The sequence below is a fragment of the Hemicordylus capensis genome, chromosome 5 (assembly GCF_027244095.1).
Source record: "Hemicordylus capensis ecotype Gifberg chromosome 5, rHemCap1.1.pri, whole genome shotgun sequence".
Taxonomy (NCBI): Eukaryota; Metazoa; Chordata; class Lepidosauria; order Squamata; family Cordylidae; genus Hemicordylus; species Hemicordylus capensis.
This window is the reverse complement of record NC_069661.1, coordinates 242,676,904-242,965,261: the sequence shown is the minus strand read 5'-3', so window position 1 is coordinate 242,965,261 and position 288,358 is coordinate 242,676,904. Positions and strand designations below refer to the sequence as shown.

Here is a 288,358-nt window from a genome sequence, read left to right as displayed (position 1 = left end):
TCCAGGGCTGGAACACAAGCAACTAAAGCCCCATTCAAAAGCTGGCCTGGATCAAGGAATGGATTGACCAAAAACACTATATAGACCACCTGCTTTGCATGCAGAAAGTCCCAGGTTCAATCCTTGGCATTTTCAGGTAGGAAAAGATCTGTATCTGAAATCTTGGGAAGTTACGGCCAGTGAAAGGAAACATTGTTGAGCTAGATGTCAGTCCAGTGGTCTGACTCAGTATGAACAGCACCTCCTTCATGTCTTCACTGCTGAGAAAATATAAGCTCTGTGGATTCTTAAGGGCCAAAATCAGAAATGAAATGTGCAAGAAGATAGGATATTATTTTTGTCTTTATATTTGCAATGGAAATAACAACATGAGATAGGATGGCTGACATCGTGTGCAGTGTTACGGAGCCGTAAGTCTGCCCCTGCTGGGACTCAGAAGGAAGTAGCGTTACTGTAGTTTCCCCCATTTGCAAAAGTGGAGAAAACTGTGGTAGCACTCCTTGCACGATCACCATTCTTAACAGCGTTGGGGCTACCTTATGAGTTTGCAGCAGCCCTGTGGCACAATGTTACAGCCCTGTTAGCACTGTGCATCATATCAACAATCCAGATGCATATGTTTTTTCCACTTCAAATACTGAAGTGCAAATTGTCCATACAACTCTCATATGTGTCATTAAAGCCTTGCTTGCTTGCAGGAGTCTGTGCCCTAAAGTGCAAATCTTTCTTTAGCACTGTAGAGATGACTTGAGAGCTTCTGTTCCCGCAAGCAGCAGCAGTCACTTGCTAAGACCCAGAAGGATATTTCAGTCCCAGCAATGCCCTTAATCAAGGGGTTAAAGGTGAAATCTATCTATCTATCTATCTATCTATCTATCTATCTATCTATCTATCTAATTCTCCAGGGGTGGTACAAGGACAATTTTCCTTCCTCTCTGTCTGTTACCTCTCTACAGTGCTTTTAAAAAACATGGTGAGGGCCTGTGTACCCTCTACCACACCCACAAGTCTGAGCCAAGTAAAATGCAGCTCAGTGGGGTTACATTAACATCAACACGGGCAGCTGGTGAGAGGGAGTGGCTTCCTTGCCAAAGAGACAGAGATTTGTGCTTGCAGGTCTTTACTTATTAAGAGTATAATGTGTGAAGCAATCCCTGAAGTAGGGATGTGTGGACTGGCTCAACCTCAAGCTGGTTCAACATTAGAACATATGAGAACAGCCCTGCTGGATCAGGCCCAAAGCCTATTTAGTCCAGCATCCTGTTTCTCACAGTGGCCCACCAGATGCCTCTGGGGAGCCCACAGGCAAGAGGTATGTGCATGTCCTCTCTCCTGCTGTTGCTCCCCTGCAACTGGTATTGAGAGGCATTGTGCTTCTGAGGATGGAGGTGGCCCACAGCCACCAGACTAGTAGCCATTGATAGACCTGTCCACCATGAATTTGTCTAAGCCCGTTTTAAAGCCATCCAAGCTGGTGGACACCACCACATCCCATGGCAAAGAATTCCATAGATTAATTATGTGCTGTGTGAAAAGGTACTTCCTCTTGTTGGTCCTAAATTTCCCAACCTTCAGTTCCATGGGGTGACCCCTGGTTCTAATGTTGTGAGAGAGGGAGAAAAATTTCTCTATGTCCACCCTCTCCACTCCATGCATAATTTTAAACACCTTGATCATGTCTCCCCTTAGTCGCCTCTTTTCCAAGGTAAAGAGCCCCAGATGCTGTAGCCTAGCCTCATAAGGAAAGTGCTCCAGGCACCTGATCATTTCGGTTGCCCTCTTCTGCACCTTTATCAGTTTTATGATATCCTTCTTAAGATATGGTGACCAAAGCTGTACACAATACTCCAAATGTGGACACACCATAGATTTGTATAAGAGCATTTTAATATTAGCATTTTTATTAATGAGCTGTCCACCACAACCCCAAGATTTCTCTCCTGGTCAGTCACCGACAGCTCAGATCCCATCAGCGTATATGTGAAGTTGGGGTTTTTTGCCTCAATGTGCATAACTTTACACTTGCTTACACTGAACCGCATTTGCCATTTTATCACACATTTCCCCAATTTGGAGAGATCTTTTTGGAGCTCCTCACAATCTGTTGTAGGTTTCACTACCCTAAGTAGTTTAGTATCATCTGCAGATTTGGCCACTTCGCTGCTTACCCCAACTTTTAGATCATTTATGAACCAGTTAAAGAGCACTGGTCCCAGTACTGATCCCTGGGGGGCCCCACTTCCTACCGACCTTCATTGTGAAAACTGTCCATTTATTCCTACCCTCTGTTTCCTGACCTTCAACCAGTTATGGATCCACACATGAACTTGTCTCCTTATTCCATGGCTGTTAAGTTTACTCAAGAGCCTTTGGTGGGCAACTTTATCAAAAGCTTTTTGGAAGTCCAAGTACACTATGTCAATCAGATCACCTTTATTCACATGCCTGTTGGCACTCTCAAAGAACTCCCAAAGGTTAGTGTTGTACTTTCCCTTGCAGAAGCCATGCTGGTTCTCCTTCAGCAAGGCCTTTTCTTTTATATCTTTAACAATTTTGTCCTTAAGTATGCTTTCCATCAATTTACCTGGCACCAAAGTTAAGCTGACCGCCCTGTAATTTCCCTATCCCCCATGGATCCCCTTTTGAAAATCGGAGTCACATTGGCTACTTTCCAGTCCTCTGGTACAGAGCCTGATGGTAGGGAGAAGTTACATATTTTTGCTAGGAGATGGGCAATTTCACATTTGATTCCTTCAGAACTCTTGGGTGGATGCCATCTGTCCCTGGCGATTTGTTAATTTTTAGTTTTTCAAGACAGTTTAGAACATCTTCCCTTGTGACCTCAAATTGGCCCAGTTCTTCAGCCACTAAACCTGAAAACCTCAATTCTAGAGAGGGTATATGGTCAGTATCCTCCTCCGTGAAGACAGATGCAAAGAACTCATTCAGCTTCTCTGCAATCTCCTTATCTTCCTTAATAATCCCTTTCATACCCTCATCATCTAAGGCCGGGTTTCTCAACGTGTGGGTCCCCAGATGTTGTTGGACTTCAACTCCCATAATCCCCAGCCCCAGTGGCCGTGGGTTGGGAATTATGGGAGTTGAAGTCCAATTACATCTGGGGACCCACATGTTGAGAAACCCTGATCTAAGGTGCCAACCACCTCCCTGGCAGGTTTTCTACTCTGATATATTTAAAGAAGTATTTGTTATTCCCCTTGGCACTTCTAGCTATAAGCTCTTCAAACTCTCTCTTTGCATCCCTTATTGTGTCCTTGCATTTCTTTTGCCAGAGTTTATGTTCCTTCCTGTTCTCTTCATTTAGTCAGGACTTCCATTTTCTGAAGGAAGTCTTCTTCCCTTTTATAGCTTCCCTGACTCTACTTGTTAGCCATGCTGGTGTCCTCCTGAACTTGGTGGTACCTTTCCTCCTTCTTGGTATACATGCCAACTGTGCTTCTAGTATTGTGGTTTTAAATAATTTCCATGCTTTCTGGAGTGATTTGACCCTTCTGACTTTCCCTTTCAACTTCTTTCTTATCAGTCCCCTCATTTTTGAGACGATTCCTCTTCTGAAGTCCAATGCATCTGTGTTGGACTTCCTCGACAATTCTCCACTTACATAGCAACATAGAAAGCTGCCATATACTGAGTCAGACCATTGGTCCATCTAGCTCAGTATTGTCTTCACAGACTGGCAGTGGCTTCTCCAAGGTGGCAGGCAGGAATCTCTCTCAGCCCTTTCTTGGAGATGCCAGGGCTTCCGCTCTTCCCAGAGCGGCTCCATCCCCTGAGGGGAATATCTTACAGTGCTCACACTTCTAGTCTCCCATTCATATACAACCAGGATGGACCCTGCTTAGCTAAGGGGACAACTCATGCTTGCTACCACAAGACCAGCACTTGCATATATGCTGAATTGGATCACACTATGGTCACTGTCATCCAATGGATCTGCAACTCTTGACATCTTGCACCAGGTCCTGGGCACCACACAGGATTAAATCCAAGGTCACCATCTATCTGGTTAGTTCTGCAACCAGCTGTTCTTAGGCATAGTCATTTAGCACATCTAGAAATTTGGCCTCTCTTTCATTACCTGAATGTGAATTTACCCAGTCTATGTGTGGGTAGTTGAAGTCACTCATTATTACTGCCCTGTCTCTCTTGGACGCCACTCTTATTTGTTTCTCCAAATCCAGGTCACTCTCAGCAGTTTGATCTGGAGGGCGATAGCACGCCCCCAGTAGCACATTTCCTTTCAGTACTTGTAATGTTACCCATAATGATGCTGTGGAGGACTCCGGTCCACCGAGGTTTTCTAGTTTATCCTTTCTTTGATATACAGTGCCACTCCTTCCCCAATCCTCCCCTCCATGTCCCTTCTATAGAGTTTATACCCAGGAATAATTGTGTCCCACTGGTTCTCTCTGTACCACCAGGTTTCTGTAACACCCACTATACAGTATTTATGTTTTCATTAGTAAACAAGTACTCCAGCTCACCTATCTTGGCTCGGAGGTTTCTGGCATTGGTATATGGACACCTATATGCTGAGTCCCTCACCTGGTGTTGGTGTGTGCTATCCCCCTTACCATCATTTGACCTATTTGGCCAGCTGTCATGTGTTTCCCTCTGCTCAACTCCTGGCTCTACTCTGTCCCCTTCTAGTTTATCCAAAACATGTTCACCCTCACACCTTAGGGGATTTTGGTGGCCGAAGCAGATACCACCCAGTTTCTGCCGGCAATCCCCCAGACATCATTTTAAAAGCTGCTCTGGGACCTTCTTTATTTTAAGCACCAGCAGTCTGGTTCCATCTTGGTTCAAGTGGAGTCCATCCCTTTTGTACAGGCTTTGCTTACCCCAAACATTGAATTTGTCCGGCATTGAGCCAGACATTGAACTGGTCTGGCTCGAGCTAGACTGGCCCTGAACACACCCCACCCCCCGCCGGCCTCCTTGGGGCAGGTTTAGGGGTTCTAACATTAAAAACTGGACTCAAACAGAACTGTGCATGTTGAGTTTTGTGCACCCTGAACACCCTGAGGATTCTAACATAGTTGTTGTTTTTAATTAAGAACACACCACCTTTGGGGGGCACTGCTGTAACCATGGGGGGGCTCTCTGGGGGAGGCTTCCCCCTCCCCCTGTGGGCATCCCCTGCTCTCGAAATGGCCTGGTTCAGGCAGTTTTTGGCCCATTCTGGGACATCAGTATGACCATTTTGAAACTGGGAGGAGGCCAGTGGGGGAGGGGTATTGTCTGGAGGCACTCCCCATAGACGCACTCCTGTGTCTGCGGCAGTGCCCCTGGAGGTGGTGAGTCCTTAATTTTTTTAAAAAAAGTTAGGAACCCCAAACTGGCTCAAATTCGAGTCAAGTGGGTGTGTGTGTGTTCAGGGGTGCACAAAACTGAACATGCTTGGTTTTTTTCATGTCTGATTTGGACTCAAACCAAACCAGACAAACTGGTTTTGTGCACACCCCTATCCTGAAGTGCTGGATTTATCTCATTATTGCCCCATGTCAAGAGTCTGTCATCCTTTCTCATCTAGGGAGCTCCTTAGATCTTTCCTGGGGTGTCTGGCCCTTGCAGGGCCTCAGATATGGAGGGATGGCGGGTTCAGTCACCCTTTCCTCCTACTGATCAGGCTAGCCCAAATGACCAGCCTCTTCCCTGGCCCTCCATGCCTGCATCACTCCTCTTACCAGGACTGCTGTGTAACAATTGTCAGGTGCTACCTGCATAGGGAATCTGAGAAACAGCTCACCACTGCCCCATGTGGCAGCCAGCTGCATTACAGTAGCCTTTCAGGGCATGAAGTTCTCGGGCTCTGGACTGACCAACCCAGCTGTTCTTTGGTTCCTTCCAGGATAGGAAGGATATAAAAGCTTCCTGTTGTAAGGAACATACTGAAGAAATTATTCAACACATATATTATCAACCTCATCAGGAAATGGCATAATCTTCCTAAATGCTTGCCTGGAGGTGGTAATGGGCTGGATGAGGGGTAACAAACTAAAGTTGAATCCAAATAAGATGGAGGTACTGACTGTGAGGTGGTCGGGACCCGAGTGATAGTTTAGATCTGCCTGTTCTGGAAGGGGTTACACTTCCCTCGAAAGATGAGGTACATAGCTTGGGAGTGCTCCTGGATCCACAACTCTTCCTGGTTTCTCAGGTTGAGGCAGTGGTCAGGAGCACTTTTTATCAGCTTCGGCTGATAATGTCAGCTACGCCCATTTCTAGAGATAAATTACCTTAAGACAGTGGTACATATGCTGGTAACCTCCAGGCTTGACTATTGTAATGCACTCTACATGGAGCTGCCTTTGTACATAGTCTGTAAACTACAATTGGTACAGAAAGCAACAGCCAAACTGGTCTCTGGGACAACCCAAAGGAACCATATAACATTGATTTTAAAAGAATTGCACTGGCTGCCAATATGTGTCCGAGCGAAATACACAGTGCTGGTTATTACCTATAAAGCCCTTAGAGAATTGGGTCCAAGGTACTTAAGAGAGCTCCTTTTTTGTCACGAACCCTGCTGCCTATTAAGACCATCTGGAGAGGTCTGGTTAAGGTTGCCACTGGCTCATTTGGTGGTGACTTGGGACTCTGTGGCTGCCCCAGGGCTTTGGAATATGCTCCCTGACAAAATAGGAGCATCTCCGTTTATGACTGCTTTTAGGAAAACTCAAGACACAGCTGTTTTCTCAGGCTTTTTACTGAAATTAATTTTAAACTATTTAATTGTTTGTATCCCATTGTTTTAACTTTTGTATTCTTTGAAATTGTTTTTTAAATTCTGTTTTATATTTGTTTTAAATTGTGTACACTACCTACAGATGCACATATCAGCCGGTATATGATAGGTAGGTAGGTAGGTAGGTAGGTAGATAGATTACACCTATCTGGGCTCAAGGTCTCCTTGGGGTTGGGTGCTCTTGCCCACTTGATTTCTCCAACCCTTGGCCCTGTTTACTTTAAGCAGTATATAAAGCTTACTGTTTGACTCTGGACTCTGTTCCTGACCTCTGGCTTCCTATGTGGCTCCCAGTTCCTGGTTTGCTCAGCTTTGAACTCTGGCTCCAGCTCTGAATCATGGTTTGCCTCCTGATCCTGACTGGTCTGTCTGCTTCGACTTTAACTTTTGACTTTCATGGTGCACCCTAGCTTGCTTAGTGGCCCCTGTTCATGATCTGCTCCCTTGCTCCTGGTTCTCTGCTGGGTCCTCCAGGTTCAGACTTCAGGTTCCAACAACCTACCCTTCAGTGGCTGCCTATGACTCAGCATTTGGTAAGACCAGAATGCCACTCAAGGGGTCAGGAAGTGGAGAGAGGGAGTATGTGCAATTACACATACAATATACATGTCTGGTTGGAGCAAGATGGAAGAGAAATCCCTTCGTAGCTCTCTCTGCCCTGAAGGGAGGCAGAGTTTGGGAGAAGGAGGAGAAGCCAGGTGCCCAGTTAATCCCATCCTTCCAAACCAAGGTCTTTGCTGCAGTTGACTGCACACCACCCCAAACTCCAACAATCTCATTTTTGGTCTGAAGTTAAGAATATTAGTGTAATGCTTCTGACATTTTATAATTTTAATTTTAAAAGTTAATCTTGGATTATATACCAACATTGGATCTTTTTTAGTAGCTCAGTCAGCATTTATTGCTAAGGCTGCTATAATTGCTAAAAGCCTTACAGTTTTGGAAAACTGCTTCTTCTCCATCAGCCTATACATGGTATATACAACTAGCTACAGTAATCCCTCGACCTACGAACTACTCGACATCCGATGTTTTCGAGTTATGAGCGACAAAAAAGACCGGAAGTAGTTGCCGGTTTAGATTCAGCTTACTCGACCTACGAATTTTTAGATGCGGTTTCCTCGATTTACGAATGTTTCCAGACTTCCGTGGTGCGCTCTTCGACTTACGAAAATTTCGACCTCCGAACGTGCGTTCGGAATGGATTAAATACGTAAGTCGAGGGACCACTGTACTTTGTTTTCAGTTGAAAGAGAAATGGCTGACATTCTGAGTATTGCTGCACTTCTGCAACGAACAAAGTCGCACTAGTGCAAGAGGACTGTGCAGCTGCGCTAAATCATGAGGATTTTTGGAACTGTGCTCTTGTGCAAAAGTGCCCTGCAAAACATATGAGGTGTGCCACAGGTTGTGCACCTTGTTGTACAAGTGCAAACGTGCTTTGCTGTAGCCCAACACTAATCAGAGTGCAAGATATATAATACAGTAATTAAAAAAACCAGGGGTGGAGCCACCACTGGGCGAACGGGTTCAAAGAACCTGGGCCACCGCCAATCAGGGGCCGCGCCTTGCGGCCCCGATACCACCCCCAGTGTCTGACGTCAGACATGGAGGTGCTGGTTTAGTTCCTGAGCGGGGCCCGTGCGGCTCCTGTTCAGGAGTTAAATGGCCACTCCTGGCCACACTGCAAACACAGCACTGGCCCCAACCTAGCTCCCGAATGGTGCTGCGCGGCCCTGTTTGGGAGTTGGACAGCCAACGCTGCATTCGCAGTGTGGCCAGAGGCGGCTCTCCCCTACCTTTAAGGCAAGAAAGAGCCGCTCCTGGCCGCGCTGCAAACGCAGCGCCGGCCGGACACAAACTCCCAAATGGAGCCGTGCAGCTCTGTTCGGGAGCCAGACCACGCACCCCCCGTGTCTGATGTCAGACGCGGGTGGGGGGGGTGAGCGGGGCTGCCACTGCGCCCAGACACAGGCCACTGGTGGTCTGGCTCCACGCCTGTCAAAAACCTTCTGTTTAAAATGAGAGTTAAGCTGCTTTACATTTTCACTCGTGCCCTAAAAAGAATGGAAATTGCAATCTAAGATGCCCATCTTAACTTCTGCGCCATTTAAGCTGTAAAGACTTTCTACAGTCTGATATATGATGGTTGCTTTAGAAATGCACCCACACTTTGCTTTGATCAAAGATGCATAAGGCAGAAATTCATCAGGGGCATCTCTAGGAAGTGATTAGGGAAACTGCAATTGTTAAATGTCTGCCTTGATGCATCCCTCCCCAGCCCAATGTCCAACTGCCTTTCCCACTCTCTTGCCACTCTAATTGGCTGCCTGAGGAGTCAATCAGTCTAGTCCCTCTCTGATTGGTTTATAGAGTGGTCCTAGGACCTCCCACTTGCAAAACAAAAGTGAGCATGCTTATTGGCTCCTGCCTTGCCTAATTAATATTAATATTGTAAAAGATCTAGGGCTTTTCATTTGTTCTTTGAGGCTGGTGTTACCGTCGCCCACCTCACAACAGCAGGAGGCTTCAGGTAAGAGCAGTATGGAACAACCGCGGAAGGCAGTAGGCACACAAAATGGAGGCAGAGACAACATGGCTGACTGAGAAATTTAAGGTGAGCACTGGCACTGCCCGCTTTGCCCATAGAGAAGATCCACCCCTGACAGTTGCAGAAACATCCATAGAAATTGGGACACTGTGGGTCGCACCTCTCCCTGTAAAATGTGTGAATTCAAACATTCAAATGTTTGTGAATTCACTTCTAGAATTGGCAGCATTAGTGATCTACAGTCCTCCAGTTGTCAGGGTTTACAATGGGAAATACAGCAGAGAGAGAAATCTAATGTTCTGCATGCATGAAACCAGAAAGAGTTGCTAAAATTATTACTCTCTCAATTTTTTGTGGAGTTTATGCCTTCAATGTTTCTTTAAAAATAACCTGACATAATCTTTCTGTTTATGAGGTAGTAACTACTTGGAACTAAATAAAATCTAAGTCAGAAGTTGAAGGAAATCACTGGCTCTTGGCATGATTATTATGGAGTTAGAAAGGATTTATGATTAAACTGAAACATGCTTCTTTATTCCCTGCCTTTGATCTAACTGCTTCTTAGCCTTCTCTCTTTGGGGAATGGCTCACATGAGTTCTTTCGGCATATTTAACCAACATAACTGGATGGTGCCCTAGGTTACTGTGTGGGGAGTTGGCCCATTGCCCAGCAACAGAGTTTTGTTATATGGGGAGCTGGGGAGGATACAGGAAGAAGGTGTCAGCTGAAAAGAAAGGAGGAAGTAGTTACTGGCTGGAATATCATGTTTAAGAACCAGAGAGGCAGCCAAGCCAGAAAAGGTTGCCTTGGAACTTGGCCGGGCACCTGGAAGCTGAACTTGGTAGGAGAAGGAAAGCAGGGTGCTGTTTTGCCTCATTCCTTCTGTCTAGAGTTCAGGACCAAGAATCCTGCCTTTCTAGCTGACCCCCAGTACTACTAATATTTATATACTACTTTACAATGGAAAGCAGGGTCTATAATAAGTTTCCTCCAAGACTGCTTGGAGCTGAGAGGCCACCACGCTCTCAATTACCTTGCCCAACCACGGAAGGTTGGAGACAGGCCAATAGTTGCTAAACTCTGAGGGATCGAATACAGGCTTCTTCAGAAGAGGTCTACATAGAACCTCTTCCGAAGGTTCTATGACTTACATAGAAAAACAATAATAAGCATGGTCCTGTAATTCCCTGCAAAACCGTATTCACATATGAATGAAGCCAAACAGACAAGGCCACAGTTCCATGGCAGAGTTCATGTTTTGTATGCCTGTTCAGTCCCTATCATTGGCAGCCAAAACAGATGCTTTAGGGAATGCTTTTCATGTAGACACTGGAAGGGTTGTTGGTGAATGGGTGCTTGATAGTACTGTTGATGCGATTACTCTTATGTGGTTAAGCTGGATCATTTACTTTTATGTGGTTAGGCTGGATCAGTTTCAGTTTGTGACTTCTGAGGATGTGGAGAATGGTGTGGCCTGCCACCTATTCTCTTGTCTGACACGGCTTATACTATCTGGCAGGGGGTGTTGCTGTAGAAGGCCTGGCAGATATTATAAATGCCTCTCTGAATGAGGGCAGGATGCCTCCTTGCCTTAAGGAGGCAATCATTAGACCTCTTTCGAAGAAGCCTGCATTGGATCCCTCAGAGTTAGGCAGCTACAGGCCTGTCTCCAACCTTCTGTGGTTGGGCAAGGTAATTGAGAGGGTGGTGGCTTCCCAGCTCCAGGCAGTCTTGGAGGAAACTGATAATCTATTATTTCAAAGTGGCTTTTGGGCAGGCTATGGGGTGGAGACTGCCTTGGTTGGCCTGATAGTTGATCTCCAATTAGAAATTGACAGAGGGAGTGTAACTCTGTTGGTCCTTTTGGATCTCTCGGCAGCTTTTGATGCCATCAACCATAGTATCCTTCTGGAGCATCTGAGGGGGTTGGGGTGGGAGGCACTGCTTTGCAGTGGTTCCACTCCTAATTCTTGAGCAGATTGCAGATGGTGTCCCTTGGAGAATGTTGCTTTTTAAAATCTGAACTTTTATATGGTGTCCTCCAGATTTGGGAGCTGTGTGTGCTCCCAATTTTCAGCTGAACCTGATATTTTCAGTAAAATATTCTCTTGTGTTTTCCTTGCAGACCGGGAGGATGCTGAGGAGCTGCCTGCAACCCTGCCCAAGACCTCCATGAAGACGTCGGACAGACAGACCAGAGATGACGCCAGGGAACTCCCCGTGGCCCTGACAGAGACATTGACGTGGACACTGGATGGACAGGCTCCTGACAGTACCATCCTCTGCTACCCACTCTGTAACTGGAGTGTGTGCTCTCTTCCCTAGTAGGGACGTGCACGGAAGGAACTGCGGGAGGGAAGCTTGAAGGCGGCAGGGGTGCCACTTTAAGAGTGGGGGAGGGTGCACTTACTCCTCCTGCCGCTTTCCCCCTGCTGGCATCCGTTTCTCTAACAGCTATTGGGGGAGGCAGCGTACCTCCCTGCCGCCCCATTGACCAGATATGGCCAGAAGTTCCAGACGTGCCTGTGTGTGCTGGCACAGGCATGCACGTATCGCCTGCACGCCCAGGCATGAGCACCCATGTGCATCTGGAACTTCTGGACATATCCGGCCAATGGGGTGGCAGGGAGGTAAGCTGCTGCCCCAGTTAGCTGTTAGAGAAATGGATGCTGGCGGGGGGGAAAGCGGCAGGAGGGGTAAGTGTACCTTCCCCCATTCTTAAGGTGGCACTCCCGCTGCCGTTGAACCAGCAGAACCACAGGTTCTTCGAACAGGTTTGGAGGCCCATAAATGGCCTCTGAGCAGGTTCCGTGCACATCCCTATTTCCTAGTGCTCTGCTGTTTACCTACTGGGGGTAAAATTAACAACCCCCAAAAGTTCCTGTATTCCTCCACCAGTCTGGTGGTCCATTGGTTCTTGGGTAAGTTTCCTGCCTTTGCTGCATCCTCAGATATGCAACTACTGGATGGGGAAAGGCTCAAGCACTTGAGAGGCTACAATATATGGCCAGCTTGCTTGCTTGGCTCAGTGAGCCTCAAGTGCTGTTTGCCTGCTCTTAGGGTTAATCTGGTTGTGTTACTAACGTGCTTAATAGTAATTGAAAATGTGATACCTTGACATCATTTTAAATGGAACAATAACTTGTACTTAGCAAAGGAGAATGGCAGAGCTGATATCCCTTCAGTGTGTTCCTGCTCTTAGTATTTGTCTTGTCTGCCTAAGATTTAAGGCTCTGATTTCACCTGCCTCTGAAGCGTATACACCTCTGGCAAGAGGAAGTGGCAGATGCTTATATCAAGCTCTGAATATGCCATTCAGAGGTGAGTGAGGCGACAGATATATCTATAGCTTAGGCTGTCAGTTCTGCTGAAAAAGAGGCTCGCCGCATGCATGAAATGTGTTAAATCATCCTTGGCATTTCAACAGGCAACAGGAAACTGAAGGCACTCTCTGCTTTGGCTATGAAGGAGCCGCAGTCTAGAAAGCAAACAAATAATACAAGCTCACTAGCATGAAGCCGTTGGTAAATCACTTCAGTCGAAATATCTAACACAGCAAGAAAAATATATTCTTGACATTTTGGCAGTTATTTCCGGAGTCAGATTAATAATGGTACATACCGGGGAAAGACATCTGCTGTATAAGGTACTGCCTCTTCAGCTTCCGGGTTTTTTTAAAAGATAACTTTTAAATGGTTTCTAGAACTTAGGGTGGTGGAGAATTAGGCCATCCAGAGGCCTTGTGTGGTGATGCAAATGGCCTGTGTGCATGCGCAGTGGTAACAGAACTGGCCTCTGTGCATGCACGCAGGCCTGAACTGGGCCACAGCTGGCCAGGGCTATCATTCAGGAGGCGGGGGTGGGTGGGTTGGAGAAGCCCCCACTCCCTGCTGCCTCCATTGGTTCTTTGCCACCTCCACTGCGGCCTCTTCTAGAGGTACGGAGGTTGCTTTATCCCTACCACTTTGGCATAGAAATAAGGATTTACAAGTATCCCTGAACCAGCCTGTGAACAGATTCTTAGTATTGGGCTGGTCCGTTTCGAACTTGGGTTGCTTGAAATGGGCTGGCTTAGGGACATAGGAAGCTGCCATATATTGAGTTAGACCACTGGTCTATCTAGCTCAGTATTGTCTTCACAGACTGGCAGTGGCTTCTCCAAGGTTGCAGGCAGGAATCTCTCTCAGCCCTATCTTGGAGAAGCCAGGGAGGGAATTTGGAACCTTCTGCTCTTCCCAGAATGGCTCCATCCCCTGAGGGGAATATCTTTCAGTGCTCATACTTCTAGTCTCTCATTCATATGCAACCAGGGCGGACCCTGCTTAGCTAAGGAGACAAGTCATGCTTGCTACCACAAGACCAGCTCTCCTCTCCTCTGCCTTGATTTGAACTGCATAACGCTTTCTCCCAAGATACTGGTTTCAGTGTGTTTATTGGCACTGTGGGTAGGACTCAAAGAGGCTGTTCTCACGAGCAGCCAAGTCCAGGCTAGGGCAGCTAAGCCCGGACTTGGCTGCCCATGGGGACCAGAGGGAGCTGACTGGCTCCCGGTGGTGCTTGGCTGCAAACCCATCTAGGGAGCCTGCCTCTTAAATGAGGTTAAGGGGGTGAGTGCTCCCGTGACCCAGCTTTCCTGACTGTGTGTCAACACCAGCTGCTTTCCGCTGGCACTGAAACACTGATGGTCACCCGCCCATCACTGGACAGGGTGGGGGGATCCTCACAATGGGTGCAGTGCATTGTGGGATTTCCAGGGGCCAGGATGACACAGCCCAGCCCCTGCACCTCTGTGCTGCCAGGGTAGTGATCCACATGCTCAGCGATCCTTTGTGATGCCAGGGTAGCAATCCATGCACCATAGTGATCCTCTGCACTGCCAGGGCACGATCCACGCACCCAGCACCCACAGGATGATCATCTGTGGTGGAGGTAAGCTTTCCAAGGATTCCTCCCTGCCTGCCTGGCTGCACTCACTCTTGAGCGTGAGAAAGGCCCCAATGTTTCTCATGCACCATACTGCCAGTGTGATGGTGGGAAGGGCTTCTCCATCACAGAAACAAAGCATTGTCCCAATTTACTCTTCCGGTATACTCATTTGCATAGATGAGGCACTAATTCTCCTACACCAAAATGCAGAAGAGTGGCCCTAATCAGGTACCAGCACCTGGAATGCGATGGAGAGGGAGTCTGTTTTCTGCAGTGTGTTCTGGGACATATCAAAGAAAAGGCAGCTGGCACAGATACAGCCTAAAGTCCTGGCTACACTACACATTTTGATTGTTTTTATAACACTTTGTCATGGTTTCTCCTTTAAGAAATCCTGGGAACTGTGGTTTGACATGTTGAGAATTCTGTGAGGGATTATCCCTGCTCCACCTTACCTCATTACAGTCCCCAAAATTCCAAGGGAAGAGGGAATAACCAGTTTAAAAACTTCTGCGCCAATATGCCCTGGGTGGGAAAACAGAATTTGTTTTTCGAGTTTCCTGAAAAGCAAAGGGTCAAAACTCTTTAACTCCACCTCAACCTGTCCTGTACCATGTCACCAATTGTTCTTTCCTTTGCTGCCTCAAAGCCACACATTTATTGCTAAGCATTAAGAAGAAAATTAATTGTTCCTGAAATTTTGGCAAAGTTTCCAAATGGGACAAAGCTCTTGCCAATACCCTCCAACAAAATCACTTTTTAAAAAAAGAAGCCAGGCTTGATAGGAGAGAACAGTGTTTTTACTAATGCATGCATTTATTATGCAGGTGATGTTGCCAACTATATTTTCACAGCTTTGAGGGACTTGCATATTAGCTCAAGCTGGCTGCCAATGACCTTCAAAAATTAGCCAAGGTATTTCTATTTAGTCCTTAAACTCTGGCCAGTACTGGTCACCTTAGTCACAATGCTGTAGGAGAAATGAGCATGCTCTGTTCAGCTGTTTCACTCTTATTAATTATTATGGCTTATGTGGTCAAAGTACAATGCATTAATTATCTCAATACCACTTACAGCAACCCTCTAAAGTAGGACAGTTATTGTTATCCTCTCCATATGATGGATGAGGAGTTGAGGCTGAAAGTGCGGCTTTCCTAGGGCCACCTTGTGCATTTGTGGCTGAGATGACATTTGAACCGAGGACAAATAAGTCGATCGATCAAGAGGAGGTTTTCTGGGTCAGCAAAAGATGACCACTGCAAGACTAAACCAGCCACACTGATGCATGTATATTTGTGAATTATTTTCAATACGTTAGCTTCATTAGTCTAGCACAGGGGTGCACAACTGAAATGCCCCAGTGGGTCAGAACCAATCATGACTTGCTGCATCAGTCCGAGGTCAATTAATGCACGTTAATTACTACATTAAATTATTTAAAACAGTACTAAAAGTAAGGAGACAGAGGGTTGGAGTCTGGGGGAAAGGCAAGGGGAAAGAGGGATGGTGTCAGTAGGCTTCATTCGGCAGCGGGGTGGGTGGGTAGGGGACATCTGGTCTCAAGCAGCCAACTGAATTGAGCTGTGGCCACTCATCAATGGGAAAGGCCAGCAGATGGTGAGGCAAGGCAGCACAGCTTTTCCATTGGCCTAAGGAGGGACAAAGTGATATCTGGCCTCTCCCCTCTGTAAAGGGAGGAGAGCTGGTCTTGTGGTAGCAAGAATGAATTATCCCCTTTGCTAAGCAGAGTTTGCCCTGGTTGGTATTTGAAGGGAAGACTACATTGGAAGATGTACATTGTAAGAGAGGCACTAAGATATTTCCTATCAGGGATGGGTTCGCTCTGGGAAGAGCATCTGCATGCAGAAGGTGTCGGATTCCCTTCCTCTTAGATTTAGGCACCATTCACATGATCGACCAGGTGGGTGGGGGGAAGGCTTTCCAAATCTTGCCTTCCTCCCAGGCATTCATTGTTTTGTGGGTGGGAGCATGCTCCATGCTCCCACACGATCAGCCTTGCTCCGCGCAGTGTGGAGCAGGGCAGATTGATCTGAGGCCGGGACTTGTCCTGGCCTCAGTGAATCCCACAATGCAGCTTATGACACACACACACACACACTGCATTGGGGGATTCCCCCAATAGATGGGCGCTCTAGACACTGATCTCTACTTGCGGCCAGGCTGGAAGGAACCTGTGCTCTCACACAAGCAAGCAGCTGGGGGTAAGAGAGCTCTCCCTAGCCTGGGTTAGGTTGCATGTGTGAAAGCCTCTAAGCCTGCAATCCTATGCTGAGAGAATCCTATGCCTGAGAGAAAGTCCAAATGGACACACTGGGACCTACTTCTGTGTAAACATATATAGGCTTCTGCTGTCAATTTTGGTCTAACAGACATTACATGTTTGTCAGATTTCTAGCAGTGGACAGGATATAGTAATTCCTTCTGCCTACATTTGATTAAATTGTATTTTGTTCATCAGAATATGCTAAAACTTGCTCACCCACTCTTCAGAGCTTTGCTTTATTCTCCCAGATCTATGCTGCAATCAATCTATAAATTACTCAGTAGCTTTCTGTGCTTTATTTTTCTAATATGGCCTTTTAAATTGTTTAAGAGATTTGTGGTCTGATTGAAAACACAGTCCCTATTATTTCTTTGATGATTACAAAAACCTCTTTCTAAAATGTCTTAATCTGCTTGCATTGCTACCAGATATGCATAAAATATGCTTTCATTGCTTGACACTCTAACTTTCCTGTGTTACATTAACAAACATATTTTTTTAAAAGCCTTGCAGGGGTATAAGACCATTCAAATAAAATCTTATTAAGCATTTCCTTTTTAGCTATATGAATACGCTGAATTATGAATATACTGTTCTACAAATATAATTCTATTTTTCTTCTGAAATACTTATAAGTCCTTTGCCCATTTCCTCTAGGGATGTGCACAAAATTGGCTTGGCCTGTTTTGTTCAAATTTGAACTAGATAGGGTAGGTTCGATTTTGGTTTTGCTCGAACTCCCCGTTCGGTTCAAATTCAGACTGTTTCCAAAAGGTTCTACATAGGGTATAATGGGGACTTGAACTGGCCCATTATTCCCTATGCAGAGCACTTAGGGGCACAAAACCAGGGTGGGTGGTAGGCACCCAGAAGTGCCAACTATCACCTGAATCCCATAGCAATTGGACACTCCTGTGATTTTTAATCATTTTTTGAAGATTTTTTCTATGTTTGCATTTCTCCCATAGGGAATAATGGGGATTTGAGGCAGCCCCATTCCCCCTTGGGGGGTGCCTGGGCCCCCCAATGTGGGTTTGGGGGTACAGCAGGTTGTTCCATACCTCCTCCCAGAGAGCCCCAAGCCAGTGGGGTTTATGGTCCCCCCTCCAGCATTTTTTAGTTTCTGGCCTCTTTAACACACTACCAGTCTATCAGAGTGGATTCTTAGGTGTAGGTGTCTGTGTATAGATATATGAAAAGTTCTTCATAGGGATTCATTGAAAGAACTCATACAGCAACCAATAATCCAGTTTGTGTTTGGATCTGCTGCTGTATGAGTTCTCTCAATGAATCTCTAATATGAAGAACTTTTCACACACACGCGCAAGCATGCACAGAAGAATCTACTCTATTAGACTGTTAAGAGGCCAGAAACTAAAAAATTCCTGGGGGGGAAACCATAAACCCCACTGGCCTGGAGCTCCCTAATGGGAGTTGTGGCACAGCCTGCCATGCCCCCAAACCCACTTTGGGTTGCCCGGGCACCCCCAAGGGAGGGAATGGGCTGGCTGAGCCACCTCAAATCCCCATTGTCCCCTACGGGAAAAATGCAAAAATCTTTTTTTTAAAATCACTTAAAATCACAGGAGTGCCCAATTGCTTTGGGTGGCAGTTGGCACCCATGGGTGCTTACCACGGACCCTGGTTTTGTGCCCCTAGCAGGCCGCAATACCAACAGGCAATGACACAACTAAAAAGACACCAAGCTGAAAACCAAAAAAACCCACCACAGAGAAAGAACTGCTGCTGTCTCCGCACAACTGGAAAACCAAGAAAACCAAACCAAACACCACAGACTACAACAGGCACAAACAAGCAAGACCTAGCAAGGCAGTGCAAGGCAGTAAAACCAAGCTAGCATGCAAACTGCAAAGAAAGAGGGGCAAGGCAAAACAAAACAAAATACCACACGGAAGGAGAATTTAAAGTAACACACCTTGGTTTTCTGCACTTCTCTTCATCCATGTGTTTTGCCCGTGGGGGAAAGAGTGGCAGGTCCACCACATCTTGGCTGGAGGCCACACAGGCTCCAGATGGTGCGTGGTGGCACCAGACCACATAATCATCATCAACATGTATGCGTGTTTAGTGTGTGCTAGACTGTAGAGGGGAAAGAGAGAGGGGCCTAAATTAGTTAAAAGAATAGGAAAGTCCAGCTCAGAGGCGGGTCCAGTAGAGGCCACCCACAATGTGGTGTGGCAGCAGACCGCTTACTCATCATTGCTGGTGCATGTGTGTTAGAACCAAACTGGAGAGGGAAAAGAGAGGGGGGCTAAACAAACACATTTCACAAATACATATATACAAGTATATACAGATCTATCTATACAGCTGCTGTATTTACACACCAACTATCAACACAAACCAAAGCTTCCGAAACACTATCTACAGAAAAGAAAGAAACCTCTAGTGACACTCTCACAACAGAAACCTCCATGCACACACACACACGCACACACTTACACCTTTACAGTTTGAAATTTTTACAAATCTACAGTTTTACACTCCCCGCTGCTGCCTTCCCCAGGTCATCTATGTATACTTTCACAAATCTACACAACTGCCTAGTGTTTGTGTGTGATCCCATGGCATCCTGAGTGCTGTGGTCAGGTGGAACCAGGGGCTTGTTCAGCATTGGCTTATGCCAGTGGGAGTGTGTGTCCATTTGTCATGTCACAGCACTAGTGGGGATGCTGTGACATGGCACGGCTGAAGGAGGAAGGGGGAGGGGAGGGATGAGTGGAAGCTGTTGCTGGGTAGGTGACCAACACCATGGGTCAACCATGGGCCAATCACTCGCCCAGCTCAACATCCAGCTTGGGGTAGCCCAGCAGGGGGAGGTTGACCTTGAGGAGCACCAACTGCTCCACCAAGCCAGGGTCAAACTGGGGCCGAGCGGGTGTTACCACGTCACCAGCACATGAAAACACCTGCTCACTCTGGACGCTGGTGGGTGGGCAGGAGAGGAGGCATGCAGCAACCACAACCAGGACCGGCCAGACTTGGTGGTGGGTAGCCCAGAGCTGCGTGCGGTCCATCTTGGGGTCTTCCTCCACAGGCTTCTCCAAGCACTGGGCAACGCATTGTGCAGCACTGGTGGGCCTGGTAGGCTGAACCTCCCACAAACCAAGTAAGGTGCCAAGGCAAACCCACTTAAACCACTGGGCTGATTTAGTGGGAGGAACTGCTTGTTGCATTGGTGCCACTGCCTGGGATACCGTGCTGCTGGACTGGAAGAAGAAGGGGTGGGCCGTCAAAGGGCTGCCCGCACTGCTGTTGCTGGTTGTGGGCTGTGCACGCTCAGGGGTCACACCATCACCACCTTCCTGGTCTTTACCGGTCCTAATGACCTCCTCCACCCTAACTCTATCAACCAGGAGGTCCCTCCACCTGGGCAAGTTATCTGTGCAAACGACATTGCCCTTGATGGTCAGATCACAGAGACAAGACAGGACATACTTCTATCTGTCGCCCAACTCATCTACTAGCCTGTTGGCATCCCCAGTCCTCAGCCTTCCAGCCAGAGCACACCCCTCTGACATGGTTAGCGAGGTCCAAAGTTCACCCATCAGCTTCTCCAGGAGGAGAGCTGCGGGCAGGGCCTGACTCAGAGGAGTGGTGTCGCCACACAAGCTCTTTGTGGCAAACAGGAAGGGCTTGAGTGCTGACACCTTCTCGGACATGAGCTTCCACACCACATTGGATAGGTCACACACACCAGATCATCGAGGGCCACCTCCTGTTCCAGCAGGCACTGAAACAAGAGGAAGGTGGAGTTCCACTGGATATCTACATCTGTAGGGATGAGATGTCGAGGAAGGCCATGGTCAGGCTACTGCTCATGAAGCAGGCACCTGGACTTCTCACTCCGGTGGAAGTGAGCTACAATCTTGTAGGCCTTGTCCACATGCTTAGCCATGGCAGCAGCAGCACCTAACATGGGGCGGCCTTGTTCCCTGGACACCTTCACCTCCCTGTGGCCAAGGACAACCTTGACAGCCAGATGGAGCTTGTGTGCCATGCAGTAGATGTTAACACACTCCATCAGACTCTACCGCTGCTGTGACGTTGAGCCTGTCACAATGAACTCCCTTCTGAAGTGTGGCAACCCACCTATCCACTCCTCAGTTTGGTGGCCAAGTATGGTTGCTATCTCCTCCTTGGTGTGCTTGACATCCAAGTCTCCATGTGCAAGGTGGCCCACCTGTGCCGAAATGGGGTGTGGGGCATGCTGGAGCCAGAGGCAGTACTGGAGGTCCCCTCTCTCTCCAGGCCCTACCAGTGAGCAGTTAGTGCCAGGAAAGCAGCATGCATTCCACTCACACTGTTCCAGAGATCAGTGGTGAAATGCATGCTGGTGCCAGCTAGTGCTGTACGCAGCATGGCTGACACAAGCTCCCTGCAGCACCTGTACGGGTAGGGGACCACATTCCAGCTGAACGTGGTCCTTGAGGGGATGTTGTAGTTGGGCTCTAGTGTCTGGAGTATCCAGCAGAAGCCAGCATTCTTGACCAACTGAAAAGGTGGGTCGTCAGCAGCCATCATATCCCCTATAAGGCGGGTGAGGTGATATGGAGCCACATGACCAAGATGCTTCTTGTCTGACGACTGCCTCCACCGCTTGACTGGCAGCGTGCCCTAATTCATGGAATCCTTCGCACGGCCCTTGTCAGCACTAGTTGCAGGCACACTAGGTGCAGTAGTGCTGCCATCAGAGTCAAGGAGATCCAGGTGACGCCGTCGCATGTGTCACCACATGGAGGTCATCCTCAGATGCTTAGCATCCTTGCCTCGACTGACCTGTGCGCAGAGCCCCTGGTGGCGCAGTGGTAAAACTGCCGCCCTGTAACCAGAAGGTTACAAGTTCGATCCTGACCAGGGGCTCAAGGTTGACTCAGCCTTCCATCCTTCCGAGGTCGGTAAAATGAGTACCCAGAATGTTGGGGGCAATATGCTAAATCATTGTAAACCGCTTAGAGAGCTCCGGCTATAGAGCGGTATATAAATGTAAGTGCTATTGCTATTGCTGTTTTGGGTGACAGTGGACCTAGTGGGGGCTGCTGGTGGACAACCACTGCCGTCACACACACCCCTTCCACCCTGTGTGGAAGAAGAAGGGCCTGGCTTCATTGGAGAAGGGGACACCCCCTCCATCCCTGCAGCAGTCCCTTCCTCCTCAGAGCCAGACTGGGAGGACCCAAAACTGGACTCCCCCCCCCCCCCGGGCATCATCGGGGGACCCACTGAGTGGTAAGAGGAGCATTGGGGGGCCACAAGAGGGAGGGAAAATCTGGCTGCAGATTCCTCTTATAAAATAAAATAAAAGGCTGGTGGGAAAAAAGGGGCTGTGGGGAATAGATGGGGGGAAGGGAGGGAAAGAGGACAGGGGGAGGTGCTGGTGGAGTACTCTGGAGCAGGCGGTGTGCTAAGCACAGCAAGAAGAGGATTAACAAAAGAAAAACTTGTGCTCCAGAGAAAACAATACCCCCCCCACCACCACTGAAAGAAACACAAAATAAAATAAAAGCAACTGGCAGCTGCTGAGCTGAGGACTCTTTTCAATTCTGCCCAGAATTAAAAGCAGCAGCTACCAGTCAGCACGGAAGCAAAGAAAGGGGGGGAGTGGGGGGACAGTGGGGCTTAGGGAAATGGGCTGGAGAGGCCTCTCAGGCCAAAGGGCCTGCCCCAGAGCAGGAGAGAGGAAAGAAAGACAGCCACTCACTCGGGGGGTGGGGTGGGAAGGAACACAGCAGCAGAAGCAAACACACAGTCACACCAGGGAAAAAGATTTAAAGCAGAGGGGAATTGGGGGATGGAAGCAGAAAAACAGGCAGCAGGGGATGAAGGGAAGGAACACAGCACAGGTCTGCAGGCAGACTCTCACCAACAGAAGCAGCAGCCAGAACTCAGCAAGCCAAGGACTGCAGCAAGATGAGTGATTTTGCAAGGCCAGAGGCTTGCCTTTAAATAGAATTTGAAACTCCCTCCTTTTAGAGCCTCCACCTTTGCCCTACCCCCAGCCAATAGGCTGCTGTTCTTAAGGAGTAGCACCACTGCAGAGCCTACCAGAGAGCCAGACTCATCTGGCCAATCAGGGAAGCATTAGCTCTGCAAATGAAATAAAGCAACACAAGTGACACAAAATGGAGGCAAGCATTTAAATGGAGGCTTGAACCTTCAAACTGGTTCAAACCGGAGCAGGCTTGATTGGTTCAAGCTCATTGTCTGGTTCAAATTTGAACCTTCAAACCAAACCAGTTCAAGCTTGAACCTGTTTGCACATCCCTAATTCCTCTTATATCTGTCCTCATAGAGTAAAATTTTTATTAACATATTTGACAATTTTGAAAGAAGGGAGGACCAAATGTACATTCCTGGCTGAGATGAGGCACTCACTCAGTGGGGCTGCTCAAAATTTGAAAACTTCTTTGGATTTAAAAAACCCCAAATGCCTGTTTGTAAATACTGGGGAAAGGTGATGTTCTTGCGTTCTATTCCCCCACCTCCCCAATCATCAGAAGTTTTAGTGTATTTCCAGGACAAAAATCAGCGAATTCTGTTTCCACTCACTGAAATAGTTCAATGAACTGAAATGGTTCATTGTTCTAGTTAAGGCAAAATCTTTAGTTTGTGTGGGGGTGGGGGGCGGAGAACAAAGAAATAGGTTCCTGGCAGGGTGCTAAATCTTCCTTCTATTTATCCTAGACTTTCGCTACAGCTTTAAGAATTATATTCCCTTAATCCTTGTTCTGTCCTCTTTTCCCTGCAGAGCATGTTCTTTAGGGCTAGATATATCTTGCTGTTCTAATATCCAACTCAATTTAGCACCATTTCTTTCTCACCAACTCACCCATTGCTGTCCAAGCTGTGACCTGATAATACTTAGCGATACTGGACACTCACTGCCAAGCTTCTTTTGTGAGACTTCTGTTGCTTTACTCCCAACGTAATCCTAGGTGCTTTATTATCTCAAATCAACTGATGTAGCAGCGACTGAACTGGATTTAACTTCTGTGATATGATCTTTACTGTTAATATTAGTAAGAGAAGCATGAAATTTGACAAAATATTCATTTTAATGTTTGCAACCCAACACATCCAAATTAAAAATTGGATCACCTTAAGTACGTTGGGTGCTTTAACATCACAGCCCTTTCATGCTATGATTGATTGATTAAGTACTGTCAAGTCAGTGTTGACTCTTAGCAACCACATAGATAGATTCTCTTCAGGATGATCTGTCTTCAGCTTGGCCTTTAAGATCTCTCAGTGGTGCATTCATTGCTGTCATAATTGAGTCCATCCACCTTGCTGCTGTTCGTCCTCTTCTTCTCTTTCCTTCAACTTTCCCCAGCATTATGGACTTTTCAAGGGAGCTGGGTTTTCGGATAATGTGTCCAAAGCGTGATAGTTTGAGCCTGGTCATTTGTGCCTCGAGTGAAAATTCCGGATTTGTTCTATGATTCATTTGTTTGTTCTATGATCCATTTGTTTGCTTTCCTGCCTGTCCATTGTATCCTCAAACGTCTTCTCTAGCACCAAAGTTCAAAAGTGTTGATATTTTTTCTATCTTGCTTCTTCAAAGTCCAGCTTTCGCATCCATAGAGTATCATGGGAAAAACCATTCTAATCTTTGTAGGTATAGATACGTTATGGCACGTTTTATCCTTTCCAAGGCCTTCATTGCAACCCTACCAAATGCCGTCTGTGGTGTATTTCTTGACTGCTGGATCCTTTACTGTTGATGGTTGATCCTAAAGGCAGAAGCTATCCACCACTTCAGTGTCTTCATTATCAATTCAGAGGCTGGTTGCTGTACCCATTGTCATTAACTTAGTCTTCTCTACATTTAGTCATAGTCCCATTTTTTCACTGTGCTCCTTGACTTTCATTACTAGAGCTTGCAGCTCATCCACATTCTCCGCTATCAAAGTGTTGCCATCAGCAAAGCACAAGTTATTGATGTTTCTTCCTCCAACTTAAAAACCACACTAATCTTCTTCCAGTCCAGCTTCTCTCAGTATATGCTCAGCATATAAATTGAATGAATAAGGTGAAATTATACAGCTTTCTTACTCCTTTGCTGATCAGGAACCAGTCTGTTTCACCATGTTCTGTCTGGACTGTGGTTTCCTGTCCCGTGTATAGATTTCTCATGAGAACAATGAGATGTTCTAGGATGCCCATTTTCCTAAGGATGTTCCATAGCTTGACATGGTCAATGCAATAGAAGGCTTTTCTGTGGCCAATAAAGCACATATTGACTTCTTTTTGGTATTCTTTGACTTTCTCAGTTATCCAGCATGCATCAACAATGATGTCTCTTGTTCCTTGGCCCTTTCTGCAACCAACATCTGGCATTTCCCTTTCCACTTAGAGCTCTAATCTGTGTTGGACGATCCTGAGCATTATTTTGCTAGCATGTGAAATTAAAAATATTGTGCAATTGTTTGCACAATCTGTTAAATCTCCTTTCTTTGGTATGGGTATGTAGACTGACCTGTTCCAATCTGTTGGCCACTGTGTCATTCTCCACATTTGCTGGCATAGTTTGGTTAGAGCCTTGACTGATTCTTCTTCTGTCGCCTGCCATATTTCTGTACCTATTCCATTAATTCCTGTAGCCTTCTGACTTGGTAATGACCGGAGTGCTGATCTAGCTTCATCTTCCCATACTAGAGGTTCTTGAAAGTATGGAATATCTTCTAGAGTATCTTGGATGCTGATGTCCCTGCTGTACAGATTTTCAGTATACCCCTTGGAGCTTTCACATGAGCAGTTCATGATCTGTTCCACAATTGACCCCTGAATATTTGCTGTTATAACTGAGCTCTTCTACCTTCTTGCAGCAATAATGTAATCAGTTTGATTTCTTTGTACTCTGTCTGGTGATGTCCATGTCTATTGCTGTTTGAAGAATGTGTTAGCAATGATCATTGGATTGGCAGAAACTAATAAGTTGTTCTCCTGCTTCATTTCTGTTTCCGGGGCCATACAATCTGTCTGTGTTTTCCTCCTTACTATTTCCAACTTGGCATTTCAGTCTCCAACCACTAGCAGCACATCTTGCTTGCATGTTCTGTCAATTTCAGACTTAACTTGAGCATAACATTCATCAACTTCCTCTTCTTCTGCATCAGTCATTGGGGCATAGACTTGAAAAATTGTCATGTTAAAGGGTTGTCCATGAAATCTAATTGATATTAGTCAGTCACTGACCACATTGTACCCAAGTACTGTCATTGTTATATCCTTCCTGACTATAAAAGCAACACTGTTTCTTCTTTGTTTTTCATGTGCTGAGTAGTAAATGGTATGATTTTTCTGACTGAAAGTGTCCAATTCCAGTCCACTTTAATTCGCTGATGTCCCAAATGTCAATCTGTAGTAAATTCATTTCACCCTTCACTGTGTCAAGCTTTCCCATATTCATGCTTCTTACATTCCACATTCCCATTGTAATTCTGTCTTTGCAGCTTCGGATTTTCTTTTCCCGCATAGCAACATCAACCTCTAGATGTCCAAAAGGCTTTATCCTAGTCACGTCATAAACACCACTGGTAGCCCTAAAAAATCTTAATAGTGCTATGTTGTCTACACTGGACAGGCGGGAGCTGCATTTTATTATCAAAAATTTCTTTCTTTCTTTCTTTCTTTCTTTCTTTCTTTCTTTCTTTCTTTCTTTCGTCATTCAATCTCTATACTTCCCTTCCAAAAATGGCTCAGGGCGATTTACATAGAGAAATAACAAAAAAATAAGATGGAATCCTGTCCTCAAAGGGCTCACAATCTAAAAAGAAACATAAGACACCAGCAATAGTCACTGGAGGTACCGTGCTGGGGGTGGATAGGGCCAGTTACTCTCCCCCTGCTAAAGAAAGAGAGTCACCAGAATAAGAGGTGCCTCTTTGCCAAGTTAGCAGGGTTTCCCCCCCCAAAAAACTTTGCCAGAAACCAGGTCTGAAAAAACACAGGATGCTTAACATGGGATGCAGAAAACACTGGAAGTCAATGATCTGGGAACAACAACATCTGGATACTCTGTAAAAAGTGAGCAAACAACAAATGGACATGTGAGAGAAAAATCCCACTGTGGAAAAACCCACATACTAATGCAGGGGTAGGCCACCTTTGGCACTCCCACAGTTGTTGAACTTCCATCACCCGCAGCTACAATTTATTATGGTTGGGAATGATGGGAGTTGTAGTTCTGTTAGAGTAAAATATCTGGTAAAAAAAAGGATTTTAATCCAATTATATCTAAGGAATAGTTCAAATGAATGTGGACTTACCCAAATGAAGCATCCAGTCCAAAGATTTAGGGTCCTTTGAGTAATCTTCTCCTGATTGACTTCAGGTAGTGAACAAGATCTTGGCAAGCTGTTCCCAGAACCCCTCCTCGAGTAGGAAGAAGCCTAGGTAAAAGTTCTGCAAGGCTTTATTTAATCTTACCACCATCTAAGCCCAAGGACTTTTTTGTATGGGGTGGTATATAAATGTATTAAATAAATAAAATCTAAACGCATAGAAGCAAGGCAGTTCAACGAACTGGTTGGGACTGACAGAGATCCAGTCAGACCCAGAACAAATGCAATACAATCCATTTTTTCCTTCCCGCAGTTTGCTGACAACAGTTCATTCACCTCCTCAAACCTCATTGGCAGTGCCACACAGCACATACACATTATGATTACACATGCCACCATGATCATGTACACCCTGTGAGTTATTCCAACATGATGTCTGCGCTTTAGCTGTTTTCCAGGGTTTTTTTCCTGCCCCTTTTCAGCGACTGTCAGCACCCTTTAAACCACAAGTACGTACCCCATTTCACTGTTTCTAGCACCAGCATATGTTAACTTCCCCAACTTATACAGCTTCTGACTCACAAACCTATGTAAGATCACTCTTGAGGACAAGAGGCCTGCTATCTCAGTTTGGTTAGGTTTTTGCCAAGTATAAGCTTATTTATTATTGATAACTCTCACTGTTATGAATCAACATAGAAGTTGCACAACAGAACATTGATCAGTTCAACAATAGCTGGCATGCCAGAGGTTGCCTACCCCTGTACTAATGGGTTTGTATTGTCTTCTCCCAAGGAATGAACATCATTGGCAGTTTTGATTCCTCAAGATCCCTTTGCATAATTGCTCCATTTTGAATCACATTGGGCCTTCATTTCAAGTTTAGTTTCCAAAATCTGTCCAAATAGTAAGAAACTCTGACTTAAGCAACCTTGTAACCTATAGTCCCCAAATCACATGTGCCTTTCCATTTCTTTGAAACCAGGCCTGGTGATGTACATATGCGCTGCATTGCATTGGTCTTCTTCAGCCACAATCTCAGCAAACCAGGCTGAGACTTGGAAGAAATCATGAGCAGCCCTTGGAGAACATCTGAAGACCATTCAACAGGGTGAAGCTGGAAGCAACATAAAGCTCTGAATTCAAACAAAATAGTAACAGATCACTGCTGAGCCACAGGTGCCAGTCAGACATTTAAAACTCTGAGAACTTGAGAGTCCTTTTTTGTGGTTTTGGTTAAGCAGCTTAAACAGAACTGTGTCGTTCTTGTGTCGTTAAACAGAAGCTGCGTCGTTCCCCTTTGAACTCAGAGCTCAAAAGCTGGAGACATCGATGGCGGTGAGTTCATAGCAACAGGAAAGCTTTTACTTTCTGCATATGGAAACCAACTGACACCAAGTTTCTTTTAGCTGCATGTGCGGCCATGAGTTTGGTAGTATATAGACAGTACTTGTTCACACAACGTATAATCAAGCTATAGATTTCTCTGCCAGAAGACGTGGTGATTGCCTGGATGGATTTAAGAGGGGTTTAGATAAATTCATGGAGGACAGGTCTATCAATGGCTACTAGTCTGAAGGCTATAGGCCACCTCCAGCCTCAGAGACAGGATGCCTCTGAATACCAGTTGCAGGGGAGTAGCTGTAAGAGAGAGGGCACACCCTTAGCTCTTGCCTGTGGGCTTCCCAGAAGCATCTGGTGGGCCCCTGTGTGAAGCAGGATGCTGGACAAGATGGGCCTTGGGCCTGATCCAGCAGGGCTTTTCTTGTGTTCTTCTGTAATGCACTGGAACTGGAGCTTCTTAGGGCTGCCATGGCCATAATTTAGTATGCCCAGGTGTGCGTTTCTGCATGCAGGATGGTCTGTTTCACAAAGTATTTGCTTAAAGCAAGGGTTCCCAACCTTGGGTTCCCAGGTGTTATTGAACTACCACTGTTATAATTCCCACCCACTGTGGTGGACCTGAATTCTTGATAACTAGCTGAACCCGCACATATCATCTGTGCACTAGGACTTTGTTCCTCTCCTTGCCCCCTGCCACAGCCCTCGCTTTATTGCTCAGTATCAGCCACTCTCTCTCAGCCACCCCCTCCAGCTCGCTCACTCACCCCACTCCGCTGCTCGCTCACCCCCTCCCGGTTGCTCACTCACTCACTTGCCCCGGCCACTTGCTCTCTCACTCCCCGCTGCTCTCTCTCTAACTCACCCCTTCTCTGCCTCTCTCTCTCTCACTTGCCCCCTCCCCACCACTCTCTCTCTCTCGCCTCCTCCCTGCCACTTACTTGCTCATTCTCTCCCCACCGCTCACTCACTCACTCACCCCTCCCCGCTGCTCACCCCTTCCTGCCGCTCGCCTTGCTCACTCGTCCCCTCTCTGCCACTTGCCTTGCTCACTTGCCCCCTCCCCATTGCTCACTCCCCACCACTCACCCCTTTCACTCGCCCCTCCCCGCTGCTCGCCTCACTCACTCCCTGCTCACTCTCTCATTCACCACTCCTTGCCGCTTGCTCACCCCTCCCTTGCTCACTCGCACCCTCCCCACAACTCGCTCACTCACTCGCCCTTCCTCACTGCTCGCTCACTTGATTGCTTCTCCCCATTCACTCGCTTGCCCCTTCCTCACTCACTTGCTTGCCACCTCCCCGCTTGCTCACTCATCCCTTCCCCGCCACTCGCTCACCCCCTACCCGCTCCTTTTTCCTATCTGCATATGGAATCCCCACTGCCCAATCACCATGGTGCTTCTGTTCTGTTTCCTCCAATTGGTAAAGCACTGTGTGGGCGGGGCTTGCCACGTACAACCTTAGTGTATTATATATAGAGATTATTAAGCCGGTGCTTGTTCCCAAATGGCAGATTCTGACATGGCAGATTCAGCCCACTCCTGGGCTGCCTTGCAAAGGCAGCGCCAGTCTTAGCTCCTGAAGGGGCCGCACGGCCCCTTCAGGAGAGTTAGGCTGGCGCTGCATTCGCAACGCACAGCCAGGAGTGACTCTTCCCTGCCTTTGCAAGGAAGAGCTGCTCGTGGCTGGTGCTGCAAACACAGCGCCAGCCTTAGTTTAGCTCCTGAAGGGGCGCCCCCCCCCCGCTCGGGAGCTAAGCTACCGCCCCCTCGTCTGATGTCAGACACAGGGGGCGTGTCGGGACCGCTCTTGCGGCCCCTGGTTGGTCACCAGCCTGGGTACTTTGAACCCGTTGGCCCAATGGTGGTTCCGCCCCTGAGCCGCACCCAGTGCCTAGGGACTTAGATGCAACCTGGGAGAAAAGCCTGCTGATGATTGTTGGAGTATTACTTTTTCAGTCAAAAGCAAAGTTTGATGGTGACAAAATATTTTCCAATACATTCAGAACTGTGTTCTTAGACACATTTCTTGATTTTATAAGGATTGCTTGAAATCAGCATGGGATAAATCTTCACTAAGGCAGCATTAAAAACCGGCGACACTAACTAGGCTGTGCTGTGCATACAAATGAGTGCCTCTAGCAAGGTTAGGACTGCTTCACAGTTTGCTAACATACTGATTTCTTTGCCAGAGCTTTTTTCTTTTCAACTCTCGTATGCATATGATACAAAAATATTAGGGCTTCCTTCTCACTCAAAACCCGCCACCCCCCCCACCAAGGTGCCCAAGGGATGCTTCCCTGCTGTGCTATCTGATGTGGCTCTAAATGTATGTGTGAATAACAAAGCCGTGTGGGTATAGTCAATTACATTAGTCTGTCTGTCTGTCTCTCATGTGATTGGAAAAAGGAGGAAGGGGGCTGACTGGGTGGGAAAGACCCATTCAGCCTGTCCCACATAACGGCAGTATTCTCATACACATCTATGTGGGACAACACCACAGAGAAGCATGTGGTTCAGTGTGTGAAAGAACACCTTGACCTAGCTCTGCCTTCTCTGTGACTGAAGCAGGCTCCATCTGATCCTTGGGATCTTCTATACAGCAGCCTTGAAAACACAGGAACTCCCCCCCCCCAAAAAAAGTCAACTGCTATCCTGTTGGAGGGAGGGTCTTGCAGGGTCTTGTATTTATCCAAATAGAAGGTGACTCTGAATTTAAGATGATGCCTTGAAAGAGAGTATACCTGCATTTACACCCCCAAAAGAGGACTCTGAATTCAAGACAACAACACCCACCCACCCCCCAATATTTAACAGGAAAGTACTGGGAAAACCAATTCCCAACTCATCTTGGATTTTGATAAATACGGTAACAAACATCAACTATGCTGGCAGGGATATAGCTAAAGTTCCTTCTCATCTGATTGGAGAGGAGTAACTACATGACTATGGACAGCCCCAGGGTATATATATACAAGACAGGTTCCCTTTCAGTTGTGGCAGGACACAGGAATTCTGCACATTCTACTGAAACTCCTTGGAAGAATGTGAGGTCATTCACACAATCGAAAACTGTGTTCTACCCAGGTTTGGGAGCTGTGTGTACTCCCAATTTTTGATTGTGTGAAAGCAAGGTTAGAGGAAAACCTGGGTAGCTTTTTCTCCTGCCTTGCTTCCACACAATCACTTCTACCCAGATTTTCCTCTAACATTGCTTCCACACAATCAAAAATTGGGAGTGCACACAGCTCCCAAACCTGGGTAGAACACAATTTTTGATTGTTTGAATGACCTCCTGCTTTTTTAGAAACTGCGGGGACGAGCGGGCAGGGAGCCCTGGGCAGCCAGATCGACCGCCCACACAGTTCTGCTCTATGACAGAGCCAGTGGGGGGTAGGGTCCGCGTGGCCCCCACAAGCCCCAGTATGCCCTGCGTGAGCACGCAGGGCATACTGGGGAGACCCCCGGAGCCAGGAGGCGACTTTTCACCTCCCAGCCGGGGGTCTACTCATGAGTAGGTGCAGTACGAAGGCGTGCCGCGGCGACTCACGATTGTAAAAAGCAGGTTTGTGGAGCACTTGCTCCACAAACCTGCTTTTTACCAGGGGTTCCAGAGCGGGTTACCCGCTCTAGAACCACTGGGCTTGTAGCCGAGCCCGGTGGTTCTGACAATCAGCAAAAATCGGGCTAGCAGAGGCAGGGGCAAGGGGTTCCCTGAGTGGACTGGGCAAGCACGTGACCCAAGGAGACCACTCAGAGGGCTCCAAGCTGCAGTCCCGCTCTGCTGCTCCCTGATTGGTAGCCTCAGTTAACCCTTTCCTGGTAACTGCAGCACTGTCAAAGGCATTGAACTCTGTCCCCATGCCCCCAACACCCTGCTCACAACAAGGCAGGAGATTGAAGAGAGCCGCTGCAGCTGCCGCAGCCAGCAGAGCAAAAGCCAACATGAGCACACACACACCCCAACACACACCCCAGATCCAGGAGGGACACAGCAGATGCCCCCTGGAGCAGTTGCCAGATGCCGATGAGAGCAGCTGCCAGATGGCCCACAACTAGCCCAGGCACTAAGCTGGTGGCAAGGGCGGTGAGATGTGTCTCCTAGCACCCCTGTCCAGTTGCGCTCCTGATCACAGTGGACGGGAATACAAGCAGGCAATGGGGAGTGTGCACCTGCCCTCCTTGCCACATGTGCCACCACCCCCTTCACTCTAGCTGTGGCAGCCCCCATCGCCCCATCTCACCATGCAACAGCATGGTTTGGGAAGGCAGAAGGGGGAACCTGCCCCGCCCCCTCCCCCTCCCCACAGCTGTGGCCTCCGTGGCACCCCCCATCCCACTGTATAGTGTGTTTAGAAGGTAAGAACCCCCTTGCCCCCCACTGCCGCCATAGCCAAGTGGCAACTCTGCCCTCCCATCAATCTGCCACTGCCACTCCCTGGCAGCCTCCCAAATAACAGGGAAGTCAATCTGCAACCCATCTTGGTCCTCTGCGCGTGCACAGAGGCCACTCACGTTACCAGGCGAGTGGGCGTAGGAGCTGCTCCGCCCACCACTGAGCCCCCTGCTGCCACCGCAAGCACCCCTGCCACCGTTGCCATTGCCGCCATGAGGCTGAAACACTGTGCAAGTACCCCAGTGACCATGTGTGCACTGCTCCCCTCCCCCTGCTGGGGCAGTGGCGGCAGAGCGGGAGCGGCTGCTGGGCTGACCCTCCGCCTCTGTGACACTTGCGTTGACAGTCTGTCAGTCCAGCGGCCACTCCTGTTCCACCCCCACCGCCACGGGAGCCTGCTCCAGCCCCCCCCCCCCCCGCCGAACACATGGTGGCTAGAATACTTGCAAAGATCAGCAGTTTGGCTTCGCGGCAGGTGGGTGATGCTGAACATCTGTCCACCCACCCCGTCCACTGGCCATATGCTACGGCCTCGCATGTTCGAGGGCCCCACATGCTCCCTGTATGGAGCGCATTTCCGCATCCCCTTGCAGGGTGCGAAGGGCTCCCTCTTGCACAGCTGCGAGGTGTGGGGGCAGGAACACACCTAGGAAGGAGAGCCTCATCCTCCAGTGGGGTGCCGCAGAATGGCCCTGGTCAGCAGTGGCCAGTTCTGTTGCCACTGCCATGGCCCAGCCTGGAAGCGAGCGAGACAGCGGGCTGAACCTCTGGGAGTCTCTGGAGGTGGGATGCGTGGTGGGGCCTGTTGTGCTTTGGGAAGGGGCCCCCCTGCCTGCGGGAAGCTTGGCCGGCCATCCCACCTGCTCCCTGCCTGTTGGAGACGTTGTCGGACCCACCCAGAGCAGCAGCCGTCTGCTTGGGTAGGAGGAGAGCGCTGGCAAGGAACACTCTTTGCTGTGTGCACTGGCCCTGCTACCTCTGGGAGGGGAGCACTGGTGGGTCCCCACCAATGGAAGCCATTCTCCCCATTGCAGCTGCTCTCTCCTTTGATGCTGCCACCCTGCTGCAGGCTTCTTCTTACCATATAGTGGACAAGCATGCACTCCCCCCCCCCTGGCACCAGGAAGGGGAGAGCAGCAGCCCCATCACCTGTGCAGTTTCTACCTGGAAAGGCAAGGGTGCTGTTGCCCTTGCCTTGGTGGTCGGTGGGTGGGTTGGGGGTGGGGGGGCGGGAAGCATCTCCTCTGAGGCAGCAGATGGAAGGAAGAACTGGCGGAGCCCAGAGCAGTGTACTACACACTCAAGTTCCTCCTCACAGCAACCCTGTGAAGTAGGTCAGGCTGAGAAAGAAGTGACTGGCCCAGAGTCACCCAGCAAGTCTCATGGCTGAATGGGGATTTGTACTTGGGTCTCCCCAGTCCTAGTCCAGCACCCTAACCACTACGCCATGCTGCAGGCAAGGGTAGCTGCAGGCAAGGGCAGGGACACTCCTGCTCTTGTCCAGTGACTTGCAGGGGACAGGAAGGAGCACAAAAATCCCCATTCAGCCATGATACTTGCTCAGTGACTCTGGACCAGTCACTTCACTCTCAGCCTGACCTACTTCACAGGGTTGTTGTGAGGAGGAACTTGAGTATGTAGTACACTGCTCTGGGCTCCTTGGAGGAAGAGTGGGATATTCTATATTATTAATTCTTCAAGACGGGCCATGCACCCTGTGGGGCGGCTGGAAAGCAGTTTGACAGTTGGATCAGGGGCGCTGTGAAGCAGCAGGGAGCTCGGAGGCTGGGGGCAGCTTCGAGAGCTGGACAGTTGGCTCTGGGGGCTGCGGGCGGCAGACGGTTGGCTGAGCTGCGCCATGAAGCAGCAGGGAGCTCGGAGGCTGTCAGGCGAGCGGGTGACAGACCCTGGCAGTGGCAGAGGGAAGCAAGGACTGTGAGACAGAGATAGAAAAATGGAGGACAGAGAGCACGAGTGAGAGACTTGCGGGGGGAGAGACTTGCAGGGGGGGCGAATGGGGGTGAGAGACTTGTGGAGGGAGAGCGGGGGTGGTGAGAGAGTTGTGGTGGTGGTGAGAGCAGGCGAGAAAGTTGCGGGGGTGGCGAGAGCAGGCGAGAGCATTGCGGGGGGTGGCAAGAGCAAGCGAGAGCATTACAGAGGGCGGTGAGAGTGTTGTGGGGGTGCGATGCCACAGGATCAGTGCAAGACTGCACAGATGCTCTGTGCAGGGTCAGCCAGTACAATGTAGAATGAATGAATAGTATGACATATGTGTCTGTGCAACTATTCCCCTTAGGGGATAGGGCTGCTATAGGAAGAAGGATTTGAGCTCCCTGCCTGGCATCTCCAGGTTGGGCTGAGCGGGAATCCTGCCTGAGAACCTCGGGAAGCCACTGCCAGTCTGTATATAGATAGTACTAAGCTGGATGGACCAATGGTCTGACTCAGTGGAAGACAGCTTCCTATGTTCATATTTTCCCTTGGGCTCATTTGCAAGGTGCCTGTCACTTTAACAAAGTTAGAGCGAGTGCTGCTGAGGTCTGTGGCTGGCCAGGCTTTCCCCAAACATTGCGCTTGCTTTGCAGGGCACTCTGGTATCCAGGCTCTATGGTATCCCTGGTGAAGAGGAGGGGAGGGAGCCTCAAGCAGCATCCACAGTGTTCCATGGCTCCACACGAGCACTGGGAGGGGGTAGGCAACCGCCTCTGCTTGCTGAACCTGGTTTTAGAGGAGGGGCTGGGAACTGGGTGACCCTCTTTTGACAGAGCCCTGTTTGAGAGCTTGCCAAGGTTTCACACGGTAGTGCTAACCCCGCCTTCAGACCTCAAACCCTGTTCTCGCTGGTCGTGAGAATAGCTTCCTTATCTACCATATTTATCTGAATCAAAGGTGACTCTGAATTTAAGATTACCTCCTTTAAAAGTAGACTATAACCCCCATAAATATGGGTTATACCTGCATTTACTTGAAAGGAGCAGGACTCTGAATTTAAGATGACTTCATGATTTCTAATATCAAAAGACCTGGAAAAAACCTAGTCTGGATTCAGGTAAATCTAAGAGAACATCTTCTTCACCATGAATCCCATAGCCCATTGAGATCATCCAGAGAGGTTCGTCTCCAATTGCCACTGGCTCCTCTGGTGGCTTCTCGGGGATGGGCCTTCTCTATTGCTGCCCTGAGACTGTGGAATGCTCTCCCTACTGAAATATGATCCTCCCCATCTCTGACAACTTTAAAAAAGCATGTGAAGACTTATCTCTTCACCCAAGCTTTTTAATCTGACTCTGGCTTTAAATTGCTTTAAGGTTTTTTATTTTCTGTGTTTTAACCTGTTTTATGTTGCTGTAAACCAACTAGAGATGAAAGTTTGGGGCTGTGTACAAATTTGATAAATAAATAAATACAGTATCTGAATTTACTTGGTGTTCTTATGTAATGATTCCTGTATGAGGAATAGTGATTGGCTTCAAAGGTGCTCTCAGCAAAATCTTATTAATGTCCAGCATCAGGAACATGGTGGACTGATGATAGCACTATTCAGACAGAATTTCTTGCCCTCATCCTGAATCTTCCCTGGACAACTTTGGGTGCCACTTATAGGTTGCTGCCTTTGAGGCATCAGCTACTGCTGAGGACTCCTGAAGTGGGGGATTTGGAGGCTCAGCACAGCAGCTGGAATGCAGCCAGCCTTCGATGTAGTAAATTGTGCTGTTGAGTCAGTGTCAACTGCTGGTGACCACAGAGCCCTGTGATTGTCTTTGGTAGAATGCAGGAAGGATTTACCATTGCCTCCTCCTGCACAGTCTGAGATGATACCTTTCAGCATCTTCCTATATCGCTGCTGCCCGATATAGGTGTTATACCAGCGGGGATTTGTACCAGCAACCTCTGGCTTGGTAGTCAAATCATTTCCCCACTGCGCCATTAAGTGACTGGCAGGTGTTCTATTGGTAGTGGTACCTTTGGTTCCAACAAAGTAAAGACATACTGGGCTCAAGTCTATCACAAATGCTGACCTCATACTAGGTCTGGTGCGAGATTCACAGCAACCAAAACAAAGGAGGATTGCAAAGTGCAAGAACAAACACAAGAACAAACACAAGCAATAGATCTGCTTTATCCTTGTTTGCCTGCCTATGGAGGAGACTAAAATCAGTATCAGAGGAAACATTTTAGCCACTGATCATATGACTGCAGTTTGATTCTTCGACGCTGTGTGAACTAGTTGTCAATGCATAGACTCCCTACTAATTAGGCCTTAAACAAACTTATAATATAATCTCTCAGACTTCACTTCATCATGCTAATAAGTGACAAGCTACTCTCCTTTGACTTGCAGCTTAGAGCCCCTGGCGATTTTCTTTCTGTTTAGCACATCCTGATGGCTGGAGATTAGATTGTTTTTTTAAATACATTACTGTTCATAATTTGGGTCTTTACTTAAGGAAATAGACGAGTATAATGCAGGATCTAAAACCAAGGAATGTGGTGTTTATGGGGAGTTTTAACAAATAGTGTAAACCATCTTAGAGTGAACATTTGAATTCTCACTGGAAACTTTGAGGATATGAGATCACACACACAGATAGGTGGCCTTTTCATTAGGCAAGGTGGGGCAGAATATTGGGGCACCAACCTGGCAGCAAAATGGCCCCCTCCCTCCATCAGGATAGCTCTTTGAGACTGATATGGCCATTGCAAACCTTGCAAGAAGTGCTTTTCCTCACACTCCTTGCACAGCTTGCAGGAAGCATGAGGAGAAAAGAGGTGGCTATGGGCAACCTTCCCTCCTCCCCAGCCTTTGTGCCACTTTCAAAGTTTACAATAGGGATGTGCGAATCGATTCCGGCACAAAACAATTTGTACCCAAATCTACCTGTTTGGAGCAATTTGTGGACAAAACAAATCGGCCCTGTGCTAGCTGGCCAGATTCGGGTCCAAAACAAATCGCCCAGATTTCAGACCTGAAAAATTTGTAGAATCAGACCTCCATTTTGTGGTGATCTCTCTCGCTGTCTCCATTTTGTGTTAGGAATGTTTTTTGAAAATCCCATCCTCCCAAGCATCAGATGGGTGACTTAACAGTGTGCCACGATTGGCTGGTAATTCCCCCCTGGTTCCCAGATTGGCTCGCTTCCATTCAAATTTTATGTTGCCAGGGGTGGCTGACCCTGCATCGGCTGGGGAAGGGTCAAAGAAGGGACAAGGGTGGAGGGAGTTTGAAGGAGGGGTTTTCAAATGTACTTAGGGAGGCAACCATCATTCTGCCTTTCTGCCTCGAGGGAGAAGAGTGTGAGAGAGAGACAGAGGAGCTTTGCTTTGCCTTGCCTGCCTGCTGCCTGGAGTGGATTCTTTGCTCTTTGTTTCTGTTTTCCTGATTGAGGAAAAGAGATGTCACCCCTGCTAACTTGGCAAAGAGGCATGTTTTAACGTGGTGATTCTCTTTATTTAGCAAGGGGAGAGTAACTGGCCCTATCTAGCCCCAGCACAGTACCTCCAATGACTGTTGCTGATCTCTATCTTATGTTTGCACAAAGTCTGCACAACTTTGGCCCATCCTGCAGATGTTGGCCTACATCTCTCATAATCCCTGACTATTGGCCATTGTGGCTGGGGATTATGGGAGTTGTAGTCCAAAAGCAGCTGGAGGACTGAAGTTGTGCAACCCCGCATTAGTGAATGTTAATATGAAATTCAAAAACAGCTTTCAAGAAATCATGTTTCTTGTTATAATTGTTCTTTTGTTTTAATAACAACACCCAAAGCAAGGGTTCAGGGGTTTTCTTCCTTTTTGCTAGGGGTGTGGATTTGAAAGTTGTAAAAATTTTCAATAAATAAAATATTTAAAAAATAAAATAAAAAGAGATGTGAGCACAGCTCTAGTTTTTGCTGCACAGAGGCCACAGAATGAGATTCAGTGCGGTATCTATAGCACTAGGGCAAGGGATTCTCACACACCCACTTCTTTTGGCTCCACCTGGCCCTACAGCCTGCACAGCTCTGCCTGATGAATGGGCAGTTTGCAGGCAATGCACCTTTCATTAACGCTGAGGCAGAGTGAGATGGGCGAGAAGGGAGCAAACAGAGCAGCCAGGAAGGAGAGACAGATGTACCTTCTTTGGCGCCCCCCCTGGCCTGTAAGGATGAGGCACTCCTCTCCAGTTCCCAATATTCTCTGCCCGACATTCTCCTGACTTCCATCACCCAAATTTGGAAGTCGGGTGGGGAATGTCAGGAGTATGTTGGGCGGAGGGCATGGGGACCAGACTTGAGGGGGTTTGGATGTCACAATGTACCTATTGGCATGCCATCTTTTGTTCTGAAAACAGGGCCCCCTCTATCCTCATTGCATACACAATTGGGGCAGACCCAGATTTGAACAAACGAATCTGCCACCTTTGCATGAAGTTTGGATGACATTCACATACGACTTTCTTCTTTCCCTTGCTGAACTGGAAACCCTGCAAAGTTCTTTCTTTCCTCTTAGTCTCTCTTGAGCCAATGACTATTTTGCCAACATAAAAAGAGAACAGACCTTGAAATGAGATGGAAAGATTTTCTTTTTTTCCTTTGATAGCTGCGTATAACCACTCCCTCTTGGGACACACCGTTCTACTGAATTTTTTTTTAAAAATCCAGCATTCACTATTTCTTAACTCATAAGCATCTCCCCCCCCCCTTAAAGATGACCTTCCATAATTTGAGCATCTACCAATAACAGAAAATATGCTTGACATCTGTCATCAGTTAGGGACAACATAATTCCTGTTATCAAGCTTGAGGGATGCTCCTCCACAGATTATGATCCTAAGACACAGGAGCAATTCTGAAAGTCACTTCTGTGTCCGAAAATAATTTGCCTGAATGCTTAATGTACATAAGTAGCTTGGAGTGTGATAACCTGATGCATGTTCTGTGACAGGGGTTCTCCAACTTGGGTCTCCAGAAGTTACTGGACTACAACTCCCATCATCTCCAGACACAATGGCTTTTGGCTGGGGATGATGGGAGTCATAGTCCAGCAACATCTGGAGGCTCAAGTTGGAGAACCCCTGTCAACCTTGGAGAAGCTGCTGCCAGTCTGTCTAGACAATACTGAGCTAGATAGACCAATGGTATAAGGCAGTTTCCTATGTTCTTGTGTCCCTATGTTCCTACTTGCATTTGGCCTGAATGTAGCCCAGACTCAAGGCCAAGTCTCCCAAACCTTTCCCAGCATGGCAGACTTGACACATGCGAAGTTCCAACCGCCACATGTGGAGTTTTGACTGCGTGATGGCCAGTGGCATGTGCATAACTCTTCAAGCACTGACTTTGTGCTTATTGTTCTTGGAATAGTTCTTTGAGCATTTCCGCAGCATCCAGCAGTCAATGTTGTCAATGTGCGCAGATGTCAAGTGGAAGCCAGGGGCAGAGTCAGGTGTCACAGGGAGTAAAAACAGTTCTTGTCCAGGCAGAGTCCCAACTTGAATAGGAAGCTCTGTAGCCCTTCCTGTTGTGGGCAGCCAGTGGTCGGCCTTTTTTCTGCCTGAGGTTAAGGACAATATGAACAGTATACCCCGGTGGGATGAAAAAGGATGATGGCAACAGGTGGTGGAGGGCCTGTGGGGTGATGCCCATGGTAGAGTGGGCTGACACTGGTCGCCCCCTCTGCCCCCTCCTCACACTGTCAGAGTTCCTTGGAGCAAGGACTTTGCTCCACACTGCTCCTTGTGGTGACTTGCTACACTGCAGCAGCTTTTGAGCTTCCAAGCCCTCTACTGGCCTCACGGGGTTGGTCACCCTGCAGGAGGCAAGCATGAGGATTAGAATTGAGTCTTTGCAGGGGGTGGTGGTGGTGTCCAAATGCTGTTTTCAAGCTAGTGCGCTCTCTTGGTCTCTCTCTGTTCAATCTTCGTAAATTAAATTAGAATAAATTAGTGATTAGTAACAATCACAAAGGGGCAACAAAATCAACTTAAAGCATCCCCTTTATCATTATCCCCGCAAGAAGCAACTGTTTCAGACTGTTCCATATTTTAGCATTGAGTGCTCTTGTACGTCCCAGATTAGCTCAGAGCAGTGCTGCTTAACACAGCATATGGAGAGCATATGTAGAAGATTAAGTACATACATACTATAAATAATTAATATTCAGTCATCAAAACATTCATATGCAAAGATTTCATTGCTGTTACTGATTTTCCACCCATGGAACAACTTAAAGAATTTCCTCCAGTTGCATAAAAGGTTCTTCTTTGACCTTGTTACTCCCAATGTTAAGCGTCCTCCTAAACCCTTTCTCTCCCGAACTCACTGCAGATCAGCATTAATTGGCATGTTCTAATTGGTAGAAAGAAAAATGTAGCAATGAAGCATTTGTCCTAATTACCAGAGGCCCACAGGAATACAATTATCTGGTAGAGATTCATTTTGGTTTCACTAATTACTTGAAAAACAGTCATCATAAGAAACAAAGCCACTTTCAACTAATTTTGCCAAGCCCATGTGACCTAAAGTTCATTTCTCATGTCAACAGGAAGACAAGCCAGGTGCCTTGTTGGGACTCAGATGCCAGTGGTAGTATTTGGTTCCACATACCCCTAATAAATGGACAGTTTTCACAGCGAAGCAAGGTCCCTTCGGGGAAACTGGTCCATTGTCCAAAAGGCGAACCAGACGGTACAGGAGCAATTTCTGAGATGCCTTAAATGGATTGTGCCACTGATCCGTTTTAAACAGTTGAAATGTTTCCTTGCAAAGTATTCCACTTAAGTATGTTTTTTATGAGCTGGTAAATGGATCCTTGTACATTAAAGAACATGTTTTTTTCCCTATGTCTGTATTGCAGCTGGGTTATTTTGCTGGATTGTTTTACTGCTGGTTTGTTTATCAATAGCATTTATTTTGTATGCTGTTTTTAATTAGTTGGGATCTGCTTTAAGAGCTTTTTTACTGGGGATACAAACCTGATTAATAAAGTCAAATAAGAGAGTTTTCTCTAAAACAATTCTAAGTCTCTAGACCAGTTGGCCTTTTGTGAACTCCAGAATGTTACTGCTGATGTTGCTACAAGACCCTTGTTCCATCAATATAAAAAATTAAAGGCTTCACAAAAGTCCAAAGTATGGATGACTGTTCTCCTTCCACGTCTGGATTGGGGAAGAAGGTGGGCAAAATCACCAGTTATAGGAACTACCGCAGGAGTGGAGTGGAGAGTATGGTGCATATTCTTTTCTCATCTGCAGAAGTCACCTTATCCCTAAGAACTAGTGAATTCATTCTCGTGCAGTCCCAAGGTAGGTCCAGATCGCCTATTGGGGACATACCTACCAGGAGAACTGAAGCTAGCACACCTGTGTACTTTCCTGTGAAACATTTCCCAGACTTTAGCTGAAGAACACTGAACAGCATCCTGACCAGTGCTGAGCTTAAGCAAGAATGTTGGGCTAACTAGGTATTGGCACGAAGTCTGGAGCTTATGTCCTATATTCGTGTTATGCTAGTGAAACCATGTTTGCACAACAGGTGGCCAATCTGCAGCCCACCTCATATGTTTTAAAGGGAACTTTTGTGCAAGGAGGCAATAGCACAGCTTCGAAAAGCTCAGTGCCTTCACACAGCTACAGGATCTTTTTGCACTTGTGCAGCTTTGCACATTGCGCACGGACAGCATTAGGATGTCAGCCACTATCTCTCCATGCTTGGATTATGGGAGAAGAAGTTGGGGGGTCCTTGAAGAAATGCACAAGGCCCACCTCCCTGAGTCCCCTTAATTTTGGCCAAATCCTGCAAAGTCCTGGTAGCTTTCTAAAAACAGTAACTAAAGGAAACATCAGTGCATGTCTGAGTGGGTGGCTGCTCTTAACATCCCTCGTGCTTGGATGGTGGCATGTCCAGAGGGCAGATAAGTCCGGCACAGCTCTCCCTCAGGTGCAAATGGATCATTCACTCACTTCCTATATAGAAACCCTGCAGAACTACTTCTCTCTCTTTACTGTTACACAATGCTGAAAGTTCTCTTCTGCCCTGTATTTGCTATGTTCATTTGTTTTGCAAAAACTCACCTTCCACTGATTCCAAACCACACAAGTTTTTGTTTATTTTGTTCTTGGGTTAAAAATGGACTAGAGAGGAAAAACTGTCCAACAATAGGCTGTTGGCAATTCACAACATATCACAACAGCTGCAGGGAGAATGAAATGGCAGGCTATGCACTGCATGACGCCTTAGTGTTCATGCACATACACTTACCTGCATGTGCACTAGAGGCAAGATGTGTCCACTCTCCACTCTGTGATTTAAGTTCTGGAGACCTTGGGGAGGGAGCTGAACCCTGAAGAATGACAACTCAAGCAATGCACAGTAGCAAAAATTTAACAAGGTATTCCCCAAAAGCAAATGTGGATGCAGTGATTTACTAGGGCAGTGTACTTCATTGTAAGGCACAGAGGTCAGTGGCCGCCTCCATAAACCCTAAGTGCAGCTCACAGGAACATAGGAAGCTATGTTCTACTGAGTCAGGCTGTTCTAGGATTTCTAGCTGTCTACACAGACTGGCAGTGGCTTCTCCAAGGTTGCAGGCAGGAGTCTTTCTCAGCTCTGTCTTGGAGATGCTGCCAGGGAAGGAACTTGGAACCTGGATGCTCTTCCCAGAGCGGCTCCATCCCCTGAGGGGAATATCTTACAATGCTCACACTTCTAGTCTCCCATTCATATGCAACCAGGGTGGACCCTGCTTAGCAAAGGGGACAAGTCATGCTTGCTACCACAAGACCAGCTCCATGACTAATTGATTGTTAGGCGTGTGCAAAGCTTTGCTGAAGCTGAATACTCTGCACAGTCCCTCTAGCACCATGCAGAGATGACCATTCTCACCATAGAGTGCTTTGCTTTGCCCAGCACCAGGGAGTGGGGGGCTTCTTTAAGGAAATGGAGCACTCTTGATCCCCTGCACCATCTTGGAAGGCATGCCCAGAGTGCTGGAAAGTGTAGCCCTTCCCAGGGCTTTCTTCCTAGAGCTCTCCTGTCTCTCCTAAAGGGCCCTCCCAACATTGAGAGAAGCGCAGTGCATTGCAGAGGTCAGCACAGTGGGAGATGGCTCTCACATTGAAGGTTTTTTTTTAATGCCAAAGTGGCCCCCACTTTAAAAAATACCAAAGATCACTTTACTAGGGCAAGGAAAAGAAAATACGGACATTGCTGGTAGAGACAATTGGAGCATATGGAATCACTGATCTATAGGATCATGTGCATACATTAGGCATATGGGATTATGGCCCAGAGGTTGAAACAACACTTTGTCCTTTGCAAGGTTTATAAATTGTAGGAAGTACAGTGTTGATGTGCATATCAGAATGACCTTTATGAGGAAAGGGAAAGACATCCTGAAGACAGGTATGATTGGGTTACTAAGAGCTCGGGCGTTGTGGCTTGTCGGAAATATATTAGCAGATGAAGTTAATTATTCAAGAAAGAACAACAGACATTATTTGCATGCAGATGTTATTGGAGAAAAAGTGATGGCACTGAATGCATACAACACCTCAAGCTATCATATGTATTTCATGGACATGCAGAACTAATGAACAATGTGGAGGTGACTTCTTAGTACAGATGCACTTTAGGCATTAAATCATTAACAATGCAAGACTGAATACTAAATACTGGAAATAAGCTGTGCTTTTCATAACCGCTCTCTAATGAGAATATAATTAAGCATAAGATGCAAATTTAAGGTCTTTTAAGACATGCAGTTCATGAATTTTGTTGACAATGAAATGGGGGGGAAAGTGTTAATGGTGCTTTCCTTACTGCATATTTCATTATTTCATCATATGTTGTCTATTGGTTGCTTTAATTATTTAAGGACTTGTTTTCACCATCTCTTTCCCTGGATTATCTGCTTCCCTAATCACGTATATGTGTCTTTTTGTTATGATCCAGGTTATGTGGCCCCTTTCCAGAGAACTTCATTAATGTGAAAATATTGCTCAGCATTCTGTTTCTAAATATTTGTCTGCTTGCAATTGTATACTACCCTTTGTCCTAGGATTCCAGGACGATGAAGAACAAATTTTAAAAAGCAAATTAAACAGTCATAACATTTCATTAAAAATCAACAAAGAGCTGCAATCGTCGATGATGGTCCAGAAAAAAAAGGAACACTTGCAGTTAGCCAATGGCCTACATCCAGTTGCACGTACACAAGGATATTGTGCAAAGAAAGGAAGATCTGTCCCAGGTTAGTTCTTGTGCTAGAAGATGTTGACAGGATGCAGGATGTGTCGTGTGACTTTGTGTCTTGGAAAAGGTCTTCTACTAGCAGTTCTGCACAACTCTGAAAACTGCTTAAGTGCACACAACTTGTCTCATTGTGCTAGCACAACTAGTCTGGACGTTGGCCAATAGTTGGAACATGGTTCAGGATCCAAAGGGGGCTGCAAAGCACGGGCGTCACTAGGGGAAAGGGGACCCGTATTCACCCCTCTCACCAGAGGCCCCTAGGAGTGAGGGAGATAATGAAGACAATATGGAAGTGTGGAGCTGGGGGCCTGGCTTCTTTGAACCCATCCGCTCAATTATAGCTACACCCCTGCTGCAAAGCATAATCTCCCCTTGCCTTTCCCTTTCATGCCATCTAACCCTAATCCCTGCTAACTGAGCAAAGAGGCACCTTTTAGAAGTGGTGATTCTCTTTAATTTAGCAGGGGGAAGAACATCTCTCTTCTTGGCCCTATCCATTTCCAGCACAGCATCCCTCCAGTGGCTGTTGCTGGTGTCCATCTTATGTTTCTTTTTCAGATTGTGAGCCCTTTGGGTACAGGGAGCCTATCTATCTATCTATCTATCTATCTATCTATCTATCTATCTATCTATCTATTTATTTATATCTTTGCAAACCGCCTTGGGAACTTTTTGTTGTAAAGGGATATGTACATATTCATCATATTCATATTCTCTTGGTTGTCTCCCCCAGTGCTAAAATTTAGCTTGTGATCTGTGAACTCCATATTGTTCATGTAAAGCAGCATGAACACTGAGAGTTCTATCCATGGGCGGCCCTTTCGTGAAGCAAGGTGAGGCAGTTGTCTCGGGTGGTGGATTACTGGGGCAAGATGCCCCCTGCTGCCGCCATTGGAGCAGCTTTTCAGGACCAATCTAACCCTTGCAAGCTTTAGAAGGAGCATCTCTCTTCTTGCCAGAAGCACAAGGAGAGAAGAGATGTCTGCTAGCAAGCTTCCCTCCTCCCTGCCCTCCGTTCCACTTTCAATGGTCACTTTTGAAAAGAGTTTGGCACTCACCAGGGGCATGGGGTAGGGCAGCATTTGGTGCCTCGCCTCAGGCACTGTGATACCCTGGGCCACCCCTGTCGCTGCTGCAGCAGCAACAAACAAATAAATAAGGATCTGCACTACAGAAAACAGCAGCAGCAGCAACAACAACAACAGAGACCCACAGCTGTTAATATGACTAAAAACCTTTCGTTTGTTTGTTTGTCGGTGGAGTGATTAAAACAAACCTCAGGTGCAGAGATGTTAGCAGCAGTAAAAGCCTCAGGCCAGATCTCATATGGGAGAGTGCATCGAAAGACATCTTTCTTCTCAATTTTTCATAATGCTCGAACTTGGGTTCCGCCAATACAGCTGAAACCTTGCCAAATGCTACAGGCAAGGTTTTTGAGGCTGCCCACCTGCCTTAACAGGAAGTTGGTTGGCAGACTGTGGTGTCCAGTGGAAGGCTTTTCCTTATTATTAATAATCGGTAGTTAGTCAATCTAAAGCTGCAATCCATGCACATTTACTTGGGAGTAAGTCAAGCTGCATGCTACTTACTGTACACACTTGATAGCCTCTTTCCTTAGCTGGTTCCTTATCTTTATAGCGAGCAGACTGTTAACCCTGTTTAATCTTTGACCACGCAGAAGGCTCTCTCAGCAACCTTCATAATGTGTCAAACTACCGTACCTTTAGCTTTCTCTCCTTGGCAAGGTTGCATGGAATAGGCGCAATTTACTGAGCATCTATTCCCTGTCCATTTATCGGCATCTGTTGTCTACAGGTTTGTGTCCTATCAAGAATCAAGCATCCAGTAAAGGATGGCGATTCCATTGTATCTCTGCTCTGCAAAATAGAGATAATCTTCATTTTAGCTTGAAGGATATCACTGGCTGACATTCTAACAAAGCACACGTGTTTTTAGCCCCTGTGCTGCTCCATGGGTCCTCCTACAAGCACAATGTTGCAGAAGAGTAGGGGTGTGCACGAACCAAAAAAATGTGGTTCGGTTCGGATTTGAATAAATTCAAACTGAACCATGTTACTCCGAATGAGTTCGGTAGAAGGGAAAGGAGTAGCAATTTATCTCTCTCACTGCCCCTCTAAGGAACAATAGCCTTTCTACTCAGACCAGCTCATGTGAGAATGATGACTGAGTCATCCCTGCTGAGCTGCCTGGGTGGGCTCCTCATATAACTATTCTATATTTCCGGTAGATTACTTCGCTGCCACCAAGCACTCCAAATTTTTAGAGATTGGACCGCCTGGGCTAGAGTGCTTTAGTCCAGGGTTCTCTCTCTACCTTATTAGTGGGCAAATATATTTTCAAAACCTGTTCTCCATGTGTATGCCTGCACGTGGTGAGAGTTTGCGAAAGCTGGCTTGTGGTCCGTTTGGAAATGGTTTGCACTAGAAGCGTCCGCTCCCTCCCACTGAGAGTTAATCAAACACTGTGAGGGTTTGTAAAAACAGAGAAAAACAATTTATTAAATTGCTACAAACTAGTTGGTCTTAGGCTTCAGCTTTTTGGTTGCACATAGAAATGCTTAATTTGGTTACAAGAATATTCAGAACACCCAGATCTTTTTGTAGGTGGCATGTAATTAATCTTCGTTATTCATTTACAAGAAACAGATATATTTAGGAATTGCAAAGCAACACATACAAAATAAAACTTCTAAAGCAAGTCTTACTGAAAATACTTTCTACTGCTTTAACTTCCGAAGCCACAGCCTGGGTTCTTTCTCCCTTGAAACTCCCTCAAACCCTGGCAAGATCAAGCCCCTGCAAATGTCTGACCCTCAGAGATTTCTGCAGACTCACCCTGATAGGACTTGGCCAGCCTCCATTATTCCTCTGTCCCCTGGGTGACACCTTCTTTTTCCCAGCAGCCCCAGGAGCCCTCATGTCCCACCCACTTGGTTGACTGAATGGTCAAGACCTAGGGTCGCCAGCCTGTCAATCAAGGACAGGGATTCACTTCCTGTAAACGCTATTAGAACTGGAAGGCTGCTCACTACAGCCCCTGCCCAGCAGTCCCATAGAGTGCCAAACCGGTTCAACTGAACCAGGCCTGGTTCAGTCCCCAGTTCGGTCCACAATAGAACCTCTGAACCGGCCACAGTTTGTGAACTGGTTTGGCACACCCCAACACAAGCGCTTAGAGTTCTAAGCTTAGTAAAGGACTTCAAGTTCAGAGTGTGCAGTGTACTCTGAATTCTAATCTCTCTTCCACAACAGCACACGTGCTTCAGCATCCAGGAAGTAGAATGGAGAATAGCTTTGCATGCCTGCAGGGCCTTGAATAATGCATGCTGTATTATTCAAAATGTCAGCCAGTGCCTATCAACCTCTAGCAATCTGGAACTGGGCTATATGATTTAACTAAAAACTGAATAAAACTATCCAATGTTATTGCAGAAGAAATTGTTAGACAGGTGACAACTTGTACTGTACCTGTATCACCAATAAGATTTATTTTAGGTTATATTGAGGATGTTGGTTGCTCCCAAACCAATCAAGAATTGGTCATTAATCTGACTATACAGCCCAGATCAAGTTAGCTAAGAAACTGAAAGACAGGGTAGGAGCATGTAGAAAGAACTCATGGAGAAAGCTTTGGTCTATATTATATATGGATATGCTTACATACCGAATACAATTTTTAAAAAACAGAGATGAGAGTTGGTCTTGTGGTAGCAAGCATGAATTGTTCCCTTTGCTAAGCAGGATCCACCCCAGTTTGCATTTGAATGAGAGACTACATGTGTGAGCACTGCAAGATATTCCCCTTGGGGATGGAGCCACTCTGGAAACACAGAAGATTTCAAGTTCCCTTCCTGGCATCTCCAAAATAGGGCTGAGAAAGACTGAAAGCCACTGCCAGTCTGTGTAGACAGTACTAAGCTAGATGGATGAATCATCTGACTCGGTATAAGGCTGCTTCCTATGTTCCTATGACATAGCTATAATACTGCAAGAGGGGACATTTGTCCCCTGGCTGCCAGTCAACATGGGGCTGCCTCCCATTGCCTCCCCGACAAAGGGGGTGGGTGGGTGGGTTACACCACTACACTGGGTGGCCCCTTTCATAATTCCTATCTTGTCCTGTCACCACCATTTTGCTTCATACCTTCGCATGCCTCCGAGCTCTTACCCCACCCCCTTCCAGGCTCCCTCCAATCACTGCCTCGTGGAGCTCTGGGTGACCGCAGCAAATAGCAGCACAGTTGCACAAAGTCCAATGAAGCAAAGCAGTGACTGGATGGGAGGGGGTGAGAGAGGAAGGTGAGGGCAGGGCATCTTCACATCTTGTCCCATGGCCTACTCCAACTTTCTTTACACCCCTGTAGAGAAGGTAAGGAATGGGTGAGCTTGTTTGAAGCTTTGGAAAAGAGGCATCTACGAGGAGACATGATAGAGGTTTATAAAATTATGCATGGAGTAGAAAGAGTGGACAGAGAGAAAATTTGCTCCCTCTCTCACAACCTTAGAACAAGGGGCCATCCTACGAAACTGAAGGCTGGGAAATTTAGGACCGGCAAAAGGAAGTACTTCTTCACACAGTGCATAATTAATTTATGGAATTCTCTGCTATGGGATGTGGTGATGGCCACTAGCTTGGATGGCTTCAAAAGGAGCTTGGATAAATTCATGGACGACAGGTCTAGCACTGGTTACTAGTCTAGTGACTATAGGCATCCTCTAGCCTCTGAGGTAAGATGCATCTAAATACTAGTTGCAGGGGAGAAACAGCAGGTGAGAGGGCATGCCTTCATCTCTTGCATGTGGGCTTCTCAGAGATATCTGGTGGGCCATTGTGTGAAACATGTTGCTGTATTAGATAGGCCTTGGGCCTGATCCAGCAGGGCTGTTCTTGTGCTCTTATGTTTTTAAAGCTGGAATAGGAGAATGTTCATTTTAATCAAAGGATAGTATTGGATCCACTGAAGTTTTGATTTGTTTCATTTAACGATATTTAATATCAGTCTGTGTTCATGTATTCATATTTTTAATATAGATAAAGGAATTAAAGCTCTACCCATCTAAAACTTGTAGCAATTATTTTATTTTATTTTATTCGATTTCTATACTGCCATTCCAAAAATGGCTCAGGGCAGTTTACACAGAGAAATAATAAATAAATAAGACAGGGCCTATCCTTTTCAACTTGCCAACCCTATAGTTGCCAAGGAGATAATGGGAGTTTTGATTTTGCTTAAACAATTTTTATGAAACTTTACAAAATAAAGTGACATTTTTAAAGCAAAGCAATTAGAAATCTCTGTCTGAATGGCATCTCTAAAATACAGCTGACATTCTGAGAGCCCTGTAGGTTGCAGATATTTCATTTAAAATGCCCAGAATTTGATAAGAGCATAACAGAGATGCAATATTAAAAACCGAATGTTATTTCCATTATTGGGTTCACCGTAAGAGAACTTCATTACACAAACATTAAAAAAATCAATTGGAGAATGAATATTATATCTTGATGTTCAACAAATAAATATTAATGTAAATAGGAAGTCGTTGACCAGACTAGAAAATTAAAACAAATCTCAGGCGCACAGTTACTAACAGCAATGGACGCTTCAGGCCAAACATCATGTGGGAAAGTACATAAAAATATTTCCCCCATCCTCTCTCAGGATACCAGAATTTGGGTCCATCTACTGAAGCTGATTGGCAGTGAATTCAGGACTGACAAAAGGCAGTATTTTGATGGAATTTGCTACCACAAGATGTGGGGATGACTGCTAGATTAGATGACTTTAAAAAGGGATTAGACAAATTTATGGGGGATACATCTACCAACACTTATTAACCATGATAGCTAAATGGAATCTCCAAGTCCAGAAGTACCCTACCAAATGTAGGGGACAAACAACCTGGAGCAACTAGCTATTACATCATGTTCCAGAATAATCTGGCTGGTCCGTTTTCTTAAGGACTGCTGGCTTCCAGCTGAGAAGAACATTGCTCCACATGCCCGCTGAAGCCTATTTGTCAAACATGCAGGACAGGAACTCGCTCTCAGAGGAGATCTGCATGGCTCCTCTCCCAAGCCCAATTCACACACTATACTGTATGAGTACAGATGTCTGTACACTTGTACATGTGTTTGTGAGTCTGTACACTTCTACCTGTGTTCATTTTAAAAGAGAACCTTGATACAGGCCCTTCATATGCATGGTTAGCCCCTGCTAACTTGGCAAAGAGGCACCTTTTGACGTGGCGATTCTCTTTTTTTTTGCAGGGGGAGAGTAACTGGCCCTATCCACCCCCAGCACAGTACCTCCAGTGACAGTTGCTGGTGTCTGTCTTATGTTTCTTTTAGATTGTGAGCCCTTTGCGGACAGGGATCCATCTTATTTATTTATTATTTCTCTGTGTAAACCGCCCTGAGCCATTTTTGGAAGGGCGGTATAGAAATCAAATCAAATAATAATAATAATAATAATAATGATGATGATGATGATGATGATGATGATGGTACAGATAGGAAGTGTACTGTTGAACCTGCGTTCAACACAACATGTGAATGACCGTACCTGTGTACATATCTGTACCTGTGTACACTGTACACTTAGGAAGCTGCCATATACTGAGTCAGACCACTGGTCTATCTAGCTCATTATTGTCTTCACAGACTGGCAGTGGCTTCTCCAAGGTTGCAGGCAGGAATCTCTCTCAGCCCTATCTTGGAGAAGCCAGGGAGGGAACTTGGAACCCTCTGCTCTTCCCAGAGCTGCTCCATCCCCTAAGGGGAATATCTTACAGTGCTCACACATCAAGTCTCCCATTCATATGCAACCAGGGCAGACCCTGCTTAGCTAATGGGACAAGTCATGCACTTGTTGTTCAAGTGTTGAACATAATGTGTGAATGAGCCACCAGTCTTTGGGTGGAGGCTAAAGACTGCCCTTTTTACTCTTTTGGTTAAGTATTAGCTCCCCTATGTTTCCTTGGTGATTGCAAATCTTTGCATTTTTAGTATGTTTCTACTTTTGACCACATGATATTATATGATTGTTTAATTTGCTTTTTCACGTTTGTTCTTCATCTCCCTAGAATCCTAGGACAGGGTGGTATACAACTGCAAACAAACAAAGAAATGTTGAGAAACAGAATGTTGTGCAAGATCGACCTTTGCCACAATGACATCTTCAAGGGACCCATACTGGCTTCAGAGGGGGGTTGGTGGGAAACCAGGATTAAAGGTTTAAACACTCGTACCTCTGTGCTGCAGTCCTGCCCAGATTGGGCTTTGACATAGCTAGAGTAAAAATAAGCCCTGAACTAGACGATGGCATGTTTAACATATATCTATTTTCAATCAAATTCAGTGGGGTAATTTGAGGATTCCTATGCATTCATTATAGAGCTTTAATACCTTTCAGAGGGGCAGAAAGCACATAATTAAGTGGGGAATTTGCTTTTGCACTGAAGTGTATTTCCTGATGACCAAGCAGCAACCACAGTTGAGGAAATGTATCCTTAAAATGGTTTTAATTCAATCGGTTGCACCAGGGAAAATTGGCTGAAGATGTTGTGAACCATGGAAGTGGTTAAATGAAACATAAAACTCAAAAATTGAGAAAGATCTTATATTTTCTATATAATTTCAGGCCAGCTCCAGGTTTGAAAAGGTTCTCAGTCAGGAGATCTCTAGGTGGACCCCCTCCCCTTTCTATGGCAGTGGATGCAGGTTTCTTTCATTTTCAGCAGGACTGCAGCTGCAACCTATGTGATATCATGGGGTATTGTGGGGGGAAATCCACAGTGGGCAGCCACCACCAGCTAGAACACTGCTGCTGCTGCTGGCCCAATATCAAAAGGAATCCCTTTCTGCCACATAGTTCGGGCAGGGTACCCACACAACTGACAGCTGCTGGTTTCTGTCTGGGCCCAATCCTCCCCAGGGATCCAGGACAGCAGTGGGGCCCGCCAGAAGCTGCTCAAGGGCACCTTGTGCTGATATCAGTACTGTATAATCTGTATATTTGTGAAGACTGACATCTGAGCAGTATTTTCAGTGCTAGCTCCAGGTGTGCGGGAACCTTTAGCCTGCTGGCACTGCAGGACCTCGGGGAGGATTGTCTTACTGTTGGGGGCACTCAATGGCAGCAGGTGAGGACTCCTCCTTCCACCTTCCCAACTGGAAAAGATTCCTAAGGATCTGGAGCTACTGCTGGAATCTCCTCCACCACAAAAGACTCTGCCCCCATTTATTTATTTTAATACATTTCTATACCACCCAAAATGCAAGTTCTCTGGGCAGTTTACAAAACAATAAAAACAGCCAATAAAAGATTAAAACATTTCAACAATTGAAATAAAAAAGTTAAAACTATTAAAACACAATTAAAACAGTATCTAATTAAAAGCCCGGGTGAACAAATGCGTCTTGACTGCCCTTTAAAAAGTTGTAAGAGATGGGGAGGCTCTTGTTTCAGCAGAGAGTGTGTTCCAAAGTGTCAGGGCAGCAATGGAGAAGGCCTATCCCTGAGTAGCCACCAGATGAGCCGGTGGCAACTGCAGACAAAGCTCTCCAGATTATCTCAATGGGTGTTGCGGTTCATAGCAATTCCCCATTTGATGATGGGGAATCAGTGAATGGGGGAATTTTCTGCTGCTCCAGCTCCACTGGTGGCACCAGGCTTCCCCCATCCCCATTGGCATATGTGGGGGACAGCGTTTGGCAGAAGCTCCTGCTCCCCACACCCTGCCAGGGTGGAAGGGAAAGGAGTCACAACCACAGCAGCAGCAACAACAAACAAAAATGGAAAAGCAGCGTTAGAACAATGTAGTAAAGAATGAAAAAGCCTAGGAATCTTAAAAGATCTTGGCCTGATACTGAAAGGACATCAGTGCAGGTGCCATATAAGCTTCCCTGGGAGGAGCATTCCAGAAATGGAGCACCAGCAGCAAGAAGGCACTCTTCCCAGTCACTACTATGATTCATCTGATGGCAGGGGCACCCAGGGAAGGGTCTCTGCACCTTAGTGTACAGGCAGGCTCATCCCCCCACCCCCAACATTTATTACAGTCATAGACAAGCATAAAAGTTACATGTTAAAAATAGAGGTGATTGCCAGTACAATGCAAAATACCATGAATAGGCTGAAATTAAAAATAATTGCAATTTAAAAGAGACAAGCTAAAATAGATAAAAATTACATATATTAATGTAAAATATTAAAAAAATTAAAACCTGCTAAAAATAAAATAATACTATATCTATTATAGAAATGCACAGAAAATATAAAATGGTAAAATCCAGTTTAAAAATTAAAAACCAATAAAACCAATAAAAGCAGTAAAAAAAAATAAGAGAGGAGGCGTGGGCAGGCCAACATCTTCAGGAGTCGGATGAAGGCCAAAAGGGGTCACAGCCTATCATCTTCTGGCAACGCTATATGTGATGGAAGGCTTCGTGTCAGAGAGTAGCCAGAAGCTGTAGAATTGACTCGTACGTCCAGGGAACTTGTTTAACAATGGGAGAATGAGAGAAGCACAAATGTCTCTATAAAATGAGCAGTATAGGAGGACGTGCTCAGTAGTTTCAATCTGTCCTCTAGCACTGCTGAAGGGAGGCCGTGGCAGCCAGCCAAGGTAAACGCCCTTCTGTGATTTGGGATCTCCAACTGGGTAAGATATGCTGCAGGAGAGGCAGTATATCTAAGTCCCTCACTGATGTAGAATATTGGGACACTACTGAGATCAGTTTGGCGCTGGCAGGCTCATGTTGGAAACAGGGATTCTCCAGGTACCCAGGCAAGCCCAAGGCACATAAGCCACCAGGAAGTTGACTTGTGGATGCGTTGAGATGAAGATCTTTCAGGTGAATTGTATGCTTAGTCTTCTTTTTTACCTTTTCATGATCTTGATGGCTGGCCATCCACAAGGAGGAAATGGTGTAAAAGAGAACCACTGGGCTGACATGTCCTGGGAGGCGGGGGTATGGTATCCCAAGTAATGTGTGAACACACCTTGAGGGAGTGCATACCGCAGATATATGTGGGTGATTTTTTATTTTTATTTAACTTGTTCAGCGGCAGCACAGCAGTAGCTGAAGACAGCTTTCAAGAGAGATTAAGTTGTCTTTTAGGCAACAATTCCATTTCCACCATATGCTCTCATTTCCAAAAATGTAATTTTCAAGAACAATGAATGTGCCTGCTGTGATTCCTAGGCAGCTCTTTCAAGAGCATAAATGGAATTCACACATATGAAAATCAATTTTGAATGAAAATTAGCATTGCCATTCTTCCTTTTTTCCTGCTTCACTTTAACAAGGCATGAAATATATGCAACATACCTTCATTTATGCAAATGGCTGGGAGGAAGCATTCCAACATTTTGGATACTTGAGTTAAAAGGAATGCAACTGGTACTTAACTTGACACAGAATGGGACCGGGATGTGCACAGGTGAAATTTGGGGAAACAGGTGTCAAGGTCTTGAGAACAGGATTTCTTTAGTAGAGCATTGAGCTATCTCCAGTCTTGCATGGTCTACATCAGTGGTTCCCAACCAGGGTTCTTCCAGATGTTGATGAACTACACACACACACACACACACACACACACACACACGTACACACACACTCACATCTGGCTAATTCCTTTTTTTTTTTTTTTGGAAGATCCACTTGGATATATTTTGAATTGTTTTAACTTTTTATATGTGTTTTCATTGTTTTATGTTAACTGCCCAGAGACGAAAATTTGAGTGGTATAGAAGTTAAATGAATGAATGAATGAATGAATGAATAAATATGCACAGCACATTCAGACACAATTAGCACAACATGCAAGCACCTCTCAGAGGACATTTGTTTCTTGCTTTTCCACCAGCTATATAGTGTTTAGGGGGAGAAACATGGTGGTTGTGGTGGTGGGAACCAGCCCCAGATCGGGGAGGAATGCTGCCACTGTGGGGGATGGCAGAAATGAGCAGAACTTCCATCTCCCAGCCAGCACACAGGTGCTGCTGCCCGCAACGCTGCCTCTGGGAAAGAGTCATGCTTGGCCGCCCAGTGGGACTGATAGAGATTCCTGCTGGGTGGGAGGGAAATGGAGAGTGTTGCATTTGTGGGCCCAAGACAGCGGGGCATCAGACTTGTGCCCAGAGGCCCATACAGTATGGTGCCTCTGGTGTTGGTAGCCTTATAGTTGTTATTAGGTATAAAAATGTAACCACCATAAGTACTTTTAAAATACTTTGTATTTTGGGATGTGCCTGCACATGCTGGCAACTGAATCTTGAGTATATATGAGATGGGCTTTTCAGTTTTGCTGAGAATCTTGTCCCCCTGCACAGGAATGTTGCTCCCCTCCTGCTCTGAAATCTAAACATTGACCTAGCTTCCTTATCATTGATTGTCAATGTAATCATTTCAATGACTAAAATGTGCCTTCTGATCTTCGCAGTGCAGGGCAATTGAGACATCTAGCAATGCAAAGTTGATGCCAGTTTATGCTGAAGTGATCCCACAGGGAAAGCATATGCCAGAGATCAATGCAACCACTTGATAAAAGGCTATAACAAATATGACTGGATATGCATATATATGAAAAGCACAGAGACAGAGAGAGAGAACATTCTGCTCATCCTACCACTTTCTGCAGAGATGAAAATGTAAAAGGTTGTGAAAAAATGTTCTTTAAAAGTTTAGAAAATTGTCACTCGCTGTATCAGCTTAGTGTACAGCCAATTTTCAATCGGAGACAAACTTTTTTTCTGCCTTGAGGTAGTAAAAGCCTGAGGCAGGTAGGAGAAATTTAAACTATATGATCTTGCACTGCCAGAGATCCAGCTGAATAAGAGATAAGAGATGCTAAAACTACAAGATGATATATTTGATTGGACCAGCTTCATCTGGTACAGAGAAGAACGCTAGCTTTCAAATTACACGATGTGACTGATCATGTGGAAACTCTCTTGTTTACCTCTCTTGAACCATTAGTAGTGAATGCATGAATGAAGGCCAAGCCTCCAGAGGCTATTTCTGACCTCTTAACAAGAAAAGTTAGTTACAGCTTCAGAAAATTTATGGAAGACCTTCCAGCTCTTTCACTTATCTTTTATGCACAGATCTTTCCTAGGGTTTTTAATATGCTTTTCAGAATGCAGCATGCAATGCATTGCTTTGCTCACAGGAATGTCTGCTTCTTAACAAGAGATTGTCATCTAGTGTGATTCAAAGTGTATTCATTTCAGTACAGGGAGGTTTAGGTATAATTGATGATATAACACAAAAAGGAAGAAAAAACCTTTAAAGAAGATCATGGCAATGTTTATAATCTAGAAGCATACATGCAAATATCCACCAAACATCTGAGAGAACTTAACTCTCCACACATCCTTATTAATAAAAAGCATGCTTTAAATGTTCCAACTGAAAATTGTAGGTTGATAGCTGATGTTAAAGAAGGAATCTCAGTAACATACAGGAGATAGCAGTGACTTGTAGGTGGTATTATTGAGCCACCATTACCTGCTAATCCTGTTTTCTCTTCCTCCCTCCTTTTTTTTTAATGGCTCACCATGGGGAAGAATGGCAGTCCAGTTCCCAAATAGCAGAGCAAAACCAGTTTGGTGAGAAAGCAGCAAAGCAAGAGGTCTTGAGACAGTTCTTTAGTACTGAAGAGCTACAAGGATTTGTTTAAGGAAAAGGTTACAAACAAATGTGAAAAGAGGCTGCAGTTTATTTCAGCTGTAGCTCATGGCCGAAGAGAGACCAAAACAAACAGCCATCTCTGGAGAGACAAAATGGAGACTAACACTGGAAGACCAAAGAGGGGAGGAGTCTAGCACTTTTACTCATAACCCTCACCCACCCCAGTGGTCATTACGAGACATTGCAGCTGAGAGCTGATGCTGCCAGGGTCCTAGCTCCAACATCACCAACACTGAAAGCAGGGTTGTATAGCTTTTTATAGTGCTTCATGCTGTGCAGTACTCTGGAAACTTAAACTAGCCTCTAGGAGTCTGACCTGACTGCTGCAACAGACATCCATACAGTTTATTATTTATTTATTGTATTTACATACCAACTTTCTGCCAAGGCACTCAAGGAACGTTATAATTATTTATTGTGACTATTGTAGGTGCCCACTCAATAATGCTTTTAACAATAACATACTCTCCACCCCATACCTGAACCAGTGTTAGAACCATTTTAAAAAGTTTTTTAATATTATTTGTTGTATCTAAAAGGATATCTCACCTATAAATACACTTATTTAGCCCTTTAGAAAGGCAAACTTAGTAAAGCATCATCTGTCTCTTCTGTTTAAACAAGTGTAAACGGGAATTTGTAAACTCCCGTGAAGGTATTGCCTTTATTTCTCTCTCCTTTGCTTTTACCTGATACTTTCAGTTGAGCTTCTGTGCTTTTGCAGGTGTATAATTTTTTACATATAACGCAACTCCCCCGCCCTTTCTGTTGGGTCTATTTCTTTTGAACAAGTTCTATACTTCAAGTACTATGGTGCAATCATGAGTCTCATCCCAAGTTTCAGTGATACCTACCAAACATCCTATGCACTGTATGTGGGTCTGCCTTTGAAAAGAGTCCAGAAACTGCAGCTGGTAAAAAAATCAGGGCTGCAAGATTAACAACTGGGACTGGATGTTTTGATGATATGCTAACTGGGCAAAGAGACACCTTTTAACGTGATGATTCTCTTTTTTTAGCAGGGGGAGAGTAACTGGCCCTATCCATCCCCAGCACAGTACCTCCAGTGACTGTTGCTGGTGTCTGACTTATGTTTCTTTTTAGATTGTGAGCCATTCGGGGACAGGAAACCATCTCATTTATTTATTTATTATTTATTTATGTAAACCGCCCTGAGCCATTTTTGGAAGGGCAGTATTGAAACTGAATTAATAATAATAATAATAATAATAATAATAATAATAATAATAATAATATCATCTCAGTACTTCGTCAACTGCACTGGCTCCCAGTCCATTTCTGGTCCCAATTCAAAGTGCTGTTTTTCACCTTTAAAGCCCTAAATGGCTTGGGACCTGGTTACCTGAGAAAGCACCTTGCCCCATATGTCCTGACTTGGACCTTAAAATCTCCTTTGGAGCCCCTGCTCCAAGTGCCCCTGCCAAACTGGATGAGGCAGGTGGCTACTAGGGAGAGGGTCTTTTTGATGATTGCACCCTGTTTATGGAACAGCGTCCCCAGTGAGGTTCGCCTGGCACCATCACTTTGTTCTTTTAGTCACCAGGTAAATACCTTTCTCTTCATCAGGCTTTTAAAATTTGATTTAAAAAAAAATTACTTTAAAAACCAAGTTTTAAAATTGTTTTTGTACTTACTTTTTATTGTTTTCCCCTTTGGTGTGTTGTGATTTGATGCATTCTTTGTGTTTTATTGGATATTTTAATGTTACATTGTGAGCTGCCCAGAAAACAATTTGTTATGGGGCAGCTAACAAATAAAGTCATTGTCATTGTCATCATCATCCTTCCCATGTTAGGATTTCAAGTTGTTTCCCATACTCTAGGTGTTAGCGTATAGACACTGGAGGCCATGGGTATCTCTGTCCACTGGCTTCCCTACTGTAGTTTTTAAATATTTTCTTGAGCACCCCCATCCACCATCCTGCTTCCACCTTTGATCTATTATGTTCCTATGTTCTTATTTCCTGAGCCTGGTACATGGCTTTGCACTTGGCTGTGGGCATTTGTCTCGATTTTGTCTGGGCTTGTCAGATGAGTAAACCTGTACATTTTACAGAAGAATAGAGCGTGGCAAATTTCTTTACATCCAGAGACTTGCAGGCTGGAGAAAACGTTTAAAAAACAACTTCGGAACATTTCAGGCTAACAATAATTTAGTTGCTTTCCAATTTTCTGAGACTTGTTTCTGTTACTTTGAATACAGTATTGGGATTCTGAGCCTGCGTTCGTAATGTTTCCAACAAATTTAGCCCTCAAATTTAGTCAGCAGCTTGTGGGTATACATGCCCTTGTAAGCATACTGCACAACAGGGCACAGAGCCACAGAGCATATGAAAATTTCATTGTGTTTCTTATCATGTGCAATTCTAACAAGCAGATATTTAAAGCAAGATCTTGCAAAAAGTCATCTTCTGCTTAAAGTCTGTCTTTTCTTCTTCATCTTTTGGTGTCTGTTTATGGAGATTTGTGTGTGTGTGGCCTATTTGCCATCTTGTTTCAAGATGCGAACACGCAAGTCAACACCTCTTTGTAACTCTTGTGTTGACAGTTGGATAGAAACCAGCACATAGGAGGGGGTTCAAGGGGACCCTAATAGGAGTAATTTTTTCTGATCCACCATGTCATTTCAAGATGGTGACCTCTTAAGTATAGGCAGCACCTCTTTGTAACCTATAAAAGGAAAGGAAAGGTTGTGCCATCGAGTCAGTGTCAACTCTTGGCGACCACAGTGCCATGTGGTTTTCTTGGAAGAATACAGGAGTGATTTACTATTGTCTCCTCCCGTGCAGTATGAGATTATGCCTTTTAGCACTTTCCTATATTGCTGCTGCCCGATATAGGAGTTTCCCATAGTCTGGGAAACACACCAGCGGGAATTCAAACCAACAGCCTCCTGCTCTCTAGGCAAGTTGCTTTCTTGCTGCACCATTAGCTGGCTACAAATCAAATTCAAGGCCCATGGGAGGGAGTACTAGGTAAGAGGCACCATGTTAACAGCAGCAGAAAGCAGGCTCTATTAGTTCTACTTAGAATTTCTTGTTTTCTTTTCATAGAAAGGGAATCCACAATCTTTCATTGATTTGTGGCTCTACTTTACACTGATTAGGCAGTTCACATTAATTGCTCTTCCTTCAAGTCAAGGCCTATTCAGACATTATGCTATACCTGCATTCAGATGAATGTACACATATCCATGTTTGTGTGAATGACTGCATTCATTTTTTTAAAAATGAACCTGGGTATATGTCCCTCAAGTGCATGGTACAGATAAGCCTTATTCACATATTATGTTCAACATTTGTGTGAGTGTACAGTGTACACAGGTACAGTTATTCACATGGTATATTGAACAGAGGTATAGCAGTATGCTTCCTATCTGTACCATGCATTTGGGAGGCCTGTACCCTGGTCCAAATTTTAAATGAATACAGGTACAGTCATTCACACACCAACATGTATGAGTGTACAGACATTTGTACACACATACTTCATAATGCCTGAAGGCCCATTCATACATTTTACAAAATCATCACTGTAACCATGTACAAATGACTCACAAGCCGCACCCCGCCCTGCCAGTCACCCTCACTCCCTGCCACTCACACTTACAGCATTTGCCTGAACAGGAAAATGCCCTATCCTTGATGGTGGTTGCTTCCATGATTGCAAGGCTTCTTTAATTTGTGAATAGAGCTCCTATCTCCAAGCATATTGTTGGAACCATCGCTGAAAGCAATACGTTTACATTGGAAGTCTGGGACAGGGAAGTGGAGTGGTATGGTAGTGATGAAGATATTATTGTTTTTAAAAGAATTGAGCAGGGAGAAAAATATCTTGGTAGCAGTATTGATCCATTTGGAAACAACCAATCCTGTGTGTCTTGGTCAGTACCAAAGTCAGATCCAAAAAAATGCTGGTGTTCATATTTTTGAAGAAAGACCAGCCATTGCTTCTTCATCTTAGTATGCTCTGGTGTGGCTTAATTATCTTTTGTGTTTGGCACAAACCAAATTTGCAAAACGCTTATTGAATCATCATTTTAGGACTCATATGTTTAGAAGGGACTTTCATCATGCTCTTTACCAGAAAGTAAAAGTTGTTCTTTTCTCTCTCTTTCATCGTTCTTGTTTAACATCCTGTCTGTGGAAGTGTTCAGAGAAAATATAACACTAGCTCAGTTTTTTTTTAAAAAAAAAAAAATCCAGTTGTTCTTAAAGATATTACCAGGTTATTGCTTCTGAAGAGAAAAGGAGCATATTTTAAAAATATGCCTGGGGTGGCTGCTGTCTGAGGTGAGAAGAGGGAATTTGGAAAGAAGGTGCCTGCTCTCAGGCACTTTCCTGGAGTAAATTGGCTTACGTTGCTACTGGGAGAGAAAAAAGAACAGTGCCTGATAAGAATATAAGAAAATTCTCATGAGATCAGGCAAAAGGTCGCACTCCTATCTCTCGGGCAGATTTCAGAGTATGTTACTAGACTGTTGCTCTTAAAAGCTAGAGCTACTGTATGGAGACCCACAAAGTTCCACGTTGTCTCCAACGCTTTATAACATCTACATGAAACCACTGGAAGAGATCATCAGGGGATTTGGTGCAGGGTGTTATCTATGAGGGATGTGCAAATCTTTTCGGGTACAAAACAATTTATACCCAAATGTAGCTGATTCAGGCAATTTGTAGACAGAACAAATTGGCCCTGTTCTCAATTGCCCAGAATCGGTTACAAAACAAATCGCCCAGATTTGGATCTAAAAACATTTGGAGATTCAGAACTCCATTGTGTGGCCACAGTGGGTTAGGCGGTAGTGCCCAATGGGTGGAAGCTACCATCCAAACTTCAAAGAAATTGGGCAAAAGGGTGACTTTTAACAAATTTCTGAAGTTTGCGTATCTTTAAGCTTTTTCCCATAGGGAATAATGGGGATTTCAGTAGCCCCATAACTCTGCGGGGGGGGGGGCACCAGGGTGGCTCAGAGCAGGTTGTGGTGGGTGATAGAACCCAATGGGTGGAAGGAAGCTATCTCCCAAATTTCAAATAAACTGGGCAAAGGGGTGATTTTTAATAAATGGTTGAAGTTTGCATGTCTTTAAGCTTTTCTCCATAGAGAATAATGGAGATTTCAACAGCCACATAACTCTGTGTCAGGGGCACCAGGTTGGCCCAGAGCAGGTTGTGGTGTAGTTTGTGGTGCCAACCACCCCCCAAACCACAAGCCCATGGGATACTGGGTTTTGTTATTTTCAACTTTTGAGGTGTTCTGAGAGTGGATTCCTTGGTGCAAAATGATAGGGGATTATTTTGCACCAGAGATGATGAACGAACAAAGATAAACAAAGATGTTAATTCATCATCTTTGGTGCAGAATGATGAAGGAGCAAAGAATCCACTATCCTTGTTCATCTTTGTACCCCATGGGCTTGTGGTTTTGGGGGTGGTTGGCACCCCATGTACACTACAGCACAACCTGCTCTGAGCCACCCTGGTGCCCCCGCCCATGCACATTCAAATCCAAATCAAATCTGGGGTGATGGGGGGCAGATTCAGACGCAAAACAAATTGGAGGTGATTCCAGTACAAATCGAATTGAAAAAATCAGTCCGTGCACATCCCTATTATCTATCTGCTGATGTCACCCAAACCTATTTCTTCATATCAACTTCATCAGGAAATGGTATTACTTCCCTAAATGCCTGTCTGGAAGCGGTAATGGGCTGGATGAGGGATAACAAGCTGAAGTTGAATCCAGATAAGATGGAGGTATTGATTCTGGGGGGCTTGGGACTCAGAAGATGGTTTAGATCTGACTGTTCTTGATGGGGTTACACTCCCTCAGAAAGAACAGGTATGTAGTTTGGGAATATTCCTAGACACAAACCTCTCTCTTGGTCCCTCAAATTGATGCAATGGCCAAGAGTGCTTTCTATCAGCTTTGGCTGATACGCCAGACTATGCCCACTTCTGGTGGTAAGTGACCTCAAAATAGTGGTACATATGCTGGTAACTTCCAGGCTAGACTTCTGTAATGTGCTGTATGTGGGGCTGCTTTGTATGTAGTTTGGAAACTGCAATTGCTGCAGAATGCAGCAGCCAGATTGGTCTGTGGGGTGTCCTGAAGAGACTATATACTTCCAATTTCAACAGAACTGCACTTGAAAGCCCTTAACTGTTTGGGTCCAGGATATTTAACCGAGTGCCTTCTTTGGCATGAACCCTGCCATTTACTGAGATTTCATGGGGAGATTCAGTTACAGCTGCCAACAGCTCATTTGGTGGTGGTGATGCAGGACTGAGCCTTCTCTGTGGCTGCCTCAGGGCTTTGGAAGGTGCTCCCTGTTAATATAAGAGCTCCTCCATCTCTGGCTGCCTTAAAAAAAAGCACAAGACACACATTTTTTCTCAGGTCTTTTGCTAAACTATTTTTATTTTTAAATTGTTTTTACTGAATTTTATTTATTGGTTTAACTTGTGCACACTGCCTTGAGATTCAGGTGTTAGGCGGTTTATAAATGTAAAAAAAAACAAATAATAAATAAATAAATATCTATCTAGTCAAAATAACATAAGAAGAGTCCTACTGGATCCATCCAGTCCAACTTCCTGTTTCACAGGTGCCAAAGCAGTGTTTCTTCACTTTACGGTATTTATGAAATCTATCTCAGACTTCTAATGTTACAAATGTCTGTGACATCCTTCAGAGTTGGTACCAACAATATACTTGGAGGCTGAGTTAAGGCAAATGCCCATAAAGCAGGGCTTCCCCATGTCACCTGAAGTACCAAGTACTCAGAGGAAAACTTCCTCTGAACATGGAGGCTTCATATAGCCACCATGACCAATAGCCACTGAAAGACATGTTCTGCATTACTTTGTCTAGTACCCTTTGCAAGAGGGTTAATTTGATTTAAACAAATTCATTTAAATCATGACTTAAATCGCTTCACAGGACTAATTTTTAATTATGTAAATTACAATTTAAATTACTTGTCAGGAAGATTCTATTCACTCATCATTTTCTATAAGTACATTCTTGCTGTCCAATATAACCTCAACACATATTTAGAGATAGATGTAGGTTTCATTTTTAGAAGATAGGTACAAACTATAACAGGTACACACTTCTCATAATGCTGTTTCATTTTGGCAACCAGGCCTTCCTTTTCATTGTTGCACTGTTTGCCTTTCTTACCCACCAGTCCAGGAACTTCACTAACATATTCCCAAATGGGGTCTCTTTTATGGTCTACTGCCATGATAGATGTTGGCCATCTACAATGGAGGATAATATGTAAAGTGTGCCGTCAAGTTGATTTTGACTCCTGGCACCCACAGAACCCTGCGATTTTCTTTGGTAGGATACAGCAGGGGTTTACCATTGCCTCCTCCCACACAGTATGAGATGATGCCTTTCAGCATCTTACAATAGAGGATACACACTTGGAAAAAGTTTCCTCAGGACTGCTTGAATATGTTCTGTTCACTTTTGGTTTCACTTTCTAATCCCCTCCCCTCTCCATCCCCTGCATTTACACCCAGACTCCTCCCCCTTGCTCAGATCTACTCCATCCCCTCAAATCCTGTATTCATGCATTGGCCTTGTCTTTGCACGTGGATTGTGTCTGCCCGCTGCATGAACATCCCCTGCGGAATAGGACTGATCAGGGTTATCTTCCATCCCTATAGACTGCTCTTCAGAGAATATAATCAGAAGTCATAATTTCCCCAGCCGTTACTGGGGAAATCGGTCCAGGCAATTGAGGCCTGTTCCTTTTTCCAGCCCCTCTCCCAACCCTCTGACCCTAGGGAGCTCTGAGAACACTCCCTCGAGGATTAGGGTGCTGCTGCTGAATGCCAGGTCAGTTAATGCAAAAACATCTCTTATCCACGAACTGATTGTGGATGAGCTTGCTGACCTGGTATGTGTGACGGAGACCTGGTTGGATGCGCTGGGCGGGGTTGGTCTCTCTCAGCTTTGTCCTCCAGGTTTCCAGATCGTGCAGCAGCCCCGCCTCGAGGGTCAGGGAGGAGGCGTTGCAGTCATCTTTCGAGAGACCCTCCCCGTTTCCAGGTGCCCGGTCAGGCAATCTCAGAATTTCGAGTGTTTGTCCTTGAGGGTGGGCCTCCGAGATAGGCTGGGGATTCTGTTGGTGTACCGACCACCCCACTGCACTTCAGTCTCCCTACCTGAGCTGGCGGGGGTGGTCTCGGAGGTGGCTTTGGGTTCCCCCAGGCTTATTGTTTTGGGGGATTTCAATGTCCACACCGAGGCCCCCCTAGTGGGTGCAGCTCAGGATTTCATGGCCTCCATGGCAACCATGGGCCTGTCTCAATTGGTATCGGGCCCTACCCACATGGCGGGACACACTCTGGATCTGGTTTTTGCCGACCGGGAAATAAATGATCTGGAGGTGGGGGAATTTGAGATCACTCCCTTGTCATGGACAGATCATCACCTGGTGGGGTTTAGTTTGACTGCTCCGTCTGCCCTCTGCAGGGGTGGTGGGCCGATTAAGATGGTCCGCCCCCGGAGGCTTATGGATCCGCTTGGATTTCAGACGGCCCTCGGGGAGTTTCCAGTGTCCAGAGCTGGTGACCCTGTCGAGGCCTTGGTTGATCTCTGGAATGGAGAGGTGGCCCGGGCTGTTGACACGGTTGCCCCCAAGCGCCCTCTCCGGCTTGGTGGAGCCCGTTCTGCTCCTTGGTTTTCCTCGGAGCTTAGGGCGATGAAGCAACTCGGACGACGGCTGGAGCGACGCTGGAGGAAGAGTCGTCACGAATCCAATCGAACACGGGCTAGAGCCCATTTTAGGGACTACGCCGTGGCGGTGGGGGCGGCGAAGAAACGTTTTTTCTCCGCCTCCATTGCGTCTGCTCAGTGCAGGCAAACAGAGCTGTTTCGTGTGGTGAAAACATTGCTCCACACATCCCCCCGGACAATGGGGGAGGAGTCATCTACAGCTCTTTGTGATCAGTTTGCCTGTCACTTTGCAGATAAAGTCGCTCGCATCCGTGCTGACCTGGACTCCAGAGTTTTGGCAGTTCCGGCAGACGTGCCTCTGGTACCATCTGGTCTCGTTGTGTTGGATTCTTTTCGGTTGGTGCGGCCTGAGGATGTGGACAAGATCCTGGGCAGTGTGCGGGCGACTTCGTGCGCTCTTGACCCTTGCCCTTCATGGCTAATAAAAGCTGCCAGGGAGGGGACAGGCAGATGGCTGGAGGTGATCATTAATGCTTCGTTAAGGGAGGGCAGGATGCCATCGTGCCTTAAGGAGGCGATGGTAAGACCTCTATTAAAAAAGCCCTCCCTTGATCCCTCCAACCTGGACAATTATAGACCTGTGTCTAACCTTCCCTTCTTGGGCAAGGTGATAGAGCGTGTGGTGGCGTCCCAGCTGCAGAGGGTCTTGGATGATACGGATTATCTGGACCCTTTTCAATCTGGCTTCCGCCCTGGGTATGGGACTGAGACTGCCTTGGTCGCTCTAGTGGATGACCTACGCCGGGAACTAGACAGGGGGAGTGCGTCCCTGTTGGTTCTGCTGGACCTCTCGGCGGCGTTCGATACCATCGACCATGGTATCCTTCTGGGCCGCCTCTCGAGTATGGGAATCGGAGGCACTGCGTTGCAGTGGTTCCGGTCCTTTCTTGAGGGGAGGGTCCAGAAGGTGGTGCTGGGGGACTACTGCTCGGCCCCGTGGCCATTGGTCTGTGGGGTCCCGCAGGGTTCGGTCTTGTCCCCCATGCTGTTTAACATCTACATGAAGCCGCAGGGAGAGGTCATCCGGGGATTTGGACTGAGTTGTCAGCAATATGCGGATGACACTCAGCTCTATCTCTCCTTGTCATCTGATCCTAGGGAGGCGGTGGATGTCCTGAATCGGGGGCTGGAGGCCGTGATGGGTTGGATGTGGGCTAACAAACTGAAATTGAATCCGGATAAGACGGAGGTACTGTTGGTCAGTAGGAGAGCCAATCGGGATGAGGAGATTTTACCGGTTCTGGATGGAGTTGCACTCCCCTTGAAGGAGCAAGTACGCAGCTTGGGGGTACTACTGGACCCGGCTCTGCTTTTGGAGGCTCAGGTGGAGGCGGTGGCCAGGGGTGCCTTTGCACGGCTTCGGCTGGTGCGCCAGTTGCGTCCCTTTCTCGAGAAGGCAGATCTGGCCACGGTTACCCACGCCTTAGTCACGTCGCGGCTGGATTACTGTAACGCGCTCTACGTGGGGCTGCCCTTGAAGAATATCCGGAAACTACAGCTAGTGCAAAACGCGGCAGCGAGGGTTCTATCCGGAGCTGCCCGTTGGGAACATATCACCCCCATTTTGAAAGAGCTGCACTGGCTGCTGGTTCGTTTCCGGGTCCAATTCAAGGTGCTGGTTTTGACCTTTAAAGCCCTAAACGGTTTGGGCCCGGGGTATTTGAGGGACCGCCTGCTCCCAAGGGTTGCTGCCCGCTTGACTAGGACATCTGGGGGTGCCCTGCTCCGGGTGCCGACAATGAGGGAGGCCCGGCTGTCGTGCACTCGGGACAGGGCCTTCTCTGTTGCTGCCCCTAGACTCTGGAATGCTCTCCCGGTGGCCATTCGTTCCTCAGACTCCATCACAACTTTTAGAAAGCTTTTAAAGACTTGGCTTTTTACCCAGGCTTTTACATAATCGTCTTTTACTGCTGTTCTTGTGTTTTTATCTGTTGTCTTGTTTTTATGCCTGTTTTTAGCTTGATGTTTTTACTGTTTTTTACTGTATGTTTTTAATTTTTGTAAACCGCCTTGGGGTTTTCTTTTAACGAAAGGCGGTATAAAAATGTAAAAATAAATAAATAAAAATAAATAATTAATATTCATGATCACCTCTTTGACTTAAGCTCTTTATGCATTGTTTTTTTAATCAATATAAATTTTAAAAATTATTATTTATATTGTTTAAAAAATGCATTTTTTAAAAATCAAAAGCATCGATTTCTACCAACCCTGTTTTGCAAGCTATCTAGGCTCACCACATTTGCGGCAATGACTCCCATAAACTGCATTGCGTAAAGAAGTGCTCTGTCCAGAACCTCCTGCCAAGTGCCAACCAGTTTCATAGGATGGCCCCCGATTCTAGTGCAGTGCAAGAGAGAGAAGGAAACTATCCCTCTCTACCCACGTTCTCCAACTTGCTTCAGTTTGTTAGCCGGTCTCGTGCGTCTTTGGCGCCCCCTCCCCAACCCCTCACCTTTCTCCCCAACCTGCAATGCCTGCCTCAAACGCCTTCGCCCTTTCTTCCTCAGGGAGGCACGCCATTGCCAATCCTTTGACGGGGGAAGGAGTTTCTTTCCCGCAGCCCCTCGCGGGTTCTGAATGAAAGTGTCAAAAGTATTTATCCGTGGTCGTTTTACCACTGCCCTATAGCTACTTTGCGGGGGCAGTGGAGAGGAAGGAGGCGCGCGCAGCCACCCTTTTCTCAGCCTCCAGGCGCTTTAGCAACAGCATTAGTGATAGTTGTCGTTATTATGGTTTTTTTCCAACCGACGAAGCGGAGTGAGAGTAAAAGAAGGGGGCGAGGGCGCTCGCGCGTGCGCAAAGGCGGAGTTCTCCGCCACGTGATGGGTCTCGCCAAAGAACCGTTGGCAAGGCTTAGGAACGGCGCCTTGTGACGTCACAAGAGCCCGCGTGCCGGCCTCGCGCTCGCTCGCTCTCTCGTGCCGCCGGCTCCTCCCTCTTTCCTCTCTGGGCGGAAGCGGCTACGTGGGGGCGGCGGCGGAGGAGGTGGGGGGCTGGTACCCCTAACCCCTGGCAGGCCCAGCGGTGGAAGCTATGCCGCGCGGGGTGCCCTGGAGCCCATCGCACGCGAGGAGGCCGTGAGGGTGAGGAGCCCCAGCATGGAGACCAGATATCCTTCCTTCCCAGCCTGGAGATGGGATGGGACGTGGTGGTGGTGGGGGCTGAGAGAGAATAGCGCCCCCTCCCTCAAATATATCAAACCTCCTTCTCTCCCCACCAGCTGCGCGAAGGGTGGGAGTTGAGGGAGTTTGTACCATGACGTGAGAACGAGGAAATGAGTTGCATCCTCTCCCCCCCCCCGCCCAAAGAGCATCTGGGAACCTCCCAGAGCAAGCTCTTCTGGAGGAAAGAGGGGGCTCCGTTGAGAGAGAGGCTGCTCTCGGCGGGGAGTCACAAACGCTTTCTCTCCTGGGACATCTCCCCTCCCCCCCCCGCCCAATAACGGAATTAAGTGGGGTGGGGGTGGGGGATTCCCAGATGTGTTTTTTTTTTTTTACTACAGCCTCCAGCACCCCCAGCTGCTATAGTCTTTGGGGGATTATGGGAGTTGTAGTCAACAAAATCTGGCATTCTGGGAATCCCTGTTAGAGGGAACACTGCTGCAGATGTTGGAGTACGATTGCCATCATATTGGTCACTGTAGCAGGGGATGATGAGAATCATAGTCCAAAAACAGCTGGAGGGCCAAAGTTGTGCACTTCTGTTGTAAGGTTTGAAGGCAGATTAATCCCTATCCATTTCCAAGTAAGAAACAGTTTTGTCATAGAAATGCTAATTACCCCCCCCCCCATTCCTATCCTTTCTCTCTTTTAGCATTATTTCTTCCTTCCCTTTTTGTTCTTTGTTTTCCTTGCTGCTGAAATTTAGATCTCAAGGATCTGTGTAGGGCAGGCCTGCTCAACTTAGTCCCCGCAGCTGTTTTTGGACTACAACTCCCATAATTCTCAGCCACAGCAGCCAATAGCCAGGGATGATGGGAATTGTAGGCCAACATCTGCAGGAGGGCCGAAGTTGAGCAGGCCTGGTGTAGGGGATGATATTTTTTGTTTGTTTATATTCCTCTTTTATTTGCCATGTTTGTTGATGGTGCTGTATAAATAAAGATAATCTGTCAAACGCTGTGGTTCAGTCAACAATTGACAAGTATTCTTTTAATAGATTGCCAGTTTCCTTAACTTGCTTTCCTTTTATGTGGTTTTTGAGCATTGTCCATAGCACGTTTAGAAGAGGAAATATTAATTTTGAAACTACCTTGGAATTACTTGACAAATTTAATATTCCTTTTAATTATGTTCATGTGAAGTACGTTTTTAAGGTGAGAAAATTTGTGTTACTGAATAGGTTTGTGAGTGCAATTATCCCTTGCCAACCACAAAGGTTCTGTTCCGGGAAAACCTCTCAGTTGGCAAATTCATGGTTGGAGAGCAATAGAAATGCATTGGAAATTGCAGTTGGGAAAAGACCGAAAAATAAAGAAAAATACTAAAAAAGTACCCCAAACCACACAGAATCAGCCATAGTTAGCTAGAGGAGTGAGGGCGGACCCCCAGAAATCACCCCTGGAACCCACCAAAATCACCCCTAAATCCCCAGAGGAATCATCCTCAACCCCCCCCCCAAATCACACACATACCCCCAAATTGCCAAAAAATCTCACCAAACCACGAATACCCTGGTCACGGTTGGTGAGACCTGCCCCAATTTCACAGTTGTGGATACTTAAAACCGTGATTAGGAAACCTGCGGTTGGCGAGGTATGACTGTACTAATAATCTCAGTGCAGATTTTACTATATGCCAAATGAACAAGACAAATGGTGATCAGAAAAAATGATTAGTGTCATTCACTGAGATCTGCGCTTTTATTATCCTCTCGATATTGTAAACCCTGTCAGGGACTGTATTATGCCCATGAACATTGCTGGTAGTGTTAATTTTATATAGTAGTAGTATTAGCAGAAGCAGGTAGCAAAAGTAAAAGTTTATAACATAATTGTTTCTTATGCTAATGTAGTTTAGTGGCCAAACACCTCTATGAGACATTGCTGTTTTATTTTGTTTAATATGATGCTTTGGCTTCATACTTTAAATATCCAAAAATCTAGCATTCTTTACACAGTGTTTTTCAGGGCCACCCTTCTCTCTGGTTTCCTACTGGCCTAACAGATCATACATACAAGGAACAGAATACCTTGGTTTTCATATTTTGTGTAAGAGAAAGTCACTGTTGGAGGTGTATTCCCCCCCATTTCAAATTATAAGCACTTTGTGGCAGATTTCTGTTGTATTTTACAGTTCTTTATTCCTTTTGTTCTGGTCTCATCAAAAAATAACGATGTGTGATTAGCTTCATTGTTTAACTGACAATGATCAGGTTTCATTTATATTGTTTCCATAAATTACAAAGTTTTTAAAATATTCATCTGTTGTCATTCACATGAAATCGTTAACATAAACTGAAGATAAAAGGAGAAAGCATGTATGTTAATAGCTTCAAATGTATTACTACATTTATTCTTTTTATAAAACCAAAATAAAATCTAAAGCTTATTAAACATTTCCCCTTGAATGGTAGAAACCTTTTATCTGTTGCACTCTATGAAATAAAATCTTTCTTGCATGACAAAACCAAATAAGCCAATTTTTCTTGCCTCTTGAGAGTTGAGAACTTTTGTGCTTTTTTGCTCTTGAGAATTGGAAACTTGTTTTTATGGGATTCCAGCTGGATGCAACGTTTGGCAAAGAAGTTAGTGTCGTATTCATTTTTTGAACATAGATTTGGATAATAATTATTTGTGGGAGTAGCCTTTATATAGAATGGTGGTTCAACTACAAACAAATCAATTGACATTGTAAACCTGTTTACCGAACATACCCTTTAAGTTCTCTGCTAGCTGTGACAGAACAATTTATTACATATCTGAGAAAGATATTTTATGCACTTTGGGCACAATTCAACCAAACTTAAGCATATTTAAGTTCAATTGTTACACATGTGTGTATCGCCCATTGAAATTAAAGAATTTTCAAGTGTCTGTTTTGGCTGGATTGTGCCACTTAGGCTTTTCTTGTTAGTGTGTGACTTTTTAAAAAATATCTGTAGTACATATGAGAACCAGCAGTGTCCTCCCTTTCTTATTGACCCTGATTCTTCCCTTCTTTGTCTTTCCTTTTGTTCAAAAGCTGAGCCTTTCTGTTTCTTCTTTATAACTTGCAGTTTGTTTGCATTTAGACACCACTCCCCCCCACCCCCTGCTGTGTAGGAGGTCATCCTGTATATAATGGATTGTGTACCCAACTTGCTTGTTGAAGGCAGGACCGAGTTTAAACTGAGGCTAGCTTCTGGACGCCAGGAGGCGCCAAACACCAGTTCTGGTCCTCCCTTGCTCGAGTTAGCAGGTCTGAAAAAGAGATCCCGAGCTCCATCAACTTTCAGGCTAGTTTTTGGCTATTCTCTACCTTTCTCTGTTTTCTCACTCCTTCCCTTCCTTATTGTGCAAGGGCGGGAAGGGAGTTGTTTTGTTTGATTTTACCAAACTCTAAACCCCCTTTTCTTTGATTAATTTGGCCTTTTGACTTTTTTTCTTTCAGTTTCACTTTGTTTGTTACTGGGGTATTCTCCATGGAGCTTTCCACCCAGGGAAAATGCTACAGGGTTTCCTCTCGGGGCCCTCAGTTGGAGGAGAGAGGCAGGCACCATGAGAGGGATCTCGTCTCTGAGCACAAACAATCCCACTCAGTGTTTCGCTTGTGACTGGCTACCGTGTCCACCACTATGGATGTATTCTGAGCAAGCAGCTGGCATTGAAAAAAGCCTCCAAGAAGGTGAAACATTGCCAGGACAAGCTGCACCACAAAAGAAAGCCTAAAAAGCCATCCTCAGTACGACTTAATGAGAGGCTTCTAATCCAGGCAATATGCAATCAGCGCACCCCTCACCGCCTCCTTGAGGAGAGTAGCAAGTTGGAGGAGGCTTGACTGTTGGCTAGCAACATTCCAGCACAAACACTACCAATTCCAGCTGCTTGCAGAAGGGGGCCCGGCTTTGCCGCGTGATCCCCCCGCATCCCAGCTGCAACCCCCTGTGGGGAATAAGCCTTAGCCTCTGCTGACTGAACCATCCTGCATTGCCTGGTGACCCAGCCACCAGTACAGCCTACTCCTGACAAAGTTCCGGATGACATACCTGGACTAGGGCCTGTGAATAACCCCCTCCATAGGTGCACCTTTCTCTCCAGATGTGGCCAAATGGCTAAAAGAATTTATTACTAAAGAATGTCTTGCTTTGCAAAAACAGTCAGCTCCCACTCTGGCTTTGCCCGCCCCTATCCACTTCCCAGAAAACCTAGAGCTCCTTCCAGGCCTTCATTTTCCTCCTCCTCTGGCTCCAGCCCTTGCAGGGAGGCAATCACAGCCATGGAACATGGCCACTTCGTTCCCAGACCTGTGAGCTCTAGGCATAAAAAGTTGGCGGCTTCCTCTTCATCAGGCGCAGCCGCCTCCTAAGTGGCCAAGTCCTGCTGCCTCCTCAGCATTACCTAGATACGCCACAGGCACCTGTCACACTAGCTTTACCCACTGTGCCTCCTCTGTGGATACTACCAGCACCTGTTAATCCAGTGCAACCACTCTCTGCTTCTAAATCCTCTAATTTTGCTTCTCTTTATCTTGCTCAGCAATGAGACTCTGACAAGGAAGATTGTGAGTTATCTGAGGAGGAGCTCTCCATTCAGGTGTCTTGTCTCCTCCCGCCTGTTCTCTTACGCTGACTTTGAATTCTCTTACTGTTCTCTTATGCTGACTTTGTTCTGCTTGCACAGACTAAGCGAGCAATCAATGTTGCTCCCTCTGAGAGTCTGCAGGCCGCCTCATCTCCAGAACAGGAGGTGTTCCCCTCCTCTTCCCCTCCCACAACCATGGTACCTTTTCCACCCCTCCTTTGTAACATTATACTTGCAGAATGGAAGGCTCCAGTTTTCACCAAACCTGTGGGGTGTAAAAAGCTTTACGGACTACCTTCTAATGTAATATCTCTAACTTCAATTCCTCTCTTGGATGTGCCAGAGCCCCAATTGGTCTCAGGCACCCTGCTGAACACAGAAGGGCAAGGACACCTGAGGATTCCCGAGGATAAGAAGTGCAATGGGCTAATCCAGAAAGCCCATGACACCTTCACCACCTTCATTGGAGCAGTGTCCACTAATTTGTTTTTGGGCAGGGAGTCCATCCTTTGGGCTAAGGACCTTATGTAACATGTTCCTCCAGAAAATGCAAAACTTTGCCAAGGCCTCAACAAGATGGCCAAGGCAGTGGCTCTGAAGACAGATTCTGGCCTGAACTACATCCAGCAGGCTTCCAAACCTATGTGGGTGGGGGTCTGCCACTCCCTCTGGCTTAAGAATTGGAATATGGATACTAAATTTAAGATTGCACTTACTACCTCTCTGTTCACAGGTTTTAAGCTTTTTGGAGATGAGCTGGAGCCCATCCTGGTTCCAACCAGGAACAAGGCTATGCCTTCTGGCCGTAAGGATTTTCACAAACCTTTTTGCCCTGCTTCCACCTCCTTTTGTCATTCCAGACAGTTTCAAGGACACTCAGGTAACCAATTCAAGGACCAACGCAGCTCTTCCTTCAGAGGCCAGGGTTGACTTGCCTGGAGGCAGCGTAGGACTCCTGAGAGGACTCCCAAGGTCCCAGAATTCCTGTCCATTCACCTCCCTCTCCCAGTCCAATCGAAGACAATGACTCAGTCCTTGAATCCATCCAGGTACAGATGTTCATGGATGCCATGCAACCTCAGTTTTGTTATCGGGGCCACCATGACTTTGGTGAAAATGTGCAGGACTTCAAATTCACCCGGAAGGGGGAATTCTGCATGGAATCATTATACACCATCAAAGAGGCAGTCCAGCACAAAATTTCCTGGCATATGTGGACATATAAGAGGCATATCTACACATCCCCATCCTGCTGAATCCCAGGAAATTCCTCAGGTTTGTCTACAACAACCAGCACTTCTAGTACCGGGTCCTGCTGTTCGGCCTGTCATCGGCCCCACACATTTTCACCAAAGTCATGGTGTCCCTGATAGTGGACCTGAGGTTGTGTGGCATCCATGAACATCCATACCTGGACAATCAACTTATCCGGTCCTCCACCCTTCTTCACGCCTAGCGGGATGTACGCCTCATCTTCGATTGCTTTCTTGACCACGGTTTTCTTGTCAGCCATGCATCCTTGATTATGAGGGACAGCAGCCTCGTGGGCTGGGGAGCCCACTACAAAAACCAGTCTATTCAGGTTTATTGGTCCCCAGAAGAAGCTTGCTACAATATCAACTGACTGGAGCTTGTGCAGCTTGCCTAGTGCTTCTCCATTTCCTCTCCCTCATCAAGAGCCGGCACGTGTTGATACACATAGACAGCATAACCACCAAGTCCCACATAATTTACCAAGGTGGAACCAGATCTCGTTCTCTTATGGAGGAGTCGGATCACCTATTCCACTGGGCAAAAACTCACATTGACTCCATTGTGGCAGTAAACCTGAGTGGTGCTTCCAATCTCCAGGCTGACTGGCTCAGCTGCTGGTCAGTGGACCCGGCCAAATGGTCACTTCACCCAGAGGTGTTCCTCAAGCTAACTGCCTGCCTAGGCCGGCCCGAGGTTGACCACTTTGCCTTGCCAATGAATCACCAAGTTCCACACTTCTTCACCAGATTTCGCTCACACCAGCAGAAACAATGAACACGCTGACAGCCCCTTGGCCTTTGGCTCTTCTGTATGTCTTCCCTCCTACAGCAATCTTTCCGAAAGTAATCAGGAAACTGATCTTGGAAAAGGTGGATCGGATCCTTGTCACTCCACACTGGCCCCGGAGGCCATGTTTCTCTGACTTGGCATCCCTGTCCTTTCACCCGCCATGGTATCCCCTTCTCAGAAGTGACCACCTTGCTCAAGGCCTTATCCTCCCTCCAGACACCAAGTGGCTCTAATTCTGTGCCTGGAGATTGAGCTCTCGAACCTAGCTAGCAAAGGTTACTCCACATAAGAGCAGAACACCATCCTAGCTGCCCACTACTAGGGGTGTGCAAACAGGTTCGAAGTCAAACGTGTTAGACGTTGAACTGGTTCAGTTTGACTGTTCGGAGTCTAACCGAAGCACCCCCTGTTCAGGCCGACCCTGGACCAAACACCCCCAATGTTCGGGGGGCTCGCAAACTTCACATCGTTTAATTAAAAAAACCAAAAAACCAAACCTTTACTCCCCCTGGGGGAGTTCCTGGAGGCGGCGGGGTGTGTATGTGTTCCTGCGGAGGTTCCCCCTCCCCCAGCCGGCCTCCCTCATGACACCCTCAGCCATTTTGGCCGCTCTTCAGCTGGTTTTTGGCCTTCGCCCAGCAGCCATTATGCAGCCCGTATGCCTGAGCACATGGCCTCTGCGTGGGGCCATGCAGAGGCTATGTGTGCAGATGCATGGGCTGTATAATGGCTGCTGGACCACTTGGTGAAGGCTGAGAACTGGCTGAGGGTGGCATGATGGAGGCTGGCGGGGGGAGGAGGAACCTCCCTGGACACACACCCCTGCCGCCACCTCCAGGAACTCCCCCGAGGGGAGTAAAGCTTTTTTTTTTTTTTTAAACAACCCTAGAAATGGTCCACGAACCACCACCCCCAGACCGAACAGGGGGGGAAGGGTTCAAGGGGGTGCCGGACCAAACTGGCCCAGTTGGTTTTGAGGCCGGTCTGTCCTTGAACCGAACCAGGCCAGCCGGTTCTGTGCACATTCCTACCCACTGCCTCTCCACGAATCTGATCTATCAGGTGACATGGGCTGTTCTCTCCTTCTGGGCTCGCAGGAAACATCTTGACCTGCTCTCACCAGTTTCCCACAAGGTACTGGCTTTCCCAGAGTCTTACCTGGGCCTCCATCTTTGGCCCAGCACTCTTAAACATCAGGCGTCGGCTCTCTCATCTGTTCTGGTCCTCTATTCTGATTCCCTGGCCCTTCACCCTCACATCCTCTGCTCCCTGTGGCTCCTCTAACCTGGTCCCTCCTCCCGTCCCTCATTTTCCTTCTTGGAATCTGAATATGGTCCTCAGTGCTTTTAGCAGGGGCCCCTTCAAACCTCTGATCTCTGTTCCCCTCAGGCTCATGTCCTACAAGGTCTTTTTCCTGGTGGCAATCACGTTCACACACAGAGTTTCTGAGCTGGGTGCCCTCTGTCCATAAAGAGCTCTGTCTTTTTGAACTGGATTCTGTTGTTCTCAAGCTTGATCCTACTACGTTCCTTCCAAAAATCAACTCTGCCTTCATTGATCACAAGATGTTGTCCCTTCCTTCCTTCTGCCCTGCCCCATCTCACACAAAATATGTAGTATACTCTGGATATCTACAGAACTCTCCGAATCTACCTCTGGCAAATAAGGAATAGAGTGTCTAAAACTACCTTGGCCAAGTGAATTTGAGCGTGCATTTCCCTTACCTATGAATCCTTCAACCTCCCAATCTCAGGCGGCAACTCGCAGCACATCCACGTTGGCAGCCTTCTCTGCTCAGGTCCCTCTCTTGGACATTTGTAATGTGGCCACATGGTCCTCCATTACTCCATTCATCCACCATTACAAAATATCATCTTTTCAGTCCACCCAGGAGGCATTTGGCTGCAGGGTGCTTCAACAAGTTTAATTCCATCCTTCCCACCCAACATTCACCACTTGGGTACCTCCCATTCTATACAGGATGACCTCCTACATGGGGAAAAGGAACACTGGACTTACCATGAAGGGTTTCCCCCCCCCTTTCTACAGAGGTCATTCGACCCTCCCTTGGATGCATATGGTTTATTATGGTGGCTGGGTTTATTGTTTTGGGTGGCACTGGCTCCCGGGGTGTTTTTCAGTATTAGGACTTGTTTATACTGTGTATTAGAACTTGTTCCCTGTTTTGTCTGTCTTTTGATCTCTTGGTCTTCTAGGCTTTTCTCTCTTTCCAAGTATGCCTTACTCTTTGCAACAGTTCTGGAACTGGGATTTGGCGCCTGAAAGCTAACCTCAGTTAAATTCAGTCCTGCCTTCAACAAGCAAGTTGGGTACACAACCCATTCTACACAGGATGACCTCTGTTAACAGGGGAAAAGAACCCTTTACAGTAAGCCCAATATTCCTTTCTTCCAAGGTACCCAAGCTGGCTTTAAATAGTAAAGCAACAACAAAATAAATGTTTAAAAGGATGTACGGAGAATTGGTACATCTCAGCCCACTGGTGGGCACTTCAGGTGCTGCTGAAATGAGCTCCTCTGGCCCGGGCTCTCTCCTACCTTCCCTCAGAAGGAAGTATGCAATGTAAGATTTTTGAAACATGAAAATGGATAGAAGGAAAGGCTGTACCACAGTCATGTGAATAAATTAGTGGCTGACACGGTGAAGAAAATTACTGAAAGTTGTCCCATTGAAGTTAAAAAGATGAGTTGGGCATTGACTAACATTACTTTTTAATTCCAATGGGACTATTTTCAATAATTTCCCTCATGTCAGCCACTGCCTAAAAACACTTTTGTTAGTCTGCTTGTTTACACATACCTATGCTATGCTAGCAGTTGTCCTGGGGAAAAAACCTCACCAACTTCTGTAATAGTTTCCTGCCTGTTTGCCTTATAAACTATTTATAAGATTGCTTTAGTGAAAGCTTAGAACTGTGATAACTACCACATTTCATTACCACAGCTTTTCCATGAGCTGAGCAGAAGACATTCCTTCTCTGTTTCTCTGATCCTGGTCTTCTGAAATACCTATTATTTTGCCACTGGTATAGCTTGGTTCTGTATGTCAGATATCATAAGTTTTGAAGTATGAAAAATGCAGGCTGATTCCTGATGTGATTATATTTTGAAGTAGCTTTTATGACTCTGTAAAGTTTTTGGACGCAACTAGCTTGCCACTGGCCTACATGTTCTGCAGTATACAGTGCTGAGAAAAGGTTTGTGGACACCCCCCCAAATTTATGTATATTAACACTATTATTATTCAAAATATGATAAATCCTAAGCTAAACCCTGATAAGAGAGAAATGCAACCCCATTTAATAAGTAACTAAGGCAAAAAGGATATATTTTGAATATTCACCCAGTAGAAAGATTCAACAACAAACATCCTTGTGTGAAAAAGTATGTGAACGCTTCATTCAGTAACTGGTAACTCCTCTTTGAGCAGCAAAACTGCAACTAAATGTTTCCTGTGACTGATGATGAGATTTTCACATCAGCTTGGAGGAATTTTGGCCCATTCTTCCATACAAAACTGTTTCTGCTCTGTGACATTTGAGAGCTTCCTTGCATGAACAGCTCACTTCAGGTCTTGCCACAACATTTCACTAGCATTTAGGTTTGACTGGGCCACTCCAAAACTTGAAATCTCCTCTTCTGCTATTCTGTGGTACCCTTGCTTTGAATATCTAGGGTCATTGTCTTACTGCATGACTTACTTTCAGCTCAGCTTCAGCTCACGGACAGATGACCTGACATTGTCCTCTAGAATGTTCTGATATGCAGCTGAATTCATGGTTCCATCAATGATGGCAAGCAGTGTTCCCCCTAATGTTGTTGACTACAACTCCCATAACCCCTAGCCAAAGGCCATTGCAGCTGGGGATGCTGGGAGTTGTAGTGAACATCATCTGGAAATCCCTGTTAGAGGGAACAGTGATGACAAGCTGTTCAGGTCCTGATGCAGCAAACCAGCCTCAAACTATGTTGCCTCCACCACCATGCTTGACAATCAAGATGAGGTTCTTACTTTGGAAGGCAATGTTTGGTTTTTGCCAAACAAAACATTTGTGATTGTGTCCGAAAAGTTCGATTTTTCATTCATCTGTCCAGAGTACATTATTCTAGAAGCTTTTGTGGGTCATCCAGATGTTCCTTTGTGATTCTGAGCTGGGCAGCAATGTTATTTTTAGACAACAGTGGTTTCTTCCTAGTAATCCTCCCATAAACACCACTCCCATTCAGTTTTATCCTGATTGTTCATGTGTGAACCCTCACAACAGCCGCAGCAAGAGAGGCCTGCAGACCTTTAGATGTTAGTCTGGAGTTCTTGTGACCTTGTGGATGATTTTCCAGGTTGCTCTCAGGGTGATCTTGGCAGGACAAATGCTCCTGGGTATAGTCACTGTAGTCTTCAGCTTTTTCCATTTGTATACAATCTATCTGGCAGTGGATGGATGGAGCCCCAAATGCTTAGAAGTGGCCTTGTAACCCTGTACAGACAGATGAGCATCAACCACTGTTTTCCGTAGGTCCTCTTGAATTTTGATCGTGGCATGGCATGTTCCCACTGACTGCCATGGTGCAGACCTAACTCAGGACCTTTAAGACATTTGAATAGGACAGAATGCCCAAACCCAGTTGCAGCTTTCCTCTGCAGATGGTTTTTGTGTTACCTAATTCGTTAGGCACCTGATTGTGATTAGCCCATTATTTGTGCCAAGGTCACTAGGAGTTCACTTACTAATCTCGCACAATGATGCTGAATTAATCTCATTGTTCCCACTTTGTACATTATTATGTCTCAAGAAACACAGCATTAATTCATGCCTTTTGGGGGGGGGCATTAGGAAAGACTGGATTCAGTTACACAAGGGCATCATGTTAAGACCTTGCAGTATGATGATGATGATGATTCTCATTATTTTACTTGGGGTTCACAAACTTTTTCTCAGCACTGATACTTGGATGTTTCTGAGCTGCCCACACTGTTGCAGGCTCCTAAGCAACTACAGTTTGATAGTTCCAGATTTTAGATAACTTTGGGAGCACTACTTAGATTATTTTTAAGTATTTTATTAACTACTGGCAGTTCCTTAAGAGCCTGCAACAGTGTGAGCAACTTGGAGCTGCCGAAGTTACACTGCAGGACATATCTGCCACTGCTGGAAACAGAATGTGGGATAGATTGGCCTTTATTCATATCTAGTAAAAGTTGTCTCTTGTCTTTATTTTTAATTTTGTCTCCATAATAGAAAGGTATCCACATTCTAAAAATAAGTACTGATTTTTTAAAAAGAAGTATTTGTGGGTTTGAAAGAAGCATCTGCCACTGTCTTTTTGTGTTAATAATGACATATGTTGAGTATATGTTGTTATGTATTTATCTATACTCTTTCCCCCCCTTTTGAAGTAGGCAAGTGATCCATTGAAGTCTGGAACTATTACAATAGAGGATTTTAGAGGAATTTATCGGGCTATTGCACACAGATGTGAACTTCATGAGCTCTTCAGAATTTATTCTCCAAATCACAAAATCCTACTAGTACCAAATCTAGTGACATTTCTTAGAACCGAACAATTTCATTCGGATGCTGATGAAAAAACTGCTTGCGAAATCATTACAAAGTTCGAGCCCATTGAAGAAGGTACACTGAGTTTTTCATTTTATAATTTCAGAATATACCTTGTAGAATATTTAATTATGGTCTTATTAATAACTCATTGGAAGCAACTTCTCTTTGAACACTTACATGATATCTGATGCATGTTTATTCAGAAATAAGCCCTACTAAATCCAGTGGTTCATATTTCCAGGTAAATATGGATATAATTTCAGCCTTAATGACTTGTGACAGGTACTTCTTATTACTTCTGGAGGACATGGGGCGGCAGGGAGGTACGCTGCTGCCCCGACAAACTTTTAAAATGAAGCGCCAATAGGGAAAATGTGGCAGAAGGGGTAAGGGCACCCTACCCCGCCATTAAAGGTATGCCCCTCCCTCCATCGAAACAACCCCCCCGCTGGTTCCGTGCTCATCCCTAGTGGCTGGGAGTGGCTCTCCCTGCCTTTTAAAGGCAGGGGGACCTGCTCCAATCACGCTGTGAGTGTGGCGCTGGCCGTTTCCCCCCACAAATGGGGCTGTGCGGCCCTGTTTGCAAACTAAACCACGGCCCCTGCATCTGGCATCAGGCGTAGGGAGCGTGGCTGGGGCGCGGGGCATGGCCCCTCACAGGTGGAGGCCTGGGTTCTTTGAACCCATTCTCTGCCCCTGGCAGAGAACCTTTTGAGACTTATTTTAAGGTAGGAGAGCCACTGCTTAGAAGTGAATCTACTAAGTATGGGTCAAAACTGCAAGGTGCAATTCAAGGAGTTGCATCTTGTGAGAATCAGCTAATGTTTCTTTAGATCTAATGCTAGAACTGCAGTAACAAACATTTCTTTGTTTAATGTTTTGTGACTTTTTATCTTACGGATTTTAAAAAAAAATTGCATGGGCAATACAGAAGGATGACCATGTGAAGAAAACTTTATTAAAATATATTCTATTGCTTGTGCTTCATAGTCAGTTTAGACAGAAGCTGGTTATCATTTATTTATTCACTATTTAGCAGTTATTTTGTTTTTCAGAATTGTAAAGCTAAATAGGATTGTGGTAATTGTATTTAACATCTGTGTGCTTCTGTGATGTGACACAAATCTTGTTCAGACATGATTGACAAGTCAGTTCATTTAATATTTAGTTTGCACAACTAGTAATTTGAATGCAGTATGGGATATTCCTAGCTGAAGTGTTCCTCCAAAATCACAGATCAATACTGCATTATATGTGACAACTACATCAGATGGATTTTAACTCTTGAATGTCACCTGCCGTTGTCTAAGAGCCTTGTTAAGCAATGAGGTGCTAGTACAACAGTAAGCAATGACCAGCTTATATAGGTACATAAAAGAAGAAAGTTTTGCAGATTTAATGTCAGTGCAAATACATAAAAACTAGCCGACCCTCACAGAGAATCTGTGCGCTATTTGGGGCCAGCTGTTCCCCTCTCCCTCCCACCCCACTCTCTCTTTCCCACTCAACCCCTTTCCAGTCTCTCCTGCTTCCCCACCACTTTCTCGTCGCGCCAGCCGTCCCACCGCCGCATCCCACCCCCGGTGGCCAGACCGGGCTTTGCTGCCACCCTCTTACCAAGGACGGCCTGTCTTCCGTCCCACCACCGCCTCCCACCCCCAGTGGCCAGGCTGGGCTTTGTCGCTGCCTCTCCTCCCCCTTACCAGGTCATCCCGGCAGCCAACTGAGACCACCTCAGGCCATGTTGTGGCCCACCACCACCATCCTCTGCCATTTTTTTTGGCCCTGAACTCTCGCCCAATGCCAGGAACTCTCACGAGAGTTCCGCCGCCAAATCCTGGGCATGCATGCTGGCTAAGAGAATTAAATACATAGATACATAGGCATGTACACTTGAATTGACTAATTGTTACCTTGATCCTAAATGTCTGAGTGCAGAAGTTTAGGCATGCACAAAGCGGTTCCCTCCTTGCAAGGTCTCCATTCAACAAACAGTTGCGAACCTAACATGTATAGGAGTGCCATGTGCCCATAAGAACACACACAGAACATATTTATGAGCCCCTGGTGGCGCAGTGGTAAAACTGCCGCCCTGTAACCAGAAGGTTACAAGTTCGATCCTGACCAGGGGCTCAAGGTTGACTCAGCCTTCCATCCTTCCGAGGTCGGTAAAATGAGTACCCAGAATGTTGGGGGCAATATGCTAAATCATTGTAAACCGCTTAGAGAGCTCCGGCTATAGAGCGGTATATAAATGTAAGTGCTATTGCTATTGCTATTGCTATTAAAGGATGCTTCTTGCGGAAGGAAAGATTGGTGACAGTTGCTCGCCTGCACAGTGGGACTCTATTACTGAATGCTGTGGAAGCACTTCACATGCAGTGCCCTCTGCTCTGAGAATGTTGGCCAGTATTTTTAGAATGCCAAAATTGTCAAATCATCAGTAGTAATAAAGAATGAAAGTGAAAAGTTGAAACCTCAGCTTCTTTCAGCATTAATTTATGTGCCCAAATACTAGACAAAAAAGAAGGTCTTATAACACTCCTGAAAGGTGCTCAGGCTTGGGCTTTTGCAAGTTTCCTGGTGAAGGGAGTAAAGGTAAAGTTGTGCTGTTGAGTCAGTGTCGACTCTTGGCGACCACAGAGCCATGTGGTTGTCTTTGGTAGAATACAGGAGGGATTTACCATTGCCATCTCCCGCGCAGTGTGAGATGATACTTTTCTGCATCTTCCTATATTGCAGCTGCCCAATATAGGTGGGGATTTGAACTGGCAACCTCTTGCTTCCTAGGCAAGTTACTTCCCTTCCATGCCCTTAGGTGGCCTGGTGAAGGGAGTAGCAAGGTAGTAATAGACTGTTGCTCTCTACCTGCATGAGATATTTTTAAGTATTCCAGTAAGATATGCAACCGCGGCCATGAATGTCTTCCTGTTATTTTACACACACAGACACACACAGACATTACAGATGATGGAGCTTTAATATGATCACAGAACTCATTTCTGTGTGGGAGATGGGCTCCTGCATTTTGCACCAGTTAAAAAATCTGAAAAGTCATCAGGGAGAGACCCACATAGTTTAGCCTTGAGGCTGAGAAGTAGTGAATGACATTCATTAGGATTTGGATGTGGGGAAAGGGGGCATGGCCCTCTCAGTGGATGAAGGTGGTGCCCAGTTCAGCTTGTTGTTCCACCTGAAGCAACTTATCCAGAAACACCCTCAGGGTATGAACCTGTGTTGCAATGGGAATGCTAGATGCCATCAATGAAGGATGTCCCTGTCCTCTTTGGGACACGAGGCCATGAACCCATTATTTCGGTCTTGTCTGGATTCAGCCACAGTTCATTATCTCAGATTAGTTGATGAGTTAGTCCCTCACCTATCAAGACACTGGGTAAGCACTATTGGTATGATCTGGCTTGGACGAAAAAAGGAGCTGCATGTAATGCACAACCTTGGCTTCTGACCTCATAAACACACGGACAGGATGACACCCTGTGGGACCCAGTAAGGTAGATTCTGAGTAGACAACCATCATCAATCTTTATTTTGATCAAAGATCAAATACACACAACCAATTCTCACTTCCTCTCTAACCTGTCTTCCACTTGAGAACCATTATATAAAACACTTGCCAGGTCCCATATGCATATCACCAGCATATCATAGTCAGTGGTATCAAAGGCCACTGATATATATTTTTATTTATTTAATTTATATGCTGCCCATCTCAGAATGGCTCAGGGCAGTTTAATATCTTTAGAACAATTGGATATTATTCCCCTTGCTAATCTCAGAACCTTTATCTTGGTAAACACCAATAGCTTGTTTTCAGGCCAAGACCATGAGCTGGATACACAAAGATAACTAATGATGTCTAGTTGTGCATTAAGTTATAGTGTAAAGCAGGTTGTGAGGAAGCAGGCAATGAAATGGGAGATATAAGACAAAGTTAATACATCTGAAATTATGTGCCTTGAAAATCTTAATACTAAATTCTACTTAATTTGGGTTAGTTAGGAAGAAAAGAGTTTTTTGAATCACTGTGGTTAGCTTTCAGAAAATAAATTAAGAAAATTGAACAGAAAATATAATACCTATATGTACTATAAAACAGTGATGTTCCCACAGTTTTGAGTGCTGTGTTCCATTTAACCCCTGCTAACTTAGCAATAGCAATAGCAATAGGACTTGCATTTATATACCGCTCTATAGCCGGAGCTCTCTAAGCGGTTTACAATGATTTAGCATATTGCCCCCAACATTCTGGGTACTCATTTTACCGACCTCGGAAGGATGGAAGGCTGAGTCAACCTTGAGCCCCTGGTCAGGATCGAACTTGTAACCTTCTGGTTACAGGGCGGCAGTTTTACCACTGTGCCACCAGGGGCTCATTGGCAAAGGGGCACCTTTTAACGTGGTGATTCTCTTTTATTAGCAGGGGGAGAGTAACTGGTCCTATCCACCCCCAGCACAGTACCTCCAGTGACTGTTGCTGGTGTCTATCTTATGTTTCTTTTTAGATTGTGAGCCCTTTGAGGACAGGGAGCCATCTTATTTGTTTGTTATTTCTCTGTGTAAATCGCCCTGAGCCATTTTTGGAAGGGTGGTATAGAAATAGAATAAATCATCATCATCATCATCATCATCATAGTTAATAAAAAAAGAAGACTATTGTAGGATTGCAAAGGCTGCAGAAAAAAGCAACACTCATGATGAGGTTTATGTTCCTCTTTACAAATAAAAAAGCTAAAATCAAAATTTTTCAGTTTTGGAAAGAAATAGTAGAAGTACAGGATATAGGTTTTTTTACCTTCCAAATAATGTGAGAACTAGAAGACACCTACTCCTACAAAATGTATGGTTCAGTTGTGGTACTCTGTGAAGAAATAATGACCAAAACAGTCTGATTTCAGAAGTAATAGACACATTTGTTTGTGGTGCTAAGTAGAATGTTCAGTGCTTCCATTTTGAAACTTGGGTCATTTGTAATAGCTTAAGCTTCTAGAGGCTGTGAGTGCACTTCTCTTTCAGTGCTCTCTGTTCAAACTTGCAGTGTTTAGATCACAAAATATTTGACTGATGGATCTTTGATATGACCCTTTCTAAATATTATTTGCTTCTAATGTTAATGGTTTTATTATATCAAGAATAATTTTATTCCTTTATATGAAAAACAATTAACAGTTTCAGATCCAGTTTATTGTGCTCTATATAGTATCTTCAGTCATGGACATTGCATTTTTTTTTTTTTTTTAAAACCTCCTATGTGGAACAATTAAAATTCAGAAGGGTTTTAAAGAGCATGTTACGGGAACAGGAAAATCAGCCCAAGGAAAAATGGGGTAAAAGCTGACTACCAGTACATTTTGGGATGTTACACAGATATATTGCAAAAAGGACAGAGATGAATTATTCACACTAGTCAGAGAGGATGGAAAGAGAAATAATGGTTGTGGCCTCATTTCTGCAGCTGATGTTAAAACATGAGAGAGGTAGAGTGGTGCACTTATACAAAACCTACTAAAGGGGCTAATACTGTTCTGACTCGGTTGGCTGCTAACCAAGCAGCCAACGGATTAAAAATTATAGCATGATCTGAGAAAAGTAGACCTGTGACATCCAAACCTCTTAATATATAGTATACAAACAAAATTTTGTTTTCTACCAGTCAAACTCTCCAACATCTCTGTTGCTATGATTCACTAATCAGCAGGCTTCCTTTAATTATACCTTTTATACAAGTACAATACCACTCTGGCCTTAGGAGGGACAGTTTTGCAGCTGTCCTGGTACAGGGGACAGAGACCCCTGTGTGCTTTCTCCAGGCATGCATAGGAGGCAGGAACCATCCATAGTTCTGTGTATACCTCCAGGCCAATGGCAAGAGTTGCTGGGCAGTTCTCCAACCTCAGCTTTTGTTCCTTTAAGCATTTTTCTCCCACCCACCTGTAAAGCACTGCAGACTGTGCTCATCATTAGGGATGTGCACGAACTGGTTTGTGCACACCTGGGAGGCGAGCATTTCTTTAAAGAACAGGGAGAGTGCTCTTACCTCCACCACCACATTTCTGATGCACATGTCGGGCACTTCCGGCACGATGCTGACGGCGGCTGCAAGGAGGTACGCTGCAGCCCCATGCCAGTGATTTTGGGGAGAGCGCCAGCAGTTGAAATGTGGTGGGGGAGGAAAGAGCACACTCCCTGCCCCTTCAAGAAACACCCCCCCCCCGCCTCCGAACTGGCTCAAACGCTGGACATCTGAACCAGCTCTGTTGCCCATAAAAAGACTTCCGAACTGGTTCATGCACATCCCTACTAATCAGCATTACAAAATCTTACTACTCAGCACGTTTAATTAGAGTAAGTTAGCATCAGCCTAAGTGACAATTGAAGTGTCAGAGCAGATAGGTGGCCTACAGGAATAGGGAAATAGTCAAGTACTCTAAGGTATTGTTGGGTGCAGGGTTTCCCTGGACCAACTCTTCAGGGTCATTGGGCTCAGGGGAAACAATAGTACAGAGTCCTTTGAGGGAGGGCTGATTCTCATGTTCAGAGTTGTAGGACTTTGGTGATTTTGAAGAGGTCCAGAATTCCTCAAGACATTAGGAGGTGATGAAGTGCCTTTATCAGGCTAATACTGATATGCCATAGTAGGCTTTCTCTAAAGGCTTGGCTCTGGTTGGCATTAAAGACTTCCACCATTGCAGACTAGTAGTTAACTGCACAGGCACAGGGTAGATTACTTAATCTCACTGTCTGTTCCAGATACTTTTTTAAAAATGAGAATTAACAATGTTGTAGCCTTTATTAAACTCAAGTAAGTGTCTCACTTCTTCATTGTTGCACCCAAGGGCAAATAAATGAATACAATATGGCTAACTTTAAACAAGAAAAACAAACGTTAAGCTCAATATCAGTGGTCTCTAACTAACTTTTATAAAATTTCTTTAAAATTCACCAATGAAGTCTTAAGTGGTGGCTTAGGAGACCAGTTTGTCCCCATAGCTTTGACTATGCAAATGAAAATATTGCTCTCTGCCCATCAGTGCTTAGTGGCAGGGATCCCACAAACTTGTATAGCCTACAGCTTCTGAAACTTCAGTCATATGGATACCTGCTGCTTTTTATAGCCTAAAAGCAAGGGGATGAAATGTCTTCTAGGACCTTAGTACCTTGAGGGCTATAGGCCACCAGCCTCAGAGGCAAGATGCCTCTAAATACGAGTTGCAGGGGAGTAACAGCAGGAGAGAGGGTGTGCCATCAGGTCTTCCCTGTGGGCTTCACAGAGGCATCTGGTTATCCAAGATGCTTGACTAGATGGGCCTTGGGAACAGCAGGACTGTTCTTATGATCTTACGTTCTGCTTCCACTTTGCAGCAAAGCATTCTCTTTAATGAGTTAGTTCTAATTAGTTACTACTACACTTGTACCCTGCCTATCAGAGGCTCAGATGCAGAACAGTATTTCTCCTTGAAAAAAGATGGTCCCTCTTCCCAGAGGGCTTGCAGTTTGAGAAAGCCAGACTTGGAAATAATTGGGATCAAAGAGAACAACAAAATTAAAGAGAAAATATACTTTATGTAGAAATGAAAATGGCTTAGCACTTCAGAACTCAAAACATCAAGCTCTCTGCTCCCTTTTGCTCATCTTTAAAGGTTCCATCTTCCTTACCTTGACATCCTTGGACCCCAATGCAAGTTTGAATAAGTATTACAGTAAAGAAAAATCTTGTCAAAGCACACCACACATCTTACTCAATTGTCTTCATATGATCCCTGAGAATTGGAACTTCCCTAAATATAGAGGTTAACTATCTGTTTACAAACAACCGCTGGGAGAGATCATCAGAAGATTTGGTACAGGATGTTATCAGTATGCTGATGACACCCAAATCTGTTTCTCAGAGTCATCAGGAAGGTAACCTCCCTAAATGTCTGCCTGGACGCAGTGATAGGCTGGATGAGGGATAACAAACTACAACTGAATCCAAATAAGACAAAGGTACTTTTTGTGTAGGGTAAGAACCCAGGTGGCAATTTTGATCTATGGGGGGGCGACCTCTAATCAGGATCAGGTTTGCAGTATGTTTAACCCCTGCCCAATCAGCTGCAGTTGCAGTTGTGACAAAAATTGCCTCCCTGCACAGCTGCTGCTCTTTTCAGGAGGGAAGCTCCCATTAGCCTTGGGTATCATTGGATGGAAAGGTGGGATAAAAATATATATAATAAACAAGCTAACATATTATGGCATGAGCGTTTGCAGGCAAGAACCTAGTTTTATCAGTTGCTTGAAGTGGATGGAGAAAGTGGTGGATATCTAGACAGGTGTGCTGATTATAATGTGAGCACATCAAATAATCTACCTTACATGAATCTCTTCAGATGATTTACAAATTGTATGAAATCAAAGATTTGAAGCTCTAATGTGTGATCTCTTTCATGCGCAAACACAGTTTGCATCATATTGATATATTTTGTCTGTAATATTTTAAAAATTTTCTTTCTATATGGAACTACTGGAGATTATATATGTATGTATGTATATAACACATTCTGTCTTTCAGCAAAGAAGAATAAAGAGATGACATTTGAAGGATTCATAAGATTCATGTCTTCTGATGACTGTGGGATATTTAAAATGGAACACAGATGTGTTTACCAGGATATGACTCGTCCACTATGTGATTACTTTATTTCGTCTTCTCATAATACCTACCTAATATCTGACCAGCTGATAGGGCCAAGTCGTCTGTGGGGCTATGCAAGGTATTGACATCAACTTTAAAGTCTTAAGTACCTTAATAAGTAAGAAGAGTTGTTTAGTGAAGCAACTTCTATATTTCATTCCATTCCATTCCATTTACAAAAGCATATTTTGAGACGTAAAGGAAAAGTATGACCTGCTCAAAAACAAAAAGGTAAAAGAATGTAGGATGGGAATTAATTTGGTAGATCCATTGTGATTTTCACAACCAGGGTTTTCAGTTTGTCATCTGGCTTGAGTACAGCCATGAACAGGACAACTATTATTATTTTTTGATTTGATTTGATTTGATTTGTATACCACCCTTCCAAAATGGCTCAGGGTGGTTTACAATTACACAAACCACTAAAACAGTAAAGAACTAAAACAAATTAAAAAACAACATAACGATTTAAAAACATTTTAAAACAACAAACAATTACAGTGATTAAAAACCCTGAAATTGGGTTTTTAATTTTAAAAGAAACCAGATATTTAAACCCCCCAAATTTAGGAAGCTGAGAAAGCTTGGGTGAAAAGATGGGTTTTCAGGTGTTTTTTGAAAATTGCCAGAGATGGGGAGGATCGTATCTCAGCAGGGAGTGCATTCCACAATCTCGGGGCAGCGACTGAGAAGGCCCATCTCTGTGTAGCCACCAAACGAGTTGGCAGTAGGGATGTGCCCGAACCGGTTCGGAGGCCATGCTGGAGGCCTCCGAACCAGTCCGGATCTGAGCTGGTCTGGCGGCTCGGCACGGAGGGGGGTTGTAGCTTGCGGGGGGTAGTACTCCCCCCCCGCACGCCGCTCTTCCCCCCCCCCCGCACGCCGCTCTTCCCCCTCCGGCGCTGTGGTTTTTTGTAAAGTTTCTGGGGTGGCAGCGTTCCTCCCTGCCGCCCCTGCCCCCGTCGTTAGCCTGCCAGAGCCGAAGTAAGTGACACACATGCGCCCGCTCCGGCGTGCGTGCGTGCGCGCGCACCTGCCGCCACCGTGCACTCCGAATACGTCACACGTCGACGTGTGACGTATGCGGAGCACGCGCGCGGCGGCGGGTGCGCACACGCATCGGAGCGGGCGCATGTGTGTTACTTACTTCGGCTCTGGCAGGCTAATGACGGGAGCAGGGGCGGCAGAGAGGAATGTTGCCGCCCCAGAAACTTTACAAAAAACCACAGCGCCGGAGGGAGAAGAGCGGCGGGGGGGGGGAGTACTACCCCCCCGCCCTTAAAGCTACAACCCCCCTGTGCCAAACTGGACCGGTTTGGAGGCCATGCACATCCCTAGCTGGCAGTAACTGGAGATAGACCTCCTCAGATGACCTCAGTGGGCGGTGGGGCTCATAATGAAGAAGATGCTCTCTTAGATATCCAGGGCCTAAGCCATTTAGGGCTTTGTAAGTTATAACTAGCACTTCGTATTTTGTCCGGGAACCTATTGGCAGCCCGTGTTACTCCATCAGTAAAGGAGTAACATGGTCTCTCTGAGATGACCCAGAGACCAACCTGGCTTCTGCGTTCTGAACCAGCTGAAGTTTCCGGACTACGTACAAAGGTAGCCTCACGTAGAGCGCATTACAAAAGTCAAGTCTGGAGGTTACCAACAGATGTACCACAGTTTTGAGGTCATTGATCTCAAGAAATGGGCGCAGCTGGCATATCAGCCGAAGCTGATAGAAAGCACCCCTGGCCACTGCCTCAACCTAAGAAACCAGGGAGAGGTGTGAATGCAGAAGTACTCACAGACTGTGAACCTGTTGCTTTTGGGGAAGTGTGACCCCATCTAGAACAAGCAGATCAAAATTGTCTCTAGAGTTCTGATCCCGCACAATAAGTACTTCTGTCTTATCTGGATTCAGCTTCAGTTTATTCTCCCTCATCCAGCCCATTACTGCTTCCAGGCATGCATTTAGGGAGGATTATGAAAAGAGCTAGGTCAGAGGGTTAGGGCTTGTTTAATCAGGCATTAGCCTTAGATTTTCTCAGTTACTCTGAAGATTACTGTATATAAGTGGACCACGGTACAGTAGTTGTCTCCATTGTTGCCATACAGAACTCATTAGGTTTCCACTTCTGCTGATCCGAGCTGGAAGCACTAGTTCTCGGCTGGTGTGGGATGTCACTTCTTGTGGGTTATCACTCCCACTTGCTCCAGAAGGCAGGAAATATGCAAATGAAGAAGCCCTAGTAAGCCTGCAGAAGGTGGTTCCTTCCAGACTATTTTCTGCCTTTGTTGCAGTTGGTTCCAGATTGCCTGCAGTTCTTCTCTCTCTCTCTCAATCTCTCTCTCTCTCTCTCTCTTCAGATCTATCTTACATTTTTTTCTGATATTTACCTTGGCCGTTCCTTGGGATTTTCTTTTCAATATTTGGCTTTTGTTCCCTCCTTCCCTATTTAAGGAAAGAAAGAGAAAATTTCAAAAAATTGTTTATCTACTTCTACATTCTGCTGTCCTGTTCCCTGCTCTTTCTGCTGCCGTTCCTCTGTACCCTGTCCTCTTCACCATGGTAGGGGAACCAAAAAAGATGCCAGTATTGGCCATCAGGATTCAGTACACCGGGGCTCAAATTTTCCCGCCAAACACTTGGAAGGCCTCCCTGATAGGGGATGCTGCAGGGAGTTCCACTGGAACTTCCGGGTCACAGTTACTCCTATTGTCAGGTGCCAGGACACCGGATGGAAAGGCCAAGCTAGGCAGAGCTGGCTGGAAGCTCCAAAGATCCCCAGCTGCCTGCCGAAAGAAGCAGAGCCAATCCTCACCATGCTAGACGGAGTGCGATTGGCAGAGGGGCGAGGGAGTGGATGGCGCATGCTTTTCGGCCTTTGCACCATTGTCGCCTTCCTGATGCAGCAGGGGCAGCTCATTAATTTAAGGGAGACAGACCCCACGCCCCATTGCTGGTACCACCCAGTAGGGAGAGCTGCGGGAAGTAATAGAGGAGGCCATTGTTAGTGGTAGTGGCATGGAGAGTAGAGGAGACTTTGAACAAGCAGACACTTCAACTCAGGAACTGGTGAGCAAAACCTTGCCCATGGGGCAGGGGGCAAGTCTAACCCTTTGGGACCATTGAATGCCCCCTCAGAGACTCCCACTCACCCTCAACCAGAACTTACCAGGGGGTCCCCGCAGTGTGCCTGACTGGCAGGAGTGGGTGGCAATGGCCATTAAGAAAACTTTTGAGGCCAGCTACAAGGCTTCCAGGAGGCAGAGAGGACACAAACGGCACAGGCATAACTCCCTCTTTGGCTCCTCATCTGAGGCAGAACCTTCAAAGAGACAGAAGCATTGAGTAAAGAGCAGGGGCAAATACCTAAGATCGACCTCCCTCTGCCCTTCATCTGAATCATTGGGGTGGAATCCCCAGACATTTATCAGCCATTGGACCCACTCTGATTGATCCAGGACCCCTCCTCTACTGAGGAAGGTGAATTGCATGATCAGCCCCCTAGTGCTCCTGCCCAGAGACTAAGGTTGCCTGAGGAAGTGCTGCCACTTATCACACAGGCCATTGCGGTCTTGGGTTTGCAGGCTTCTCAGACGGAGACTCAGAAGAGCCCTTCCAAAGGTTCTCTAGTGCTTCCCTCCTCTGCAGTGTCAGTGGATAGGTCCTCTGTACCTGAGGGATTTATCTACATTATCAAGCAGGAGTGGGAGAAACCCTCAATCTTTAAATGGTCATATACCATGGCAAACAGGTCCTACAACTTCCAAGAGGATGTTATGAATGTTACGATTGCTTAAACTGGAAGTTTAGGGTAATGGGAAAGTACTTATTTCATATCCCCCTACCAAATCCTCAATAGGGGCTATCTTAAGTAGAGCTGGTGGTGCCAAAGGATGGCAATTCCACCTTAAAAGAGCCTTCCAATAAGAAAGCCGAGGTGGACATGCATAAAGCATAGGGCACTTTCCAGATTACAGGGTAATGCATCTGTCATTTACTTCGACTTGGCAGAATCATATTGAAACCATAAATAAAGGATGTTGCACAAAGCTGCCAGCATGGGGAGCAGTCTTTTGCTAGTTTGCATGAAACTCCCTATAATGGGAAAATACAGCTTTAAAAAAAAAACAACTTTGTAGAATTGTAACGCAGCAATAAAACCCCAAAGAAGGCATCGGAAATGGGAACGGCACCTTGCTGACAGCGCAGGGACTGCGGTGTCAATACACAGGCAATACGGAAGCACACTTAATGGGCACATAGTGACACTGTTGTGGTGTCCAATCTGGAAAGTGCCCAGGAGTCCTTGCAAATGGCCATTAGAACAGATTCAGCAGTTTCCATTGTGTCTAGGGCATCCGTGTTGTGGCTCACTGAGGTATTAAATAACCCACCTTCAGACCCTAACAAACTCAGGAGCAAATTCCTACGCTTACAAAGGGCTGCTGTGAGCACCTTGGACACCGCGCTGGGCAGTGTACGCTATTCTTCAAAGGCAATAGCTTCCAGTGTTATTGCCAGGCGCAAGGTCTGGCTGCACCACTGGCAAGTAGACAGTACTAAAGCGAATCTAACAGTGCTCCCATATAAAGGGGCAGAGCTCTTTGGGGATGAGGCCCGAAGGGCATTTTAATTGCAACCAAGGACAAGTGTAAGGCCTTACCATCCTCATCCAAGAAGAAGGATAAGGGGTTCAACTGTAGGTTCCCACACTCATCACAGCCTTTTCGTCCTGCATTCAGAAAAAGGGATTTCCATAAGGCCAGCAGCCCACTGTGGAACAGAAGCTGGGGACACCGGCCTAGTTTTCCCCTACAGGCCAAGCAGCCTAGGCAGCAATACTGATGGCAGCAGTCTAAAGGTGGGAGTTGGGGGCGGGGCAAGGTTACAAAGTAGATATATGGAAAGTGCCTAGGATCAATTTTCTACCAACACCAAAATCCAGAAGTCCTGTAAAACAAGGGCCTGCTTCAAGCCCCACAAGGGGGGCAGTTACTCCATAATTGTTCACAGTTCTGACAAAGGACAAAACTCTGAGAGCAGTATTGGACCTTAAGTACATAAACAAGTTTGTAGTAAGGCGGCTCTTCCGCATGGAGACCCTGAGGTACATCACCAAGGCCCTGCAAGAAGGAGATTTCCTGATTTCCATAGACCTATCTACACATCCCATTACACCGGATAAGCAAGGGCTATCTGTGTTTTTGTTACCAGGGATACCATTACAGGGTTCTGCCCTTCGGCCTATCCATAGCCCCCGGGGTGTTCACAAAAGTTCTTGCACCCATAGTTGCACATCTCCTTTCTACAGGGGATGAACACAATGAGGCTATTCTCGCGATTGCAGAAAATTGGGCTAGCCTCTGCTAGCCTGATTTTCTGTAATCGTGAGAACCACCGGGCTCAGCTGCGAGCCCAGTGGTTCTAGAGCCCACTCTCCCCGCTCAACTTCGCAAACCGGGTCTCACTGATCGTGAGACCCAGCTCATATTGTTATTTCGACAATCTGCTGATCAAAGCACAATGGGAGGAGTAGGCCCTAAGGGCATCACACCTGACATTATCTTGCCTGCAGGCACACAGATTCCTAATAAATGTAGAGAAGAGCCAGCTTGTGCCCTCACAGGTCCTGCAACACCTCGGAGTGCTTTTAGACATTTCCAGGTTGAGGTTTTTTCTTCCCCCAGACAGGTTGTTGATGATAACAGCCCTTTCCAAGGATTTTCTACTGAGCAGGTTGGGGGACCTTTGGCATGACTGCTGGGACAGATGGTATCTACAATAGACTCTGTTTCATGGGTGAGGATCTACCTGCATCCTTTGCAATGGGCGTTAGAGCCCTACCAATCCCTAAAGATACCTGCAACAGACCGGAGAATGCAAGGCTCAATTGCACATCTACCTGCACCTACTTCAATCTCTACATTGGTGGATGTTCCCGGAGAAAGTCTCCAGGGGCAAGCCATTCTCCGAGACTCGCAGGATACCTGTGACCATCGACATGAGCCTGTCAGGCTGGGGGACCCCATCTCCAGGTACAGGGCAGGTGGTCTCCAATGGAGGTGAATCACAGTATCAATTGTCTGGAGCTTCGGGCCGTCCAACTGGCCCTTTGAAACTTCTCTTACGTGCTGGTGGATACTGATGTGCTCATCTGGTTGGACAATGTGTCTACAGAGGCACATATCTACCATCAAGGGGGAATGAGATTGAAATCCCTGCATCGCCTGGCATATGAAATAATCTTGGTAGAGATGAACCTGAACTCCATCCTGGCACATCATGTCAGAGGAGTCTTCAACATTCAGGTGGATTGGCTGTGTCTCAGGGACATAGACCCTTCAGAATGGAGTCTTCACCTGCAGGTTTTTCAGTTGGTGACTCGCTGGCTAGAGGACCCTCCGATCGATCTGTCTGCCTCTCCAGAGAATGCAATACTACCCAGTTTCTCACTCGCTTTTCAGCTCGGGGGATGGAGGTGGTGGGCATACCAGCAATCCAATGGCCTCCATTGCTACACTTTTCCAGAAGTTCCTCTTCTAACACGTCTGATTCCTTTCTGATTCTCGGGCCTTCATGATACTGATAGCACCATTCTGGCTGAGGAGGCTGTGGCTCTTCAAGATTGTGAACCTGAGGGTCTAAGAACCGCTTCATCTTCCAGACAGGACAGACTTGTTGCCTCAAGGTCCTGTTATCCATCCAAATGCGGGTTTGCTAAGGCTTACCTTAGGAATCTGAGAGGGACTGGCTGAAATCTCAGGATTTATTGGATTTTTTTAACAGGAGAGTCTGTCTTTGGGTTTAAGAGCAGCTACCCTGAAGCAGCAGGTTGCCTGTCTAACAGCTCTCTGTTTCCTAAAAGGGTTTTTTCAGAGCCTCTTCATTCATTCATTCATTCATTCATTCATTCATTACAGAAGTGTCTGTGGGAGGCAACTCATTTATCACCTCCGGTCTGTTGCAGGCTTCTGTCATTGGACCTGCACACTGAACTCAGTGTTCTACACCAACCTCCTTTTGAACCTCTACATGAGGCTTGAATTCTTTTGTGAAAGTTGGCGTTCCTAGTGGCGATTACTTCAACACGGAGGGTCTCTGAATTGAGGGACCTGTCGGTGAGGGAGGGGCTGTGTATATTTTCAAAAGACTCAATCCAACTTATTCCTGATTCGTCATTTACCCCTCAGATGAATTTGGTGTTCCACAGTTTGCAGGACATTTACTACCTTCCTTTTGTCTTCATCCACAGTGTGAGAAGGAGAGGAAGTGGCATAAGCTGGATGTTTGCAGAGCCCTGCAGGTGTACATTTCCAGAATGGAGCATTTTCGACATTCAAACTCGCGCTTTCTTTCCTATCAGGGTCTTGTGCTTGGCCAGCTTGTGTCCTCATCCACCACAGGTCACTAGGTCAAATCTTGCACTACTCTGACGTATGGGCTGCAACACCTGTCTCCACCTCAGGCTCGGCTTGGCTCACTCCATGAGATCAGCTTCTACATCAGCTGCCTTCTCCTCTATAGCTGCTCTGGAGGAAATCTGTAAAGCAGCTATGTGGAAATCCCCGTCTACCTTTTCACGTCATTATATATTGGACATGCATGCTTCCTCTAGGGCGGCATATGGTAGGTGGGTAGTACACCAGGTTCTGTTGAGGCAGTAGATTCTGGTCTGTGCTTGTTCCTGCCCTTGGGTGTGAGCTGTGGTATTGCCCACAATGAGTGACCTCCCACACCATCAGAGAAAGAAACATTGGTACTCGCTGTGAAGGTTTCTTCTTGCTGGTGTTAGGATGTCACTCATGCCCACCTGGGTTGGGCCTGGACCTGCCATCTAGATTGGACTGGAGACATGTGCCTTTCTACTTCACTTCCCTTTTTTCACTTCTATGTATTTATCTGCATGTATGTTTTGGTCCAACTGTGTTGACTTTACTGTGATGGTTTTTCTTGATCTGTTGTTTATGTTGGTGTATTGTTCTAATCTTTGGGCTCAGGCTTTTCAATGGACTAGAAGGAACCGCTGTCTGCGGGCTTACTAAGGGTTTCTTCATTAGCATATTCCTTGCTTTCTGAAGCAAGTGGGAGGCATAACCCATGAGTAATCTCCCTAACACCAGCAAGAGGAAACCTTCACAGTGAGTACCAATGTTCCTTTATCTAGGGCTGCATATTCACTACCAGAATGATAATCTAGGTTAAATTGCTGTGGTTAACCAGCATTTCACTGGGACTGCTAACTGATTCTGGTGAAATGCTGGTTAACCTCCATGATTTAACAAGGATTGCCAGGAAATTCTGGCTTCTCATGACACGCTCTGCGAGAGTGCACAAGTCTGGCCAATCATGGTTAACTCTTCAACTGCAATCATTCTGATTTTGAGAGCACAACCTAAAATGACTAGAACAGGGGTGTCAAACTCAAATCAGATGGTGGACCAGAATTGATTCCAGTGCACTTCTGGGAGGCCATACATAGCCTTGTGCTGCCTTCTCGCACCCATCTCACACCCCTTTCTGTCTTCATCCCCCTCCACCCTTTCTCTCTTCCTTTCTTCTTCCCTCTCCCTTTTTCTTCCCCATTTGTCCTGCCATTTAAATTGGCTGAATGTACTACATTTTGCACCAGAATATGCTCAGGGGAAGGTTGAATTTTATTTTATTTTTGTATTTTTAGAAGAGATACCTCCAAATGACGTGCAGATATCAAATTTTGCATTGGCAATCCTGCCACTTAAATTAGCTGAACGGACTACTTTTTACACTAGAATAAGCTCAGGGAAAGGTTTATTTTTTAAAGAAGAAATTTTGAATAACATACTTCCCTTTGACTAGCAGATAATGTTTGCATGGATAAAAGGTCCTGCCACAAATTAGCTGAATGCACTACTTTTTAAACCAGAATATTTATTTTATTTATATACCTTTATAATATTATTATGATTTATATTACTTTGAATATGCTCAAAGTAATATAAATAAAAATTATTTTAACTGTTATTGTTCTCAACATATTTTAACACTCAATAATCAGATCAATAGTTCCAAAACAATGCCATGTTCAAGAAAAGCAGAAGCTTTACCCCCCATCTACCCTTCACTTGCTGCGGCCCGGCCTCCTCCTCCACCATGGACTCTTTTCCTCCCTCTCCTATCCCTTGCTCTTTCAGAGGCGTGAGTGCCCAGTCTGCTGGCCTTTGCTTGAAGGTCTGCCACCACTTTAGAGTGTGGCAAGGTGTGGGGAGGAAACAAAGTAATGACTGGAACCAGCCAGCTGCAGGAAGCTTCAGAGTGCAGGGAGGTGGCGGTGAAGAAAACACTGGCCAAACAGCTGTCTGGTTCCAGCTGCCTCCATGGTATTTCTTCTCCCCACTGCTGGTGCTTTTCATGCTATGATTCATGATTCATGCTATGTTCATTATGAATACCTTAAAAGGAGTAAACATAAAAAGCCAATTGTTTATGTGTTGTTTAGCCCTTTCACATGACTGTGACACTTCCCCCTCCCCCCCTTTCTTTAAAGTGCTCTAATGAAAGGTTGTCGCTGCTTGGAAATTGATTGTTGGGATGGACCAAACAACGAACCTGTTGTTTATCATGGACATACGTTAACAAGCAAAATTAGCTTTAAGACGGTCATCCAGGTGATCAGCAAGTATGCTTTTTTGGTAGGTACCTTTGACAAATTTGGTGGAGAATGAAAACAAGACATGATTACCAGATAAGAGCTTCAGCAGCCCTTCTGTGTGTGCCTCTTCTCTTGGAAGTTTGGCAGATAGCAACTGGATATAGAGTTGTCTTTGTGCTGAAAGCTTGGTTATAAAACTCTCTTCCCAGCGATCTTTGCCTGGAACCTGTGGCTTATGTTCTGCACCTTGTTCCACCAATCCAACAGTGGAGGGCTTATGCTGTTTTTCTGCAACTCCAAAACCCATCCACACTGCTAGTGAACATGGAGAGGTTCTGTGGCTTCTAAGAATTGTGCCCTTGCTGTAGTATTTTTCTCCCATCGGTAATGATGGGCAAATTGCCACTACAGTGATGATGCAGTTCTTAATAACCATGGAGCCTCTCCACATTCACTAGCAGCATGGACAAGCTTAGGAGTTGCATTGAACCCATGTGTGTGTGCTGGGTTGAGTGGGGATAGTTGTTCTCCTCTGCTAGATATAAATATAAGAGAGCAACTACTTTAAATATAACTCGCTGCTGCTGCTCTGGGGGACGAGGCCCATTGAGCATGCGCATTGGCCTCCAAAATGGCTGCTGCAACAGAGGGCAGGCCTGGAATGGGCTGAAGACCACCCAAACCAGGCGATTTTGATATTAACGGAGGTCAGGGAGGAGGGGGAACCTCCAGAGACCCCCCACGTCATCGGAGAAGCTGTTTCGGAGCGGTGGCAGCAAGTTATATTTCTTTTTAAAAAATTAATCATGAACTGCACACCCCTACTCAACCAGGGGTACATGCTAACTGAACATAGAGGCACATTTTAAAAGTGGTGATTCTTTTTATTTAGCAGGGGGAGAGCAATTGGCCCTATCTATCCCCAGCAGAGCATCCCCCCAGTGGCAGTTGCTGGTTTCTATTTTATGTTTCTTTTTTAGACTGTGAGCTCTTTGGGGACAGGGAGCCATTTTATTTGTTTATATCTATGTAAACTGCTTTGGAGACCTTTGTTGAAAAGCGGCATATAAATATTATTTGTACATCTTCTTTGAGCCAGTCCCTAATTAAAAATTGCGCTGCCATCATTTCAGGAACTAGTGGCTGTATTCTTAAGGATCCTGGTTCATATGACAAACTGCCACATGAATGCATTCCTGAGGATCGTAGCAGGGGTGCTGTGTGAAGAAAATATTATGCCCAGACTGCCCTGAACCACACAACTAGAGTTGAAGGTGTTTGGGCTTATGCTTCTAAAGCAACACCTTAGCACTCTACATCGCAAATCCACATTGAAACGGATATATTTTCCAAAACCATTTGTCAGATGGGTCAGAGCCCGCTGCTTAAAAAATAAAAGCCAATAGCACTTGGAGCCCTTGCTCACAATTGGTGAGAAAGGACTTGAGGAAGAGTGGGGAGGAAGGCTGCTTGCACTTACCTCCCCGCAGACGATCCCTCTTCTTTCCCTGGACAAGCAGAGCACCCATCCACATAATTGTATTATGTGCGGAGGGTTGGGGCCTGGGACGTTTAGTCCCAGCCCCCAGGACACCCATAATTATGGGGATTCCTCCAGTGCTGGCCGGAAGCCTCGCAGTCTCCCAGTCCCAGCTGTAAGTAGCCGGGGCTGGAAGATGATCCAAACGACGGGGCTAAGAGAGTGCTAGATTTCTTGACCCCATTTAAGAGGGTGGCTGACCAAGATTTGCTGCCTAGGCGCTGTTGGGATCAGGTGTAATTCTGGCAGTTCTCATGCTCGGGCAAACAAGGCTTGGCTTTGTTAGCCTGGGTTTGCCCATGCGTGAGAACATCCTTGGTCTGCCCACGCCCGAGCCCCTGTGTGCATGTAAAGTAGCTCTTTGGAGCCCAGCCTATCATCAGCACATCTACAGCATCATCACCAGTTTTGTAGTAAAGATTTAGCTATGTTGTGTACCCACATTCCAAAAGAGCAACTATGCTAGTCTGTGCAGCAAAATACCCAACAGGAAATGCCATTTGTTCAAAACTGGTTTCTTAAGTTGTAATAAATCAGCTGGTTTTTAAGGTGCCATTCCTGCAATATTATTCTAGTTTTACATGTTTATTTGTGAAACTAGAAATTACTGTTGCCTTTAAATTGTATTTCCAGGTCTCTGACTATCCTGTCATATTGTCTTTGGAGAATCACTGCAGCCCTAAACAGCAGGAAATAATGGCAGATTATATGACAACTATTCTGGGTGACAAGCTAGTTGTATCTACAATTGATGATCAGATGCCAACTGAACTACCTTCGCCTGAGGTAACAGCACTGATATTCTCGCTTGTAAAAGTTAAGGAGGAAATTGCTGTGGTTGGTATGTTTATCTCCTAAGAAGTTTATGGAGTTCTTTGCATTAAAATGTTGTTATACTTAAGTTGATGAAATAGAATTAATTACACTACATTTGGAAAACATTTTCCCCAATGTATAGTTGTTATACAAATAGCAAATAACCAAGAAGCTCTCTATTAAGAAAATCTACGTGTCAGAAATTTGAAATGTAAAGAGAAGCATAGCAATGTACTGTTTTGCAGGTTCTTGAATCTTCCAGTATGTGTAGTCATGACTTATCATTACCCTAAAGCTGAGAACACAGGAAAACCTTCTATTTATTCACTGTGCAGTTTTAATTATTTTACTTTTGCTATTAACAACTAATAGAGAATAAAACTCTGCTAAAACTATTGTCCAATTTATCATTTAGGCTTGAATATTTTAATGCCTTTTTTTGCTGGTCTTTCTCATTTAAAACCACTGATAACTATTCTTCATTTTGTAGCTCGTCTCATTTTTCTTGCTCATATTTATTTATTTTATTTCTATACCGCCTGATATAGAACTCTCCAGGTGGTTGGGTTTTTGTTTTTTTAACCGTGTTTTTTACTTTCCTTGTTAAAAGCACTCGGTTTTTTCTTCTTATCTTCCTTGTTTAGTTTCTCTTTATATTCCTTTCAGAGCTCTGCATTCTTTTAACACACTTTTTAGTTAGACCAAAAAGTACACCTATAGTCTCCTGCCTTCCTCTGTTTCTTTTGGCAGCAGTTATATTTGGAATTCACTATGTCCAGATGCTTTTCAAGAGCTGGCTTAAGACATACTTACTAGACCTGTGCACCACCAGAAATATCAGATCAGTGTTTATCCAATAATAATATGGCGTCCCCAACACTATTGGTATCAATAGTGTTGTGGCATTGACCTGATATTTTGCCAGTAATTCTTATCAGAAGCCTACTTGGAAAGTCTTTCCCAGACATCTTCAGGCCTGAGTTTAAAGGACTAGACCCCCAAAATAGGGGGGTGGAGGGCCAATGTAACCCCCAGGAAGCGCCCACTGGGCCAGTCAGTACTTCCTGGTGGGTTACCTCAGCCTCGCCATCCCAGTTTTGGGGTTGCAGTGCTTAGAAACCAGGTCGGCAACCAACTTGGGAAGAAAGTCTCTCCAAGCCATGAGGCTGGTTTTGTTCCAATATTACTATTGGAAGCAGAAGGATTTCCGATAGAACAACAGGGATTTTAGTCACAATTCCGACTATCAGGGCTCCCTTTGATTGTATCTGAAATAGGGTTGTGCTCCCCCCCCCTTTTGTTTTTGGCCTGAATCCGAAACACCCCCATTTTGTTCTTTGTTCGAAATTGCAAAATCTGAACCTGAAACGTTTTGGATTTTAAAAAACAGCCCCAGGGCAAAACTAGTGGGTGGGGGTGGTAGTGCCCAATGGGTGGAAGCTGCCACCCAAATTTCAGAGGAATTGGGCAAAGGGCTGATTTTTGGTGAATTTTTGAAATTTAAGATTTTTCCCATAGGGAATAATGGAGGTTTCAGCAAAAGTATAGCTTCACGTTGTGGGGAAAGAGGTGGCGCAGAGTAGGGTGGGTAGTAGTGCTCAGTGGGGGCAAGGAAGCTGCCATAATTATTTCAAAGGAATTGGGCAGAGGGCTGATTTTTAAAGATTTAATGGCACCTACGCGTCTTTAAGGTTCTTCCCCATAGGGAATGATGTAGGTTTCAGCAGCCCCATAACTGCACTTGGGGGGCACCGGGGTGGCCCAGATCGAGTGATGGTGTAGAGCACATAGGGTGCAAACCACCCCATGGGTTGTTAACCCATGGGGTACTGAGATGTTTTGAATATAGATTCTCTGGTAGCATAGGAGAGTGGATTCATGGCTTGTCATTGAAAATCTCATTGCTACCAGAGAATCTACACTCAGAACACCTCAGAAACAACAGAACCCAGCACCCCATGGGTTAGCAACCCATGGGGGTGGTTGGCACCCTGTGTGCACTGCACAACCACTTACTCTAGGCTACCCCGGTTCCCCCCAAGTGGAGTTATTGGTCTGCTGAAACCTCCATTATTCCTTATGGTGGGAAATCTTAAAGACGCATAAACTCTGAGGCATGCAATGCTGCAAACCAGTTCTCTCTCTCTCTCTCTCTCTCTCTCTCTCTCTCTCTCTCTCTCTCTCTCTCTCTCCCCAATGAGGCAGAAAGGCAGAATGGTGACCAGGGACGTAGCTATAATTGTGCAAAAGGGTTCAAAGAACACGGGCCCCCAGCTCCTGAGGGCCCTCCAGCTCCACCCCTCCCTATTTTCTTCATTATCTCCCTCACTCTGGGAGGCTGCCAGAGAGAGGGATGAACACGGGCCCCCTCTCCCCTAGCTACGCCCTCGATGGTGACTGCTAACTTGCTGAATGAATTGAAAACCATTCCTTGAATGGAACTCCTTGAACTCCCCCCACCCTTGCCCCTTCTTCGACCCTTCCCCTGGCCAATGTGGGGTCATTAAAGAGTGGTAAGAGGCAAAAGAGCCAATGGGGATCAAGGAGGGAATCATCAGCAGGTCAGCCCATGCTTTAGGTTACTGATCAGAAGGCTGGAAGGGTGGGAAATTCAAAGAGATATCAAACACAAAATGGAGACTGACACAGAGATCGCCACAAAATGGAGGTCCGAAACAACAAAACATTTTGTAGCTGAAACAGGGACGTTTTGTTTTGTATACAAAACTTTTGGATCTTGAAAATGGGTGTTTTGTTTTGTCTGCAAAACACCTGAAATGGGCTGTTTTGGGTACAAAACGTTTTGTATCCGAAACGTTTCTCACATTCCTAATCTGAAATCCTTCTGTCCGATAGTGGATAGTCACACCAGTATGATTGCACAGCCCTAATATTTACTCTACCGGACCTTCCCTAATTTGAAATGATTTTAACTTCATAGCTTGTTTCTTTCATGGTCTCTCTTTACTCACTCTTCCTTTTCCTTATGTGTCTGGCTATTTAGATTGTAAACTTGTAGGCTGTGACTTGTTGTTATTAAGTTTATTTGTTAACAGCTTGCTTCTTTAGATGCTTAAGAATAATAATAAATGCAACATGTCAGAAAAGTACTAGTGTGGGAAGCATGCATTTTTTAAATGCTTAAATGTCTCTCTTCACATCTCAGCCTCAGTTCCTCAATTAATTTTAAAGCCATATTTTAAAATAATATGTGGGCTGGAAGCTTGCACATGCTATTTTAATCCTTCTTTTCCATGCTAGAATTGTTACATGAAAATGTTCTCACCACTTACCTTTATACACAACTGGAAACCAGCAGAGATATGGGAATCACATAGAATCTGTGTCACAGAAAGCTATACTGTACTTTCTTCATTTGCCAAATATAGGATGATGTGATGGCAGCTTTCATGCAAGCCATTCTGTATATTTTTACAACTATAAATCAGGGTGTAACTAAATGTACTCCTTTGGGTCTAACTAAATGTACTCCCTTGTACCATAACAGTTCAAGAACTGTTTCCCCATGATCATCTAATGCAGTAATATATGGAAAGACTGGAAGAGATGGCAACAATTGGGTGGGAAGGTCCTGTATTATTGGCCCTGCCCATGTGATTCCAGCTTCCAAACATTACTGTGGCAGTGTTGGAATAAGCCCATGGAAGTTCCAGGATGCCCTGCTTGAACCCGTGGGGCATTTTGGAGAGACCTCTGAGGCCAGGAGGCTGGCTGCAGCCTCCTGCTCGGGGGTCTACTTGTGTGTTGCTGCGCGCTGCTGTGGCACATGAGTAACAAAAGGAGGTTAACAGAGCGCTCACTCCGCTAACCTCATTTAAGGGGAGGGGGAATTAGGTGGGCTAGCCGCCTTGGAACCACCAATCTTGCCCACAAGCCCGGTGGTTCTGACGATCAGTAGAAAGCGAGCTAGGTTCCCTTAGCCCGCTTTCTACTGATTGTGAGAATAGCTTCGATATTTCACATCTCTAACCAAATTTCGGCTTGAGTGAAGTGTGAAATAAGAATTATGGAGAAAAGAGTACACTTGGTGGTGCCATGGCATGGGGAAGGAAGAAGATAAGCAAGGAGCAGGTACACTAATTTGACTGTGCCTGGGGTTTCCCCTCCAATTCCTTATACACAGTGAATACATTTACAGAGAATCTTTTCAGTTCCACTGTGTATTTAAAGTTATGTATATCCTTTCTCACCTGTAATCAAGAAACTTGGAACAGTACATAGAAGTTGGCATTATTTCCCTTGAGTTATGCTTTATAGCTGTAATTCTCTACTGATCCATTTGTTCCCGTTTTGCAATTAAAAACAGTACCACCGAGCATCTCGATGATTAAATTATCTCCATAGAAACTCTTACATTGTAATCCTGTGTAGGTTTTGATGGTGCATGGTAACTGAAAGAGATGCCTTTAACCCATTTTTTCCTCTAAAAAGGCTTTTAAAATATGACTACTTTGGTAATTGCCAAACATACATGTACAGGCTCTTGTGTGAATACTGTTCGCATAAATAAAGTCTGGTTGACTTTAATGGATTTTGATTGCACCGTCAGAGACCTACATGTGGCTGAATTCCTAAACTGATACCAGTGAACAAAAAGACTTGCTCAATATAGATCTAAAATATATTTTGGGAAGTTATCCCAAACCTGACTTGTCTCAAGAATTATATAGGCTGGCTGTGAGACGAACATTTTGAAAGTGAGGGGCACTCCAGGGTCACAATTTAATACAGTGAGGGGTGCTCTATTTTATTAAAATCAGTGCGCTTTAAGCATCCTTAACATGGCTTGTGGACTACTTGTCTGACATAATGCCAGCCTATTGTATTATATGGACAGAAGTGAGGTACAGTTCTTCTAGAGAACTATGGGGCAGGACCCATACAGAAAACACTGCCTACTGACAAGTTTTAGGGCACATGGGAATCATCATTATTATTAGCACACCATCAACATCCATGGCAAGTTTCAGAGTAAGATTATCAAAACCAAGAAAGAATGAACATGAGCAAGTGCAGCTAAACATTCATAGGCACTGCTATGAGGTTATTGATATGCACTGTAATTATCTCGGTACTGGGTTGTGGTCTTTCTCTCACATGCGGCAGAGCCTTGTCATATCCAATAAGCAAATCCATGCATAGATGGCACCCTTGGGCATTTGCTAAGGGCCTAGCATTCCAGAAGGCCCACTGCTAATGCCTGTCCAGAGTTCCTGGGGAGAATTGGGTTCAGCAGGCAACTAGTGAGTGCCTGCTGGTTAGGTTGGCCTTCTGTTACCATGTTGGCAGATGTGAGTGTCCTGGTGGGCCAGAAGCACTGCCCTCTATGTCCCCCTACCAATAGTGCTCCATGTAGCATTGATTTGTTTCTGCTGCTGCCCTGTTAAGTGTCTGGCTACATGTCTTTGTCCCCTTTACCAAGCCTGGAAAGGCTTACTGGGTCCGACTTCAGAGCAGGGATGGGTAGGGGCCTGAGCATCACCCTGTCCCTCTTCCATCCCAGGCTGCTTGCTCTTTGTGTCTGCCCCTCTCCAGGGGCCTCTGACACTCACCACCAGCCAACCTCTCATCCTCGGCCAGCTCCTTATATGCCTTATATGCTATGCATCACCCACTCCCAATTACAGGGCCAACGCCCCTCTTTATTTCCTGTAATTGTCTACTCTTTACAGCTACTGTCAATGCCTCCCACCCTTCTCCGTCGTCCTGCTCAGAGGAGGCGTGCTGCTGATGTTATCCTCGCGTGCTTCCCCTTCGGCCCTTTCAGGGCTTTGCCCCTCCTCTGCTAGAGCCAAGTCCCTGCCTGTTGGCAGTCTTTCCTCCACTTCTCCCTAGCTGCCACCTGTCCCTGCATCCTCAGACCTCCTCACCACTTTGTCCTCGGAGGTAAAGACAGCCGGCCTTGCCGGACATTAAGAATGAAAGAAAATTGCATTTGCTGCCATGGTAAAGGGAGGGGTCCACAGTAGGTTGAAGGGGCCCACCAGAGGTCACCTTGCAAAGGACCCTGAAACCTGGAGGTGGCCCGATATAGAAACCTCTTTCTACAGAGATTTCTTTTGATGAAGGAGCAAATCTAGATGCAAGAGATCTTCAAAGGGATATTGGTCAACCTTAATGGAGGAAGCTGCGACTATTTGGAACTCATGATAGTTTTTCAGTATATGAAGAATAAGTAATGTTCTAAAGAACTTGGTTCTGGCCTAATAGAAAAAGAGATTAGACCAATGTTGCCTACCGCCGCCCGTAGGTGGGTACCCCCAGTAGGTAGGGGTAGGCAACAGTGGCTCTCCAACTGTTGTTAAACTACAACTCCCATCATCTCTAGCCACAATTTATTGTTGAACTACAACCATTCAACACTAGCCACAATAAATTGTGGCTTGGGATGATGAGAGTTTAGTTTAACCGCTGGAGAGCCAACATTGCCTACCCCTGGACCAGACCCTATGCTAGGTATTACTTTAGTCTAAACAACGCTGTCTTTGAATCATCTTCTACCTTTTGATTTATGTGTACCCATGTGTGTACCCAATCACTGAGAAGAAGCATTCCTTCTGTGGAAAGATTTCTTAGTTCTACAGGACTTATTTTGTAAGGGCAAGGGGAGATTTTAGTCACACTCCCTCCCCCAAGTGCTCCGTACCACCCGAAAATATGCTCCTGAGGGTCATGCAGTCCTCAGGGACATATTTTCAGGTAGCACAGGGTACTCTTGGAGGAAGGAGCAAGTGGCAAAAATCACCCCCCGCCCCGCACAATATGCAGTGTGGAGCTAAGGAAGCTCTCCGCAGCAAAGGTGCTTCTTTCATGGGTACATGCATAATCAGCCTGTGATGTATTATACTAAATAGCAATTTCTTATCACAGGCACTAAAATTCAAAATAATGATAAAAAATAAGAAAATTGGAACACTTGAAGAAACACTTGGAAAGAAAGGCATGGACAGTCATGGTCAGACAGGAGAATTTGAAGAGGAGCAAACGAGTGATGAAGAGTCAGATGATGACCCTTCCCACGCCAAGCAGCCCCTGCTTAAAAAGAGAAGAGCACTTTGGAAAGGTTCTGTTCCGCCAAGAAAAAAACAGAGAGTAAGTATCATTATGTGAAATTAAGGTTCTGTTCCTGAAAGACCAGCTGAAGAATCTTGCTCTGAAGAGCTTTCCAATCCTCAAAGATTCAGGGTTGGTCTCAAAAGCAGGCATACTACTTCACATACATTTAGAATTTACACATCGTTTATGCAAGTTCTTTTGCTTAGGACTGTGGGGAGAGTCAGCTGTAAATGTAAGGAGAGGCTTGAAGGCTCAGGAAACTAGGCTTAGTTTATACAATTTATAATGGTATCTGGTGATGAAACATATCCTTGACTACACTTTGAGGAGCAGATGCATTTCTGAATATTGTCCCATGTAGAAATCTTCCTGCATATAGAAAATAAAAGCACATTGGAGAGAACAGTAGGTTGAAACATTCAACATCACACCTGATAGTACAAACCATGAAGAACTTTACCACTTGTTTTTGCTTATATACTGTATATGCAGTAGCTTTTATACTGTACAATGGGTAATGGGCTTCTTGAGCACCACCCTTGGCCCGCCATGCATGTAAACAGCTGTGAAGAGGCTGAGCTGCAGGGCCGTGACACACTAAGAAGCTATTCTGATGATGACTGAAAACTGGACTAGGGGAGCCCAGCCTAAATACAGTGATCGTTGGAACCACCAGACTCACAGGCAAGCCCAGTGGTTCCACAGCAGCTAGCCTGCCTAAAAACCCCTACCCCTAAACAAAGTTAACGGAGCAAGCGCTCCATTAATGTCATCCTTTTGGACATGTGCCAGCTGTGGACTAGGGGAGCCCAGCCCGGTTTTCAGTGATCGTTGGAACCACCAGACTCACAGGCAAGCCCAGTGGTTCCACAGCAGCTAGCCTGCCTAAAAACCCCTACCCCTAAACAAGGTTAACGGAGCAAGCGCTCCATTAATGTCATCCTTTTGGACATGTGCCAGCTGCGGCTGACACACTTGGGGTGCGGGAGGGGGGACCCCAGGAAGGCACTACACTCACGTGGTGCCTTTTGGGGGGCCGCCTTTCCCCAACCCCCAGAGCTCCCTGACAGAGTCACGGTCTGGCACAGGAGCAGCCACTCATCTGGGCGGCTGATCCGGCCATCCAGCAACGAGTGACTGCTTGTGTGCGGGGAGAGCAGGCTAAGCCTGCTCTCCCCGCCCAACCACGTCTGGCACTTCACACGGGTCGTGTGAAGTGCCTCTAAGTGGTGCACAGAGCCCTTGCCACCAATTCCTCCTGCCCAGTGGCACAGCCTCCTTGCAGCTGTCTTGATGTGTGCAGGGGTGCTGGTGCTGCTCAAGCTGCCTGCCCCTTGTGCAGTATGTAAGCCACTATTCCTGAGAGACAGTCTCTGTAAGATGTCTAGTAGTCATAGAAGCAGACTACTGGAGTAGTCTTCAGCCTGGCTTGAATTCCCAGGCCTATTCTCATACCTATCCAACCTCTATGCCATTGCCTTTCGGTTTATCCTTTATCTAAAATTCTCATTGCCAGAAATTTTTTTTAAAATTATTGACTGCTTTTCTATGTTGACACTCAAAACAGTATAAAATTAAATTAAATGTTCATACACACTTACAAATAAGTTATCATATAAACCCTAACCAGCAGTGAGTGACACAGAGAGGGCAGAATCATCGCAATCAACAATACAGTCAGCATCTGACAAATGTTGCTTCTGCTTGGGGTGCCTTATGTTGGTAGGTATGGAATGCCTATGACGTTCTGGGTGGTGTGCTCTCTACTCCCTTCCTTCTGGGCCTACACAACTTTTGATGTCCAAGAACCCAAGCAGGGAGTGGTAAGCAAGGGTAAAGTGATGCATATTGGGGCAAAAAAAACCAACCCCAACTTCACATATACACTGAGCTGTCAATGACTGACTAGGAGACAGTTCTTGGGGTCATGGTGGACAGCTTATTGAAAGTGTCGACAGTCTGCGTCAGCTGTGAAAAAGGCAAATAGTGTGCTAGGGATCATTAGGAAGGGGACTGAAAATAAAAATGCTAAAATTATAATGCCATATATAAATCTATGGTGTGGCCACATTTGGAGTACGTTGTACAATTCTGGTCATAATATCTTAAGGACATTGTAAACCTGAAAAAAGTGTAGAAGGCAACCCAGATTATCAGAAGCTTGGAGCACCTTCCTTATGAGGCAAGGCTACAGCATCTGGGGCCTTTTAGTCTGGAAACTACAACTAGTTTATACACTCCTATCATGTCTTTCAATGGGGTGTAAAAATTATGCATGGAATAGAGAGAATGAACAGAGAGAAATTTTTCTTCCTCTCCCAATACTAGAATTGGGTCATCCCATGAAACTGAAGGCTGGGAAATTTAGGACCAACAAAAGGAAGTACTTTTTCACAGAACGTGTAATTAATCTATGGAATTTTCTGCAGCGGGATGTAGTGATGGCCACTAGCTTGGATGGCTTTAAAAGGGGCTTAAACCCATTCATGGAGGACAGGAGGCTGTTCTCACGAGCAGCCAACACTGGGCTAAAGACACCAAACCCAGGCTTGCCTGCCCATAAGAACCACTGGGAAGCATGCGACTCCTGGTGGCACCTCAGCGGTAAACCCGCCTAGAAAACAAGGTTAAGGGAGTGAGCACTCCTGTGTCCCATCGCCAGCTGCTTGCAGCCGACGCTGAAGCACTGATGGGTGCCCGCCCATTGCTGGGGGGAACCCACAATGCATGGCGCACTTGTGTGGTGACAATGGGATTTCCAGGGGCCGGGACAATGCATCCCGGCCCCCACGCTCTCTGGGGCAGCAGCATACTGGGTGATCTGCACACCCAGACATTCCTCAGAGATTGTCTTCTGCACCCTTCCCCACCGTGCTCCCACTGCCCCGCCTTCCCGGTCGTGAGAATGGCCTCCCAGTCTATCAATGGCTAGGCCTTGGACCTGATCCAACAGGGCTGTTCTGATGTTCTAGTATGGAGGTTTTAAGTTTCATTTCAAGTTTCAAGTTCTTTGAAAGATCAGCCTTTGGAATGATATTTTTTTCCAAGCAATTATAAATGTGCTACTTTGCAATTTAAGCAGAGAATATGGGATTGTGGAAAATGTGGGCTCTAGGGCATGTACACTAGAGAAAGCTGGGGAGTGGGAAAGGGATTTAAATTTCAAATAAATGAAAAAGAAGGAAGAGCTAAAAGTTGTTCAAAAACACAACAGCTTTTGCAGAGCTTCATAAATGTGGACATCGAAAGAAAATGCCTGAATTGCATCCTGCTCAAATGGATTTCTTAATATGGAATATTGATAAGCCGTAATAGACACACAAGGCGTAGCTTTTTCCCTGTGTTCACATAGCAACATTCTATCCATTTGAAATACACTGTAATATGAGATAGATTATATTTCATCCTACAAACAATAAAGGATAGGATTGTAATCAAATATTTTTTGTTACTGTTGAATCCATATTATAATTCATTGAATATATAATAGATATGAATGTATACTTTTAAAATATGTATTTATATTTTAAATTTGCTCTTTCTTTTTGGTCTCTTTCTCCCTCTTCCAAATATCACCAAATACCACCTTCCAAATATTACGTGGCCCTCGAACTCCCCAGCCCCGCCTGGCTCCATGACGGAGCCAGCAGTCATGTGGGCGGCCACTGCGCCACCCGGAGCAGACTGGCTGGTCGTCTGCGAAGAGATCTGGCTAAGCGCGCAAAAGGCTTCTTAGAAGCCATTTGCAGCCAAGACAGCAAAGGGGCGGCAGGGAGTTATCCTGCCGCCCCTTTGCAATGGGGAACTGGCAAGAAGGGGGCGGCAGGGGGCTTGGGGGTGGCAGGGGTCTTGAAGGGGGCGGCCGCCAGCCGAGCAGGGTTTTGAAGGGGGCGGCAGGGAGGTATCCTGCCGCCCAATTCTGAATACTTAAGGAGCCAAGCGGGGAATGAAGCAGGCGGCAGGGAGGTATCCTGCTGCCCGATTGCTCCAGAAAATACGGCACTGTTGTTGGGAGGGGTAAGTAAAGCCCCCCCCATCCATATTGGAACCCCCCACCCCATCTTCCCGAACCAAACCACCCCGTGTCCAGACCGGTCCGGAGGCCTTTAGAATGGCCTCTGGACCGGTCTGTGCACATCCCTACTCTAAACCAGGGGTGGGCAAAATTGGCTCTCCAGCTGGCCTGTGGCTGGGGGTGATGGGAGTTGTTGTAGTTCAACAACAGCTGGAAGACCATGTTTGACCACCCCTGCTCTAAAGCGAATGCTACCTCGTATTCTGCCCCTCCTTCATCTTGAAACTCTGTTTTGAGTGGGCTTCCTCGCACTACTTGCATATAAAGTGAAACCAAACTTTGAGTCTTTTGTGGACATGCTGCTAATCACATGGGGCAATTTCTGTTCAACCCAGATAAGTGGAAAGGTGTGCATTGATGCTTTATAGGGGTATTCCATATGTGAGTGTATTTTAGTGACAGAGGCCAAGATCCAGGCTAACACAGCACTTCTGCTGTGAACGCCAGGTTGATCCTAGGTGGGAAGGGTGCCTTTTGTTCTTCTGCTCTTCCCACTGAAGCCAATTGTGGCTCCCCAATATGTCCCTAAGGGCTGTGTGATCCTCAGTGACATATTTTCAGGAGTTACAGTTGGCTTCAGAAGTAGATAGGGTTAGGGCAAAAAATTGCCCTTTCTCCATAGTGCATGCTGCACTGGTGCTTCATTAGTCTGGAAATTAACCAGTATTTTCCTTTCCCCCAATTTCATGTTTCAACTCTATGTAAAGTATCATTGAAGTACTAGTATTATTTTACATTCTATAAAAGTCACAGAGTGCTATCATGTTTGTGATTTTGCAACTCATAAGCTCTTTTAATCTTTCCCAGGGAGGTCACTACAGTCCCTTTCCAATATTCCTTTCAGATTTTGAAGCTTATCAATGCATTCTCAGTTAAAGTGGCTCAGAATCAAATTCTAGCTGAGTTTATTTTAGGCAGTGGATGTGAGAAGGAAGGATAGTGAGCAATAACAAGCATCTTTCATTTCTTTCTTGACTGCACTTGCCCAGGCCTTGTTTGTGGCTCTTAAGCTATATGGTGTTCCCTACCCCCCAGCAGGGTAATAGAAATCTTAGATCCTGTGGGATTTCTAATCCAACCTTCCTTTTCTGAGGCCTAATATCTTGTAATATCTCCATCTTTTGTAATATCTGCCAAGATATTTTTTTTAATGTTTCAGAATAAAGAGGAGATTCCATAACTTGCTTGCTGTGTTTTGTTTCTCATGTGTGTCAGGAATGATTCTTATAGTTTGGCAGCTTAATAGAAAGCTTGATATAGATCTGCCTTTATTTGGGAAAGTAGCAGCTTTCAAAGTTTCTACTTTCAGGGAACCTTTCCCCTCTTGAATGATTTGCCAGGAAACTCTGTGCAACTACCACAGAATCTCAGTGTGTTGTTTAGGATTCCAGAGTACCTTCTTATCTACAATGCAACTTCCAGTACGCAAGGTAAACTGACTAGACCTTTGGGGGCAGGGCCATCCCTTGGAGGGTGTGGGGCTGGGGCAAGTGGCAGTCCCTGTTATCCTGGCTCCTCCTCCACTGCCACTTCCGCTCCTTGCACCCTCCCCCTGTATCCAACTTGTGCAGCGCTAAGGAGCTGGATACTAAATGGCAGGTGTGTGTACGTCTTGATGCCTAATCAGGGTGCACACACGCCTCTCATTTAGTATCCAGCTCAGATGGTGCTGGAACATTGACCTCCCTTCTGGTTTGAGCAATGGGAGAGGCGAGTGAACATCCCAGCGCCACAGAGCTGGATACTAAATGAGAGGGGTGAGTGTGCCCTGATGCCTAATCAAGAGTGCATGTGGGCCTCTCATTTAGTATCCAGCTCTTCACGCACTTCTCTCATTGCTCGAACTAGGACGGAGGCGATAGACCTCCTTAATGCTGTGCAAGTTGGATACTGAACACGAGAGGTGAGGAGCAGTGGGAAATGGGGAGCGGGGGTGGTTGGGCCTGGCCATGGGGCCTGGGGGAACCCAGGGCTGGGAGCAATCACTCTGCCCCGTTCAATGTACAGGCCTGTTTAGGGGCCTCACTGGATGCCCTAGCACAGGGGGTCCCAACGAGTGGTACTATAAACTATAACTCTCATCATCCCCAGCTACAATTTATTGTGGCTGAGGATGGTGGGAGTTGTAATTCAGCAACATCTGGAATACCACTGGTTGGGGACCCCTGCCCTAGGGCATCTCCAAACTCCCCTGCAGCTCCACATTGCCAGGTAAGATCATGAGGGGCAGGAAAGCTATTTTTCATGAAAGCTTGTCCTCCATTACTGATCTTCTCATTGAGAAACCCCTGATGAGCCCAAGGGTTCCATGGAAGAGAACTTAAAAACCACTGGTTTAAATCTGTTGCTTTGGGGCTTGTCAGGGGCTAGAGTGATTCTCCCTCCTCTTTTTGCCACCCCTTTCAGGAGTTTAAAATGTCAGTATATAACAAAACTGTTATTCCATATTCCTGAGGTCCTCAAGGATGTGCTAATAGCTATTCCTCCTTTCTAGTCTCTAGACTGAACATCAATTATATGTCATATCTTCAATGTTTCTTGAACAATTTAATATCCTTGGTCATTCTTAATGGTCCCCTATGAATCCTTTTTAAATTTGCCAGTATCCTTCTTGAATGGTGGTGCCCAGTCCTAAGCTACAAGAAACCAAAGGTTAGTGCTGAGTAGCAATACTATCAGTACCTATTGAGCAATGGAGCAAGTGATCACATTAATACACTCTGAAATAGTGCCATTCTTTTGGAGCTGCAGTGGGTAAAGTGTGAAATTTGGACTAGGGAGACCTAGATTCATATCCCTGCTCATCCATGAAGTTCCACAAGGTGGTCTTGGACACATCACATTTTCTCAGCCTCGCCTTCTTTTCTATTTCAGGGTTGGGCCCACAGGAGCATTCTGGCTACTCATGGCAAGGGTACAGGTCAGGCACCAACTGGTCAGAAGCACTGATAGCTCACTGTAGAGCTGGATGCACAAACAGGCCAAATACAAAACACACTGGCAAACAGGGAGCTTGGAACATTGTTCCAGCACTGGTCTGGATCCAGCTGGGGCTTTAAGTAGTCCTGCAGTGGACTACTTAATGTATGTGTAAGGCCTCAGCTCCTTGGAGGGAAAGCCTGGACTTATTTCAAGAGGCTGTGCTCTTTCACTCAGGCGTGTGATCTCATACAGCTAGAACATCCCCTGTATTCCCTGGTAGAAGAGTTTCCTCCTGTCTGTGGGCGGGTCTGGAGAAGAGTCATCAGAGAATGAAGGTGGAGTTGCCTACTCAGAAGTAGAGACTGTCTTGTGGAATTCTTCAGTGTCCTCTGGGGCACTTCAATAGAAGTTCCTAATGGCATGGACACTTTGTTGACTTCCTTCTGTGATGGCTGAAGAACCCAGTCCTCAGAGTCTTTGGAACCCCTCTCTGACAGACTCCTGAGCCATGGCACTTATCCTACAGGATACTTTTGAAAATAAAATGAGATAGCCTCATGTATGCTACCCTTTAATATTTAGAGGAAGGATAGGATATAACCGGTGACAAAATGTTTACTTAAGCTCAGCTTACTATTTGCTATAGCCTCTGAATCTTTCCACAGTGGAAGATTAGCCAGTTATCTGTTAATGTTGTGTTTGCTTCTCCTTTCCTATTTTACATTTGCTATACCTATATGTTTTTTTTAATACTGTGGCTAACATCCTGACTAAACCTGCACATAGAGAGTCAAAAAAAGGCATGCACACAGCAGCAATACTATCCCTGCTTCTGCCATGAGGGGGCTCACACATGGGGATCAATTTTTGCCCCTCTCTCTTCCTTCCAGAAGTTCTCCTTGGAAGTTGATCCCTGAGAGCTATGTGATTCTCAAGGACCTACTTCTAGGTCACATGGAGAGGTTCTAGGGCAGCCCTGTACAACATAAGGCCCTGGGTCTAGATCCGGCCCACGGGGGCGATTTTGCTGACCTGCAGGTAGCTAGCAACAGCAGGAGCCACGAGGCATTTGTGTGGGGCTGCAACAGTCAAGTGCCCCACTGACTGAGCAGGGACAGGGCTTATTTTCTGGCCACTATTCTTGGTTAAAATTGTAGGGCCGGGGGGGGGGGGAGGAAAGACCCACAAGGAACTAGTAATTGCTTTAATTAACACTTATTTTAATAATTTTCCTATAATAATAAACTAAAAATTGACCTTGCCCCCTCCAAATATCAAATCATGGTTGTTTCTGGCCCACTGGAATTTGAATTGTGTACCGCTGTTCTAGGGAAAGGGGGATTGGCAAAAATCTCCCCCCACCACCACTGTACACAGGTTCCTGTGCTTCAGAAGCAGAGGCATACTTGCTGCACATGTGCCTTTTGGGTTGCACGGGCACAGGTTTAGTTAGGATGTAATCCAGTCCATCCAGTTCTCCAGCAGGGCTTCCTCAATGTTTACACTGAATTCTGCCTTTTACAGAAGAGAAATGTCACACGTGCAAGGCTCTGAATACTGACCAATGTATTAAGGATTGTTTTTGTTCACAATCATGAGGGTTAGATTTCATTTAAATCTCAGCTTTTCCTAAGGGTTCTACGTGTGCTATTTCAGTAATCCTCCCGAAAACCTTGTAAGGTTGGCCAGTATAATTGAAAGAAAGAGTGCTGGCCTAAGACCACAAATCACAATGTTTGAAATTTGAATTAGATTTCTTGTTGCCTGGCTCATGTTTTTAACCACTATGCGACATCTGAGATTCTCACTGATCTGCTTTTCTCGCTGCATCTGGCACTAAACCTTTATAGTCCACATTGTATAGTAGGGATGTGCAAAAAATTTCGGGCACAGATCGATCTGTGCCCGAAACGAGCAATTTCAGGTGATTCGGGTCCAAACCAAATCACCCCTGATGTCCCCCGATATTTTTCGGGGCCGAGCCAAATCACCCCTGATTTGTGCCCGAAAAATTCAGGTGATTCGGGATGACGTCTCTTTGAATTTCCCGCCGTTTTGCATCCATTGATTTGAATGCAAAAAGGTCTGATGTGTCGTCAGCTCGAATTTTGGGTCCCAGGGGCAAAATAGTGGGGTGGGGTGGTAGTGCCCAATTGGTGGAGACTACCACCCAAATTTCAGGGGAATTGGGCAAAGGGCTGATTTGGGGGGAATTTTTGAATTTTTAGTGTCTTTGGGGCAGATCGGGGGCATAGCGTGGGATCTGGGCAAAAAGAGTGGGGTGGGGTGGTAGTGCCTAATGGGTGGAGGCTACCACCCCAATTTCAGAGTGATTGGGCAGAGGGCTGATTTTGGGGGGATTGTTGAAGTGTACGCGGCTGCTCTGGGCCACCCCAGCACCCCCCAAGTGCAGTTATGAAGCTGCTGAAAGCTCCATGTATACCCTATGAGGAAAAAGCTTAAAGACGCGTAAACTTTAACAATTCCCCAAAAATCAGCCCTCTGCCCAAATCCTTTGAAAAAATTCAGGTAGCTTCCTTGACCCTACCTGGCACTACCACCAACCCCACACTGCTCTAGGCCACCCCTTTGCCCCCCGCGTGAAGCTAAACATTTGCTGACACCTCAATGCTTCTCTGTGGGGAAAAACCTTAAAGACACGTAAACTTCAACAATTCTCCAAAAATCAGCCCTCTGCCCAATCACTCTGAAATTGGGGTGGTAGCCTCCACCCATTAGGCACTACCACCCCACCCCACTCTTTTTGCCCAGATCCCACGCTATGCCCCCGATCTGCCCCAAAGACACTAAAACTTCAAAAATTTCCCCAAAATCAGCCCTTTGCCCAATTCCCCTGAAATTTGGGTGGTAGCCTCCACCCATTGGGCACTACCACCACACCCCACTATTTTGCCCCTGGGACCCGTTTTTCTTACCCGAATCGATTCGGATTTAATCAGAATCCGAACCAAATCAGGGGTGATTCGGGTAGCCCAGATTCGGGCACAGGACAGAACGGGGGTGATTCGGTTCGGGTCCCGAATCGAATCACCGAAAACCCGAATTGCACACCCCTATTGTATAGTTTAGTCATGGAGTGTCATCATGGCCCCATACATAGATATTTACAAGACTTCCCCACACATGCTCTTTCAGCAGAAATTACTTGATACTATTTTCAGCTACTGATAAATATTTTGAACGTATTTTGAAAACATTAAGCAAAACCTTCTGTTGTTTCTCATGTTATTTATAGATTAAGAAAATAAAGCTTGCCCTGCCACTGTCAGAACTTGTGATTTATACCAAAACTCGAAAGTTTGTAAGCTTTGAAGACTCAAGAGAGAAGCAGGTTTTTTATGAAAACAATTCAATTGGGGAGGGAAGAGCCCGAAAGCTGACAAAACAGCTAGGTAATTTCCTAAAGTTAAGACATAAAGCTTTATAATGTTGCTATTTTCCCTTGCTTAAGCCATCAAAACTGTCAATAAACTTTATCAGGCAGCTTGTCACAGGCTGGCAGCGGGCGGTGAAATGCTTCAAGCAGAGATTCAGCAGTCACCATGAGTACTGTACGGTAGCTAAAAGTTTTGTATTAATTAGCCGTAAGCTACATTTTGCCCAAGCAAAAAAAGTATGAGAAGAGGAAAGTAAATAAATGGAGGCTTGCCATTACTTTTATTACAGTAACTGTAGTGTTTCCCCACTGACTAGTGTGTCCTGGGTTCAAATGCAGCACCAACTAGTAGTTATCTGTCATGCCAATTATTTCTATTCACCTTGCATTCCCTCTAACTAGTTTGGCATTTATTTATATACCACTTTTCGACCAAAAAAAAAAGTTCTCAAAGTGGTTGAATAACAAGAAGATGTTTCCTGTCCCCAAAGGGCTCACAGCAGTCTAAAAAGAAATACATGGTAGACACCAGCAACAGTCACTGGAGGGAGGCTGTGCTGGGGGTGGATAGGGCCAGTTGCTCCCCCCACCTGCCCGTCACTAAATATAAAGAGACTCATCACTTTGAAAGGTGCCTCTTTGCCCAGTTAGCAGGAGTAATTGGACATTGTTAGGCTAAAACACATGTTTGGGGCAAATAGGATGTCTTCACTTTGAATGTTCACACTAGCTGACCTCGATTACTCAGCGGAAGTCCCATTGAAATTAATAGGACAAGTGAGTCATTACTAATGTATCTAATTTTTGATAGCTGACATGAGGCATAACACAAGCAATTCAGAACCAACCATCCACACTGCTATGGGTGTCTAAAACCGCCTGTTGTGCAAATAGCACTGTTCTGCTACTACATAAAATTGTGAAATTGCAGTCATGTGATGCTATATCAATTGGAAGTAATGGATGTAGTGAAACATAACTGCACAATATTAAGTAGTAGCCGAGCAGGGCTGTTCTGCAACAGTGCAGGAAGTGTTTTAGGCATCCATAATGGTGCGGGCAGCTCTGAACTTATACTGTGCAACGTGTTAGCCAGTTTGGAATGTCAGTCATTATTCATACTGTATTTTATTCATTCATTCATTCATCATATTTCTATACTGCCTGACATGTGCATCCCTAGGCAGTGTATAGAAGTTAAAATAAAACAAATATAAAAACAAGATAAAAGGATTAAAACAATTTTATGATATAAAACCAATTAAGATTAATTAAAAGCTTGAGGAAACAGACTGTTAAAGAACAGCCAGAGATGGAGAAACTCTGGTTTTAACTGGGAATGCATTCTAGAGCCCTGGGGCAGCCTCAGAGAAGGCCTGGTCCAAAGTAGCCATCAAACTTGCCAATACTAGCCATAACCAGACCTCCCCAGATGATTCAAAGTGCTGGCTTTAACCTTTAAAGCCCTAAATGTCTTTGGACCTGGTTTCCTGAGAAAGCGCCTTTCCCCATATGTCTCAACGACCTCGAAACAGTGGTGCACCAGCTGGTAACCTCCAGGCTTGACTACTGCAATGTGCTCTACATGGGGTTGCCTTTGTACGTAGTTTGGAAACTTCAGTTAGTTCAAAATGCGGCAACCAGATTGGTCTCTGGGTTATCCCGGAGAGACCATATTATGCCTGTTTTGAAACAGTTGCACTGGCTGCCAATATGTTTCCAGGCAAAATGCAAAGTGCTGGTTATTACCTTTAAAGCCCTAAACGGCTTAGGTCCAGGTTACCTCAGAGAGCGCCTTCTTCTACATGATCCCCACCGCACATTAAGGTCATCTGAAGAGGTCTGTCTCCAGTTACCACCATTGCGGGCCTTCTCTGTAGCCACTCCTGGACTGTGGAATGCACTCCTTGCAGAAATCCACAATTTGAATTCTTTATTGGCCTTCAGGAGAGCCCTGTTTGGCCTGGCCTTCCAGGATTTTTAAGTAGTTGTAAATGGTTTTAATATTGTAACCTGGTTTTTCAGGGTTCTGAATTGTTCCGATTGACAATCAATTGTTCTGATTGTTTAATTGGTGTTTTATGATGTTTTAATTGTTAATTGTTGTTTTATGCTGTTTTATAATTCCTATTTTAATTGTTAACTGATTTTAATGGTTTTGTTTTAATTGTAAACCGCCCTAAGCCATTCTGGAAGGGCGGTATAAAATTGAATAAATAATAAATAATAATAAAGAAATAATAATAACTTGGACCTTAAGATCTTCTTCAGAGGCCCTGCTCCAAGTGCCCCTGCCAAATGAGGTGAGGTGGGTAGGGTAGCTACTAAGGAGAGGGCCTTTTTGGTGGTTGCACCCTGTTTATGGAACAGCCTCCCCAGCAAGCTTCACTTGGCAGCATCACTTTGTTCTTTTAGATGCCAAAGACCTCTCTTTTCACTCAGGCCTTTTAAATTTTATTTTTAAAACTGACTTCTAAAAGGTTTTTAAATTGTTTTGTATATTTAAAAGTGTATTTTTTTGTATTTTGAAAAGTATTTTGATTTCATGTGTTTCATGTGTTTTTACTCGCTGTTTTAATGCTGTGTTGTGAGCCTCCCAGTTATCTTAATAGGTGGGTGGGTTCATGACAAAGGAGACACGCTCTTAAATACCCTGGGCCCGAGCCATTCAGGGCTTTATAGGTAATAACCAGCACTTCGTATTTTGCTTGGAAACATAATGGCAGCTAGTACAGTTCTTTTAAGATCGGCATTATATGGTCTCTTCAGGGTATCCCAGAGTCCAGTCTTGCTGCTGCATTCTGCATCAATCTTAATTGCTAAACTACATTCAAAGGCAGCCCCATGTAGAGTGCAGCCTCCAGGCTTGCCAGTAGTCAAGCCTGGAGGTTACCAGCATATGTGCCACTGTTTTAAGGTCATTTTCCTCCAGAAATGGGTATAGCTGATGTATCAGCCAAAGCTGATAAAAAGGGCTGCTGGCTGTTGCCTCAGCCTGAGAGACCAGAGAGAGCTTTGGATCCAGGAGCATTCTCAAGCAATGTTCTTCTTGGGGAAGTGTAACCCCATCCAGAACAGGCAGATCTAAACCATCTCTCAAGTTCTGACTCCCCACTGTCAGTACCTCCACCTTATTTCGATTCAATTTTAGCTTCTTCTCCCTCATCCAGCCCATGACTGCCCCCAGGCAGGAATTTAGAGAAGTTATATCATTACCTGATCATGTTGATAGGGGGAAATAGATTTGAGTGTCATCAGCATATTGATAACACCCTGCACCAAACCTCCTGATGATCTCTCCCACGGGTTTCATGTAGATGTTAAAAAGCATTGGAGACAGTATGGAATCTTATGGAACTCCATACTTTAGTTCTCACTTTGCAGAGCATCAGTCTCGAAATGACACCATCTGAAATCTGCCAGAGAGGCAGGAACGGAACCACTGTAAAACGGTGCCACCCAATACCAGCTCCCTCAGGTACCCAGAAAGATACCATGGTTGATGGCATCAAAAGCTGCCGAGAAATCCAAAAGGATCAACAGAGTCACACTCCCTCAATACCCTATTGGAGATCATCGATCAGGCCAATCAAGACAGTCTAACCCCATAGCCTCCTTGAAGCCAGTTTGAAATTGATGTAGATAATCTGTTTCCTCCGAGACTTCCTGAAGCTGGGAGACCTGGGTACTACTTTTCTTCAAGTAAGGTCTAATAATAGCCTCCCCAAGGCAAGGAGGCATCCTTAAGGCAAGCAGTATTATCAACGACATGAATTTGAAAATGTCTCTTAGTAACTGATTCATGCTTGGATTTTAGATTATTATTTGAACTTCGCACATCACAAGAATATTAATACCTAAAGTAAAAGAGTTGGAAAGAAATATTTCAAAAGAATGTACAGATATGTATTATTGAATTTGTCACCAATACACATCAGAATCTTCATGTGTATGTATATATTTCAAGCCTGTATCAATAACCTAGGTTTGAAAATGTCTCTTTCTAGCTAATGAATTTGTTCAACATACAGTCAGATTTATTACCAGAATATATCCCAAAGGGTTGCGAACGAACTCTTCCAATTATAATCCTCAAGAATTCTGGAACGTTGGATGTCAAATAGGTAGGTGATTTAAGATAGTTATGATCATTTTCTTAGGTACAATATGACTTCTTGTAATGATTGCATGGTTCTTTATATTTGGTTAAATATGTTTTCAGAACAGTAAAAGATTGTTACAGTAGACTGTACTTCTGTAACTTATGAACTGCTGCTGAATTGACTGGGCTTGTGTTGTGTCTGGCCTTACAACCCCAGTTGTTCTTCCCTGTAGAGGTTTACTGATTTCCTAACCAGCTGCCCTTGGAACATGGGAGGGAGGAATGGCCAAGCCTGCTTTTGCTCCAGCAGATCTTTTCTGTCCTGACACCAGTGAATTCTGCACAGCCTCTTTTGCCTTGCTTCATTTTTCACAATGAAAAGCAAAGAGTGGGTTTCACTCTATACTTTGACTGAACTGTCTAAATTCCACACTAGTATGCTTGAAACAAGTAACATGCACAGCCCTTTTAAAAACGTGATTACATGTTTGTCGAAACTCTGGTCCTAGGACAGGGATACTCCCACACAGCTACAGCCTTGGCACCCATGACTACATATCAGAATCTCAGCTCCAACGGAGGCTTTCTCACTGGGACTGAACTTTAGTCATGGTCAGCAGACCATCTATGCAAGGCCTCTCTTATAAGACCTATCCTATGCAAGACCTGACTGGCTAACACCTCTGCATTTAACATTTCCTTGCTTTCCATGTTTTATCATATACAGTCTCATTTTTATTTCCTATTAATTCTGTATTTGTGCTCAACAGTCTGATAAAAAAACTAAATTTACCCGTGGGGTGGGATGTATCAATAAGCACTCTTAACAAAACATTGTAGAGCAATCACATACTGTTATGCTAAAGATGTACTGATGCTAAGACAGATTACAGATACCTGAGACCCAGTATCTAGGTATAGGTATTGAGTCCATAAACATAAAAACAGTAGCATAGTAGCATTATGAGGAAAATGGGATGACTGAATAATAACATCAAAATACAGGTTTTTTGTAGTAATATGCTCTTGAAAGATAACCCTTCTGAAGCAATGAAACTGATACAGGGGAACCTTATACTCAGGAAACATTAGTATGCCACCCACATGCAACTGCAGTGTACTTGTGGAAACAACTAGCTTAGTACAGCCATACAACTCTTTTATTTATGAAGTAAAGTTGGAAAGCACTGATTTATGTACAAGAGGAAGATTCAAGATGATTATTTAAACAAACTGTTATTGTCTATATTACATTTCTTGACACACACACAAAAGCCAACAGAAAAGATTATGAAATTCGAAATGCTTTTTGAGATATTGCCTTAACACTAGTGGAATGGGAATGCAAAACCCATTCCGCATAACAGGAGCGATGCTAAATAATGATGAGAGCAATTCGATATTAAATGAAAAGTAAAAGTATCTAGAATTTTGTTACAAAAATTACATGATCAAAAATATGCTTTGTAATTGATTTATACCCCCCTACCCCAAATGTTTGTAATCAAACAGATCAATACCTGGGCTTCTTGCACGCATGCAAATTCAAGTGTACACAAGGATCTCCTGTGCTCACAATATCTTTCCCAGAGGTTACTTGTAACTGGCCAACATTCTGACTAATGCTGTGCTTGTGCACCCAACAAAGCTTGTTTTCAGTTCATATTACATAGGCCACTTTCAGCTGTAACATGGAACCGTCATGCACCCCCTTCCCTCCGCTTTCCCATCCTCTCGGACATGCAGAAGAACTACTTCTCTGCATTCAGTGAGACTGCAGAGAGGTGGGGGATCTGGCTGCGCAGGCTTCCTTCTTTACAGAAGGACAGTCCACACAGCCAGTTAGGCTGGAGTGAGGGAGGAGCCTCTTCCCTCAACTCCAGATCGATGAGGCCAAAACTGCAGTGCCAGTTTCTGGTTGTAATGCTGGCGCCGCAGAACTAGAGTTGGAGGCGCCCAAGAGGTCCTCCTAATCTGTTAAGAACAACAACAACAAAACCTGTGTTGGAGGAATTCCTGTGGCTCCACAAGAGCTTTAATATTTGGGTTTACTGCCTCCTACCCTGAAATTGATGGTCATGAGAAGAACAGCCCTAGGGTCTTATTGATCAATAAAACATTAAATATGCTAACAATAACTCATAGTCAATTGCGAGATTGTTAAACAACTTCACAGCCCTTCATTCCTCTCAGCGGCTTTGGAACTTTTGTTCCCTCTTCCATCCACCTTGGAATGTTGGTCTTCTCTCTTAGTAGCAGATTCTTTACAGATTCCCGTTCAAAATCCAGCTCCCTCATTGGTTACTGGGAAGTTAGTTACTTTTGCTTTCCTTGAAGAACTTTCACCTTCAGTTTTGAGGGAAGGATGGGGGGAGGTTGAGAATAAAACCATGCCCAGAACTCACAATTGCCATCTGTTTCATAGTTCTGCTTTTTTTTTGTTCACTCTTTTATTGCATTTTACAGTGATTTATCATGTTTTATTGTTTATTCTTTTATTGTGGATGTTGTGCTTTTATTCTTTTACTGTAAATGGCGTCAAGCAGCCATTTGCTGTAGGGGTTGGAAATAAATAAAATAAAATAATAAAATTGTGGTGGCAGCAGTGTGTATCCTGGGGATTTCCCAGATGGCAGGCTTAATTGCAGGATTACACGACTAATCATTAGTCGCATAGAAGCCTCAGCCTGAAGCTGAAATAATAACTATTCTGTAGGTATTCGTATAGGGCTGCTTTGATGCTGTGTCCTCTCTGTTACTTTCAGATTTTTCCCATGGACCGTTCATACTGCTTTTTCCTAGGTCTTTCTCTGGCCAATGGCTTTCTAGAGTAGGTGGAATGCCACACACACACACACCCCACTGCGCATACATGGTGTGCGCTTCTAAAAACTTTTTTTCAGTTAATAAAAAAAATTTCATATCTATCTAGCTATCAAACTTGTTTTTAGGGGGCCTTCCTCAAGATCACCCAGCTCGCAGCTTCCCTCCCTTCTGGCCCCGTCTGTCCTGCTGGCCGGAAAGCAGCTGCAGAGGAGGTGGGGAGAACAAGCCAAGCCCGCCAGGCAGGTGGAGAAGCAAGGAGGCGGGCATGGTGATCCTTTTTTCTTTCTCTCCACACCCCCTCCCCTGTCAGTGATCTTGTGAAAGACCACAGATTCAGGAAAGACAGCGGTCTTGCTGGTGTTCCACTTGATCACCCAGCAAAAAATTTTAAAAATACAAAGAAAAAAATGTCTGCTCTGTTATTATGCCCCCTCCATACATTTCAGAAGAAATGTTGGGTTACTTTGAAGTATCCCAAAAAGCCGCCATAGAAAGTGTTAACATTTTATCATGGGGATAATTCTGGCTAAGCTCCAATGAGCAGGGAAAAACCTGAATCATGTATGGAGTGCTCCCCGATACCTTGCAGGGAGTTGGAGGTACAGCGCCCACAATGTGTGAACACCCACCCACCACTCCCAGGGAACTTTGAAGTAAATTTGCTGTCTGGGAAATCCCATGGTGGTGGTGGTGCTCTTCCTTCCAGTTGGCAGCCACCATCTCTCCCCCTGCAAACCATTCCCCTCTTAAACACACTGCATCATTGTGTATTATCATTTTGAAGGTAAATGTGAATTAAAAATGGTGGTTGAGGCTTTTGGTGGTAACACTCCTCTTGGAAGCTGGTGACCACCATTTTTCTCCCACAGTTTCCCTTACAATGAAGTTCCATAACCATGTAGTCTTGTTCTGGAGGGAATTGTGGGGAGGAATGATGGCCACCAGCCACCGAGAAGAGCATCGCTGTCACTCCATGGAAATCAGCAAATGCTACTCCATTTCTTTGCCAGCAGTTTGTTTGTTTAAAACATTTATACCCTGCCCCTCCAGTGCACTACTGGGGTGTTGTAGTTGCGGAAGCCATTTCTACACAGCCCTATCTAAAAATTAGTTGCACAGTCTTACATATGGGAATGAGCATACAGGGGGTACTACACAAAAACATTCTGGAGTGTAACAGAACCACTACTCTCATCTTAATGCAACTGATCCCTCATACATGAAGAAAAAAACAGCATTGCTTTTCCTACCATATAAGTCCTGTCACTGTAGTAGGGTCAGTGCAGGCAATACACTAAGGCTACTCTGACGATCACCAGAAAGCGGGCTAAGGGAGCCTAGCCCGCTTGCTGGTGCTCATCGGAACCACTGGTTCCAAGGTGGCTAGCCTGCCTAAATCCCCCTCCCCTTAAATGAGGTTAATGGAGCGAGCACTCTATTGACCTCGTTTATTTTCTCATGTGCCACCGTGGTGTGCAGCGACGTAGACCCCCACTTCCGGGGGTCCCCTCAGAATGCCCCAAGCACTCACAGCCCCTGATCTCCACATCCCCATGATGGAGACGGTAGTTGTGTAGGCGACCGATCCGGCCACTCAGGGCTACATGTTTGATTTTCTGTGGGGTCCGCTTTCCCCACAAACCACTGCAAGGTGCTTCACACTGCTCATGTGAAGCACCTCACTAACTCCCTGTTACCATGGTTAACAAATTGAGAAAGAAGTCTTCTCTTGAGGACATGCATTCCCACCCTCCAGGCTATATTCTCCATGGAGCAAATTCTCCACCTCCCCAGTTGCAACTGAAGAGTTAAAAAGCATTGGAATTAAGCATCTCTTTTAACCCCAGACCTGAGGCCTACTTAACAACAGTTTCCAATCCTAGTTAAATAGAAACCCAGGTTAACCTTAACTGTAGCTAGTATCACAGAACCACTTTACTGCAATTAAGGGAGAAACTCATTCTAGGGATGGGTGAGAGAGCAAACATCCTTGAGGCTTGCTCCCAGTTGGTTAATCACTATTAACAGGGAGCCCTCATTATATCTGCTGGCCCTATATATAGAAACTTCAGTAACAATCAAGAAAGAATCCGGTTTGGAAGGCACAATATCCCGGGTGAAGTGTGTGTGCACTCCAGGACCTGTGTCAAGCACCTTTCTAGTCTGTGCTAGAAAGGGTTGCACCAGGGAGGAGGGAGGCCAGCAGTGGCCCCGGTTCAGCCGCCGCGGCCCCTTAGTCCCACCCCCTCCATCTGACATCAGACGCAGGGAGTGTCTAGCCACGCTCCCGTGTCTGATGTCATACAGGTGAAACTCGGAAAATTAGAATATCATGCAAAAGTCCATTAATTTCAGTAATGCAAATTAAAAGGTGAAACTGATATATGAGACAGACGCATTACATGCAAAGCGAGATAAGTCAAGCCTTAATTTGTTATAATTGTGATAATCATGGCGTACAGCTCATGAAAACCCCAAATCCACAATCCCAGAAAATTAGAATATTACATGGAACCAAGAAGACAAGGATTGTAGAATAGAACAATATCGGACCTCTGAAAAGTATAAGCATGCATATGTATTCAGTACTTGCTTTGGGCCCCTTTTGCAGCAATTACTGCCTCAATGCGGCGTGACATGGATGCTATCAGCCTGTGGCACTGATGAGGTATTATGGAAGACCAGGATGCTTCATTAGCGGCCTTCAGCAATTCTGCATTGTTTGGTCTCATGTCTCTCATCCTTCTCTTGGCAATGCCCCATAGATTCTCTATGGGGTCAGGTCAGGAGAGTTTGCTGGCCAATCAAGCACAGTACACTGTATACTTTTCGGAGGTCCGATATTGTTCTATTCTACAATCCTTGTCTTCTTGGTTCCATGTAATATTCTAATTTTCTGGGATTGTGGATTTGGGGTTTTCATGAGCTGTACGCCATGATCATCACAATTATAACAAATTAAGGCTTGACTTATCTCGCTTTGCATGTAATGCGTCTGTCTCATATATCAGTTTCACGTTTTAATTTGCATTACTGAAATTAATGGACGTTTGCACAATATTCTAATTTTCCAAGTTTCACCTGTATGTGGGGGCGTAGTTTAGCTCCCAAACAGGGCCACACAGTTCCGTTTGGGAGTAAGATTGGCCCACACTGCATTGGCAACATGGGCCGGAGGGACCCTCCCTGCCTTTTAAAGGCAGGGAGTATCACTCCAAGCCAATTTTGCTCCCAAATGGGACCACGCGGCCCCGTTTGGGAGTGAAATCACCCTCCCGCATCTGATGTCAGACACACCTGACGTCAGGCGTGGGGGAGTGTGTGGGGCTGCGAGGTATGGCCCCTAAGGGGCGGTGGCCTGGGTTTTTTGAACCCATTCGCCCAGTGGGTCCATGGGCCCGCCCCTGGGTTGCACAATTCCATATGTGGCCTGTGCTTCAATGGCACTGAAGCCAGATAATGTGCACTTCATGCCAGTTCTTCTTGGTAATCACTAGACCTGGTGGTGTTGAAGCTTGCAGTGCAGCGGTCTCCATGCAGTACTGTGCACTTCTGGTAGTTGTGGGTCTCCTTTATGGGAAGCCAGGCCCACTGCTGTGACTACCCTCCCAGTTCTCCAATTACACCTCTCTCGCCATGCCCTGCACACCATCCCAACTGTTGCTGGGGTGGTACTGGGTTTGGCTTTCTGTGAAGGAGCCTTCCCTCAGTGGAAGTGCAGAGTACTTCATGGAGATAGCCACACTGTGAGTAGCTGCCTCCAAGCGGTATTGGCACAAGGGTGCACATTATTTGGCTTTGGTGCTACTGAAGCACAGGCCTAGTGACCACACTGAGAAGTATTCAAAGAAAAATAGAAAGTACACAAAGGCTGGGTTCAGACGTAGCGGTGACCCAATGGACCCGCGGTTCCGTGCCCCTCCCCTGGCTCTCTCAGCTGTGTTCGGCTGCTGGGGAGAAAGGCCTCTCTGCAGTCAGCAAGACTGCAGAGGTAGGGGGAGCTGGCTGTGCAGGCTTCCTTCTTGACAGAAGGATAGCCCGCACAGCCAATAGCAGTTGGAGCGAGGAAGGAGCTTCCTCCCTCAATCCTGGTTTGGGACAAGTCTAACAGCCGCGCCAGCATTCAGATGTAATGCTGGCCCTGCCAAACCGGAATGAAGGGTGGCAAAATTTCGCTCTGATTAAAGGTCCCTTTTCGCCCTTAATCCAGTTTGTGGATGTGCAGCTTCAAAAACTGGAGATGAAGGGCCCTCTGGTTTCCCAGTACATCCTAACTCAGTCAAATAAACTGCAGCAATGGAATACCTGCTGGTGTTACCACGATCTGGCTTAAGGCCTGGTTCTGTGACCCATATACCAACAAGAAAATATTTAGAATTGCTCTTCCACATCTTCATAATCTCCATAATCCCCCCCCACTGCATCCCTCCTTCATTTTAGCTATATTTCTGATGCTTGACATGATATGAGAGATTTGATATTAGAATCGGGTGTGTGTGTGTGCGTGTAATGAGGGGGGGGGGAACTGAATCATAAAATTTAAGAGATGGGAGAGACCTTGGAGGTTTTCTAGTCCAATCTCCTGCTCACCGCAGGAATCTGCTACAGCATTCCTGACAGCATCCCTGTCCAGCTTCTCTTTGAAAACCTGTAGTGAAGGAGAGCTGATCTTGTGGTAGCAAGCAAGACTTGTCCCCATAACTAAGTAGGGTCTGCCCTGGTGGCATCTGAATGGGAGACTTGATGTGTGAGCACTGCAAGATATTCCCCTCAGGGGATGAAGCCGCTCTGGGAAGAGCAGAAGGTTTCAAGTTCCTTCCCTGGCTTCTCCAAGATAGGGCTGAGAGAGATTCCTGCCTGCAACCTTGGAGAAGCCGCTGCCAGTCTGTGAAGACAATACTGAGCAAAATAGACCAATGGTCTGACTCAGTATATGGCAGTTTCCTATGTTCCTACTGCAAGAGGCAAACTGATCCACTGTTTAACAGCTCTTACAGTTCAGAAATTCCTCCCAATCTCTAGCCTGAATCTGCTTCCTTGTAATTTCAACCCATTGGTTCTAGTCCTGCCCTCAGGAGCAACAGAGAACAATTCTGCTCCTTTTCCTATGTGGCAGTCCTTCAGATATTTGAAGATGGTTATTATCTATCCCCTTGGTCTTCTCTTTCTAGACTGTACATACCCAGCTCCTTCAACCTCTCTTCATACTACCTGGTTTCCAGATTCCTAAGCACCTTTGCTGCCCTCTTCTGAACTTGTTCCAGTTCATCAATGTCCTTCTTAAAATCCTGTGCCCAGAACTGTGACCAGCATCCTGACTAACGCTGTGTGTGCGCAGCCAAAAGAAGCACATGTACAGTGGCTTCTTTCCAGCTTCTGCAGTGCAGGTCCATGTGGGCAATTTTAGCTAATCTCCCCTTCTTCTGGAAGCACTGTGCCATCTGAAAGTATGTCCTTGAGGGCTACACAACCCTCAGAGACATATTTTTGAGTGGCACAGAGTACCTCAGGGGGAAGGGGAGCTTCTCAAAATTGTCCTCCTCCCATGAGTGCCAGTACTGCATTAGTCAAACCTATCAGCAGCACCAGCATGTCTTACATAGTATTGCTCTTTGTTAGCCTGGATGTCAGCCATTGGCTATTGTAAAAAAAAGAAAAGAAAAGAAATTCCTGTAAGGCCTTGCCCCCCCCCCCCCACTATAAAACTAGAGCCACAATCAAAATGCCTCTGTTTTCTCATTCCTGAGTCCAAGTTTTGCATTGGAAGATAGCAACAACAACAGCCACAGCATGAAAATAAAGCACCACTGTAATCCATCCATGCATATGGTTTCTAGGGTCAGCTTTGAAAGGGGATGTGAACTTTTTCTTTCCCACACTCAAATCCCTTGGGAATCCTCTGATTGTGTGTGGTTTTTTGTTTTTCCCCTGGAAGTAAACATCTGTTTATAGGAAACTATGAAGCCTGAGTTGACCAAGAGAAACAGTCAACTCGATTCATGATTGTGTAAAGGGAATCACAGGGGGATTAAGAATTGGTGTTCTAGCCATATGCAGCATCCCCTTAAATGTTTGACTGTAAAGACAATCTAAATCTAAATTTTATGATGCACATTTCAGACTGCCCTGTAGCTAACATACTTTCCTGGACTCAAGACCAAATTAGGTTTGACATGATTTTTTTAGCCTACTTTCCAGTAGGCTCACGAGATCACCCAGCATTCTGTGTGTGTGTGTGTCTGTGTGTCTCCCCCATCAACTTCACAATGCCTGGACCAATATGAACCAAATCGGGTACAGTTGTAGGGACACATAGGGACACCTCAACAGCATAGTTTGTGATGATGTCATCCACCCCAATCCAAGATGGCGGATGAATAAACTTTTGAGGCGCAAGTGGGCTAACTTGTGAACTGCCTAACTGATTTGAACCAAATTTGCTACAGCTGTAGGGACACATAGGGATGCCCAAATGGCATGGTGTGTGATGATGCCATCCAATCCAATTCAAGATGGCAGTCGCATGAACATCTGAGGTGCAAGCAAGCTAATTTGTGGACTGTCTAACCATTTTAAACCAATTAGGTACTGTTGCAGTGAGTGACACACAGGGACATCTCAACGGCATAGTTTCTGATGATGTCATCCACATCGATTCAAGATGGTGGACACTTAAACTTTTGAGGTGCAAATGAGCTAACTTGTGAACCACCTAACCGATTTGAACCAAATTTACTACAGCGGTAGGGACACATAGGGATGCCCTAATGGTGTGGTGTTTGATGATGTCATCCACTCAAATTCAAAATGGCGGCCGTGTGGACATCTGAGGTGCAAGCAGGCTAATTTGTGGATTGTCTAACCGATTTAAACCAAATTGGGTATAGTTGCAGTGGATGACACACAGGGACACCTCAATGGCATAGTTTGTGATGAGGTCACCCACACCAATTCAAGATGGCAGACACATAAAATTGTGAGGCGCAACTTGTGCCTTAACTGCAAATTAACCAATTTGAACCAAATTTGCTACAGCTGTAGGGACACACAGGAACACCTCAGTGGCAACCAGATTTTGCCAACCACTGGTTCCCCATGAGTGTGTTCTCCCCACATGAGCCACCTGGGTGAGTCCAAACCCAGAACTGTTGGCTTATCCCGCAGCACTTCCCTTTGGCAACCCAGCATCTGTGACCTAAATTTGAAGTTGGTTACAGATGTTGCATTACCAGAAGGAAGTGCTTCATGATAAACTGACTTATCCAGGTTGGACATAGTGGCTTTTGCATGTGCTCATGAGCAACCACTGGTTGGCGGAACCTCAGGTGCCTCCATTATGTGTGAACCTGCCCAAAGAGTCCTGGAATATTTCATGCAGAAATTTTTCTAGGATGTTATTATTTTAGAAATAAAGTCACAAAATACAAAAGTACAGACTTTTGGAGGTCACTGTGATCTTGAAATCCGGTCTAGGTAATTAATAAGAAACTGAAATGATTTCAGGTATTAAACCTTCCCTCGAGTCCTCCTGACAGTTTTAAGGATTTTACGATCATATTTCCTTAATTAACGTATTAAAGACCCACTTGAGCAACAGGGAATAATGAACCTGACTAAAGGCAATGTGCTGTCAAAAACACAATGCATTGTAGGTGATATTAAAAAACATCTCCCTAGTCTCTTTCAGGCACTTCTTTGAGACAGAACGGCTAAGTATCAAACTGATTTGCTCATTTTAGAAAAATTCTAGTTTAGATTTCATATACATATACTAATAATTTTTTAAGTGTTTTTGCGGTGAAGCTACAAATGCTTGCACTTAAATAGGGAAAATGAAAGAAATTAAAAACATTAAAGTAACTGAAACCTTTAACTTTCTAGATGAAAATTGCTTTGTAGCTTTAAAATGTAATTGGTCTAAGCTTTTCTTTAAATGCCGGCTAGTTACATAATTTCAGCCAATTCATATAAAGTGCATTCACTTGTAAATGCTCCTCATACCTTTCTTTTCTTACCCATAATGTTGATGATGAAACTTAATCAATTAAATGTGCACATATACTTTTAATGCAGCTAATCAGCTCAGATTGTCCCAGCTCTAGGGCTCTGTGTTGATTTTGTTACTTGGGAAAGTAATTTCCCTTTGATAAATGTGAGGCATCTGAGTGGACTGGATATTGGCAATTGCTCCTGGAATATCAGATGCAATCTATCATATCTGGCCACAGTCATACAGCAGCCTCCTGTTTAAAAGGAATGCAGCTTTTATATATCATGAAACTGTACCAGAAACAGTAGGATAATGGATCCTTATGTAAACCACTTTGGGATGTCTTATGAAAGGCAGTATAAACATTGAATACATACATACATACATGCATGCATACATACATGTGTAAAAGAATCCCAGCATCTGGACCCATGATCTCTGGAGGCACCTGTGCAAAGAACCATAGCTTTGCAAGATTTTCTATGGTGCTGTTGCACCTAATGCTGTTCCACTTCTTCTGGTGTGAGAGGATTTTAAAATGGATTCCTGAAGTATGTACTACTGGAACTTAGATCCCCTAGGTAGCGGTCTGTTGCTCAACATATTCAGATCCAGTACCCACTACAACCGGTGACACGCAACACATTTCTTACTGTCTACAGAGGCCCTGGACTTTAGAATCTGGGATTTTGGTAGATGCAGCTTATCATGCACAAATGAGAAAAAGTGCATCTGCTGCTGCTACCTTTTTTACACAACTATTAAAGGTACAAAAGGCATGCCCTCCTCGTAACTAATCACCCTCTCTGTGTCTTTTTCTTTTTAAATTAACCGTTTAAAAAGTGGGGGGAAAGAAAATAGTAGAGCTCTTCTCACAATACATGAGAAGAGCTTGCGGGCAGGCTGTGGGGAAGGCAAGTTCAACCTACCTTCCCCGCAGATGATCTCCAAATCCCAGGGTGGGTGGATCACCCGCCCAGATGAGCAGCAGCTCCTGCTGCAGCTCCTGGGGACAGGATGCCAGGATGCGCTACCATGCACTGTTCCTCCAGCCGGAACCCAAATAATGCACTGCGTGGGTGTGCGGCACATTAGTGGGATCCCCCTCCCCCCCGCAGTGTGCCAGCCACAACTGCAAGCAACCGCGGCTGACACACGATCAGAAAAATGAGGGTAAGGGATCGCTTGTTCCCTTAACCTCGTTTAACTGGGAGGCTACTTTGGTGAGTTTGCGACCGTGTAGCCACCAGGATCAGGCCCACTCCTGGTAGTTCACACAAGTGTGCAAAACTGGGCGGGCTCCCTTAGTGCACACTTGTGTGACGTGTGTGTGTGTGTGTGTGTTATTCCTGTGTTTTGTCTACAAACCTGACTCCAAAAACTGGTTTAGAACCTTTTCTTCTTCTTCAGTGACCTAGGACTGCACCTAAAAGCTCAGTTGCCTCCCTTGGGGGTGGGACTGAACCCCTGAACAGAAAAAAGTATAGCTATTTTAAAACCACTTTATGAATCAGACACTCAGGCTTTGGAGGAGCGATGAAGGCTCCTCTCTAAGAAGAACGTAGGAAGGTGTCTTATACTGTCCACATTCGCACTTAACGCGAACCCGTAGTTAAACGTGGCAGAGGATGGATCTCCATGATGTCCAAATGTGTACAACCGTGGTTTTGCGGCAAAAACAACCTGAGGTTTGCCTTGCCAAACTCCAGTTTGAACCTTCGGTCTGTAGTGAGTTTCACTGCCGTAACCTGAGGTTTTTTGGTGGCAGCGTTATGTACAAATGTGGATGGCACCATAACGGCAGTTTCTGCTGTCTAGAACCATAATCATAGAGATGGCAGTGCAGACCGTGATGGGCGCATGCGTGCTGGTATTTACGTGACTTCCTGGCAATGACGGGGGCAGGGGCGGCAGGGAGGAACACTGCCGCTCCCAAAACTTCGATTCTAAATGCAGCGCCAGAGGGGGAAGAGCGGCGGGATGGGTAAGTACTACCCCCCCCTTAAAGGTAGACCCCCCTCAGTGCCGGACCGGTCCGAGTCCGAACCGGTTTGGAGGCCTCCAACATGGCCTCCGAACCGGTTCGTGCACATCCCTAGACCCAACACTGAGAATCCCTGCTCTAGGCTCCAGATTCTGTGTATGCTTGGGCTGCACACGATCCTGGCGCCAGGGTTAAGGGTGCACCCGTGCCCTTAACCTTGGCTAAAATTGTGCTCTTAAATTGTTTTGAAGGGTTTTTGATGTTTGTGAACCGCCCTGAGCTATTCTGTAAGGGCAGTCTAAAAATCGAACAAATAAATAAAGGTTGGGGTTGAAGGGAGGATTAGGTGAGGCATCAACGTCAAGATTGGCCTCGATCCCGGCGCTGCATATGTGCTACCTAACTCAGGCTGGGCTGCCCTAGCCTGGGTTAGGATGCTCATGAGAATAACCTTACTCAATGTTTAGTCAGCGTGTCAGCCAGTGGAATCAAGAAGTATATTTCCCCCCACAACAGACAAAGATTCTAAAGTTCACACATTTCATCCTTGCAATATAAAATGTGAACCTGACTGTGTGTTCAGTCAGTAGACCTGCATTTAACTCATAGAGAATACAGGCTCTTCTGAATTATTACGCACAACTTGTACCTCTTTAGGCCCACATTTCTTTCTGGCAGACCATCAAGTACGTTTACTTAAAAAAAATAAATCATTGTTCCGTTTTATACATGGCATGATTGTCTTTTACTGGGATGACTGGTGAATTTCTATGCTGAAAGCACCACAGTCCAAAATGGGGGAAGATTTTTCTTCATACCATCTATTGCAGTGCTGTCTTCTCTCATGAATTATAATTTCCTGTTCAAGTACAGTGCTGTTTTATTTCCAAAACTGCAGCAGCACAACAACAGTTTTGAGCTGCCGAGGAAAGGAAAAATTGACAGTTTTGTGTTAAAGATAAAGACCAGCGCTTTATGATTAAACTGCAGAGAGGACTTGTATAGCAATTCTAAATGTTTACACAACAGAACGGGGCATCTCTGCATAACTTCCATAAATCCTCAAGCATATTTGCAGTAAAAATTCTTACTATAATTGACTTTTACAATTTGTGATTAAATTGAAAAAGTAGATCAATTTTTTCATTCACCGTTTAACAGCCAGTGAGGGCTGGGAGAAACCTGCCAATTCTGCTCCATAATTAATTAACAATTTGAATGTGCAAGGAGGATAACATTATAATTAATTCAAAAACCAATGTGGTCCAAATTAATTATGAATAGGCACTTTAATGCTGATGATGTCACCAGTGTGTACCACAACATAGAGGCATCGGAGCAATCTGTACCCTGAGTTTGCCCCCACATGGTCATCTGATAAATGCAGAAGTAACCCAAAGGCTGCAACCCCTATTGTGCAACCTCTAGTTTGCTACAGGTCCTCAAGGCCTCTTAGCAGCTGGAGATTGCATTTCTCATGATGCCGAAAGGCACTCAGGGCCCCCAAACTTTCCCCAACACTTTGGCACGACTACTTGGATCTGGTGGAACTCCCACAGACTTTGAGGAGTCTGGGTTGCATTTGTGGCAGGGTTTTACCCAAAATGAAACCCTGAAATCCTAGGGGCAGCTTCCCTGTGAAGCCATATGAGGCAATAATGCCAGATGGCCTTCTCTCTACTACCATCCCTGGTCTCTTTTCCAGTTCTGCCTTACTGGCCTCAGTGCCAATCTCCCCTTTCCCTTGCTGGCCTTCAGCAATAGACACTGTCCTGCAGCTGGCAGCACTACCAGGCAGTGTGCATCCCATCTTTGACAGCTGGTCTGCCTCTTGCGGCCGTGCTGTGTTGCTGATCCAGCTCTCTGCCCACTGTGTCTCCTCGCCAAGCTTGTCTGCTTTGCCTCCTCCATTTCGGAAGAGAAAAAGTGGACGTTAGGAGCTGGAGGAGAAAGGCAGTGGGGAGAGAGCTGGGGCAGCGGAACAGTGTGGCAGCGAAAGACAGATCAGCTGGCAAAGCTGCTGCCGACTGCAGCCGACTGGAGGAGAAGGCACGCTGCCAAAGGTGAGGCCAGTGATGAGAAGATCAGCACTGGGCTCAGGCTCAGGGAACAAGGTCGGGGGCAAGAGGACATCAGCACCAGGCTTGCCCGAGGGTGGGCGTGGGGCAATGCAACAAATGATACAACTCCCCTTAAGTGGTGAGAGGCAACAAGCCACCTCTGCAACATCTACAGAGAAATTTGGGTGCTGTGGGATCCAGTGGCTTCTCTACAGCTGCCTAACCAATCTCTCAGGTTGGCTGAAAAGAGCAAGCTCATAAAAATCTTAATTTTATCATACACGGCATATATAGAGCCTTAGGAGTCAGGCAGTATATAAATTAAATAAACAATAAATAAATAATAATAATATTCTTTGATGTATACATGCATTCAGAGATACTGGGACATTCAGAGCACTTGAAAAAACTAAATCTAGAGTTGAATGACATTTTTAAACCTTAAAAGTTATTTTTTCAAAATAAAAAATGAGTTTGAATAAAACTCACTTTTCAGACCAAGGAATCACATCTTGAGAAGAAAGGGCTCTCAGAATGCAAAACGACTAGATTCCCCAATTGTCCATATGCAGCGAACTGTCCAGAACCAAGGCTAGCAAGGCTCTCCGTGACATCAGAGGCTGGAGCTATCACAGCTTGAGCTTGCATCATACCCGCTGATATCATTAGGATACTTACCGTATTTACCTGAATCCAAAACTAGCTTTTCCCCCTCCCCTAAGTTCTTTGATTTTAGAAATTGGGAGGTTGTCTTAAATCCAGGGTCATCTTCTATTTAGGTAAATACGGTAGCCTAAGGCCCCATAGCTAACAAGAGCACCACCCAGGCCAACTGTGACATCAGAGCAGTTAAACTAATGACACTGGCTCACATCCAGAGCAATGCAGCACTTGCAGAAGGACTTTATGCTAATGCAAACCTGTTGCACTTGCGGCTAGCACTAAGCCTGGAGCTTATGTTCTAGACTAGTGTTGCCTTACTGCAAGCATGTAGTAAATAGTAAACAACTTGGTGCTCCTAAGAAGGCTGGCTACCATCAGTCCATAATTTTTATAGATTGATCATATTTGTGGGAGCACTGCTGCCCATAATAAACAGAAAGATTATTATAGCAATAGCAATAGCACTTACATTTATATACCGCTCTATAGCTGGAAGCTCTCTAAGTGGTTTACAATGATTTAGCATATTGCCCCCCAACATTTCTGGGTACTCATTTTACCGACCTCGGAAGGATGGAAGGCTGAGTCAACCTTGAGCCCCTGGTCAGGATCGAACTTGCAACCTTCTGGTTACACGGCGGCAGTTTTACCACTGCGCCACCATGGTGCATTATGGATGAGGTTTGTTGATACTGTTTTGTGAAGGCAGAATTCCGTGTGTCTGAACAAACAAATCAGCGCTGCCTTCAGTTTCAAAAATGTTTCAAGGTAAAGAGGCTTCTGGAAGCAGGAAAAAGTAAATCTAATGCATAATGTTATTTTCTCTGTCATTTTCACTCTGCAAGCTAAGATTGCTGTATGGGATAATAAGGCACCATACTCAGTATTAAGACATTTGTGACCTGTTTTCAACCTTTGGTTTTTACTGAAATAAAACATTTAAGTGACAATATTCTATTACTGTTATTACACTGGGGTCACAATAAGACTGAAAACTAGGATTGCCACTTGTCCTATTGGCCTGGACAGTTCAGGAATTGGATGTCCTATCTAGGATGTAGGGAAAGTGTCATCCTGGTTTCAAAATGTCTAGGAAACAAGTGGGAAGATCGCTTTAACAATTTTTTTTTACCCATTTTCTCCCTGCACTTCTCTCCAGGCATTGTAGCTACATGGTGCCCGTGTTTAAATTAAAATCCCCTTATTTAACCCTTTCTCAGGCACCAGTGCTGCCAAGTGGCTAGATTGACTCTCTATGGCTCAGTAAACTCCTTCTCCTCCTTTCTGGATCAGTTAGTGAGGATGATAGTGGGCTTGCTCATAACACTTTCCTGTGAAAAGAACGCCATAGGGAGAAATATGCAAAGCAGCCACCCAGCTCCACTGTTAAGGACTTTTTCCAATCCTGTTTTTTTTTAAAGGGTTTTAAAATATGCACACACATCCTTCATGGTTGTGTACAGGAATTCCTTTAATAAATGTGGCAACCATACTGGGAATGCTCATCCACCGGTGATGATATCCTGGATGCTGGACAGTAGGTTTTCTTTTAAGAGAGTTAGTTGAGAAGGGTGTCACTTGTTTACACGTCTTTTCTTTGGTCAAACAGGCTCTCCAGGTTTTTGAAACAGTATAAAAACTTGCAAATCCTGCTTACTAGGATGGGATGAGAGTATACTCCATAAGCAACTATCCCTCTTTCAAACTACCTTCAGTTCGGGGGGGGGGGGGAGATCATTATCCCACTAGATTGAATGACCTAAACACATATTTTTGAACTGTCTATTTTATGTAATTGAATATACTGTTTCACCTCCCACAGTGGCCTTAAATTTCCAAACAGCTGGAGTACAAATGGATCTTCAAAATGGGAGATTTATGGACAATGGTGGCTGCGGCTATATACTAAAACCAGAATACCTAAGAACTAGGGGCACACCGTTTTCTCCCTACAATGTAACTGGGAACCATCAGCCAGTTAAGCTTATAATAAAGGTCAGTTCATTTTGTTGCAACCACCTCTTATCTCATTTGCTTGACTACTTGCCTTTTTATAATTATTTCTCTTTGGAGCTTTCCTAATGCTAAGATCCCAAACTTCAATAAGTAAGAAACTTGCACTTGATAACCCATAATATCCTTTGTACCAGCAGATTACTTGCACATGGTTGCCTTCTCTTACCTTACACATTTCTGAAGACGTGTAATAGCTCTAAGGAGCTTTCTGAGCTCTGAACATGGTTCTGTGCTCACTTACAAATGTGCCATTATGAAATGTGGAGGAGTGATTCTCAAATGATTTACATCACTATAGTCCTGCTGATTCTGATCATGCCCCATCAAGATAAGCAGTAGCACTTTGTGGATTTTCTTCCTAGTAACATTGTTAGGGGGACCTGTCAAATGAAATATGAGATTAATCAACTGTGAGAAGATATGCCTCCATTATTAAGTTTCAAGTGCTAGTTAAAAACTTTTCTATTCACTCAGGCCTTTTAGCGGCATTTGATTTGATTGACTACCTGCTCTGTTTTGTTCTTTCTGTTACTGTCTGTTATTTCTTCTTTTATTTGTGTAATTTATTTTCATTGTTTTAAAGGGTTATTTTAAGCCTGTTAGAGACTTCTTCCAGTTAGGAAGGTGGAATGTACATATTTTAAACCAATTTATTTATTTTGGGCAACATCCTGAGTCCCATTACAATTAATGGGCTCAAGTTAGGCATCACTGACTTGTTTCAGTCGCTGACATCCAGAAGAGCACTACACTAGTACTACCAACAAAGATGGACCCACTCAAGAAGGTCACATAGCTGAGTGGATGTTCAAAGTTCCTCAGCCTCTTGTGCTCTTTGATCTATTTGCACAACAACAACAACAAATATTTATATACCGCTTTTCAACAAATGTTTCCAAAGCGGTTTACATAGAGAAACAACAAATAAATAAGATGGGTGTCCCTGTCCCCAAAGGGCTCACAGTCTAAAAAGAAATGTAAGATAGATGCCAGCCACAATCACTGGAAGTACTTACTGTGCTGGGGTTGGAGAGGGCCAGTTACTCTCCCTCTGCTAAATAAAGAGAATCACCACCTTAAAAAGGTGTTTCTTTGCCCAGTTAGAAGGCGTTAACAACAAGGATGCCGAATAGCTTTGCATCATTCCCTGAAACCTATATGGACTGAGGAAGAGTTTCCAGAGCAGGAGACACACTACAGGTTGTAGTTTCACCAACACACTGGTCTGGAAAGCAAGCCCCCCACTTTGCTGAACTAGCTAGTGCAATATCCCTGCACTAGTACAACATTGGCCTGGATGCCAGCCAGTGATTTCAGTGCTGCTTAATCATGGCTAACTAGTCTGGATGTTGTCCAATGTGGTTATTCATTCATATACTTTTCCTGTGAAACACAGCCCATGGTGGCTAACAATTTAAAACAGATAAAAGACACACTTCGAAACCATATTGGAAACAAAAATTAAAAACAGCAACAGCAGCAGCAATAAAATAAAAAGAACCAAAACATCACATAACTCAGGGGTTCACAACCTGTGGTACTCCAGATGTTTTTGAACTACAACTCTCATCATCCTGAGCTACATTTTATTGTGGCTGAGGATGATGGGAGTTGCAGTTCAGCAACATTTGGAGTATGACTGGACTGATTGCAGAGGCTACTTCAGTTCCTTGACTTGCTCCTCTTTTGACTACTCTGAGAGTCAGAGATAGCTGGTAGGCTCCCAGGCTGGTGGTTCATAGTGTTCCATTATTGGTCTGCCAGTTGGGGTTGGTGGGTAGACCAGTACTCTGAGGCGAGCTGATGTGCTAAGTCTGGAGCAGGCCTGATCTATCCACACAACACGGCAGGTAGACCAGTCCTCTGAGGTGAACTGATGTGCCAACGTGCTAAGTCTACCCGGTAGACCAGTCCAAGGTGGGCCAACGCACTCGGACCAGTCCAAGGTGGGCCGACACAGTGGAGGCCTCATGCAGCGGATAGACTGAAATGAAATGCAAAATCCTCAAATCAATTTGTTGAAACAGTAGCCAAGCCTGCTGTTTCGATGTAATACTCAAAACGTTTCAAGTGTTTTGAACACCATTTTCCGGGAAGAGCTATTCTACCAATTGGAGTCACTGGGTAGACCATTGCTCTGAAGTGAGCCAACATGCCAAGTCCAGAGCAGAGGCCTGGTAGACAAGGCCTCTGCTCCGGACTAAGCACGTTGGCCCACCTCGGAGGACTAGACTACCCCGCGACCCCAATTGGTAGACTAGCTCTCCCCGGGGAAATGGTGCTCAAAACACTTGAAACACTCTGAGTGTTTCATTGAAACAGCAGGCTTGGCTGCTATTTCGATGAATTGATTCAAGGATTTTATGTTTCATTTCGAGCTCAAAACTAAACACAAAATCCATTTTGTTTTCGTGCACTACTACCAACTTACTTTCCATTGGTTGTGTGAAGCTGACTAGTGAATGAACTCCCAATGTACCTCGGCGGTTGTTGGAATGGGCTTCAGCTTGGGCTTGTCCCAGAAGATGCTGCTTGAACTGAGGGGGCCAATGAAGAGTTTGTATTCAGTTTGGCGATTAAGTCTGAATCTGGCACCTTATGCTTTCAGATGACAAAGTGGCTTTTCTTTAAGTAGTTATTGTTAGATGTATACTGAGATCAAATAGCTTATTCTTCAGCTATAACCCATAAATATTATTTGTACATGAAAACCCAGTGAATTAAAACTTTTAGTTCAAGCTATGATGCTCATGTGTAGTGATGGTGCTGAAAATTTGCTAGTCAGAACTAAAATAAATCACACCTGCTTGATTTATTATCTGCAATATTTCCTTGTACTTCCCTCTGCTTGCTGTTGAAAATAAATACCCTGAATGCCACAGATGCTGAAACAAGCTTCCTGGAAATGCTATTTAGTCATCAAAGGCATTTGACAGGTTATTAAATACCAGTGCTGTAGTTTTTGTGTCGAGTTACACAATGAACATTTTGCCCCATGTTTGCAAACACGTGGCATTGAGCCAGCTATATAGTGCCCCTGTTAAATTAAAAATGTGCACTTGAAAGTACTGCAAGTTTATTTCGATTTATTGCAAAAATGAAAACATTTTGTTCATTTTAATTAACAATAAATTTGCATGCACAAATTGGGGGGTCTCTCTCTGGTGTGATCCAGAGAAGTTTTTTCTGAGGTGTGAATTCTCATTGTATCATAGCAAATGAGATTTTTTTCAATTAAACAACTCTCATGACCCCACTTTCACTTTTTCACACTCTCTATTACTATGAATAATATGAGGAAGTAATCAATTTAGCACACTTCACCTTATGAAGACAAACCTCATAAAAATAAATTCACCAAAATTCACCCCTCTGCCCAATCACTCTTAAATTGGGGATGGGTGGTAGCCTCCACCCATTAGGCACTACCACCCCACCCCACTCTTTTGGGGCAGATCCACTTTCTGCCCCCAAACTGCCCCAAAGTCACTAAAACTTCAAAAATTCTCAAAAAATCACCTCTTTGTCCAAACCCCCTGAAATTGGGGTGGTAGCCTCCACCCATTAGGCACTACCACCCCACCCCACTATTCTGCTCCAGGCCCCACTTTCTGCCCCAATCTGCCCCAAAGACATGAAAATTTCAGAAATTTACCAAAAACCAGCCCTTTGCCCAATCCCCCTGAAATTGGGGTGGTAGCCTGCACCCATTAGGCACTACCACCCCACCCCACTCCTTTTGCCCAGATCCCATGCTATGCCCCCGAACTGCCCCAAAGTCACGAAAACTTCAAAAAATCGCCAAAAATCAACCATGAACCGAATCACCCGAATTTTTCGGGTCCGAAATTCGGGTGATTTGGCTCGTGCCTGAAAAATATCGGGGGACATCGGGGGTGATTCAGTTCGGCCCCGAATCACCCAAAATTGTTCGTTTCGGGCACAGATCGTTCTGTGCCCGAAATTTTTTGCACATCCCTAGCAAATATCAAAGGGAGGAACAGAAGACAGAAGTGAGGGGAATATGCACAAGTTCAGACACATGGACTCGAATTCAGTAGTGGATGAGAACCACCTAGTTTCTGAGTCCCTAACCTCAGCTAGTTACAGATTCACTTGGTAGTCTTCAGAAAATATTAAGGGTGCTGCAACCAAGTGTCATGCACATCGCAGACATGAAATAGTTTTACTGATGTGTGTTTTATGTTTTTTTTTAATGAAAAGTAGCCATGGAAGACTGCAGTCTGGAGTGGAAGAATGGTGGGGAAATGAGCCGCTTAACTCTTTCCCCTCTAGCACTTTTTCACACAAAATCCACCCTCCTGCACCACATTTCTATCCATGGGGGAACATGGTAGGGTCCTCAGGCTATGCTTCCTCCCATTAGTGTAGGGAGGGTCCAAATCAGGGTCCTCAGGCTATGCTTACTCCCATAAATCTTTACCCGTGGGGGAAAGATTTATGGGAGGAAGTGTAGCCTGAGGACCCTGATTTTGAGTTGGGGAAAACCAAGAGGAAAGGATTAAGTAACTTCTTCTACTGCTCCAATTCAGCACCAGCTCATTGCCAGTCACTACTTGAGGCAAATGGCAATAAGTCACCCTATCCCCACTTGCCAACCCTGCCCCACGCCCTCACTGGCCCTGCTTCTCATTGGCTTTAACTCCTTCACCAACTCAAGACACCATTCCTCTTTCCCGTTACCACCGGCCTCACCTTCTGGGGTGTGCCACCACTGCTTGATCTTTGCACGCAGATGAGGTGGCATATGTCCAGCAGCGGCAGCTTTGGCAACTGGTCTCCCTTTGCTGCCACTGCAATAGCAACATCTCTTTTCCCTCCCCCCCGCACTGTCTGTTTCCTCTAACACCAAACTTCTTGTCCACTTGCTAGGAAGATTTGGTGCTGGAAGGGAGAGAGAGTAGAGAAAGAGAGGGAGAGTAGTGGTGCTGGCACAGCCGTGCAGTGGCAATAAGGAGAGGCCAGCTGGCCAAGCTGCCGCTGCTGGATGAACACTCCATGATGCCTCACCAGGGTGCAAGCAGTGGCAGTGCACCCCAGAAGATCATGCTGGTGGCAAGAGAACAGGGGTGACATCTGGGCCAGTGAGGTGGGGGGGCATGCTAGCGAGGGAAGCAGGGGCATGGACGGCATGACGGGGCAAAATGCTAGGACAGGCTGCAGCAGCTAGAGGGAATGTGGTTCATGCCCACAATGGGGGCTGGCAGGGTGCCCACACTTGCTGTCTCATGGCTCATTTGCTGCCTGAGGCCATAGGCTCATATGGCCTCATGATAGAGGCCTCTGTCCCAATTGCACTTTTTGTGTGTGGCTGCTTTTCACAATAAAAATCACTGGGAAAGTGTTGCACACATCTGCCATATCTGAATGTCTAGTTTAGCCCTGAATAAAATGGCTGCAAACTGGATACTGAAGTATCTCTTCATGACACTTTAAAGTTGGCTATATGGAGACATGTGGCCCCATCCTAATCACATTTACTTGGAGGAAATTCCCATTGTGCAATGGGGCTTCCTCCTAAGCAAGTGTGTATAGAACTGCAACCTGAAATAATTAGGCACTGCATTAAATACACTGAATTCTCCCACCTCCATAGTTCAGGGCAAACATTGCTTGTGTAGCTTTTTACTGTATGGTAGACTTCCCTGAAACCACCTAATGGAGCAGCGGGGAAATGACTTGACTAGCAAGCCGGAGGGTGCCGGTTCGAATCCCCACTGGTATGTTTCCCAGACTATGGGAAACATCTATATCGGGCAGCAGCAATATAGGAAGATGCTGAAAGGCATCATCTCGTACTGCACAGGAGATGGCAGTGGTAAACCCCTCCTGTATTCTACCAAAGACAACCACAGGGCTCTGTGGTTACCAGGAGTTGACACCGACTCAAGGGCACACTTTACCTTTACCTATAGACTTCCCTGAGCATTTTCAGAAATATTGTTGATGCCAAGATAATACTCAATTACAGATATCCAGGATAAAGCTTTCACATCATTTTTGTTTGTGCAGCTTATCAGTGGCCATCAGTTACCACCTAGTAGTCTCTCCAGGTCTAATAAAGCTGACCCCCTCGTCGTAGTAGAAATTTATGGTGTTCCAGAAGACCAGGCAAAACAACAGTCTTGTGTGGTTAAGAGCAATGGTAAGTGCAACAAACTATAGATTGTGTAAGGTCCCAATAATACAGGAACTCAGCTCATTAACTTCCATAGCTCATCAAAGTTGTTCCTCAGGCAACTGGACAAGGCTTGTCCAGAACAAGACCTGTTCTGGACAAATCTGCCTAACCCAGCCTGGGTTAGCTTGCTCATGTGCAGCGCCGGGATCCATGTGGATCTTGGCGCTGCCCACCCGCCTGCCTAATCCCACTTTTAAGTCCAGCCTATAGCCAAGGTTAAGGGCGCAAGAGTGCCCTTAACCCTGGCACTGGGATTGTTTGTGTGCTTGGGCTGCTTGCATATGGGCTGCTTGCATTGTGTGCTTGGGCCCAAGCATACACAGAGATGGGCCCCTAGAGCACCTGTTTCACGGGCAGGGGTATCCCGCAAAGCACCATGCTCACTGTGGGATGTCCAGAGGCAGGACACATCATCCCAGCCTCCGGAGATCTGTGCTGCTTGAAGCAGCGTGGGTCATCAGGGAGCACGAGGCTCCCAGCATCATTTCTTTGATCATCTGGGGGGAAGGTAAATTGGATTCTGCCTTCTCCTTCACCCACCCGCCCACCGCCCATCTAGTTGTGTGAATGGGCTTGACCTGTGCCAAAGGCAGCAATACATGAATGGCACCGAAAGAATATATAATGCTGTAGAGTCGAAATTCCATTGCCTAAACCTTGGTTATATAATTCTCCTATTCATCTGAATTCACTTGGAGTCCTGCCTTCTTCTCCTTCCTTGTGGATTCGATTCTGTGATGCGGTTAATGATTTTTATCTGTAGCAGACAAAAAATGAGTAATTACCTTCCCAGCTCCCCCAATTCTGTTCTGAAGGATCCAGCTGCTATGTGGATTAGTTAAGGAGGTCAGGCTAAATACATAGATTCGTATGTTTATGGGCATGACTAGAGCAAAGAAGAACAGCTTTGTTGCGATCACAAAATGTGAAGTTGGGAGGGATTTTTAAAACTCCTTTTTATAGACAGAGCTAGCAATGAAAATGAATAATGCAGGAACTGGTGTATTGCAATGCGTTTACACAACAGTACCTCTGTTTCTGTTCTTTGTGTTTTGATTTGTTCCTTGTTGTCCCTCACTGTTTGTGTGCTTGTCTTGAGATGTATACAAACATACATTTTTTGAGTGGTTGAGCCATTGGGGAAGTCACTACACTAGGCAGTTTCAGGTGGACCACAGGGCTGCATCCTTCCAGTGGGGATCTTATCTGAACCTGCTCAGCTCTGGTTCCCAAGCCTTCCACCCAACATTCACCTGACATTCTCAACACAGCTTCAAATGCAGGTACAAATGGGCAGAGAATGTTGGGTGGATGTTAGGGGAAAGGCTCAGGAACCAGAGCTGGATGACACCCCCTCCCCCCGCCCCAGGAGTGAGCACTCCCAGGAACCAGAGGTTTGGGGCATCATCTGAACCCACCTGCTGTATCCAGACAAACAGGATCCAGCATCAAGCTCAGGGAGAATCAGTGCTACACGATGCAGCAGAAGTTGGCTACATCCTGTGCTAATTGGCTCTTGTCTGTGCATTCACTAACCCATCTCCCTTTAATCACCCTTATTGCCAAAGGAGGCACAAACAGATTTTCTTTTCAATCGTCAATGAATAAAACTCAATTAACTACCAAGCTGAAGCTCTTTTAAAAGACTGTTGCTGGCCTTATATTGCTCTCTTTATTTCAGCATTGTGTCCTCGATGGAATGAAACATTCACATTTAATATTCACGTTCCAGAGCTTGCCTTAGTACGTTTCATTGTAGAAGATCAGCTTTCTCTCACTTCCAATGACTTCCTTGGTCAATATACTTTACCACTTTTGAGCATGAATAAAGGTAGTCGTTTAATTTTTTTAATGCACAACAAAAGCCTTCCAAATCCCTATTGACAAATTGTTCTCATCGTGATTGCTCTATGTAGCATAGCTTTGACTTAGATGCAGCCAAGTTGTAATAATATTATTACTGTCGTTGTGACACCAGAGCAGGTCAAATAAATGCCCTTGTATTTTTAAAAAATTATTCTTTAGTCATGTTACTTGCCTGGCATTAATTTGTGATGGAGCGCATAGCTGAAAGGGGTATTAACTGCACTGCTCTATTCTGCTTGTTGTGCTCCTTCACTATTGCAATAGGTATGTGCTGTGTGCTTTCCCCTTTATGGAGATCAATGGTATATAGCAGGGTTTCTTAACCTTGGGCCCCCAGATGTTGTTGGACTACAACTCCCAGAATCCCCAGCCACAAAGGTTACGTCTGGGGATTCTGGGAGTTGTAGTCCAACAACATCTGGGGGCCCAAGGTTAAGAAACCCTGATATATAGCATTGCAGATCATATATAGAGAGAGTACAGGTGAAACTCGGAAAATTAGAATATTGTGCAAAAGTCCATTAATTTCAGTAATGCAAATTAAAAGGTGAAACTGATATATGAGACAGACGCATTACATGCAAAGCGAGATAAGTCAAGCCTTAATTTGTTATAATTGTGATGATCATGGTGTACAGCTCATGAAAACCCCAAATCCACAATCCCAGAAAATTAGAATATTACATGGAACCAAGAAGACAAGCATTGAAGAATAGAACAATATCGGACCTCTGAAAAGTATAAGCATGCATATGTATTCAGTACTTGGTTTGGGCCCCTTTTGCAGCAATTACTGCCTCAATGCGGCGTGGCATGGATGCTATCAGCCTGTGGCACTGATGAGGTGTTATGGAAGACCAGGATGCTTCATTAGCAGCCTTTAGCTCTTCTGCATTGTTTGGTCTCATGTCTCTCATCCTTCTCTCGGCAATGCCCCATAGATTCTCTATGGGGTCAGGTCAGGTGAGTTTGCTGGCCAATCAAGCACGGTACACTGTATACTTTTCAGAGGTCCGATATTGTTCTATTCTACAATCCTTGTCTTCTTGGTTCCATGTAATATTCTAATTTTCTGGGATTGTGGATTTGGGGTTTTCATGAGCTGTACACCATGATCATCACAATTATAACAAATTAAGGCTTGACTTATCTCGCTTTGCATGTAATGCGTCTGTCTCATATATCAGTTTCACCTTTTAATTTGCATTACTGAAATTAATGGACTTTTGCACGATATTCTAATTTTCCGAGTTTCACCTGTATGTTAATTATGTATACAATTTTAAAATTTATACATTTGGAGGGACCATTTTGATTGCATGTAATACACTCATTGATTGCTGTTGCATTTACAGGTTATCGTCAGGTTCCGCTTTTTTCCAAACTTGGTGTCAGCTTGCGTCCTGCTTCGCTCTTTGTACATGTTTGGTACTTTCAACAATAATCTTTGTTAGCATTGTTTCCCCAGCTGCCTGTTTCCTCAATAAAGAAACCATGCTTTGATAAGCAGTAATAGCTTCATGTTATAAATTGTTTGGCTTGCTTGAGTCATGCTTGGGGTGAGCAACTGGCCCTATCCACCACCAGCACAGCATCCCTCCAGTGGTTGATGCTAATGTCTATCTTATGGGTTTTAATCATCATCATCATCATCATCAAACCAGTCAATAACACCTGTCTGACTGTGTAAACAAGACAATAATAATAAAGTATTTAATTAAAATATTGCGAGCCCTTTGGGGTCAGGGAGCCTCTCTCTTTCTTTCTTTCTTTCTTTCTTTCTTTCTTTCTTTCTTTCTTTCTTTCTTTCTTTCTTTCTTTCTATATAAACTGCTATGGGAACTTTTGTTGAAAAGTGGTATATAAATATTCGTTGTATTCAGTATATATGAGGGTCATATAAAGAATTGCCTTCCTAGATCAGACCAAGTTCTCTATTTAGCCCAGCATTCTGTTTCCAGCAGCAGCGAGTCAGATGCCTCAGAAGGAGAATATGAAAATGACAACCTTCTCCTTTTATTTGTCCCCAGAAATCTGGTATTCGGAAGTATACTTCTTCTATACATGGAGGTTCCATTTAGCTATCATAGCCCATTGCTATTAACAGATCTGTCCTCTATGAATTTGCCAGGGGTTCTCAAATTTGGGTAACCAGCTGTTGTTGAACTACAACTCCCATTGTGGCGGGGGGATGATGAGAGTTGTAGCCCAACGACATCTGGGGACAGAAGATGATGATCTTCTGCTGCAGACAACCCTACGTGAACATGATCTTGCAATAGGTTCTGCAATAGGTTCTGCCTGGACAAAATAATGTGCCCATGATATCTACAGAGCAAATGCCTTGAAAACCAGGAGCACTATATAACACACAGTTAAGTGAAATCAATTGGCTTAAGCATGTCTGAGTGCTGGGTTGTAGACACTTTGTTACTTGAGCAGTACAGATAAGGAAATAACTTGTTGATGAATAGACTAAATCATTCTGGTTGCACAGATATAGTCACAAATATTCAGTGATGAATATGAGAGCAAAGCTTGCCTGTAAACTCTAGTGGAACAGTTAACCAAATGCACAGCACAGATGTATTTATTTAATGAAAGCTGTCAACTTTGCAGATGTTAGATAAAATTAAGAGAAATGAGGGTAAGGAAGAGTGCTTTAGGCATGACAAGAATAAGAAAAACGTTAGGCTGCAGTGACATTTAGGAGTATTTTAAAGTGGTGTGGAGTATCTAGGATTATTGAGTATCTTTAACAATTACCTTTTTGTCATTTTAATCTTTTTATTTAATACATAAGAGCAGCCCTACTGGATCAGGTCCAAGGCCCATCCAGTCCAGCATCCTGTTTCCCACAGTGGCCCACCAGATGCCTCTAAGAAGCCCACAGGCAAGAGGTGACAGCATGCCCTCTCTCCTGCTGTTGTTCCCCTGCAACTGGTATTTAGAGGCATCTTGCCTCTGAGGCAGGAGGTGGCCTATAGCCCTCAGATTAGTAGCCATTGATAGACCTGTCCTCCATGAATTTTCTACGCCCCTTTTAAAACCATCCAGGCTAGTGGCCATGACCACATCTCATAGCAGAGAATTCCATAGATTGGTTACGCGGTGTGTGGAAAAGTACTTCCTTTTGTCAGTCCTGCATTTCTTGGCAGTCAGTTTCATGGGATGACCCCTGGTTCTAGTGTTGTGAGAGAGGTAGAAAAAATTATCTCTGTCCACTCTCTCTACTCCATGCATGATTTTATACACCTCTATCATATCCCTGCCACAGTTACTGTATCTCTTTTCCAATTTAAAAAGCTCCAGATGCAGTAGCCTTGTCTCATAAGGAAAGTGCTCCAGGTGCCTGATAATCTTGGTTTCCCTCTTCTGCTCTTTTTCCAGTTCTGCAATGTCCTTCTTAAGATACAGTGACCAAAGCTGCACACAGTACTCCAAATGTGGCCACACCATCAATTTGTACAAGGGCATTATAATATTAGCATTTGTATTTTCAGTCCCCTTCCTAATGATTCCTAGCATAAAATTAGCCTTTTTCACAGCTGCCGGGCACTGAGTCGACACTTTCAACGAGCTATCCACCATGACCCCAAGACCTCTCTCCTGGTCAGTCACTGACAGATCAGACCCCATCAGTGTATATGTGAAACTGGGTTTTTTTGCCCCATTATGCATCACTTTACACTTGCTTACATTGAACCACATTTGCCAATTTGTCACCCACTCACCTAGTTTGGAGAGATCTTTTTGGAGCTCCTCACAATCTGCTTTGGATTTCAATACCTTTCTCGTGCATAAATTCTTGTGTCTGTGTGGTTTGAAATTAGAGATATTTTATTGCAGGGATAATGTCTTAAGATTTTCACAGAACACAGTACTATTGTGGGGAGAAACCCACATTTATTTACAGGGGAAGACAGGAAGGGAACAAAGACAATAAACTGAGAAGAGTCTGAAATCGCAATTTATTGAATGCCAGGCCCAGGAAATTTGGTAACAACCAAAAGATGGATGCCAGGGCCCTTGTGTAGCCCTACAATATTTAGGATAGACCCATCCCTTCATTCCAGACCAATGGCTACTCCATTCACATTTTCAGCTGGACTACTGGACTTGAAGACTAGGGAGCACTCTGCGAAGAGGAAACGGAGAGTATTTTAGATATATGATTGTATAATTCTGGAGACAGTAAAACTTCTAAGTGTTTTTTGACTGTTTTAACCTTGCTGCCTATTAATCCTGAGGGTCTCAATGCACAAAGGCACAAGCTTCAAGGCCCTTTATATTTTGAGAAACCAAAGTAATTTGCTTCTTCACCCAAGCAGCCTACCATCAACATTTTGGCTCTGGTGATCTATTTATAATTTGTATTTGCTTGCAGCCAGTTTTCTTTTTCAATAATATATAGTTTATGTCTTTTTCAGCATTGTGGAGGTATATTAATGTCTTTGCTCAAGTAGCCTCATCAGGATGAATTTAATTTCCCCAGGCAATATAGTGGCTCTGTTCCAAAAGTGGACAGAATGGTAGAAAGAGCCAGTAATTTTTGGCACTGCAAAGTATATTCTATTTTATCTGAATTCTGTTTCTCTTCCTACATTACAATTATCCCTCCGCTCCAACAGCTTTTGAAGCTGTAAGCGCCTTAAGTCTGATTTGTGTGCCTTAAAACTATTGTCTTTTGGCTAGGGGAAAGAAAAAAAAAACAAATCTCTACACTGTGTGCTAGGATCAACCATTGTTTTGTATCTGTAGAACAAAATGCCATCTACTGTCCCATAGTCCTTGTTATTGATGCACTGCGGTTAGGATCCAAAGATCCACGTAACAAGTTCTGTGTATTCAAGAGTGATTTGGACTTGTGTTTCTCAGAATAGTTTCCTCCATGTCATCTTCCATGTCCATGAAATAGGGGAGTTTCAAAAGCTGTTTTGATAAGGAGTAAGTTCTGCTGCTCAAAAGAAAATAATAAATCTCACTAGGTTTGCTTAAAATAATACTTCAGATCCTGGTTTATAATTTCAGACACGTGGCATACCTGTTTGTTGTTCATAGTAGAATTAATCTTTTGATCTTTACATTTTTGAAAAAGAATTTGAAGACATTCCTCTTTCAGCGTTTCTTTCCCATACTTCACAAGTTGATGGGTTTTGTTAGTTTCTCACATTCTTTTTATTTAATGCTGCTTTTGAATATTTGTATAATTTTTATGATTGCTGCTGCTATTCTGTTCTTATTATGTTTCTAATTGTTTTATTATTGTAAATTTATTTAGCTGCCCAGAGTCTGCAGAGAAAGGCAGGGCACAATTTTCAAATATATATACATACCTACATACAAACAAACCTCATTACACGGGTTCCATATCTCGCCTACTACCACGAGTAACAAAACTGCAAGTAACAAGGCAATATGCCTAAGGGAAAGCGGGGTTAGGTTCCAGAATGGACCAAGTTACCCATGCTACCTTGGCAAAGAGGCACCTTTTAACGTGGTGATTCACTTTATTTAGCAAGGGGAGAGTATCTGGCCTTATCCACCCTCAGCACAGTACCTCCAGTAACTGTTGCTGGTGTCTATCTTATGTTTCTTTTTAGGTTGTGAGCCCTTTGGGGACAGGGATCCATCTTATTTATTTATTATTTCTCTGTGTAAACTGCCCTGAGCCATTTTTGGAAGGGCAGTATAGCAATTGAATTAATTAATTAAATAATAAATAAATAAAAAGGTGAAAACACACACACACAAAAACCAGCAAAAAAGCAAAAATTATTAAAACTGTTTACTATACCATGCTCCCATGGTACATACTCACAGATGTACCACATTCATATAGAATCATCTACTGAAGTTTTCAAAACAGAACATTTAAAAATGCCCAGGAATGTCCCCCAATCCTTGGAATGCCCCCCAAACTGTGAAAAATCATGGGGAAATTGGGTTTTTTTTAAAGAAATGAGCCACAAAATGGTTTTTCCTGGCTCCTGACAAAAAGGTGGCCAGAAGTGACCTCTGTGTTCACTTGTGGCCCTCTAGGAACCATGGATATGTGGGTTTTAACACTTTAGTTTCCACAGATAATGAAAACGGGTGTCAATTAGACACCCACAAATATGCAGAACCACGAATAACAAAGTTCTACTGTACACTCATACATACATACATACATACATACACACATACATCTAAGTTTAGATTATACTCTGTAGTTCAGTACATATTATGTATTGAATGAGGGACAGTTCTGATTTTCTAGTAACTGCCCCAGGTAAATCCTTGCATCTACTGTTTGCATCTTGTCTCTAATCTTGTCTCTGCATCTTGTCTCTTGTCTTCTAATCTTGTCTCTAGAAAGGCCAGAGAGAAAAAAAACAATTGGACCCATTTCCTTGTTGCAACTCTTGGAACGACTCTTGTGCCTCTTGGAAATTGGCTTAAGCCCTCTTCAGACAATATAAAACCTGGGGATCCTGTACTGCCCCTGTGCTGATGCGCTCAGAAGTTCTACATCCTGCTGTCCATGGTTACAGCATTTATCTGAAGAAACAAATAGGAACATAGGAAACTGCCTTATACCGAGTCAGATCATTAGTCCATCTAGCTCAGTATTGTCGACACAGTCTGGCAGCAGCTTCTCCAAGGTTACAGGCAGGAGTCTCTCTCAGCCCTACCTTGGGATGCTGCCAGTGAGGGAACTTGGAACCATCTGCATGCAAGCATGCAGGTGCTCTTCCCAGGGTGGTCCCATCCCCTGTGGGGAATATCTTACAGTGCTTACATATAGCCTCCCATTCAAAAGCAAACCAGGGTGGACCCTGCTTAGCAAAGGGGACAATTCACATAGTCAGAGTCTTCCTGTGATGCAGAACATGGTGATTCAGAGCATTGTTACCATCTGGGCCTGATTTATATACTAAATATGCCCATTAGCTAGCATATAAAATTAGGCCTGTCTCATAGTGTCACCAAGTGACCAAGTTCTTTTATATAGTGACCATGTAGGATCTGGGCGCAAGGAAGAAAGGAGATCAAGCCACTCCTAAAAGGATTCAATGGGCTTTACTGAGTATAAAAGAATAACACATCAGTCTAGCTGAGCAGAAAGCAGAACACTCTATCAATATTACCAAAAGTATTTAAACAGAACATCCTAGCCAGTACCAATATTCAACCAGGTGTTCCTAACTACCATATGTGTGTGTATTAAATCTTCCTAGAGCCTAATACAATTCAGATACATACGGAAAAAGGGGGGGAAGGAAGGCTGAGGGCTGGCATGGTTCAGGAATTAGTAGAGGAAGGGGGGGAGGAAAAGGAGGGGGAAAGATGGATGGACCCAAGGCTAGTAAGGAGCAGCATATTACCAGGACCAGAGACTTGAGAGCGGTGGATCTCTTCAGCTGAAGGAGCGAGGCTCTTTGGCTGGAGACAGGAGCTATTGCAGTTTGCTCAGATCACGGCTGAGAGTCAGAGCACCATGGCTGGGGAAGTCTTGACTTCTCACTGCGCAGTAGAAGTCACAGACAGCTTCTGTCCATGGACAGAGTTCCTGCTTGTTGCCCCACGGCTTAGCAGCAAACTCTGGGATCGCTTGTGAGCATGTCTTGCATGTAGGCACAAGATTGCCCGTAGGCACAAGACTGCCAACTCTCTGTCCAGTAGCCTCATTCTTTATAGTGTATTTTCCTTTAATCTATTCAAATCTCATATTTTCCTGGGTCCTCAAAAAGGGGTGACAATGCTGTTACCTTCTGGACAATGTCTTTTAATTATTCAGGATATTGGCCAGTCCAGAGAGATCTGAACCTCATCTTCTATAAACTGTGCGCTTAGGAAGGGAGGGGGGAACATTGCCCAAAGCAAATCTGCATCTCTGAGCTACAAATGGCATCTTCCCCGATTTGCCAGTCTGACCCCAAAATGTTTTAAAAGTCAGGAGTTAGTGAGATAATTAGTTCTATTTGTGTGAGACAGCAATTACATTATTTCTTGTGTACCTCTGTCTAGTGTGTAATTATAACAAGAGAATATTTAAAGTAACATAAAAAGGGGTACATGTGTGAGACGAGTTAATCAATACATTTGACTAGGGCAGAAGCATCCTGTCAGTGAGGTAAGAATTATATATAGGTGTTTTCTTTGTATGCATCTACCTATGTTGAATCTCTATAGAGAGCAATTGAGTTAATCGTTGACAAGGATTAAGGCTGCCTTCTTGCAACAGGAGAGGGGAGATCAGCCTCTGGCCTCTTCCACAGACATTGTCTGGTAGTGAGTCACATTTTAGCATTTCGATATAGCATTCAGCATTCAGGCCTGGCTTTTGTACTCCCTTGAGTAGCCATTTCACAATACAGTGCTGGATTGCCTCCTCCTTCACAGAGCAGTTGACCTGGGTATCAGTTCACCTTGAGTCCAGGCCTTAATTGAACTCTAAATATAAAATGAAATCAGACATAGGCCTGAATTCCACATACTTCTGAGTTGGTGCCTTTAAGTCTAAGGTTGGGGTACATACATGTGCCTGTAACAGCATGCTCTCACTGTACAGGGACACTGTACTCAAGTATGTATGTATGTATGTATGTATGTATGTATGTATGTATGTATGTATTTAAACTATTTATGCCCCACTCCTCCAGTACACTACTGCTTGGGGCAGCTCACAACATTAATAAAATACAGTACATGCAATATGAAGTAAAAGATTAATAAAATTAAACAAGTTAAAAGACCAAGTTAAAACCACATTTAAAGTTACAAACAGAACAGTTTCAAATTAAAAGTTATTAGTAAAAAGCTAAAAACTAAAAGTAGAGTATCAGTTTTTATAACATCTGAAGAGGGCTTTAGTATTGGCTTAATTGGCTTAGATGGCTTCAAAAGGGGGTTAAATTCATGGAGGATAGGTCTACCAGTGGTGATTAGTCATGATAGCCAAATGGAACTTCCATGTTCAGAGGTAGTATGTCTCTGAATATCAGTTATGGGGACATTCAACAGAGAAGGGCAATGCCTTCATACTCTCCTTGTGAGCTTCCCCTGATTGTTCATTTGTGGGAGAAAGGATTCTAGACCAGACGTATCTTTTATCTGATCCAGCAAGGTTCTTCAACCATTAAAATCTCTGTTATATTTTATGGAAATTTTGTACTCTGGTCTGATGTGCTTTCAAATGGCTTGGGATGTACCTTGACTTCTAGCCTACATCTCTTTGTATAAATGTCAGTGATTCTGTTAATGCCATGGTGGAGAACTGGAACAACAAACTCACCAGGGCAGTAGAGATGATCTCTCCTAAGTGTCCTCTCTTACCCATTTCAAAGTTGGCCCCTTGGTACAGGTTTACAACAACAACAACATTTTGAGTCAACATTGAGTTGACTCAAATCCAACGGATTACAACATAGAGCACATTTGAAGACCTATGCTCACACAATATGTGCAGCAAAGAAATGATCCTCCACCCCCGTATTGCATCTGCAAGCTCACGTCCAGCAGAGTTGTTTAGGGTTGTGAGAGGACTGGCAAATGCCCTTCCTCCCTTGAGTCAGAATTGTCACCTGTTGTGACATTTTAAATTAATTCTTTGCAGATTAAATCTCTTGTATTCTGGCCGACATCTTATTAATAACAACAACAACAACAATTCGATTTCTATACTATCCTTCCAAAAATGTCTCAGGGTGGTTTACACAGAGAAATAATAAATAAATAAGATGGATCCCTGTCCCCAAAGGGCTCACAATCTCAAAAGAAACATAAGATAAACACCAGCAACAGTCACTGGAGGTACTGTGCTGGGGGTGGAGAGGGCCAGTTACTCTCCCCCTGCTAAATAAAGAGAATCACCATGTTAAAAGGTGCCTCTTTGCCAAGTTAGCAGACTTAGACTCCAGACCTGCTCTCCTCCCTTTTAAAGGTGCCCAGGCTGTGCTTCAAATCAGTGAGCGAATCATGATTCATGCTCATGCCTATTGCCTGGTGGCTACACAAGTACAGGCCTTCTCTGTTTCCACCTCAAGACTCTGAAATGTGCTCCCTGCTTAAATAAGAGCCTCCCCGACAGCTTATTAAAAGTCTCTAAAGACACATTTTTTTACCCAAGCTTTTAACTAGACTTGTAGTTTTTAATTGTTTTAAGGTTTTAATTCCTGTTTTAATTTGTTTTATGTTGACGTAAACCACCCAGAGATGGAAGTTTGGGGTGGTGTACAAATATAATAAGTAAGTAGATAAATATATAAATAGCCTTCTAGAGAAACAGAAATATGGCCTGCATAAAATGTTGCCATCTATGAAATTAGGTGGTGTACAAATATAATAACATATTGGGTGGTGTACAAATAAATAAATAAATAAATAGCCTTCTAGATAAACAGAAATATGGCCTGCATAAAATGTTGCCACCTATGGAATTACACAGTGTAAAATATATACACACTAGCCGACCCCACACAGACCATCTGTGCACTCTTTGGGGCCAGCGGTTACCTCTCCCTGCCCCCCTTCTGCCCCAGTCTCCTCTTCCGGGCCCAGCCACCTCTACTCCCCACCGCCACCTCTGCCCCCCTTTCTTTCCCCCCTCCTGGGCCTTGCCTCCACGGCTGGGCCCACCACCTCTGGCCTCCACGGCTGGACCACCGCCATGGCAACCAATCCTCCTGGGTGCCCCTCAGCCAATCAGGCCCGCCCGCTGCCCAGCCAATCAGCTGGGAGTTGGAACGCACATTCCAAGGCACACCCAGGAGAATTAATATAATAGATGCCTTTTAAATGTGTGTGTGCTAATGGGGATCATTTGCAAATAGAGGGTAGTGATTCTATGAAGATAACTAAATGACAATGGACCATGAAAAACTCATTATAATAGTCTCATGATTTGTGGCCTGCTCTGCGCACTTAGTAGCTCCCCTTATTCACATATTCTCTAAGGCAAACACTCCAGCAAATGTAACAGAAATGTCAGTGGGGAAAGGAGAAAAGAAATCTTAATGAATAAATAATTCTGTTGTCTAAGAAAATGCTCATATTGCACTGTTCCCTTATGAGTGTCATTTTCTTCATCTATCTGGACACTGTTCAGTTGAACATAAATTGCTTCCATCAATGTGCCTGTGCTTTTCATGATCAGCTGTAAAATGTGTCCTTACGGTAAGATTGCCAGCCATCCAGGATTGGCCTGGAGACTCTAGGAATCAGTATCAATTTCCAGGTGACTCTTGAAAACATTCCTTAAGATATTGTGAAAAGTATTGGGGGAAATACTGGAGCAAAAAATCAAATCAAATCTGCAGGAATAGTTCCAGTCAGAGTTGGGAATCCAACACTGCTATAATGCTATATGATTATAGCCTAGTTCTTACTGAGGTGTCTGGATTGAACTCTGCTCACATGACTGAGAGTTGCTTCCCACCCATGATCCGCTGCAAACCAGTAAGCCAGGGAATTATTATTATTATTATTATTATTATTACATTTATATCCCACTCTTCCTCCAAGGAGCCCAGAGCGGTGTACTACATACTTGTTTCTCTTTCACAACAACCCTGTGAAGTAGGTTAGGCTGAGAGAGAAGCGACTGGCCCAGAGTCACCCAGCTAGTTTCATGGCTGAATGGGGATTTGAACTCGGGTCTCCCCGGTTCTAGTCCAGCACTCTAACCACTACACCACACTGTATGTATGGGGCGTGGCTCAGTGGTAGAGCATCTGCTTAGCATGCTGAAAGTCCCACGTTCAATTCCTGGCATCTCCAGGAAGGGGTGGGAAAGACGCCTGCCTGGAACCTTGGAGAAGCTGCTGCCAGTCAGTGTAGACAATAATGAACTAGATGGACCAATGGTCTGACTCAGTATGGCAGCCTCCTATGTTCCTAGGTATGGTAGAAGAGGTTTCAGAAGGCTGGGAGAAAGAAAGGAAACTAGCTCCCCTTGTAGTTCCAGAATTTCCTAAGGAAGAGTCTGCAGGGCCTCAAAAGGTATTGGGTGTATGAAGAGAAGGATAACTGTATTAAAGACAGTTATACACATCTTTCAGGAGATGGCAATGGTAACCCCCGCCCCCCGTATTCTACCAAAGAAAATCACATGGCTCTATGGTTGCCAGGATTTGACACCAATTCGACAGCACAACGTTACCTTTATACACATCTTTGGGCTTACCTTTGCGTTTCATTGTGGTATAAAGGCATGGTCGTATTAGTCTTGGTCATCATGTTAATGGAAGAAGCTCTTTTCTTTTGCAAAAGGTTCTGATATTTCCCAGCAAACAAAGAAGTAAATGAAAACCTGCTAGTTTGGATAATACTGACCTGGATAGCATTTGTTGTGCTGAAAGAGTCAACATTCCCATGGACCATCAGGCAATCAATCAAGTGAATCTACTCAGTGATTGCTGTTTTATTTGGCCTATATTTCATTCACAAAAGACACTTCAGCAAACTTAATGGTATATCATTTCCAGATGCCTGCACCTCTGTGCTCTGACTAGTCAGCACTTTATCCCACTCGATGACAGTACGAGTGACTGGGAGCTGCCGACGGAGTGCTCCAGTCCATATTTCTTCTGACAGGGTCTGGAGGCCTTCCACCAAACCAATCTGAAATTTGTTGTCTTCAGCTTCAATTAATTTTGTAACATCCAAAGCAAACTGGGCCCGGTTAATTAAGGTGATGGATTCTTCTATGGCTTCGTTCACTGTCAAATGGAGGTTCGCTCCTTTGAAATAGTGTATCTGCAAATGAATGTTGCCCTTGATCTGTGTAGCAGGTGGGGTAAAGGCAAACGTCCACTCTGATTTCCAAAGACCATTCCAGAAATCTAAAGGCTTATACTGGTGGCCTTCAATGCAGACCACAAAGAAGGGGCTGCTTGTCAGGTTTTTTTTGAACACACGGCAGTCTCCTGAAAGGAAGTGTTTAGTCATATACGACTCTAAAGCCACATTGAGGGTTGCTCTCCATAATTCGGCATCATCTCCGATGGTGTCATGATGGAACAGAAATTTATCAGCTCTTCCACTCAGGTGGTCAAACTTAAAAGAAAGCTTGATCTGTGGATCAAAGAAGCGATGTCCTCCAAGATCATTGTATCGAGTCACTAGGGCATTGCCCCCTTTGAGTGTCACAGATGTAAAATTGTTTCTAGTGTGTTGAGCAGACACTTGAGCAGCCTCCAGCCTCATGAGCTGGTCATCCTGGACTAAGATACGGAGATCTTCAAAAACATTGGTGAATTCTCCTGGTGGGGCCTGTTGTAGCAAACTGCAGATGAATTTTATTTTCTGTTCCTTAGCTAAGTCAACATTTTCAGGCAATTCATCTGGTTCATACTCTTCTGTGAACTCTTCAAATTCAGACTCTAAAGGTGGGATCAAAATTGGAGGGGGGGAAACATTAAACTCCAGCTCTGTTAAATGTATGACTTTTACATAATAAAACACTTAAATGTTTGTTGATATCACCGCCAAAAACCCCTTGCCTCTTGTGCCCACTGCAAGCAACGCTGATTTCCATCAGAAATTGGGACATTTACAAAGCCAGAGTGAGGATACAAGATCTCTCAGCACAGAGCAGTCTTACCTGGACTAAGAGATCCTGAGGATGTGTTCTTGCTTCAGAACACAATTCATTGCTGATCATACTAAAATCCACCTAGTCCAAAAATCTTTGCATGAAGCACAGCAACCACACATGCTAGGTGGTTCATTGGAAACTGGCCAGTGGTTTACTTGTGAGCTGTGGTCTTGCCCCCCCCCCCCAATATTAGGAGACTGGAGATAAGACCTTTTTCCAATTCATCCAACTCTTTAATCAATTCATCCAAACGACGGTCGATCGAATCCTTTTTTCGTTTTTTACGACGTCGTTTACAACAGCGGCGCCAGCAACAACGGAAACATCGTTTACAACCACGGCAGCAGCAGCATAAACAACGACAACAGTTCAAACACTTGCACTCTCCCTTGCACATGTTGGTGCATTACGGTTTTGTCTTAGCCCAAGTCTCCCATGCAGCTACAAGCTGAGCCTGCCTCCATACAGTCAGTCACCTCCATTGTGATGCCAACAACACAGAGTTGACAAGTCGAAGCAACTTTGCTGCATGGTCTGTGTAGCAAGGCATTATTTAAAATAACTGGTCCTTGTCCAAAAAAGGAACAAAGTTTGTGTCTTCTACTAGAAGGAACATTTCTTACAAAGTTTAATTGAAATCCCACATGGACACCATATTGCTTTGAGCGAATCATTTTCATGTAATATCCTATACCATAAAATGCTGCACGTGCTGCACGTGTCTTTTTGCTGCACGTGTCTTTTTGCTGCGGAGCGCATGCCCAGATCGGCCTAAAAAGACACGGCCGCCCAGAGACGGGCGCCCATGTTGGAACAGGGGAAGCGGCGGCCTAGGAGAAGCGGCCGCCGCCAACGGGAAAAGAGTGCTGGCGAGGTGGTGGCAGAGCCGCGGCCTCGGCCAGAGGTGGCAGTGGCCACGGCGGGGCAACTGGCCCCGATGGCGGCAGCCGCCGCCACGGCGAGAGGGCCGGGAGGAGGAGGATCAGCGGGCCGAGGAGAAGCGGCCACCGCCAACGCCAAAGGAGAGTGCGGGCCGAGGTGGCGGTGGCCGCGGCGGGGCGACTGGCCCCGATGGCGGAGGCGGCGGCCGCAGCAACAGTGCGGTATACGGTGAGCTGCGGCAGCCTCCCCTTCTCCACTCTCCCCGTCGGGTCTTGGCCTCCAAGAGCAGCACCCCCCCACTAGAACCCGTTATTACAACGGGCTTACACATACTAGTTGTCTATAAAATGGGAATAAACATGGGGCTGCTGTGGCAATAAATATAACAGGGACAGTAAAGTACTACTACTGCTACAAGTAGTTTGCATATTTACATTAGAATTATTCATTATCATTGTCAGCATCTTAATCCTCTCTAAAACATTTTATTTGGGTCTGATTAATATAGTGTCCTTATAGGGTCCATGAGCAAGATTTGCAGCTCTTATGATTTAGTGCACATCCTGCAGGTGCTGAAGTATTTAAAAATCTGGATATTGCAAAACATGAAAAAGGTGAGCAAAATGATTTGGGCTTGGAGCAATTTCCTTATGCAAAAAAGCTAAAGCAGGACATCTCAGACTTGGGTCCCCAGATGTTGTTTGTTTGTTTATCTATCATATTTATACACTGCCTGATATATATATATATGCATGCAGTGTACATAATCCGTTACAAAACCGCCTTGGGGTTTTCTTTTAACGAAAGGCGGTATAGAAATGTAAAAATAAATAAAATAAAAAATAATAGTTTCACAGAATAAAAACAATTAAAAACAATTCACAGAGTAAAATAATTAAAACAATTTCACAGTGTAAACCAAGTAAATGGTTTAAAATTTGTTTTAATCAAAAGCCAGAGAAACAAGTAAATGGTTTAAAATTTGTTTTAATCAAAAGCCAGAGAAAACAGGTGTGTCTTAAAGGTCTTTTTAAAAGCAATAAGAGATGGAGAGGATCTTATTTTGACAGGGAGTGCATTCCAAAGCCCTGGGGCAGCCACAGAGAAGGTCTGGCCCTGAGTCGCCACCAGACGAGCTGGTGAGCTGGTGGCAACTGTAACCGGACTTCCCCAAATGATCTTAATAGGCATCAGGGTTCATGACTAAGGAGGTGCTCTCTTAAGTACTCTGGACCTAAGCCATTCAGGGCTTATAGCTAATGACCAGCACTCTTGTATTTTGCTCAGAAACATATTGGCAGCCAATGCAGTTCTTTCAGAATCAGTGCTATATGGTCCTTTCGGTCCCAAAGACCAACCTGGCTGCCACATTCTGTACCAGTTGTAGTTTTCAGACTACATACAAAAGCAGCCCCACATGCGTTACAGTAGTCAAGCCTGGAAGTTACCGGCATCTATACAAGCGTTTTAAGGTCATTTACCTCCAGAAACAGGCATAGCTGGCATATCAGCCAAAGCTAATAAAAAGCGCTCCTGGTTACTGCCTCAGCCTGAGGAACCAGACAGAGTTTTTGATCCAGGAGCATTCCCAAGCTACAAACTTGATCTTTCAGGGGGAGTGTAACCCCACCCAGAACAGGCAGATCTAATCCATCTCTTGGGTCTTGACCCCTAACAATCAGTACCTCTGTCTTATTTGGATTCAACTTCAATTTTCTATCCCTTATCCAGCCCATGACTGCCTCCAGGCAGGCTTTAGGAAAGTTATGCCATTTCCTGATCAAGTTAATGGGGGGAAATAGATTTGGGTGTCATCAGCACATTGATAACACACTGCATCAAATCTCCTGATGATTTATCCCACCAGTTTAATGTAGATGTTAAAGAGCACTGGAGACAGTATGGAGCTTTGTGGAACTCCACACAAAAATGCTTGCTTTGCAGAGCAACAGTCTCCAATTGACACTATCTGGAATCTACCCGAGAGGTAGAAATGGAACCACTGTAAAACATTGCCACCTAATCCCAACTCCCTCAGGCGACCCAGAAGGATACTATGGTTGATGGTATTGAAAGCCACCAAGAGATCCCAAAGGATCAACAGCGTCACACTCCCTCTCTGAATACCCAATTGGAGATTGCTGTTAATGGAACTGCCTCGAGGGTGATTGGCCTGCACCCCCTAGTTCGGGCGAATGTGGGGAATTTAGCTCAAAAGGGGAGACAGTTCCAATCAGCCTTCATTTGTGCAAGCGTATGAAGTCAAGATAATCGGCTTGAGAGAGGTTTTAATTAAATCAAAAAGGAGTTTATTACAAATAAAAGCAGAATAAATTACTATGTGGCCCTAGTTTAAAAGCACTAGAAATATGCTAAGAAACAGACTATGTAAGCCACATTTAGCTTAAAGTTCCAAATTATGTGTAAATTCCCAGGTGGGCTAGAGAAGTCCTTTAAGATAGAGGGGCAGAAATAAGAGAAAGGGATAGATTCAACCCTGAAGTAGCTGGGCAAGAGGCTATATCACTTGTCCTGAAGAGGGGAACACCAAGGTGGAGTTTCTTGTTGCAGTCTGCTGGGGTCCAGAGTGAGAGGCACAAAGGAACACTGAGATGTTTCGAAGTAGGAGTCCCAGGTGTAATAATACACGAGGAAGCACACTGGGTCATGGAATTAGGGATACTTATATCCCAAAACGTGCCTTGGGGGCACTTGTCTTTTTCCTGCTCTGCGGAACAGGAGAGCCCAGACAACCATTTTTTGGAATGCAGTGTCTTAGTCCTTCCCAGGTAGGAATGTGTGTGAATTGCCTGTGGCATTCAAGGCTGATTGTGATGCATTTAAAGAATACCCTGTGCTGGGATGGGCTTCCCAATAATTCTGGCAAGAATTTTGATGGGCACCTCTTCAAAGTTACATCACCCGACTCATCCCTATTGTAATGGAGGCTGCAGTTGCACTTATCTGTCTTTTCTCCCTGGCCTGATGGCCAGGTATTGTCTCTCTTTGCGAGAGGAAGAGGGGAGTTTAGATTTCATTCCAAGGCTGAAATGATCTTAGATGCCAGACACTTGCAGTAGCTAGTCCTGGGAGTCTGCTTAGCTGGGCACCCCTCATAGAGAGTGTGAAGCTAAGCCCCTTTCCAATTTGTGGGGCTGGAAGTCAAATCTAGGGGCAACCAGTCCACTGCCAACTAAGCGAATTGTCCCCATGTATAACATAGACTGGGAGCTCGCATTGCAGTGCACTGCAGAGCTTAGCAAAAGTGCAATCTCCAAGCCTGGAGATGCAGTTGCAATCAGGGAGGCTTCTAGGAGCAGGCAGAATAAGCTCAATTTGTAACATCGCCTCACCCTAACCCCCGGCCGTGCACATGGGAGGCTGGAATATCGGAGAGGGCTCGCTGCAGGGAGGAGGGCTCGTGGCAGGGGAAGGGCTCATGGGGGGAGGGTTCGCGGCTGGGGCAGTCTGGGTGCCCAGTTTGCCAGGTGTGCCACTGAACGTCCCTAATGTTGGACATTTGGTCTTGTCCAGCAGGTTATGTTATCATATTTGAATGAGCATATTTGAATTGGGAGGGGGGGCTTAGAATTGTGACTTTTCATATTTCTGTATGTTCTATGAGTTGGTTTCTGTGTCCAAAGACCAACTTTCACTTTAAAAGGCTTAGGAGGAGGGAGAGAGAGGGGAAGGGATTTTCAAAGCTGCAAACAGAACTCCATGCAGGTGTCAAGGACTGGCCAGCTGCTAGGGAAGTTCACAAAGCAAGCGGAGCTGCTGAAATTGGATATGGCTTGGCTGAACGCTGTCAGCAAGGAATGTTGACGAACGTTGATTCTCAGCAATGAGTAGGAAGCTGGAGCTGTGATTTATAGAGCAAGCCGAGAGCTCCCAGCTGGTAGGAATTCACGGCTTGTCAGCCCTCAGCAAGAGGCATTTGCTCCTCCTAACAGCCTCTAATTGCGTTTTATGTCTCGTGATCCTCCGCTATTGTGGAGTCATTGGTGTTTCATCTTCTTTGCATTCGTCCCTCACGCCTTCTGCTGACTCAGGTTGCCATGCCTGCTCTAAATCATTAGTTGGATCTACCACAGCCGTTTCATGAACGCTGACAGCCTCAGACACTCCTGAATCGGCTGGAAAGTTGACAGCTTCCCCTTCCTCCTCGCTGTCGGAGCTCGAGGGCGTGACAGCAGGTATTTTCTGGATCCCAAAAGGATGTTGTTAATGAAAAATAACTGTATATGTTTATTGTTGGTTAACAAACAGAAATATAATGTGCAAGACATTCTGGCTTCCACCTTCTTCAGTTGCTCTGATGTTTATAGATAGATATAGATATATAGATACTCTTCATTGTTCCTGGAGGATTCCTCATTCAGTTTCATGCGCATTTTAAAATGCTTATTTGCCATGAAGGAAAACTCATAGATATAAATTTTACTCATATAAAGGTAGCCAGGTATTAATCTTAGCAAAATGGTTCTGAAAAAACTATTCTTATTAGCTGTTATTAACTAGAAAAGGGGGAAAGGAGTGCACAAGTCAATATTTTCAATTTGCATTGGACTGAGCCAAATACCAGCAGTTCTCCTACCTCTGCATCTTAATAGTCAGTGGTGTGCCTGTGTGCGGCCAATTGTTACCAGAAGTCCCGTATTTAAGAGTATATCTTTTCATACAGGGCAAATAGTTGTTATTATTCAATGCTATAGCTTAGCTGTAAGGAAAGTCTCTGGCCTAGCTCCTTCCTTAGTACTTTTAGACTGTCAGGATACGGAATCAATTGAAGACCTTTACAACTTGAGTCCAGGATACCTGAGGGTGTGCCTTCACCCTTAGGTTCCTTCTTGCTCTTTGAGATCTGGAGACGAAAACCTCTTGGCAGTCCCACCACCATCTAATAGGCCAAGGGGGCAACTGTGAAATGCTCTTTTTGAGTAGTGGCCCTCGAGTGCTGGAATCAATTACAAAGTTCTGTGAGGCAAATCCAGGAGATTGGTTATTTTAAACAAATTGTCAAGATTTTTTCTCTTCAGGCAAGCCTCTTTTTTTGTCTCAGATGCTATAGTTGAGCTGCTGGCTGTTCCAGTTACAATGTTTCATTGTTATTGTTGTGATTCTATTGGTATCTTATTTTAATCGTAACCCACTTTGAAAACAATTGTTGAAAAGCAAGCTCGAAATTTGCGAAATAAAATAAAGATGGGATTCAAACAGTCCGTCTGCAGGATTTCAGTCTTGTTTGTTTATACCTATATGCCATTTCCCCCAGCATTTGACAGAAAACAAAAATATATCTACACTTATTTTATGTTATGTGAACACAGAAATCATCTGTGGGGAAGGACTATTGCTTCAATCCCTGGCATCTCCAGGTAGGGCTGGAAAGGGTCCCTGTCTGAAATCCTGGATTCGTTGCTGCCAGTCAATTTAGGCAAAGTTAGATGGAGCAATGGTCTGACATGGAATAAGCTACTTTCCTATGTAATTGTCGTGCATGCATTGATCGAGAATTTACTTTCAGAAGGAAAATGTTTATTTTCCCAACAATCCAGAATGAATGGACACTGTCACATTTCAGATCTTGTAAATCTGACTATTGCCATTGTAACAGCACCTCTCCTTCCCAAATGCTGAAATGTTCAGAATTTCAAAACTCGGGACATGTCTGACCTATTCAGCGTGTGTTTGCCAGCTATGGGGAGGACAAGAGGAGAGATAGCCAGTCTATGTGGAATTGTTTCAGACTGTATTTAACCTGCTGGTATATATGCAGAATTCAGCCCAGACTGACCTTTGGCAAGTCACCGGCGGGCGCAAATGTTTCATAAATGATGGTCAAGCTGAATCGTGTGGTTTTGGAAAATGGCTGCCTCACACAGGATGACAGTTGGAAGTTAGCACAAGGCAGGCTTCCCCCTGAATTTTATGCTGAAATGGCTGTGTGAAAATACTGGTTCTAAGCCAGTATTATGTCAAATTCAGACACCAGGCAGTGACAGGTAAACTTTAGCATTATCTAGCTATCTATTTTAATTGATTTAGGCATTAGGTAGGCATATGCCAAAAATAGGTGCAGAAAGTAAGAATTGTACCTTTTCAATTCTGTGTTAAATCAGGACCCTGGGAGTGTGTGATATTATGCAGATCTCTAGGACTTCAGGCACCAACATAGAGCATGTATGTTTGAGGTCCAAAGTTAAAGGACACAGGAACAATAGGAACATCGGAAGCTGCCATATACTGAGTCAGACCATAGGTCCATCTAGCTCGGTATTGTCTTCACAGACTGGCAGTGGCTTCTCCAAGGCTGCAGGCAGGAATCTCTCTCAGCCTGTCTTGGAGATGCTGCCAGGGAGGGAAGTAGAACCTTCCGCTCTTTCCAGAGTGGCTCCTGAATATCTTTCAGTGCTCACACTTCTAGCCTCCCATTCATATGCAACCAGGGCAGACCCTGCTTAGCTAAGGGGACAAGTCATGATTGCTACCACAAGACCAGCTCAATTTTTTTATTTTTTTTGGTTGGGGGTGGGTGGGATTGCAGAAGTAAGGGAAGGGTTATAAAATGTTCAGTGAAAACAGTGAGGCTGAGGAAGAAAGAGAATTTTTTGGTGTGGCAGCTGGCTACGGGCCTGAGGACAAGTCATGCTTGCTACCACAAGACCAGCTCTCCTCCCTGAAGGAGGTAGGGGTCGGGGATCTCCTACAGATCTTTGCATGTGTGAATCTTGAAGAATGAATAGATCGCATGGAAGTGACAGCTTTCCACCACATCCTGCTACCTCCCGCAAATCGCATCCGAAGCCGCAGTGCGCACAGCAGAGTAGAAGGAAGGAAGCGGGTCGGGCGCAGGGCTGGTTGTGCGCGCTTAGCTGCGAAGGAGAAGAACGACTCTGCACGTGCGCAGAGGCACCCTTTAATCGCTTACTGCCCGGCCCAACACCACAAACCCCAGAGTTCCCAGCCTTGGGCTGAGGCGGACCAAGCACCAGGTGTGGAGCAGCCAGCCAGGAACTGAGGAAGCGAAGCGACAGCGAGATGTGTGCGCGCGGGGGTTTTGAATCTCCCACTCAACTGCTTCCCGAAGGCAGCGCGAAATAATGGGTCGGCGTCGGGTGGGGAAACACCATACAGTCTCCGGAGGGTTTTTGTGGTTGGTTTTTTTTTTGGAAAGGCGGTGGAAGGAAGGCGAGGAGGAGATCGAGGGTCGCAGGGGGGGCACCACTGCACTGCGCGCGGGGAGCGAGGGAGATGCAAAGGGGAAGGGCCCGCCGCCGTGTGCGGCACGAGCGACTTCTCGGGGAGCTTCAGGGGTCTCGGGGACGGGAGCGGGGCCGTCTGGACTGGCCGGCCGCGAAGCGATTGTGACGCCACCGGCCTGCCCACGTGCTGGCGGTGCGCGCCATAGAGGCGCCCGCGCGCCTTCCCCTCGGCTGGGGGCCTCGCCGCGCGGGCAGTTGCGACCGAGGGGGCGCGGGCGGGTGGGCTGGCGGGCGAGGAAGACGCGCGGAAGAGCCGCAGGCGGCTGGGCGGGCGGGCGAGCGAGCGGCTAAGCAGGCTATGCCGCGCTGAGCGCTGCTGAGACCATCGCAGCAAGGAGCAGACACGAAGGCCATGCGCAGGAGGAGGCGACGACGGCACCATGGAGAATAAATATCCTTCCTGCAGGAGAGGAGGAAGAGCCCTGGCTCTGATTGGTCCCCGCCCTGGTCGAAGGAGTGGGGGTGCGGGCGGGGAGGAATCTCCGTCCTGCCGCGCGGGGGGGGGCACAGTGGGGCTCTCCAGCTGCTACCTCGGACTACAACTTCCGTCACCCCCTGCTGCAGTAAATTATGGCTGGGGATGATGGGAGCTGCAGTCCAGTAACAGCTGGAGACTCTCGGGTTGGCCACCAGTGGCTTTCAGCCTCAAAACAGTAGCGCAATCGCCCATACGCGTGCACATGAGCGTGCACACACACAATATTAATTCCCAAACCCTCCCTTCTGGTGGAAATTATTACAATTGTGGTTGCTGTTGTTACCTTGTATTTTATGGCCTGCTTTCCAGGGCGTCTTTCGCCCAGCAGGTTTTATTGCGAGTTTGAAGTTGCACCCCTAATGGATGCAAAAAGTGGATTTTTAAAGATTGTAGCCTGATTACAGTCTAATGTGCAATGAAAAACCCGAATCGTGGTGAAGTGCTCCCCGATGGTTCGTGGGGACTTCGAGGTAAATCTGGCCAATATGTGAATGCACACCCTCCATGCCAGAGGAGATCCAAGCTAAAAGCCCTGTTTGAAAAACACCCACTTTACAGATCCAGAAGCAGCTTATCAATCACTTCTTGCAATTGTGTATGCTACATACATACCAGCAGAGATTTGTGAGTGTGCTCAATTCGAGCTGGGCTTGACATTGAACCAGCCTGGTTTGGGTGGTCTGAGCTTGAACCAAATCAGCCCTGGTTCTAACTGAACCTAAGCCTAGAGCGGGTGGGAGGGGAGTCAGTTAGTACTTACATATATTATTGGTGGCAGTGGTGGCTCTCCCCCACTCCCGTTGGCCCCTCTCAGAGTAGCCAGGGCTGGTGGTGTTCTGGTTCGGACCTTCTCCAGCCCAATTCATGTCTCTGTGCACACGTGAAGGCCATTTTAGTGACTGCGCATGTGCAGAGGCCATTTGCATGATAATGGCCTCTGCGCATGCGCAGTTGCACAAATTGCCTCTGTGCATGTGCAGAGGTCACTAAAATGACCACATGTGCACAGAGGCCCAAACCAGCTGGAGAAGGCCTGAACCTGGCTGCTGCTGGCCTTGGCTACTATGGGGGAGGTTGGCGGGGGTGGAGCTGAGCCGCCACCATCTCTCCCCCCCAACTACAGTCTCTGCTGCTGCCAACAGTAATTGTAAGTATGAACTGACTCCCCTCCTGCCCCCTCTAGGCTTAGGGAAGCCCCCCTGCCCCTTTACTGGTAAATTGGAATCCTCACCGGATTCCCCTTTACCAGTACCACCAAACCAGGCCTTTCTCAGAAAGGATCTGCTTCTCTTGGCATGATGTTGGTTTTGAATTATTGATCTGATTGAGTGTTAAAAATCTGCTGAGCAAACAACAAATCAGCGACGGAAAAAAATCAGAATATAGTACATAAAACATACTATAATCCAGTACAGTATAGTACATTTTATAGTATAATACTATGTACTATAGTATTGTATAATACAATACTATGGTACATTTTATATTGTACATAAAACAAAAAATATCCGTAATCCAACTGTTCGAAACGCTTGAGGAGGCAGCATGGACATATGATGGGATAAGACTGATGGATTCCCATTGAGAAGGATTCATCATCCAACATAGGAACAGAAAGACAAGATTACTGATATTTTTCAAAGAACAACTGAACTTTGTGGACACTTGAAAAAGCACACCGAAATGGCGAACATTTCCGGAAAGCTGTTGTGTTTCTATAGTTCACGTTATTATATTCTTATGTAAATATTGCTGTAGAAGGTTTGTCATTACAAAAATCTGTTGAGAACATTTGCAATTAAAATGTGATTATTATATTCAGAATTTCTTCTAAAAAGAAAAAGAAAAATTATTTAAACCTTTGCCCCAGCATATTTCAGTGTAAGAGTGTCAGCTAATTTAAGTGACAGCATTGTTTATCCATAATTTTGTATCTGTAGATAATTGTGAAGTATGGCTTTATTTTTCACAAACAATATATAATAGATATAGCAACATTTGTAGAGAGATAATGTATTTCCCTGAATCTAAGAATAGGTTTTTCCCCAAGTTCTTTGATATTAGAAACTGGGAAGTCTTAAATTCAGAGTCCTGTTCCTTTTGAGTAAACGCAATATTTTACCTTATTTAACCTCTGCTTTTTAAGGGGATCGTCTTAAATTTAGAGTCATCTTCGATCCAGGTAAATATGGTATGCCTTCCCCACTGCCAACTGCTCGAAAAACTGGACACTGTAAAGGAGATTCTTTGAAATCTTTTAAAGGAGATTCTTCTGTATGAAATCCTTCATACAAAAGATTTGCCCTTTTCAATGGAAAGGAAGCCCCTTTTCCAAAATATAGCCTTCTGACAGTGATGATGTGAGATTAAGCACACTACCTGCCCCATTTTACACATTTTCAGTTTAGAGGTCTGAACAATGTTACTTGTTCCATCATGTTTAAACACGGGAATTGCTATGACTTCTATAAATGTCCATACAGAGGGGGTGGGGGATTGCACACCTCCCTAAAAAGAAATAATTCCTTTGCAGCGATCCTGCTGATCTACAGACATCTTTAAAACGTGATCCCCTACTGAGTTTAAATGAAATAGTTGCATTTATTTCCCAATGATGATGATGATGCTATTTACACACAGTCTACCAGATGTTATTGACTGGATTTGGTTATTTAATTATCAGGCCCTTTCCAAGGATCTAGGATAACCAAAGAAAAATTAAAGATATCATCGTAGTATTCGTTCTGTCCTGAGTAGTATGGCCTTCTGTAGTTGATGTGTTGTAATTTTATCGATGCCTAAGGTATCAAGATGTTGTTCAAGTTCTTTTGGCACTACACCAAGGGCACCCACAACTATTGGCACCACTATTGTTTTCTTTTTCCGGAGCTGCTCAATTTCAGTCTGAAGGTCCTTGTATTTAGTTATTTTCTCTAATTGTTTTTCATCGACTCTATCCCCTGAGATTGCAATATCAGTTATCAGAGCCTGATTCTCAGAGGCATATCTAGGGAAAACAGCGCCTAGGGCAAGCACTGAAAGTGCGTCCCCTGTCCAAACATCTGACACCCATCTTTCAGATAACTTTACCATAATATCAGCTGAAAAATACACGTCAAGCTCATTAATCATTTAATATTTAAAAAAATATTTAGCTGTGGATATAGCCAGACCAAAAAATGCTGGAAAACTACAAATTTCAGTATGCTGGGGCTCATGAAATACCCAAATACTATGTGGAGGTGTACTTGGAAAACTAAACAGAAGTGCCTGTCAAATTCTCTACTATGCATTATAGCATCACTATTACATAAGTTTTAAAAATACATGGAGAATTTGACTTTTCCCAGATACTCTGAAAATAATTAAAGCATATACAGAATAAACTGTGCCACTGCTTGGAATATATTCTAGTATTTCAGAAAGACAGTTAAAATGAGAGAAAGAGAGCAAGAAACTCCCAGTGGGCCTTAATACTAAGGATTTCACACTGATTCAAAGACAAACTCACCATTAATAGCCATATTATTAAGATTGCTATATCACATTTAACTCACTTATCACAAGAAGCAAAGTAAGAGCAAATGAATACAATCCTAGCTCATAAGCTTCAGCTCAGTATTCACAAGCCTTGATTCTCTGTACATAGTGCCAAACTGAATATGTGTACAGTGACTTATATTAAATGGTTTTTTAAAATTACCTGTAGCCCCTTCAGGGGGCTTCCTAAAGGCCGTGGGGGGTCTTCAAAGGTTCCCCCTCCCCCTGCTGGCCTCTAGGGCCTTGCAAGGACCATTTGGACATGTGTGGTGGCCATTAAAAAAAAAAAAATTTTAAGGCCACTGAAAACAAAATGGCCACTGCACATGTTCAAGTGGCCTCTGTGAGGCCTGGCATGGTCTAGGGCCTCACAGAGGCCATTTGAGCATGCATGGTGGCCATTTTGTTTTCAGTGGCCATTTTATTTCATTTTTAATTCTTAAAAATGGCGCCCTCCTTCAAGTGGCACCTGGGGCACATGCCCTGCCTGCCCTACCCTAGATACGCCCCTGCTGATTCATCTCAATGACTGTCAGATCCAGTGTATTGTGCACTAAATGCTTATCAGCTTGTATTCAAAAATCCCAAAGGATTTTTGCCTCCTTATTTTCTGTGACCTTCTCAATCAGATGATTCCACCAATTTTTGCTTGCTGGCAATTTTTAATTCTTGCAAAAGTTCCAGTGGATCATCGCAGCAACCTTAATGTGTCTTTCCTTATAATCAGTCTGCACGATTTTCTTACAACAACATACAAGGTGCTCAACTGTCTCATCTGCTTCCTTGCATAACCGATACTTACTGTCTTTCTGGGTCTTATCAATTTTTGCTTTTATAACATTTGTTCATAGTGATTGTTCCTGGGCTGCAAAAATGAGACCTTCTGTTTCTTTCTTCAGTGTCCCCTTCTTTAACCACTGCCATGTTGTGCTATTGTTGACTTTCGATTGTATGTCATTAAAGAACTGACCGTGCAATGGTTTGTTGTGCCATTTTTTCATGTCGATTCCTGATCTGTTGTTTTTTGTATTCATCCTTTGATTCCTTTATTGTCAGCAGTCCCATCTTACATCCTGTAGCATTTCTTCTTGGCTTTCATTGATGTATTCCATCAGTGCTCATTTTTCTTCTTCAATAGACTGACTAATTTGCAACATTCCACGCCCACCTTCATTTCTTGGCAGGTACAACCTATCAACATCACTTCTTGGGTGTAGGGCATGGCTGATGGTCATTATTTTCCTTTCCCCCCGATCCAGCGCATCCAATTCTGCTTGTGTCCAAACAACAATACCTGCTGTATTTTGGATTACAGGAATTGCCCATGTGTTGATTGCTTTGATAGTGTTACCCCCATTAAGTTTGGACTTCAGTGTCTTTCTTATTCACCTGATATATTCCTTACTAACTTTGATCTTCACTTCATCATGCTTGATCTTGTCACTTTGGAGAATGCCCAGATACTTATAACTTTCCTCAGGTGACAGACTCTTTATGTTGTTTCCATTTGGCATCTCAATTCACTAGTTATCATTTTTCCTCGATTTATTGCCAATATAGCACATTTGTCCAATCCAAACTCCATTGTGATATCACTGCTATAAATTCTAACTGTATTGACTCAATTTCAGATGGTGACTTTCCATAAAGCTTTAGATCATCAATGTAAAGAAGGTGGGAAAGCTTAACTGATGTTTTTGAAGTTTGGTATCCATGGTTTGTTTTGTTCAAGATAATGGATAGCAGAATTAGGGAGATTACAAAAAGTGAAGGTGACAATGAGTCTCCTTGAAATGTTCCTCTCCAGATGTTAACTTCTCCCACTTCTTCTCCGTTTACTAGCAAATGAGTCTTCCATGTGCTCTTTGCCTTTTTAAACAAAGTTTTAAATGTTATCATTCACCCCAGTCATATCCAGGCATTTTAAAATCCAATTAAGTGGTAATGAGTCAAACACTTTCTTATAGTCAATCCAAGCTACACTTAGATTCGCCTTCCTTTGCTGACAATTTTCCAAAACAATTTTGTCAATAAGCTGATCTTTTTTACTTCTTGTTTTCCTGCGGTTTCCCTTCTGTTCCATTGGTAACAAACTGTTCCTTTCTAGGTGGCCTTGCATGGCATCTGCTACAGTTGCTGTCATGAGCTTGAACTTCGTTGGAAGGCAAGTTATTGGCCTATAGTTACTTGGTACTGTGCCTTTTTCATTGTCTTTCAGAAGAAGACAAGTCTTGCCAGTTGTCATCCATTCATCAAGTTTTCCACCTTCCAGTATATCATTCAATTGCTTGGCTAATCTTTTATGTAAGCTGGTCAGACGTTTGAGCCAAAAGCCATGTACTTCATCCATTCCCGGTGCTGACCTATTCTTACATTTTTTTGCTCGGTTTTCAACCATTTGGGGTGTTATTATCAAGTCATTGATTTTGGTTCCATCCAATTTTCCCTCAACTCTTTAAATCCATTCTACATTCTTGTTGTAATCAACAGTGTTGTCCCAATCCCAAAACCCGAGACGCTGTTCCCTGACCGGTTGCACAATGTTATCCAATTTTTCTCCATTTACACTGATAAAACCAATGTTTATTTTAATAGGAAAGAAAATTTTGTTGGTATTGCAGGACACGTGCATCATATTGGCTGATCTTCTTCGCTATTGCTCTACTTTGCTGTTTCACAATTTTCAGGGCTTCTGTGGTCTTCCTGGTATCCAAGTGGTACTTCTTTACTAAGGATCCCTTGATCTTTTCGTTCTTAAGCTTTTTCTCTTTCATGTTCTTCAATTTGCTGGCATCTGCCCTTAACTTACTGATCTTACTTTCCAATTTAACCTTCCATTCTGGTGTTTCCTTTTGTTGCATCTTTGGCTTGTTAAGTTCATATCCAAGCTCTTGTGTGATCACTGCTTCCGCACTGTACATGAGCTGGTTTGTTTCCTATAATGTCTCAGTCTTAATTTCGGCTACAGCTTTGTTCAGGTCTTTTAATGCTTGTGCCAGATCTTTTTTGGACACCAGCTTCAGTGCAAGCAGTCTTTTACGCTCTTTTCTTATGTTCAACAATTTTTCCTTTCAGTTCCTTTATATATATACCATACCCGTCACTAATCCCATGTGTGGCAGCTCTTGTGAGAGGAAGGCAAGCGGCCAGTGAGAGAGGCTGACTGCCAAGCAGCAAGAGGAAGCAGTGGCCAGGCCGGCCAGTGGGGGAGAACAAACTGGGGCTGAAGGGATGGTGGGGAGAGACAGAGAGAACTAGGGGCGCAGATGCTCTGTGCCAAGTCAGCCAGTTGTTGTTGTTGTTGTTAAACATATTTCTATACCTCCCAAAACTTGCATCTCTGGCTGGTTAGCAATCTTAGCTCAGTACTGTATTGAATTATTTTTGTTAATGTGATTGTCTCTTGCATCAAACACTTTGCTGAATTAAAAAAAAACTGCTCATATTCATTGAAAAGTTCTTTAACTTTTTCTTACATGGTTCTTGGATATCATCTTTGATGAATTTCGAGATGGCAAAATCAATATAGATAAGACCTTGAAACTACTCAATAAGTTTGAAGTCTCGTACGACTACGTTCACGTGAAAAAAGTGTTTAAGGTGAGAAATTATCTTTTTATTCATTTTTAAAATGCCATAGCAGTTGTAATGAGTGCACCACTGATTTAAAAGTAAATTCATCATGTGCTAAATAGGACTTCTAGACTGAAGTTTTCAGTTCTTTCAGGAAAAGGTAAAGTGTGCTGTCGAGTCTGTGTCAACTCCTCGCGACCATGGAGCCCTGTGGGTGTCTTTGGTAGGATACAGGAGGGGGTTACCACTGCCCTCTCCCGTGCAGTCTGAGATGATGCCTTTCAGCATCTTCCTATATTGCTGCTGCCTGATATAGGTGTTCCCCATAGGCTGGGAAACATACCGGTGGGGTTTCGAACCGGCAACCTCTGGCTTGCTTGTCAGGCATTCTCCACTGTGTGAGGTTAATCGCTCACAGGCAAGTTGCCCCCTTACAGTTCAAGCATAAGTACTCAGCTTTCAACTGTGAGGCATATATGTGCTTGATTTTGGTTATTTTCTTTTTTGGAATGAATCTCTGATAGTTTGAGCTGGACTAGCAACATGCATTGGAGTGCATGCATTGGAGTGACTTAGGGTCAGACTAAATGCTTCTTTACGCTTGTGATTTGGGCTAGTGTTATGGTAAACCACTCCTGTATTCTACCAAGAAAACCACATGGTGCTGTGGTTGCCAGGAGTCGACACTGACTTAATGGCACAATCTTCCCTTTTCTTGTTCTGTATTCAATAAACATCAAGCAGACTGGGACTGTGGCATGAGGAGTGGGTTAGCCCATACTACCGTGGACTTGATCTAAATTTGGCCATCCTGTGACTACTCTTTGCTCTAGAATGAAGCCCCAGTATTAACAAAGCCAATAGGAGCACCCTCTGCCCCCAGGGGAAAATAGGAGCCGTGATGAGGGCACTCTGTTTGAGAATATGGCCAGGGCAGGGGATTAAGCTCCCTCCCTCATGCTGCAGTTTTGATCAGTGGCAGGAGGGGGTGCAATCTGGATGCTCATTACTTAATAAACATCCAGATCAGTTTACTGCAGTGTGCTCTGTATGAGGCTTCCCTTCAATATGGTTTGGAAGCTTTAGACAGAATGCTGTTTCAAGGATCCTCATGGGCATGAGTCCTTTCACAAGCATTATACCCACCATGCACCAATTTTACTGGTTACCATTTTGCTTAAAGCCTAAATTCAAAGTTCTGATCTTGACCTTTAAGGCCCTACACAGCTTCAGGCTGGGGTATCTGTTGAACAGCATTTGCTCATATGAATCTGCCAGGGCCCTTCATTCAGCATCTTGAGCCCTGCTCACAGCCGCACCACTGAGTAAGATTTGGTTGGCAGGGACTAGAGAAGGACCTTTTTGGTTGTGGCTGCTTGAACTTCCCAGGAAAGCTTCACTGTGCTCCCTCCTTCAGGGTTTTAAAAAAGCATCTGAACCCATCTTTTTTTAGAGAGACATCTTAGTGTTTTTGCTCTACTTGTTTGTTTGTTTGTTTTCTGTGTTAACTGCTTTGAGAACTTTTGTTGAGAAATGGTATATAAATATTCATAATGGTAGCAGCTATAGCTGGTGGGTTTTTAATTTTTCCTTTATTTTTTTTAACAACTTTCAATTTTTAAATCTGATTTTAACTGGGTGCTGTTTTTTAGTTATATTTACTTATTATTTAGTTACGTTTCTTATTTAATTGTTATATATTCTTTTATTATGTTTTATCATGTTTCCAGTTTTGCTGTTTTTGTGAACCATCCTGAGCAATATTGCACAGAAGGTGTGGGATATACATATTTAAAAAAAATAAAAATACATAAATGAAATTTTAAAAACAGCTATACTAGCCCTAGTCACATGCTTAAAGCAAAATCTAGTTTGAATTTTAAGAGATTTCAAACTACTATCCACCCACACAATGCTCCTAACAGTGTAGTTTTCAGCATGTCCCACTGTGTTCAGTGGGCTTGTTTCCAATTGTTTCTGACTGTGTGCACATGAGATTGCAGTTTTAGGATTAGGAATGGAGATTTGGAAGCTTATTAAACACATAGCTTAGTCTGCTTTTTCTGCTTATGCCTCTTCCCATACTGGAGGACTGATTGTGCCCTTACAGGGCAGGAAGGAGAAGAACTGGGGAGAAAGGATTGGTCAGGTTGTGGTCTCTGCAGCATATGCTTCTTGTCCCGCTGCTCTCCATGAGGAGGGAGGGGCTGGACCCTGCTGCCCCCAGTAATGACTGGTGTCAAACAGCAGCATTGATCTGTGGGGTGGGGGGAGAAGAAGCGCTCAGTCTGAGCAGATCTGGATGAACACATGTGCTCCTAGTAGGTCTGCTCTTTGTCTAAGCAAATGGAGCTAGGTTCCAGGCAGCAGTTAAGTTTCAGCCTGTTCCTATCCCAGCAGTGTGTTTATTCGTTTGTTTTTTTCTCCATTCCACTGTAGGCACAACTGATCTCCTCATCATCATAATAATAATTGTTGTTGTTGCTTATCATTACAACATCATCTGTGTACCTGGCACATTTCAGAGAATGATATAACAGAACTCTGCACAAAGGGGAGTTACGGTCTAGAAATAAACCAACTGAGTCAACAGAGGAAGGGGAGGGAAATGGAGGCAAGGATAATAGGTGAAGAATATGCAGTTATTTTAGTTATTGATGAAACTGCCTTGAGGGTGTTTGGTCGGCACCCCCAGTTTGGGCGAATGTGGGGAATTTAGCTCAAAAGGGGAGACCGCTCCAATCAGCCTTCATTTGTGCAACTGTATGAACTCAAGAAAATGGGCTTGAAAGAGAGGTTTTGATTAACAAAAAATGAGTTTATTGAAATAAAAATAATAAGAGCAATAAACCTAGTTACCAGGTGGTCCTAACCTAAAATCAATGCAAATATGTTTAAAAATAGACTATTAAGAGGCACATTTAGCTTAAAGTTCTAGATTGTGTGTCAATTCCCAGGCGGGCAAGAGAGAGAGAGTAAGATAGAGGGGCAAGGTTTAAGAAATAAGAGAAAGGGATAGATTCAGCTCTGAAGGAGCTGGGCAAGAGGCTATATCACATGTCCTGAAGAGGCGAGCACCAAGGTGGTCTGCTGAAGTTCTTGTTGCAGTGGAGTCCCAGGTGTATAATACACGAGGAAGCACACTGAGCCATAGGGTTAGGGATACTTATATCCCAAAACGTGCCTTGGGGGCACTTTACTGTTGTCATGCTCTGCTGAATAGGAGAGTCCAAACAGGCTTTTTTTGGAACCCTTCCTGAGTAGAAAGGTGTGTGACTCACCTATTGTATTCAAGGCTGATAGTGAGGACAGTTGGAGTGTGCATGTGCACCCAACAGTATCTTGTGCTGGGAAGGGCTTCCCAATAGTTCTTTCAAAAGTTTTGATTGGCACCTAAGTTATGTCACTAACTCATCCCTATTGTAATGGAATTTGTTGTTTCATTTTTCTTATCTGCCTTCCCTTCCTGGCCTAATTGCTTTGTTAGCATCAGGTGTTATCTCTCTTGTGAGAGGATGAGGGGAATTTTAGAGTCCATCCTAAGTCCAAAATGACCTCGGATGCCAGATAACTCGCAGTAGCTAGTTCTGGAGTCTGCTTAGCTGGGCCCCCACATAGGGAGAGGGAGTGTGAAGCTAATCCCCTTTGCAATTTGTGTTACTAGCAGCCCAAATTGAGGGGCGACCAGTCCACTGCCAGCTAAGCAACTTGTCTCCATGTATAATATAGAGTGGGAGCTCACATTGCAGTTCAGCTCCTGAGCACAGCAGATGTGCAGTCTCCAAGCCTGGAGATGCAGCTGCAACCAGGGAGGCTTCTGGGAGCGGGCAGAATAAGCTCAACTTGTAACATTATTAATACTAGTTATTCATAGTTGGCTATTGCAACTAGGGGATTGTGCCAGAGGCACAATTTTTAGTTCACCTTCACAATCATGAAGGCTTGCAACATTTCATAATGAAAGCAAAGTTTCTTAGAAATACTTAGCCAACACTGGTAAGAGCTCACTTGTTCATTCTGGTATTAATGCCATCATATGCATTCCATTTAAACTCATTTGGGATACTTTCTTTTTTATGTAGAAAAATGACAAACAGAAGACTGGTCTTATTACAATGGAAGATTTTAGGGCAATTTATCGAACTCTCCTGCATAGACCTGAGTTCAATGAACTCTTCGGGACCTACTCACCAAACAAAAAAATCTTATCAGCAGCAAACCTAGCTGAATTTCTCAGAAAGGAACAGTTTGAACTGGAAGCTAATGAAGGAAGAGCTGTTTCACTCATTAATAAGTATGAACCCATTGACCAAGGTACACTAAAGCTTTAATGGTATACATTAATTGGTTCTATAATTTTATGTTTTGACATTAATATTGGACATATAGATAATAATGTATGGTATGTATGAATATTAGTATATGTATGTATATTAGTAATGTGATGTTTCTTTAGAAGAATACTTTATATTTTTAAAATGAAAGACACCAGCTTTCCTATATTTTTTGAACTGTTATGGACATTAGCCTGACCCAGTGCGAATGAGAAAAGCAAAAATGTCTTTCATCCAGCAACTGACAAGTTCTGTGAATGTGGTGGTCCTGGATCATGTGACACATTTAATAGAAGACCAGTACTGTCAATTCTATCAGCAGCCATCATCTGTTAGGAGAATGAAAGAGAAGAACAGCTGCTGGACTTGGGGCAGACACCACTCCCTCCCCACTGACAACCCAACCAGTGATCAGGCTGTTCATATTGATAATATCCTAAGACTATATGGGCACACAGCCTTCTGATGTGCTTTTAGTTTCCTGGATTATGTCCAAGTGGCTTGGATCCAAAGGAGTCCTTCTGCAAGCAAAATGCCTCTTCTGCTCTCAGAAGCAGAGAAACAAGTATATAAGAAGAGTGACTTCAAATCCAGCGAAGTCCTTCTGTTTGTTCAAGCTCTTGCATGAACTTTTTCACGAGCTCTTTTCATTATATGTTTATTACTCAGAGTGCACATGCTACAATCTGTGTAACTATCTTCCTTTTCACCATATTTCTCATACTGTAACACAACCCTACAGTACATTGTGGTGTTGCATTGTGAGTTTATAGGACAACCCTAATACATCTTGGCTTTTTGCTCATGGTTCTTTGCATCCAAGCCCTAATATGTAAAGGTGCTTTAAAACAGCACCTACTCAGTTTTTCTTCTTTGATCCATGGTTGTAGCCATATCTTGCATTGTATTAATTCATCAGATTATTGTTTCCTTTAAAAGATGATATAAAACATGGTCTACAAAAATTTAAAAGGTGTTTTATATTGCTTTACTGAGTTTATTGGAAACGTATAGAAAGAGGAGAGACTATACACCAATATAGGTGATTTCTGAATGAATATTTGTTTTAAGTATGTTTTTATTATAACTTTTGTGTCTTTATTGAATACCAATATGTACTTTTTAAAATACAGAATTAACGCATAGTTTAAATTTATGAACTGAATACAGAAATAAATAAATTGTGGTCAGTTAATAGTTTTTATGCACAATATATTTGTAAACCACCTAGCAATTTTTGATTAGGTGATCTATAAATGTAGTTAGTAAGTAAGTAGTTAAATGAATGAATGAATGAATGAATGAATCAAGTTCAATTCAAATATCGTGAAACCGTAAGTGCTTTGTTTGAACTAGTGACAAATGTTGGGATAAACTTGTCTGAGCTGATTTTTTGGATCATTCTTCATATGCTGACTGATCAACTTTCTGTTTGGATTTTAACAAATGCAATGATAAATCATTGGAAACAAAAGTACAATACTCCATGATAAGATTTGATGAAATTACCTGGATATTACGGTAATTTGAGGGACGATTGAAGTCTTGTGCAGTGAAGAGTATAATAAATGACTTCTTTGTTGCAATTCTGAACATTTTATTAAAATAATATACTGACATCTAGTTAAAGGGTAACTTTACCATGTGATTTACAGAAAATAAACGCACGCTACACAAAGGAAAGACATTTTAAATGCTCAGAATGTTCCGCCTCTGTTGTTGCAGACCTCATTAATTTGAATGGCCTTTGTGCTGTACTTTGAGAAATGGTGAGCAAATGCGCTTTTGTAAAATAGCATCAGCAGATTTTAAACGGAGTATTACTCAGTATTACTGAACCAGTACCAGTGATATGAAAAAAGATTTTCTTTTTCTAAGTTAGTCTTTCAAACCCATGTTGAAATGTGAAACTTAATATGTGGTCTTTCTGGTGTTGTATATTAAAAATCAAGGTTCTGCAAGTCTTCCTTGATTTACTTTAGGCAGCATTCCACTGGCTTTCAATCATGCTTCCACTCAAAACTGTTAGTAACCTCACTGCCCTCCAGTGATATTTTGGCTTGAAGCTCTCATACTAGTAACCTGATTATGGTCTGTTCTTTTACTTAGAAGTGTAAGGCCTAAGTGCAAGGCCAAAAATAAATAAATAAATATATATATATATATATATATATATATATATATATATATATATATATATAGGACATTCTTGTATGGGATGTGCTCTTATAAGCAGGTATACACTGTTATGGAAATTCGAATAAATAATAAGTAACTTTCATTTTTGAGGATACTGGAAATTTTATGTTTTGTGAGTAAAACTCTTGTGTACTCTTGGGTATTTATATATGTAAAGCAACCTGTTAAATTCTAAAACTTAAATAAAAATGTAGTCTCTCAAAAAGTTATGCCTCTTTGTTTTACAATTATCTACCTTTCTTTGTATCATTTAGTATATTTACCATTTTAATGCCCCCACCCCCCGCACAATAAACTGGTACACATTCTTTGTTTTTGTTAGATTGGGCGTCATTTTTAAAATCATGCTTTATATTTCTTAATTATTGCCATCCCTTTCATCTGCTGAGTTTCATATTTGGACTGAATTTTATGTCCGATCCTCATACTTCACAGCAGCTTCTCAAGACCCAACCTGAAAGAAAGTGGAAAGAAGGTATATGATGAATATATCTGATCACCTAGCACTCTAGATTTATGAGAACACTGGATGTGAGGACTAAATCTCTAGTCTGCTATAGGGTGAAAGAGTGTGATGAAACATACAAATCGCTGTTCTAAGTATATACTGGTGACTGACTTCTGTAAACTACAACAACAAAACCAAAATGTTCATGCAAGCTGTCTACCACTCACATCAGCAGTTATTTTGTGGAAGCCAGCTGCCAGTGTATCATCAGAACCAACTCATAAAAGAGCAATGGAAGAATTAGGTACAGCTTGCAAAAGTGAGATTCATGCCTCTCAGCTATGTCTAAAAGTTCCAATGAGTCTTAAAATCATGCTAGACCCCCGATAAGAGGTGTTTAATGCCTGGTTTAGGACTGTCTCACAGATTTAGTAGACACACTCTGGGTACCTCCTAGTTGGCTGACATCCAGACTAATGAAATGCTCTGCTCTTGTAGCTAACACTGGAATATGTTCTGTTTTTATCTCTTCCTTTTGAAGGCCCTTGTGTTTCCTGAAAATATGTCCCTGAGGGCTGTGCAACAGGGACATATTTTCAGGGGTTAATGTCAGTTTCAAAGGGAAGAGAAGATCAATGAAAATTGCCCCTAACCTGTAGCATGTGCAGTGTTATCTACAACATTGCTGGATGTTTGACAATGTGTCCAATCTTCTATATGTACTACAGTTAGCAGATACAAACCACAGTTTTTCTCAGCATATACAGATGCTGTATATATATATTGAAATAAATACGGCTTCCCATTGATTATGAGGGATATCACAGTTACACATGGTGTGCTTACTAGACTAACTTACTATGGACCGGGTCTCACGATTAGTGAGACCCAGTTTGTGGCAGTGAGTGGGGAGAGCGGGCTAAGCCCGCTTTTCCCGCACACGAGTGGAGAGGGAGCCCTGGGCAGCCGGATCGGCCGCCCACATGATTTCCAGCTCCGTGATGGAGCTGGCGGGGGCTGGGGGGAGCAGGGGCCGATCAGCCCCCGCAAGCTCCAGCATTCCCTGCACAAGTGCACAGGGCATGCTGGTGAGACCCCTGGAGCCAGGAGGTGGATTTTCGCCTCCCCTCCGGGGGTCTCCTCATGAGTAGACGCGGCGCAAAGCCGCACTACGGCTACTCACGATCTTCAAAACCAGGTTCCGCAAACCTGGTTTTAGGGCAGGGGTTCTTGAGCGGGTTACCTGCTCTAGAACCACCAGGCTTGCAGCTGAGCCCGGTGGTTCTCACGACTGAAGAAAATCGGGCTAGCGAAGGCTAGCCCGATTTTCTTCAATCGTGAGAATAGCCTCTGTGTGTTCCTGACAATTGTTTTTTCTGTTGAGATGAGAAATGTCTGCTTGTGGTGAGTGTCCTACTTCATTTTCACGTAGGGATATATTTTTGGATTAAAATAGCCAGCCCATGACAAATCCAGATGTTAGTACAGAAGACCCTCATTATCCCCGGTTTCATTTATCTGCAGATGGGTCTTAAAGATCCAGTTTCTTTATCCACAGCATGAAATATAGGCCTAACCATGGTTCCCGAATGGCCAGACATCTGATGTCACTTCCAGCTGCCATTTTGAAGCTCAGAGCCATTTTGTGGCTTTTTTGTTAAAACATTTTTAACGAAAAATGAAAGGATTTTGGGGGAGCCCCGGAGAACAAGGCACTATGCTTCCCCCCCGCTTATTTCTTTCCCCCACTTTAATGTCCCACCCCCCCAAGTAAGGAACCTAACCCCTGGATTTCCATAGAGAAACTTTATTCACAGTTTCCATATTCACACTAATTGGTGGGAATGGAACCCTTGCAAATAACAAGGGTCGCCTGTATTTCAGAAAATGTTCAGTGTTTTACCATCTCAACAGCAAATCTATGATATGAGCCTTTGATTTCCTAGATTGCCAGGTAGTTTTGAATAACATCCATAAAATAATTTTGGACATAGTCCATGCCCACTGAGATCCTTTGATTTGAGAGAATAAACACTGTTTTAACTCTCTCCCATTGAAATCCATGGGACCTGAAAGAGTATAATGCCTGAAAATGTCTTCAAACCATTTGAAAATATGACTTGTTGAACTGGAAAGGGCTTAAAGGCAGGCTACACAAGATCCTTCTTCAGAACTCTTGACAAATCCCCATATCTGTGGTATCTATACATTACAGCATGGAATGGGAGCTTCATCCCCCAATCCTGCTGTAATGCTTAAAAAGGCTTGGCAGCACATGCCCATTTGGAATTGATTGTCAAGTTTAGATCTTGGATAGTGATGATGCAGAAAGGACCCATGCAACTTGCCCATGTCTTGCTGGATATTTAAATGTTGCAGCAGCAGCATAGGATGAAGTATGACTCTCATGCTGCTGTTGTAAAGATACAAAAAACCCCAGGAAAATAATAAAGGAACCAAGCTGTGCTATGTCTTTAATTGCTCATCAATATGTTTAAATGCTACCCACCCCATTTTCAACACTTCTGGAGACGAAACTGAATTCTGCTCCATTCTGTACTACAAACTTCTGTTTCCTACCTTAAATCACAATGACAAGATGCTCCCTTACAAGTAAAAAAAGAGCATCGTCTCTTCCAGACAAACCATGAGTGAAGAGCTTTTTGAGGCTGGCGACCAAAACGGGAGGACCCATAATTGGGAGTATTGTGCTATTCTTCCTATCATCCAGAACAGCACTCAAGTGGCTGAGGATGACATTTCTTTTCTTAAAAACGTCTTCCATAGACAGCATCAACTGAAATCGATTGTGGTGTTTTTAGCCCTTTTTCCAAAATAAGGCTATCCCTGCTTCCACATGCATATCTCAGAATGATGGAGCACATCAAGAGAAAGTGTGCACATTTGTCCTAACTCTTCAACATTAAGCTTTGTAGTCCTTTGACCCAAAGCGAATGTCATTCATTGATTGAGCGCCTCTCAGGAGTGGGGGGGGGGGCTATTAGTTTATCCTAAAGAATCATGCATTTATGGCATAGAGGCATCACTAGGAAAATAGATCTATTATCAGTTTCTTTGTTATTACGCTCCCAAATATCATGCTTACTTTTATTTACGTTGCATTTTGGCTGCGATTCTGCTCGCTCCCAGGTGGTTTAAATCCTAGTGGCCAACATAATGACCAACAAAATGCTTGTGTAATGGACAAAATTGCACAAGCACAATAAAATTGCGTAGTTGTGCTGAAAATGGGGATTTGTGGAATTGTGCTATAGCCCCCTTGCACAAAAGTTCCCTTTAAAGCAGATGAGGTGCACTGTAGGCTGGCAAATATTGAGCAAGCGCAAGCATGCTCGTGGAAGCGCAACATTAGTCTGGACAGCAAACTCCAGACTTTGTGCAACTAGCTAGTGCAACAGCTTTGCACTAGTGCAACATCCTTCCACAAGTGCTTTGTTAAGATGTTGGTCATTACCTTGAGTAGGATCTAGGCTGGAATTCTAGTACACTTACCAGAGTAAGTTCTACTAACTCAGTGAGGCTAACCTCTGAGTAAACATGCTCAGGATTGCATTAATTTGCATACACTTGCATCCTTTGTTCTCACAATTGTTTTGTCCTAAATATTTGCTTGAAATAACTACAATTTCTATTTTTCCTCCTTCAAGAACCTCGCTGCCTATTAAGATCATCAGGGGAGGTCTGGTTGCGGTTGTCACCAGCTCAGTTGTTGGCGACTCAAAACTGGGCCATTTCTAGGGTTGCCCCGGGTCTTTGGAATGCACTTCCTAATGAAATTAGAGCCTCCCCCTTCTCTGGAAGTTTTAAAGAAAGATCTGAAAACATACCTGTTTAGTCAAGCTGTTTGTAGTTTTAAAGTTTTAAGTTTTTTGAGTTTTTATCTGCATTTTAAACTGTTTTAATTATGGTACTGTTTTAATTGTGTTTTTAGATTGCCAGCTGCCCAGAGACTTACATATAGGGTGGTATAAAAATGTGTTAAACAAACAAGCAAACAAACCAGTGGTTCCTAGGATGTATGCACTCCTGGCAAGTGTGTTGTCTGAACCTGCCCACTTCCCAAGCCTTGTACTTTTCTCCTAATATTCTCCATCAACTTCAAATTTTTCTTTACAGGAGATGGAAAAATGCTGGACAACTTAGGAACTGGTGGGGGATGGGTTCCGTGGGGGATGGGGATGGATGCCTGCTGGAAATGTGCACTTTTCAGGAATCTACATTTCTCTCCTAGTTATTTGCCAGTGGACACCCTGTGTCTCAACAACTTCCTATTTTAGGTGCTAAATCATTATAATTCATGCTGAAGCAGGCCAGGAAAAAATATATCTAGTTAGTATTACTGGCTAGAAATATTATATATGCAATGTGAGATATTTCCCCCCACAAGATAATACAATTCTTTTTACAACAGGATTGCTATAAAGGGTAGCTGAAATGCTCAATGTACTGTCCTATCTATATCATATTAGCACAATGTACTGAACAATTTCCTCCTGTAGCAATGCATGAAAATAATCTGTTTTGCGTGAGTGATATTGCAAGTTCAGAGGTTAGAATCATTGTTGCTTTGGGGATTAGGAAAGAGCTACTTTCCACCATGTGCTGAGAAGACAGTTATTGCTGCTTCTGTTTCAAAAGCAGTTCAATAACACTCCAAACGGTAAAACAGCCTCTAAAGTGCAAAGCAGCCCTCATGGAATACCGAGGTTGCTGACCTCAATGTTCAAAAATCCTAATGAGATTGACTTGAGCAATCTTTCCCCTCCTGTTAACAGAACAACTTGGGGGATCTTTTTGTAGTTTAGTATCTTTTGCTAAGCTGCATTCATGTTTTCAAAATTTCTCCACATGAAAGCTAATAAAGCACCAAGGTGTTCTGAAACCATTAATAGAAGTGCAAGCTATTATCTTCCTTCCTTCCTTATAATTGAGGATGGAACTATAGCTCAGTAGGGGTGTGCAAACAGGTCGAATGTGTTCGACGTCGAACCAGTTCGGTTCGACAGTTCAGGGTTGAACCGAACCACCCCCTGTTCGGTTATATATACCTTTACTCCCCTCAGGTGAGTTCCTGGAGGTAGCGGGGCGGTCTGTGGGGGTCCCCCACGCCAGCCTTCCTCATGCCCCCCTCAGCCAGTTCAACTACTCTTTGGCTGGTTTTTGGCCTTCACCCGGTGACCCGGCAGCCTTTATGAAGCCTGCACACTTGTGCACTTGGCCTCTGCGTGGCCTGGGCCACACAGAGGCCAAGTGCGCAGGTGCACGGGATATGATCTGATGGGGAAAAAAGTCCAATAAAAAGTTACAACTTTATACAATTTTGTATTATATTATATGTATTATATCATATTGAAATACATTGGTGAGGAGTGGGGTCTCTGAATTCAGGAAGTGGGCATTCTACTATCTTGTAATGGAAGCCTTTTGGTTAGCTGGTGGTGGCACTTGAAAATGCCATCCTTTCCCCCTGGAATCATCCCACAATGCTCTAGGGAAGGATCACATCACGATGTTACATCCTTTCTCTGGGACATTACTGTGGGAAAAAGGTCCACTTCCTGCAACAATGGGGGTGATCATTTTTTCTCCCAGTAATTCCCTGGGGAAAGGATGCAATCTGGTGATGTTGCTTCCTTCCCCGGGGCATTGTGGGGTGATTCCAAGGTGGCGGGAGCAGCATTTTAAAGCATCACTGCTGTGGCTGGCTGGAAGGCAGCTGTTTTCCAAATAGATGGTAAGCCTACTTCTTGAATTCAGATAAGCCCCACCCCCCTACACTCTGATGCATCAGACTGATACAACATATTGGCTGGATCCATTGCATGAAACCGTGTGCACTGGCAAAATGATGCAAATTTATCAAAACCGATATTGATAATTTGCTTGGTGCACAACCCTCATAAGAGCTCTGGTGGAACAGACCAAGGGCCTGCCTTGTCAAGCATTCTGTTTCAACGATGTCCAACCAAGTGCTTCTGGGAAGTGAACAAGCAGGGCATCAAGGCAACGAGCCTTCTCCCCGCTGCCCAGGAACTGGTAATCCATTAACTCAGGGGTTCTCAAACTTGAGTCCACAGATGTGGTTAGATGATATCGCTCATCATCCCCAGATGTTAGACTACAACTCCCATCGCCCTCAGCAACATCAGAGGACCCATGTTTGAGAACCTTAGCTAATAATGGAATAATGGATTTGCTAATAATGAATTAACCATAGCGGCTTAGTTTCTGCACAGTGGCCTGCCTACCCAAGATCATTGTTTGCTGGTTCCATACTGCTCCCAAGCCTGTCCACGGTGCTAGCAAGTGTGGAGAGGCTCATTGGCTGCTAAGAATTGTGTCATTACTGTAGCAGTGATTTCTCCATCCTTCCCAATGGGAGAAGAATCCTTCCAGTGGGGATGCAGTTCTTAGTAGCCATGGACCCTCTTTTCAGTCGCTACCCATGTGGGTGATCTTTGGAGTACCATGGAACTAGTATGTGCACCCCGCTTCTGGATTGGTGGGCGCTGTGCAGAATGTAGGCCAGTGAGAGTTTCCACCAGCTATCATGGCTATTTGCTATTGAAAAATCTATCATCCATGCATTTTCTAATTCTCTCTCTCTTTTTGGAGAAGCTTCCTCTTTTGAAAGTGACATCCTCACTTTGTCATCTGTGGTTGCTGTGGGAAACACGGGTGTCTCCAGCAGAAATCATAAAATGTAGAACTGCCTGTATTCTGGCCTCTTTGCCTCATAAACTGGCTTTAATCCTCTCATTTATGGAGGCTGAAACCCTGATCTCATGCTGCTGCACTAACACATCATAAAATCGGACATAAGAGCATATTCAGGCAAACATGAGGTGGTGAGTGAGTTTCTTCAGCAACCCTCCCCCATGCCAATTTGCCATATAGGGTGTGTGAGTCGGCTCTGCAAAGAAAAAACTGTAAGCGGAACTCTCGCTGGGTGCCCCTAAACTCTGGAAACACCAACGCTAACGCTTCCTATCCTCGTCTTGGCATCGTTCCCAGGCTCTAGCTACCACTTTCCAAGTGGCTAATAATGTTGGAAGCAATTCCATTTCCTCCGTGTTTGAATGATATTTAGAGATTAAATAAGCCATTGCAATTGTTGTAATGGGTGGAACCCTGGATAATAGTCTTGAACGGCTCCATGTTCCATATGACATTATTATTACATACGTAATAATAGCACCAAATAATAGCACTTACGTAGCACCAAAAATATACTAAGCTCTTTCGAAAGGATAAAAGAGACAGCCCGCTACCCAAAGCAGCTTAAACAGAGGTGAATCCAAAGGAATGGGAGGGAATATGGCTCATGAAGACCATCATATATTCAGATTTAAAATGGGGGAGAACCCCATTAGTTATTTGTGTAATTAAGCTGTACACTATAGGCCTGGAGAGGTAGCAGCTCATCTGCATATTCCAGTCCTAGTCTGGAATGAGGCTGTTGTCAGACGCAGGCCAAACCAGGCTAACTTGCCTGCATATAAGAACAGCTGCGATCGCGCCTGAACCCAGTGGCGCCTCAGTGGCAAACTCGTCTAGGCAGTCACCCGCTTAAACGAGGTTAAACGAGGTTAAGTGATCCCTTAGCCCCATTTTTCTAATTGTGTGGCAGCACTGGATGCTTGCAGCTGATGCTGTGACACTTTAAGGCAGCTGGTCTTCAAGGAGAGCTGGTCTTGTGGTAGCAAGCATGACTTGTCCCCTTAGCTAAGCAGGGTCCGCCCTGGTTGCATTTGAATGGGAGACTAGACATGTGAGCACTGGAAGAGATTTCCCCTTAGGGGATGGAGCCGCTCTGGGAAGAGCATCTAGGTTCCAAGTTCCCTCCCTGGCTGCTCCAAGGTAGTGCTGAGAGAGATTCTTGCCTGCAACCTTGGAGACGCCGCTGCCAGTCTGTGAAGACAGTACTGAGCTAGATAGACCAATGGTCTGACTCAGTATATGGCAGCTTCCTATGTTCCTATGCCCATCGCTGGGGGTATCCCGATAATTCACTGTGCACTTGCACGGTGCATTATTGGAGTTTCAGGGGCCTCGCAACGCTCAGACCTCCCTGCTGCCGGATGCAGCTGGCAATCTTGGCAGGCGATCTGCTCGCTCAGCAAAGAGAAGGAGATTGTCTGCGGGGGAGCTAAGGTTTTTTTGAGGCTTTCTCCCCTGCCCCTTCAAGCCCTTTCTCATGCAATGTGAGAAAGGGCTCATTACGGTCATAACTGGTATAATATAATTTAACATAACCATATACCATAACATAATATATGCCATATAATGTTATGGTATAACATAATATGAGGGCTCATAACTGCTTTCAGATGTCTGTTTACACATTCATGTTTTTGTGTGAATGACTATACTTGCATTCATTTTAATTGTGAACCTGGGCACAGACCCCCTGAGATGGAGGATACAGAAGCCCTATTCAGACATGATCTTGTACATCTGTTCAGTACATCTGTCTGTACACATATACATTTTTTGTGTGCATGACTGTACCTGCATTCAATTTAAAAGTGAACCTGGTTACAGGACTCCTGGGTAGTGTTCCCTCTAACAGGGATTCCCAGATGTTGTGGACCAACTCCCAGAATCCCCCACTGCAATGGCTTTTGCTTGGGGATTCTGGGAGTTGTAGTCCACAACATTTGGAAATCTCTGTTAGAGTGAACACTGCTCCTGGGATGTATGGTACAGTTAGGAAGTCAGCATAAATTTTGCATTCTGCAGCTGTTTTTGGTTTCATTGTCCTGCTGTACCTGTGTTCAACATAACATGTGGATAAGGGTACCTGTGTGCAGACCTATACCTGTGTATATTGTACACTTGTTCTACAAGTTGTTGAACATAACATGTGAATAAGACTAGACAAGAACTGTTTTGCTGCACCTGTGCTCAATTTAACATGTTACTCATTGTGCTGCATACAAATCTGTACTTGTGTCCATAGTCGGAGATTGTACAAGTGTTGAACATAATGAGATCATTCACACAATCGAAAACTGTGTTCTACCTCAGTTTGGGAGCTGTGTGTGTTCCAAATTTTCAGTTGTGTGGTAGCAAGGTAGAAGGAAAACCTGGGTAGAAGTGATTGTATGGAAGCAAGGTAGGAGCAAAATCTGGGTAGAAGTGATTGTGTAAAAGCAACATAGGAGGAAAACCTACCCAGATTTTCCTTCTACCTTGCTTCCACACAATCACTTCTACCCAAGTTTTCCTCTTACTTCCACACAACCAAAAACTGGGAGCACACACAGCTCCCAAACCTGGGTAGAGCACAATTTTTGATTGTGGGAATGACCTCAATGAGGCTGTTCTTATGATCAACCAAAACTGGGCTAAGAAAGCTAAGCCCTGTCGTGGCTGATTGTAAGAACCCCTGAGATCACACCCAATCTTGGTGGTGCTTTGGCGACAAACCTGCCAAAGAGGCCAGCCTCTTAAATTGGGTTAAGAGAGCAGGAGTCCCTTTAGCCCCATTTTTTTAATTGTCTGCTAGCATCATGAGAAAGGGCTCAATGTGTGAATAGGGCTTCTCTCAGGACTAGTTCTAATGGGCTTGAGATACAAGAAGGTTGATTGCTGTTGAAGATTAGAAGAAATTTCTTAACAGTGAGACCAGTTTGACTGTGGAACGCTTTACAGGTGGGGAGGGTGGGCTCTGTCTTGCTGGAGGTCTTCAAGCAGAGGCTGGACATTGGACAACTATCTGTTGGGGAAGTTTTAGCTTTGAATTTCTTGTGTTGAGCAGGGGACTGAACTAGATGGGTCCACGTGCCCTCCACCCCGACACTTTGATTCTGTGACTCAAAAAAAGTAGAAGAGAAAAAATATAGATGAGCCACCTGATCCTAACTATGAAGGGGAATATATTCCCCTATGTTCAAAGGAACTCATGTCCAAGTATTGATGTTTACATGAAAGTAAATACCACTGAACTTTTTGAGGCTTGCACTCCCAATACGAATCACATTTACATGGGAGTTGGGATGGCAAAAGATAAGGTGAATAGGTTCAGAATGGCACAAGAAAAAGTGTGGAGATGCTCAACGGAACAAGAGTTCTTAGGCATAACAAAGTTCAGAGAGTCCAATAAGTGAAGACCCCAGCCTGGAAAATAACAAGAAATCATGAAGAACCAAAAATTGGGGGGATCCAAAAATACCGACAGTCATAAAGATCAAAGTAAGTATGAAAATTTTCATTTGAAACTGAATGGGGGGAGTTGATAAAATGAACCGTGGACATTTGTGTATTTGTATAGCAGACTATGGGAAACACCTCTATCGGGCAGCAGCGCTATAGGAAGATGCTGAAAGGCATCATCTCATACTGTGTAGGAGATGGCAATGGTAAACCCCTCCTGTATTTTACCAAAGACAACCACAGGGCTCTGTGGTCGCCAGGAGTCGACACCGACTCGACAGCACACTTTACCTTTTATAGCCCTGTTGGAATTTTGAAAGATTTGTGTAGTGAACGATTTAGTCAAAATATGGGTAACATTTTGAGACTAACTGCAGAGATACTTTATTGTGATAATTAAGCATATAACTGTAGTAGACTTTTAACAGTAAAGAGTAACACAATTGTAAATGTGAACAAGATAAGTAATGAAAGCCATTCCACTCTGGCCAGATATACAGTAGTAGCAGTAATAGTAGTCAGAGGCGCTCTTACCCATGGATTTTGGGGCCGAAGTCCAGGGCCTCCACATCCCCCCCCTGGGGTCCCCTAAATCCTCTCTAGTCTGTCCTGGGTGGTGTGGTTTATGCCCTCAGGAACCTATGTGTTAAAAAAACCCCAATGCTTAACTTGCAGCGGAGGCGGGTGGGGGGTGGTGGAGAGGTGCTCCATAGGCTTTTAGGTCCAGGCTCCAAAATTACCTAGGTGCACCTCTGATAGTAGTACTAATAGGATTAGGAGTAGCATATTGGCGCTGCAACATCATGTACATGCCACATTACAGAGGAACATATGCAAACAAGAGGACAGTTCCTTAGCAAAGTCATCAAGACAATAATCAGAGTGAGAAATAAAGACTAAAACACATTTTTGCAATAAGGAATAAAACAAAATGGGGAAAAGAGCGATACTGAAAAGAGGGGAAATGCCAATAGCATGGCAACAGAACTGATCTGGTGAACTGATTACAACTCTCAGGGACATGTTTTTTGGGGTCACAGAGCACTACTGCGGGGAGGGGAAGTAACTGAAATTTACACACACACACACACACACCCCTGCAGGACTGATCAACAGGCCCGGTGCTTCTCATGAAGCACCTATACTAGTTTGGATGTTGGCCTCTATGTTTTCACATTATTCTGGGGCATATTCTAGTATGAGCACTCCATTCACACAGGGCATGAGCCAGGCTTATTGGGTCTCATTGTTCTCCTGTGTGGATGGAGACTGCACCCTAGAACACATCCAACAGTCCCAAGTGTCTGTCCATTGTAGAAGAAGATGAGTAGCGGTGGATATTCTGGAGGCTCATTTGCCATTTCTGATCTCTTGAAAAATCCTTATCAGCCTCTGAGGATCTGTAGGACTTTCCAGAACAGACTCTGGAAATCATTGCATTAAAGAACATTATGAGCATGTAAGACAATAGTTGATGTCTTGTTCCTGGCTTTTTAAAGTCAAATTAGTCTTTGGTAGTGACTAGCGTGGTGGAAGAATATATGAAGCCTAAGAAGATGGGGTCAAATAAGTTTTTGAGATCCTGAATAAGGCTGCAAGCACTGTCTGTGAGATGCCCCGATGGGGATGCGGCCATAACTCAGTGGAAGAGCACCTGCTTTGCATGCAGAAGGCTCCAAATCCCCTCCCTGGCATCTCCAGGTAGGGCTGGGAAAGACTCCTGCCTGAAACCTTGAAGAACCACTGCCAATCAGTATAGGTTTTATTGAGCTAGATGGTCTGGCTCAGCAGAAGGCAGCTTCTTGTGTTCCTAAGTACCGTACTTTTTTAGTGAGGATGTCAGTCAATTTCCTATGTTCCTATGCTGGAGGCTTCCTAAATATTGCAGTGCTGATTGCACTGTGGGGTTTGGGGGAGATTGATGCTGATCTGCCCTTCCCCTGGAACCTCCTTGAAGTATTCTGTGCCTCATAAAAATATGTCCTTGAAGACTGCACAATCCTCAGGGACATATTTTCACAAGGTGCAGGAAACTTCCAGGGGAAAGGTGGATTGACAAAAAATCTTCCCTCTGTGGCTGGTGCTGTGAAGTTAAGTGAAGCCTCCAGCAGAACAGGGGCATCTCATGCAACCTTCTCGCAGTCTTAGTCAGTGAAATTAAGGGGCACTTATTTCAAGTGGAAGATTTCCAAATCCCACTTCACTCCAGCAAAAGAGTGTTTCAAAAAACCTGAGAGCTGTCACCCTCCCCTCTTTTCATATTCTTGTTTTAGCAAGGAAAAATAAGGAGATGACCTTCGAAGGTTTTATACGATACATGTTGTCAGAGGACTGTAGCGTATTCAGACTACAGAACAGAAAGATTTACCAAGACATGAGCCTCCCAATGTGTGACTACTACATTAACTCTTCACACAATACCTACTTGATTGCTGACCAGCTTATAGGGCCAAGTCACCTGTGGGGCTATGCAAGGTATTTACATCTCCTTGGGGGGGTGGGGGTGCTTGTGAAAACTGGGCCAAGGGGGTACTGCAGTATTTCCTGAAATCTTTTAAACAGAAATGGTTCCATCCATTAAGACAGGGCTTCTCAGCCATGTATCGCCCAGGGCGCTTTCCATGTTAGCCACTCAACAGCAGCAAAATGATTCCGTTCAGGCAAATCGCATTCAAAACGTAAATGGCAAAGTGCCCAGCAGGAGGAGCAGTCTCAAGAAAACAAACAACCCGAAAAAACAGCAACATTTTTACACCAGATATATAATGTTATAGCACTATATCGCAGCGATTAAATTTGAAAGAAGGCATTGGGAATCTGAATGGCACCCTGTTGTCAGTGTAGGGACTGCGGTGTCAGAACACAGGAAGTATGGAAGCACACTTCAGAGATTTGCTGTGACCCTGTTGCAGGGTTTAATCTGGAAAGCGCCCAGATGCTGTTGAGGCTGTTCTCATGAGAAGCCAAGCCCAGGTTTAGGCAGCCAAGCCTGGCAGTGCTGTGGTGCCAAACCCAGCACCAAAGCCCAGCTCTTAGCCCAAGATAAGGGTGCCCTTAACCCGGCTGCTGGGATTGTGTGTCGGCATGGGCTGCTTGTAGCTCACACTGACACAGAGATGGGGGCCTAGAGCGCCCATCCCCTGGAGTATCCCCCAGTGAACTGTGCTCAGCATGCGGCGCACTGTAGGATACCTGGAGGCTGGGATAATGAGTCCTGGCCTCAGAGTTATCTGTCCTGCTCCACACTGCATGGAGTCCTCTAAGAGCTGTTTTGGCTCATTTTGGGGCCGATTCGGCCCTTTCCCTGGTGGCATTGGGTCATGACCCAGGCCACACAAATGGCCTGGGTGCATGCATGGTGGCCTCCAAAATGGCCACCGCCACAGGGGAAAGGGCCAGAATGGCCTTAAAATGGGCCAAAATGGCCCTTAGAGGCCCAGGGATGGCACGCGCGGGGGGGGGGGGGAGACTGTGGAGACACCCCCCACAGCCATGCCAGCACCCCGTAAGGCTGCCAGACTTTCCAGTGAGTGATTCATATATATATATATATAAAGTTAGAACCCCCGAACCGGTGCTGAGCTGGCTGGGAGAGGTTCAGCTCAGGGTCAAGGTAAACTGGGCCTGGTCTGATTCAAGGACAAGCCCTGAGCTGGACCAGTTTGATGGTGAAACCAGCTTGGCCTTGAGCCGGTTTGCATATCCCTAATCTCCCCCGCTTAGTCTTCTCTTCTCCAGATGACACATGCATAGATCCTTCAACTGTTCCTCAAAGGACCTAGTTTCCTAGTCCTTGAGAGCAACAGAGAACAAGCCCACTCCTTGTATGGAGTAGATCTTCCCCTTAGTCTTCTATATGCTACATGGAAATCAGAATTTTGACAATATTGTGCCAATGAATCACATTACAGTTAATTAAAAAAAATTCTTTCCCTTTGTAAAGTGCCCTAAAGAAGGGATGCCGCTGCTTGGAAATTGACTGCTGGGATGGACCAAACAAGGAACCTGTGGTTTACCATGGGCATACCTTGACAAGCAAAATTACCTTCAAGAATGTCATCAGTGTGATCCAGAAGCATGCCTTTGAGGTATGTCTATGTTACGTGGAAATATTTATATATATATATATATATATTTCAATTACAACATTCAAGTCCATAATGCTGGGGAAAGTTGAAGGAAAGAGAAGAAGAGGACGACCTCTTCTTCAAGGTGGATGGCAAGGTGGATAGCCTTGATTACAACAACAATGAATGCACCACTCAGAGACATAAAGGGCTAAGTTGAAGACAGATCATTCTGGGGAGAATCTATCTATGTGGTTGCTAAGAGTTGACACCGACTTGACGGCACTTAATCAATCAATGACATAAAATAAAATACATGAACATAAATTATGTGCATTGTCTTAGAAACTGTAAAACAAAAACAAGAAGAGAAACAAACAGCAGTAGCAGCAAAATATTATTATTATTATTATTATTATTATTATTATTATTATTATTTAATAACAAAATACAAAGATCTACAAATTGAAATTGAAAGGCTGTGGCAGAGAAAGACCAAAATGATCCCAGTGGTAATTGGCGCCCTGGGTGCAGTTCCAAAAGACCTTGAAGAGCACCTCAACATCATAGGGTGTTGGGAATAGCCTATATTCTGTGATGATATCTATAACAACAGCAACAACATTGACAATAAAATTCAGCCATCCCAAGTCCTTGGGAAGGACTCGATGTCTGGATAAAACAAACCAGTCAATAACACCTGTCTGACTGTGTAAATAAATAATAATAATATCAACAACATTGATAATAAAATTCAGCCATCCCAGGTCCTTGGGAAGGATTTGATGTCTGGATAAAACAAACCAGTCAATAACACCTGTCTGACTGTGTAAACAATAATAATAGGGACACATAGAGATGCCCTAATGGCATGATGTGTTATGATGTCATCCACTCCATTTCAAAATAGTGTCCATGTGAACATCCAAGGCACAGGTGGGCTAATTTGTGGACTGCCTAACCCATATCACCAGATTGGGTACAGCTGCAGTGAATGACACACAGGGACACCTCAATGGCATAGTTCATGATGATATCCACACCAATTCAAGATGGCGGACGCATAAACTTATGAGGTGTAAGTGGGCTAACTTGTGAACTGCTTAACCGATTTGAACCAAAATTGCTACAGCTGTAGGGACACATAGGGACACCTCAATGACATAGTTTGTGATGATGTAATCGAACCCAATTCAAGATGGCAGATGTGTGAACATTTGAGTCACAAATGGGCTAACTTGTGGACTGTTGCTGATTTGAACCAAATTTTGTACAGTTGTAGTGAGTGAAACACAGGGACACCTCAGTGGTGTATTTTGTGATTATATCAGCATAAACGTTTGAGGCTTAAGTGAGCTAACTTGTGAACTGCTTAACTGATTTGAATTAAATTTGCTACAGCCGCAGAGACACATAGGTACATCTCAACAGCAAAGATTGTGATGATGTTATCTACCCCAGTTCAAGATGGCAGACATGTAAACCTTTGAGGCGCAAGTGCACTAACTTGTGGACAATCTAACCAATTTGAACCAAATTTGCTGCAGCTGTATGGACACATTGGGATGCCCCAATGGTGTAGTTTGTGATGATGACATCCATTCTGATCTAAGATGGTGGACGTGTCAACTTTTGAGGCACAAGTGCACTAACCTGAGGACTGTCTGACTGATTTGAACCAAATTTGGTACAGTTGTAGTGAGTGACACACAGGGTCACCTCAACGGTGTAGTTTGTAATGATGTCATCCACCCCAATCAAAGATGGCGGATGCATGAACATTTGAGGTGCAAGAGATCTAACTTGTGGACCTGGATCTGAACCTAATTTAGTCTAGTTGTAGAGAGAGTGAAAGGAAAGTAGGCTGATTAGTTCTTAATAGAACAACTTGTTAATTTTCTAAGCAATTTTTGTGGAAATCCAACACAAATTGAAATGCAATGAACTGTAGGGGGTGGGGAAGTTTGTTCATTGCTTCATAATTCAGTGAAAGTCCAGACTTCCTGTCTCAAAAAAACCTCCAGAAAGCTTCCAGTGTTTGTCAGAAGGTATCATTCCCCATGCTTTTCCAACAGGAGAGTTTTCTCATATTTTCTGGCAATTGATCCTCCCCCCCCCCCCCAGTTTTTCTGGTAGTCTGGATGAGGTCTGGAACCTACCATGAAAACAGTATGTTGCTATTTTTGTGTGGTTTGGTCTGAGAGTCTCATGTCAATAAGTGAGGGGGTGAGGCCTAAGCAGCCTTATCTATATAGATGTAGTCTAGAATAGGAAGGGTTCTACTGTTCTTTCTGTTGTACTTCCAGGCATCGGATTATCCCATCGTGTTATCTTTGGAGAATCACTGCAGCCCTCCGCAACAGGAAACCATGGCAGCTCACTTGCTTGATATTTTGGGGGATCTACTTGTTACTTCGACAATTGACCATGCCATGCCAAATCAACTGCCTTCCCCAGAGGTAAAAGAAAACACCTTGTGAAAAAATGATGTGGGGAAAATTGTAATAGTATTTGTGTAGATTCCTTGGGGACTTTCCATGGAAAGCAATGGGACTGGATCTTGAGAACAGGGCTTGCACTGATAGAATGTGGAATAGCACTTCTGTTTCTGCAAGGGGGACCACTGTTTCCATTAATTCCTCCCTCCCTTGTCAACTCCCCATGCCATGAATCATAGGAACATAGGACGCTGCCTTATTCCAAGTCAGGTCCATCTAGCTCAGCATTATTTACATTGACTTGCAACAGTTCTCCAAGGTTTACATAGGAAGCTGTCATATACTGAGTCAGACCATTGGTCCATCTAGCTCAATATTGTCTACATGGACTGGCAGCAGCTTCTCCAATGTTACAGGCAGGAGTCTCTCTCAGCCCTATCTTGGAGAACCCAGAGAGGGAACTTGGAACCTTCTGCTCTCCCCAGAGCAGCTCCATCCCCTGAGGGCAATATTTTACAGTGCTTACAGTACCACAATATCAGGTAGGAATCTTTCTCAGCCCTATCTGGAGATGCCAGGGATTGAACCTGGGGCCTTGTGCACACAAAGCAGATGCTCTTCCACTAAGCTACAAATTCCCTGATTATGGATTGGCTTTTTATGGGCGGAGGAGGGAGGAGAGAGGGGAGGAAAGCTGGTCTTGTGGTAGCAACCATGAATTGTTCTCTTTGCTAAGCAGGGTCTGCCCTGGTTTGCATTTGAATGGGAGATGATTACTGTGAACACTGTAAGGTATTCCCCTTAGATTAGGTGATGGGGCCGCTCTGGGAAGAGCATTTATGTGCTTGCAAGCAGAAGGTACCAAGTTCCTCACATCTCCAAGACAGGGCTGAGAAAGACTTCTGCCTGCAACAGAAGAGACACCACTGCCAGTCTTTGTAGACCAGGGCTGCACAATTCTGGCCCTCCAGCTATTCTTGGACAATAATGCCCATCATCCCCATCCACAGTGGTCAATAGTCAGGGATGATGCAGGAGGGCTGAAGTTGTGTAGCCCTGGTGTAAGCAATACTGAGCTAGATGGACCAATGGTCTGACTCAGTAAAAGGCACCTTCCTATGTTCCTATATGGCCATAGAGGAATGCGATGGGAAAGTCCTGCTCTAGGATTGATACACCACTCATAGGTCTCTGGATCTCTGAACACTCCCCTTCTCCTACAAAGCAGCTTGGCATATGCTTCTTTTCTAGGTAAAACAAATTGTCAGATGCAAAACAATGTGTAGGCCATGAAAACCTTTGCATTATATTCTGCTTTGTTTTCATAGGACCGGTTCTCATATACATGTACTTCAATGGATTTGTCAGCTGAATGTGTGAACAGACAGTATTGAAATGCATTAGATCTGAAATGATGTGGGGGTGTCTGGAAGTTTGGTGTTTGAAAAGCAGAAGTGTTTGAGTTCACTTAGTCTTGCAAGCCAAGACATAACACTGCAGTCCCTGAAATGCACTTTGATTTTCACTTTTTCGCAATTTTAATACCAACCCTATCCAAAATTAGGGCTTCCTTGTTTGTCAAGTTAGGGACAAAAAAAGCATGAGTCAGCAGCCTAAGGGCTGACTCATTCATGTATGCCAGATGACATCATATCAGTTCATGCTGATGGCAGGGATCTGAATGGCCTCTGGATGACACTGGATAATCCTTGCTTTCTTCTCATGCTGGGTCTGTGTTTGGGTGTAGAAAACTGAAGTAATGCAGGACCTTGAACTGCTTGGAGGTGGATTGTTTTGAATATTATCAAATTCCTTTCTACAGGAAATGAAATTCAAAATAATGATAAAAAATAAGAAGATTGGAACACTGGAAGATACACTTCGGCGAAGGGGTGAGAGAAGTCGGGGTGAGGTAGGGGAACTTGAGGAGATCATGGGATCAGATGATGACATCTATGCTGGTGCTGCAGACACTCTGATACCAAAAGCTAAGCCTAAATGCCCAAAGAAGGAGAAAGGGAAGGTAGGTAACCTCAAGAATACCTTTTTATAATTACCAGGCACTAGGGAGATCTGAAACCTAGTCAAGTCGTCAAATCAAGTCCATTTATTGTAGTCTAGCAATTTGCTGTTATATAAAACCCACCACAAAATAAGAAAACAAATCTGACATATAGAGGTGCTTCACATGATTACTGTGAAGTGCCATGAGGGCTTCTGTGGGGCGAGTGGGCCACTCTCCCCACAGTTGAGCAGCCTCTTAGCCCTGGGTGGCTGGATCAGCCAGCCACATGATTACTGGCTCCGTCACGGAGCCAGTAGGGTTTGTGGGGATTGGGGGTCACCCGGCCCCTGGAAGTTCCAGAACACCCTGCGCAAGTGCGCAGGGCATTCTATGGAGACCTTGGGGCCGGGAGACTTAATTTAGCCTCCTGGTTGGGGGTCTCCTCGTGAGTTGCCACGGTGCAGAGACGCGCTGCAGCATCTCACAACGGAAAAAAAATCAAGTTAACAGATTGCTCACTCTGTTAATCTGGGTTGAGGGGAGGGTTTCTTAGGCAGGCTAGCTGCTGTGGAGTCACCGGGCTCACCCGTGAGCCTGGTGGTTTTCAAAATGGAGGAGAACCAGGCTAGGCTTCCTTAGCCTGGTTCTCCACCATCGTGAGAATAGCCTCATTGAGCATTTAGGAACATTGCAAAGTCATGATAGATGGATGGATAGATAGATAGATAGATAATTTACCCAAATAGAAGGTGACAATTGAAGATGGTACCTTAAAAGATAGAGGTTAAATAGAAGTTATACCTGTATGTATGCAAAAGAAAGAGGATTTATTTATTATCTGTATTTAAGATGAACCCTACCCCCCATTTAACAGGAAAGAACTGGGGGGGGGTGCAATTTGTCTTAGATTCGGGTAAATATGGCAACTGAATGAATGAATGACACCAGGAAAATTCCAAAACTCTATAATGGTCCACAGTCATCCATAGCATTTGCTGTAGCCTTAGAGTGCTTGAGCAAGAAACATTGCCGTCCTAAATGTGACATACTTTACTAAAAGTATGTGACATACCTTTAACAAAAACAACATCTCTTGAGGAGACAGAACCGCCTTTAACGCGTATGGCTTGTCCAATGCAATGTGTTAACTCAAAATAACAGGGACTGGGGGTCTCCTAACAATTAATGGGCCATCTAATGCTGAAACATCCATGTTTCCCCTTTATGTTTCCTGCTGCCACGTTATGACTAGTGGCAGTGGCTGAAGTAATTCATTAAACAAAACCATGAGCTGCTGCTGCTGCAAGGCAATCAAGGGAGAGGAAATTCTTACCCATAGCTTTATGCCAGGCTGGCCACAGTGAAGTCAGAGGGTACTGTGGGTGGGTGTCACCATACAAATCAATTAGATAGTCTCCCCTACTGATGTCAGGAGGCCATGCCAGGGGCTAGGCATATCCAAACCAGTTCAGAATGGAACCGGTTCAAAATTGAACTGGTTCAGTTAGACGGCCTGATATTGAACCAAACCCCTCCCCCCCCCGGTCAGCTCAATATCGATTCGAACCCTCCAACCTGTTTGAGGGTTCTAAGTTAATTTTTTAAAAATTAACTTATCCCCTCCAAGGGGTGCTGCCTCGGCCATGGGGGGTCTCCGAAGGCACCCCTTCCCCCTGCCAGACTGCATTACAGCCCCAAATCATTCAGTTTGGGAGGTCTTCGGCCGGGCTTGTCCTCCGACCCTACTCTGCTGGTGTTCCAGCCTTCTGGCTCACACAATCGGTCCTGTCCTCCATCGTGGTGGCCATTTTGGAGGATGCCGTGCATGCCCAATGGGCCTCTGTGTGGCTGGGACAAGGCAATTTGGGGCTGTAATGGAGGCCAGTGGGGGGAGGGGAGCCTCTGGGGACCCCTGTGTCTGCAGCAGCGCCCCTGGAGGGGGGACATTAAATTTTTTTCAAGGAAAAAAACCCCAAACTGAATGGGGGGGGTTGAGAGGGTGCAAAAATGAACTGGTGTGGACCGATCCAGGTCTGGTTCAGATTCGCACCGAACTGGGCCAACTGGTTTTGATCACAACCCTACTAGGGGCAACTATCCCAGAAGCAACTTTGCATGTCCAAGGTGCAGGTGCAGTCTCTTTTGACCCCATGGCTGCCTCCTTGCATGTAGACTACATAGGAAGTTGCTTTGTACTGAGTCAGACTATTGGTTCATCTAGCTCTGTATCGCCTACACTGACTGGCAGCGTCTCTCCAGGGCTTCTGACGGATATTGCCAGGGATTGAACCTGGGACCTTTGGCATGCAAAGCAGATGCTTTTCCACTGAGCGATGAGCTTTCTCACTATGCACATGGGGATACATTCCCTTTCCATCTTGATTATTACATAGTGAAGTAAAGTTGTGCCATCGAGTCGGTGTCAACTCCTGGTGACCACAGAGCCCTGTGGTTTTCTTTGGTAGAATACAGGAGGGGTTTACCATTGCTGTCTCCCTCACAGTATGGGATGATGCCTTTCAGCATCTTCCTGTATCGCTGCTGCCCGATATAGGTGTTTCCCATAGTCTGGGAAACATACCAGCGGGGATTCAAACCAGCTCCCTAGGCAAGTTACTTCCCCACTGCACCATTAGGTCAGTGGCTATTTGGCCTAGCAAACCATTACACTGATTGCCACTGGTTACAACCAGGGCTGAATTTTTATTGGAAATGGGAGTGAGGGACATGACAACATTCAGTAGGTAAAATGAAGTCAGTTCTGAGGGCAAGAGCTTCTTTCTTTTTACCATTGGAGGCATAGCATTATTCTTATTAAACCATTCACCCCTCCTTTTAAACCTTGTCTTCCATTCAAACCTTTTTTAACGTGATAATGAAAGTGGCAGAGCTCCCCAGAGCGGGGGGGGGTCTGCTGTTTCTTCCCCAGATTGTCCCAGATTAGCATCATTCTGGGGCATCATGGGAAAGAAATATAGTGGCCGATGGCCAGCCGCTGCCAAGAGAACTTTAGCAGGGGAAAATGGTTCAGAAGATTCACCAATTGTGCTGCTACACCACCAATGGTAGGGAAAGACATTTTTGAAATCTTGGGGAAAGTTTTCAAAAAAACCTGCTGTTCTGCCTGAAATTCCACCCCCCCACCCCCCCCACAATACATGCAGTATTTTGGCCCCCTACTTTGCTTGGCAAGTATGACCTTCATCATCAGTGTCCACGGAACAAGCATCTGTACCATTTAAGTGATACAAATTTCTCGGTGACTCTGTCTCTTCCCTTTGTAGGGCTATAATGCTTGCTAACCTTTGTTCACAGGTCCATAAGGTGAAAGTGGCCATGTTGCTGTCAGAACTAGTGATTTACACTGCTTCCCGGTCATTTGTCAGCTTTGAAGATTCAAAAGAGAAGCAGAAATTTTATCAAAACAATTCCATAGGGGAGGTGAAAGGCCAAAAGTTCATCAGCAAGAGAGGTAATTTAGGGCATTTAACAGGCTAGAAGAGAAGGTTGCCATTGTTTGCGCCTAAGCACTCTGAAGCGTTGAACATAAGGAAACACACATTTCTCCACAGTGTTTCATGTTTTCATAAGCCCTGTACAAACATTCTGCAATGTGCAAACAGTAGCGACAGCAATACAGCTTTTGGCTGCCCCCCACCGTATGTGCATTCTCTCACCTATCTGGAACATGTCTACATGCTGCAGATGTGTGTAGACACCTCTGTGCATATGCTTGTCTATACTGGCATGGGCATAGACCAGGGCTGCTCAACTTCGGCCCTGTGTTGGCCTACAACTCCCATAATCCTTGGCTATTGGCCACTGTCAGGGTTGGAGCCATCATTGGGCCAACGGGTAAAAAGAACCCGGGCCGCTGACCAATCGGGCCGCGAAAGCGGCCCCGACACACCCCCTGTGTCTGACATCAGATGCAGGGAGGCTAGTTTAGCTCCCGAGCGGGCGCCACACGGCCCCTTTGGGAGAGAAACAAAGGCTGGTGCTGTGTTTGCAGCGCCAGACAGGAGCAGCTCTTCCCTGCAAAGGCAGGGAAGAGCCGCTCCTGATTGCGCGCTGCGAACGCAGCGCCAGCCTAAGTAGCTCCTGAAGGGGCCGCGCGACCCCTTCAGGAGTTAAAACTTTCGCAGCACAGCCCAGGAGTGGCTCTTCCCTGCAGCGGCCCCTTCAGCAGTTAAAGGGGAACTGATTGAGTCTGGGGCTCCGTTCAGCCAGACCACACCCTCGCGTCTGACCTCAGATGTTGGGGCATGGCTAGCCCCAATGTCTGACATCAGACGTGGGGGCGGGGTCACTGGGGGCCACGGCGGCGGCCACACACAGGCCGCCAGTGGTCCTGCTCTGCCAGTGGCCACTGTTTCTGGGGATTATGGGAGTTGTAGTTGAAAAACAGCTGTGGGGGGACTACTTTGAGCAGGCCTGGCATAGACACATTTGTGATGACAAGTGTGCCTATGGCAAAGTGTAAAAGTTGCTACTGCATCACCAGACCATGTGCCCCCCAATTGTTCATTGAACATGTAGAGCCCCTTCCAGACATATGAAAAGGATCCCATAGATTAATTATGTCGCAGCAATCAGTTTTATGGGATGAGCCCCAGTTCTAATGTTGTGAGAAAGGGAGAAAAACATCTCTATCTACTCTCTCTCCACACCGTGTCTAATTTTATATACCTAATTTTATATATTTTATGTTAATTATAATTTTATATATTATATGTTAATATATAATTTTATATATTATATACCTAATTTTATATATTATATGTCACACAGGTAGCAAACCATTGTTCCCTCTAACAGGGATTCCCAGGCATTGTTGACTAAAACTACCATAATCTCCAAGCAAAAGCCATTGCAGGTGAGAGGATTCTGGGAGTTGTAGTCAACAACATCTGGGAATCCCTGTTAGAGGGAACACTGTTCCCAACAGGTGTTACTCTAGAGATGTAGCTAAACTATAAAGCTCATAAGCCACAGCTCCAATTTATTGTGACAGAGGATTGTGGGAGTTGTAATTCAGCAACATCTGGAGTACCACTGGTTGGGAACCCCCTGTTCTATCATATCTCCCCTTATTTGCCTTTTTTTCTAAACTAAAAAGCACAGGGCTCTGTAGCCTTTCAGAGTAAGGAACGTGCTTTAGCCCCTGGATCATTTTGGTTGTTCTCTCCTGCACCTTTTCCAATTCTTCAATTTTCTAATTGGATATCCAATTTGATATCAACTCAATATGCTTTTTGAGTTGTGGAGATCAGAACTGTAGACAATATTCTAAATATGGCTCCACACTAGATTAATTTAATGGTATTATAATATTTATAGTTTTGTTTTCAATCCCCTTCCTAATGATCCTTACAAGCACCATTCAGCCAAAGTGGAGAACTTCCCATTTATTTCAATGGGAAAAAGTTAAGCATGCCCTCAAACCACTTAATGTTGGATGGATCATGTCCAGAGGCGTATCTAGGGAAAATAGCGCCTTGGGCAAACACTGAAATTGCGCCCCCTGTCCAAACATCTGACACACATATTTCAGATAACTTTGCCATAATATCGGCTCAAAAATACAAGTCAAGCTCGTTAATCTTTTAATATTTCAAAAACTATTTAGCAGCAGACATAGCCAGACAAAAAAATGCTCACAAACTACAAATTTCAGTATGCTGGGGCTCATGAAATACCCAAATACTCTGTGGAGATGTACTTGGAAAACTAAACAGAAGTGCCTGTCTAATTCTCTACTATGCATTGCAGCATCACTATTACATAAGTTTTAAAAATAAATGGAGAATTTGACTTTTCCCAGATACTAGGGCCTTGCAGAGGCCATTTGAGCATGCGTGGTAGCCATTATGTTTTTGGTGGCCATTTTAATTTTTTTTTTTCATTTTAAAAAATGGCACCCCCCTTCAAGTGGTGCCCGGGGCACATGCCCTGCCTGCCCTACCCTAGATATGCCACTGATCATGTCCTCTAGTTTTGGTAACAAATGGCACATTTTAAATCAGGTTTTCTCTGTAACCATATGGACTACACCCCTGTTAGTTTGTTAAAATCAAAGCTCAGATTTCTTCACTGTACTCTGAACAAGCTATTCTGTGATCTATGGCTTGTTCATGGCTATGCCGATTTCCAGAGCACCTGGTGATGCTTTTAAAAATTCTAGCTTTTGAATATGAACAGATGAGAGATGCAAGGAAATATTGTAAAGCAAGGCAGGCACATCTATTGTATGGTGAATTTGACACAAATACACATCAGTTATTTCCCCCTTTAAATCTTAACAGCTTTATAAAAAACTTTAGCAGCTTTAAAAAGAAAACTAAAAAAAACTTTTAAAAAACTTTTTTCTCTCCCCCATGCTCCCCCTTGTAATATGATCTTGAAAATGTCTCTTTTCAGCTCCTGAGTTTGTCTTGCACACAGTCCGCTTCATTACAAGAATCTACCCCAAGGGAACCAGGGCAGACTCATCCAATTATGACCCCCAAGAATTCTGGAATGTTGGGTGCCAGATGGGTAGGTTTCTTGCCTAGAAGATTGTATCATGTGTATTAATCATTTTATACATTGGTGTACATGCAGCAAGAGTGCCATAGTAGGAATGTGCACAAAATTGGTTTCCCTGGTTCAGTTCAAATCTGAACCGGATTGGAACCAATCTGAACCGGCTCAGTTTTGCTCCCCCCGAATCGGTCCCCAGTTTGAGCTCGAATTGAGCTGGTTTGGATTGGCTCAAAGGCCTACCGGTAAAGGGGAATCTGGTGAGGATTCCCCTTTACCAGTAAAGGGGTGGGGTGGGGGGACTTCCCTAAGCATAGAGGGGAATCAAAACTACTTACATATCTCGGCGGCAGTGGTGGCTGCAAAGGGGGCAGTGGTAGCTCCCCCTCACCCCACTTGCCTCCCCCACAAGTCTCTGGACCATTTCAGGTCTCCTTTGGCCTATTTTGGGCACAGGCATGGAGGTTATGCACAGGCATGGAGGAATTTGCTAATTGGGCAAAGAGGCACCTTTTTAACAGGGTGATTTCTTTATTTAGCAGGGGGAGAGTAACTGGCCCTATCCACCCCCAGCACAAGTACCTCCAGTGACTGTTGCTGATGTGAGCCCTTCAGGGACAGGGATCCATCCATTTCATTCATTCATTCATTCATTCATTCATTCATTCATTCATTCTCTATGTAAACCACTTTGGAAACCTTTGTTGAAAAGCGGTGTATAAATATTTTGTGTTGCTGTTATTTCAGTGACCTCTGTGCGTGTGCACAGAGCACATCTCTAAAATGGCCTCCATGCCTGCACAGATGCTCAAAATGGGCTGGAGAAGGTCTAAATAGGTCCAAATCGGACCACAGCCAGCCCTGGAGACTCAGGGGGAGACCAGCAGGAGTTGGGGGATCCACTGCCCCCCCCATAGCTGGTGTGGACATGACACTTGGTAGTACTTTTAACTCCCCTCTATGCTTAGGGAAGTGCCCCCCCCCGGCCATTTATCAGTAAAGGGGAATCCTCACTGGATGCCCCTTTACCTGTAGGCCTTTGAGCCAATCTGAACCCAACAAACTGGCTTAGGTGAGGCAGTAGCAGTTCCAGGAAAGGAGTTGCAGCAACCCCAGGGAGAGGGAGCAAGCTCGGAGAGGTGTGAGACTGCCTTCTGTGCCTGTACCATTAACTAATAAAAAGGCATTTTACCTGAGCACTTATTGAAGAAGCACAGTGTCTTCTTTCTCCCTAGGGGACACCTGGGTAGCTATGATGTAAAACTAATTTACACCCCCCATAGAGGATACAGCTGCCACTGGCCAGTCATAAGCAGGCCAAATGCCTGGAGAGAGTACTTTTGAGGTCAAGAGATCTCTAGCAATTGGATTGGGAAGCTGGCAGTGAGAACTTGGTGTGTCACTCCTTCCTCTGAATGGTTTCCCAGCAGAAGTAATTACCGACTATGGATATAATTTGTGTTAGGATTTCTAAGCTCCTCTTTTTGTAAATGTGTAAATATTGACTGACATTCTCCACAGCCTTCCAACAATGGAAGGAGGGCTTCAGATCTGCAAGCCGTCTTCAGCTTGTGTTGAAGGATTCTTTGTGCAGTGGATATGGTGTGGAGGGGGAGCAATTTTGGTTTCTCTCCCCTCTCTCCAAAAGCCCTTTCCACGAATACATATGTTCCTGAGGGTCACACAACCCTTAGAAACATATTTATACAAAGTGGTAAACATTTTTGGAGGGAGGGGGTAAAGGTAAAGTGTGTTGTCAAGTTGATGTTGACTCCTGGTAACCACAGAGCCCTGTGGTTGTCTTTGGTAGAATACAGGAGGGGTTTACCATTGCCATCTCCCGCACAGTGTGAGATGATGCCTTTTCGCATCTTCCTATATTGCTGCTGCCCGATATAGGTGTTTCCCATCGTCTGGGAAACATACCAGTGGGGAATCGAACCAGCAACCTCTGGTTTGCTAGTCAAGTCATTTCCCCTCTGCGCCATTAGGTGGCTAGGGAGGGAGGGGAGAGACATGAAAATCATTCCTTCTTCACATATAGTCCATTGTGCAAAAAGCCTTCAGTTCAGGGATGCTGAAAGCTGCTTGAGAACCTAAAACCCTCCTTCCATCGCTGGAGGACTGTGGAAAATGTCAGCCACGACTGGCAGGGGGCGGCGGGCGGGATGCAATCTCCTATTTTCAAAATTCAGTGATATTAATTTAGCACTTCCAGCATCCCAGATTTCAAGGGCTGTTTCCTGTAGTATAATACAGAATATATCTTTCTTATCTTGTTCCTCTCAACCGTCACTCATCACAACAGAAAGCTAACAACAAACTCATTATGGGCAATCATGCAGTTTGTTTCAACCTGCAGCCACCAAGAAAGGGGGGGAAAACCCAACCACATCTCTCCCTGCTATGTGCAACACTCATTGCTTTTATTTTTGGGTCGTTCTTAATGGCATTTGTGTAATGTATAACAAAAGACGAATTGATCTGTTTGATGATATTAAATCCCTGGCACCAAAAGCTTTGACTGACTGCATTGTCGGCAGCGGACATCTTCCTGGCTTGAAAGGATTATTAATTGAGTGCCACTCAGGACTTCTGCAGCCTGCATTACAGCAAATTGGATGCTTTATAAATGTCACTACGGGATCCAGAATTGAATGGGTGCTGAAAGGCAGAAGTAACTTTATCTCTATAAAAGGTTCTAAACCACAGAGGATTTTCCTTGAGATATAAACATTTGAAGTCATCCACATGCTATCAGCCACTGATCTTGTAACAAGGAGCAACAATAATGTTTCTCTTGCTTACTATTTATCTATATATACTGCTTTTCAGCTAATATACTAATGGTGGTTTTTGACATGCCACCTAAAAATGACTAAAAGGCATGGCTATTGACTAGATGAAGACAGTATTTGCTCTGCTAACTGAGCAAAGAGGCACCTTTTAAAATGGCAATTCTCTTATATTTAGCAGGGGGAGAGCAATTGTCCATATCCAACCCCAGCTCAACATCCCTCCAGAGGCTGTTGCTGGTGTCTACCTTGTGCTTTGTTTCAGATTGTGAGCTCTCTTCTTAATAATCTCATTTATTATTTATTTGTTTTTCTGTATAAACCACTTTGACAACTAATATTGAAAGGCCGTATATGCGGCTGCTGTGGTTTCGTTGAAACCATAGATAAAACAACCCAGGATCAAACCAATATTACAGATTGGTCTGTTACCTAACAGTGGTATGAACTAAACCACAGTGCCTTGTGTTTGTGGCTGCATTCCACTACCACTACTACCACTACCAATGTTTATATACCGCTTTTCAACAAAAGTTTGCAAAGCGGTTTGTAAAAATAAATAAATAAGAGAGATGATAGAATAAAATTTATTTATTTATTTATCTATCTATCTATCTATCTATCTATTTATTAAACTTCTATACTGCCCAAATGTTTGTCTCTGGGCAGTTAACATAAAGCCATTCAAACACATATAAAAAGTCAAAACAATGCAACAATTTAAAATCAGCCATAAAATTAAAACAGACAGTTTTAAAAAGCTGGGAAAGCTTGGGTGAAAAGATGGGTTTTCAGATGTTTTTTTAAAAATTGCATGAGATGGGGTGGATCGTATCTCAGCAGAGAGCGCATTCCACAATCTCGGGGCAGCAACCGAGAAGGCCCGTCTCTGTGTAGCACCAGACGAATCGGCAGTAACTGGAGACGGACCTCCTCAGATGACCTCAATGAGCAGTGTGGCTCGTAGTGAAGAAGACACTCTCTCAAATACCCATTTAAGATGCATTCACATGTAATGAGGAACCAAGGGTCCACTGGATTCATGATTCATTGGACCCATGATTCTGCGCCCCTCCCCCTGCTCTCCCGTCAGAATTCGGTCGTTCTGGAAAGATGCTTCTTTGCAGTCAGCGAGACTAAGGCTAAGCCCTCTCTCCCCGATCATGTGTAGAGCCTCATTGTCTGATAAGCAGCAGTTAGATAATAAGGCTTTCCCTCCTACCTCATTAAAGATCTGGGTACAGCTTCTGGGTAGGATAGAACCCTCCTATCTGGCTGCTGCTTAACAGACAGTCACTTAACAGACAATCACTGTCACACACAAGCAGAAAATGGGTGTGTGCCCAGCTCAAATATTTCACTTTGAGCATAGCTACACTGGAGTCTGAAATTGTTTTGCCATTCCCTCTCCCCAAGGAGTCCTGGGAATGGATCTCTAATAGAGAGCCCTCTTCAAACTACCTCTGCCCCAGTTATATCACCTCCCTAAATGTTACACTTGTTAGGGTTGCAATGAAGGCCTTGGAAAGGATATTTAGATGCCGTGACGTGTCTACACCTACAAAGATTAGAATTGTTCGGACAGTGGTTTTCTATGGATGCGAAAGGTGGACTTTGAAGAAGCAAAATAGAACAAGCATTGACATCTTTGAACTTTGGTGCTGGAGAAGACTTTTGGGGTTGCCATGGAGAGTGAGAAAAACAAACAAATGGATCATAGAACAAATCAATTCAGAATTTTCACTCGAAGCAGAAATGACCAGGCTCAAAATATCAAACTTTGGACACATTATGCGAAGACCCAGCTCGCTTGAGAAGTCCATAATGCTGGGGAAAGTTGAAGGAAAGAGAAGAAGAGGACGAAGAGCAGCAAGGTGGATGGACTCAATTATGACAGCAATGAATGCTCCACTGAGAGACTTAAAGGCCAAGTTGAAGACAGATCATCCTGGAGAGAATCTATCTCTGTGGTTGCTAAGAGTTGACACCGACTTGATGGCACTTAATCAATCAATCAATCAAATGTTACATGTTATCAAGAAGGAAAAACCTCTCTGAGTTAAACAGCTGACGCACTTAGCAACTTTGTAGGGAAGTTTATGTGCCCTGCCTTGCAGAGACAAGGCAGGGCTTTGGATCCTTTGAGGGTGGAGGGAGGAAAACCATGACAGTTAACAAGCTACAAATGTGATGCAGGTTTGCATTGTAGACAGGGACTCTGGATGCTTGAGAAATGTAGCATGCCCACAGTACAAGCAGAAACGTGTAAGAAGGTCTGCGTGGACTGTGCTGTCAGGAACCCACCTGATGCCCCTCTCAAGTCCAGGGAGGTGATTTGTTTATATAGTGTTTTATAACAACTTAGTCTCCAGGTTCTGGGAATTTATTCAGTTTTTACTTTCTTTTGCTGCTATCATATGATTACTTATTACCCTGCTCTCAGTACTCAACATCTTGGTTACGTCGCCTCGCAAGCGCAGGATAGGGATATATGTTCAGTGCACAAATGAAACAAAACTTGAAGCATAGAACAAAAACAAGAATAAGCGTGTTTATAACTGATTGGAATAAAGATCTCTGCAAGGAAGGGCACATAATCTTCCCTACAAAGTTGCTAAGTATGTCAACTGTTTAACTCACACAGAGTGGTTTTTCCTTCTTGATAACATGTAACATTTAGGGAGGTGGTATAACTGGGGCAGAGGTAAATAAAACTTGGATTGCTGACTTGGTGAATCAACTCAGTTTTTCCTGTCTGTCACCAGGAGGTTTCACTTCTGGGCACCTTTCACATTCAAGGTTTCTTTCCCAGGCTTAACACTCCCCACTTTTAAAGTACTGCCCCAGTGTCATGCTGGTTCCACAGTCTTCACACATTCACCAATCAAGCCTCACATAAACGCCTGAATGATCTCTCTGCTATGCTCTGTCAAACCTCTCACTCCTAACAATCAGCTCCAACACCAACTACACCCACTGTCTTCTCCTAACCAACTGTCATTTAAATCCCTCCCCCTGAACATTCTGTGCCTGGTTACTATGGCAACACACACTCTTTTACACGTGCACTCTCTCTCTCTCTTTCTCCAACTCCTATATGTATGTCCCATCACAGCGTTCAGTAGACAAGTAAGAAATGCACAATAGTTATGCAAAAACCATTTGTGCAGAGGCCCTTAAAGAATGTTACAAAAATTAGTTTAAAATGCAGGTCTGAACAGTGCTTTTTCATACATTGAACTGAAAAATATATTTTCCCCGCTACAGTGGCCTTAAATTTCCAAACGACCGGAGTATATATGGATCTGCTACTTGGAAAATTTCAGGACAATGGTGGCTCTGGTTATCTCTTAAAACCAGATTTCTTGAGACGGAAAGACACAACCTTTGACCCATTTGATGTATGTGGGAATTATAATCCAGTTACGCTCACAGTAAAGGTAAGGTGGTTTGGATGAAACTTTTATTTATCTTTTATGGAGCAATTATCCTGTACAATGGACTGAACTGCTCGCCTCTCTTAAGCAGCAATGAACATGAAAACATGAAAGTATTTTTAGTTTCATTTTTATATTTCCCAAGGTCATTGCTGCCTATCCTCTTCACCATGGGCATTTGTGGGACTGGTATGCATACCTATGCCCTGCCAGGGCTCAAGGAATGTGGTGGGGTGGGGAAATTGCCAATAGGAAAACCTAAATTGATCTAAAAATTCTATTTAAGGATGTCTATGCAGAGTTATTCCTCTAAATCTATATTTCTACAGTATATAGTATTTTATTCATTTGTTGGTTGATTTTTTTTTAGCTATTATCCCACTTTTTGGCATAATAGTTCCCAGAGCATCTACCAAACTTAAAACAACATAAAACAAAGGCACACAATAAAACCATCAATTTAAAATACTATACAGAATAGCCAAACACCACCACAGAACAAAGCAGAGAGAGACCATCTGATCAGACCATATCAAAGGCACGGAAGGAAAACTCCAGCTTTTTGATAGTTTTCAAAATGGAGTATTCAGATCTTGTGAGATCTGCTGGAGCCCATGAGAAGCAGAAACAGAACAAGTAACATCATGGTGAATTGCTGGCTTAGACCCCTCTAAAACAGAGACTGAGAGAGGGAAGTGGGGAGGGAAGCAGGGGCATAGCAAATCTGGAGTAGGCCATGGGACAAAGAGTTTGTTTGAGCAATTCGATTTCTAGACCGCCCTTCCAAAAATGGCTCAGGGTGGTTTACACAGAGAAATAATAAATAAATAAGATGGATGCCTGTCCGCAAAGGGCTTACAATCTAAAAGAAACATATGACAGACACCAGCAACAGTCACTGGAGGTCCTGTGCTGGGGGTGGATAGGGCCAGTTACTCTCCCGCTGCCAAATAAAAGAGAATCACCACATTAAAAGGTGCCTCTTTGCCAAGTTATCAGGGTTAACATTTCGTTATCAGGGTTAACATTTCAAAAGAAAAGATGGGCTCCTGCCCTCCCCCAAAGCCCCTGACTTCTTCTCCTTCCATCCCTTCTTATTAATGAGGGCAGGAATTTTTAAGGCTTCCTAAGAGCCTTTAACTAAAGATCATTTAATTGTCTCACTACTGGAGGGGAGGGGAGGAGTGTCAGACAGCACTTCTCCCTTGTCCTCTCCTTGTGACTGGTTGATGCTCAGTGATATTTCCCTTTCTGTTGAGCCTGTCAGTCAGGTTGAGGAAGAGGTAGGCTGCACCTGAGCACTAGCCAGCCAATCATGAGGACAGGAGGAGGGAAGCCTGGATGCTGCATGGCACTCCTTCCCTCTTGGACAGGATTGAAGCTGAGATAAGTCCTCAGACCAGGAACCAACAGCACGTTAACAAGTTGGAAAGGTAGAAGGGGCAGAGTGAAGTGCAAGCTGAAACCCGATTGGTGGCCCCCCTTCTGTCAGAAGGACAAGGACCTTTGTCCCCCTTCCCCTATTCAATTATAGCTTCACTCCTGAGGAAAGGAGGGGAGAGGGAGTGAGTGTGTGTGTGAGAGAGAGCACTTGTTCAGGAAAGTCTTGAGGATGACAACAACATTATTTCTATACTGCAGATGCTCAAAGTTGCTCAGTCCCTTCCACTCTTGGTCCACTTGTACAATAAGTATAGCAGATAGCTTGGCACCCTTCCTTGCAACATATATGGACTGAGGAAAAGGTTTTGCCACCGAGGTGTGCCACCAGTTGCACAAGTTGCTTGTGCAAGGATAGGTGTTGCCTTTGCGCCAGCACATTAGTTCTGGAATGCAACTCCCAACTTAACTGAGCGAACTAATGCAACATCCAGGCACTACTTCAGGATTAGACAGGATGTCAGTCATTGTGTCCAGCAGAACCCTGGACTAGATGAACTTTAGTCTGTTCCAGCTGAATGAGCTGGTGCAATATCCTTGCACTAGAGCAACATGTTTGCACTAGGAACATAGGAAGCTGCCATATACTGAGTCAGACCACTGGTCCACCTTGCTCAGTATTGTCCACACAGATTGGCAGCGGCTTTTCCAAGGTTGCAGGCAGGAGTCTCTCTCAGCCCTATCTTGGAGATTTCAGGGAGGGGACTTGGGACCTTCTGCTCTTCCCAGAGTGGCTACATCTCCTAAGGGGAATATCTTACAGTGCTCATACTTCTAGTCTCCCATTCATATGCAACCAGGGCAGACCCTGCTTAGCAAAAGGGTCAGGTCATTCTTGCTACCACAAGATGAGCATCAGACTGGATGTCAGTCCTTGGACTAGATGAACTTCATTCTCTAGGCAGTTGTGGACTGAGAACCCTTCCTAGCAGGGAGTGTGTGTGGTCACTAGGTTCCCCCTCCTATTTGTATGAAACTGCTGAATCAGGATAGCCCAATATGTAGCGTATGTGAGCTAAAGTTTCCAAAGTTCTTGCAGTCCACTTACAAGACAGACCCATTAAATGGTGTTATTTACGTGGATCTCAGTGCACCTCAGTCGTTCTTCAGCTCCAATTTAGAACATTATTGTGAGTGAGTAAAAAATGGCAAATTGAATTAAACCTTTCAGGGCAAGCGGTGATGCTCATGTACAGAGATGGTCCTGGAAAATTGCCTGTTAGAACAAAAATAAATCAAACAGGCTTGATTTATTATCTGCAATATTTCCTTGTACTTTGCTATGCTTGCTGTTCAAAATACCTGGAATACCATAAATTCCATGGCTAGCTGGCTGCAAATAGTTATCAAAGACATTTGGCAGGTTATTAAATACAAGTGGTGTAGGGTTGGAGGTTTTTTTGGGTTTTTTTTACCGTTGGCCTCATTACAGAATAAAGATTCTCTTCCCATGTTCATCAACATTTAACAAAGCTTTTGTTGAATGTTTTGCTAAGTAATAGGGCTGTTCTCACAACCCCTGCTAACTAGGCAAAGAGGAACCTTTTAATGTGGTGTTTCTCTTTATTTAGCAGAGGGAGAGTAACTGGCCCTATCCACCCCCAGCACAGTACCTCCAGTGACTGTTGCTGGTGTCTGTCTTATGTTTCTTTTTAGATTGTGAGCCCTTTGGGGACAGGGATCCATTTTGTTTGTTTGTTTGTTTGTTTGTTTGTTTATTATCCCATTATTCCTCTGTGTAAACCACCCTGAGCCATTTTGGGAAGGGCGATATAGAAATCAATCAATCAATCAACCCTAAACAGGGTCGGAGATGTGCCCAGCCAAGGTTGGCGACCTCCATGTTCAGAGGCAGGATATTCAGCAGGGGAGAGATGTTGCCTCCTTGTACGCACCTCAGAACCATCTGGCTGACCAATGCTTAGAAATGGGATGCTGGAGTAGACAGACCTTGAGTCTGACCAGCAGGACTCCTATGCCCAACATGTCATTGAGAATCTGACCTCACAAACCTCCCCTTGCAAAACATTACCACCATCCTCACCATCATTGTCGTCGTCATCCCTATAACAGGAGTTCCCAAAACATTGAGTCCCTAGACATTATTGGACTAGAACTTTCGTTATCCTCAACAACAAGGGCCTTGGCCATTGTGGCAGGGGTTGATGGCAGTCCAGAGATCTTTGTGCATGCTAAGAAATCCCTCAGCGATGGTCCAAGACACTTTGCTGCCTGAGACGGACAATATGACAGCCCTACCAACAATAAACAGAATGAGGATGGGTGATGGCAATGGACGGTGGGGTGCCACCCATAGCGGAAGGGATCTGGCATCTGCTTCCCCCATGTGCCCCTTCCTGAATTGGTGCCTGAGGCCACCACCTTGTCTTGCCTTATGGAAAAGCCACCCCATACTTTCTCTGCACTGGAAACATGCAGTTCTGGGAAGAGATCAGCGTCAGGGGTGTAGCTATAATTGAGCGAAAGGGTTCAAAGAACCCAGGGCCCCAGATCCACTACTCCCTATTTTCTTCATTCTCTCCCTCACTCCGGGGGGCCGCCAGAAAGAGGGATGAACACAGGCCCCTCTCCCCTAGCTACACCCCTGATCAGCGGACTGGGAGCATGGCCACCTCTGTTCTGAAGGGGCAGTGCATATTATACAACTTTTAGCCCTGCTTCTCAGGTGCGCAGAAATATACTAGTATGTAAATTAAAAGGGGGAAATCTCACCGAAATGGCTTGATGAGGAATGAGCCCCAACCCTGATACCTTCAGTTCTATAAGCACAGAGGGCAAAGGCTTCAGGAGGGTAGAAATGGCAGGTGTGTTTGTGTGTGTTTCTTTTTCTTTTCTCCCCTCTGAAAATGTGCCCCTCATAAGTTGCTAACAGTGCTACTATGCTTCTCTTCCTGGCTGAATGTTAGGGACTGGGGCTACACTGAAATATTTTGTTGTGAGCCCACGCTGGTCTCTTGTTGGCTGACATACTTGCAGGGCACCATGTATACTTTAATGGAACATGTGTTTAGGTGTGCAAGAGCTCTCTGGTGCAAGTGCACACAACTACACAAATGGAGTTGTGTGATGGATGGCCATCCACTGTGCAACTGCATTTGGACAATTTTTGCATTTGTAAAGGAGCCCTCTTCTGCAACTCCATGCACATTCCGTTGAAACACATGTGGAACATTGCACAGTATGTCAGCCACTGTTCACACATTTTTGCCCCCAAAAGCAATACTTTGAGGCTGGGCTCATCAGTCTTTCAGGGAAGCTTATCTATAATTACTAATCTTCTGGCTGAGGAACCCCTTGTGAGTTTCTGAAGAACCTCCATGATTCTGCGGAGCATAGCTTGGAAACCACGGATGCATTGCATCAATAAGCACAAAGCAAGATAGTGATTGGATGAAGTAGGGGGACTACCCAATCATTAAATGGTTTCATGTATACTGATTTTTACACATTGCAATACTGGCCCCGGATAACCCCCTGTTGCGTTTGATTTTATATCATTTTAGGTGTTATGTTTGTGGCAAAAGCAAATTCCTTTTCAAGAATTTAAATTGTCTGTCATTACTGAGTGTTTTCCTCCTCCCACGGCATTTAATGGGGCTCCTGTTGTTATCCCGGAGAGTAAGACCAAACTCCATAGGAATCAATGCTATAGCAATCTTCTTAGTATCGCTAATGGTTATAATGCGGAAAGTGTTGGGAGATTTAAAGATTATGATGCCGTGGAGAGCCATGTGATGTGGCATTAAGAGCCTCTTGTTCCGGTTTTGGTTCGTACTGGGAAATATCCCTGACTGTGCCATGTAAAACTTAAATGACATGTCCAGGGATATTAACACAGCATTCAAATCGCACTCCAGAGCAGTAATGGCGGCTCTCTGGAGTTCCCCTTCTCCCTGGCTAACTGGGCAAAGAGGCACCTTTTAGAAGTGGCGATTCTCTTATATTTAGTAGGAGGAGAGCAACTGGCCTTATCTAGCCCCAGCACAGCATCCTTCCAGTGGCTGTTGCTGGTGTTTATATTTCTTTTTAGACTGCGAGCCTTGGGGACAGGGGACCATCTTATTTTATTTACTTGTATGTAAACTTCTTTCAGAACTTCTGTTGAAGTGGTATATAATGGTAGTCATTGTCGTCGTCGTTGACATTGTCGTCATTGTCGTCGTCGTCGTAGTAGTAGTAGTTGAAAGTCAAGTACAGAAAATGGTATCTAAACTGATGAAGGGCCGGAAGCACATTCCCTATAAGGAAATGCTGAAGGGTTTGGGGATGCTTAAGTTTTCAAAACAAGGTGGCTGATGTCCTGCTCATCACTACGTGTGCATTGCACAAGCATAAGTGCAAAAATTACACAAATGGAATTGTGCAAGAGGATGGGCATTGGAAAATAATGGCAGCACTGTCACACAACTACAATCATACAATTTTTGTGCTTGCCGAAGAGCACCTTGTATAACTGAACAACTGTTACATTGCAATGTGCACATAACTTTGCAGTCTTGTAGAACATGATAGAGTTTTATAAACTCATGGAACATGTGGAGAGAACAGATATAGCCCCAACCCCACCCTGTGCTCTCGTAATACTAAAACATTGAAACATCCATCATCTTAGAACACTCTTGTTTGTTACATCATAATGAGTTAGATTTGGAGGGAACATAGGAAGCTGCCATATACTGAGTCAGACCATTGGTCCATCTAGCTCAGTATTGTCTACACAGACTGGCAGCGGCATCTCCAAAGTTGCAGGCAGGAATCTCTCTCAGCCCTACCTTGGGGATGTCAGGGAGGGAACCTAGATACTCTTCCCAGAACATCTCCATTCCCTAAGGGGAATGAATATCTTAGAGTGCTCACACAAGTAGTCTCCCATTCATATGCAACCAGGGTGGACCCTGCTTAGCTAAGCGGACAAGTCATGCTTGCTACCTGCTCTCCTCAAGTGCCCCAACATGGATAGGACTTGGAATATGCAGATGGCCATGTGACATACTGTATGCTGGAACCATGGGGCAGCTGTTGCTAACTGGGCAAAAGCAGTTTGGATTGGAAGTGGTGACTCACATATTTGTAGGGTGAGAAATATATTTGATATATCACTACGGGGTCCCTCCATTGGCTGTTGCTGCTGGTGTCTACTTTGTGTTTCTTTTTAGACTCTGAGCTCCTTCAGGACAGGCAACCATTTTCTTATTTCTAGATAAACTGCACTGAGGATTTTGTTTTGTTTTGTTGAAAAGCAGTATATAAATATTCATAAGGGTAATAATGGCGGCTGACCGCTAAACAAAATTGCTCCTGAGTAGTTCTATTGAAATTAAGTAATATTTTATGATAACTCCTTAGTAGTACTATTGAGTAACTTAGTCTGGATGTCAGCCAACAATAACAACAACAACAAACATCTGCCACACAATACACCAGATATAACTGTAGTCGAGAAGAAAGAAAAACAAGTTAAAATAATCGACATAGCAATACCAGGGGATTGCAGAATAGAAGAAAAAGAAATAGAAAAAACAACAAAATACAAAGATCTACAAATTGAAATTGAAAGGCTGTGGCAGAAGAAGACCAAAATAATCCCAGTGGTAATTGGTGCCCTGGGTGCAGTTCCAAAAGACCTTGAAGAGCACCTCAACACCATAGGGGCCACAGAAATCACCATCAGCCAATTACAAAAAGCAGCTTTACTGGGAACAGCCTATATTCTGCGACAATATGTATAACAGCAGCAACAACATTGACAATAAAATTCAGCCATCCCAGGTCCTTGGGAAGGACTCGATGTCTGGATAAAACAAACCAGTCAATAACACCTGTCTGACTGTGTAAACAAAAATAAGAATAAATAATAAAAATATAATGGTCCATATGTTGCATAGCTTAATATAAGCAGTATCAATTGCACTTGCTGCAGGCTCATAGTGACGCCTCCGGCAGTCTGGCAATTTTGCACAAGAACACAAATACTTCAAGGAGCACAACTGCACTTCAGAAGCACCAATTGGAAACACAGAGCTGACAGTCAAGCAACAGGTGCAGTTGCGCTGGTTTAAGTATTTGTACAACAGCCACCTTAAGTGGTGCAGCGGGGAAATGATAGACTAACAAGCAGAAGGTTGCCAGTTCAAATCCCCGCTGGTACTATGTCAGGCAGCAGTGATATAGGAAGATGCTGAAAGGCATCATCTCAGACTGCGCGGGAGGAGGTAATGGTAAACCCCTCCTGTATTCTACCAAAGAAAAACACAGGGCTCTGAGGGCGTCAGGAGTCGAAATCAACTTGACAGTACACTTTACCATTACTTTACTCTTGCTCAAAGCGCAATACTTCTGGAGCTTCACTATGAATTCTCAGCAGAAGGGTGGGGTGGCACCGCCTTGGTTAGGCTAGGTTAGGTTATGCAGCATGTGGGCCAATAATAATATAAAGCACAAATACCTATCTATAAATCTTTATCAGTCTTTCAATGAATACTTATCTCTGGTTTGCTTTATGTAGATTATTAGTGGTTATCAGCTGCCTCCAAGCAACCTCTCCAAGAGCAATAAAGCTGATCCTTTAGTCATCGTTGAAATTCATGGTGTTCCTGCTGATATGGCAAAGCAGCAGACTTCTGTAATAAAGAACAATGGTAAGTAGAACACTCTATCAAGCAGTGACCTTCACTCTTTTTCAAGTGGGGGCCACTTTGGCAGTAAATTTCCAAGGTGAGAGCCATTTCCCACCACATTGACCTCCATGCAATACTGCACTTTTCTCAGTGCTGGGGCTGGGAGGATGATTTAAGAGAGAAAGAGCCCTTTCTTAAGAGTAAGGGTGTGCGCCAATCAAAAATCATGGTTCTGCTCAAATTTGGATTGAATTCAAACTGAACTGCATGTTGCTGAAACGGTGAGGATTCCCCTTTACAAGTAAAGGGATGGGGGTTCGGGGAAGCTCTAAGGAGCAGCCAGGGGGCAATGAGAGAGGTAGTTAAAGGGTCTGACCCACCTGGCATGGCTGCTGGGACTGCTGCTAGCCCCACCTGCACAGCCCATAGCCAAGCGCGCAGCAGATGCCTCTTTTAGCATGCTACCCATATGGTGACGCAGTTCTGGCATCCGCGGATGGGTCCCCTCTCCCTCTCCCACTTCTGTCACGTAACACCCCCCACCCCACCCCCAGCTGCCTAAATAGGCTTGGTTCGACAGGCCGGGTTCATTTCGATCACGGACTGAACCAACCCGGATTCGATTCGTGATTGAGCCACCAAGCCAGCGAGGTGAATTGGTTAGGAGTCGAACAGTTCATGCACACCCCTACTTAAGAGCTCTGTGAGGAAAGCTTTAGGAAGGGCTGCACTTCTGAGCACTCCATCCACACCTTCCAAGATGGTGGAGGGGCTCAAGATGGCTCCATTTCCATTAAAGGAGCCCCTCACCTTATACAATTTCATATCCAAAAGATTCCTCCCCCCGCTCTTTTTATTTCAGCTCTGAATCCTCGATGGAATGAAACATTCACCTTTAATATCCAAGTTCCAGATCTTGCCTTAGTACGCTTTATTGTGGAAGATCAGATGTCAATAACTGCCAATGACTTCCTAGGTCAATATACTTTGCCACTTATGAGCATGAATAAAGGTAAGAGAAGCATTTGTGAGTCTCAAAAGGGGTCATGATCTATTAAGAAACAGAGGGACGACACCAGCAACAGAGAACTCCTGCTGACTGAGCAAATAGAGACCTTTCAAAGTGGTGATGCTCCTATATTTAGTAGAAAGAGAGCAACTCTCTCTATCCAACCCACCACAACATTTTTCCAGTGACCGTTGCTGCGATCTACCTTCTCTCTCTTCTTAGACTGTAAGCCCTCTGGGGATAGGGAACCATCTTATATCTTTGTCAGTGTAAACTCAATTGTGAACTCTTGTTTGTGTGTGGAAAGTCAGTGAGGTATGCACACCCTTCTATCTCACTGCCCAGTCGTGTGGATGCTCAGGCTGCTGACAGCCCAAGCGTCCATAGAGCTGAGTGGAAGGAGCAGCCTGGCAAGAGGAAGTTCCTCAATGCACTGCATTGCTTGTGTGGTGCATTGTGGGCTTCATGGAGGCTGGGCATCCTTACCCCCAGCTCTCATGTAGATGTATTATTATTATAATTATTATTATTATTATTACTACTACTACTACATTTATATCCCGCTCTTCCTCCAAGGAGCCCAGAGCGGTGTACTGCATACTTGAGTTTCTCTTTCACAACAACCCTGTGAAGTAGGTTAGGCTGAGAGAGAAGTGACTGGCCCAGAGTCACCCAGCTAGTTTCATGGCTGAATGGGGATTTGAACTCGGCTCTCCCCGTCCTAGTCCAGCACTCTAACCACTACACCACGCTGGCTCTATGAGTATTAGTAGTGGAGCCCTGGGCTGAGTGTAGGCTCCTGCCTTCCCCACAACCCTTCCGAGGACAGGTAATTTTGGTTGTGTAAATGACCTTAATGTATAAATATGTGTAATAATAACAGCCACTGAGAGGGATGTTGTACTGGGATGAACAGAGACAGTTGCTAGCCCTCTGCTAACGACATGAGCCACTATTTTAAGAGCTGCCTCTTTGCCAAGTTAGCAAAGAATAAGTAAATAAAAAGATATTAAACGCTGAAGCAACTTAGTGGGATTGAACCCACACCAAAGCAGGAATCTCAGATTCATCTCCGCCCATAAACCCATGGGTTCACACAATTACCTAATGCTGGTAATCCACATTAAACCTAGATTAGAGTGACTGTGTGAACTCAAACATCAGAGTACTGTGTCAGACAGTGGCCTGGTTCACACAATCGTTGGAAATAGTTCTCCTCGGGAAGAACCCTGGAATTCTCTTTAAAAATTTTCACTTCAGAGAAATGTCAGTTCCCAACCCTGGAAGCTTTCACAAAGGCTTCTCATCTGTGCTCAGAGGCCTTAGACTGGAGTACCTTGTGGGATAACTTGTGGAAGTTAAGCAGGTCTGAATCTGATCCTTGCCTGGATGGAAGCTAATTGGGGATCCTATGTGATCTGCTTTGAATTCAATGGAAGAAGAATGAAAGATAAGTGTAATAAATAAGTACCGTTGTTGGTATAGAAATGCTGATGCACATACAGAGTTTCCAAGCATATATACTGTAAGGGCTTAACCATTCAAGACAGTGTCAAAGACGATGTTATTCATGAATCCCCTTTAGTCGCTGCTCCTTCATAACCCTTAATTTTTCCAGAGAGCTCTTTACATTCATGATGGTGCCTGAAGATCTCTGGACTGGACTGAAATTGATTGGATTTTAGATAGTCTGATTTTGTTTAGAGGGAGTTAGATTACCAAAACCAACCACAGAAAGGAGTGGTTTTATTATTTATCATCATCATCATCATAATCATCATCATCCTGGTCTTGTAGTAGCAAGCATGACTTGTCTTGTTTGCCAAGCAGAGTCTGCCCTGGTTGCATATGAATGGGAGACTAGAAGTGTGAGCACTGCAAGATATTCCCCTTAGGGGATGGAGCTGCTCTGGGAAGAGCAGAAGGTTCCAAGTTCCCTCCCTGGCTTCTCCAAGATAGGGCTGAGAGAGATTCCTGCCTGCAACCTTGGAGAAACCGCTGACAGTCTGTGAAGACAATACTGAGCTAGATAGACCAATGGTCTGACTCAGTATATGGCAGCTTCCTATGTTCCTGTGTTGAATACTTTGTCTTTGTCATGTGTGAGCATCCTCAGGGGATGGAGCCGCTCTGAGAAGAGCACTTGCATGACTGCATGCAAAAGGTTCCAAGTTCCCTCCCTGGCACCTCCAAGAGAGGGCTCAGAGAGACCCCTGCCTGCAGAGAAGCCGCTGCCAGATCGTGTAGACAATACTGAGCTAGATGGACCAATGTTCTGACTCAGTATATGGCAGCTTCCTATGTCCAACATCATCCTTATTAAAAATAAGTTACACACTGCTTTTCAACAAAAAAGGGTTCACAAAGCAAATAATGGAGCAAAAGAAATGAGACAATACTTCCCTTGTTCCTAAAGGGTTCACTGTCAAAAAAGAAACAAAAGAAAGACACCAGCAGCAGCCACTGAAGGGACATTATGCTGGGCTGAAAGGAGACAGTTGCTCTCTCCATGCTATGTATGAGAGAGCGCCATTGCTTTCGAAATGTCTCTTGTCCACTTAGCAGAGGGACAACTGGAGTCATTTTAGGTGGATTCAAAAGGTTTGTGTGATGTTATTCAGTCAAATGCTTTGCTGCTTTGTTGCAGTCCCAAATTTACAAATAGCATAAAACTGACTTTATAAAATATTACGTGGAGTTTAATATTACATGCACGACACAATAAAATATCCATAGAATTATTAAGTTGTATTTCACACCACATGAACCATAATGAAATATTTAGAGTCTAACAAGATGGCAAAATATATGTGCTGTCGAACTACCTCGAACAAGGTTATTATGAAAGGGAAACATATGTATTCATTAATCTACCAGTAAAACCACAAATAACAACAACAACAACAACAATATCCAGCTCTACTGGGATGAAAGCAGCCATACAAAATAGAGATTATTACCTATATTGCATGCTAGGCCAATATTCTAGAATGATTGATTGATTGATTGATTGATTGATTAACTGCCGTCAAGTTGGTATCGACTCTTAGCAAACACATAGACAGATTCTCTCCAGGATGATCTGTCTTCAACTTGGCCTTTAAGGTCTCTCAGTGGTGCGTTCATTGCTGTCGTAATTGAGTCCATCCACCTTGCTTCTGGTCATCCTTTCCTTCTCTTTCCTTCAACTTTCCCCAGCATTATAAGACTTCTCAAGGGAGCTGGGTCTTTGCATAATGTGTCCGAAGTATGATAGTTTGAGCCTGGTCATTTGTGCAGTGAGTGAAAATTTTGGATTGATCTGTTCTAGGATCCATTTGTTTGTTTTCCTGGCTCTCCATGGTATCCTCAAAAGTCTTCTCCAGCACCAAAGTTCAAAAGCGTCAGTGCTTTTTCTATCTTGTTTCTTCAAAGTCCAGCTTTCGCATCCAGATTGTCACAGGGAAAACCATAGTCTGAACGATTCTAATCTTTGTAGGTGTAGACACATCACGGTATCTAAATATGCTTTCCAAGGCCTTCATTGCAACCCTACCAAGAGCTAGTCTGCGGCGTATTTCTTGACTGCTGGATCCTTTACTGTTGACAGTCGATCCTAAAAGGCAGAAGCTATCCACCACTTCAATGTCTTCATTGTCAATTCTGAGGCTGGTTGCTGTACCCATTGACATTAGTTTAGTCTTCTTTTTATGCACTCTATTCTACACTGGTCAGACCTCACTTAGAATACTGTGTTCAATTCTGGGCCCTACACTTTAGCAAAGACATTGATAAACTGAAATAGGTTCAGAGGAGGGCAACCAAGATGGTGAGGAGTCTGGAAACCAAGCCTTATCAGGAACAGTTGAAGGAGCTGTGTGCTCAGTGTGCAGCAGCTGTGGAAAAGGCCAGTTCCATGCTAGGGATCATTAGGAAGGGGATTGAAAATAAAACTGCTAATCTTATAATGCCCTATACAAAACTATGATGTGGCCACACATGGAGTAATGCATACAGTTCTGGTCACCACTAAAGAAGGACTTTGTAGAACTGAAAAAGGTGCAGAACAGGGCAACCAAGATGATCGGGGCCTAGAGCACCTTCCTTATGAGGCAAGACTGCAGGGCGACATGATAGAGGTCTATAAAATCATGCATGGTGTGGAGAAAGTGGATAGAGATAATTTCTTCTCCTTCTCACATAACACTAGAACCAGGGGTCATGCCATGAAATTGATTGCCTGGAAACCTAGGACCAAGAAAGGGAAGTACTTTTTCACACAATGTATAATCAACATGCGGAATTCTATGGCACAAGCTGTGGTGACAGCCAACAACCTGGATGGCTCTCGGAGGGGTTTGGAGGAGAGGTCTATCAACGGCTACTAGTCGGAGGGCTATAGGCCACCTCCAGCCTCAGAGGCAGGATGTGTCTGAGTACCAGTTGCAGGGGAGTAACAGCAGGAGAGAGGGCATGCCCTTTACTCCTGCCTGTAGGCTTCCAGTGGCATCTGGTGGGCCACTGTGTGAAACAGGATGCTGGACTAGATGGGCCATGGGCCTGATCCAGCAGGCTGGGTATGTTTCACCTGGAGAAGAGAAGACTAAGGGAAGATATTTATTTTATTTTATTTTATTTATATGTATATCTATATTTATTTAGATATACATTGTGCTGATAAGAGGCCCTGGTGGCGCAGTGGTAAAACTGCCGCCCTGTAACCAGAAGGTTACAAGTTCGATCCTGACCAGGGGCTCAAGGTTGACTCAGTCTTCCATCCTTCCGAGGTCGGTAAAATGAGTACCCAGAATGTTGGGGGCAATATGCTAAAATCATTGTAAACCGCTTAGAGAGCTCCGGCTATAGAGCGGTATATAAAATGTAAGTGCTATTGCTAAGTGCTATTGTTATATCCCGCTCCAAGAAGCCCAGAGCAGTGTACATGGTTATGATAACCGTCTTCAAATATTTGAAGGATTACCACATAGAAGAAGGAATAAACTTGCTTTCTATTGCTTCTGAGGGTAGAAGGACTAGAACCAATGGCTGCATTCACATGTTAATGGGGGATCAGACTTGCAGGGATGCATGTTACACTGGCCCTGTCCATAGCACGACCCAAAGTTGCGCTCAGGAGACTCCAGTTTGAACCCTCGGTTTGTAGTGAGTTTCGCTGCTCCAAACCAAGGGTCCAGGGAGACTCTGTTTTATCCGAAAGCAGCATTGGAGGCAGCATTTGGGCACATTGGAGTTGAGGGAGGAAGCTCCTCCCTCCATCCATCCCTGATTAGCTGTGCGGGCAGTTCTTTAAGCAAGAAGGAAGCCTGCACAACCAGCTCCCCTGCCTCTCTGCAGTCTTGCTGACTGCAGAGTGGATGCTCTCCAATAAGTCCAAATGCGGACGGGAGAGCGTGGGGAGGGGGTCATGCAAAACTGCCGGTCCATTGGACCCATGGCTCTGCGTTATATGCAAATGAGGCCAATGTGTTGAAATTACAAAGAAGCAGATTTAGGCTAAATGACAGGAAGATTATCCTGTTTGACACTGGAACAGTCTGCCGTGGTGGGATCTCCTTCACTGGAGACTTTCAAACAGAGGCTGGTCAGCCATCTATCAAGATGCTAGAGGAGATTCCTGCTATGAGCAAGGGGTTGGACAAGAAGATCTCAAAGGTCCTTTCCAATTATAAAATGCTATGATCCAGCCTTCTTCAGACGTTATCACCCTTACAGCAAGGAAAGAGGGGAGGAAGTCCCGCCCCACAGCTGTCACTCACCCCTCCCACCCAAAAAAACATGCTTATGGGACCATTTGTCTGAAGGGGAGGTGCCGTGAGCATATTTACCAGCGATTCTGTGAGCTGCAACCTTGATCGATCGAGGCCTAGAACTCAGCTACTGAAAAGTAGAACTTTCCACTGGGCATGCCCACACCCTTGGGCTGGCCTAAAGGGACTCTTCGGAATCCGGTTAATGCTTTTCAAACAAAGCAGATGGTGCAGATATAAAGTGGCAAACTATAAAGTATTGAAATATTTATTGGCTTGCTGCAGTTATAGACCACCTTTCTGCCAGTGCAGCACACTGTTTTTACGGGGGGGGGGGAGGGTGGAATCTAACTGTACACAGATAATAAGTGGCAAGGTAAAAGGAAAATAAGCAAACTCCAGCACCATGGCCATGCCAAGAGACACGGGTTGTGTTTTTTGGGGGGTGGGGAGCCAAGTTGGTTTGATTGGATGAGGTGAGATGGGAAGAGCTGCTCTTCGTTTCATCAAGTGAAATAACTGCTGCAGGAAACATCTCAGGAAGGGGAGGAGCCAAAGTTGGTCCCAGCGAGGCCAAAGGAAAGGGCCTTGCTGTCCCACCTCTCTCTCAGATGCAACCAGGTAGAATGGCGACTGATGGAGAAACATAATGCTGGATGGGGTTACACTCCCTCAGAAGGAGCAGGTGCGCAGCTTGGGAGGACTCCTGGACCCAGGCCTCACCCTGGTTTCTCAGGTGGAGGCCATGGCCAGGGGTGCTTTCAATCAGCTTCGGCTGATTCGACAGCTGCGTCCATTCCTCAAAGAGGATGACCTCAAAACAGTGGTGCATCAGCTGGTAACCTCCCGGCTTGACTACTGCAATGCGCTATACGTGGGGCTGCCTTTGTACGTAGTCCGGAAACTTCAGTTAGTTCAGAATGAGGCAGCCAGATTGGTCTCTGGGGCAACCCGGAGAGATCATATGATGCCTGTTTTGAAACAGCTACACTGGCTGCCGATATGTTTCTGGGCAAAATACAAAGTGCTGGTTATTACCTTTAAAGCCCTGAATGGCTAAGGCCCGAGTTACCTTAGAGGGCACCTCCTTCTGCGTGATCCCCACCTCACATTAAGGTCATCTGAGGAGGTTCGTCTACAGTTACCACCAGCTCGTCTGGTGGTGACTCAGAGGCGGGCCTTCTCTATAGCTGCTCCGTGGCTGTGGAATGCGCTCCCTGCGGAAATCTGCAATTTGAATTCTCTATTAGCCTTCACGAGAGCCCTTAAAACGTATTTGTTTGGCCTGGCTTTCCAGGGTTTTTAAATCGGTTTTAATATTCTAACCCAATTTCGGGGCTTTCAATCACTGTAATTGTTTAATTGTTGTTTTAAAATGTTTTTAAATTGTTAATTGTTATATTGTTTTTAATTTGTTTTAGCTCTTTACTGTTTTAGTGGTTTGTTTTAATTGTAAACCACCCTGAGCCATTTTGGAAAGGCGGTATATAAATCAAATAAATAAATAATCTATCTATCTATCTATCTATCTATCTATCTATCTATCTATCTATCTATCTTTATTACAGTCACAGACCAGCATAAAGTACATTTTAAAACCTAAGTAGCAATAGATTTTATACTCTAAGAGTATCATAAGATAAGATGATTTAAAATATGCAATAAGATAAAAGATGCAAAATACATTACTAACATAAAATGATTTAAAATATAAAAAATAGGCATGTGACTGCACTAAAAAAATAGCTATGGCTCTAAAGGGACATAGTAAACTCTGGGCTACATTTTGATTTAACTACAGCTACAATAAGAAGCATAGGAATAAACCATGTAGGAGTACCCTAGATTGCGTTGCATGCTTATAAAGTAAGAAAAGATTTAAAAAGATTTAAAACATATAAAATCATGACAGTCATCCTTTACAATAATAAGAGCTAATTTAATGCATTAAAAGGATATCATATAATATACACAAAAATATAAGCCAGTAAAATATGCTATCAGGAAGTTGCGGGTCTATAGGTTGTTGGGTTGCCACACTAAGGCAGTAGCTGGGGTTGTCCTCTATTTCATAGAGGTGGGCTCTGGGCATGCATGATCATCGTCCCTCCAGATATTAATCGCTGCTGCACAGAACCTGGTGACACTGTAGGTAGCAGCAGGGTTGCTATCAGAAAGCAGCAAAGAGGTGTAAACTGGTCCATTCTCCCAGGATAGCCGTGTAATAGTGGTAAGATGAGGGAGGCACGGATGTCCCTGTAAAACAGGCACTGCAGAAGAACGTGTCCTGCTGTTTCTACCTGCCCTGAGACACAGGGGCACTTGCGCTCTGAGATTGGGATCTTCTAATAGTGACCTTCAAGCACAGCTGAAGGAAGCACATGGCAGCGTGCCGATGGGGGAACATAGGGATGGAGGAAGCTGCCTTATACCGAGAAAGTCATTGGTCCATCTAGCTCAGTACTGTCCACACTGACTGTAAACAGCTTTCCAAGGAAGGTTCCAGGCAGGAGTCTTTCCCAGCCCTTCCTGGAGATGCCAGTGATCGAACCTGGTACCTTCTGCATGCAAAGCAGATGCTCTATCACTACGCTATGGCCCCATCCAGGAGTTTTGGGAGGACAGGAGCTGGGCTGAAGAACGGGATCTCCTTGACCAACTTCTCCCTCTGATGAAATATTAGCAGAGGTGCACCTATGTAATTTTGGAGCCTAGACCTAAAGGACTTTGCAGCCTGCCCCCCAGAAAATAAGCATCACCACACCACCCGGGACAGACTAACGAGTATTTGGGGGCCCCCAGGGGCTGTGGTGTGGAGGCCCTGGACTTCAGCCCCAAAGTACCCCTGCTAACTTGGCAAAGAAGCACCTTTGAATGTGATTATTCCCTTTATTGAGCAGTGACTGTTGCTGGTGTCTATCTTATGTTTCTTTTTAGATTGTGAGCCCTTTGGGGACAGGGATCCTTCTTATTTATTTGTTAATTCTCTGTGTAAACTGCCCAGAGCTATTTTTGGAAGAGTGGCATAGAAATAGAATGAATGAATGAATGAATGAAGTCAGTTATCCAGGGGTAAGAGAACCTCTGAATATTAGTAAGTATTGAGATATCCAATATTTGTGTGTTTAAACGTCAACTTCTTTCCTTCATTTTTATGATGGTTTCTCTTACATTCACTCATCTTAAATCTTGCTTTCTTGTCACAAATATTCCTAACTCAGTGTTGGTTTGTTTCCAGGCTATCGCCACGTTCCGCTGGTTTCCAAGCTTGGTGTTAACCTCAAGCCCGCCTCTCTCTTCGTTTACATCTGGTACTTCCAACAGTAATGCCATCACCGCTCCCCCCAGCTGCATGTTTGAATAAAGCAACCATGATTGAAACCGAAGATATATCAGATGCTTTTCTAGAGCTGCTAGCTGTTGGCAAGGGCTCATCCAAGCTAACGAGACAACTTCTGTCAGTTACTGGGCTGTATGCAGTAGCAAGTAGCTATATTTGTATTTTCCCACACAAAAGGGGGCCAGAAAGGAAGGTTTTGTAATGTACTCTGCCTATTTATGTGTTTCTACTTGGAGTCATTCACAAAGATGGAATCAAAATTTCTCCCAACTGAACTTCAAAGAAGAGGTTATTGTTTGTCCCAAGAAGAAACATAAGAAAATATCCTTAGACAGTTTCTCCGCATCCTTTTTCTTCTGAAGCAGGGGCACACAACTTTGGCCCTCCAGCTGTTGTTGACCCCCATCATCCCCAGTCACAGTGGGCAATCATTAGTGATGATAGGAGTTGTAGTCCAACAGCATCTGGAAGGCCAATGTTGTGTATCCCTGTTCTAGAGGAAATACCAGCTCCACATTCAAAATTTTGGTGTGTGGAGATAAAGATACATAGGGACATGGGAAGCTGCCTCATACCGAGTCAGACCATTGGTCCATCTAGCTCAGCATGGTCTACACAGACTGACAGCGGCTTCTCCAAGGAGACACGCAGGAGTCTTGTCAGCCCTATGTGGAGATGCCCGGGAGGGAACTTGGAACCTTTTAGATGCAAGCGTACAGATGCTCTTCCCAGAATAGCCCCACCCCCTGAGTATTCTGCATGCTAATTTTGTTGCTCTTTTCAGTGACAGTGAACTGGGTGGTGTAGTGTAATGGCTATGTATGAGTCAGGTTCCAATCTTACCTAGACTACAGTGGCATCCAGCCAAATGACTATCTTTCCATTTTATTCATCCACGTGGGAGTTAGTCTTATTAAACTCAGTGGGACTGTTATAAGAGCGAATGTGCATTGGAATAGGATCTAAGTTTCCAGCTCCTCAATATGGGGTTGATTATATACCTTACAGGAGCTCTGTTTGGATATTGTGTTGTATCTGCATTCAGATATCAGTACACAGGTACATGTTTTTGTGTGAGTAACTGTACCTGTGTTCAAATGCATTTATTTGTTGATTATTTCTGTGTACACTGCCCTGAGCCATTTTTTGGAAGGGTGGTATAGAAATCGAATGAATGAATGAATGAATGAATGAAATGAACAATTCAAATAGGAAGTATACTACTGTACCTATGTTCAAACTAACATGTGAATAACTGCAGGGGTGACCCTTTCATGTTGAAGCAGTCACCTCAGGCAGCAGATTATTGGGGAGAGGCATCTGAGCATCACTGGGCGAATAACCAGCCCATGTGCCCGGGCAGTGGGTGAAATGAGGAAGAGCAACATGGCTGGGGTGGAGATATGAGAGCAGGAATGAGCTACACCTGCAGCTCATATATTTCCCCCTTTCGCTGCCCATATGGGTCACTCCTGGGAACTGCTATAAGGAAGAACTGGTTCAAATGTAATATTCTGAACCTCCAGGCCATGGGTTGGGGAATCAGGAATCTTCCCGAAACTTGAATGTGCCTCCCTCACATCTAGGCTCAGAATCAGTTAGTTACTCCATCTTAAGTTCAGACCATAGTTTGCTGTTACATATGAGCCAGCAAACTATGGTTTGCACTTGCTCTACAAATCAGGATTGCAGAGCACAAACAAACTGGTTTGAAGCTCATGGCTCACTGATGTTTCCTTCATTGTTTTTTTCCCTATCGCTCTGGAATGTTACAAATATGACAAATACTTATATACCGTTTTCCAACAGAAGCCACCAAAGTGGTTTACATAGGTATAAATAAATAAAATGATTCCCTGTACCCAAAGGGCTCACAGTCTAAAAAAGAAACATAAGAAAGGCAACAGCCACCGGAGAGATGCTGTGCTGGAGACGGATAGGGCCAGTTGCTCTCCCTCTGCTAAATAAAGAGAGTCACCACTTTTAAAAGGTGCCTCTTTGCTCACTTACCAGGGGGGAAATGTTCTCTCAGTGGATGTCTCCTCCTCAATTTCCCCCCACAGCCTTTTAGAGGCAGGTAAAAGTTATTTACTACTTGCATTTTAAAGCGTTCTGCTTTCCTCTTTGCCATTGGTTCTGCTTCCTTGTACTGTATTTTATTTTTTGCGTTTTGTATTTATTTTAGTCTGTGTGCTTTCCATTTTTATAGATTTTATTGTTGTTTATAACATGCTGTGAACCATCTTGGGATTTTTTTTTTTTTTAAATGAAAGGCACTCTATACAGAATATTTAACAATACACAGAATAAAATCCTTGCAGCGTTTAGCATTTTTGTGAAGCCAGTGGCCCACATAAAGCACAGTGAAACATGGGCGGTTCAGCACCATCCGTGCTGCTGCGTGTGTTGCAACCACCACCCCTGTTGTTGGGCAATAATGCTATGGGGCACCATCTAAAAAATGAATAAGCCCAATTGTGCCCTGCTGTCTCCATTACTTTCGATGGAGGCAGCACTGTGAAACTGCGCTTGAGCAATTTTAAGTCAGAGCCCTGTTCTGAACACTAGAGGCAGTGACCAAAACACAGGCAGCAGTGCAGGCACTGCTTAACCACCAGTCTTTCACTGAGCCCACTGTATTAATGAGAATGCTTTATATGTCTCCCTTGTTGCCTTATACGATTGAATTTATCTCCTGTTCTTCCTGAATAAACTTTTCCTTTGTATACAATTATCTATTTTTTTCTTAATTATTCAGAAGCTCTATGCCTCAGCTTCCTTGGTTCTCCGCTACTTGGATAATCCTTTTCAGGAGAGTAAATGGTGAGGAGGGAAAGCCTTCACACCTCACAAAATGCTACAAAGGTTTCACTCCTGTTTGCGTTAACCTGGTATTTTGCCTTCCCCGATACCAATAATGGATGTAGTTAAATGGTGGTAAATATCCTGACTGAAAGGTCACCATAAAACCTGATTAGCCGCCTCTAGTTTCTATGGCTGGATTCAGACAAAACACAAAACCGGAGGTCCATTCACCTCTGGTTTTGCTAGCCAAATGTCCAAACCTGGGGAACTGTAGTTCAAATTAAAAATGGACCTGTGGTTTCCCTCCCCTAACTCAATTTGCTACATTCAATTTGTAGTCAATTATGCTTCTGATGACTGCATTTCAGCGGCACCTTCATTACATCCGATCCCAGCGCAGTTTGCCTTTGCCTCCAACTGGAGTTGAGGGAGGAAGTTCCTCCATCTCTCCAGTTCCTATTGGCTGCTCCCCCACCTCTCTGCAGTCTTGATGCTTACTCCAGGTCAGTGAGTTTGCAGTAGGTCTGAACGCAGTGAGGAAAGCAGGGGAACGGTGGGCGGGGGGGGACTGTAATTATTTCGTCTGAACCGGCCCTATATGTGAAGACATCCCAGTGCTGATGTGTCAGGAATAGCTCCTTGAAAGGTCAGCTCACCGGAGAGCTCTTGAACTTCACTGCTTTCTTGGGTGTCAGTTTCTCACTAGCTCCTATAAAAGGAGTCAGGAAGAATCTATGAGGAGGAGGCTGGGCAACAGAGCTTCCTCGTTTTGTCTTCAACCTGATTCTCTGGCTCATTTTTGCCTTGCTGTGCTCTGACGTTATCTTTCCTCTGGATCTAGCTATGTGGTCTATATTCCAGCTGCCCCTTGACATGGTTTTGGCTCAACAAAATCAGTTTCTGTATCCATGATAAGTGATAGATTTATGTTATTTGCAAGGGCATAAATCTCTTGCAGCACAGATGTTGACAGTATATGAAAAGAAGATCAAGATAGGAAAACATGTTTTCCACACAGAAATCAATGGTGAAACCAGTGATGCTACTCATGTCGATATCGCACAGATCTATGGATTCATCCCTCACTTTCTCAATTCTGGAGAGCCCTATGTTCGAAAACTGACTTTGTAGTTGGCTAGAACAGGGTGAATGGATCACAGTGTATCCATTTAACGTATTCAATGTAAAGTCTGAAGATTCTGCAAATGATGAGTATTAAAAGCTTTGGGTGTGCTTGTTTGGTTATTTGTTAGAATTATATCCCACTCTTCAGTAAAACCCTCAGAAGAGCTCACATATTAAAAAGTGAAACAAGAGTAGAAGAAAGTGGAATTTAAATAATGTCAGAAAATAGCAAACCATAATGAGATAATTGCATCCAGCTATACACCTGTTGGGAAGGATGGAAAAATGAACATCTCAACTTGGTACCAAAAGAACATCACGTCTGATTCCACTGATGAGGAATGAAAGGTCCAGGCAGGCTAGTGCGGTAGCAGGCATCTTTCAGGTATGCAGCTGCCATAGCATTCAAGGCAGGGGTTCTCAAACTTGGGCCCCCAATCTTGAACTACAACTCCCATCTTGGAAGGTCATTGTGGCTGGGGATGATGTGAGTTGAAGTCCAGCATTTGGGGATCCAAGTTGGAGAACCCCTGATTGAGGGCTTTAAAGGGAACTATACTTAAACCACTTTGAATTGTGCCCAGGGATGGAGCAGCAGCAAATTCTGCTGTTTTAAAGCTGGATATATCTATATCTATATCTATATCTATATCTATATCTATATCTATATCTATATCTATATCTACTTCTACTTCTACTTCTACTTCTACTTCTACTTCTACTTCTACTTCTACTTCTACTTCTATACCACTCTTCCAAAAATGGCTCAGGGTGGTTTACACAGAGAAATAATATACCACATGCATATAGCCTGCATAGACTGCATAGATGATGATGATGATGATGATGATGATGATGATGATGATGATGATGATTACATTTATATCCTGCTCTTCCTCCAAGGAGCCCAGAGTGGTGTACTACATACTTGAGTTTCTCTTTCACAACAACCCTGTGAAGTAGGTTGAGCTGAGAGAGAAGTGACTGGCCCAGAGTCACCCAGCTAGTTTTCATGGCTGAACAGGGATTTGAACTCGGGTCTCCCCTGTCCTAGTCCAGCACTCTAACTAACCACTACACCATGCTGAATAGATAGATAGATAGATGTAAGGATGCAATTATCACTGTAAGATATCCCCCTTAGGGGATGGAGCCCCTCTGGGAAGAGCAGAAGGTTTCAAGTTCCATCTCTGGCAGTATCACAAGGTAGGGCAGAGAGAGATTCCTGCCTGCAACCTTGGAGAAGCTGTTGCCAGTCTGTGAAGACAATACTGAGCTAGATAGACCAATGTTTGGACTCAGTATATGGCAGCTCCTTATGTTCCTATGTAAGGGCAGCCCCACATACAGTGCATTGCAGTAGTCTAACCTGGTGATTACCACAGCATGGACAGCTGTGGACAGGCTATCCTTGCCCATAAAGGGGTTGCACCTGACTAGCAAGCCACAGGTTGTATGTCTGAATCTCCGCTGGTATGTTTCCCAGACAATGGGAAACGCCTATACCGGGCAGCAGTGATATAGGAAGATGCTGAAAGGCAGCTTCTCATACTGCACAGGAGATGGCAATGGTAAACCCCTCCTGTATTCTACCAAAGACAACCACAGGGCTCTGTGGTCACCAGGAGTCAACTCCAACTCGACGGCACACTTTACCTTTACCTGCCTTGATGCACCAGCCTTAACTCATAGATGGTGTTGTGTGCCATGAAAATGATGTGTGACAATGTTGAATCTACTACCAAGAACTGTGAATGTGGTTCCTTGTGGGGAGTGCAAACTCACCAAAAAGAGGATGAACACTACCTCCCTCCCTTGTTAGGAGAACCACCTATTGATAGCACCCCTATCTTGACTGGATTGAGCTACAGTGAGATGCTCCACATCTAGTCCATTAGTGATCCAGTCATTGATTTAGAACCTCCACTGCAGGATTGGCTCAATTTGTTGCAGCTGAGAATGATGGGATTTGCAGTTCAACAAGAGCTAGAATAGAGCATCATCTCAGGTTGGCCACCGTTGCTCCACTGTCACCCTCCTCAGATGAAAGCAGAAACGGAGTTGAGTACCTCCACTAAGCAACCTACTGGTGCAGCGGGGAAGTAAATTGCCTTGGGAGCAAGAGGTTGCTGGTTCGAATCCCCACTGGTGTGGTTCGCAGACTGTGGGAAACATCTATATTGGGCAGCAGCAATATAGGAAGATGCTGAAAGGCATCATCTCATACTGAGTGGGAGATGGCAATGGTAAACCTCTCCGGTTTTCTACACAAGAAAACCACATGGCTCTGTGGTCACCAGGAGTCAACACTGACTTGATGACACAACTTTACCTATACTTTACATCCAGTATACTGAGGGCACCTCACTCCAAAATCCCCAGATGACTTCATTCACAAGATTAAATGTTTAGTGGTTAGCAATGCGGAAAAAGTAGGTTTGGTCAGAAAAGAACTGATTGGCTAATGGCGATATATCAATTATCTCCATTATTTTTCAAGCGGGAGCCATGTTGGCAAAAAATTAAAACCCTTCAATGTGAAAGTCATTCCCCACGTGTTGAACGTTACACAATATGGTACTTTTCTCAGTGCTGGGATGGCGCTTTAAGAGAGATGGAGTCCTCTCTTAAGAGCTCTAGGATGAAAGTACTGGGAAAGGCTACACTTCATGCACACCTTCCAAGACAGTGCAGGGGTTCAAGGGGGTTCCAATTCCCTTAAAGGAGCCCCACTGGTACTGAGCAAACCACAGTACTGCACAGTGGGAAGGGACACCTCCACATGGTGCCAGAGGGACTATGCAGAGTATTCAGCATGTGCTGAACTTTTGCATGGGCCCAATAAACAATTAGGCAGGGATCAATACTTAGGGTTGATGGTAGCCACCACTGGCTCCCAACTCTTACAATGAAGAACATGGAGATTCATCAATTCATTCATTCATTCATTCATTCATTCATTCATTGAATTTATATACCACCCAATATCAAAATCTCTAGGCAGTGTACAGAATTATATTCCTAAACATTTAAAATTCCTAAAAAGATAAAAATCATAATAGATAAAAACACGTTAAAATTTAAAAATTTGGTCTCAGTTGAAGGCCTGGGAAAATAAGCATGTCTTCAGGGTCCTCCTAAAAACAAACAGAGAAAGAGATGCTCTTATTTCAGCAGTGAGCGAGTTCCAAAGCCCTGGGGCAGCCACAGAGAAGGTCCGGTCCCGAGTTGCCACCAAACAAGTTGGTGGCAACCATAACAGGACCTCTCCAGATGATCTTAATAGGTGACAGCGTTCATGACAGAAAAGGTGCTCTATTAAGTACTGTGGACCTAAGCCGTTAAGGGCTTTATAGGTAATAACCAGTACTATGTATTTTGTTTGGAAACATATTGGCAGTCAGTGCAGTTCTTTTAGAATCAGTGTTATGTGGTCCCTTCATGTTGTCCCAGAGACCAATCTGGCTGCCGCATTCTGTACCAATTGTAGTTTCCGAACTACTTACAAAGGCAGCCCCAAGTAGAATGCATTACAGTAGTCAATATATGATTTTGCAAACTGCCACAAGACGTTGGTATGAGGCAGTATAGAGATGTAATACACAAATGGACACATTTCCAAGCCCTGTTCACTCATGCAGTTTAGATGTTGAGGCTGTTCACACAAGCAGCCCTGCCCAGGTTTGCACAAGCCTACTGAAGTAAGGCTGCTCATGTGAAGTACTGGGATTGTGGCCAATCCTGGAACTGCCCCTCTGGGTAGCCCATGAATTTCCCCTGGGATATTCCTGAGGTAGAAGGACATAAATGCTCCCTTCAACCAAGGATCCTGGTCGTGTGTCTGCTCGGACTGCTTGCAGCCCGAGTAGACGCAGAGCTGGGTGCCTAGAGTGCCCAGCTTGAGGGGGAATCCCCCAATGCACTGTGCTCCTTGCATGGTGCATTGTGGGATTTCTGGAGGCCAGGCAGCATTTCCCCAGCCTCCAAAACACTGCACCACTCACCACAGCAGCAACTGTGTACGCAGCAGCGTGATACAGGATTCAAAGAGATGGTGTGCGGGGAGATAGGTATACTCCTGCCTTCCCCCACCCCCAGCCCTTTCTATCCACCAGGTATTTTAGTTGTGTGAACGAACTTGTTCATTGATTCACTCTCAGCGGGGAGGGTTTGCCAGCTGATTTGCATTGCCTCTGGAACTGTGTGCAGCATACATGATCACATAATGTGTTATTCTCACATTTCCAGGAAGAGTTTCCCATTCAGGATCTGAAAGTATGTGTCAGGCTGACTTCACGTACACAGTAGCCGAGTTAAACTGTTAATTGGAATTAGGGGAAAACAGATCTATTTATTATGATGGATCTATGTTAGTGTTTTTGTTTCTAAATGGTAGTTTTATATTATTCGTCGTATGAAAAATTAATGCTAAAATATTAAGTAGGGATGACATTTTAGGTAGCTTTTAAGATATTAGTTGCGTGTGATTATATGAGTAATTTGTCATAACTATAGCAGCGTATTTCGAAGTGCAATGAATTTGATCACTTTAAGTAAAGAAAAGTGTGCCGTCAAGTCAGTGTAGACTCCTGGCGCCCACAGAGCCCTGTGGTTGTCTTTGGTAGAGTACAGGAGGGGTTTACCATTGCCTCCTCCCACACAGTATGAGATTGTGCATCTTCAGCATCTTCCTATATCACTAGTGCCTGATAAAGGTGTTTTCTGGGAAACATACCAGCGGGGATTTGAACCAGCAACCTTCTGCTTGTTAGTCAAGCATTTCCCCACTGAGCCACTTAAGGTGACTTTACCACAGGCCATTTCTAGAAATGCCTGAATTTTTTGGTTCAAAATGATCATTCTATTTCGGTAGAGGAACAATATGAAAACAGAACAACTGGAAAACAAATGTCCACATTTATCTACAGTAAACACTAAGGGAACAAAAATCCCCCCATAGTAACTGAGACGAATCTGAAATCAATATTTATTGAACTTTAAGGACAAGAAGTTTGAAAAACAGCTGAAGTTGGAAGCCAAGTGCTCTCCATTCTTAGTGGAGAAAGTAATTTGTTTTTTTAGCCTCCCAAACCTGTAATCAAAATTTTGGCCCTAACAGTCTTATTGTTTGTGTTTGTTTGCAGCCAAGGTAGCGTTTTATTTGATATCCCAAATACGGCCTTGTGTTTTCAGACCAGTGGGAGCAAATTGACGCCTTTGCTCAAGTATGTTCCTATTCTCTTCATTGGCTGACATACTGCACAATGTTTGGTAGAAGCATGAATGGTCCCCTTTGCTAAGCAGGGTCTACCCTGGTTTGCATTTGAACGGGAGACTACATCTGAACTCTTTAAGATGTTCCCTCTTAGGCGATGGGGTCACTCTGGGAAAAGCATCTACATGCTTGCATGCAGAAGGTCACAGGTTCAATATTTGGCATCTCCAGGTAGGGCTGGGAAAGACTCCTGCCTGTAACCTTAGAGAAGCTGCTGCTAGTCCGTGTAGACAATACTGAGCTAGATGGACCAATGACCTGACTCAGGGGCGGAACCACCATTGCGTGGACGGGTTTAAAGAACCCAGGCCACGCCCCTGCCCCCCGTCTGACGTCAGCTGCAAGGGGCGGGGTTTTTCTTGGAAACGTGGGGAGGGGTATTTCTGAGCAAATTCCTAGCCAGCGTCGCATTCCAAGTGTGGCCGGGAGTGGCTCTCCCTGCTTTAAAAGGCAGGGAGATGCGTTCCTGGCCAGGCTGGGAAGCCGGTGCTGGACTAAGCGGCTCAAAAACAGAGCCGCCACCACTGGCCTCCCTACAGGCCTGGCCTGACTGGTTATAAGTAGTCAAGCCAGTGGGCAAGCAAGCCGCCTCGCTGTGAGGCCTTTCCCCCACCCATGACCCTTCCCCCTTTGCAAAGGCCATGGTCTTTTTTTTTCTTGAGAGGGGGAATGGTGTGGGGAATTGGCAGAAGTGAGAAGTGAATACCAGTTGAAGATGGATCCAGACTTGAATAGCTCTGGGCCCATCTCAAAATGGGGCTCTTCTTTTTAAGGGGGATGGTTGGCTTTTCATTTTTCACAGAAATTTCATCCGCACCCCCATTTCCTGCAGTGGGATGCTGGGTGACGCTAGAAGCTCCAGATTCAGATGCTAGATTACTCTACAAACTCTCGAGTGGAATAAGAAGGTAGTCACTGTTGCTTGGCCTTAGATACTTTAGATATGTCTCTAAACATGGGGAATTCCACTTAACTTTCCTAGCTGATATCCTTTGCTAGATCTCCATGAACATATCCGAGCCCTTTCTAAAGCCATCAAAGCTAGTGGCCTCCACCTCATCTTGTGGCAGTAAGTTCCATATGTTAAATTATGCATTTTGCCTAAACTTCCTTTTGCCTATTCCCGTGAACCCATTGCCAGTGAATTTCAATTGGTGATCCCCAAGTGTTCACCTTGATCACTTCAAAAAGGAGATAAATTTCTCTCTAGCCACTCCTTTGCTCTTTGTACTCCTTCAACTGACCAGGATTGCACACAACATTTCTTCCTGTGTTGTGTTTTTGGTTAATCCATTCCTTGATCCAGGCCAGCTTTTGAATGGGGCTTTAGTAGTTTGTATTCCAGTCCCAGAGTAGAGGCGGGGCTAACAAACAGCCAGCAGCAGGAGCATGGAAACGCAGTCTGCACTTGCCTCTGTGTACATAATATCTATTCTATTAAACTGTTAATATTCCTGATTCCACTCCACTGCCTTGTCCTTGCATACCACAACTCTTTCCCTTGGATTCTACACCATGCTGTTCAGATGCGTAGTATTGCTTCCTAACTAGTGGAAACAGCATCTCCAGAGGTGAAATCTAAGGGACTAGCTACATATTCCTTGCTAATGCGTGTAAAGATGTCTGGGGGGAAGGGATTTGGAGAAGAAAGCAGGAGGGATGCTTAATCCCTGTTTAACCCCTACCCTGTCCACAATCTCTCCATGCCTAATAACCAATCTCAAACTGTCTCCCCTGTAGGAATTGTGAACTCATGTTTTGCAGAAGAATGCACACATTTGGAACCCTGCAGGGAGTAAGATTGCCGTGGGACCATTTGGCATGGAGATAAGGAGGGTGGTGAAAGGGTTAACGACCCCTGCTGCTTCGGGAAGCTGCTTTGATGTTTAAAGATATGGGTTGGAGCTCAGTTGCCTGCACGAAATTGTAATGTGTAGTCAGCCCCTGCAATTGCCTGCTGCAAAATATATATACAGGCTTTTTATGCACCCATGGTAATGGGGACATTTTGCAAATGGAGGGTAGTAATTCCATGAAGATAACTAGATGACAATGGACCATGAAAAAGCCATTATAATTTCCTCATGATTAGCAACTTGCAGTGTGCACTTAGCAACCTCCTGTATGCTCATATTCTCCAAGGCAAATGCTTCAGCTAATGTGGCAGAAGAATGCAGGAGGAGAAAGGGGAGAGCCATCATAATGAACAAATAATTCAATTGCCTATGACAATGTTCAAATTACACCCTTCCCCAATGGACAGCCCTTTCCTGCATTGAACTGGACATTGTTTGGTTGAATAGTGCCTCACCAGAAATATTCTTTTTTATTTCCGCAATCAAAGGCAGAGTGGATCTCCGGGACTGGTGGACTGCAGCGTACACAGCCTCTGAACAGGAATGTCAATGACTGTTGAAAAATACCAACAATATTTAATACTGCTCATAACAGAAAAAGATAACCTTTATAGACACAGTGTACACCACTCCATGCACCGTGGGATTTATCAAATCTGAATGGCTGTGTTCATATTATGCAGACACTCTGGACAGGAGCAGAATCCTAATAGCTCTGGGTTTCCCTTAAACCAGAATCAAATTTTCTAGCCCATATGGCTTTTGGAAGCATCTGGGCAGAATCGGCTAAAACCCAGAAGGGCATCATGATGTGAAAGCAAAATTTCCCACTGTCCATACCTTGCTCTCGATTCCACGACATGCAGTTCCATTTTTCTTACTTCAGCAGTTTTTCACCTCTCAGTTCTTGGTTTATTATTCCCCTTCTCCCCAAAGGAGGCAAAGACTTTGCAAACGGAATAAATGGTGAACATTCACAGCAACATAGGAAGCTGCCATACACTGAGTCAGACCGTAGGCCCATCTAGCTCAGTATCACCTACACAGACTGACAGCGGCTTATCCAAGGTTACAGGAGTCTCTCTCAGCCCTATCTTGGAGATGCTGCCAAGGAGGGAACTTGGAACCTTCTGCTCTTCCCAGAGTGACTCCATCCCCTGAGGGGAATATTGTATAGTGCTCAGACATCAGGTTCCCCATTCATATGCAACCAGGGTGGACCCTGCTTAGTTAAGGAGCAAGTAATGCTTGCTGCCACAAAACCAGCTCTCCTCTCCTCTCCTCAGTTTGTTGTCTCACATAGAAACAGAAGAAGCTACCCTATACCCCCAAGTCAGACCCTTGGTCCATCTGACTCAGTGAGGCTGTTCTCACGGGCAGCCTAACCCAGGCTAGGGAAGCCCAGCCTGGGTTAGGCTGCACATGAAAACTGCTGGGATTGGTCCCAATCCTGGCGAGGCAGCACCGCCTAGCCCAGCTTTCAAACCTGGCTTTTAACTGGGGTTAAAGGCTTGAGCAAGCCCTTAACCTGGGCTCCAGGATCATGTGTTTGCTGGGGTTGCGGTCAGCCCCAGTGGACACGGTGGGCACTCCTTGGGAATCCCCCAATCCACCGTGCATGCCGTGTGGTGCATTGTGGGATATCGGGAGGCTGGGGTGCATAGTCCCAGCCGGCAGACTCCGGAGCGCCGTGCTTGCGTGGTGCAGTGTGGATCGTCTGATAGCGTGGTCCATGTTCCCAGGAGCATTTCTTTGAAGGTGAGTTGGAGCAGCCTTCCTCGCTCCCTCCTGGTGGTGTGAATGGCCCCTGTATTGTCTCTACACCGTGACTGGCAGAGGCTCTCTAAGATTACAGGCAGGAGGCTCTAGCAGCCCTACCTGGAGAGGAGAGCTGGTGTTGTGGTAGCAAGCACAAATTTGCTTCTTTTGCTAAGCAGGGTACACCCTGGTTTGCATTACAGTGGGAGACTACATGCGTGAGCACTGTAAGATATTCCCCTCAAGGGATGGGGCTGCTCTGGGAAGAGCATCTGCATGCTTGCATACGGAAGGTTCCAAGTTCCCTCCCTGGCATCATCTCCAAGATAGGGCTGAGACAGACTCCTGCCTGCAACCTTGGAGAAGCTGCTGCCATTCTGGGTAGACAATGCTGAGCTAGATGGACCAATGGTCTGACTCAGTAGAAGGCAGAATTCTATGTTCCTATGTAATATGCCAGGGTGTGAACCTGAGACAGATGCTCTTCCACCAAGCTATGGGCCCATTCCCTAAGATAAATATCTTATTGCACTGATGTGTAGTCTCCCATCCAAATGGCAACCAGGACAGACCCTGCTTAGCAGAGGGCACCATTCATGCTCACTACCACAAGACCAGCTCTTACCGCCTTATTTCATGTTGGTAAAAGAACTGAAGGGGTGGGTTTCAGAATGCTAGCCTTAGTGCCAGAATAAAAACTCCTGTTGCAGGCTTCATGGGCCCAGGGATGGCCCAAGACATTTTGCTGCCTGAGGCGAAGGACAATATGATGTCCCCCTATCTAGGGGAGGGTGCTCAGGCCATAGTGCTGAGGCAGCAAGGATGGCAGAGAAGTAGGGATGTGCACAAATCAATTCTCCATGTGAGTGCCATGGGCAGGTGTGTGCTCAGCATCACCAGGTTGGCCATGTGCGTGGTCAGCATGGTGTAGCTGACCATGCACATAACTGCCGCACATGTGCGGGGGCGTGTGCACCCACCACCATATGCAGGCTGCTGGGTGAAGCCCCAAGGCCGTGCGTGACCTTCTGAGCGGTGCCACGCCTGGAAAAGCAGTGGGTTGGCAGAGGAACAGATAAGGAGCTACTTTACTTTTGCTTCAAGGTACCACTCCCTGCCCCGGCACTCTCAGACTAGGCCTCTAATCCAGGCAGTGCTGGCAAGGATGTTCCAAGCTCATGTTGGTGGGTGAGGAAGAGGAAATAGGTATGCCCCAGCAGCAAGTGGGGCTCCAGAGCAGGTGCCGGGGTGCCAAGCAGCCCCCACAAACATGGCTTGCCCCCCACCCCATTTATTTGAGAAATCTAATATGTGGGACCCAGCTTGCCCACCTATTCATGCACTTTGCCCCCTTCCAGAGGCGTAACTATAGGGGGGAAGGGGGGGCACGTGCCCCGGGCGCCATATTTTCTGGTCACGTGGGGGGCGCCGCCATGACCAATTTTTTAAATTTTTTTTAAATTTTTTTGTTAATACAAATGTTTCCTGCTCAGTGCAGCAGCGCTGCAGCAGTCAAGGGAGCACGTCGGTGCCCCCTTCCCCATGAGCAGTCCCTTCCGTGCCACCTGCACCCCCCCCATTGCTTTGCTGGCGCCTGGCAGCCAGTCAGTGGCCTGGCTTGGCGGCGGCGGGCGCTTGTGAGGAAAAACCTAAGTATAATGTAGTGTGTGGGGGGGGCAGCGGGGGGGCACGGTGGGGGGGCACCATTTCAGTGCTTGCCCCGGGCGCCATTTTCCCTAGTTACACCTCTGCCCCCTTCCTAGGATGTCAGCCATTTTTTAATTATTAATTGTTGATGTTGTTGTTTATGAATCACTTTTCATCAACTACATTCCTCAAAATGCTTTGCACGGCAAATACAATGAAAAGATGGTTTCTTCTCCCCAAGGGACTCACAGTCTGAAAAAAAATGAGACACCAGCAAACAGTTATTGGAGAGGTTTTTTGCTGGGTCAAACAGGAACCGTTGCTCCCCCGCTACTAAAGATAAATGAACCACCACTGTGAAAAGTGCCTCTTTGCCCAGTTAGCAGGGCTGATATGGGGAGTGGGGGGGGGAGAGAGAGAGAAAGAGAGAGAGAGCTTACCCTTTTTAATGTGGGAGCTTGTTGACCTAGCATAAGACAGGGGAGAAGCAGCCATTTTTCCAGATGTAAGACATTTCTAACACACCTTTCAACACTAGCACTCTGTGCCACTTCCCTGCTAAGCCACAGGACGCTAAAGATGGGGTCAGCATATCTGTTTGATCCAGTCTCAGTTCTGGGTCACATCCTCCACCTGACTAGCATTGAGAGCAGATTGGCCGCATTTGCCGAGTGCCTCTGCTGCTTCCCGTAGGTCAGCCCTGTGGCTTAATAGGAAAGGGGCAGAGTTGCAGGTGTGAATTTAAAAAAAGGATCTGGTCCAGGAGGAGAAACAAAAGACAACCTGCATATCTGGAGGTCAAAGTAGTGTAAAGGAGAAAGGAATGGATAATAGAATCATCAGGTTGGAAGGGACCTTGGAGGTCTTCTCATCTAATCCCCTACGCAGTGCTGGAAACTGCTACAGAATCTCTGACAGTTGCTCCGCGCCTGCCTGTGCATTTCTTTGCCCACCTTTGTGATTGATATACTGGCACAAGGGAAAAGATGGACAAAGGTTCACAGAGCTAGCAAAGGGCCCTCAAATCTGTAGTCTTCCCCTGCTACCTGCTTTAAACCAAGGCATACCCCAAAGAAACTGAGCTCCCCTCTCTCCTCCCCTGCTAACTGAGCAAAGAAGCACCTTTTCAAAGTGGTGATTCTCTTCATTTAGCAGGGGGAGAGCAATTGGTCCTATCCACCCCGTGCACAGTACCCCTCCAGTGGCTGTTGTTGGTGTCTATGTTTCTTTTTTTGATTGTGAGCCCTTTGGGGACAGGGACACACACACACACACACACACACACACACACACACACACACACACACCACTTTGGGAACTTTTGTTGAAAAGTGGTTTGTTTGTTTGTTTGTTTAGAGTTAAATTTATATACTGGCTTTCATTAAAACAATCCCAAGGTGGTTTACAGCAAAATTTAAAAACAAGATTGTAAAAAAGACACAATTAAAATATTAAGCTAAAAATATAAAACAGATCTGATCAAAAATTTAAAACACAAGCATAAAAGCAATACAAAATACAAGGCACAGCAGCAGAGACAATCATATAAAAGCCACGATTTAACATGCTTTCTAAAAGCTGTGATGGAGACTGAGGAGCGAATAGCCACTGGGAGAGCATTCTAGAGTCTGGGGGCAGCAACAGAGAAGGCCCTGTCCTGCATGCATGGCAACCGAGCCTCCCTCATTGTCGGTACCCAGAGCAGAGCCCCCTCAGATGATCTCGTCAAGTGGGCAGCAACCCTTGGGAGCAGGCAGTCCCTCAGATACCCGTTAACGGCTTTAAAAGTCAAAACCAGCACCTTGAATTGGACCCAGAAACAAACTAGTAGCTATGCTCACCCCCTCCAAATTTCCACTACTTCATCCTCTGCCCTAGTGTTTCCCCATCTCTAATCTCTCTTCTTATAAACATATGAAGCTGCCTTCTGCTGAGTCAGAGCACTGATCTGTCTAGTTCAGTACTGTCTACTCTGACTAGCAGCAGCAGCAGCTGCTCAGGACCTCCACCAAAGATCTTCCCCGTCACTGCTGTCCTTTCAGTGGAGATGCCAGTGACTGAAGTTGGGAACTTTGCATGCAAAGCATATGCTCTACCAGGGGGCTATGGCTCATTCTTATCATTCCAAGTCTAATAACCCTAATGCAGCTCCTACTCAAGTGGGGGTCTACAAAGGGGAGCATCTAGGGAATGCTTGATTTCCTGGAATTTTCAATTTACAAAGAAATAATAATAATACATGGAATTAGAAGATCCCAATGCTCAGCAGCAGGCATAGAGAGAGCTCTGAAAACATTCCTAGGAAGGGAATAGTAGCTGGCTCTGGCTGCCACTATTATTTATTTATTTAAAATATTTATATTCTGCCCCTCCAATACAATATTGCTTGGGGCGGCTCACAACAGTAAAAGTAATACAAAATTTGAAACAATCAAACAAATAAAACCGAGTGTAGAATAAAATCAACTGAAACAAACCCAATTAAAATTTAAAATAAAAACAAAAACCCAATTAAAAACCTACCAGGCTACAGTTAAGATACTTTTAAAAGCTTCTCTAAAACAGGTGGATTTTAAGATTATTTTTTTTTAACCTAGAAAACTAAGCCTGAACTCTCTGGCTGACATCCAGACTAAAGATGTGCCGAATCGTGTGATTCGACTGCCAAAACGGTTTTAATCCCTTTAGAACTGAGGGCTTACACAGCCGCTTTTAAGCGGAGGAGAGCAGTTCCATACCTGCTTCTCCTCGGCTAACTGCCATTGCTGTCATCCTGGTGCTTTCTCCAGTTGTGCTCATGCGCCCGCAGGGTGCCTCCCAGCTGCACCTGCACGATGCCGGCACGCACATGGCCTCTGCCATCTGGCACATCCCTAATACAGACTAACAAAATGCTTGCACAAACATATTGTGCTGAGACTACCACGAGGCTGTTGCACTAGTTAATTGCCCAAATTCTGGATCTTGTGTTCCAGACTAGTGCTGCGCTTGCACAACAAGGTGCTCAACCTGTGGCATGCCCCATACGTTTTGCAGGTAACTTCTGCACAAGAGTGCAGGAACACCATTCCAAAAATCCCTGTGACTTCACGCAGTTATACCATCCTGCACTAGCCCAACTTTGTCGCTTTGTTAGTCTGGATGTCAGACTCTAATGGTTCTGGAGGAAAGGCTGAAAGTCTTGACCACTAAAGATCTATAAGACTTGAGGATGGGGTACCTGTTGGACCACATTCACCCGTAGAAACCTGCCAGGGCTCTCCGCTCATCATCTCAGGCCCTACTCAAAGCCCTGCCACTAACAGAGATCTCATTGGAACGGACTAGAGACAGATCCTTTTTGGTTGTGGTCCCTCAGCTTTGGAAGACCCTCCCTGAAAAGCTTCACCATGCTCCCTCCCTCAGTGTTTTTTTAAAAAAACTAAAAACACATCTTTTAAAAGAGGCTTTTAAATACATCATCTTTGTTAATAACTGGTAGGTTCTTTAGTCTTTAGTTTTTAATTTTTATAATTCTCAATTTTTAGCTTTTAAACTAAGTCTTAATTTGAAATTAAATTCTCATTGTGGTTTTAGCCTGACTTTTAACTTGTTTACTTAATTTGGTTAATTTTATTACTTTGATTTTACATTGTATCTATTTTATTGTTGTGAGCCACCCTGAGCAGTAGTGTACTGGAGGGACGAGATGTAAATATTTTAAATTGATAAATTTTAAATCATAATAAAGCAGCAGCAGACCCAGCTTCAAATGAATGCTGCTTGTTCTGCTCTCATGCTGCTGCTTCTGATTTGCTCCTGCGAATCCTACAAGATCTTGACACCCCATGAATGCAAAGGTACTAGGTTTGTTCACATGGCTGTTATGAGGTGGTGGTGGGGAGCCCCACTGAGTTGTTACCTTGTAAGCAGCACACAATAAACACCTGTCTGGCTACACGTCTCTGTCCCCTTTACCAAGCCTGGCTGGGTTTACCGGGGCCGGCCTCAGAGCAGGGACGAGGAGGGGGTTGAACATCACCCTGTGCCTCCTCCGTCCCAGTGTTGTAAATATGTTGGCACAGCTGACCCGACAGGGTTTATGATCCCTCCAGCTCCACTTCTGTGAGTCAAGACAGAAATTCTGAAGATGAGAAAGTAGCAGCTTAGCTGCACGGATGAAAGCGAAGGATGACTCTCAAAGATAAAGTAGTAGAAACAAAAATAAAGTCCCCTTGAAACTAAACTAGGTACCCCCCTCTACGATATCTGAGCAATAACTGAAATAAAGGAGCAAGGAAGGAACAGAACAAGGACAGGCTGAAACAAGAAAGGTTGAACAATTATAAGCACGAGGAACACTGTCTGCGGTAGGCAATGTTGCTGACAGTCCCGTCTCAGGAACAGTGTTTGCTTGATATGGGGCTCGAGATAACCAGCAGCCGATCAGGCATTCCTGACTCAGCATTTCTATTTCCTTTTGCTGGCCAATCAAGCACAGTACACTGTATACTTTTCAGAGGTCCAATATTGTTCTATTCTTCAGTCCTTGTCTTATTGGTTCCATGTAATATTCTAATTTTCTGGGATTGTGGATTTGGGGTTTTCATGAGCTGTACGCCATGATCATCACAATTATAACAAATTAAGGCTTGACTTATCTCGCTTTGCATGTAATGCGTCTGTCTCATATATCAGTTTCACCTTTTAATTTGCATTACTGAAATTAATGGACTTTTGCACGATATTCTAATTTTCCGAGTTTCACCTGTACATTGAGCAGATGCAATGGAGGCGGAGAAAAAAGTTTCTTTGCTGCCCCCACCGCCATGGAGTAGTCCCTAAAATGGGCTCTAGCCCGTGTTCGGTCGGATTCGTCACGACTCTGCCTCCAGCATCGTTCCAGCCATCACCTGAGTTGTCTCATTGCCCTAAGCTCCAAGGAAAACCAAGGAGCAGATCAGGCTCCACCAAGCCGGAGAGGGCGTTTAGGAGCAACCATGTCAACAGCCCGGACCGTCTCTTCATTCCAGAGATCGACCAGGGCCTTGACAGGGTCACCAGCTCTGGACACTGGAAACTTCCCGAGGGCCATCTGGAATCTAAGCAGAACCATAAGCCTCCGGGGGCAGACCATCCTAATCAGTTCACCACCCCTGCAGAGGGCAGACGGAGCAGTCAAACTAAACCCCACCAGATGATGATCTGTCTATGACAAGGGAGTTGTCTCAAAATTCCCCCACCTCCAGATCATTTATTTCCCAGTTGGCAAAAACCAGATCCAGAGTATGTCCTGCCGTATGGGTAAGGCCCGATGCCAACTGAGACAGGCCTATGGTTGCCATGGTGGCCATGAAATCCTCAGCCGAACCCACTAGGGGGGCCTCAGCGTGGGCATTGAAATCCCCCCAAACTATAAGCTTGGGGAACCCAAGGGACATGGGTTTTCGTAAACCTTCTTAAACAATCTACTACAATAGCTTCCAGTTCCATTACCCTATTTAGTAAAGTAGTGTTCTTTCTTGCAGTAGCCCAATCCAGGCCTCCCTGCTAGAGTTGGCAACCCTCCTCCAAGACTGGCCTAGAGTCTCCAGGAACCAGCATCAAACTCCAGGTGACCAATCCTGTGAGGCTAGTCACATCTTAAGTCATCTTGAGATTGCTAGGATCTGTCAGAATAAGTCCTTAGAACTAGGATATATTTATAGCCTAAAAATGTATCTGCTTAAAACCTACAACATTTTTATACCAGCCATTTGAGATAATAAACTGAAAAGCATTCAGAATTTAGGATCTAAAACTTTGTGACAAATGTGTTTTAAAATATTGATGTCCCTTTCCCACGGCACTTCTTTCCTGTTAAAAGTGAGAAAGAACGAAAGAAAGAAAGACCCATTATGAATTCAGAGCATTCCTGCACAAGCTGTCCTTATCTTGTTAGCTCTCTACAGATTTTTAAATTTGGGAATACAGAGCTAACATTTTATAATTAACCCTAGTTATGTTCTCCAAGCATCAAAAGTTATTTCAAGGAGAAAGCAAAAACTGACAGTTTGCAGATTTCATTATTGTATTGGGTTATAGAGAAAGCTTTTTCACAGAGCATACATATATTTAAAATATATAACATACACACACCTCACAAATATTCCAGCAACCTTAATCTAATGGGTTTAAGCCTGGGAATTGGATGAAACAGGGTCTTATAGCTTGCATGGATTGCAAATTGTGGAATTAGTATACAGTAGGCCTGTACAATGCAGACTGCAGCCCACTAGCTATGTACAATTACTCTTGGGAGTTCTTAATACTGCTGTTTGCTGGACCTCAAATACCACTAAAAGCTCAAGAGAAAAGGATAAACTTTGTCTGGCACCTAGAAATGAATTGGTGGTGGAAGTTGCAAGCACCTGTCACTGTGGGCAGGACCATTACCAAAACCTGGAGGATAGGCTGGGCCCAGCTTTCTGGATCACAAGTTAAGGTCTTCTTTAGAGGTCCTTCACCAGGTGCCTTCAACCTTCTTAAGTCAAGGCGGTGGACACTGGAGGAGAGGGTCTTTTCTGTGGTGGCACCCAAATTATAGCACTGTCAGGGTTCTCCCAAGGATACTGGGGTCTCTTTGGAGGACAAGCCATGATGACTTGGAAGCAGTGATCACCCCTGATGCAGATCCTGCTCCTGAATCAGTCCCCGGGTCTGGCCAAAAACCCATTGATGCGGAGTGGGAGGCTCCTACTGGTCAAGAAGCCCCTGCAATAGATCCCCTGGAAACCCCTACAGAAGAACTCCCACATGTTACTACCACTGAACTCACACTGGCAGGATTGCTGCATCCAGATCCCACTCCTCACGTGTTGTGTTATTGAGAGCCTCCAAGAGAACAAGTCTGCTAGAGGATGAAGTGGCCACTGTGGCTTGGAGTGCCTTTTATCAACTTCAACTGATATACCAACTGCGACCTTATCTGGACAGAGATAGCTGGGCTGCAGTTACTCATGCTCTAGTAACAGTTGGATTCCTGCAATGCAGTATATGTGGGGCTGCCTTTGAAAATGGCAGCTGGTACAAAATAGGTACAAGATTATTAACTGGGACTGGATGTTTTGAGTATATTACACCAGTGCTTCGACAGCTGCACTGGCTACCAGTCTGTTTCCTGGCTCAATTCAAAGTGCTGGTTTTAACCTTAAATGGCTTGGGACTGTGTTACCTGAGAGAGTGCCTTGCTCCATATGTCCCAACCTGGACATTAAGATCTCTGGAGGCCTTTCTCCAAGTGCCCCTGCAAAACGAGATGAGGTGGGTGGCTACTAGCAAGAGGGCCTTTTCTGTGGTTGCACCCCGTTGATGGAATAGCCTTGCCAGTGAGGTTAGCTTGACTTCATCACTTTGTTCTTTTAGAAGCCAGGTAAAGACTTTTTTGTTCACTCAAGGCGTCTAAATTTTTATTTTTAAATTTGATTTTTAACTGATTTTTGAAGAGTTTTTAAATTGTTTTGCATTGCATTTTGTAGTTTCTTTTTGGTCTGCTATGATTTAATGTGTGGTACATTTTTATTTCATGTTTTAAAGTTGTGTTGTCAGCTGCTCAAAGAACAATTTATTATGGGGCAGCTAACAAATAAAGTTTATTAATTATTAATTATTATTAACCCCTACTAACTTGGCAAAGAGGCACTTTTTAACATGTTGATTCTCTTTATTTAGCAGGGGGAGAGTAATTGGCCCTATTCAACCCCAGCACAGTACCTCCAGTGGCTGTTGCTGGTATCTACCTTGTGTTTCTTTTTAGATCATGAGCCCTTTGGGGACAGGGATCCATCTTATTTATTTATTTATTATTTCTCTTTGTAAACCGCCCTGAGCCATTTTTGGAAGGGCAGTATAGAAATCGAATAAATGATGATGATGATGATGATGATGATGATGATGATGATGTTATGGGTGGTAAAAATATAATATCATCATAATTATTATCAACTATTATCTATTATTAACTACTACTACTACTACTACTACTACTGGAGTAACACCGTATGCCTATAGCATTTCCTTGCCATCAAGGGCAGTAAATGTTATGGAGGAAGACTGTTCAAAATAAATGGTGCAGCAAATACTGCAACTGTTAAACCAGCAACTGCAGTTGTCAGTACACATTGGGTGGAAAACACACATTTGACTCCAGGCAAGGAAACTGGAGAGCGGCCACCCTGGGCCTTTTCGGATGAGAATTCTCCAAGTGGCCCAACCACACATGATAAGGACATGTGAGCTCTATGAGCATTTATGTCTCCCCGCCGCCCCTGCCCACCATGTAGTGTGCTGGGGGTCTTTCTCAATTGCATTGGGGTGGGGGGCAGTTCATCTGAACTGCTGCTTTACCTTCAAGTTGTAGCAGGTGCAGAGGTGTAGTTCAGACAAACCACCCATCCTTATCACTTGTGGTTGGGCTACTCAAAGAAGCATTGTCCGAACCAATCCTTGGAAACCCAGCTCTCCCTCAGTGACTCCTGGTCCCCCATTTGGTGTGTGGTTCTTGGGATCTAACACAGTTTCTCACTAACCCCATCACACTGCAATGTCCAAGACTATTTGAGGGAAGCCAAGACACATAAGAGTTATAAAATTCATTGAAGTTTCTCATGTAGATATACCCAGAAAGTTTTCATAGGTGCTGCTCTGTTGTGTACTTTCTTTGGGTTTCCTCAGTGTGTTTTATCTTGAGCAGCTAAGAAAAACAATTCAAACGTCTCCACTGCAAGATTCAATCCAGAGTGTAAAACCCCATCCTCTCATTTCCCTCTGCTTGCCTGACACGCTGGCATGAAATGTAAACTTCTTTTGCGTGGCTTTAGACACAATTATGAGGCATTAACATAAAACATGAATGCATAAGCATAAAAGCATAAAACATGAATGGGGAAATGGTGCTAAAATGCTCCTTCAGCAGTTCCTCCATATAACTCTCTTAAGGTGGAAACACTGAGGCTCTCCACATGGGCAGTGTGTGGAGAACCTGCAGGGCTTCTGTGGGGAGACCCACTCTCCAAACATATGATCCATCAGCGAGCCCTGGGTGGCCGGATCAGCCGCCCACATGATTACCGATTGGGGCAGCAGGGATTGGGGTCCACCAGGCCCCCAGAAGTCACAGCATGCCCCACGCGAGTGTGTCGGGCATTCTTGGGGGACCCTTTAGGCTGGGAGACTTGTTGGAGCCCCCCCCCCCGTTGGAAATCTCCCTGGAATGATCTGTCCAAGTGCTGATTCCTCCCTTGGATGCTCTCCAGGGTCCTGACCTCTGCTTCTCTCCTTGCCTGAGTTGAGTCCATATAGTCCTTGCTGGACTCTGAACCTTACATGGCAGCTGCTGGCCTGAAACCAGATACTTGGAAGCAGAAAATGAAATGCATCTTTCTGTGTATCTGAGGATGGGTATAATTTATTCATCTCCCAGGAACAAGATTTTTGATTGTGAAGGCGAGAAATAAAGAAGTGGAAGGCGAGACAGCCACAGAAAGCTGGGACAGCTTGCGATATGTCTGACTGCATCTTTATCTCTGTTCTTATAACATAACCTGGTGACTGGATGGGTGATCGAGATTGACTGCCCTACAGAAGCTTCCTGCCTGCATGGGTAAAGGGGTCAGGGGCACTCACTTTGCTTTGGGCACAACCAATCCTTGGGTTGGCCATGAGCTTTATACATGGGAGGAGAGCTGGTCTTGTGGTAGCAAGCATGAATTGTCCCCATTGCTAAGCAGGGTCCATCCTTGTTTGCATTTGAATGGGAGGCTATATGTGAGCACTGTATGATATTCCCCTCAGGCAATGGGGCTGCTCTGGGAAGAGCATCTGCATTCTTGCATTAAGAATGCCCCAGGTTCAAACTCCGGCATCTCCAAGATAGGGCTGAGAGAGACTCCTGCCTGCAAACTTAGAGAGCCACTACCACTCAGTGTGGACAATATTGAGTTAGATGGACCAATGGTCTGACTCAGTATAAGGCAGATTCCTATGTCTCTAAGGAATGTCAAGTCAAGGTATAGGCCAAAAAAGTGACTGAAGGTAGGGCCAGGCAGCAGAAAACAGACTATTTGGACTACAGTGGAGAGTATAATTATATTTCATTTTATCAGCTACAATTTCTCATCCCATGGGGTACAGCATTCCCAAGCTTCATAGTCCTGGCCAGTCCTGGGTTAAGAAACGTGGAAGCAAAGCCTGAGAATTTGCTGGTCTTGCAGGGCAATTGCTCTGATGGGTGCAGCATAGGGATGTGCGGACAGGTTTGGGGGTTCAGGGGTTTGATTTGGGGGTTCAGCGGTTTGGGGTCAAACTGAACCCCCCTGGTTTGGTCTGCACTTGGACCAACCCCCCCCCCAAAGTTTGGGGGGTTCACGATCTTAAAATCCTTATTTTTTTTTTACTTTTTACTCCCCTCAGGGGAGTTCCTGGCGGCAGTGTGGGGGTTCATGGAGGTTCGCCCTCCCCCCGCCGGCCTTCTAAATCACCCCCTCACCAGCACCAGCAGGTGCTCTTCAGCCAGTTTTCTGCCTTCACCTGTTGGCCATGTTTTTTTTTTAAAAAAAGGATTTTAAGATTGCAAGCCCTCTGAACTGAACCAAACCAAACTGGGGGGTATGGGTCGAGGGGATGCCGGACCAAACTGTTGGGCCAGCTGGTTCAGTGCACATCCCTACTGCAGCACCCACACAGTTCAAAGTAGATTCGTGGCAAACACTTTTGCAGCCATTAAATCCTGCCCAATTTTCTCTCTTCCTGGTTGTCTTATTTATATAGCTATTGTGGTAGCTTTAGCTATAACAAGATTATGTGTAGCACAGCACCTGGAGTCTCCAGGAATCAACACCAATCTCTAGGTGACTACTAAAGGCAATCCTGGGGATTGTAATGGCTTGATAGAGTGAAAAATAAATATCCAGGAAGAGTTTCACTCAGAATTGGCAAGTCCAAGGCCCTCTCTCCATTCTAGTATTATTCTGAAAGTGTACATAGAAACATAGGAAGCTGCCTTATACTGAGTCAGACCATTGGTCCGTCGAGCTCAGTATTGTCTGCACAGACGGGCAGCGGCTTCTCCAAAGTCGCAGGCAGGAATCTCTCTCAGCCCTATCTTGGAGATGCCGGGAGTGGGGTGGGTGGGACTTGGAACCTTCTGCATGCAAGCATTCAGATGCTATTCCCAGCAGTAGGGATGTTCAAGCTGGTTCACATTCAAATTGGCCTGGCTCGAGGGCTCATCATGACTTGGCCATATAAATGGCCAGTTTGCATGCACGACAGCCTCCAAAAAGGCCTCTGCCAAGGCAGAGAGGCCCGGAACGGGTGGGGGAGGCTGGCGGGGAGAGGGGGAACATCAGGAGGTAGCACCCCCTGAAGCCCTGGAATGGCGGTAAGTCTGTTATTTTTTTCATTAAAAGAACATTCCTGTTCCCTCTTCCCCAACAAGCCGGGCCCGAACCGGTTCAGACTTGAACCAGACTGGGCCCGGCTCTAGTGTGCACAGAACCAGGCCAGACCTTGTTTGGTTCAAGTCCGCTTCTATTTGAACTGAACCGGGTTTTCTGGTTTTGTGCACACCCCTGCTTCCCAGAGCAGCCCCATCCTCCTAAGGGGAATATCTTAAAGTGCTCACACATGTGGTCTCCCATTCAAATGCAAACCAGGACAGACCCTGCTTAGCAAAGAGAACAATTCATGCTTGCTACCACAAGACCAGCTCTCCTCTCCTTGTACTCTCTAGCCTTTTCCCCGCAAAGCCATGAGGACTAGAATCTTGCACCTGCCACCATTTCCTGGCTGGTTATTTGTCAGTGATGATTTGGTGACGGTTCTGGCTGTGCTGAGATAACTAAATATATACATGTTTGCTAGTTGCAAGAGTGTGACCTAGTTCTCATGATGGTTAATCTAGCCCTGGATTGTGATGGAAGCTTTTGGCTTTAGGAACCTGAGCTTCCTTTATGCGCTGTTTCATTTTCAGATTTGACAAATGCTTCTGACAGAAGGCAAAAAGAAAAGAAACAAGCAAACAAAAAGTTTCCACTAAAATCATCTCTAAGAGTGCCAGGACTTTCCCCGACTTAGCAATTTCCTTCCTTATAAACTTCAATCTCACCGTGAAAGAAAAGGCGAAGAAAAAAAATCGAAATGCTGCAATTTCTTTTTCTTTCTTTCTTTCTTTTTTTTTTTTGGGGGGTGTTCAGACTTATTTGCTGCAGGCAGTTACAGAAAGCAAAGAGTGTAAAAATAAACCCACAAATACCCAGGAGAAGCACATATCTGAAGTTTTTCTCAGGTTCTGCGACCGAAAGGGGAAAAGAAAGAAAGAAAAGAAATAGCTTCCCTCTACCTTTGCTTTTGTCCCAAAATTCAAAACTTACAAGCTCTTGAAGGAAGAGCTACAATAGTTGGAGCTTTTTTGGTGCTGCTTTCAAAAGCGATTGAATTAATGGCAAATAAAACGTGTATTTATTTTTAGCATTTTTAGTTTTGTAGGGTTCGAACCAGTCTAATCTCATGTCCCTGTGTTTCTCTTTTACTTGGGTAATGAAAGTGCATGCCAGATGATACCACTTGAGGCTTGAAGAACTATAGGGAAATGGTTCTTTATGGTGCCAGACATTTTCATCCTGATTTGTCCTATTATAACTCTGTGCATAACTGCTCCAAAAAGAAAACAAGTTCAAGGCCCATCAGCATCATTTTATGTATTTGTTTAAAAGATGTATATGCGACATCTATGGCATATAGGAGAGGAGAGCTGGCCTTGTGGTACCAAGCATGACGTGTCCCCTTAGCTAAGCAGGGTTTACCCTGGTTGCATATGAATGGGAGACTAGAAGTGTGAGCACTGTAAGATATTCCCCTCAGGGGATGGAGCCACTCTGGGGAGAGCAGAAGCTTTCCAGTTCAAATCCCTGGCTTCTCCAAGATAGGGCTGAGAGAGATTCCTGACTGCAACCTTGGAGAAGCTGCTGCCAATCTGTGAAGACAATACGGAGCAAGATAGACCAATGGTCTGACTCAGTATATGGCAGCTTCCTATATTCCACCATTCTTTCATAAATGAATTCATGGAGGCTTACAATGAAATTCATTTTAAAACACAGGAAAACTAGTCTCTAAATAAATAAATAAATCTAATAAAATAAATAAATAAATAAAATTATAAAGGTGCAGGATAAGATTATTAAAATAAGGCAACCACAAGGAAACAGGGTTAGGGGAAGGCCTGCTGAAATTTGAAAAAAAAGTCTTCAACGTTCATTTAAACAGGGAAGGGGCAAGTCTAAGATGAAATGACAGGGAGTTCCAGAGCGCCAGGGCTTCCACTGAGAAAGTTCACCCAGGTATCATTGACAGTCATGCTTCAGAGGTTCTTGGGATGTGCAGGAGAGGCTCTCTGCATGATCTCATGAGCTGTGCAGAGCTATGAGGGAGTTGGCAGTCATTCAGGTATCTTGGCCCTAAGCCGATAAGAGCTTTAAAGGTCAAAACCAGCACCTTGAATTGCAGCTGGAAAAACAGTGGGAGCCAGTGTAGCTGGCACAGCAGCAGAGTGATATGAGCGGGTGGCTATGGGCCAGCTCCAGCCTCAGGGGCAAGATGCCACTAAATACCAGTTGCAGGGGAGCAACCGCAGGAGAGAGGGCATGCCTTCATCTCTTGCCTGTGGGCTTCCCAGAGGCATCTGGTGGGCCACTGTGTGAAACAGGATGCTGGACTGGATGCACCTTGTGCCTGACCCAGCAGGGCTGCTCTCATGTTCTTATGCACGGAGCATGTGGCCCCTGCCAGAACCCTAGCTGCTACATTCTGCACAGAATGCAGCAGAGGGCCTTCAAGGGCAGCTCCATGTAAAGCACATTACGGTAGTCTAATCGTGAGGTGACAAGGGCATGGATCACTGTGAGAAGGTCAGCTTGGCCGAGGAATGGATGCAGCTGTCAGAAACTGAGTAACTGGGGGCTATGGGATTGTAGGGGTTAGGTTCCCAGTCATCGGGAAAATAATTGAAAATGACTGAAAATCGATCACATTGTTGGGGGAAATAGATGGGGAAGCTCCGTACCACACTTCACTGGTCCCCTGAGTTGCACTGTGCCCAGAAAATTGCCATTTTTAAAATTAAAAAATGGAGCCATTTTGAAGCTCTGAAATCCAAAATGGCAGCCAGAAATGACCTGGTCATTTCTGACCACCCCGACCTGCGGATATGCGAGGCTTGCATGTTTCTTTTCTTTCCTTTTCTTTCTTTGGTGTATGCCAAGGTCGGGTGTCTTTTACCCGGCCATGGATTTGCGAATCTGTGGATAATGAATCCATGGGTATCGAGGTTCTCCTGCACAGCAATGGCTGCTCTGCACTCATAGCAGCAGTTGCCTGAGCAGGAAGGACTTGATTCATCTCCTCTAGCAGAGTGGCTCTGTCCTCAATGAACTGATCAGGGCTACTTGTGTACTAGAATTTGCTGCTGTTGTCTGTGCCTACCGTTGGATTGGGGGCTTTATGTCTGAATGGCTCAAACAGAGGCTGGCTGTCCTTCTGCCAAGGATGCTATTGCAAATTGCAGCACTGAGCAGGATAGTGGACTAGAAATGGTCAAGGTCCCTAAAATTCCAAAATTCAATTAACTTGATCATATGCATATTTATTTGGAAGTAAATCCCATGGTAATGGAGTGTGTGCATTGTGGTGTGTGTGCGCTGTGGGGACATGCATGGGCCCGCACAAGACTCCTTCAGTCCCCCGTATTTGCGATGTTGTGCAAAACCCCTGATACTTCCTTATGTGTGCACTTTGTGAGTCAGGACGCCAGCCATGAATTTCAGTGGGAGTTACACCCAGGTATTTGTTCATTTGGATTACAGCTTTAGGATTAGGACTTCATGGCCTAGGAGAAGAGCAGGGATGGCCATCGTTCAGTGGTAGAACATCTGCTATATATGCAGAAGGTCCCAGGTTCAGTCCCTAGTATCTCCAGGTGGGAAAGACTGCCTGAAACCTTGGACAGCTGCTGCCAGTTAGTATAGATCATGGATTCTCAATGTTGGGTCCCCAGATGTTGTTGGACTTCAACTCCCATAATCCCCAGTCCCAGTGGCCTTTGGTTGAGGATTATGGGAGTTGAAGTCCAATAACATCTGGGGACCCAATATTGAGAATCCCTGGTGTAGATAATAAGGAACTAGAGCAGGGGTGTCCAACTGCAGCCCTCCAGCTGTTTTTGGCCTACAATCCCCATCATCCCTGGCTATTTGCCATTGTGACTGGGGATGATGGGAGTTGTAGGTGAAAAAACAGCTGGAAGGCGATACTGGACACTCCTGAGCTAGATGGACCAATGTTCTGATTTGGCATAAGACAGCCACCTAAGTCCCTTAATATTTCTCCTGCCTCTATCACTTCTTACCTTTACATTCCTTTCTCCTAAAGCTATTTAAAAACTGGCTTTGGGGTTGTATTAGACATGTTTGCATGTAATAAAGCTCCCAAATCTCTCTGGAGTTTTAGGTCTCGGCAGGTTAGATTGCATTTAGATTCCTTCCTTATGAATCATTTTAACTGAAAATGGTTTATTTAGATTCTGTATCCTACCAACATGGTCCAACGGGTCGTCAGAGTGACTTGCAATAAAATTAAAGTCCCAAACAATAACAATACAGAGTATGCAAAGGGAAAAAAATCCAATTAAAACCGAAATGATATCCATTTATAAGCAGAACCACAATCATTTTCCACTAAATGTGTTCAAAGAACTACCATTCTATTTTTGAATGGCAAATGCCAGCACAACAGCTACTCCCAAGCTTAGCTAAACCGCAACAATGCATCTCGCTCCCCAAAGGCTTGCTGAAATTAGTAACAGGTGGCCTCCCACAGCTTGCTTTGTAGATGATTAATACGATTTATATACTGCTTTTCAACAAAGAAGTTCCCAAAGCAGTTTTCATAGGCGAAGGAATAAGATAGTTCCCTGTTCCAAAAGGGCTCACAGTCTAAAAAGAAGCACTAAGTTGACACCAGCAACAAACACTGGAAAGATGCTGCAATGGGATTGGATAGTTGGTCCCCAAGAAGAGACAGGACACCAGAAATGGGTTCAGCTGTAGCTACCTGCTGAATGGAAGTGGAGTTCTGTTGGCAGCAAGTGAGGACAGCCAGGGACATAGCTAGAGGAGAGGGAGCTTGCCTACCAGCCACACCCCTGCATGTGATGTCGCATACAGGGGCATGGCCAGAGGGTTGGGCTGGCCTTTCTGGGAGCTGGCAACACCCCATGCATGTGATATCACATGTATGGGCATGGCCAGCACCCAGAAGAGCCAGCCTGGCCCTCCTGAGTTCATTTCCTAGATGGTTTCATTGCCAGCTGGGTGGTTTCTTTGTTTTCTCCCTCACCTGGAGTGAACATTCGCCAATGCATTTAACAGAATGGATCAAATCATTCTTCGAAAGACGCTCTTTCTGCACTGGAGCCAGCGTGGTGTAGTGGTTAGAGTGCCAGACTAGGACCGGGGAGACCTGAGTTCAAATCCCCATTCAGTCATGAAACTAGCTGGGTGGCTGTGGGCCAGTCACTTCTCTGTTGTTGTGAGGAGAAACTTAAGTATGTCGAACAGGGCTCTGGGCTACTTGGAGGAAGAGCGGGATATAAATGTAATAAATAAATAAATAAATTGGCAAATGTTCTTTTCCAAGTCTAGGAGTGAACCAGGTCGCTCTCAGGAGTTGGGTGGCTCTAGTTCTTTGAATCTGTCTGCCCAATTATAGCTCACCCCAGCAGTACTCAGAAGCCAGGGTTAAGGAACAACTTTGCTCTCCCTCTGCTACATAAGACAGTCACCACTTTTAAGCTGCCTCTTTGTCCAGTTAGCAGAGGTCAACATCACCTTGGACTCCAATTGGCAACCTTCTGTATTACCATAACCTGTTGGAGCTAAACACATGCCAGCTGCCATGAGGACTATCCTAAGAAACCATGATAAAGGAAAGGCCAAAGAGAAGAGTGGGTGGGTTCCTAGGGGAGCATCCCATCATGGAATACCAATGTAGCAGTTACTAGAGTAGCTCCATATACCACCTTATAGGAATTCCGCCACCGGACTTGCCTGTGCTGTTGAGCTCCACCACAACACATCACCATGGATGTCTTAAGGACCAATCCTGAATGTAAACTGAATCATGTTCCACAATCCTTGAGGCATAAGAGGAGAGCACATCTTGTGGTTGTGGGCATGAATTGTCCATAAGCAGAGTCTGCCTTGGTTTGCTTTTGGTTGGGTGACTACGTGTGAACACAGTAAAACATTCCTCTTAGGGGATAGGGCCACAGCTTAATGAAAGAGCATCTGCATGCTTGCATGCAGAAGGTCTCAGGCTGAATTCTGGGCATCTCCAGGTAGGGTTGGGAAAAAGACTCCTGCCTGCATCCTTGGAGAGCCACTGCCAATGACTGTAGACAATGCTACATTACATTAACCAATGGTCTGACTCAATATAAGGCAGCTTTCTATGTTCCTTACCCTACTGGAGCATCAGGCCAAAGGCCTAATTGGTCCAGCACCCCATTTCCCAAAGTGGCCAGCCAGGTCGCCTGATAACTGAACAAAGAGGCACCTTTTAAAAGTGGTGATTCACTTTATTGAGCAGAGGGAGAGCAACTGGCCCTATCCACCACCAGCACAGCATCCCTCCAGTGGCTGTTGTTGGTGTCTATCTTATGATTCTTTTTAAGATTGTGAGCCCTTTGGGGACAGGGATCCATTTTATGTAATGTATTTATTTATTTATATACAGGTGAAACTCGGAAAATTAGAATATTGTGCAAAAGTCCATTAATTTCAGTAATGCAAATTAAAAGGTGAAACTGATATATGAGACAGACGCATTACATGCAAAGCGAGATAAGTCAAGCCTTAATTTGTTATAATTGTGATGATCATGGAGTACAGCTCATGAAAACCCCAAATCCACAATCCCAGAAAATTAGAATATTATATGGAACCAAGAAGACAAGGATTGAAGACTAGAACAATATCGGACCTCTGAAAAGTATACAGTGTACTGTGCTTGATTGGCCAGCAAACTCGCCTGATCTGACCCCATAGAGAATCTATGGGGCATTGCCAAGAGAAGGATGAGAGACATGAGACCAAACAATGCAGAATTGCTGAAGGCCGCTAATGAAGCATCCTGGTCTTCCATAATACCTCATCAGTGCCACAGGCTGATAGCATCCATGCCACGCCGCATTGAGGCAGTAATTGCTGCAGAAGGGGCCCAAACCAAGTACTGAATACATATGCATGCTTATACTCCGATATTGGTCCGATATTGTTCTATTCTTCAATCCTTGTCTTCTTGGTTCCATGTAATATTCTAATTTTCTGAGATTGTGGATTTGGGGTTTTCATGAGCTGTACGCCATGATCATCACAATTATAACAAATTAAGGCTTGACTTATCTCGCTTTGCATGTAATGCGTCTGTCTCATATATCAGTTTCACCTTTTAATTTGCATTACTGAAATTAATGGACTTTTGCACGATATTCTAATTTTCCGAGTTTCACCTGTACGTAAACCACTTTGGGAACTTTTGTTGAAAAGTATTATATGAATATTCGTCCTATTAATGTTCGTATTCTACATCAAAAGCTCACAAGCAAAACAAAAAGGGAATAAGAGTCCCCATTGTTGCTCCTTAGCAACTGGTCTTCAAAGCCATATTGCCTCTGAACCTGCACGCAGGATTTAGCAATCATGACTTGACATCATTGTCAGATTTAACAGCAAAGTGGCTTGTATCAATTACAGATTAACAGATATATTGTTGCCTAAAATTTTGTGGACTAGAGTGGTTGATTACTCTTTAAGGTGCCACAAGATGCATTGTTTATGCTGCAACAGACTCACACACAGCTACCCCTCTGCAATGGATCAGCCTATTCTCCCAACCTCTTTTTAAAGCCATATAAGCTAGTAACAGGAGAACTCTGAATACCTGTTTGGGAGCCATGGCAGGAGAGGGAGCATGCCTTCATCTCTTGCTTGTGGGTTTCCCATCTGGTGAGCCACTGTGGGAAACAGGATGCTGGACTAGACAAGCTTGGGCCTGATCCAACAAGGCTCTTCTTCTGTTCTTAATGACTATCACTTACTTACAGTAAAGCACATTGGCCATGTTGTTGCCTGGTTATCCAGTTTGGAAAGATGGAGGAGAGGTCTATCAATGGCTACTAGTCGGAGGGCTATAGGCCACCTGCAGCCTCAAAGGCAGGATGCCTCTGAGTACCAGTTGCAGGGGAGTAACAGCAGGAGAGACCTCAGCTCCTGCCTGTGGCTTCCAGCGGCATCTGGTGGGCCACTGTGCGAAACAGGATGCTGGACTAGATGGGCCTTGGGCCTGATCCAGCAGGGCTGTTCTTATGGTCTTATGTTCTTATCCTTTTGGAGTTCATTGCAATCCACTTGGGTTTTCGCCACTCTGAATAATTTGGTGCCATCTACAAACCTAGAGTCCTCACTGCTTATCCCTAACTCCAGATTTTGGATGAGCAAATTAAATGGCCCTCGTCCCAATACAGATCTTTGGAGGATCCTCTTTCTAAGCTATCTCCATTGTGAAATTTGCCCATCTATTCCTGCTCTCTGCCTCCTGTTCTTTAACTCATTACTAACAGAATTCCCCTTTACCCAGAAGGAAAAGGTTAAGCTACTCGGATGAAATGCAAACAGCAAGCCAGGAAGCAACACTTGGAATACTCCATTTCAGAGCTCTCCTTGCAATGCCAAACCTCAATCCCCTCTGAAATATATGTAGTCGATCTATGCATTAAACCACACTTTGGATTTTCAAGGCAAACGGAAAGCAAAACTTCAATAAAAAGCTATTTACAGTAGAAGCTTAAATAGCTAGAAGCTGATCCTCTGTTATCTTTGGCACCAGGAGCCAATAGTACCAGTTAGGATTTATAGGTTTCTTTCAGCACTTTTACCAATTAAAGTTATTTCAGAATTAAAATAACTAAGACTGTGTGTGTGTGTGTGTGTGTGTGTGTGTGTGTGTATAAGCAAAAGCAGTTATAAAATGTGCTTACATGTCTGGCTTTCATTTTAACAGGCTGTGAAGATATGGTGCACACACAAATATACCCAGACAGCATTAAAATGCTTTTTTCTTGGTGCAGGATAAGGAGATTCATTGTGGTCAAGGAGGACACAAGGAGAACCTTAAGACACTCAGCTCAACCATAGCAAATGTGCATGTCTGGGATGCTGTGGTACCTCTCTGCTTCTGTCCAGCGCTCTAGTCAGCCTCCGTTGTTATTAATAAATAATAATAATAATAAATATTATTATTTATTATTATTGATTTACACAGTCAGACAGGTGTTATTGACTGGTTTGTTTTATCCACATATCGAGTCCTTCCCAAGGACCTGGGATGGCTGAATTTTATTGTCAATGTTGTTGCTGTTGTTATAGATACCATCGCAGAATATAGGCTGTTCTCAGTAAAGCTGCTTTTTGTAATTGGCTGATGGTGACTTCTGTGGCCCTTATGGTGTTGAGGTGCTCTTCAAGGTCTTTTGGAACTGCACCCAGGGCGCCAATGACCACTGGGATTATTTTGGTCTTTTTCTGCCACAGCCTTACAATTAAAATTTGTAGATCTTTGTATTTGGTGATTTTTTCTATTTCTTTTTCTTCTAGTCTGCTATCCCCTGGGATTGCTATGTCGATTATTTTAACTTGTTTTTCTTTCTTCTCCACTACAGTTATATCTGGTGTATTGTGTGGCAGATGTTTGTCTGTTTGTAGTCGGAAGTCCTTCAACTTTTTCAATTTTATGGTCCCACCAATGTTTGGCTACAGGTAGCTTGTATTTTTTGCAGATGTTCCAGTGTATCATCCCTGCTACTTTGTCATGCCTTTGTTTGTAGTCAGTCTATGCGATCTTTTTACAACAGCTGATTAGGTGGTCCACTGTTTCATCTGCTTCTTTACAAAGGCGGCACTTGCTGTTTGTGGTTGATTTTTCAACTTTTGCTCTTATTGCATTTGTTCTTAGTGCCTGTTCTTGTGCAGCCAGTATTAAACCCTCTGTTTCTTTCTTCAAGTTGCCCTTCTTAAACCATTGCCAGGTCTTGGTGATGTCTGATTTTCCACTTATATTGTGCAAATATTGACCATGCAGGGGCTTCCCCCCCATTTTTCTGCTCGGTTCTTGACTTGTTCTTTCTTGTAGGCCTGCTTTGTTTCATTGGTGTTGAATAGTTTTGCATTATTTACCATTTGAAGTGCATCTTCTTCACTGTCCTTGATATATTCTTGAAGGCCTCTTTTCCCCTCCTCTGCTGTTTGATGGACTTGCAACATTCCTCTTCCACCTGAGCTGCAAGAGACATATAGCCTATCTACATCACTGCGGGGGTACAGAGCATGATTGATAGTCATGATTTTCCTGGTCTTACGATCTAGCGTCTCTAGTTCTGCCTGGGTCCAGTCTATTTTTCCTGCAGTGTATCTGATAACAGGTATAGCCCAGGTGTTTATGGCTTGTATGGTGTTCCCGCCATTGAGTTTGGACTTGAGGATTTTTCTAACTCTCCTGATGTATTCACTTCCAATTTTTCTTTTAACTTCAGTGTGTGCAATGTTATCAGCCTGGAGAATGCCCAAGTATTTGTAATGTTCTTTCTCTTCCAGGTTCTTGATGTTGCTTCCATTGGGCAGTTCTATTGCTTCTGTTTTTCTTATTTTCCCTCTGTTCATTATTAATGCAGCACACTTGTCTAGTCCAAACTCCATTGCTATATTGCTACTGAATATATGGACAGTGTTTAGCAGTGATTCGATTTCTGACTGGAACTTTCCATACAACTTCAGATCGTCCATGTACAGCAGATGGTTTATTTTACTTGTTGTTTTAGATGTTTGGTATCCAAGGCCTGTTTAGTTTAGGATTTGTGAAAGTGGGGTCATGGCGATTACAAACAACAGAGGGGATAGTGAGTCCCCTTGGAAAATGCCTCTTCTACTGCTAACCTGTCCAAGTGTCTCGCCATTGATTGTTAACTGTGTACTCCACATGCTCATTGCTTTTTAAAATAAATATGTTTTTGCTGACACCAGTTGTTTCTAAACATTTTAGTATCCATGTGTGAGGCAATGAATCGAAGGCTTTCTTGTAGTCAATCCATGCAACCCTTAGATTAGGGTTGTGCACGAACCAGTTCGGAGGCCATGTTGGAGGCCTCTGAACCGGTTCGGAACTGGACTGGTCCGGCTGTCCGGCACTGAGTGGGGAGTCTACCTTTAAGGGCAGGGGGGGGGGGTAGTACTTACCCCTCCCACCGCTCTTCCCCCTCCGGAGCTGCATTTAGGATTGAAGTTTGGGGGGCGGCAGCACTCCTCCCTGCCGCCCCTGCCCCCTTCGTTGCCTGGAAGTCGCGTAAATACAAGCACGCATGCACCCAGTACACAGCATATAGTATTTGGAACCTTTGCATTTGAGTGGGAGATTACATGTGTGAGCACTGCAAGATATTCTGCTTAGGGGATGGGGCCTCTCTGGGAAGAGCATCTGCATGCTTGCATACAGAAGGTTCCAAGTTCTCTCCCTGGCATCTCCAAGATAGGGTTGAGAGAGTCATGTGTCTACAACCTTGGAGAAGCCGCTGCCAGTCTGTGTAGACAATACTGAGCTAGATGGATCAATGGTCTGACTCGGTATGAAGCAGCTTCCTATGTTCCTATGAGTCAGACCATTGGTCCATCTAGCTCACTTGCAGTGGCTCTCCAGGGTTTCAGGCAAGCATTTTTCTCAGCCCTACCCAGAGAGGTTGGTGATTGAACCCGGGACCTTCTATGTACTAATCAGATGCTCTTTCCTGAGCTATGGCCTAATCTCCATGCTTCAGCCCCATCCCACTCTTCAGCAGCATCTGATAAAGGTGAGCGGCCTTGGAATAAGAACTGGTTGTTGCACTCTATCTGTTTCCAGTTGCAAAATGTCAAAGGGCAGTGATGCCGCTAATCTGCTTTGGGAATCTGGCATAGTGTCATCTGCCTGCACTTTATTGTCAGCTTTTCATTGGCAACATGCTTGTGTTCAGAATGGTATGCCACACCTTCCAGGTTTCTGGGTCATGCCCCCTGAACCTTGTACAACACACTTCCCAAGTTAGGAGTATAGCAACACAGGCTACAGCATCTGGGGCTTTTTAGTTTGGAAAAGAGGTGAAGACAGGGAGACAGGATAGAGGTGTATAAAATTATTCATGGAGTTGAGAGAGTGGACCGAGAAACATTTTTCTCCCTCTCACCTAACACTAGAATCAGGGGTCATCCCATGAAACGGAAGACCAGGAAATCTGGACTGACAAGAGGAAGTATTTCTTCACACCGCGCATAATTAATTTATGGAATTCTCCACGAGAGGATGTGGTGACAGCCACTAGCTTGGATGGCTTGAAAAGGGGCTTAGACAAATTCATGGAGGAATGGCTATCATTCCAAATTCATGGTCTGTCAATGGCTACTATTGGTGACTATAGGCCACCTCCAGCCAGGGGAAAGATGCCTCCAAATACTAGTTGCAGGGGAGCAACAGCAGGAGAGAGAGCATGCCCTTAACTCTTGCCTGTGGGCTTCTCAGAGGCATCTGGTGGGCCACTGTGTGAAACAGGATGCTGGATTGGATGGGCCCAGTAGGGCTGTTCATATGTTCTTATGAAACTGCCTTATAATGAGACAGACCATTGGTCCATGTAGCTCAGTATTGCCTACACTGATTGACAGCAACTCTTCAGAGTTTCAGACAGGAGCCTCTCTAAGCCCTACAGAGAGATGTCAGGGAAACTGGACCGGGACCTTCTGTGTACAAAGCTCTTCTACTGATCTACGGCCTGCTACACATTCATGGGGATGCCTTTAGTTTCAGTTTAGGGATGTCTTTAGTTGAGACATGCTGAGGGGTCTGCTACTGTTGCCCTCTCCTGCCAGTTGCTGTATCCTCCCAAAGCTTCCTCCTTGGGACATTTACTAAGCTGTAACAAGGGAGAACTCCTAAGGGCAGAATTACATGTTATATATAAATGCGTAATGGCCAATTCTATTCCAGCAAAAATTTGAATATGCCTGCTTTCTGCAAAAAGGGCCCTAAGGAAGCTCCCATCACTAAAAGAGACAATACAACTCAGAATACAATCCACATTAACAATGAAATTACCAGAACTGGAACTCAAAAAAAGGACAGCAGAAAAGCATAAAACAACAGACAATATCATAGCAGCAGACATCCTATCCTAGGGTTGATTATGCTGAATGAAAGGCTTCCAAAATAAATAACACAATACACCAGATATAACTGTAGTCGAGAAGAAAGAAAAACAAGTTAAAATAATCGACATAGCAATACCAGGAGGTAGCAGAATAGAAGAAAAAGAAATAGAGAAAATCACCAAATACAAAGATCTACAAATTGAAATTGAAAGGCTGTGGCAGAAGAAGACCAGAATAATCCCAGTGATAACTAGCACCCTAGGTGCAATTCCAAAACACCTTGAAGAGCACCTCAATACCATAGGGGCCACAGAAATCACCATCAGCCAATCACAAAAAGCAACTTTACAGGGAATGGCTTATATTCTGCGATGATATCTATGACAACAGCAACAACTTTGATAATAAAATCCAGCCATCCCAGGTCCTTGGGAAGGACCCGATGTCTGGATAAAACAAACCAGTCAATAACACCTGTCTGACTGTGTAAACAACAACAGCAATAATTTTAAAAAGAGCAGGAAGTTCCGAAGAGGCTATTCTCACATGCAGTAGAAACCAGGTTAAGGGAGCCCAGCTAGGGATGTGCAAACCAGTTTGAATTCGAACAACAGTGGTTCGGAGGTTCAAATTCGAACCGAACCAGCCATCAGGTTCGAGCTGCAGGTTCAAATTCGAACTGAACTGGGCAAACCAGTTTTGTGCACATCCCTAAGCCCAGCCTGGCTTCCATTGTGTGTGTGAACCACCAGGAGTCGCGCGGATCCCCCGGAGAGCCTGCTTGATCCCCCCCCCCATTAAATGAGGTTAGCAGAGTGAGTGCTCCACCAACCCTGTTTCTCCGAACGTGTGTCGTCGCAATGCAGCTCTGTGCTGTGGCAACTCATGAGGAGACCCCTGACCGGGAGGCTACAATAAGCCTTCCAGTGTCTGGGTTAGCAGAGCACTTGCAAAATGGGGTTAGCGGAGTACTCACACGGGGCATTCTGGGACTTCCGGGGGCTGGGAGGCCCCCGAACCTGGATCTTCATGACAGAGCTGGTAATCGTGTGGGCGAGCAATCCAGCCGCCCAGGGCAAGCTCCCTGCTCATCTGTGGGGAGAACGGGTCAAGCCTGCTCTCCCCGCAGAACCCTCTTAGGCCGTACAGTAACTGAGTGAGAGGTTCCTGTACCAAGCCAACCTTATCTCAGATGGAACACAGAACATATTTATGTAAATGAGTTACGTCTCTGTCTGGCTATACATACAAGCTGTGCAGCCAGAACTGGTATGAGCATAAACAAATTCAAATAAAAGTTAAAGATGCCAATCAATTCTCCAGTTTTTCAAAATAAACAAGGGAGTGTTTGTGTGTGATGGGTGTGTTACAAATTTATCCTGGACTCACAGAAATGATGTTTGAGCACTGCCCTCACTCATGTATTTGGTGACCCAGAATTTGGCCTGTCCACAGCACCCTTTGTTATCTCTGAATGTGGATGGCTCTAATTAGAGCTCAACATAGCAAGTGACAGTTTGTTGGTAAAAATATTTGTTCATGTAATGAAAATGACATTTCCTGCTGGTTTTGTAGAGGTTTATTAAGATGGTTAGGATCATTAATGGTTTCCAGCGGCATTCTGAAAAAGCATAAAGAACAAGTCTTTTGTTCTGCATACCAACTGAAGTCTTGTGGTCATGGTCTTTTTTTGTAAACATGTGTAAACACAGTAAGCCGTGTTTTGCTTCTTTTCGAGAGAAAGAAAAACATGTAGAAGAGGGTCTTTTCAATGGAAAAATAAATGGAATGCTTAAAGCACTTACATTTCACCTTTGGCTGCTTCTAGTGTTTCATTGCATCATTTCTTACAGCTTTCATATTGAAAGCTATTTCGGTATTTCATGCTGAAGAAGAAGACCAAATGAAAACAAAATGCCCCAGTTGAGGAAGGAAGAAAATTGGTACCATTTCCTGCCTGCCTGCTCAACTCTGAGTACTTGGTTGCTATTTTGCCTATTCCTGACTGAGATCTTAATGCCATCATTAATGCCAAATTTCCCATCCTATTAGGTTTATCTCTCAAACAGAGTTTTACTGGTTTAGCCAGAGGTTCAACCTTTGGATCCATTGCCAGAATTGGAGGATACAGAGCCAGAAAACAATCCATGTGCTGTTGTCAGAGTGCATGCTTTTGCACTAGAAGTGACACATGGTGGTGGTGTGTATGTGTGTGTCCTGTGTGCTGACCACACAAAGCATATACTTGCATAAATAATCAAAGAAAGCAATCCAGTTAGGGCTGTCACCCAATTAAAGAAATCCTGACTGATTTATTGTATCAAATTTAGTCTAATAATTAAGTGATTAAATCTGCATACATTTTCACATGAGAAATAACAATTACACTAAGAACATAAGAACAGCCTTCCTGGATCAGGTCCAAGGCCCATCTAGTCCAGCATCCTGTTTCACCCACTTGCCCACCAGATGCTGCTGGAAGCTTACAGGAAGGAGTTGAGGGCATGCCATCTCTCCTGCTGTTACTCCCCTGAAACTGGTACTCAGAGGCATCCTGCCTTTGAACTGGAGGTGGCCTATAGCCCTTTGACTAGTAGCCGTTGATAGACTTCTCCTCCATGAAGTTATCCAAACCACTCTTAAAGCCATCCGGGTTGTTGGCTGTCACCACATCTTGTGGCAGAGAATTCCACAAGTTGATTATGTGTTGTGTGAAAAAGTACTTCCGTTTGTTGGTCCTGAATTCCTAAATTCCATTTGTTTGTACTAAGTTGGTCCGTTTGTTGGTCCTGACCCTTGCTAACTTGGCAAAGAGGCACCTTTTAATGTGGTAAGTCTCTTTATTGAGCAGGGGGAGAGTAACTGGCCCTATCCACCCCCAGCACAGTACCTCCAGGGAGTGTTGCTGGTGCCTATCCTATGTTTCTTTTAAGATTGTGAGCCCTTTGGGGACAGGGATCCATCTTATTTATTTGCTTGTCATTTCTTTGTGTAAACCACCCTGAGCCATTTTTGGAAGGGTGGTATAGGAATCAAACAAAAACAAACAAACAAACACACAAAATTTCCTGGCAATCAATTTCATGGGATGACACCTGGTTCTAGTGTCTAGTGAGAGGGAGAAGATTTTATGTCTATCCACTTGAATTGGAGTGGTTCTGGTCCATTCTTGGTTGGAGGTTTCTGAAGGTGGTGCTGACGGACTTCTGCTCGACTGCTTGGACCCTGGCCTCTGAAGTCCTGCAAGGCTCAAGATTGTCCCCCATGCTGTTTAACACCTACATGAAAGCACTGGGAAAGGTCATCAGGTGGTTTGGAATGAAGTGTCATCAATATACAGATGACACTCAGCTCTACCTTTCCCTGACAGCAGATCCTAGGGAAGCAGTGGATGCGCTGAGCTGGGGGCTGGAGGCTGTGATAGGCTGGATGTGGGACAGCAAACTGAGGCTAAATCCAGAAGTGCTGTTGGTCAGTAGAAAAGCCAATGGGGATAGGGTGATTCAACCAGCTCTGGATGGGGCTGTACTCTGCTTGAAAGAGCTTGGGGGTGTTGCTGGGCACAGCTTGGGGGTGTTGTTGGTCCTGGCTCCACTTTTGGAGGTGGTGGCCACCAGCTTTGGCTAGTGTGCTAGCTTCATCCCTTTCTCGAAAAGGGAGATCTGGCCACAGTTACCCATGGCTTAGTCATGTCACAGCGGGATTACTGCAATGTGCTTTATGAGGGGCTGCCCTTGAAGAATATTTGAAAACTTCCATTGGTGCAGAATGCAGCTGCCAGGGTTCTCTCTGGAACTGTTCACATGGACCATATTACACCTATTTTGAAAGAGTTGCATGGGCTGCCAATTTGTTTCCAGATCCAATTCAAGGTGCTGGTTATTATCTTTAAAGTCCTTAATGGTTTGGGCCCTGAATACCTGAAGGACTGCCTGCTTCCAAGAGTTTCTGCCCACCCAACAAGGTCACCAGGGGGGCCTTTGCTCCATGTGCTGACATTGAGAGAAGCTAAATTGTTGTGCATGTGGGACGGGGCCTTCTCTGTGGTTGCCCCCAAGCTCTGGAATGCTCTCCTAGTGAATGTCTGCTCTTTGACCTCTGTGGCTGTTTAAAAAAAAAAAACAACTAAAGACTTTTTTTTAATTTACTCAGACTTTTACTCCATATGGTCTGCCAGGTCTCTCAGCTTTCCTCTTTATGGTGGTTTGTTGTTGTTGTTGTTGTTGTTGTTGTTGAGGGGGGTGGGTTATGGTTTTTACTGTTTAACTGATTTTAAGGTTTTTAAATGTGATATTTATGGGGTTTTATTGTATTTTAACTTTTGAAAAAGGTTTTCAAGGCGGTATAAAACCTGAATGAATGCATGAATATATAGTAATTATGCAAAAAATTAGCATGGATGGTAAGGGGGCCAGGCCCCCAAATCCCTTGTAATTCAAGCACTGCCCCACATGCTTCTAATCCATTGCATTGTCTGTTGACCTTTGTAATACCACTGTTTAGTGGAAGCTGGAAAAGAGTCCCACAGACAGCTGTAACTCAGTGAATGTTTTAGAATGCAGAACAGGATCAATGAAACATTTTGTATGTCATGTTTCCCACCCCACTTCAGGCAAATTGATTCCATATTCCAGGTCACAAGATGCTTCCATAATCTGTTATCACCTTTTTTACATTTATTGATATGAGACTCTGGAATCACTTTGCAGGACTGTATTTTCTCTCTCAAACCCTGTTCCTTCACAGGCTGGCTTGGCTTGCTAGCTAGCTGTGAAAGGCCCTGCTTGGGGCAGGCAGGCCTTAAAATTCCAAACATTTTCTCTTTCTTGTGTGGACTCAGCTATTTATTGACACCTTTTCTGAGGGAAAACTAGGACACGGTGAGAGATAGTGAGGGATGACAGATGTCTTCCTTCCTCCCTGCCAGGTCAGCAAGGAACTAATGTTTGTGCTACCGCTATAAGCCAAAAAGAAAAAGAAAAAAAAGAAGCCAGTGCTTTGGAGGCAAAAATAATGGGAAATATTAACCAGCAATTTGGAACTTCAAGAATGGCTTGGCTGAGTGGACAAAGGAACTGTATGTGCTTGGGAGAAGCAGGACAGACTGCTGGCAAATTCGCCTGAAAAGCCAAAAGGGGTGGATAGCTTCAGAGGCCAAAAACACAATGTGCAAAAAAGCACTCTGAAAATAAAGAAGCAGAATATTTAAATCTATTGGTTCACAGCCACAGCCTCAAAGTACAAACTAAATAGGAAACATAAAGACAAAAATATTGAATAACCCCTGCTAATTCCCAATAATTGGGCAAAGAGGCACCTTTTAAAATGGCGGGTCTCAATTATTTAGCCAGGGGAGTGCAGCTATCCCTGTTCAAGCCAGCATAGTGTCTCTCCCAAGGACAACCGACAGGAAACCAAACAGAAGATGTGACAATTGTGGGAGGATGGTTTGTAGAATGCACTTGACCAGCTCCAAGATCTGCGATGATTGCCTTTAGTTCTGTCACACTGTGCTCCTTTCAGCTGAAATGCTGAGAAGAGAGATGTTGATGTTTGGGTCCTTTTTACTGTTGGGTTTGAAAGTTCATTTTTCTTAAATAGCAACTAAGCATGTTAAGGCATGTTTTCAGTGAGTCGTGCAGTCGTGCAAAGCACCATGCTTAGGGTGAGGCGGGGCAATGATACCACTGCACTCCCCTGAAGTAGAATATACAATTATTGTGGGTTCTGTGATCTGAAAAGTGGGGGCAAGATCTAATGTAACCAATGGGATATCTCTGGAGTAGAGTCCTGCTGGTGAGTAGGATTTCATGTATCAGGATTAGGGTTAATAAATAAAATAATAATAATAATACCTCAACACCATAGGGGTAACAGAAATCACCATCAGCCAATTACAAAAAGCAGCTTTACTGGGAACAGCCTATATTCTGCGACGATATCTATAACAATTGACAATAAAATTCAACCATCCCAGGTCCTTGGGAAGGACTCGATGTCTGGATAAAACAAAGCAGTCAATAACACTTGTTTGACTGTGTAAACAAGAAATAATAATAATAATACATGAGAAGGTAGCAGGGATGATACACTGGAACATGTGCATAAAATACAAGCTACCTGTAGCCAAAAATTACTGGGACCATAAAACTGAAAAAGTTGTAGAAAATGAAGATGCAAAAATATTATGGGACTTCCAACTACAGACAAACATCTGCTACACAATACACCAGATATAACTGTAGTCGAGAAGAAAGAAAAACAAATCAAAATAATTGACATAGCAATACCAGGTGATGGCAGAATAGAAGAAAAAGAAATAGAAAAAATCACAAAATACAAAGACCTACAAATTTTAATTGAAAGGCTGTGGCAGAAGAAGACCAAAATAATCCCAGTATTGATTGGCGCCCTGGGTGCAATTCCAAAACACCTTGAAGAGCACTTCAGCTCCATAGGGGCCACAGAAATCACCATCAGCCAATTACAAAAAGCAACTTTACTGGGAACAGCCTATATTCTGTGACAATATCTATAATAATAACAGCAACAATATTGATGATAAAATTCAGCCATCCCAGGTCCTTAGGAAGGACTCGATGTCTGGATAAAACAAACAGGTCAATAACACCTGTCTGACTGTGTAAACAAGAAATAATAATAATAAATACTTTGTTAGCCACCCCCATAACAAATTGTTTTCTGGGTGGCTTACAATACAACATTAAAACACGAGATAAAAACACACCTTAAATAATAAAAGATCAAAGGGGGGAGGGGAGGAAGAAAATACAAAATATAATACAGAAATAATTTTAAAAGCTATTTTAAAAAATCAGTTACAGTCAGATGACAATTTTTTAAAATTTAAATTTAAAATGTAAATGGTCTGAGTGAAGAAAAAAGTCTTTACCTGGCATCTAAAAGAACAAATCACGGAAGCCACACAAACATCACTAGGGAGGCTATTCCATAAACGGGATGCAACCACCGAAAAGGCCCTCTTCCTAGTAGCCTTCTGCTATGCTGCTTTCACTGTTGATCTCATCAGCGTCTTATGCTTTCATTTGGAACCATACATGACAGACAGTGGGGATTTCTATTTCAAATTATACCACAATACAGCTGTCCAAGTTTCTATATATACTGTTGGTCAACATAGTGGATCAATAGCCACTACAAGAAAAGTCTAACAATTTTATCTTCTTGCTTCTCTCTTTCTCAAGCTTACATCAATAGTCTGGTTTCTGTGATGAAAGAGGGTTGTTTCTTTCTGGTGAAATTTGAGGATAATGTATTATCAGTTATGTTTTATGCAGATGATACAATCCTATTATTACAAAATTGAATAAAGTTACAAAGACTTCTAAAGTTATCAGTTAATGTTTGATAAAACACCCTACTATTCATTATGACAAAATGGAGATTTGGGAGTCTGTATGTCCATAACAGGAAATAAATAGATGCTCAGTTGATCAGACTAATTCATTCAAATATCTGGATAGATGTTTTTCTGCCAAGAGAAATCAGAAGGCAGTGCAGATAAATATTAGGCTTAAGGTTGACTAATCTAAGGCCATCATCACTGTTCAAGAAATCAGAGAGGAACTTTGACATATGTTCAGTAGTGACCTGTACTAACAAGCTGGGCGCATATCATGTGCCTAGCACCAGAGGACTCACCAGATATCAGGCGTGGATAATGGGACAATAGCACAGGTAGAAGATCCACAGGAAGGGAGGCCCAAGTGGCAGTCTGAGGTCAAGAGTCCAAGTCCAAAGGTAACTGTGCCTCAACTGTGCAGTGCCTCAGCAAAGGAACAAGAGGGAAAGTCTTGGTCAGGCAGATGCAGACAGAAGCACAGAGGTTCCAACCCCCCACTGGCAAAGGAGCTCAGCAGACAAGATCCTAATCAAGCAGTTGCATACCTGACAACATGTCCTTATTTTCCCATCCACCTGGATGGGAAAATAGGGGCATGGCAGGTATGCAGCTGTTGCCAGCAACTGGTCATTGGGAGGAAGTTACTGAAATACTCCAGGAAAGAGCCATGCCCTTTCCCTGGATACAAACAGATCTTACTCATGAGGAGTCTGATTGCTGTTCCTCCTCTTAAGAACTCATAGCTTCCAGCTTTCTGGCTATGAGGTGGACACTCCTGCATCATTGGTTGAGGACCGCATGAGTCTGGGTGTGACAGCATGTTGGGGAGTCAGATCGGGGGTCCCGGTGAGTCCAGAGGCCTGCAACTGACTCCCAGGTTCTGGTTGGGCTTGGGGAGATGGGTGAGGTGGAGCATGGAGTTCCCCCCAAGGCACTAGCTGGTGTTGGAAAGGGCAGCTCCTCGATGTCCCCTTCCTTGGTGATGGTTGGGGGGCTCAGCGAGTCTGCGGTTGGGGAGAAAGTAGGTAAGTCCTGAGATGCTCCTGGAATGGGGCCTTCCTCTGAAGCCTATTCTGAATGTTGTGGGGTCTCCTGTTGGTGCTATTCCCCCCAACTTTCATCTTCCAAGTTTTTCTCAGTCTCTGGACCCCCCACTTTGTTGGGCTCAGATGTCTTCTCAAGGTGGGCTCTGACAGCGAATGACCTGGGTTGGAGATTTCCTTCCCCTAGTGGGCAAATAACCAGCCTGCAGGCTCAATTACAGTCTGGGCAGGGCCAGAAGTTAGCCAGAGAGTGGTTCCTGGTACCAAAGCAGTTGGGGCTCATTTTCCACCCATCCAGCTTGTTAGTACCAACTACTACCACTTATGCTGTTCTAGAAGTTTTGGAAGCACATGGATCTGCCCCATTGTCATATGGTATTCAAGTTCATGATAGTTGTACTTTGTTTGGGATAGAAAGAGTCCAACATAAATTCTTTAGATTGCTGCTGCTGCTTCTTTTGCTTGCCAGCAACCCCATAGCTCTACCTTGACTGGCAACTGATACATGTTCTAATTGTGCCAACCAGAAAAGGATTTATATTATGTTAAATTACGGGCTGAAACTGCGGCTCATGGACAATTTTAGACTTTCCAAATTATGTTTAAAAGGAATTGCCCTCTTGTGATCTTCTTTGTAATAATTCTGGGTTAGCTCAGATTCTCAAACTATTAAGGAGATGTGGATTCCCAGGGGGTCTGCTTTTGGAGCAAAGTCATTTGTCTGTGAAGCCCCTGCTTAAAACTAGACTTCAACATATCGGACTTCAAGAGGATGTAGCAGCAAGTCAAGCTCCTAGGATGTCCCCTTAGTATTTTCCTTTGAAGCAGTCTCCAAAGTGAGTGAATTATCTGCTGGAACAGAATTCCCTTAGTTTAAAGAGAGCATTTATTTCACTTCATTATCAGTTGAAGGAGTCTATAATGAAATGAGAATATTCACTGGACATCGAAGTATCAAAGCCGAATCATCTGCATATCAGCCCTGGCCCTGGCAGGAGGCAGGTAGTGTCTCCCACTGGTCACCTTACATCTTGGAAGGTACATGGTGGGAAATGTAGCCCTTCCTAGCATTTTCCCCACAGTTAGAAAGGACTACCTTTCCCAGCAATGCTCACACCTTGATCAATCCCTGGTGCAGGGGCGGAGCTACCATTGAGTGATAGGCTTCAAAGAACTCAGGCTGCCACTGGGACGTCCCATGTCTGTGACGTGATGTGCATATGGGTGTGGCACAATCTCCAGAGGGCCTGCCCCACATGCAGCCCCAGCCAGCATTTTCTGGCTGGGTGCATTTATTTCACTTCCTCTCTCTTGCTGGAGGGAGAGGGAGTGAAATAAATGCCGCAGCCAGCATATTCTGCCTGGAAATGAGCCTTGGAGAGCTTGTTAAGGCTCCAAGAACCCAGGCTATGCCCCTTTTGCATATGACATCACACACATGGGGCATCACTGGCGGGGCTACCGGTGGTGCAGGACATGGGCCACTGTTTGGCTGGCTCTGCCAGTGCCCTGGTGCTTCCAAGTAGTGCTGGGAAATACTCCGGCCTGAAACCTTGGAGAGTTGGGCTGCAGCCAGTTCTGTGTAGACAACCCTGAACTAGATGGACCAATGGTCTGACTCAATCTAAGGCAGTCTTGTATGTTTGTAAGTACGATGGTATGTATATTTTAAAGTAAGCCTTAGTTAAAATAAACCACAATTCCATGTGATACCTGAAGCTGCCCAGTGTACATGGTTCTCTGCCCCATTTATCCTCGCAATGGGTAGTTGTTGGTAGGTTTAACTGTAAGGTAGGCTGGGCTGAAGGATGTTGTCCAAACCAAGGCTATCCAGTTAATTCATTCTTGGCTGAGTGGGACTGGAACTGAAATCTCCCAGGTTCTAATCTGATACTTTCAGCACCATATCCCACCGGGAAGATAAATATTTAGATTTCATTCATGGACTTGAAAAGTCACTGTTCACCTCAGCCTGCCTTATAATTTGCCTTCAAAGCAAGGGTCCTATCATTTGTTCAGAAGACATCTTAGCTGTATTGTATTATTTTAAATTTTGATATGTTATTCATTTAACATGTCAGTCCGGGTGTGTCCTGGGCCCCTTTAAGGGGGTCGGTTGGAAGTGCCTGAACCAGGTCTTAGAGAAAGGGGAGGGGCTGGTAGCACTTGGGGCCTCCTCCTTGACAGTTCAGTCCTGGGGCTGAATCCTCACCGGGAGGTTACAGCCCTCTCTCTCTTGTTCTGCCCCACATTATGGGCCAAGCTGCATTTATTTGATTGATTGATTGATTGATTGATTGATTGATATACCGCCCTTCCAAAAATGGCTCAGGGTGGTTTATATCAAGTTGCATTTAAGGGCAACTTCACACCTTGAGTATCTAAGCCCCACCCTTCCGGTATCCTCCCCCATGTACTTTATTAGTCCCTCTGGTACAGCACTTCCCCCTCTGATGCCACCCCTGTCTCCAGCAAGGCAGCTGCCTCCATCAGATGCACCACCCGTCTGCTTGACCTGTCAGGTTGCCCACCGGAGTCTGGCCACCTTTGTTGTCCCTGCCTGGCACCAGGCTGGCACTGGCTCCACCTGGCCTCCACATGCCCTCCCTGTTGCCGCTGCTCCGGCGGTAAGTCTAGCGTGTGGGCAGGCCGGCCAGACCAACTTCTTAATACTCCAAACTGTTTTGTAATAACTGACTATAAAATTAACAAAATGTATAGCTAGAAAAAAACCTCAATTGTCTAAAGAGCAGTGTGATCTGGATAAACAGAGAGGGTGAAACAAGTCCCATTAAAATTATTTTAACAGTTGCATATTGTGCAAGCACCTGTAAGAGGTGAATAACCATGTCGCAGAGCTGTGGTAGAAATATAATTTACTACGTATTATGAAATTGGAGATGGCTAAGTAGTATCTGCCAAGATGGATCTCTAAAATTATTCTAATTAGGATATGCTGACAGCAACTGAATATACCTTAAGTGGCTGTAATATGCCACTATATAATATGACGTAAGGTTTGGGTGGTATACAAATGTGTTAAATTGAATGAATGAACGAATGGATGAGATACCGCCTTGGTATGATTTTCAATCCCCACTCATCTAAAACATTTCCCAAACAAAGAATCCTGGAAGTTTGACAAAACTTCCTCATTCTTTCTTTCACATAATTAAAAGCATTTTGTTTGGGTTGATCATAGGTAGCCTGAGCTTCTGCGACTGGGCATAGCAAAGGAATACTATCTTTCAAGGTAATCCAGTGAAACTGATTCAGGAGAGATGCCAGGAAGTATTACTTCATAAAATGCATACTTAACATATGGCTTTCTCTATCAGAAGATGTGAGGATGGCCACTAATAAAACCACAATTCAGACAGTCAAACCACCCCTTTGCATCCCAGGTGTGTGTGGGGGTGGGGGGAAGGGTGTGCACCCACACTCCGTCCCCTTGTGATTAAAGGAGGCCAGTTGGAGTATATCTTAAAGCAGCCAATTGATGCAGAGGCCCCCGGATATATGTATGCAGACATGTCAGACCTCTGGCCTGTTGGGTACTTAGAAGGACTGGCACAAGATCCTTGGAACAGGAAACTTTGGAACGTAGGAAGCTTGCCGTCTCACCTTGCAGAATGTGTAAGCCACTGTGAAGAGCCCGTCTTGTGGTGACAAGCATGAATGGTCCCCTTTGCTATGCAGGGTCTGTCTTGGTTTGCATTTGTATGGGTGACTACATGCGAGCAGTGATTGCTGTAAGATATTCCCCGTAAGGAATGGGGCCGTAGCTCAGCGGTAGAGCATTTGTTTGCATGCAGAAGGTCTCAGGTTCTGGCATCTCCAGGTAGGGCTGAAAAAGACTCCTGTCTGAAACCTTGGAGGGCTGCCACCAGTTAGATGGACCAAGGGTCTGACTTGGAATAAGGCAGCTCCCTGTGTTCCTATTGTTGGAATTTTCCAATAGACATTTTCTTAGTTCTTTGTATGGGGCATGCTTCTTTAATTTGAATGTATCTATGTACTGGCTTGGGGGTGGAGTCACTGTGTTTGTTTGTCTCCTCCTGACTTGCTGTTTTGAGTTGAAATTGAGAGGTTCTCCCTCTCTCTGTATAAGAGACTGTTAGCCAGCTTATTGTTTTCCATGCTGAGTAAGTAATAAATATTGGCTGCTCCAGATTGGCTGCTTCAGTTGGGTGCCTCTGTGCCCTGCTGTGGCTCCCTTGGGAGCTTAGGGAGTTGGGGGAAGGAGAGCGCCGCCACATGGTGCCCTGACCACCAGAGCCTCAGGAAGGCACCACGCAAGTGTGTGGTGTCTTCCTGGGGCCCCCTTCCCCTCTCCCCTGACCCCAAGTGTGTCACATGATCAAAATAAAGAGCTTAAAGGAGCACTTCCTCCATTAACTTCATTTAAGGGGAGGGGTTTTTAGGCTGGCTACCTGCCGTGGAACCACTGGGCTCGCCTGCAGGCCCGGTGGTTCTCATAATGGGGGGAAACCCAGATTGGCCTCCTTTAGCCTGGTTTCCCCCCACCGTCAGAATAGCTTCAAAGAGTTTGTAGGCAAGGAAGCTGGACACAATGATTACTTTTGCATCTGTGGGGAGACATCCCACTGTTTAACTGCTCAATGAAACAAACTCCAGAAGATGGTCCTTCAGAAGTGAAGATTTGGGCGGTATAAAAATATGTTAAATATTGAGCCACCCAGTGGCCTAAGCGAGCGCTCTGCTAACCTGGGCTCTACGACTGAGTGTTGCCATGGTGTGGCTCTGCGCCATGGCAACTCACGAGGACACCCCGACCGGGAGGCTAAAAAGCAGCCTCCTGGCTTGAGGGTCTCTCCAGCATGCTCTGTGCACTCATGCAGAGCATGCTGGAACTTCTGGGGGCCCCGATCCCTGTGGCCCCTGCCGGCTCTGTGACGGAGCCGGCAGTTGTGTGGGCGGCCGATCTGGCCGCCTGGGGAGGGCTTAATGATTCTCTGAGGGGAAAGCAGGCTTAGCTCTCTCTCTCCCCAGAAACCCTCTGGAGGCGGGTCTCACTGATCATGAGACCTGCCTCATTATCGTTTATTGATCAGGGGTAGAGCAACTGTCCCTATCCCACCCCAGCACAGCATCCCTCCAGTGGCTGTTTCTGGTGTCCACATTATATTCCTTTTTAGATTATGAACCCTTTTGGGACATAATCTAATTTTTGTATTGTTTTGTTTTAAAAAATAAATAATATTAAATATTATTTATACTCTATTGTGATATAATCTATTTTTATCATTTTTTAAAATGTAAACCACTTTGAGAACTTCTGTTGAAAAATGGTATATAAATGCTCCGGGGAGAGTAACTGGCCCTATCCACCCCCAGCACAGTACTTCCAGCGACTATTGCTGGTGTGTGTCTTATGTTTCTTTTTAGAATGTGAGCCCTTTGGGGACAGGGAGCCATCTTATTTGTTTATTTCTCTTTGTAAACTGCCTTGAGCCATTTTTGGAAGGGCGGTATAGAAATCGAATTAATAATAATAATAGGCCTTGAAGAGGCCTTGAAGAATATATAAAGGACAGTGAAGAAGATGCACTTCAAATGGTCAATAACGCGAAACTATTCAACACCAATGAAAGAAAGCAGGCCTACAAGAAAGAACAAGTCAAGAACCGAGCAGAAAAATGGAAAAATAAGCCACTGCATGGTCAATATTTGCACAATATAAGTGGAAAATCAGACATCACCAAGACCTGGCAATGGCTTAAGAATGGCAA

At 44.7% G+C, this 288,358-nt stretch overlaps 3 protein-coding genes across 14 annotated transcripts; 2 read left to right on the top strand and 1 right to left on the bottom strand.

The window, feature by feature from the left end:
• Positions 1-69,185: 69,185 nt before the first annotated feature.
• On the top strand, positions 69,186-151,004 carry LOC128328017 (1-phosphatidylinositol 4,5-bisphosphate phosphodiesterase zeta-1-like). Of its 7 annotated transcripts, none has more exons than XM_053257522.1 (13): positions 69,186-69,415; positions 70,498-70,621; positions 81,488-81,719; positions 90,214-90,415; positions 99,855-99,999; positions 102,133-102,285; positions 109,207-109,428; positions 119,646-119,802; positions 123,794-123,910; positions 141,234-141,406; positions 147,461-147,593; positions 149,311-149,460; positions 150,851-151,004. In XM_053257522.1, exons 1-13 carry the CDS (start codon positions 69,405-69,407, stop codon positions 150,937-150,939), a joined length of 1,908 nt encoding a protein of 635 aa, XP_053113497.1. In that variant the 5' UTR covers positions 69,186-69,404; the 3' UTR covers positions 150,940-151,004. The 7 variants fall into 7 exon arrangements, with proteins under 7 accessions (XP_053113497.1, XP_053113501.1, XP_053113495.1 ...); XM_053257520.1 differs by lacking the exon at positions 70,498-70,621 and adding an exon at positions 78,286-78,458 and having other exon boundaries at positions 69,240-69,389; XM_053257523.1 differs by lacking the exon at positions 70,498-70,621 and adding an exon at positions 78,286-78,458 and having other exon boundaries at positions 69,241-69,389; positions 81,485-81,719.
• Positions 151,005-153,491: 2,487 nt separating this feature from the next.
• CAPZA3 (capping actin protein of muscle Z-line subunit alpha 3) lies at positions 153,492-171,539 on the bottom strand. Of its 5 annotated transcripts, none has more exons than XM_053258210.1 (4): positions 163,288-163,566; positions 161,665-162,862; positions 154,540-155,848; positions 153,492-154,452 (listed from the first exon to the last, which is right to left on the bottom strand). In XM_053258210.1, exons 1-2 carry the CDS (start codon positions 163,472-163,474, stop codon positions 161,922-161,924), a joined length of 1,128 nt encoding a protein of 375 aa, XP_053114185.1. In that variant the 5' UTR covers positions 163,475-163,566; the 3' UTR covers positions 153,492-154,452; positions 154,540-155,848; positions 161,665-161,921. The 5 variants fall into 5 exon arrangements, with proteins under 5 accessions (XP_053114185.1, XP_053114186.1, XP_053114188.1 ...); XM_053258211.1 differs by having other exon boundaries at positions 153,492-153,633; positions 155,685-155,848; XM_053258213.1 differs by lacking the exon at positions 163,288-163,566 and adding an exon at positions 171,038-171,539 and having other exon boundaries at positions 153,492-155,848.
• Positions 171,143-235,459, top strand: LOC128328328 (1-phosphatidylinositol 4,5-bisphosphate phosphodiesterase zeta-1-like). 2 transcript variants are annotated; one of them, XM_053258206.1, is made up of 14 exons: positions 171,143-171,617; positions 178,721-178,842; positions 182,898-183,129; positions 198,249-198,450; positions 199,919-200,063; positions 202,349-202,501; positions 204,303-204,503; positions 207,801-207,957; positions 210,906-211,022; positions 213,981-214,070; positions 217,070-217,242; positions 225,206-225,338; positions 226,180-226,329; positions 235,312-235,459. In XM_053258206.1, the coding sequence occupies exons 1-14, from the start codon at positions 171,605-171,607 to the stop codon at positions 235,398-235,400; spliced, it is 1,977 nt and encodes a 658-aa protein (XP_053114181.1). In that variant the 5' UTR covers positions 171,143-171,604; the 3' UTR covers positions 235,401-235,459. The 2 variants fall into 2 exon arrangements, with proteins under 2 accessions (XP_053114181.1, XP_053114183.1); XM_053258208.1 differs by lacking the exon at positions 213,981-214,070 and having other exon boundaries at positions 171,145-171,617.
• The last annotated feature ends 52,899 nt before the right edge of the window (positions 235,460-288,358 follow it).

What these genes read in the sequence shown, in the direction of transcription:
- CAPZA3 (XM_053258209.1), bottom strand. Translation starts at nt 163,474, where the DNA reads ATGTGCAAGGGAGAGTGCAAGTGTTTGAACTGTTGTCGTTGTTTATGC. An exon ending in GTTGGATGAATTGGAAAAAG is followed by an intron (nt 162,863 to 163,287) that starts GTCTTATCTCCA and finishes TCCCACCTTTAG; the next exon opens with AGTCTGAATTTGAAGAGTTC.
- LOC128328328 (XM_053258206.1), top strand. An exon ending in AAAGTTCATCAGCAAGAGAG is followed by an intron (nt 207,958 to 210,905) that starts GTAATTTAGGGC and finishes GTCTCTTTTCAG; the next exon opens with CTCCTGAGTTTGTCTTGCAC. An exon ending in CTTGTGCTTTGTTTCAGATT is followed by an intron (nt 214,071 to 217,069) that starts GTGAGCTCTCTT and finishes TCCCCGCTACAG; the next exon opens with TGGCCTTAAATTTCCAAACG.
- LOC128328017 (XM_053257522.1), top strand. An exon ending in GAACGTTGGATGTCAAATAG is followed by an intron (nt 123,911 to 141,233) that starts GTAGGTGATTTA and finishes CACCTCCCACAG; the next exon opens with TGGCCTTAAATTTCCAAACA. An exon ending in CAGTTAAGCTTATAATAAAG is followed by an intron (nt 141,407 to 147,460) that starts GTCAGTTCATTT and finishes TTGTTTGTGCAG; the next exon opens with CTTATCAGTGGCCATCAGTT.